Genomic DNA, 283,090 nt, shown 5'->3' with positions numbered 1-283,090 from the left:
AACACAAACCAGTACTTAGTTGTGAAGTGGAAGAGGAAAAAAATATATCTATAGATAGATCTATCTAAGGTGGATAGATATTTTACAAATAAAGGTGCATTTATTTGTAGTCGGACCTCCTGAGTCAGTGATTTGTGGGACCATCTTTCACTGGAAAACTGCTGTATGTTTTTCGGAGTAGGTCTCTTCAGGTTTTGCACATCTGTGGACTCAAGCTCAGTCAGGTGGGGTGGATAGTGTCTACTTAGAATCTGAGACTAGGCTTGAAAATTTCTTTTTCAAAGTAGGATTCGGGTCCTGACTTTGGTGACTACTCTGCTGAAAGGTGAGCCTCAGGCCCAGTCTCAAGTCTTTTGCAGACTCTTGCAGATTTTCTTCCAAAATTGCCTTATATTTAGTTTGATCTTCTTGTCAACTTGGACTAATTGTCTTGTCCCTGTAAAATAAATGAACTACCACAAGATGATGATACCACTACCATAATGTTGGGGATGGTGAGGTCAGGTTGTACTGGATGTTGGGAAAAAATTTAAAATCTGGCTTTATCTGGCCAAAGCACCATTTTACACATTTGCTATGTGGCTTGAGTCAAACCGTGTCAAACTTTTTCGAGTTTTGGATAATGGCTTGAGCAGTGCTATGTGAGATGGGATGTTTTATAACCTAACCCTGCTTAAATTGTCTCCGCGATTTTCTGGCTGATCTACCTGGTGTGTTGTTAGATGTTCAGGATGCGATATGTTCGCTTACATTCTCTATTAAACCTCAGAGGCTTTCACAGATCTTTATTTTCATACCAAGACTAAATTATGCAGAGATGGATTCTATTGGTTAGGTCACCTCTGGAGGCAATCGGTTGTAATGGGTTTTAATTAGGGGTATCAGAGTAAAGGAAGGTGGAATATATATGCATACCTCAATTATCAGAAAATTTGAAAACGATTGATCCTTCTTCCCATGAACGGAGCAAAACGTACATAAACCCAATAAACTACCTTGGGGTCTGGTTGTAAAGTAACAAGTAAGGTAATGTGACGTCAAATGAGTTGTAACTTTTACTGTTTTTCCTTTCACAAATGCATCGGTTTTCTTAATGTGTTTGTTTCAGCTTCTATAAAATGTACCTTTATTTTTTTATGTTATTTCACGCCTAAAGGTAACTTCTCATACGTTCACATGACGCACGGTGGGACACAGGTTTACGTCAGGGCGTCGGAGCACTCCTCCCCTCCTTCCACCTAAAAAAAAAAAAAAAAAAAAAAAAAAAAAACTTTTTTTTTGTATCAGAGGAATCAACAGCCGCCATCTTGACGCGGCTCGGAGTCGGGATTTCGGGGGGAGCACAAATTTTAAAACCGACCGGAGCCATCCAGACCTGACTGAAACGGGATTTTTCCGGCCGAAAACCGAAGAGTTGATTCTTCCGCGGAGAATGAGCCCAAACATGTGACGGTTGCGGGGGTTTTTATCGTCTCGAAAGGACACTGTATATTTGATTTCCCTTTCAGAGAGCGCCGCTGGTTGTCGCCGTATCTCCGTCCACTGAACGTTGTATTTACCTGGGAGACAGCGACGAGAAAAAATAACCACCTCATAGAAAATATTTTTTGAATTTTCCTCTTTTTATTTAAGCAAAAATTGTATTTTATCGCTGCTTATTTCGACTGCTAAAAAATGATTCTGTACGTGGGTGAAACCGACCGTCTGCGAGCAAAGGGATTTGCCTGTACGCTGTGTAATATTTTATAATTGTTCTTTATTTATTTTCCTCAAACTGAAATAATTTTTGGCCGCAGTAATTGGGGATAATTATGTGGGTGTTGGGTGTTGGATTATCATGGGTTGATCTTCGGCGGCGAAGCGTGGCGCTGTTGCCCTTCTTTTAAAAACCGTCTTCTCCGGGCAGCATTTCACCACTCTACCAGTCAAGAGAAAATAAACTACCAACGTTGCCTCTTCGCACGCAACATCGAGAAAAAAAAAAAAGTTACGCATTATTATAAACCAGAGACTCACGGCTTGGATTGACCCTGTTATTTTTGCTCCCGGAATCACCATCCATTGATCATTTTCACCGAGCAGGATGGCTGACAATCTGCTGGATGCGGGACCCCCCACTGCAAAGCGACCCAAGATTAATTCACCGCTATCAGGATCAGACGGCCCAGGTAAGCACACATCTCCATTTTAACACTCCTGTAGCTTAATAACACAGAGACTGACTACAGTGCAGAGAAATGGAAAGAGTAAAATAACACCAAGCTGCCACCTGAGCCATGGGATGCGCAAATACTAGAGGATCTGTACATTAAGTTCCTGTTGGATTCCTTCAATGAATAAACTCATAATACTATTAAAAAACAGATAGTTTTAAACATCCGCCAATCTAATCGGAAACTCAAATATTCCAACTTTATGCAATGCTACCAAAATTAAGCCATCATAACTCATTAAGTACATTCTCATCTTTTAAATGAAGGTTACTATTTGCATTATTTTTTTGTTTCTAATCTCTTTTAGATTAACTGAATTATTCCATCATTTGCATTGTTTTTAACCTGTGTCTTGAAAAAGTAATAGCCATCTGTTCTCCATTCAAACAAGTGCTTGACTCAAAATCTATGCAGGAAGGGGAAAAAATGGGAAACACAACTAGGGTAAATAAGACTTCCTTGTTTCTCTTTTTTTTTTTTTTTTTTTGAAGAGGAAACACACAAAACTTTAGAAACTACCATCCATTTTATGGCCGTGTATTACTGATTAGCCCTAGGGTCTGTGTCTTCACTTGTCCAACTTGCAGAGCAGCTCTTCTTTCATATGTGGGGAGGAGACAAAAATGGTAGCATTATGTTAAAGCTGGCATATATTACAAACAAGATCTTATGGATGTTGTCTCTTTGCAGTATAAGTTGTGAGCTTTAACTGATTCATCCTTTCCACACTGTATCTTTCTCAAAAGTTGCAGTTTTCCAGGTTTTATCTGTTGAATTCAGTTTTGTAAATTTGTAATTTTACCTTTTTAAAATGGGATTTCATAAGTTTTCAAGAATCTTTTGTAGGCAAGAGTCTGTGTTCTGGCATTCAGCTTTATGTTGGCTGCTTAATAGACATGCAGCTCATAGCTTTCAACTGTAGTTCTGAGCGGCATTGCATCATTAACAGTTACAGGTGGTGCTCTTTTGGTTTCCAGGCCATGACTGCCCGTGTTTTACATGACCAGATATATTTCCAGTCTCTGCTGTTTTGATTTTAAAGCATTGGAAGGATATGACGAAAAATATTTGCTGTTTTGAATTTCCCAAAATTCAAAAACCTTGATATACCTTGATACTGTGTTAACCAGCCCATGCTTTTTCATTGGTAAATATTTTGCACGTAGCAGGTGTATTTAATGAATTTGTCTCCAGCAACTTAAGCCTTGCCCTAGAATCAACCTTATGGCTTGTACTTGTATAGCGCTTTATCAAGTCCGACGACCCCAAAGCTCTTTACACTACAATCAGTCATACCCCAATTCATACACTGACAGTGGTAGACTACATTTTAGCCAGAGCTGCCCTGGGGCAGCCTGACAGAACTGAGGTTGCCATACAATCGGCGCCACCGTGCCCTCTGACCACCTTTAGCAGGCAAGGAGGGGGAAGTGTCTTGCCCAAGGACACAATGACTGAAACACACAGCATGGGTTCAAACCGGCAACCCACTGGTTAACGGACAAATCTCTACCTCTCCTGCTACTGTTGCCCCATATTTACTTTCGTACACATTTTTTGGGTATATGAAAATTACAAAGTTTAGGGACATGCTTTGATGCATTAATTAGATCAATCTTGTAAATCCTTACTTTTTCAGTTTAATGTTTGTGTTCAAAACTACTACCACCCTTTAAGAACATGCAGCACTTTTTTTTTTCTCGTTTGTAGTCCATGCACAAAAAAAACCAAATGGTTAAAATCAGAAACCGCAAGTTAAGACCTCTAACCAGGTTTGTCCAATTACAGCGGAATTTTTTTTAATTTTTAGTAAACATTTTAATAGGGCTGCAAAATCCCAGGGAAAAATGTTGTCTCCCGACCCATGCATGAAGATGTTGCAGAACTGCAGAGCTCCTTCTGTGACAGACTTCTGCATCCTTGGTGCACAAAGGAGCGTTATCGCAAATCCTTCCTCCCAGCAGTTGTAAGACTTTATAAACATCACCGCTCCCAACAAACTCTAATTCAATAAGTTGTTTATATCGCTTCTTAGGGATGGGTACTGAATTTGGTACTTTTATAGTTACCGACCGAATTCTGGGGAGGGTGTGGAGGAGTGGACGATATTCCATGCCGGACATGAACACAGCATTGCACGCACATGAGCGTAATAACGTAAGTCACTGCTGGTACAGCCAACAAAGCATGGGTGATAGAAAGCGGTCGAAAGTGCGGTTCCACTTTTCAAAATGCGCTGCAGATTACGCTCGCTGCAATATTTGTGATGCAAAGTGCAAGGCCAGCTGCGGGAATACTTGTAATCTGAGGAAGCTCCCGAGATTTGAAGAGTGCACAATTTTTGTCAACCTCAGATCTTTGGCTACAACTCCTGCATTTGGCACCATTAGCACGTAGCATGTTGAAATGAAAAAGTTTTAGACTTTATTATTAAACGAATTAACATTTATTACCACATAAACACACACAAAAGTACCGAAAACTGGTACCGTTGCCTACCGGTATCGGTACCGTATCGGTTCAAATGTGAAAGGTACCCATCCCTATCCCTGCTTTTAATTGCACAATTTTTTTTTCATTTCTTGAAAATAGTTAGTTTTTTTCTGCACAAATGTACTTGCACTTCTTGTGCTTTTTTTTATTTTTTTATTACCCTACTCAGTCGCATGTTTCTTTTATCAGAGTGTGCTATGTACAGTGTTTTCTTATGCTGTAAATTTGCCCTTACTTTAAATTCTCTTATTCTAATTTTTTGTTTGTATATTGTTGCCTTTGTGTGAATCTGCATGTTTCCATTTGCCTTTCACTTTGCTGCTAGTACCCCTAAATTTGCCCACAAAGGGACAATAAAGGGACACTTAGATTGCAAAGATGACTGTTATTCGATATATTGTGAACCTGCATATTAAAATCAGTTCAATTCAGTTTTTTTTTTAAATAGCGCCAATTCACAACACATGTTGTCTCAAGGCACTTCACAAAGTCAGTTCAATTGAATCATACAGATTTCAAGTTAGGTACATATATTCCAATTAATCCTAACTATAGAACAGTTCAGTGAGATTCGGTTATTTATTCAAATTGATTAAAACGTTTTTCTGTCTAAGGAAACCCAGCAGATTGCATCAAGTCAGTGACTTGCAGCATTCCCTCCTCCTGGATGAGCATGTAGAGACAGTGGACAGTCACTAGTGTTGACTTTGCAGCAATCCCTCATCCTGAGCATGCATGTAGCGACAGTGGAGAGGAAAACTCTCTCAACAGGAAGAAACCTCCAGCGGAACCAGGCTCAGTGTGAGCGGCCATCTGCCACGACCGACTGGGGGTTTGAGAGAACAGAGCAGAGACAGAAAAAGAACAAAGAAGCACTGATCCAGGAGTACTTTCTATGGGAAGGAAAAGTAAATGTTAATGGATGTAGCTCCTTTAGTCGTTTCATCTAGAAAGAAAGAACAGATAAACTCTGAGCCAGTTTTCAAGTTTAGAGTCTGAGAGAAAGCACAAAGAGTTATTAATAGTAAGAGCTTGGTCAGTAGCTATGTCTAGGAGAAAAATGGGGTTAAACACTGAAAGACAGGGCCAAGTGTTTTGTCGTTAGAAGGTGACTATTAAGTTGTTGGTAGTAGAAGCTTGGACGATGTCCCTCTCCAGGAAGGTGTCACAGGTAGACACAGAGTCAGGTGTAGCTTCTAGGAAGAGAAAAGAGAGAGAACATAAAGTTAAAAGCTGAAATAACAGCAAATAATGCAAATTTGGAGAGTAGTATGAAAATGTAGCAAAGAGTGAAAGTGGTCATTATGTCCTCCAGCAGCCTAAGCCTACAGCAGCATAACTACAAAGATAGCTCAGGATAACCTAAGCCACTCTAACTATAAGCTTTATCAAATATTATACACTGCTCAAAAAAATAAAGGGAACACTTAAACAACACAATATAACTCCAAGTAAATCAAACTTCTGTAAAATCAAACTGTCTACTTAGGAAGCAACACTGATTGACAATCAATTTCACATGTTGTTGTGCAAATGGAAAAGACATCAGGAGGAAATCTTTGGCGATTAGCAAGACACTCAATAAAGGAGTGGTTCTGCAGGTGGGGACCACAGACCACTTCTCAGTACCTTTGCTTTCTGGCTGATGTTTTGGTCACATTTGAATGTTGGTGGTGCTTTCACGCTCGTGGTAGCATGAGACGGACTCTACAACCCACACAAGTGGCTCAGGTAGTGCAGCTCATCCAGGATGGCACATCAATGCGAGCTGTGGCAAGAAGGTTTGCTGTGTCTGTCAGCGTAGTGTCCAGAGCCTGGAGGCGCTACCAGGAGACAGGCCAGTACACCAGGAGACGTGGAGGAGGCCGTAGGAGGGCAACAACCCAGCAGCAGGACCGCTACCTCCGCCTTTGTGCAAGGAGGAACAGGAGGAGCACTGCCAGAGCCCTGCAAAATGACCTCCAGCAGGCTACAAATGTGCATGTGTCTGCAGAAACGGTTACCGTGAGGATGGTATGAGGGCCCGACGTCCACAAATGAGGGTTGTGCTCACAGCCCAACACTGTACAGGACGCTTGGCATTTTCCAGAGTACACCAGGATGGGCAAATTCGCCAATGACGCCCTGTGCTCTTCACAGATGAAAGCAGGTTCACACTGAGCACATGTGACAGACGTGACAGAGTCTGGACACACCGTGGAGAGAGATCTGCTCCCTGCAACATCCTTCAGCATGACCGGTTTGGCAGTGGGTCAGTAATGGTGTGGGGTGGCATTTCTTTGGGGGCCCGCACAGCCCTCCATGTGCTCGCCAGAGGTAGCCTGACTGCCATTAGGTACCGAGATGAGATCCTCAGACCCCTTGTGAGACCATATGCTGGTGCGGTTGGCCCTGGGTTCCTCCTAATGCAGGACGATGCTAGACCTCATGTAGCTGGAGTGTCAGCAGTTCCTGCAAGATGAAGACCTTAAAGCTGTGGACTGGCCCGCCCGTTCCCCAGACCTGAATCTGATTGAGCACATCTGGAACATCATGTCTCGCTCCATCCACCAACGTCACGTTGCACCACAGACTGTCCAGGAGTTGGCAGATGCTTTAGTCCAGGTCTGGGAGGAAATCCCTCAGGGGACCATCCACCGTCTCATCAGGAGGATGCCCAGGCGTTGTAGGGAGGTCATACAGGCATATGGAGGTCACACACAATACTAAGCCTCATTTTGACTTGTTTTAAGGACATTACATCAACGTTGGATCACCCTGTAGTGTGTTTTTCCACTTTAATTTTTGTGTGACTCCAAATCCAGGTCTCCATTGGTTAATACATTTGATTTCCATTGATGATTTTTGTGTGTTTTTGGTGTCAGTACATTCAACTTTGTACAGAATTTGAGAATATTTCATTCATTCAGATCTAGGATGTGTTATTTGAGTGTTCCCTTTATTTGTTTGAGCAGTTTATATGCTGTATTTTAACAATTTCTAAAAAATAATAAACTAAATTAAAAACTACTTTATATGGACCTAAGACAAAACTAAATTATGAAAGAAGTATATTTGTCATTTGAACCAAACAATTCGCCAGCATTTTAGTGCAACTAATGAAAGATTCTAAAAGTCATTTAGATTTTGGCAGGAAAACTTTAATACAGTTCCGGTCCGTTATTAGTTGCTAATAAATCACCCTATTTAAATTTCAGTGTGCCAACCATATTTATGTTGTCGAGGGTTGCAACAACATTGAGTAGCAAATCTTGCATATCATCTGTTTTTGATCGATGTTTGTGACTTAGAATCTAGAGTTAATTTCCTCAAAAGTTAACCGTTCTACTTTTTTTGTTTACTATGCTGTTTCATACCTTTGCAAAATTGACTTTTTTCCATGTATGAAACAGTGGTGTCTACCGCAGGGTGTTTCATGCTAACCGTGCATTAATTTGGATCCCGCTGTTTTTATTTTCTATTTAATTATTACTTTAATTTTTTATCGTTTCACGCAGATTATTTTAATGTAACACGTTAATAGCAGCACAGCGCATTGCACTGATGCCTTGAGGCGGGGCTTCAGCCGCCATAGCTTTAGCCATCAGTGGGTCACTGAAAACACAACTGGTACCATACCAAGTATAGCGAAACAATGTGGTGCTGGCTAAAACAAGCCAGTGGAAAAGGGCCAAAAGTTTTGCAGTTAAAAAGGTCGCCTTGCTGCTAAAGTACCTAAAGTACCTGAAAAGTACCTGAAATAATAGATTCTTGAATACTTGAATACTTGAATTCTTGAATACTTGTGTACATGTTGTGTAATAACTAGCACATAAGTAAGTGCCTGTAGACCCCATGCTACAAACCCCCAGTCCAACTGCAGGACAGTCTGGGCTAATTGTTTGCTGCGGTCTTTCATCATGTTGAGGCCTTTTCATGAGCTGTTGGTATCTCCGTAGCAAAAGACTGGCACACACAGATAGATGGACCTTTTTCCATTTTGTTAAGAGACTACATTACAAATTCAATCTTATTAGTTCATTTAGTAAAAACAAATTATATATAGTTGCAGGAGAACCTCTATTTCTAGAGTACTTGGTAGGTAAAGACAATAAATTTTATCTTTTGAATACATCTTTCTAAAAAAGTGAAGAGTTTATGCATTCTTGAGTTTTGTTATTTGCAAGATTTTACCAATAAAATGAGTAAAACAGCCCAGCCAGAGTCTTGTCACTGATAGACAATCTGTGGAGGAAGCTAAAGATTAGGGTGATGGCAAGGAGGCATTCCAACCTCAAACACTAGGAGCTTTTTGCCAAAGATAATTTCTCAAAATACTAGTGGAAAACCACTAAAACCTGTTCTGAAGGGATTTCCTTTCATTGTTCAGGACAGTATAAATAAACTTTTTGAAATAAAAGGTAAATTCACAAACAAATTTATTTTTGCTAAAAATTGATACTTCATTTTTATTGTCTTTTGAGAGAAGCCTGTCACATTTTTTTGTATCAGAAACAAACTCTTTGGTTGAATATAAATGACTTTACATTTAAATTAGCTGTGGGTATGAATAATTTTGGGATTAACTGTAACTACAAACCAAAACCAAAATTGAACATTTACAGAATGGTTGAAGTAAAATGCTGCAAAATGGTTTGTTTTTGGGTAAGAAAGAGAAAAGAAAAGGATTGGCAGCATGTGTGTATGAACAGGCTAAGGGGCAAATTGACCCAACCCCAATATAATTTATTTATCTGTAACTCCTATTTTATCTTTTTTTTTTTTTACTTTTATAACAAAAAATGCTTTTACAATTATATATTTTTACTTTGATTTCTAAGGTGGAATGCAAAGTACCCACACTTTAGTGGATTTTCAACACCAACTTTAATCACCAGTTATTAAAAACAAAACAGCCTCTTATGACAGGACAGGTCTGAGTTTGAAATGAAGATAATGTCTCATCAGTCGGTAATCTTGATTTTTTTTTTTTTTCAAGATTCAACATCTCTTGACATGAAAAATGCAAGACGTTTATCTGGTAAAATATAATAAAGTGTGTGCATGAACTGTAATGTGTTCCTTTTTCCTTGTGGCGCAGCATATGCGGGAATACTTGCTGACTCCAACAGACTTTTAGCTTTAAACAGTTATGAAGCAGAATAGCATGACACAAAATGTGTATGAACAGCAGTTTTTGTAAAGCTAAGCGAACAGCAGTTTGAAAGACAAAATTTCCCACCTTTGGCTTGTTCAATATTTGTCATTTAATTTTGGTCAAAGTGGGGTTAAATAGGAGAACTTTGCACAGAGGATTAACCCAGAGTATACCAGGAACCGCTGGATACCCCTGGATTTTCTTTGTCCACATCCTAATGAATCAGAGCTGCGATGACCAATAGAAAAATGACTTTTAGTGCTTTCTAACCAAACCTTTGAAACGCTTTGTACCATGTTAGACTCCGGTTTCTGGAGCAGATCACTGTGGTGCGAACCCATCCCGGATCCTGAAACGGACCGGAGAACCGTTTACAACTGCCGGTCTCTGCATGGTTTATCCTGGCCCACTTGCAGTGTGGATGCATGCTGGGCCAGAAAACTAAAAGCAAGAAGAGCACGTTTTAGTAGAAGAAGTAGAGGCAAGAGCTCAAGAAGAGCTCAGAAGACAAAAGAGTTTGAAAATGTCTTTGAGCTACGTGAAGTGAAAAGCTGCAGGCACACAGCTACATTTCATTAGCCTCATAGCATAATTATCTAAGTCGTGTTTGAACATTTTCAGAAAACAAGAAAAAACTATTTTTCAGTGAGCGCATTATATTTTTTATTAATATTGAAACAGTAAGCCAGAATGTGACTTAGTTATGCTATGAGGCTGACGATTTGAAAACCAGAGTAGCAACAGAATCCTAGATGAGACGTACTTTCTTCTTTGTGCATTTTACGTATTCATCAGCGCAATACTGCCCCCGAAACAATCCGTTGCAACTGCAAGACTTTGTTTGGTCCGGTCTAAAAAATCTCTGTGCAAAAGCAAACCTGGTTGACTGAAGGTGTCAATTTTCTGACTTTTACCGATCCCTGGACTGGACCAGCAGTGTGAATGCACTAGCTCTCTATTAGGGAGGTTCTTATATTGTTATAAATGGTTTGTTACATATAAGATTTATTTCGGGTCCGTTTACTTTTTCTGTATCTTTCCTAGTTAACTGGTGTTGTGATAGCATTTATTTTTCCGGGTTTCACATGTTTTGTCAGCTAAAGAACTACTATTTCTTTAAGTCTAATTTATAGATTGGTCGGTTTTAAGTAGGGCTTTTGTGTTTTTGCATTTTAGTTCAGCCTCTGGGTAAGTCAGACAACCCTCCTTTCATGAAGGACAATTGGTTTAATATCGAGGCCTGCAGATGGCACACACACAAGAATGTTTATATCAAAAACACTGTACTTCATGATGGTAATGAATGTGGTTATTTCTTTTTTTAAAAGATATTTTTTCGGCACTAGTGGCCTTTATTATTATTATTTTGACAGTAGGCAGACAGGAAAGAGGGGTAGAGAGAGGGGGAGACATTCGGCAAATCTCGCTGGGTCCGGGACTCGAACCCTGGACGGCCGCTTCGAGGACTGCAGCCTCTGCATATGGTCACGCTCCCTACACCATCAGCGCCGTGCCCAAATGTGGTTATTTATTTATATTGTAAAAATGTAAAATAAAATTGTTCTATGTTTTTATTCTTTCCAGTTAAAATTAATTATCAAAAAATCTATTGTTGTGCGCTTCTAATGTTGGGTAACATAAATGGATTTATTTGTATCTCAGTTTGGTTTTTGGATACAGGACGGAGGAACACGCATACTGAGCTGTTGCTCACAGACACAGATTTGCAGTCTTTGATGTTTATGTTAATGTGTGACAGTTTTTTATGGTGCTCCAGACTTGTGTCAGTATGTGTTTGTGCCCATGGCCACAGGCCAGTGTCAGGCTTGTTTTCATTTGTATAGCTAAATGTGTGCGTGTCAACACCACGGGCAAGTTTCATCCAGTTTCCAGTGGCACTGCTCACCAATTGGGCTTTCTCCTTGGTTTCTTTGTCTCTCAGAGCCAACTGTTAGCATTTGAACAATGGGGAAAAAAGCATTAAAATGTAACTTTTTGCAAGATTAGTATTATTTTGTCAGATGAGTGATGACTGCTGTGGTGGAACTGATTGGGATGAATTGGAATAAGGGGGGTGTCGCTGGATACCACCTAGATACCCTTCGTCACCTCTCAACACTATTTCTCTTAAACCTTTTGCATTTGACACATGTGTGCTAACTCTTTACATTTGATATTATTTTATGGGTTATTTGAGGGGGTTTCACTCACTAATATTTGTGCCACTTGGTGTGAGGAGGAGGTTCTCGTTTTCTTTCACGTTTACTGAAAATGTCCTTGTCTATTTCTCTAAGTAGTTGTTTAATCATGCTGGTGAATGCTTTCACATTTTTGCTTGTTTTCCGTGCTACTAACTTTGTATATCTTTAACTCTTCAGTTTTCTATAAGGTTTTAATAATGTGCTTGTAATTAGATTCATGTGGATCAACTCACCTTTGTTTTGCCAGCTTTGGATGAAACATATATCGCATAAAATTCAAGCAGGCTTTTATTAGCAGATGTTGTTTAGTAATGCTAGCTGTTAAACAGTGTGGATAATTCTGTGGGTAAAAAAATCCGAGTACGGAACAAGACAACCGAACTTTAACTGGACATAACAAGCAAACTTCTGTTCAAATTTGTTTGACTATGAATTCAAATATTATTAGTATATCATTCAAACACACACAGTCTTGCATACGACTAGAAGATCGAGTAATAGCCTTCCAGACTTTTTTTATTTGCATTGTTTTACTCTTTTCCCCAATCATGGAGAAAACTAAAGCTACAAATTGCTGCTTTTGTTGCTGAACCAGAGATAAGGGAAGGTGATACGGATATGAACGTTATTTATCATGTTCACCTTTAAAGAGGGCTAATCCCAGCAGCTTTTGGGTCTTCTGATCTGTGAAATTTTCATTTGAGTTTTCAGTAATGAGTGATGATAACAGATCATTTTGCTGTGAGCTGTCTGTAAGTCAGTGCTCTTTTTTTCAGCTCTGGCTAACTCTGAACGGCTCACTTGTGGTAGCGGTACCGTTTCTCCAGTCGTCTGGTAATGATTTTTCTTGACTGGGCTGTAAACACCAAACTAAGCAGATTGCTGCAATCTTTGAAAGCTTTGACTTGAGAAAAAAATGCTCTCTAATGACATTTAAATGTAGATTTATTATATGCTAACTTTATCAAAGGTTGGCAGATATGGGTTTTTTCTTGAGTTGATGATCATAAATAAAATCAGGACAGTAAAGAGCTGTTACATGGTGATTTATTTCTATAATTTCAGTCTATCTCATTTTACCTGGGACCGGAACATCTACAGTACCATAGTGCCGACAATCATCTGGAAACTGCCTGCAGATAGTTTGATGAACAAAACGTTGTTTACACTTTTACTGTCTACAAAGCCACAGTTATTGGTCTAGCATATTCAGTCGTAGTTGATGACCTAAAGTCAGTATTATAAATAAAATACTGATTTATCAACTGGCTGATGCATTGGTATGCCTACTAACTTGATTTCACATTGTATTAACACAATGTTTGCTCCCCATATCTGAATGAATTTTGATAAATCTAGGATTATAATGATACATAAATTCATACTGAAGTTTTTTTAATATTAGTCTTTTGCTTCAGGACACAGCATTGTTTTAAAAATTTAAATGCAGAATGTTTATGTACAGAGCTCAACTTGGCACATATAGTGACGTCAAAACAGAGCTGGAGGATCCTCCACTAGGATTTAGATCTTTTTAGGCATTTTATGGTTTCTCAGTTCACTCCTGTTGGAAAGGAAAATGTGGATTAAATAAAAAACTTCAGATCATTTCTCCTGCCTTAACAGATGAAATCCCCATTTCATATCCAGCACACTGTTTGGTACCATTTATATGCTTAATTATTGTGTATTAGTTCATTTCTCTCGCTAATTTGGCATTTTGCTGAATTATGACGAATATTCATAAAACTGCTTACAGGTTACTTTCAATTTCATATAGTTACATAATATTTTTTATGAAGATTTTGTATTACTTTCTTTTTTGTTTTGATTGCGGTTTTCATCGCCATTTGGGTGCACTGACTGAGTGCTAATGATGCCTGACCAAAACAAAGTAACTGAGCAACTTTTTGTTAGTAATTATTTATTTATTATTTGGAGTCACCTGACATTTACATTTAGGAAACAACTAATATAATAAAAACGACGCGTACAGCAAGTTAGAAGTTCCTAGGCAGATGTTTCCTTTTTTCAAATGTCTAACATCTGCTAGAAGTTACATAGCTGCATCGTTAAACTTAACCTACCATTTATTTTAAAACAAAGACAAAATTATTACGTGGTTTGCATCTTGAAATGTTCTTGTATAAACAATTAGCATAATTAACATTAGTAAACGTAACCAGCAGCCTCTGTTTATTACCTGCAGAATGTAGACCTTTATGTTTTTACTGTGGGATTTAATGAAAGCAGAGTAAACTTGTCGTTTTTTTATTATAAGCCTTTCTCTCTGTTGAAATCCAGCTACCTGTTTTAAAAGTTGCAACACAAATGAACAGCCAACATGTCTCCCGTTTTATAAACTGCTTCAACAATTTAGGCTTCCGTTTGTTGTTAAACACCTCATTGATGTGGAAAATTGCTAACGTGGAGTCCCCCTTCCTCAGTTACTAAATCCACAGCAAAGTTACTCATTTTACCAAGTTAAATACATTATATATATTAATTACACTAAGAGGAATGTTTTCAAGCCTTTATTTCTGTTAATTATGATGATTATTGGCTACATGTTAAGAAAACACGGCATTTAAGATTAGAATATTGGAATATTGCATCAGAGCCATTAAAAAAAAACATTTTTAAGACCAAAATGTGGAATTATTGAAATGTATTACCTGCTTAAAGGTCATTTTAAAATGTACTTTTAATCTGACAAATGAGCCTCATCTGAACGTTCATGGTAATTTGTTGAATATGACTGTATATGGCGCATTCACTGACTGGCCAATAAAGCTGCAAATCGTCAATTCTGGTCATCAGTCAATTTCTCAGTGCAGCTAAAACTGATTTTAAATTGTTCCCAGCGCTACAGCCGCAATGGCTAAATCTCATTTTAATCAGAGGGACTGACAGCACACTCCTTGGAGTTGTCTTATTAAATGTATCTGCTAGTTAAAAAAATCTAAGAATAAGTAATAAATGTTATATCTATAATAATAATTCATATTACACCATGTGATATTAGCTGAAGTACCTATATTTGTTGCTCTTGGGTCTTTAAATAAAAGCATATAGATTCTGCTATATTTGTTATGGTTTGGTTTTAAATTTCTGTTTTTATTGCCATGAATCTGAATCTGATCATTTTACTCTCATACCTGTTAATTATTATTCTACTTTGCAGTCAGTTGTTTTTAATGTGCATATAATGACAACTAATAAAAACCTCTACATTTTCATATCCAGTTCACCATCTGAAGCCAAATATTTTTGTGTTTAAGAAAGTTTTGTGTGTTAAGAAAGTCAAATTAGATTTATTTGTACGGATATAATTCACATAAATGTATTTAGTACAACTAAACCTTCCTTCTATAACTAGTATATTTAATATTTTAATGTTAGATCCCAAAAGATTTTAACAGCAGTTCAGTTAAAATGTTAAAAACATCATGTTAAACTGCATTTTCAGTTGAGCAAACTGATGCGTGAGACGTGGGCGTCTCTCCCTCTGAACTGCATTTTGTACAACTGCTGTTTCTATGTTAGGTGCAGTAATTTCTTTGTTTAAGTTATTTTCATTCATACATTGATGAGCATCTTTTGGTATTTTAATGTCACTTTGCCCAATGACACTTTGACACACAGTGACAAGTTTATGATTGCTCTACTAATCTAAAGGCGAGAAAGTAAAACATGATGAGGAATCGATACGAGACCAACATTGCCTTTTTGTAATTAGCATTATTTTAGTAGGACACATATGAACCAATGCCGTCATTTGAATTGCCATATCCTCCTGCTCCTGCAGCCTAAATTGGGATGATAGTATTGATAATTGTGGTCATAATAGAAATGAGGGGAATCATTTTTTTGATAAATTATTACATAGACCGACCTCGTGTGCTTGGCTGTAAACTTACTTTAGGGTTAACTTTCCTCTTGGAACATGTACTTGTTTTCACCACTTTTCTAGTTGCGAAATTCTCAAACCTTGCATACAAGCAAGTCCTAACAATGGTTTTTACAATATTTTTTTCTACTGTTGTATTTTTACCATTTAGGAAACACAAATGTGTAGCTTATTAATCAGACAAGGTAATAAATTCCAATTCAAAACAAAAAAATAATCCAATCCTAAAAAGATAAATGAGCGGTCTGACCCTAGAGTGAACAGTGAAGCACATAGGTCGGCTCCTCTTTCTTTACTTAATGTTTTATTTTTTGTACTATAACTAATTTATTCAACAGTTACTATTTTGGATAAAACTGTTGACAGTGAGTAATTATTCCTTTTTTCCTTATGTCTCATTTTTAGATCTTGTATCGTTGCTCGATCTGGAAAACGACCTTCCTGATGATCTCCTTAATGGAGAATTGGGAAATGGACCGTCTGCTAATTGTGGCCCAAGTGGAGGGCCACCTGGTCTCAGCTCGGTGGTACCTGATGCTGCTGCCAAACACAAGCAACTTTCTGAGCTCCTGCGACCAGGAAGCTCATCTATTTTGGGGGGTGGTCTCAATTCTGGCAGTCCCCAACAAGGAGGCATGGTGTCGAGTCAGCTAAGTGCTGTACTGGGAAAAGGCCCTCTAGGCCAGGGTTCTCCCAATCACCAGTCGCCCCAAGGCCAGAAAGGAGGTGTTTCCACTGGACAAGGAAATGGGGCCATGGGCTTTAACCAGGCAATGTTGAACAGCGGCCAGGGTCATGGTGTTATGGGCCAAGCGGGACAGGTTATGAATGGTGCTATGGGACCAGCAGGCCGGGGGAGACCTGGGCCTGGCATGCAGTACCAAGGCCAGGGAATGCAAGGAACACAAGGGGGTGCTGGACCTGGTGTTGGAGGAAGTGTGCTGGCAGAGACTCTAACCCAAGGAGGCCCCCAGATGGGTTCACCACACACAATAAATGCCCAACAAGCTGGAAACATGAACAAGGTGAGTTTAAAAAAATGTGATTAGTCTGACTAAAGTAAGTACAATTGCATCTTAGTAGAAAATAGTCAAAAATTATTGAAAAGTTCATTTATTTGATTCATTTGATTAAACAGATTGATTAGAAATGTAATTTTATATTTTAGCATGTCAGTTCATTTTCATTATCGGCTTACAGCCAATAAACAATAATAACATTTACTGAAATGGTTCATATTTTTACTTTTCTGTTACACTTTTTTCTTCAACTAAACTTTCCATCGGTACATTTGGAAACAGCACAATGTGAACAGCCAGCTTCTCTAGTAGCAGTTACCTTTTCTGGCTCATCCTCTTTGTGGGGGACATCAGGGTCCGTTTGCTGGAAAATGGACAAGTCAGCTTTGTGCTAGGTTGTCGTGGTACTTATAAGTGCATGTTAACATTTCATGTTTTCAGGTTTGTCCTTTCCACGTTGCATTTAGAATTTATTGTGATGGTGTAGTTGAGTGCAGATTATTTAATCTACAACTTCAGTCTTATTCGCAGTAGAATATTTTATAATGTACTGTCAACGTTTTGGTTAAACATTGCTCTAATTCCATTTTATAAGCTGTTTTTACCAGCAGCTCGTCCATGGGTCAGGCAGGGTTAGCAGATCAATGCTGATCTGTTAATTACTGCTTTTTTGGCAACTTAATAATGAGAAAATGGGATTAAGCAATGAAAGTGTTGCATTGCTAACAACTTGTGCCTTGTTACACATGTGCTGTGATTTTTGAATGAAAGGCGGTTTACATTAGGCTCTGCTGGTTTTATTGTCTCTGAATATCTCCAGTTTCAAGCACTTTGAAGTGCTCAATGTGAGAAATTGTTCCTCCGCTTGTCTCAGAGTTACAGGGCTTTGTGGTTTGAAAGGAAGCAAGATTAAACCAACAAGCTAGTTCTTACTGACATCGTTGCAGAAGACGTCACCACATGAAACAAGCCCCTCCTTTTCTGTTCAGTCTTATTCAGTTTAATTTCTCAATGTACGTGCTCTGGAAATTCATTGATTTACCTCTAGCGATTTTATTTTTTATATTCTTCATATTAAAACTTCAGTGTATTTATTGGGATTAGTCGCAATAGCGCAAAAAACAGCAAAATTGTGGAGTAAAAGGAAAATTGCCATATAGTGCTATTCTTTTTACAAATAGAAAATTGGGGCATGCATATTGATTTATCCTTCTTTACTCTGATACCCCTCAATAAAATCCCACGCTTAGGCTACGCTTAGTACCTACATAATGGTTAAACAGAAAGTTAAATCCCGGTATGAATCCAGCTCTTCTGTAAAGACCTCAGAGGTTATTTTAAAGAACATTAGTGAAGAATCAACATCATGAAGTCCGAGGAACACAGAAGACCGGTCAGGGAGAAGCTTGTGAAAAAGGTTAAACAAAGGGTTAGGTTAAAAAAGCTCAAGTTTCAGCATCTCTCACAGAGTGTCGCTCAATTCATAATATGAAAATGGAAAGGTTGTAGCAGTCACGAGACCCATTGGTAACCCAGGAGGAGCTGCTGAGATCTACAGCTCAGGTGTATGAATCTGTTGACAGAACAACTAGAACACAGCAAAACGCTGTGAGGGGCACATTATCCTGAACGCCCAAATCATTACTCTGAAATATGGTGGTGGCGGGATCATGCTTTGGGGATGCTTTTCTTTAGCGGAGACAAGAAAGCTGGTTAGAGTTGATGGATGTAGATGCATACAGGGAATTAGTGGAAGAAAACCAATTAAAGTGGTGTGTTTTTAATTGAAATATGTACTGATATTTTCCCTGGAGCTTTAATGGTTTTCCTACCTTGTGGAGTGATTGTGTTTGAATTTGTGTTTTTTAAAATATTTTTTATCTGGCTGCAAGAAAATATTCCCTATGTGGACAATAATAAAGTGATAGCGGTACCGAACAGTTAGATGCTGCATGAGGCATGAGAAAATGCTAGCGGATCACCTCGAAGTACTTGGCAGAATTGCATAAGTGTCAAAAATGTCTAAGAAATGGTGCAGCATTTGTGTTTGGCTGCCTTTTGGACATTTGAAATGCAGTTTTTAAAGCTGGAAACGGTCCAAAAAGGTAATGTCAAATATTTACTTTTTTGTTCCTTAAAACAGCTTTTCATTGTTGGTAATGCAGTTAATCTTTTCTTCTTTGGAGGTAAATATTTGCCTTTGACTGTAGCCTAAAATGAGTACAAAGTTTGATGATTGTTTGTTGTTAAAGGATGGTTGAGTCTAGGAAAAAAGACATCTTAAAATAGGAATATGTTTTTAAAGTTCCCAACACTTTTAAAAGATTATGAACATTTCCAGTCACATAGAAAGTTTTCTTGAGCATTACAAGTTTACTAATAAAACTTGTAATGCTCAAGAAAACGCTGGAGGCCTTAAGTTGCCTTCCTCTTACCCACCGACAATCCGCTGATAAAGGGAATTCATCGAGTGGGAGAAGCCATTGGTAGGAGAGGCTGGATGTGTGAATGAGAGGCAGACAAGCATCTGTGGGTTTTACGTGCAGGGAAGGGGGAGGGGCAGGCAGGCAGCAGTGCAGTGCTCATTTGTTGTGCAAGCTGGTCTTTCTCTGCTTGAGTCACGTACTGTTTTTCTTTAGACTGGGCAGGGCTTACTCTGTCAGGCTGCTGCTTAAGCCACGGCAGACGAAAGCCGGGACCAACGGAGAACAGATTTACGCAGGAAACATCTGTTAAATGGCTGAAAATTATTTTATTTCTTACAGATAAAAGCACTAATCAAGCAGATTTGAGCTCCATGATCCCCTAATTTTCTTAGAAAAGTCTAATTACTGAAGGAAAATACATTATCCTTACATCATGTTAAAGTAAACCCTTATTCAGGAAGAAAAATGCAGCATATCCTTAATAGTTGTGTGCCAACAAGTAAGGATACTCTCCATATCCTTACCTGTATTGCATTTAAAGATCTCAGGGAATTTTTATGGAGGCACTTTGGAAAAAATCTCCCTGCTAAAAGCCTTTATTGCTCATCATATAAAATAGGAATGGAACAAGCATTTTGTGCACCATTCTATTGCTAATGTACACCTCAAATTAGTGACTGAAGACTTTTCACCTTAGTTTCTGTGTGTGGACAATGTACCACAGGAAATGTAAATATTTCACTGTCAGCCAGGGGTTGCTAATATCGGCAAGATTTTATCACAATATTCTAATTTATTGAAGTGACCTAACCATGTTTGTTTAAGGGACAATACAAAATATTTCAAAATTCAAAAGTCTTTTAGCCGTATATCACCGCCTGCAGTCAGAGCCGTACCAACACAAAACTGCGCCATCAAACTGGAGGATCAACCTTTTTAAAAAGAAAAATATAATCTAAAAAAGTAACAAATCAAATCATAATGTCTGTTTCGGGGTGAATAAATTAAGCAATCAGTTGGTGTTTAACCCCATTATTGCCGGATGAGAAACTGTTGTTGCAATGATTTATTTTTCACAGGGATGATAAATGATACGATGATGACCCGTTGCTGCTTTGAACTGTGATGCCTCCGTATAAAAGACACAACCTTCTTTTCTCACTGTCTTACATTTAGTTTTAGGTCAGTGAGGATTATCAAAAATGATTTGTTAATTCAATGCCAGGCTAGAGTTTTCTTTGAAGAATTGTTTTTGCTTTTTTCTGCAACATTTTTCAAATGCAGAAATAACATACACTAAGGTAACTAACTATGTTTTCTAAAAGCTAGGATGATCATGTTTTTGGTTTTATAAGCTTCGGACTTTTAACAAGTTAGCCAAGATATCAAGATCCTCAATCTTGGATACACTGAAGGTGCCACGTTTATTTATTAAACATTTATACGTTAATATAATAATCATATTGTATAGACTCCATGGGAATGTCCTGCCATCATGGTGTTCTGAATGGAGACAGGTTCTTTGTCTCAGAGATTCATATGTTTTATTGCAAAATGTGCAACCCAAAACTAAAGCAAAGGACCTTGTGAAGATGCTGGCTAAAGCTGGTAAGAGTCATTATCCACAGTGTAATGATTCCTGTGTAATCGTGGGCTGAAAGGACACTCTGGATGGAAGATACTAATTCCAAAAGCAAGATAAAAAAACAGATTACAGATTACAAATGCACATAGAGCCAAAGAATTTAACCTTTGGAGACATGTTCTGTGGTTTGATTAAACTAAATTTGAAGTTTCTCACTCTAATGCCCACTGTTACATTCATAGGAAAAAGGGGGACACTTAAAATCCTGAGAGTACCATGCTATCTGTGAAGTACAGGAGTGGAGGTATCATGTTGTGTGGGGTTTTGCTGCAGGAGGGACTGCCACACTTCACGGAAATGATGTCAACACAAGGAAAGGACATTAGGGGGAAATATTTAAGCAACATCTAAAGACATCGACTAACTCTGTGCTCCACTAACCAGCCTGAGATCACGTGACACCAAGTCGCTGATGCAAATTCGTATTCTCATAGAAAAGAAATCGTATTCACAAACTGTTATAGCATATTGTATTCATAAAGAATAAACCACAACTGTAAACTTGAACTTTGTGTTTGTAATTTCTTGAAGCTGTAACATTTTATTTTGTATTCTTACAGAGAAAATATACAATACCTCTTTTGGATTTTACTTGTGCACAACTATTGACTAATATGCACACATTTCCGTCTTTACATAAACATTGTTTTTGACAGCATTCTTACCCCATACAAAAGCACATCTGTTGAGCATATATTATTGCTTGTTGAGAATAAGGACTGATTTTAAATAAAATTCACTGATAAATAGAAAAACCAAATTTTCTATTTATAAATTCCACCTTCGTTAGGCTGCTATTTATTGTGCTAACAGGGCATAGATACCAAACCTATTGGGACACTTCAAAACAGACTTAAAGTTGGAAAGTATTTTTGACGAGATGCTCTACACTTCAACGTGTGCTGGCAGAATCTGATGTCTCGACAAGATCGAAGTTCTGTTCAGAACCATACGAGCATAATATGACTGACATCTGAATGATGTTCAGAGTTGGGTTTCTAAAGCAAAAGTTAGGTAGAGGTTTTCTGTGTGCCAAGACGGTAAAAGTGATTGATTCTTTTTATTAATTCAATTAAAGTGAAAGTGTATCAGGCTGGAATATTGCATGTAGATTATCTTGTATTGATTTAAAAAAAAAAAAAAATTTAATAAATGGAGATAAGGTGTCTTTTGGTTTATGTTATGTAAGACTGACTATGTGCTCCTCCTCTCACCTTCTGCACCACACCTGAATAGGGTTGACCTCAGTATACCAGTCAGAATGGACCATATTTACAGAGTTAATATGAGTTCTGTACATTAACCTCTACATTTGAATCAACATTCATTGGGCATTTCTAAATTTTTTTGCAAAAATAGCAATAGCATTTTATATCTGATACATTTTGCTCTTGCTGTAATTTACGTAAATAGACCCAAATGTGGGTTGGTTTTCCCCTAAATGCATGCAGTTGCCTCACCTTAACATAGACAAACTGCACCAGCGTAGAAAAATTTATATGGCAGCGCAGTATTAGGACCCAATCTTAATTGACATGTAGTTAGTGAATAAAACACCCAAACGCTGGTTTGCACTACTTAAACGCTCATAAACATATTTGTTAACGTGCCTATCTGTGTGTTCTGGTTAAAAAAGGTTTTGCTTCATTGAAAACCAATCCACCTATTTACTTCCGATGAAGAAATCTTGATGATGTGAAACTTAACTGCAGCTGCTAAATGTAACTGAAGACACTAAAAAAATAACCTTAAACTATAATTGTTGTTTTAATTTCCAATACTTAACCTTAATGTCTCGAAATGATTGTTCTATAACTAGAGCTTCACAATATATTGAATCAAAATTGTCATTGCGATTTAAATATGTGCCACAAAGTATCGCAAACATTTGTTTGTGTGCAATATTTGGTAGGAAATCATATTTTAGGCGTAATCCAGTAAAATTGTGTTTCTCAATACTAAAATTATTCACTAGGATGGACTTTCATTGTTTTTTATCTCACACCTTGGTAACCATGTTTAGAAAGCTCTTAGCGTGGTGTGACCCGATGATGCGAAGGGAAAATGGGGGTTAGTCACAATCAACATCAGTGCAATATTCAACAAAATGATCAGAATGTTTTGTTTTCTGAATGTGGTGCAGCCATACCAGCATCTACTAGAAAGAAAAAGAAACTGATTATACATTTATTCAGATTGTTATAAGTTAAAATAATTATTTACCAGTGAGCTACCTACATGCTTTGCTGTTTGGGAATAACACAAAAATGAGCAAATACCAGCTTATCCTTCTTAATATAGTTGGTTGTTGTGTATCTTATAGCCGGTAGATCATATTACCACAGCTCTTCTTTTTAAATGATACAGATCTGATTCACTTCTGTCCGTGAAAATCCCAACTTCACCCAAGTTCCTAGAATTTGCAGCATATCATCGTTTAATTGTGTATATTGCTATGCATTCTGAGCCTTTTGTTATTATTTAAACAAAACAAACACAAACTGCAAGGTACACTACTTGTAAACTCACCTGTTGGAATTTTTTAGCCAGGCACAAGACAATGTAATAAATAGGTGAAACCAGAAGTAAACATGAGAAGAGAAATGTTTTGTCAGGGGTGGTTAGTTTTGCTAATTACAACTTGGGTGCACGTGGCACAGCTTTGGTAGTTTGGTCAAATTAAACCATCCCAAAATCTCTTTTTGTCAGGAGTGTTATTTTGTTGAGCGAGAACGCCAGCTGAGCTCTGAAGTACCAGTCAGATGCTTGGATGGAAATATCCTGACCAACTATTGCCCTGTTTGTTCACTGTAGATGGCGATGTCGGGAGCTCCGTTCGGCCAGCAGTATGGCCAGGCCGGGGTGCAGCAGATGGGGACAGCGGGGGTCAATGCCCAACAACTCCAGAACAAGACGGCCCTTTCTAACAACCTGTCCCCATTCCCTACTGAGTTAAAGGGAGCTGGGAATGTGCCAAACCTGGTGAGTGTTTTAGCCCATGCAGGAACTGCTGCCTGTTGTCTTACTTGTGTTTCTGAAGTCATCCTTTATTCTTGGAGGAAAAAACGTATATTTTAGTTCAGTGTTCGTTTAATGTATTGCTCGTATTACTTAATCATTGTTGAGTTATCCATTGTTTGGCAAAATTTGCTAAAGGTTCTTCTCTTTAAAAATATTAATCTGTAGTTCTTTATAGTACTAAACACAAAATGTATGTATGCAACTGTGTTGGGGGGTAAAAGCTGAAGCAGCCAACTGATGAAGCACAACTAATACTGTAAGACTAAAATGATCAGTCTTAATTGATTAAAACGCAGCCAAGTGGTAATCCTTCCTTCGCACAAGAGCTTAAACTTGACATAGCAACACACAGTATCTGCATACAGCTCTCATGAACGTTGCATTATAGTTAACACTATAGTTAGAAACTGATCACTGCATTTCATACCACGTTGTAATTCTTGCAATTCATTATGTCTATCATTTTCTTTTTACACATAATTTTAGAGCTTAAAATGAACAACATCTGACAGAGTAATCCATGTAATAACTGGATGTGTTTACACGCCCTTGCAGTCCCAGATGCAGCAGCAGGTAGCATCGATGGGCATGGTCTCTGGGGCCGGCAGCATATCCGGAGGCCCAACTGCCGACCCCGAGAAGCGAAAACTCATTCAGCAGCAGCTGGTCCTGCTGCTCCACGCGCACAAGTGCCAACGGCGGGAACAGGCCAACGGAGAAGTGAGGGCCTGTACCCTGCCTCACTGCCGCACCATGAAGAACGTACTCAACCACATGACTCACTGCCAGGCTGGCAAGTCCTGCCAGGGTGAGTAAAAAAGACAAAATAAAAGCAATGTTATACCAGTTTTTTAAAACAACTGCTACAGTTGACATATTGAACTTTCGTTAGTAATATGCATGAGTGATTAGCATGGATAGCATTATTAAAACAGCAGTGCGCTTTTCCCAGAGAAAGAAAATCCTTAATATGCTGCCAACATTTCTCAAACCAACATACTCCATAAGAGACTTGGGTTGAAAGCTCAGGAGAAAGCCGCAATGTTAATACATTCAGCCTTCCTGTTATCTGCTGAAAGTCTTGCTCTCTCGCAGCCATAATAAACCACTGAACCGCTCTGTATCTTGAAGAAAGTACCGATTCCTTTTTTTAAATGTTTTTTTTTACATCTCTGTGTTTCCTTTGACATCATTATTACCTTACTGATACTGAAAATAGCTATTTGAGTTTTCTTCCCTAATGGTGCGTTGAGACCGACCACAACAGAGGAGAGTGATTTATATGTTAACCCTACGAAGAGGCGCGTTCAGGAGTGAAGCGATGCGAAGGATGCGATGCGAGCCGAATGATGAGGGCGAATAGAGCGAAGTGAAACCTGCTGTGGACGCGAAGCGAATTTCCCTGCAGTTGAAAAATCTGAACATTTCTGTCAATTCGCGTCTCGTCTATAGCCCCCTTTTCAGCACAAAAGTTGTCATACAAGTATGAAACTCACAGCAGTTACTCACGATACATATATGTATTTGTAGGAAATTATATTTCATTCATAAGTATTTAATTTTCAGATGCATATGTCAGCAAGCCTGATTTCTAGGTTGCCAATCAGCTGTTATTACATAATTATTCAATACCCCACTGTGCTACATTCTTTTCTCATATCAGCTCTTGCCTGGTTTATTTTGGCGGTCTTCATCCATATGTTTAGGCACAAAAATGTTTATTATATTTAAAAGATGTGGACAGAACAATTTTGCTGTTCTCCTGCTGAGCTGAGATTTGTTTACTCACCGAAGACAGATTGAGAGCGCCTATAGTTGGTGTCCCGGGGGCTGATTTGTCCCCCAACATGGGGCAGCAGGTCCTTAAACTGGGTCCTGGATAGACGGAAGTATCGCTGAAAGCAACCGTCATCCAGGCGCTGCTCCTGGAGTAGGTGGTGGTACTCTCCAAACTGGTTCTGTCTGGTGAACCAAGGGATGTCAAAGCCAGCAGCGTTGTTCGGCTTTCCATTAATAAAGCACCTTGACTCACTCCATGTTGAACTGAAACCGGAAAGCAGCAGATAGAAGCTCCTCCTATTTGACGACGCGGTGAAGCGAGTGGATCTTTGTCGCCCATTCGCCATGCGAATTGCTGCCGAAATGTCAGGTGAGCGACAGCACGCAAATGAGCCGAAAAACTCGCTGGAATCGCAGTCGGTCTAAACGCACCATAAATTCAGCATCAACACCAAAGCGTATTGTGGAATGATGCGTTCACTGATTGGATTGTTAAATTTCTGACTAGCCAGTTGGTGTTCAGGAACAATAGAGGTAAAAGTTGTTGGATTCCAGTCATTTCTTGGCTTCTATCTAACCTTGGTGTCTTGTTCAAGAGTGACGTAGGATGCAGCAGAAGGTAGATGGACTGATTTAGGGCTTGTCTGCAGTAAAACAGCTACTACTTTTTATTGTCCTGGATACAGGATAAGGCTGAAATTCCGCTTCCTCTGGAAGGTGGCTGGGTTCTTCCTTAAGGAAAGGGTGAAAAGCTCAGAGTAGTCACTGTTCATCCAGATCAAAAGGAGTCACTTAAGATGGTTCCGGAACTGCATACCCTTTCGGCCCCGGGAACTCTTTTGGATCCTGCAAAATAAGCTGGAAAATGTCACCAGTGAGAGGGATGTTTTGGTTTCCCTTCCAGAGCTGTTACCCTGCAATGTCAGATAGTCAGAGGAGGATGAATGGATGGATGGGAAACATGACAAATGCATATAAAGGTCATCAGTCACACTTGTTTCACTTGTTAAACTGATTAACACCACTACGGTTTGCAAAATTGTACATTGATTTGCTGGCCTCTTAATTCCCAGTACTGAGTTGGACAGTTTTTGCCTTTAAAACGAGACTTTGGTCCATACTAGCATGGCAGTGTCATGCAGTTATAGATTTTTCTGTGATACAACATTTTTTGAATGCACAGGGTTCACTTCTTGTTAAGAGTAAAAAATATGATTAATAACTATATGACAATATTTTAACTTCATTAGAGCAAAATCAATAGGTTGGGGGCAATTCAGCCCTTGTTTAAAAAAAGATCTAATTGAAGTCACTTGCCTGGTTGGCAAAACCATAACACTTGGTAAAACTGTTAATATCCTTTATGCAAGTTTGTATCTTCGATTCAGTCATGCAGTTATTTTTTATTATTGGTAATCTTTAGTGTGCCCCTTTGTGCTTCAATGTGCCCGTGAATTTGATGTTGATACAAATGTATTTTACAAATAAAACCTATTTCAAATCAAACATGAATCTGTTGTATACAAAATATATATTTTTTTACACTGTGAACCAGGATCTGGTCCATGCTGATGTATTCAGCTGGAGAGCTGTACAATTTCTCTTTCCTGTATTTCTGCTGAATATTTTCTTTTACTGACAGTCTGACCATTCTCCACTAATCTGTAATTCGAAGTATTTTTGTTCACGTGACTGCCAGTCGCTGGGTATTTCTCCTTTTTAGAAGCATGCTATATAAACCTGAAAAGGTTGTGTCTGAAAATCCCAGGTCAGGGGTTTTTGAAACATCCATGTCATGTTCAAAGTCACTTAAATCAAATGTCTGTTTTATTCTGATGCTTTAATGCATATAGTTGCTAGCATGTGATTGATTTACACAGGTACACATACCTTAAAAAAATGGCTGGTGATTGTATTTTTACCTGATGGGAGCAGAAGCAAAAACCAAATATTTTTGATAGAGGATGATTTTTAAAGCCTTTTCAGAGTTATTTCCGATCAGTTACACTGCTTTGCAGAGTATAAAGCAGAACGGCATGCATATTTGTCTTTTATTGTTTTAGTGGAGCCAATTACCTCAGCTGACTGGCTGACCCCTAGTGACTGACAACATGAGCAAACATTCATTTAATCCTTTCAAACTGCAGTAAAGATGGTTGTTTTACATTTAATATGTTTACACTGGTTCCCAGCAGCTTCCATCAGACACCCAGGGTTTGTGAACTTTGAACTTCCGTGTTTATGCTGAATCAGTTAAAATAAATTAAAAAGTAAATTTATGGTTTTACAGCATGTTCACTAATTAACTTTATGCAGCTGATGTTTTCTATCTTCTAAATAATATGATGTAGGACTGCTTGTCAATGCTCCTCACTGAGGGTTTCATTTTCCCTTCAGTGGCTCATTGTGCATCATCCAGGCAGATCATTTCCCACTGGAAGAACTGCACGCGGCAAGACTGCCCGGTTTGCTTGCCTTTAAAGAATGCAAGTGACAAGAGAAATCAACAGCGTAAGTAACTCCAAAAACATTTGCTTTGTTGCTTTTATTTAATAATTATAAGAAGTGCTCAACAAATGGCAAACCAGCATCAAGGAAGTGTGAGTGTAGCATGAATGGTGCCACCTGCAGGTTGTGTTGTCCTGCTGCACATCTGTGCTGGCTCACTAGCTCCAACTGGGAGAGGATTCCTCTGGAAAGGGAGGGCCTGTAATGTGACACCCAGGGGAGGGGCTGGGTAGCTCTGCTATCAGTGGGGGTAGGGTCTCAGGACAGCATGCTCTCTAATTGGTTAAAAGCCACTATGACAGGTTTAAATCCCCCACAGAGGAAGCATGCTCACTGTCAGCAACCAACTCAGCAGGGAACTGCACACAGGTTTTACATGAGACCTTCTACAGCTGCCATTTTCTGTTTTTGTTTTTCCTGATATATTTTTTTATAGTTATTAGATTTTTTTAGATGTTATGAGACTAGTATTATTTATTATTGAATAATTAAGAGTGGACAAAAGCTGAAAATGCTGGTTTGTTGTGTCTTTCCAGTAAATAATATTGGGATTTTAATCATTTACTGGCATTGGTTGTGATTTTTGATTAATTAAGAGCAAACAAAGCACATGATGCAAGAAGTTTTTATCACCTATTGTTCTTTTTTTAAATTGACTTATTATCTGTTTATGTTTACAGATTCCTACTGATTAATATGGGGATATGAATTATTTACTTTTTTATTTTTTTATTAAAAACAGTTAAAAGAGCAAGGAGCTAAATTTTCATACATACTGTTTTTGTTTTTTTTACTGAATATTTTGTTCATTTTTGTCTACTGTTTAATGTTGGGATAATAATTATTCTGATGCATTATCTTATTTGTTTGATTAAGACGTTTTGTCACCATTGTGGACATTTCGGCCCCCTTTAGTTTTTGTTCATTTTACAAGTTTCTACAATTACTGTTGTGATATTAATAATTTACTTACTTTCTATATTGTTAGCCTCATAGCATAATTGCCTACGTTATATGACTTAAAGAGCCAGTGACATTAAATTTTCATGATAAATCCATAGACATTTATGGAAAGGAAACGCTGATCAAATATTTTAAGTAAATTGATGCCACTGAAGTGAACAGTTGTTGAGATATATAGTCATAAATTTCACTAAAAATGCATTTCCAGACTACTCCTTTACGATTTTGTTGCACTCTTTTAAGACGTCACAGGGGAACCCCAGCACGTAAATTGACTGCCGCTACAATGGTCAGCTACACAGACGGCAGCGAAGAATATGATATTTCTTTAGATATATATCAGTCACGTTCACAGAGAGACGCAGCAGAGTCAGGAGAAGATAGTCAGGTTTCATCAGATGGCAGAGCACAAATGCTGCGGCGTGCAGACGGCCATCTAATTCGACCACAGTCTATTTTTGCATGAATCACCACACCAACAGGAAACATCAGGATTTTCGAAATAATTCACAGTATATCTTGCTATATTAATAAATAGGCACATATATTTATATATACACGTGAATATATTAGCTGTTGTTAACATTAAATCAATTAGATCAGTTACTGGGTTAACTAAGGTGTTATAAACCGAGCAATTAAACATTAAATGCACCAAACTAAGCAACAAATATAGCTTTGCTGCACTCAGTGTACTCACCTATTGTAGAAAAAAACACATGAAGGTATCTGAATACAATTAGAAAAAATGAAGAACTGGTTTAGTTGTTTTGGACTTGCCACCTCATTTATCACTGGCTTTTATTGAGCGATCTGCATACGGTTCTTGGAGCTCTTCCGGGCTTCGCAGCGGGCCGGACCGCCGCAGATAGAGTGTAAATAAAGGTTTACAGTAAATACAGCTGAGTGAAACAAGCAGAGGCTAAGTGAGCAGCATAGAGCAGTAGCAGCAGACCCAAGGGATGATTCAAGATCTGAAGACACTGCTTGGTGTCATTTAAAATTTTTTTTATATCAGAATCTTTAGAGAAACTTTAATTTAAATATATTGTATCTGTGTGTAATTTATCTTAATTTAATAATATTTATTATCATTTTGGATTATTATTATTATTAATAATAATGATAAAATAATTATTTCAGATTTTAAATTATTAACAATAACTGCGGATATCTAAATGTACTTTTGCAACAAGGAAGTGTTCTTACCTGCTAAGCCGTTTAGCAACAGCAGCAACAACCTTTTCTTTGGCGATCTTTTCCGGTCAGATGCACTGAACAGCGTGGCCATAGGCTCTGCTTTAACATTCTCCTTTGTCTGTCAGATAGTCCGACCTCTGACGTCATTTGACTTGTAAAATCAGAGGTTTCTTGTTCGATGCAGTCCTCTGATCACAACTGGCTGTGCCTAGTGGGACCAGCCCATCTGTCCCTCATCAGTTTTCCAGCTCTGATCCAGGCAGCTCTGATCCTCTTCGCTTCAGGAAAATAGTGCAGACTAATAGCTGCTGTCGTAGTATTGCTGCCACCACCAGCAATGCACTGTTTCACCATATTTACGCTGTTTTTAACGCAACTTTGATTTAACCTGAATAGTTTATGACGCAGTTTATACCCACCCTTGGAAGCTGACATGACTTTAGAAAGCTTTACCATTGGCGGTTGCACAGAGTCATAGGGTGAAAGGAAGCGGGAACAGACTCAGCGCTTGTGCTATAGCCGACATAAAAACCACACGGAGGGAGCCCAGATGTCAGTCCAAGGGCCAATTTCAGCGTAGCGGTGACAACTTTCAGTGTAGCGGCCTGCTACTCTGAAATGTGCTGGCGAGAACCTTATAAAGATAATCAAAAGCACAAGATGCAAAGTTGGCTCACTTATTTTTTTACTATTTTACTTCATTTTCTACCTTTTTCCTCTAGTGATATGAATAATTTACTGGCATTATTATCTATTTAGAGATAAATAAAAGCAGAAATTAAAAAGTTAGCTCACTTAATGTCACTTTTGATTTCATATTTACATTTTAATCAGTTTAACTAAACAGCATATATGTAATCCTTTCTCTCCAGCTATGTTGAGTTCTCCCGGGGCCGGCCTGAAGAATGCCATCAGTACAGTCGGACCTGGCCAGCCAAGTGCCACCGCCATCAACAGCGCTCCTACACACATTGACCCTAGCTCTATGCAGAGGGCCTACGCCGCCCTGGGCCTCCCTTATGGGGATCAGTCCCCTGCTCAGGTCCAGGGTCAGGGTCCGGCTCAGCAGAACCCCCAAGGCCACCAGCAGCTTCGAAATATGAACCCACTCGGTATGAAACTGATTTAAATCATTTTGTTTTTTAACAAAATGATTCAGTCACTATACATGTATGTAAACTGTTGATGTGCGTTTATCAGGCACTAATCAGATGAACCAGATGGCAGGAGGCCTGGGATCCCATTCCTCAGACCAGGCTGGTTTGCACTCTGACTCCTCTCTCCCTTCTACACTCAACAAGTGAGTCTTGTTATTATTTCTCTTATGACTAAACATTGATGTTTTTTTTGGTCTCTGTCCATCTTCTGCTTCTTTCATGAAATGTGTCTGAAGAAAAAAATATCTATGTTCAATGTCTGTCTTGCAGTCAGCTACTGCCAGATGGATCAGTAGTAGAAGGTATGGGAAATCTGCCCGCTGCCACCCCTCTCTCTGCTACTGGGGTAAGAAAATCCTGGCAAGAATACGTAACTCAGGACCTGCGCACCCACCTGGTGCACAAACTGTAAGTCGAGCGTATAGGCAAGTGTGCCTTTTAGAAACCTAAACATATGTAATGGTTCAGCAGATAAATTCAGCTTTTTATCCTGCAGAGTACAAGCCATATTTCCCACCCCAGACCCTGCAGCACTGAAGGACAGGCGAATGGAGAACTTGGTGGCTTATGCACGTAAAGTTGAGGGAGATATGTATGAGTCGGCAAACAGCAGGGTAATTAAGTGTAATACTCTTAGTCACAATGCTTTTAGTCATTGCATCTCAATCATTGCTTTTTTTTTTTTTTAGCTTTCTTCTGATCTCATGGTTTTCTCGTCTTCTTATTAGGATGAGTATTACCATTTCCTGGCAGAAAAAATTTACAAGATCCAGAAGGAGCTGGAGGAGAAGAGACGCTCACGGCTGCAGAAACAGCCCATCATGGTCGGTGCGGCTGGACCCCAGCAGCCTGGTATTGCTCAGCCCAACAGCATGGGCCTAGGGCAGTCCGGTCGACCTCCAAGTTAGTACCAAGAACTTTTAAGACCAGGGTTTAACATCGAAGTTGGTTCAACTATTTGCATTCTTTTCATTCTACTAAGAGCAACATTTAATAAAGCACCTTTCTGTCCTGCCTCCTTGCAGATGGGCCTGCACCGATGCCCAATTTGCCAAATCAGATGATGAACCGTATGCAGGTGGATCAAGGTATGTCTTTGTTCTCTTAGTAGATGGCAGTTTGTATCTAGAAAAAAGAGGATTTCTATTTTACCCTTTTCTATAAGATCTAGTGGTTGTATCTGTTTATAATAAATATCAGAGCTGTAGTTGTAAACTCTGGGTTGGTAAAGCTGTTTTGTAATGCCTGTGTGATTGTTACCTTTAGTGCCTTTGCCAATGCAATTGGGCATTGAAATATTAAATTACATCAACTCCCCTGAAGAGGTATGTAATTGTACATAAATTTGTTCCCACAGGAATCAGTCAATTTAACCCAATGGCAATGCAGAATGCGCAGATGCCTCAGGCACCCCTGGGAGCGAGGGCTCCTTCCCCAATGAGCAATCCACAGCAGATGAACATGAACTCTGTTCCAGTGGTGAGATTGCTTTCCAATCTTTTTTTTTTTTTGCCCTTAGGCACGTATTGTGCGCAATTCAAACAGTTTTAATACATCATGGGACTTCTTTTTTTTTTCCATTTGAGAACAAATGTATGAAAAGTTATTCCTTTAAGTGGGATTTGTTTTTCCTCCATTGAGTAAGTGCACTGGAAGATTGGACTTTTCTACATGTTTCAGTGTTGTGCTACTGCAGTTAAACATGTATACTATGTCCCAATTCAGGGGCTGCATCCTTCGAAGGCCGTATTTGTAGGCTGATTGCGGATTGCGTCACAGCGCGGCGACGAAGGCTGTCTCAATTCATGAAACCTTCAGAGACTCCTTCAAATGCGGCCGACAAATGTGTCCTCCTTTTGCCCAATTTGATGGATGGGTTGTGAGTATCCTTCGCGGTCCATCATTTCCCATGATTCATTGCGAGTTGAAGCGGATTGGTCAAGCTGGGGAAGCCATGGCAGACCAAGAGCTGTGAATAAATTGTGAAAAATTACACTTTCATTGACACAAATTAACTTCTGCAATGTTTTTAGCGCGGGAATATAACTGTAGATGTGAAATATTTGCTTGATTTATCGAGACATCGCTTAATTTCAAACGTGCTCTGCTCCCGCCGTAGTAACTGCCTCGTCAGCCTTCCTGGCGGTGACCCTGGACCGTCCCAATTTGCACATGCTCACTTCCGGCCTCCGTGGTTTTAGCGGTCGACGAAGGATCCAGCCCCTGAATTGGGACATAACCGTAGGGTTGGGCATCGTTTGAATTTTAACAATTCCAGTTCCGATTCAGATTCCTCATTTCGATTCTGGTTCCCAGCAGTTCTCGATTCTTATTCTTTTAAAAGGCAGTGTCAAAAAACGTTGACATGGTTTACTCTTCAGTTTGTTGCACCAACATCTTTCCCTTGAATGCTATGGTGAACGGAGTAGCACACCAGAGTCTGGTTAACGGCCTGCCTAATGTTGGCAATTTCAAGTTTGTCTAAGAAAAAAAACAGGTGGACTAGTATTAGCTGGGTATTTGCATTTGAGTTGACCCACCGTTTTAGGTCGAGTATAACTTCTCAGCTGCCTCAGTGTTGGTATAAGATGTATATTTTTTTGTTTTACTGACCTGATTCTGACTGCAGTGCGGTGCTAGGCTGAGGTTCGGAACCGGAGGAAGGCCGCGCAGCAAGTCAGAGACGGGTTATTCTGTTACTTCTGCACCATGAATCCAGAGTTGTTCAGTCATGATGGTTTCATTATATGATCTTATTGTAGGTGTTGCACATAGCTGGCTGGTCATTTCGTTTATTAAAGTTAAGCCACACTTTAGATTGTCGCCACACACTGTCCATGGTTGCGCACGTACTTCATGCGGATTCTTCTTCATTGGTGTTTGGCGGCTTCTTTTTCCCGTCTGCGGACTGGGCATCAAAACTTGTCATGGAAATTAAAAAATCTGAATGGTTCCGCGAGAATCCAAATGGTTAGTCCTGGTTCCAATTGATTCTCGACACTCAATGCCTCACCCTAAAAACATGAAATCTTTCTACTCCTTTAGCAACGAAGTGTGGAGGGTTTTGTACTCACCAAATGTGATAAAACCAGTTCCACTACCTTGAAGAAACTGTGGAAAAATCAGTAAAAAAAAGTTTAACTTGGTCCTAAAAAAATAAAGTGAAGTAAAGCCTCTCACTTTATTTTCATCATTGATCTAATAAATATTGAAGACAATGATAATATAACATTTAAGCCATTTAATCACTTAAACTTGAATTTAAAAAACTTTATCGTCAAGAAAATTTTTTTTTCCACCACTAGTTGCCTTTATTTTTGGTATTTTGCCAAAGTCAGCAGACAGGAAGTGGAGAGGAGAGAGGGGTAAGACATTCAGCGTAGGTCTCTCGGGTAAGGACTCTAACCCGGAACGACTTTGTCGAGGGCTGAAGCCTCCGTATCTTCTTATTGATTGCGAAATGTTCATCTGTGTGCAGTAAAATGTTTTTGACAAATAGGCTCCTAAATAAGAAAATTTGTTTGCTGTGGTTCACATGGGCTTTTTTAAGTTTTGCATGCACAGATGAACCGTGATAACATCAGTATTGGACTGCCTGCTGTAAGGTTTCCTAAGGTCTCAAAAAAATCTCATTTTTGTTGTCATTTTCCAACTCTGGATAGGTATTAAAAAAGAGAAACTGAGTTTCCAGACCTGCATAATAAATAAAAAAATATATATATATTTGAATACTAATACATAGTTCATTTTGTTAAGATGGCTTTCTGAATCTGAACAAAAACTTGTGTTTGTTTTTGTCCAACTTATATATTTGTGAGTTACTGAAAGGAAGCCCACAGAGACTTACAAGCCCCACAATTATTTAAAAAATCAGTTTCTGCACATTTTTGGCCTCGACACCCTCGGCCCGATGATTCTTAAAAAGGACCTGGTTTAGATGTCAGTCACAACTATTAGACATTGTTTTCTTTTCATTTTTCATACATGCATCACAAATTACAACCTGTAATATGTGATGCATGTGATCTGTAATCAGTCGGAAATGCTTTTGATTTTGAAATGGGTTTAGGTGCTAAAAAACACTGTGAAATAGCCCTGTATCACACTTGTAATCGAAAGCCAAATCAAGGATTGTGGTATGTTTATGAATTGTTGAACATAAAGGCAGTAAAGTCAAACTTGGCAAACAGTTGTTCTCAAATGTTCAAAACTTCAGGAAAGATGTAGAATTTTTAAAGGAAAAAGTTGGGATGTGTCCTGGTTTTTGTTGTGCTGAATTCATTCTTTATGTGAAATGTTTATCATAAAGAATTTTGGGGAATTATTGCAAATAATTATAAACCAATTCCATGATTGTGACAGAGATATTTACCATTTTAAAAATAAGGAACAATTTAAAATGGGGAATAATACTAAGCCTTATTTCTCCCTTTATAGTATTTTATTACAGTTGCTTTTTTTAAATGTATTTTATTTATTAATGTATGTCGTTTTGTTCTACAGTTATGGTGGCAGCAGTATAGTCTAGTATTTTCTAGAAAAACCCAGCTGGTCCTTCTTCCTGTTGTGATGTGTTTGCATCATCTCTACCACTCCTCAGATGGGCATGTCCCCCTCAAGGATGCCCCCGAACCAAGGCATGATGGGTAATCATGCAAATAACATGGTGTCTCAGCCAGCCTCCCAAGGCCAGTACCTGCAGCAGGGTCAGTATCCTGGTGCTGCAGGTGGAGCCATGAATGTGAATATAGGCATGGGGCAGACCATGCCACAGGCTGCTGTTGTACAGGTAAGATGATCTGCGATGCCGTAGGGAACCCTTTATGATCTGTGAGTTTTTCTTGTGATTGTGGCCTTTTGTCTATTCGTCCATGGTCTGCTTTATAAATGTTTTGCCATGCTAATAGTGTGCCCCACTGTTTCCAGCAACAGCAAACCTCTAACCTCCCTCTGAATGCACTGGGCTCTCAGCTGCCCTCTGGGCCCACCACCCGGGGCACCCCTCCTCCACCTAACGTCAGCCAGCAGCAGCAGCATGCTCCCACACAGGCCCAGGTGCCACCCCAGCCCTCCACTCCCGGCTCCACAGTAGGACCCTCCTCCAACCCAACCCACATTCCAAGTAGCCTTCCTCGTCCTCCTGCAGCTATGAGCACTCCTCCTGACCCATCCCAGCCTGTGACACCCTTGCAGCCCCCATCTGAACCCCCCAGCCAGATGCAGCAGCCCACCTCTGTGCAGCCACAGCACCCCAGTACACCGGTGAGATCCTTATTCTTCCTGAATGCTTAGAACTGGCTTATTCCTCCGCTGGTTTAAATTCGGTTTCCTGTCTGGACTTTTGATTGCTCTTTAAATGGTCTCATCATTCATCTTTATCTAGTTCAGTGTTTTGGGTTGTGATCATTTTTGTTCTTTTAATTCCTTAAAGTTATCTCAGGCTGAAGCTGGTATCGATAACAAAGTGCCCACTCCTGGCTCCGTGGCTGAACTGAGCTCCCAGCAGGCCCTGCCTGACATGAGCAGCTCTGAACTCAAATCTGAAGTCAAAGAGAAAGTAGAAGAGGAGGAGGACAGCAAGTCTGGGAAGAAGCAAGATGATGTAAAGATGGAGGTATGTAGAGCATGTTGCAAATAAATATCAATGCACAATAATAGTTTTAGAGCACAACTGTAAAGATAAATGTGGCTTTTGTTTCTTTTTAAGCAGCAGGATGATGAAACCAAACCCTCCCTGGTGAAGAAGGAGGAAACAGATGCAGCAGAACCAAAGCAGGAACCGATGGAGACTGAAGAGAAGAAGCCAGAGGTGAAGGTAGAACCCAAAGAAGAGGAGGACAATGCGTCCAACAGCACATCAGGCACTTCCACTGCTCAGAACCGCAGGAAAAGTAAGACCACTGATCCCACTTTAATGTTTTATTTGACATTGACATTTTGGTAGCGATATAATTTAAGAAATGCACCAGTCAAAATTTTTTGAGCAGTTTCTGATTTCCCGTCTTTTGTAAAGCTTTAACTTTTACTGATTCTGTTCGACTGATTTCCCCTAAACTAAAAGAAGACAGAAAAAAGTCTTGTTTTTTTTCTTTGTCTTCCTGCCATGGGCAGTCTTTCATTAACGTTGGCAACAAGGTCCATGTCATACCGCTGCACTGCGTGAGAGCAGTTAGTAATAATAATAATAATAAAAGTCAAAATGATAACAAAGTTGACATTTTAATTCAATATGGAGTCAAGACACACATCCGGAAATGTCTTATAAAACGGAAGGAATTTAAAATAAAACTGATTAATATCTCTCACTGATACTGAAAAAGGCGGCCTTTCGTTGCCCGTCACTTACTCACAGCAGCCACTCTGAAGATTGTTTTTGTCAGTGCAGCCTGGTAGCGCTCAGGTTTGATGTGTTTACTTATTGACAAGAAGACCCGATTTCTGATTTTTCAGCACATCACGGGTCAGGACCGATTAAGCTAAAAATGGGCAGATTCCAGTCACCTGCTGGTTTTCTGTGTTCATTAAGATTTGTTCAATATGTCCGTCTTCAAATAAAGGTGGTGAATGGCATTAGGGCTGCAACGGTTCTTCAATGTAATAGTATCTAGACTATGAACATTTCTTAAGGTAACATTTTATGATGAATGTGCCTCAGGTAAATATTTTTTTATACAACTGCAATGCACCATGGGAATGCATATATTTTTTTAAATAACTTTTTATGTTTTGTACTGTAACATTTGTACAAATTTGAACAAGGCCTAATAAGTAATGGGGGCGAAGTGACCAACATCTTGACAGTGACGAATCTGAGTAAAGAGCAGTTTATTACCTTTTAAGGGATTTGGACTACTTCACTTAAAAAATCTAAAATATTTCTAATACTAATATTCTTAAATACACTTTTTCTGATTTCTGAAAGATTTAATTCTGCTGCTGAAAAGTAACTTTGACCCAATCTAAGGTGGTCTACAAGCCAAATTAAGCCATCAATAAACCCTGAATTTTGCTTGTTTTCAGTGGAAGCTGTGTACAGAAATGTTTTAGCGGTAGTTAAGGAGGTTGTTGATGTTGAGTTCCACTGAAGAGTTATTTCCCATCTAGTCTTCAAGCCGGAGGAGCTGAGACAAGCCCTGATGCCAACTCTGGAAGCCCTCTACAGGCAGGACCCTGAGTCCCTGCCCTTCAGACAACCTGTAGACCCCATGGTGCTCGGCATTCCTGTAAGTGTCAACAGTTCTTCTGCATGAACTTATTTATCCCACAACACCAAAACTTATAGAACTGGGAACGCTTTTTCCTTCACCCCCAGTAACGTTCTGTGCCAAACTCTTCCTGCAGGACTACTTTGACATAGTGAAGAATCCCATCGACTTGTCCACCATCAAACGCAAGCTGGACACGGGTCAGTATCAGGAACCGTGGCAGTACGTGGACGACATCTGGCTCATGTTCAACAACGCCTGGCTGTACAACCGTAAAACATCACGTGTCTACAAGTACTGCACCAAGCTGGCTGAGGTGTTTGAAGCAGAAATCGATCCCGTCATGCAGGGTCTGGGCTACTGCTGTGGCAGGAAGGTGAGACAGTGACACAACCAAAAAAGCCATTTTTTATGTACTTTTTTATTAAAAGCATGAAAATATCTTGACACTTGCAGTGCTTTGATAAAGTATTAATATCCCTTGAACTTATTCGAATTGTATCACATTACAAGAACAATCAATGTGTTTTAATGGGATTTTATGTGATAAATCAACAAAAAGTAATGCATAACTGCAAAGGAAAATATATGTTTGTTGCCTATTTGCATATAACCTCTCTGCTCTGATACCCCAAATAAAACTCTGCAGCAACCTACTGCCTTTAAAAAATAACCTGTCTAATAAAAATACAAACACAGCGGTTCTGTGAAGGCCCCAGATGTTTGTTAGAGAATATTAGTCCACCAAAAATTGAAAGAGTGCAGACACTACAGACAGATCATGTAAAGGGAACATTTTTCAGAGACCCAGCCAAGTCTATGATAACACTGGAGGAGCTGCAGAGATCTACAGGTCCTTCTCAAAATATTAGCATATTGTGATAAAGTTCATTATTTTCCATAATGTCATGATGAAAATTTAACATTCATATATTTTAGATTCATTGCACACTAACTGAAATATTTCAGGTCTTTTATTGTCTTAATACGGATGATTTTGGCATACAGCTCATGAAAACCCAAAATTCCTATCTCACAAAATTAGCATATTATTAAAAGGGTCTCTAAACGAGCTATGAACCTAATCATCTGAATCAACAAGTTAACTCTAAACACCTGCAAAAGATTCCTGAGGCCTTTAAAACTCCCAGCCTGGTTCATCACTCAAAACCCCAATCATGGGTAAGACTGCCGACCTGACTGCTGTCCAGAAGGCCACTATCGACACCCTCAAGCAAGAGGGTAAGACACAGAAAGAAATTTCTGAACGAATAGGCTGTTCCCAGAGTGCTGTATCAAGGCACCTCAGTGGGAAGTCTGTGGGAAGGAAAAAGTGTGGCAGAAAACGCTGCACAACGAGAAGAGGTGACCGGACCCTGAGGAAGATTGTGGAGAAGGGCCGATTCCAGACCTTGGGGGACCTGCGGAAGCAGTGGACTGAGTCTGGAGTAGAAACATCCAGAGCCACCGTGAACAGGCGTGTGCAGGAAATGGGCTACAGGTGCTGCATTCCCCAGGTCAAGCCACTTTTGAACCAGAAACAGCGGCAGAAGCGCCTGACCTGGGCTACAGAGAAGCAGCACTGGACTGTTGCTCAGTGGTCCAAAGTACTTTTTTCGGATGAAAGCAAATTCTGCATGTCATTCGGAAATTAAGGTGCCAGAGTCTGGAGGAAGACTGGGGAGAAGGAAATGCCAAAATGCCAGAAGTCCAGTGTCAAGTACCCACAGTCAGTGATGGTCTGGGGTGCCGTGTCAGCTGCTGGTGTTGGTCCACTGTGTTTTATCAAGGGCAGGGTCAATGCAGCTAGCTATCAGGAGATTTTGGAGCACTTCATGCTTCCATCTGCTGAAAAGCTTTATGGAGATGAAGATTTTATTTTTCAGGTACGACCTGGCACCTGCTCACAGTGCCAAAACCACTGGTAAATGGTTTACTGACCATGGTATCACTGTGCTCAATTGGCCTGCCAACTCTCCTGACCTGAACCCCATAGAGAATCTGTGGGATATTGTGAAGAGAACGTTGAGAGACTCAAGACCCAACACTCTGGATGAGCTAAAGGCCGCTATCGAAGCATCCTGGGCCTCCATAAGACCTCAGCAGTGCCACAGGCTGATTGCCTCCATGCCACGCCGCATTGAAGCAGTCATTTCTGCCAAAGGATTCCCGACCAAGTATTGAGTGCATAACTGTACATGATTATTTGAAGGTTGACGTTTTTTGTATTAAAAACACTTTTCTTTTATTGGTCGGATGAAATATGCTAATTTTGTGAGATAGGAATTTTGGGTTTTCATGAGCTGTATGCCAAAATCATCCGTATTAAGACAATAAAAGACCTGAAATATTTCAGTTAGTGTGCAATGAATCTAAAATATATGAATGTTACATTTTCATCATGACATTATGGAAAATAATGAACTTTATCACAATATGCTAATATTTTGAGAAGGACCTGTACAGCTCTGGTGGGAAGCTGGTCAGAGTTCATAGAAAGGTAGAGGGAGCTAAATACATGGCAATAATGATAGAAAACCTGTTAGAGGCTGGAAAAGACTTGAGACTGGTGCGAAAGTTCGCCTTCCAGCAGTAAAACGGACGCTAACTTAGGTACTGGATTGTTCATTTAAAATTGTCAGTCAGTCATTTTCTACCGCTTATTTCATAGTGGGTCGCAGGGGAGCTGGTGCCTATCTCCAGCAGTCTATGGGCGAGAGGCAGGGTACACCCTGGACAAGTCGCCAGTCCATCGCAGGGCAACACACAAACAACCATTACACACTCATTCATACACCTAAGGGCAATTTAGAGTGACCAATTAACCTAACAGACATGTCTTTGGACTGTGGGAGGAAGCCAGAGTACCCGGTGAGAACCCACGCATGCACAGGGAGAACATGAAACTCCATGCAGAAAGACCCCCAGTTGGGATTTGAACCCAGGACCTTCTTGCTGCAAGGCAACAGTGCTACCAACTGCACCACCGTGCAGCCCTTTAAAATTGTATTGTCATAAAAATGCTAATTGCTCAGGGGAAAAAATATTTGGCCCAGCTTTAGTATGAGTAAAGCATGATGTATGTCAGTGATGACTACAGATTAACTTTTTCACAGCTGTGTGGATGGTAATATTTCTTTATTTTTTTTCAACAGTACGAGTTTTCGCCTCAGACACTTTGTTGCTATGGCAAACAGTTGTGTACCATCTCCAGAGACAGCACCTACTACAGCTACCAGAACAGGTAACAGTGCACACTCACAATACTGAGGAGGATGTTATTACATGGAGGTGCTTCAGGGGGTTGAACTCCTTGTAAAGGCTTAAGAAGCCAGTATAAACACTCAGATAATGAGATTGTATCATTATTGGATTGTTGCAGACACGACAGATGACATCTTTCTTTATCAGTCTGTGTTCAGTTCAAAGGTTTAGTTTTACAGAAATCTGCCACCTAAGCACCCCCTTCAGTTCTGAATGTGTTACTGCACCTCAGTGCAACACGGTACAGTTTTTTACTCTGTAGCGAATGCTTTGATGTTTCCCTTCTTAACATCAAGCATTTTCCAGAGATTTAAAGGAATTATTGTTAATCCCATTAACTTTCAATCTAATTTTGCCATTGATCAGGATTATATGGTCCCTTTAGTCAGTTATGCATCCATTTTAAATGCAGACTTCAAGTTTAAAGCTATGCTAAATGTTGCCTTTATAGATGAAAGGTGTCCTCATTAATCTGGAACAAAAAACAAAAATGTGGTTATGTTTGTGTCTTTTTAAAGACATATTAATTATTGCATTGTCACCCCTTCTGACATCTGCCTGACATCCATTCTCACGTCTCTGGCTTTAATCTCACGAATCATCACAGTGAAAGTATCTCTGTTCACCAGCATGCTGTTTGAAATTCATTTCTCATTGTTGATCGTCTTGTCTCATTAACCATTTTCAGCATGCAGCCCCCCCCAAATCATTGTTCCAGTTTGAATGAAAGGCTGAATCATGACCAGTTCAGTTCTAACCTGTACCTCTGTCTGTCTGTGTGTGTGTGTGTCCGTCCATCTATCCGCCCATGCTCGGTCCTTGATTGTTGCCATGTGCTCCATTCACTCTGCATTCTCCCACCCGTACGCTGGTTTGCCTGTGCTGCTACTGTCTGTGCTGGCTGCAGTTCACTCAAATATGGCCTTATTGCCGACAGGTATCACTATTGTGAGAAGTGCTTCAATGAGATCCAGGGCAACAGCGTGAACCTGGGGGACGACCCGGCACAACCACAGACGTAAGTTGGCAAAGCCTGGCGGTCAGAAAACTTGCTGGGGATCATCTTTGAGACTCTCTGCCTGTTTTGCCTCTAGTCATTAACATCTTGTTTTCTCTTCCATGCAGCAAGATATCTAAAGATCAGTTTGAAAAGAAGAAAAATGATACGTTGGACCCAGAACCGTAAGTACGCTATGGGCCATACATGAAGTTCACCAAGGGTTTGAGGGATGGCAGAGATGTTTTATTGTAGCTTTTTGTGAAAACAAAACATGTTTGTCTGTTTTTAGGTTTGTTGAATGTAAAGATTGTGGAAGAAAAATGCATCAGATCTGTGTGCTGCACTACGATGTCATTTGGCCCTCTGGGTGAGTTTTGTTCTTGAACACCATGAGAAAGGAATAAAAAAGTACTGATACCCCTTAAACTTTAATACATTTTAGGCACACACCTTACCACTACAAATGTATTGATGATATTATATGATAGATAAACAAAGAGTAGAGCATAATTGGGTAGTGAAATTAAATCACTTTTCAGCAAAAACATTTTCAGCATCATGCTTTGGGGTCATCAATTCAGTTCAATTCAGTTTTATTTATATAGCGCCAATTCACAACACATGTCGTCTCAAGGCACTTCACAAAAGTCAGGTACATACATTCCAATTAATCTTAATCATTGAACAGTGCAGTCAGATTCAGTTATTTATTCAAATTGGATAAAAAGTTTTTCTATCTAAGGAAACCCAGCAGATTGCATCCAGTCAGTAACTTGCAGCATTCCCTCCTCCTGGATGAGCATGTAGCGACAGTGGAGAAGAAAAACTCCCTTTTAACAGGAAGAAACCTCCAGCAGAACCAGGCTCAGTGTGAGCGGCCATCTGCCACGACCGACTGGGGGTTAGAGAGAACAGAGCAGAGACACAAAAGGAAGACAGAAGCACTGATCCAGGAGTACTTTCTATGGGAAGGAAAAGTAAATGTTAGTGGATGTAGCTCCTTTAGTCGTTTCACCTAGAAAGAAAGAACAGATAAACTCTGAGCCAGTTTTCAAGGTTAGAGTCTGAAAGAGAGAACATATAATTAGTCACAGTAAAAGCTCAGTCAATTGCCATGTCTAGGAGAGAGAAAGGGTTAAACACTAAAAGACAGGGCTATGTGGATCATGGGTAGACAACCATGAGCATTAAGTTGTTGCCAGCAGAAGCTTGGACGATGCCCCTCTCCAGAAAGGTGTCATAGGTAGACACAGAGCCAGGCCAGGTGTAGCTTCTAGGAAGAGAAAAGAGAGAACAAGGTTAAAAGCTGAAATAACAGCAAATAATGCAAAATTGGAGAGTAGTGTGAGAATGTAGCGAAGAGGGTGAAAGTGGTCGTTATGTCCTCCAGCAGCCTAAACCTATAGCAGCATAACTACAGAGATAGTTTCAATTCAGATTATTTAGTTAAACAGCGCTTATTTACAACAATGTCGTCTCAAGGCACCCCACAGAGGGTCCCACTGATGGTCATAGTTATACTAAAAACCACAAGGATTGAGATACCTCTCTCTGTCAGACTGATCACAACCATCGGAAAAGAGAAGGGGTCACACAGGTAGCAGAAATGGAGGGTGTGTTTGCACCTCAACCATAACTGAGCAGGTTTGGGCTAAAACCTGACTCCACCTTACTCCATCCAACAGGGAGGGAGGAAGGCTCCCTCCCTGATAACCTAAGCCACTCTAACTATAAGCTTTATCAAAAAGGAAAGTTTTAAGCCTAGCCTTAAAAGTAGACAGGGTGTCTGCCTCACGGACTAAAGCTGGGTGCTGGTTCCACAGGAGAGGAGCCTGATAACTAAAGGATCTGCCTCCCATTCTACTTCTAGAGACTCTAGGAACCACCAGTAAACCTGCAGTCTGAGAATGAAGTGATCTGTTAGGAACATATGGAACAATCAGATCTCTGATGTATGATGGAGCTAAATCATTAAGGGCTTTATATGTGAGGAGGATAATTTTAAATTCTATTCTGGATTTAACAGGGAGCCAATGAAGGGAAGCTAAAATAGGAGAAATATGATCTCTCTTTTTAATTTTCATCAGAACTCTTGCTGCAGCATTTTGAATCAGCTGAAGGCTTTTAACTGCATTTTATGGACAACCTGATAGTAACGAATTACAATAGTCCAGCCTTGAAGTAACAAATTAATGGACTAGTTTTTCAGCGTCACTCCTGGACAGGATATTTCTAATTTTGGCAATGTTCCAGAGATGAAAGAAGGAAATCCTAGAAACCTGTTTAATGTGGGATTTAAATGACATGTCCTGGTCAAAAATAACACCAAGGTTTTTTACTTTATTATCGGAGGTCAATTTAATGCCATCCAGGTTAAGTGATTGACTAAGCAGTTTCTTTTTTAAAGACTCTGGTCCAAAGACAACAGCTTCTGTCTTGTCTGAATTTAGAAGCAGAAAATTTAAAGTCATCCAAGTTTTTATGTCTTCAAGACATGCTTGTAGTCTATCTAACTGGTTGGGCTCATCAGGATTTATGGATAAGTAAAGCTGAGAATCATCAGCGTAACTGAAAATTTATTCTATGCTGCCTGATAATTTGATCAGGGAGATGGAAACTGGTCAGTGTTGTTGGGGAAGATGAATGGAGTTAAATATTTTAGGAAACGTGTTTAGGGGCCGAAAGGAACTTGAGATAATAGCCACCGGGTATACACCATCCCCACAGTGAAGCATGGTAGAGATTTATTGTGTTTCTTTAGCAGATACAGAAATGTTGGTTGATGTTAAGATGGCTTAAGTTAAATCTTGTAAGACAACTAAAAGGAAGCTGCAAAAAACGTGCAACTGTGTCAGACGTTCAGCAGCAGGACGATGGCCTGTAAACATACAGGCCGAGCTACAATTAGTTTAGATCAAAGCATAATCATCTTTTAGAGTGGCCCAGTCAAAGTCCAGACCTAAAGCTCATTGACATTCTGACATCCATCCAGTCTGACCTAGTTTTGGGTGATTTGCAAAGAAAAATGGGCAGAAAGATTGGCTCGGGGGGGGGCGAACACAAATGCACACCACAGTTTACGGCTTTTTATTTGGGGAAAAACAGTAGAGAATGTATCACTCAACATCCCCTCACAATTGTGCACTACTTTGTGTTGCTCAGTGACATATGACTTGACTTTTCAAACTCCACATTTTTAATGTGTCTCCAGCTTTGTTTGTGACAACTGTCTGAGAAAGTCTGGAAAATCAAGAAAGGAGAACAAGTTCTCAGCAAAAAGTAAGCTTTACAATAAATTAAAAAATAAAAAAGCTGATATTTTGTCAAACTAAACAGCTTTGATCTTAATTAATTCGGAATATTTTGCATTTTATTAGGGTTGCAGACAACAAGGTTGGGGACATACATAGAGGACAGAGTAAACAAGTACTTGAAAAGGCAGAACCACCCAGAAGCTGGTGAAGTGTTTGTGCGAGTTGTTGCCAGTTCTGACAAAACTGTGGACATCAAGCCTGGCATGAAGTCCAGGTAAGACCGTTTAGACCTGAGGTTTATGAGTAACATTTCACTTCCAAGTTGTGTATATCTGTGTTTTTTGTTTGAGTTGTTGTAGCTAAGGTTGTAATGTTGCACCTACAGGTTTGTAGACTCGGGTGAGATGGTGGCGAGCTTCCCTTACAGAACCAAAGCACTTTTTGCATTTGAGGAAATCGACGGCGTGGACGTTTGTTTCTTCGGCATGCATGTACAGGAGTATGGCTCGGATTGCCCTTTTCCAAACACAAGGTAATGTTACGGTTAAATTAAAATCCAGGCAGCTTTCCTATCTATTTGATTTAATGTTTTTTTTTTTTTTTTCGAATGCTTTCTCTTTCAGACGGGTTTACATATCATACCTTGACAGTGTTCACTTCTTTAAGCCACGTTTGCAAAGGACTGCAGTGTACCATGAGATCTTGATAGGCTACCTGGAGTATGTGAAAAAACTTGGGTAGGTCAATTATACATAAACACAAAGTACCCCTTTTTTACCTTACACCTATGTGTGGACAAATGTCTTTATTCTTACAGTTGCAAAGTAGCTTATAGTCTGTTTTTTGAGCAGGTATGTAATGGGTCACATCTGGGCATGCCCACCAAGTGAAGGAGATGATTATATTTTCCACTGCCACCCTCCGGACCAGAAGATCCCAAAGCCTAAAAGACTGCAGGAGTGGTACAGGAAGATGCTGGACAAGGCGTTTGCAGAGAGGATCATACATGATTACAAGGTTAGAAAACCTTCAAAGATATAGACAAAATCTTCACCTTTTGAATATTTGTTGTTTTCAAACAGCCTCTTTTTAAATCCCTGGTATACTTTGATGGTGGCAATCAGGTCCATGCTCAGTCTGTTATTAACTTAATTATTTTCAACAGTCAGTTTGTCTTCATTATATGTTTTATTCTTTTACAAAGGTTTTTTTATTCACCCCTGATCCCTAACATGTAGTCAAATTTTAGTCCCTGTGGATCTCTGCTTCCTTCAAAATTCATTTCAGTATAAAAAAAAAATCACTTGAAGTACAAAAGCAACAATAATCAAAACTATTTTAAACCAGAACACCTTTTTTCTGATGTGATGGTTTTGCTTCTTAGTTGCCCGATAAAAACTTTTTGTTTTTGTTCAGGACATTTTCAAGCAGGCGACAGAAGACAGGCTGACCAGTGCCAATGAGCTGCCGTACTTTGAGGGCGACTTTTGGCCTAATGTGCTGGAGGAGAGCATCAAGGAGCTGGAGCAGGAGGAGGAGGAGAGGAAGAAGGAGGAGAACACAGGCTCCTCTGAGACAACAGAGGTATGTTAGATAGCTGGATTGTTTCTGTTCTTTGTTTTGAAGAAAGGCCCATGCCATACCAGCAACTGCGTGCTGAAGTCTCACCTCAGATTTGATCATGCTTAAGTGTTTTCTCTGAAATGTACCCACTCAGCCAAAATGCACAATCATAGTTTGACTCAAACTCTGCTTTTCTAAATGTTTAAATCTGCTCTACAAGGGAGTCCAGGCTGACACAAAGAATGCCAAGAAGAAGAATAATAAAAAAACCAACAAGAACAAGAGCAGCGTCAGCCGAGCCAATAAGAAGAAGCCTGGGATGCCAAATGTAGCCAATGATCTGTCTCAAAAACTCTACGCCACCATGGAGAAACACAAGGAGGTGGGAAACCTTCAGTTTAGTTGAACTTAATGACCTTAATGGGATTCAAGTAATAGTTAAACCAATCAGTTGTTGTAGGTTGTTGTTAAATGCTAACATACCGGTTTCCCTTCCAGGTCTTTTTTGTTATCCACCTCCATTCTGGTCCAGTCATCAACACCCTCCCACCTATCATGGACCCTGACCCTCTGCTGACCTGCGACCTCATGGATGGACGCGATGCTTTTCTGACTTTGGCCAGGGACAAGCACTGGGAGTTCAGTTCGCTCAGAAGATGTAAGTGGAGCTCCATGTGCATGCTGGTGGAACTGCACAATCAGGGCCAGGACCGCTTTGTCTACACGTGCAACGAGTGCAAGCATCATGTGGAGACTCGTTGGCACTGCACCGTTTGTGAGGTAAAGTCACATTTACAGTGCTTTCTAAAAGTAGTCAGACGTCTTCAGGTTTTACAAAAATATTCACATTAAAACCACAATGTTTTACTTGTTTTACTGGGATTTTTGACAGACCAACTCAAAATTGTGCAAAACACTGGAGTGGGAGGAAAAGGATAACATGTTATACTCAAATGTTTTTGATGAAGCATTGTTCAGTCCATCATCAAAATATGGAAAGAGTATGGGACAATTGCAAACCTAGCAACAGATGGATGTCCACCTAAGTTAACAGGCTTGCTGTAGGGAATATGTTTTTTATGCAAACTCGGGGTTCTGGTCAGAGTTAGGCCCTGTCCCAATACCCACACTACACCCTACACCCCTCTATGAAGTGTGTACTTTGTACAAGTGCATGTAGGGGTTAAAGTGCGCAGGTTACAAGCGTGCAAAATTGGAGAATTGGGACAGTAGGGGTTACGTCATCGACTTGCACCTCTGCACCGTAACTGCAACATCAAAAAGGGCGGGAACCAGCGCTGTTTTCACAGTCTTGCTGCTAAAAAATCTATTTAAAACTGCAACAAGTAATTGTTTTGAGGAGAAGAAAGTGCAGGAAGCGACGGAGGCTTATAGGCCAGACTCCTGCCGCGTCAGTGTTTGTTTGAAAGGTCACTTCAGTGTTATGACCTACTGACTGCCCAGAGTCACTCTGAACCCAGTGGTTTCTTACAATGTTGAACCTGGAAAACCAGTAAAAAAATATATTTATCGGCTTGCTGTCTAAAGTTTACGCAGTTCTTATTATTCTGATTTGATGGCTGGTTACGTTGACGGTTGTGATTGGTTTTTGCTCAAAACGTCATCTGCAGCAGTGAATTGTGGGTAATATACTTCGGCGAAGTCCGCTTCGATGCGGGCTTCGCCGAAGGGCGGATGGGGGGCACAAAGGGGGCGGGGCTAAGGACCACTCTAGAGAAATGGGACACACTACGCACTCGAACCATCAACAGGAACGCGCAATTCAGGGACACAAGGGTGGAAGTGCGGGTATTGGGGCCTTAATGGGAAGATGGATGGAGCAAAATGCAGAGCAATTATGCAAAAAGAGGCTGGAGCTAAAGTTCACTTCCCAGCAGGACGACTACTAAATCTTGTTCACATGTTAAAATGGCCCAGTCAAAGTCCAGACCCAAACTAATATGTGGTCAATGCTTGGAAATCTGAACATGCCATCCCTACAGTAAAGGTGTGAGTGGTACTATCATGCTATGGTGTTTGCCATGCTTCACAGATTTTTATTTCTAAATGAAAAAATTAAACCATAATTCACCACTTTTTGTTGATCTATCAGAGAAAATCCCATGAATTTGTGATGAAATGTAAAAAAACTCAAATCTGCACTTCACTCTAACATGCGGTTCCTTATCTGTCGTCAGGACTATGACCTGTGCATTAACTGCTACAACACTAAGGGCCATGAGCACCAGATGGTGAAGTGGGGTCTGGGTATTGACGATGACAGCAACAGCCAGAGCGGGGAGGCCTCAAAGAGTCCTCAGGAGAGTCGACGTCTCAGCATCCAGCGCTGCATCCAGTCTCTGGTCCATGCATGCCAGTGCAGGAACGCCAACTGCTCACTTGCATCCTGCCAGAAGATGAAGAGGGTGGTTCAACACACTAAGGGCTGCAAGCGCAAGACCAATGGTGGATGTCCTGTGTGCAAGCAGCTTATTGCTTTATGTTGTTACCACGCCAAGCACTGTCAGGAGAACAAGTGTCCTGTTCCCTTCTGCCTCAACATCAAGCAAAAACTCCGCCAGCAGCAGTTGCAGCACAGGCTGCAGCAGGCCCAGATGATGCGCCGCAGAATGGCCACCATGGCTGGAAGAGGTATGCCGATGCCATCTCCACCTACCTCAGCTGCCCCTGAAACTCCCAATTCTGTGCAGCAGCCCAATGCGCCCCAAACCCCCCAGTCCATGCCCAACCACCCCCAGCAACAGCAACCACCAAACCCTGCCAACATTAGCCAAGGATTCCCCAGCAACAGCCGCAGCAGTCAGCCCACAACCCCAGTGCCGCAGGGTAAGCCAGGGCCACAGTCCTCCCCGCTCCATCAGCAGCTGTCTCCTATGCCTAACATGGCGCATCAACCGCAGGCTCCTCCTCCACAGCAGCAGCCGCAACAGCAGCAGCTGCTGGCAGCCATGAAGGTGGCTAAACAGATTGAGATGGCAGCCAAGGTGAAGCAGCAACAGCCGAGTTATGCCATGAACGGGATGCCCATCAACCAGCCACGCATGATGAGCCCCATGCAGAGCCAAATGCAGATGATGCAGGGCTCTCGGGGTCCCCAGGTAATGCAGGGCCAGTGGGGTGCAGGGATGCAGAATACCCAAGGCCACCAGGCACTGGTCCCTCCTCAGCAAGGCCCCATGGGCTCTCAGCAGGCTCAGGGAACCCCAATGTCTCAGCAGTCCCCACTCATGCAGAGGCCCATGATGGCACAGCAGTCAAGTCTCCAAATGCCTGGGGTCATGCTTCCTCAGGGGCCCTCCCAACAGGGAATGCCACCACAGCAGCAAAACTTGCCTCGGGGAATGCCTGGAAATATTACTCCAAGTGCCGTGCAGGAATTACTGCACACCCTCAAGTCTCCGAGCTCCCCGCAACAACAACAGCAGGTCCTGACCATCCTCAAGTCTAATCCCCACCTCATGGCTGCTTTCATTAAACAGAGAGCAGCCAAGTACCAGGCCAGCCAGGCGCCGCAACAGCAGCAGCAGGTCCAGCAGCAGAACCCACAGGTCATGCTGGGTCAGCCAGGAATGCAGGCCATGGCAGCTATGAACCAAATGCAGAGACCCGGGATGGCTCCTCAGCAGCAGCCTCCTCAGCCAGTGGGGCCCCAGGGTATGGCACCCATGGGTCCTCAAGGCCAGATGATGAATACCGCTCAAAACGGCAGCCCTCAGTACCACAGACAGCAGCAACTGCTCAGGATGCAGCAGATGCAGCAGCAGCAGGGAGGCTTGCCTCAAGGCCATAGCCAGTTCCCCCCACAGCAGCAAGGGCCTCCGAACTTCTCCCAGCTCCGTGCACATCAGCAGATGGCTATGCAAGGAGGCACAGGTCCGATGGGGTCAGTCCCTCCCATGTCACAGATTGGCCAACCTGGCATGGGCATGGACGGTATCCCGAACCACCTCAAGCAGCGCATGCTTCAGCATCAAATGATGAAGCAGCAGATGGGTTCTTCAGCGCAGGCTAACTCAATGAGTCCACAACCTCATTTGCTGCAAGGCCAAGGCCAAACAGGAGCTCACCTACCGGGTCAGGCCATGGCAAACACTCTGGGAAACCAGGTTCGCTCCCCGGCTCCAGTGCAGTCTCCCCGCCCACCTTCGCAGCAAGCCCCCCATTCGGGTTCCTCCCCGCGGATACAACCTCAGCCTTCGCCACAGCATGGGGCTCTCCACTCCAGCTCCCCTCACCCCAGCCTCGGCCCCATGTCGAGCTCTATGGACCAGGGACATATGGGAACGCCTGAGCAAAGCGCAATGCTCCCACAGCTGAACACACCAAACCGAGGAGGGCTGAGTAATGACATGAACATGGTGGGCGATGCGACAGGAGACACGCTAGAGATGTTTGTTGAAGGATTGTAGCATTTTGAGACAGAAGAAAGAAATGCTCCAGTTTTCAGTTGAGATTTTTTTTTTTCTATTTACTGATTTAAAACAAGTCTTAGGAGGCCTACAGACGTTCAACTTTCCTTACACCACAGACTCCTTTTTTTGAAAACAGTGATTTAATAATTGCTGTTGAAAAGAAAACAAAGACAAAGAATATATTTTTGGTTCAGACCAGCATTGCGAGAATTTGCCCTGGTCTTTGTTGGTTTATTTTATTTCTCTTTTATGATTTGCAATAGACTTTTTTTTTTTTAAACTTAAAACAACAACAAAAAAAATCCTTATTTTGTACCTTTGCAGATGAATATTGTATTTGTGTTGCGAAGTCTGTAAAGTTGTCTGTGAATTTTTTCGCCAGTTTCTCAGTTTTCCTGTTCCTGGCTAATTTATTCTAATATGCCATTTTTTTCAAAAGGACTGCCTTTAGGAAAGCCTTAATTCCTTTCCTTTGCAGAGTCTAAAGGAGATTAACGTATTTGTATAGATCTAGGATACCTATTGCACACACAAACACAACATGCTGGTGAAAGAGAAGCCTGTATCGAAACTTGTCCATGTTCACAGGTGCCAGAATGTTCTTTTTTTTTTTACCTGGCTCAATCCCAGTGATTGTCTTGCAGATTTTCAAACCTTGCTTTTGTCTGTTCTTTATTCTAAAGAAATTGTCATTAAGTACTGAACCTGTTTTGCCTGTGGTGGGAAATATGTAAATGTTTGACTGCTGATTTGTGTTTGGAGAGTTTTGTGCAGCATTTTTCACTCGCATTAAACTTGAATTGATGAGGAATTATTCTCTAATGTAAATCAAGCAGCTAGACAGTACTGTAAATATGCAGAAAATGAGAATGAAATCACTGTATAAACTGGTTCAAATGGCTCATTTCGTACTTATATACCTTATTGTTAAATAAACCTGTGTGCCACAGAATCTGTCTCTAAACTATGACAACCAAACATTAAAAGTGACCATTAAACGTGTTGGTTTTAATGTATAGGACGAAGCTGATTGTTGTTTAGAATTTGTAGAAATTACTCTTGTTCTCCTCCCATTCATACAATGTCATCCACTTAAACAAGGTCGTATCACAGGGTACCTGGTCCAGGAGGGAAAGCCGGATATCATCCTCAGGGACACAAAGATCCTTATACAGTACAGACCAAAAGTTTGGACACACCTTCTCATTCAAAGAGTTGTCTTTATTTTCATGACTGAATATTGAAGGCATCAAAACTATGAATGAACACATGTGGAATTATATACTGAACAAAAAAGTGTGAAACAACTGAAAATATGTCTTATATTCTAGGTTCTTCAAAGTAGCCACCTTTTGCTTTGATTACTGCTCCACACACTCTTGGCATTCTGTTGATGAGCTTCAAGAGGTAGTCACCTGAAATGGTTTTCACTTCACAAGTGTGCCCTGTCAGGTTTAATAAGTGGGATTTCAAGCCTTATAAATGGGGTTGGGACCATCAGTTGTGTTGTGCATGAGGTGGATACAGTACACAGCTGATAGTCCTACTGAATAGACTGTTAGAATTTGTATTATGGCAAGAAAAAAGCAGCTAAGTAAAGAAAAACGAGTGGCCATTCAATAAATGAAGGTCAGTCAGTCCGAACAATTGGGAAAACTTTGAAAGTGTCCCCAAGTGCAGTCGCAAAAACCATCAAGCGCTACAAAGAAACTGGCTCACATGAGGACCGCCCCAGGAAAGGAAGACCAAGAGTCACCTCTGCTGCGGATGATAAGTTCATCCGAGTCACCAGCCTCAGAAATCGCAGGTTAACAGCAGCTCAGATTAGAGAACAGGTCAATGCCACACAGAGTTCTAGCAGCAGACACATCTCTAGAACAACTGTTAAGAGGAGACTGTGTGAATCAGGCCTTCATGGTAAAATAGCTGCTAGGAAACCACTGCTGAGGACAGGCAACAAGCAGAAGAGACTTGTTTGGGCAAAAGAACACAAGGAATGGACATTAGACCAGTGGAAATCTGGGCTTTGGTCTGATGAGTCCATGTTTGAGATCTTTGGTTCCAACCACCGTGTCTTTGTGCGGTGCAGAAGAGGTGAACGGATGGACTCTACATGCCTGGTTCCCACCGTGAAGCATGGAGGAGGAGGTGTGATGATGTGGGGGTGTTTTGCTGGTGACACTGTTGGGGATTTATACAAAATTGAAGGCATACTGAACCAGTATGGCTACCACAGCATCTTGCAGCAGCATGCTATTCCATCCGGTTTGCGTTTAGTTGGACCTTCATTTATTTTTCAACAGGACAATGACCCCAAACACACCTCCAGGCTGTGTAAGGGCTATTTGACCAAGAAGGAGAGTGATGGGGTGCTGCGCCAGATGACCTGGCCTCCACAGTCACCGGACCTGAACCCAATCGAGATGGTTTGGGGTGAGCTGGACCGCAGAGTGAAGGCTAAAGGTCCAACAAGTGCTAATCATCTCTGGGAACTCCTTCAAGACTGTTGGAAAACCATTTCAGGTGACTACCTCTTGAAGCTCATCAACAGAATGCCAAGAGCGTGTGGAGCAGTAATCAAAGCAAAAGGTGGCTACTTTGAAGAACCTAGAATATAAGACATATTTTCAGTTGTTTCACACTTTTTTGTTCAGTATATAATTCCACATGTTAATTCATAGTTTTGATGCCTTCAGTGTGAAGCTACAATATTCATAGTCATGAAAATAAAGAAAACTCTTTGAATGAGAAGGTGTGTCCAAACCTTTGGTCTGTACTGTAGATATTCCCAAACCTGTCTGAGGCACCACAGTCTGGGGTTCTCTGCAGTTTAACCGTTCTTCCATTCTCTGCACCAACTGCATAAGCTGTTTACCCTAACCCTGGCAGGATTTCACCCTTTTCTGTAAAATCAGGTAGGCACCCTACAAAGCTCCTTGTTGGGTTTCAAATATGTTGGGCAATGTATGTTTATATTGTATTAAAAGAGACCAAAACATGAGATTAATGGTAGAATTTAAGCTTCACATAAAAAGAAATGTATTGTAAATTAAAAACATTAAATGGTTAAGATATAATAAAATGAACCTTTATGGGACAGCTGCAGGAAACTATGCTTTTAGTCCTGATTTAGTTCAGGTTTTCAGAGAGTTGGGTACAGAACTGAGGATCATAGAACATAAATGCTGCCTCTCCTTGTTTAGTTCTGGCCCTGGGAATACTGCATCAGTAGCTCTCTGTTTACCTGACTAGCAGCTCTAAAATGTATTTAGTCCCAAGACCATTCAGTGTGGGGTGAGGGCTGCACGGTGGTAGCACTGTTGCCTTGCAGCAAGAAGGTCCTGGGTTCGATTCCCGGCCTGGGGTCTTTCTGCATGGAGTTTGCATGTTCTCCCCGTGCATGTGTGGGTTCTCACCTGATACTCTGGCTTCCTCCCACAGTCCAAAGACATGCCAGTTAGGTTAATTGGTCACTCTAAATTGACCTTAGGTGTATGTTGAGTGTGTGCTTGGTTGTATTTGTGTTGCCCTGCGATGGACTGGCGATCTGTCCAGGGTGTACCCTGCCTCTCGCCCATAGACTGCTGGAGATAGGCACCAGGTCCCCTGTGACCCACTATGGAATAAGTGGTAGAAAATGACTGACTGACCATTCAGTGTCTCACCATTAACAAGATTTTAAAATCTATCCTTTAACAAACAGCGAATCAGTGCAGTAGTATAAGGACTGCTGGGATATGATCCATTGTCCTCTTGGTCTGGACTTTAGCAGCATGAGCCCTAGCTGCCCGATTGATTGAGAAAATGTACAGTAAGCACAAATATTTTAATGGTCCTGTTTTGACACGTAACCCTTAGTTTTTGCATTGTTTTTGCAGAAGGTTGTAGGCAGGTATTTTAGTCTCTGGTCTTTAATTTCATAGTCTAGTTGCATGCTGATCTCCAGTCTTGCATTTGAGGGAACAAAAACTGATCACTTTCTATATTTTCAGCACTAAGCTGATGGAAATTTGGGCCTACTTAATAATGTTATGGACAACAATTCTGAGTGCCACTGCCAGACAGGACGTGTTATAAACAAAGCAGGTGTCTTTGTCCTAAAGGTGAGCTTAGAGAGGACAAAAACCTGTGGGGCAGAAGGAAGATTTGTGAAATCTTTATTATGAAGCTGGGTAAATTCATCTTTGTTTTTGGCATCTTTTTTGATATTGGTCAAACTCCCAAATCCATTAATTCCTTACTTGCCCTAAATGTGTCATACACATATACAACAGAATTTAAAAGACACTCAGAACAGGTTAAAACATTATTTTTTAGAAGTCCATGACTTATTTATTTTGGCTTTGAATTATCAGATTATAAAAGTATTTGTCAGCACTATCTGTTAATGTTTCTAAACAGTCTATTCTAGGACATCCAAAATGTTGGCCCACCTGAGTAAGCAAACAAACTATCAGGACCCCCTTCATTTTACTTATCGCTGTGGAGTTGGAGTTGAAGATGCCATCATACACCTGCTTCAACAAACAACTGTCATCTGGACAAAGCCAGCAGCACTGTGAGGATCATGTTCTTTGATTTCTCCAGTGCATTTAATACAATCCTACCTGATTTTCTTTGTCAGAAACTCCAGAAGACTCAGGTAGAGGCCTCAACAATCTCCTGGATCAAAGACTACCTGACAAACAGACCACAGTTTGTGAGACTGAAGGGTTGTGAGTCTAACCAGGTAGTCAGCAGCACAGGAGCACCACAGGGGACCGTACTCTCACCATTCCTCTTCACTCTGTACACCTCAGACTTCCAGTACAAGACAGACTGCTGTCATCTGCAGAAATATTCGGATGATTCTGCAGTCGTGGGGTGGATCAGAGATGGACAAGAAGCTGAGTACAGGAAGGAGGTGGACCGCTTTGTGGCATGGTGTGGAAACAATCATCTCATCTTGAACGTGACTAAAAGAAAGGAGAATATTGTAGATTTTAAGAGAAACAGGAATAAGTCAAAAACTATTTCTATCATGGGAGAAGAAGTGGAGGTGGTGGAGGAGTATAAATACCTCGGTGTTCACCTGGACAACAGACTGGAGTGGAGATGCAATTGTGAAGCTATCTACAAGAAGGGACAGAGTAGACTGTACTTCTTGAGGAAGCTTAGGTCCTTCAGTGTTTGCAGCAAGATGTTGCATATCTTCTATAAGTCTGTTGTGGAAAGTGTGATCTCTTCTACCATCATCTGCTGGGGAAGCAGCATCAGAGCCAGGGACTTCAAAAAACTCAACAAGCTGATAAAGAAGGCTGGCTCTGTTCTGATGACTCCTCTGGAACCACCAAATGAAGAACTTTATGGAGAACCCTGAGCATCCTCTTCATGAGACTGTCCTACAGCAACAGAGTGTCTTCAGTCAGAGGCTTCTTCAGATCTGCTGTAAGCAGATCCTTCCTGCCCACAACCATCAGCATCTACAATGGCTCTTTGAAGAAACCTGCATGATATTAACTACAACAACATTTAATTTACCTTTGTGATTAATAAAGTATTTTTGAATTTGAATTTAGATCAAGAGTTTTGATCAATTACTTTGGAAGTATCAGTTGACATTTTACAACTCTTTACAATTCAGATGTGAAAAAACGTTTTTCTGATTTTCTCTTTCAAATACAATTTATGCACAAGTCGGACAGACATGTTTACATCACGTTACATTAATACTGGATTAATATTCTGCTCCTCCAAATCATTTTACTCATACTCTCACCATTGCTAACTGGTTCAGACTGTACGATTATTGCACTTAGATGTCTGGTGGAAGTTCATGTAGCTGAAGTACTTTCTTTCAGTTTCTTTTATAATTATTTTTAATTGAAGCCTGTTAAATGGCTTGTGGATTTATGGAAATCTATATGCAACCAGCCTCAACAAAGCAGCTTGTAGTCATTTATACAAAACAATTTGACACCGGAATAAGATGATTACATATCCTCTGATGTGTTCAGTGAACAAGTTTTGGGGGCGAGGAGGTTGTTGCTCTGTTGTGTCATTTAAAAAAAAAAAACACTGATATTGCCCTTTATGTAACTTTCACAAATCCAATAAAGGTTTCACAAACCCCAAATTGGGTTTTAAACATTCTGCTATTAGTGTAGAATAATCAATTCCAGCTTTGAACAGTCAATAAAACAAAACAAAACAAAAAAACACTAATTTGTCCCTTTATTAAACTTTCACAAATCTCAAACTTGGTGTGAAAGATTCTGCTATTTTTAAAGAATAATCTGGTCCAGGTTTGAAGTGTCTAAGCACTGTATTTTTGGACCTGGATCAGTTCTTAGGTGGTGCAGATGACCCATCTGTATATATATCACAAGGTCATCTTTAAACTTTTCAAAATGTTCTTTAACTATAACCAATTCTGGAGTCTTTTCCTTTTTAAGTATTTTTCCTATTGGCAGGTCATCTTCTGGTGTGATAAATAACCATGGTAGAATCGGTGATTGTGGAACTGTGAAACTATATTGAAACTGTGTCAGACCTAAACTTTGAGCTTCTATATTCCTAATCCATCCAAAGATATTGTAGTTAGATTTATGATGTTCTCAACAGTCCTGCAGCACAGCCTTTGTTGGATGGCCATAATTATGCCTCTGAAGGTTTATCCAGTATATATATATATACATTTGCTTCATTCGTATTAACCTTAAAGGAAGTTCACCAGTGTCAACTTGTAAAGCAGCTAAAAGAGATGATCTAAAAGCTCCAAAACATATTCGCAACCCCTGTGTTTGTTCTCTATCAAGCTTCCTCAAATGACAATCAGATGCTGCCATGTATGCTACACAACCATAATCCAAGGAAGATCTCATGAGCCTGATAAACTCCCAACAGTACACTTATTAATGCCCCCATTCCTGACCCGAAAGACATCTTAGCAAATTAACTTTTATTTACATTTATTTGGAACAGATTCTATTTGCTGTTTCCAAGTAAGTTTTTCATCAAAGTTGACACCTAAAAACCTCACTGAATTCACTTGTTCAAGCTTTTGAAAGAGGGACTGTCGCGTCGCAGTTTTCTACATGGTTTACAGGAGACGAAAGCAGTCAGAAAACAGTGTACATTTCAGTGAAAAACTACGCCACTGGAGTAGTATCCTTAAAATCTTAACAGTAACTACATAAATATTCAGGATAAATGTTTTAAATAAAATACTCAAAAACAGTGTATTAACGCAAACATTATAAAAACAATATAAAACCTCTCCAGTTCCTATCAGGCAGATTTCTAGACACCTTGCTGACGTCACTTTCAAGCGCCGTCGCCATTCACCGGTCAGCGTGTGTGTGTCCGTCAGTCTGGTGACCTACTCGGTTCGTCGTTTGGATCTCCCACTGTTAATTCATATCTGTCAGCATGTACCGCTGTCTCGGCCTGGCTCGGTTCGTCCTCGGTTCCGCTCACAGGACCAACTTACGGTTAATGCCTTGTGCTCGAGGACTGAGCAGTCTAAATGTCTCGGGAGGTGGGTGGTGTTATCTCAGTTAGCTTCGGTACATCTATTGTAAACTGTATGTTTTTACTAATAACATTCATCTTGCGAGGTTAGAAATGTTTTATTATTTGCGAGGAAACAAAACCAGAGTAAAAAAAACAAAAAACATCGTCTGTTCTGCTTGAGCTTGTAGCAAACATATTTATGAACTAAAAAACATACGGATACAACTTTGAATGTCACTGATGTTAATTTATTCATTACTTTAGTTCAATAAGTGAACAAAGCTGCAGTAGGCTCTCTTAGCCAACTCACCAGACAATTGCGTAAGGCAACAGAGAAAGAGTTAGGACTGGAATAACAGATTTCTCTCACAATATTCAACAGAACATTGCCGTCGCATGCAACCCTGTTCATTAGATGACTAATAATTGACAGGACCGTTGTACAGGTCCTTCTCAAAATATTAGCATATTGTGATAAAGTTCATTATTTTCCATAATGTCATGATGAAAATTTAACATTCATATATTTTAGATTCATTGCACACTAACTGAAATATTTCAGGTCTTTTATTGTCTTAATACGGATGATTGTGGCATACAGCTCATGAAAACCCAAAATTCCTATCTCACAAAATTAGCATATCATTAAAAGGGTCTCTAAACGAGCTATGAACCTAATCATCTGAATCAACGAGTTAACTCTAAACACCTGCAAAAGATTCCTGAGGCCTTTAAAACTCCCAGCCTGGTTCATCACTCAAAACCCCAATCATGGGTAAGACTGCCGACCTGACTGCTGTCCAGAAGGCCACTATTGACACCCTCAAGCAAGAGGGTAAGACACAGAAAGAAATTTCTGAACGAATAGGCTGTTCCCAGAGTGCTGTATCAAGGCACCTCAGTGGGAAGTCTGTGGGAAGGAAAAAGTGTGGCAGAAAACGCTGCACAACGAGAAGAGGTGACCGGACCCTGAGGAAGATTGTGGAGAAGGGCCGATTACAGACCTTGGGAGACCTGCGGAAGCAGTGGACTGAGTCTGGAGTAGAAACATCCAGAGCCACCGTGCACAGGCGTGTGCAGGAAATGGGCTACAGTTGCCGCATTCCCCAGACCTGGGCTACAGAGAAGCAGCACTGGACTGTTGCTCAGTGGTCCAAAGTACTTTTTTCGGATGAAAGCAAATTCTGCATGTCATTCAGAAATCAAGGTGCCAGAGTCTGGAGGAAGACTGGGGAGAAGGAAATGCCAAAATGCCAGAAGTCCAGTGTCAAGTACCCACAGTCAGTGATGGTCTGGGGTGCCGTGTCAGCTGCTGGTGTTGGTCCACTGTGTTTTATCAAGGGCAGGGTCAATGCAGCTAGCTATCAGGACATTTTGGAGCACTTCATGCTTCCATCTGCTGAAAAGCTTTATGGAGATGAAGATTTCATTTTTCAGCACGACCTGGCACCTGCTCACAGTGCCAAAACCACTGGTAAATGGTTTACTGACCATGGTATCACTGTGCTCAATTGGCCTGCCAACTCTCCTGACCTGAACTCCATAGAGAATCTGTGGGATATTGTGAAGAGAACGTTGAGAGACTCAAGACCCAACACTCTGGATGAGCTAAAGGCCGCTATCGAAGCATCCTGGGCCTCCATAAGACCTCAGCAGTGCCACAGGCTGATTGCCTCCATGCCACGCCGCATTGAAGCAGTCATTTCTGCTAAAGGATTCCCGACCAAGTATTGAGTGCATAACTGTACATGATTATTTGAAGGTTGACGTTTTTTGTATTAAAAACACTTTTCTTTTATTGGTCGGATGAAATATGCTAATTTTGTGAGATAGTAATTTTGGGTTTTCATGAGCTGTATGCCACAATCATCTGTATTAAGACAATAAAAGACCTGAAATATTTCAGTTAGTGTGCATTGAATCTAAAATATATGAATGTTAAATTTTCATCATTACATTATGGAAAATAATTAACTTTATCACAATATACTAATATTTTGAGAAGGACCTGTATATGTCTTGGATATGATGGTGTGTGGTGGTGGCTGTTGAAGCTCTCTAGCCACAGTCCACGCCTTGTGAATCTCCTTCAAGCTCTCGAATTGGTTTTAAGTTTTAAACCATTCAAGGCTGCGGTTGTGTACCTTTCTTTTGACATCAGCCACTCTGGCGCCCAACTGCACTCTTACGTTCCACAGTTTTGGTAAACAAATAACCACACCTTAATGCTACATCAACAATTTATTCCCCAATTCAAAGGAAAATTTGTCACCTTTCCCATAGTGACTTCTGTCTCAAGGAATTTAAAAAAGCTTGCTGCAAAAAAAACATCCACTTGCTCCACAGAGTGCCATTTTCATAATCAGAAGAGTTTTTCCAAAACTACAAAATGGATTTTAATTCTGTGCTTCATCCACATTTTTGACACTTGCAAATTAATATGTTCCAGATAATTTGAGCTCATCCCTTCAGCCTATAGAGTTTACAGTCTGAACCTGCTTTGTTTATATAGTCTGATTAAAAATGGATAAAACAAGAAGCTTTGAAAATGACTCAATTGTTGTATTTTCCGTACATTTTATTCAACATAAGCACATTAGTCTTCTCGGCAGGGACTCAGAAAAGATTAATATGTTTAAATTCTGATAGCTTTGAAAAGTGTCCACATTAAAGTAGTGTATTTAGTTACACTAAGACTGGCTGACCTTGCGTGGAATAAATCCATAATATGCTTCCTAAAAAAGGGCAAACATTTTTATTGATAATTTAAGATATGCTGCTAAAGGTAGAAGATGTCTCATAAATTTATTTTTCTTCCAAAATAAATGCATCAAAAGAGTAACACCTCTTCTTCGTAAATCAGTCTTAATCGTTGTCCTCCCATCATTAGACCTTCAAGTTAGACAGCAGGAGAGGTGGAGCAGCCGGTCCATTGTGTGGAGGTCTCAGTGGTCCTCTCTGAACTTCAGCCAGCAGTCTCACTACAGTACCCAGGAAGTGGAAAAGGAGCCAGAGGAGGAACTTCTACACACAATCATCAGTGATACGGAGTCTGTGCAAGGTGCCTGGGCTGCTTTTGTTCTCTCTGCTTCTTGAACTTTAAGGCTCATGAGTTCTGTGTGACTCTTTCAACACTTTTTTTTTCAGGTAGCTCCTTTAAACATGAATTTCAGGCTGAAACAAAGAAACTTCTGGACATTGTTACCAGGTCTTTGTACTCAGAGAAAGAGGTAAGAAGTTGTGTAAAATTGGAAAGACGTTTACTCCACTTTCTGTTTATGTGTATTGACTGCTGCTTTGCACCTCCTTCCTGATTCACCCTCTTTATTATCAGGTTTTCATCAGGGAGCTGATCTCTAACGGGAGTGACGCCCTGGAAAAGCTGCGGCACAAAAGGATCACAGCCGGCGGGGAAACAGCTCCAATGGAAATCCACTTGCAGACTGATGGTGCTAAAGGAACATTTACAATTCAGGTACCCACACTGTCGGACAATAACTAGCCATTTACTTCAGGTGTGCAGGACTAGAGATTAGAGCTGAAACAATTAATCGATTGAAATCGATTATTAAAATAGTTGTCAACTAATTTAGTCATCGATTAGTTGCTTTGTAATCACGTTTTGCCGTATGGTCTATTTTGTTTTAACACCGTCTGTTACATTTGTGGCCAATGTGTGGCAGTAATGAGCCACCGAACGTTGTGATCTACCGTTAGAGCAGTAGAAGAAGAAATCAAGCTAATAGTTGGCCTTGTTTTGCATGACGTTCCACGCGCACGGATCTATACGCGGCGCAAATACATTCGCACTAAGCTAGATGGCGGAGCACGAAAAGTTACGGAAGAAAACGGGGACAAACGAGAAAACAGAAGAAAAAACACGAACAAAGACATCGAAAGTATGGGAGCACTTCACCCTAGATGCAGTAAAAAGATGAGTGACCTCCAAGATATGCAAAAACGGTCTGGCATGGCACGGAAGCACAACTTCTCTACATGAATATCTGAGACGAAAGCGCGGTAAAAAACAAAAACAAAACATACCTAATAAGAAACTAAACACGCTAAATACTGTTAATTAATTTAATTAATGTTAATTTAATGTTGCAGATGTGGGCGCTGGTTTGTTAATGACAGTAACAGTAAATAAAAAAACGATTAATCGAAAAAATAATCGACAGGTTAATCGATTACTAAAAAAATCGTTAGTTGCAGTCCTACTAAAGACACGTCTAAAAGCTGCAGGAAGGCAGCCTTTAAGGGCTGGCGTTTGAGACCCCTGGTTTAGATCTAAGCATATTCATTTGTTAGCATGGTCCAGTCAAAGTCAAACCTAAATACAGTTGGGATTTTATGGTACGACTTTTGTTTATAGATTTATTAGCAAATCATTTTAAAAACACCGCATCGTTTTCCTGTTACTTCTTCAAATTATTTTGTGGCTGTAGCATGACATAATTTCCAAGTAAACTTGTAGGTATAAAGTCAAGATATGGAGAAATTGTGTATACTACAAATATTACATTGTGCAAAAAAGCAATCCTGCTTTGTTGTCTGATTTCTAATGTAGACTGCCATCTGGTGGGGGAGTGTGATACTGCATGCTGCAATAAACCTTGTATTTCTGTAACAGGATACAGGGGTTGGTATGAACGAAGAGGAGCTGGTGGCCAACCTGGGTACCATCGCCCGCTCTGGATCCAAGGTCAGTGCTTATGTTCAACAAAGTAAATTCTAATGTTGGTTGATTTGGCAGACATATGACTTTAAATATTCAGCACTGTGTGATCATTAATTACCCGTTTGTTAAATGGAAACATGTCAATGATTTGAAATATGAACAAATTTAACTCGACCTATAACTGATGTGTTTTTTGCCTTCTCCTCCTTTCTTCATTACAGGCGTTTCTAGATGCCCTGCAGAACCAGGCAGAGGCTAGCAGCACCATTATTGGTCAGTTTGGTGTAGGTTTCTACTCCGCCTTCATGGTGGCTGACCGTGTGGATGTCTTCTCCCGCTCTGCAGAGCCGGACGCCCCTGGATACAAGTGGTCCTCTGATGGGTGAGAGCACTGAAGCTGCGTTTATTCAGTTTTCATTTATAAAAGACAAAAGCAGGTTAAACTTTAAATGTTTTCCTAAGATATTTTCACTCCCTCCTTTAGCTCTGGAGTGTTTGAGATCGCTGAAGCCAGCGGTGTTCAGCAGGGAACCAAAATCGTGCTGCACCTCAAAGACGACTGTAAGGAGTTTTCCTCTGAGGACAGAGTTAAAGGTGAAAGTCAAGCTGCATCTTGATCGAATGACCGCATCTGTGTACAGTAAAACTCACACTACAACATAACTGATGAATCTGTTTCAGAGGTTGTGACAAAGTACAGCAACTTTGTAAGTTTTCCCATCTTCCTGAATGGACGGAGGCTCAACACTCTGCAGATGAGCTCCAGTTCATTTATTATTGTCATCGTTTTAAAGCAAAACTTACTTAATCTCCTCTGCAGCCTCCTGTATGTTTATATAGATTCAGTCACCGGTTTGTCTGCTGTCATCGGGGGCATGAATGTAAGGTTCACTTTGAGCTTTTTGATGAAGTTCAGCTTTCTAGTCTCAGGGTTCAAGGATGGAATAATTATACAAGAAACAAAAACAACACTTAAAGAAAAATGTTAAACAAATTCCCACACAGGCTCAAATATATACAAACACCCCCACTTGTATTTGGCTAAATGCCTGTAAGTTCCACTTTAACCAAAGACTACTGGTGTAATTGTTGCTGGATTTCTGACCTCTCATCAAAAACAATTGAGTTTATTTAAATTTTTTGATATTCCGGCACAGATCCTCAGCAGAGTTCACCCATTTTCCCTATAAGCTTAATGGTATCCTGCTTTATCCATGCCAAGACCAATCTGATGTGTGTTTTGGGAGAAGTTGGAGGTAGTTCTTCATTTTCATTATTCCTACCCACTTTGTGCAATAATCAGTAGCAGCGATAGTTCTGCAACCTTCTTGAGGACATTCATCTGACTTAAACTGGAGCTGCTTGGGTAATATCTCCACCTAGAAATCCTCATATCAGAACCTTCTGAGTCAATGTTCTGTAGCATTGTGTTCCTATGGGTTTTCTTTTTATGGATATATTTTTAAATGTATTTATTTTTTGGGTTGTGTGCATCAGGCCTTGTGGATGATGGAGCCTAAAGAAATCAGTGACTGGCAGCACGAGGAGTTCAACCGCTACATTGCCCAGGCCTACGACAGGCCACGCTACACGCTGCACTACCATGCAGACGCCCCGCTCAACATCCGCAGTATCTTTTACGTCCCTGATGCGGTGAGGAGTGTTTGTGGGACCTCCTGGTGGTGGTAAACTTTATTACAGTTGATAAAATGAGGAAATAAAATAAGAGAGCGTCCAGTTTTATAACTAATTTGGGAAATATTTGAATAAAGTTAATGTAGCAAATATCTAAGAGGCTTTGTTTTATAGATGATTATCATGCAGAAAGTTGGTAGAAATCCTTGTCCTGTCTGAAGATTAGCTTTTTTCGCTCTGATAGAAACCGAGCATGTTTGACGTGAGCAGAGAGATGGGGTCCAGCGTGGCTCTGTACAGCAGGAAGGTCCTGATCCAGACCAAAGCCACAGACATCCTGCCCAAGTGGCTGCGCTTCCTACGAGGTCCGCATCCTCCCAAATGTTTCCAGCAGCTGATTCATTCAGTTCTACCTTTAATTTTCTCTCAGTGTAACTGTTTGTATTTGTGGCTGTAGGTGTGGTGGACAGCGAAGATATCCCTCTGAACCTGAGTAGAGAACTGCTGCAGGAGAGCGCCCTCATCAGGTGCAGTGAAGTATTTTTCAATTCATACCTTTTTTGTTTTTTCTGACTGTGGCTAATTCTTACCTTGACAATCTTTATTTTATTTAACTTTTTCACATTTGGTGTCACTTAAAATGTGCACTCCTTGTTGATTTATATTCTGGAGCTTTACTGCTTTTGTTTGTCTTGTTTAAAACTAAAATGTTATCAGGTTTATACAAATCTGCTTCTCTAAACTCCCTTTACCATTAAGTTCTCATTTATTTAAACTTTTTTTGCTTAATTTTTGGATTCAAATGTAAGTTATTTTTCAGGTAACGGATACGACTATCGTCAAAAGAAAATGTTCTAATCCTCTTGTCAAACCAGTTAACTTTTTTTTTTTGCTGTTTTTTTAACAGCAAGTTGCAAAAAAAAAAATGGATTTCCAAAATTATTACCCTCTCAATGTCCCAGATCCATCCATCCATCCATCTTTTGCATGTTCCATACTGAAAGCCCAAACACTATGAATACAGTCATTTTCATTGTGATCTAAGAACTTTTGGAAAAGTTTTAAATTCTGACCCGAGAAGTGTGCAGGAAGCCTGGTCCAGTGTTGATGTTCATCTCCTCCTCCAGAAAGCTTCGAAACGTTCTGCAGCAGCGAGTGATCCGCTTCCTGCTGGACCAAAGCAAGAAGGACCCGGAGAAGTACAACAAGTTCTTTGAGGACTACGGGCTCTTCATGAGGGAGGGCATTGTTACCACCCAGGAACAGGATGTAAAGGTGCTTCTTTAATTAAAAAAAAAACAAAAAAAAAAAATTCTCTACACATCAGGTTTTTAGGAATCACCTCGTCTCTGAGCATAATTCCCACCAGCAGTCTCTCCCTGTACTGTCGCTCTGCAGGAGGACATCGCAAAACTGCTGAGGTTTGAGTCGTCAGCTCTGCCGGCCAGCCAGCAGACTAACCTGATGGAGTATGGATCCCGCATGAAGGCCGGCACACGCAACATCAACTACCTGTGTGCCCCTAACCGCCATCTGGCAGAGCATTCGCCTTATTTTGAGGCCATGAAGAAGAAAGACATGGAGGTAAGACACATGATAGAAATGTTTTAATAAGCTGAGAAGCCAGATGAGGAACTTGAAGTTTTATGTATGTTTGCAGGTCCTGTTCTGCTATGAGCAGTTTGACGAGCTGACCCTGCTTCATCTCAGGGAGTTTGACAAGAAGAAGCTGATCTCAGTTGAGACAGACATTGTGGTGAATCACTACAAGGAGGAGAAGTTTGAGGACAGCAAGCCAGGTGGGCTCCATCTTTAGGTTGAGTTTCAGCAGAACGGACAAGTGTCTCTGTTGCAGCTGTAATCGGGCCTTGTTCTCTGCTGCAGCATCTGAGCGGCTGACGCAGGAGCAGGCGGATGACCTGATGGCCTGGATGAAGAACGCTTTGGGTCCCAGAGTCACCAACATAAAGGTAACTGAAGGAATGCCTTTTCCTTGGGCGTTTTCACATTTTACCACATTAAAACCACAAACTGAAAGGTGTTTTATTGCGATTTTATGTGGCAGACCCACACCAAGTAGTGCATAATTGTGAAGAAGGAAAAAGTCCCTCGTGCTAATATTTTGTTGGAACCCTTTAGCTTTGATTATGGCAAGCATTCGCTGTGGCTAATTCTTCTCCAGCACATCCCAAAGATTCTCAATGGGGGCTAAGCTCTTCATTCTGTGGTGGCAAATCCATGTGTAAAAACGTCTTTTTGCTCAATCTGAGCCCAATGAATCCTGGCATTGATCTCTTGGAATATGCCTGGACCATCGGGAGATTCAGGTAGTAGGCTGATCTGTTTTTAGGCACACAATGTTGCTGAACCAAGACCTGACCAACTGCAGCTAGCCCTGATCATAGCACAGCCTTGTACTGTAGGCACTAGGCATGATGGGAGCATCCCTTTATGTACTTCTTACACTTGTGAGTTCCTCGCTCTGGAACAGGGTAAATCTGGACTCATCAGACCACGTGACCTTTAATCATTGCTCCACAGTCCAATCTTTATTCTCCTTGGCAAATAAAAGCTTTTTTATGCCTCTGGCTCGATTTGGCCCTACTCGACTCACTTTGCGAGCACTTCCTTTACTGTTTTTTTCCTGTACTTGTACTTAGTTTTCTTGGTTCCTGCTCTTGATGCAGGTCGAACCAGGGCTGAGTCTGGACTACATGTGACGTGAACAGACTGCTGTTCACTGATTGGCCGTAGGAGGAGGAGAAATGAGAAGGTTTTCGCTGAGGCAGTGCAGGGAAAAAGGGTTAATTCAATGCAAGAGCGTCTACAATAATATTAGGGACCACAATGGCCCGGCGGGTCAAATTTAAATATTATTTTACCATTTACACATCATAAACTATGCCTGGAAGGCTGAAATAAAAGAAAAAGTACACATCAGCTTTCTGAATTACACGCAGGCAGGGTGTTGTATTTAATAACAACCTAAATCAGCTGATCACACTTAAAATCAGCCTTTCAGACATGCAAACATTTTCCCCAAAACAACCACCATGAAACAGTATGTTTGGTTCAGAAATGTATTGATGGTCCTTAAGGAGGAGGGAGCAGCTGCCCGTAATCAGACTGCCAACGTCGGATCAAACGGGAGGAAGACTTGAGTGAATCCAGAATATCCAACCGCGGTCAGAAGTCTACGGTTTTGCTCTTTAAAGACCTTGTCCTCGTTATTACCAAAAACTCAGACAAAAACTTCCTCTTAAAGCCCAAAATTGTAACAACTTCAGACAAACTTTGGAGCTTCATCATCCAGACAGCGGTGTCTCTCCTCTCTGCTGCTCTTCCCAACCCCCCCGTCACATCAGAACCCCTGAGCCTTATTTTATAAGTTCTGGCTGAGCTGTGTTCTAGATAATTATCTCATAATAATTTTATACATGGAAAAACATAAGACATTCTGGCCTATACAATAATACAAACATTTGTATTTTCTATTTTTGTTTTATCATGACAATGTCACAGAGTAACATTAATAGCAGCACAGCGCACTAAACTCACAGCTGAAGGCAGAGCTTCAGCTGCCATAACTCCAGCTTTCAGTGGGTCAATGAAAACACAACTGGTACGAAACCAAGTGGAGCAGAGCCATGCAGTCCCAGTTAAAACGAGCCAGTGGAAAAGGGGCAGTATATGTTTAGACCCAATCCGTTGAGTGTGTGCGGAAATGCTCATACCTTCTCTGCTGAACATAGCCGTAAATTATGGTGTTTGTTTTCCCACATTTTCTTCAGTGAAGATGTTGGTTCTTCACTAACCTCCCAGCTTAAATGATGCGCTGAACAGACCCTAACCCAACTTTAGTAGTTTCAGCAAGCTCCCCGGATGATTTTTGCTGGACGTTTTGTCCAATATGGATGTTTAATGAGAAGCTACTCACCACGTTGGGTCAGGGTTAAATAACTTGTTGCCAGCTTAAGCATAGGACTTTGACTAGGCCATTTTCTGAGGGTCATTGTCCTGCTGTAAGGTCCTAGTATTAGTATTTTTCCCGGATTGTCCTGTACTTGGCTCCAACCACCTTCCGGTGAACCATGACTAGCTCACCTGTCTCAGACACACATTATCGTTGGCCAGAAAGTTAAATTTATGTTTGGTGTCCCCAACTTGGCTTGTGACAAACTGCAACCTGCGCTTCTCCACATTGGCTTTCTAGCCACTCTTCCATATTTGTGGCAAGTATAACTAGGAGTTAAAACATGAAATTTATTTAAACTTGAGAGGAGTGTGAATGGTTTAGCATGGTACTGTAGTGTCTTGTTGCAAGTTAAGTTCCCCACCTTGTGTTTGTTTTAAACCTGTACTGAGCAGATTATAATTGGGACAGATGTATTGTTTGTTCTGCCTCTCAGCTGACTCCTCGGCTCGATACTCACCTCGCCATGATCACGGTGCTGGAAATGGGCGCAGCCCGCCACTTCCTTCAAACCCAGCAGCTCGCCCGCACTGCCGAGGAGAGGGCCCAGATCCTGCGGCCTACTCTGGAGATCAACGCAGGGTGAGAGAGCCCTGCGCTAAAATAGATTTCACTGCATATATATGTGTTTTTAAAGGCAACAAGTTTAATCCCTTTTTCACCATCTTTAGACATGATCTGATCAAGAAGCTGTATGCGCTGAAGGACACGAACTTGGACCTGGCTGGATTGTTACTGGAGCAGGTACAATAGGTTCTGTAACATCTACAGGGAGTGAGGTTTACTTGATTAGCAGATGTAAAACTGACACTGTAAGAATCATGCTTACATTGTTGCTTGTTTCAGATCTACGACAACGCCATGATTGCAGCCGGCTTGAACGATGACCCACGGCCCATGATTTCCCGCCTCAATGAGCTCCTGGCCAAAGCTTTGGAGAAGCACTGACATCTCAGACTGATTTCAGATTGGACATTAGTGGCCTGCAGCATGAAGGTTGAGGGAGACAAGAGTATCTGTCTTGTTTGGAAGAACAATACAAACTGTTTGAGTGCTTTGTTGCTGCAGAAGTTGGCGTTTGAGAGGTTTGAAGACAAACTTCCTGATTTATTTTTAATGGACTCCCATTCCTTTAATGTCTGGGTGTTTGAAAGTTGTTCTAAGTCTCCAAACATTTCAAAATCCTGAAAAACAACTGCATATAGGATTATGGAGGGATGGTACCCGAGCTGTTTCTGTTATTTAAGTGGAAAATACAAACTCAGTGAAATAACAAAAAAGTAAACCCAGAGATCTTGGAAAAAACACGATTTTACTGCATTGAAACTGTCTCTGCTGTGGCTGTCAACAACACCAGAAACTATCCTGTATCCAGTCTCAGACACAGCGAAGTAGTTCTCAGCAGCTTTTGGGTCAGCGTTCCAGCACTGTCAGTCCATTTAAACCACATCAGGGTGCTCCGAGTCATTACACCTACAGAGAAGGCTTCATTTCACCTTTGGTGAGCCATTCAGTTCTCACCTCCTGACTGGCAAAGAGCATCTGATCAAGTCTGGAACGTCAGCTTGTCGATGTTGGCTAAGAAGCTCTGGGCCCACCATTCATCCAGATCGATGGGCGCAAAGCCTGAAAAGGAAGGAAACAAAGATTGGGAGCATCGGTATAAAATAAAATCTGCAGATAATCTTGTGATTTATTCTTAACAAAAGATGAATACTTTATTAAATCGTCCTATCTTGATTGGAATGCAAAACATTTGAAAGTATTTAGTTTTTCCTAGATTTACTGGTGCATGTAAAGCCCTTCTAACCCGTGATGTTTGGAACACTTCCCTCTAGTGGTCACAATGAGAAGTTACATCACAAGTTAAATACTTGTTTGTTACTCTTAAAAATCTGATCCTAGAAATTGTCAAAACATTCAGGTTTTTAGGAATATAATTCATCAGTGGTTACAGCAATCATGTAATTTCTGTAAAGATATTTTGTATGCATAACACATGGCACACTTCAACATGCATCACTGCATTTTGTTAGACCACATTTAGCCAGATTGCTCAATACAACAGCTTGTGGATGCAAATACTTAAAAAAAAAATTAGAAGTCGATAATTTGAGTTAAAATAAATTACTTTTTAGCTGGGAGAACAAAACTCACTGCCTATTACCGTTTGTGTTAAAATGTTTGTTGGGTATAAAAACGACTATCATATTGTTGCCCTCTAGTGGTGATAGTTTGACTTTGCAAATACATTTTTTATGAGAATAGAAACATCCAAGTTTGCTAGTATAGTTTAAAAAGAAATGTGATATTTTATGCCTCACCAAAGCTCGCTATTTGAATAATTTGTTTCTTCTAGGCTGTTTTGGTTTTTTCTAATACAAACCCTTAAAACAAGGGCTAGAGTAAATATCAAACTTTAGAAGCAGAACTGTAGGAGGAAAAGAAGCGGTTATACTCACTGTCCATGTGTGGCCCAGGAGTAGCTTCTTTGTAGTAAACTGCTGCCTGGGAATCCTCCACTCCTTGACCTTCCTCCTGCTGAACCACCTCCTGCCAGGCTGAAGAAACAGCTCAGTCAGAGCAGTCTTGGCAATTAGCCATGCCTACCAGCTTGCGCTTAATACAAAATGAAAACAGTTCTGCATTAAAGTGACATCCACAGAGTTAAAGGAGTAAAGTCTACCAGGACAAATAAATCAGTGTGCAGTCACACTGATTTAATCAAGGGTAGCTGCAGGCCCTGAAACAGCATTGTTAAGATTACAACCACAAACCTCAGTGCATCTGACATGAACCAGGTACGACTTGATCACAAAGGGGAGAAAAATTATACCTTGTTTAAAAAAAATATATATATATTTTCACAAACAAAAATCTGAAAACATTGACCTAAAGACCAGTGAAACCATCTACTGCAATCAGCTCCAAGTCTTTTACAGGAGGTTCCTACCAGTTTAGCACAACTACAGATACAGGTCCTTCTCAAAATATTAGCATATTGTGATAAAGTTAATTATTTTCCATAATGTCATGATGAAAATTTAACATTCATATATTTTAGATTCATTCCACACTAACTGAAATATTTCAGGTCTTTTATTGTCTTAATACGGATGATTTTGGCATACAGCTCATGAAAACCCAAAATTCCTATCTCACAAAATTAGCATATCATTAAAAGGGTCTCTAAACGAGCTATGAACCTAATCATCTGAATCAATGAGTTAACTCTAAACACCTGCAAAAGATTCCTGAGGTCTTTAAAACTCCCAGCCTGGTTCATCACTCAAAACCCCAATCATGGGTAAGACTGCCGACCTGACTGCTGTCCAGAAGGCCACTATTGACACCCTCAAGCAAGAGGGTAAGACACAGAAAGAAATTTCTGAACGAATAGGCTGTTCCCAGAGTGCTGTATCAAGGCACCTCAGTGGGAAGTCTGTGGGAAGGAAAAAGTGTGGCAGAAAACGCTGCACAACGAGAAGAAGTGACCGGACCCTGAGGAAGATTGTGGAGAATGGCCGATTCCAGACCTTGGGGGACCTGCGGAAGCAGTGGACTGAGTCTGGAGTAGAAAGTAGAAGTTTTTTGTATTAAAAACACTTTTCTTTTATTGGTCGGATGAAATATGCTAATTTTGTGAGATAGGAATTTTGGGTTTTCATGAGCTGTATGCCAAAATCATCCGTATTAAGACAATAAAAGACCTGAAATATTTCAGTTAGTGTGCAATGAATCTAAAATATATGAATGTTAAATTTTCATCATGACATTATGGAAAATAATGAACTTTATCACAATATGTTAATATTTTGAGAAGGACCTGTATTTAAGAAAATGTCACCAATTCTTTGCACAATAGCTCAAGCTCCGTCACGTTAACAGTGGGTATCTTAACTCTTGCTAGAGATTCACATTTGGATCAAGGTCTGAACATTGACTGCGCCATTTAAAAGACATGACTATGCTTTGAGCAAAAACCATTCTATTGTAGCTCTGGCTGTCTGCACAGTCATCTCGCTGGTTACAGGATTCTTCCATGTAGCTCCATCTATCTTCCCATCAGCTATGACAATCTGAATGAAGGATTCCCACAGCATGATGCTGCCACTGCCATGTTTCACCATGTGGGGATAGCATGTTCAGGGTGAGGTGCAGTTTTAGTTTTCCTCCACTCAAAGCGTTTGTTGTTCGGCCAGAGCGTTACATGGTCTCATCTGACCCGAACATGTACTTCCTGAGACTCCAAATTTGTGGAGTACTAATTGTAGTCTCCCACCTGAGCTGTGGATCTTCACAGGCCCTTGTTCAATCAGTCAGTTTAGGATGGCCATGCCTCAGCAGGTTTGTAGTTGTGCCATACTCCATCCATTCTTTTGCATGATGATTGAACTGCTCTCAGTGAGACATTCAAAGCACTGGATATTTTATGACATAACTCTGCTTGAAACTTCTCCACAATTTTTTCTCTGACCCGTCGGCTGCGTTCCTTGGTTTTCGTGGTGCCTTGGAGGCCTTCAGAGAACAGCTGCATTCATTCTCAGATTAAATAGCACACAGGTGGACTCTATTATGCAACTTCTGAAGGGAGTTTATTCACTGGATTTTAGGTACAGGTATTAGATTCCTTCCACTTTAGCATTACCTTGTGGTGGTCTGTCAAATACAGTCCCATTTAAATACACCGAAGCTTGTGGTTGCAATGCAGAAAAACTTAAAAGTGGGAATGAAACAGCAGTTGGATCTGCTTTATGCCCTTGTCCAATCAACCACAAGGTTACTGGAGTTGTTTACAAGCTGCTTTGGCCGAGCTTCAATGCCAGCAGAAAGCAAATGCAGCTGAACCAAACAAGGTTTCCTAGAGACAGAAATTCTGTGAATCTCAAAAAACAAAACAACCCCGCATTGTGTCGTCCCAAAAGAACCTCTCTTTCTCCATCCTTCCAAGTCCCCTCAGAGCATCTAGTGGGTTGAAATCAAACGACCCCCTCAGCACTTGAGCTCTGACAAGTATGAAATGTGGGTGTGAGAGAGTTTCTCTGCTTTATCAGTGTCACAACAGCTGTGCGGGAGTCGCCTTGGAATGAAGGGAGGTGTTTAATCTGTTGCCCTAAAATAAACTCTGATAGTAGCAAAGTCATTCACAGAAACCAGCAGCGCAGACAACGAAAAGCTCTGTTTGGTCTTCCTTACCTTCAGAGACAAACTTCACATTTTTCTCGTGCTCGGGGGAGAAAGTCTCCTCATGCCTGCTGTCTGCGGGCAGCACCTGAGCCGGCTGATGGTGCTTTTTTCCGTTCAGACGGTTGAAAACTATCCTGGGTGCAGGAAGGCTGGCAGGTGGAAAGAGATATGATTCATTACTACTGCAAGAAAGCATGTTTCCAAAAAGTGTTGCCCTTTGAACCTAAATTCAAACACGCTTGGCTGAGCAGAAGTCAGATTACAACAGCTGAATGAGAGAGGTAACGTGCTGCCAAGGTCACACTGAAACACACTCAGGGTCGTTTCTGCTGCTTCAAAGTCATGATAACAACACGCAGAGTTTAAAAGGTGTGTTCTGGATTAAAGAGATCTGAACTGCTGCACCCAGATTCATTTAAACACACTTTAACAAAATACAAGAGGCGGGTGGGAAATGAAGTCACATTTCTGACAGCTTGAAAGTTTCTCTAATTTTAAATCAGTTTAAAGAGACAGTGCACTTACTCTGGCTTGTTCCAGGACGTCTGTTTGTGCTTGAAGTCATTTATTTTGTTCTCCAGCTGCTGAGTGGGTCCTGCAGAAACAATTCAAAGTCATACATGAGTATCTGAAAAGTGAAGGTTTGTGGTTGCTAAAAAGTTCAGAGACTGACCTGTTCTTCTCTGCGTGACCAGCTTGCTGGGACCTCTGGTGATTGTGTACATCACGGGGGAGGAAATCCACCTGCGCGTTAAGGCTATTTCTATTTTTTGTTTTACGCCTTTAAGGTAAACACATTCCTCTGAGAATCTGAGAAAAAATCTTTGGATGTAGGTCAGTCAGACTAGCTGAATTTCACACGCTGACAGCAGAGCGGCCAACCTCATAGAAAGTGAGCGGTGCGCCTCGCAGCTTCTCTGTGCGTAAAATAAACCAGCTGCAGTGACGCATCTCCGGATCATGCGTCCCTTCCCTCTAGTTTCCTTTCTGCTCCACCTGCAGACGCGCATCCGAACCGTTTGGTTCTATTGAGTTTTGCCCTGTCACAATGTCACACAACGACAGACAACAGCAGTCATTCAGGGGACTCTGGACGCGTCTTACCGACGTCCCCTACACGCCTCCTTCAACGCCTTAAAGAGACAGCGTCCCTTTGACGCCATTCTACTGCAACTACAGATTAAATTAAACTATTTTAGGAAAACATACGAAAATATTTGCGATTAATTAAAAATATATATGTGGGTTTGGATGATTATCTGATTGAGCTTCTGCCTGGAACTTCAATTAGATTTTATTTTTATTTAGTCAGTATTTATGAGTAAATTGTGACAGTTTAACATCTCAATGAGACAAATAGTTTTCTTTATTGGAATTAGTTTTTAAATGCAGTTACTCAGCAAAAATAAATTGGAGCTAGTTTTAGACAACTCAAAATGAAGTGGCAGTAGTAGCATGATACAACGATGTGAAAACTATTTTCCCCTTTACAGGTTTTTGCCTTTTTGTTACATTTAAATGTTTCAGATCAAACACATAATTTATTGTTAAATAATGACTTACTATGGTTAAAAAATTTTTTGGTTCAATGTCACTAGCCACCCCCAAGCCTAGAATCAAAAAATCACCTATAAAGAACCTCACAACATGGAGTAGGCTAAAAAGTCTCAAAAAGCAACACATCACACCAGGTCTAAATAGATCCAAGAGCAGTTGAGAAACAGTCATTATATACAAACGGAGAAAACGTGAAACAGGCATGAAGGTAAAAGCTATTTAAACCAACCTGGTCCTATCTGAAGAAGAAACTGCCTCCTGAACCTAATAAGCGTTGTGCCTCCCTTGGTAGCAACAGCTGTTTGTGATAACTGGAATGAGTTTTTCCATCAGCGTAGTGGAACTATGCTCCCCTTTTTTCTGATTGTTCAAATTCAGTTACATTAGGGGGTGTTTGAGCAATGGGAGCCCATAAATGCAAGAAATATGCTTACAGCACTTTAATGTTCCTCCTACTGCTAAGTGGGGATATACATCTTAACCCTGCACCTCAACCAATTAGAAATGTTCTACCTTAGATACTCTTGTGAAACAGTCCAGCTCCAGTATGACCTTGCTAAGTGGAAACAACCAGAATGGACTCTCCTTGTTGATTCACTGTCTACTAACTTAACACAGCTCCTGATTTTGGATGCAAAAGAGGGTCAGCAGGATCAAAAAGACAACCTGTCTCATCTTAGGCCCCAGTAGCAGCCCAGCTACCACACAGCTAACCCTATCACTAGCAGGCCCAGCCCAGGCTCCAATAGCAGCATAGCCACCACCAGACCAAGAATGAGCACCAACAGAGGGTCAGGAACATGGTTTGCTCCAAACATCACAGTGTTGGTTGAACATTTACATATTAACACAAATGATTAATGTCCCTGGATATGCCCCCTATTGACAAGATACAATCGAGGAAAAAGAGGAGCGTTCCTTTATGTAATAGACACCGTCAAGTGTTCTGTAGCTGAGATTTAAAACAAAACTTGAAAGCAGTTATGTCAAAATATAAGTTACATCAAATGATAGTCTTCAGTCAGGTTAACACAAAAAAGTAAAACGCTTATTGATTTAACATTTGCAAACAATCTGGAGTGAGTTACAAGAAGTTACAATTTAGAGACTGGATACCCTGATATTAATATGATTTTAATTGTTAGGTCTGGCAGTAATCAGGCCTGGGTGTGGCTATTGAAATTAAACCACAAAATGGGGTTAATAAAAGTTAATTCATGATTTAACAACAAGGGGCAGTTATATTTTCATGAAGGGACAGGTTGGTTTTAATAACTTTTATTTTCCTTTAATAAATCATTTTAAAGAACTTAACTTGTCACAAAAATACTAAGTATAAATAATCTATAATATTGAACCAATAATCTTGTTAATATTACTAATGCTAATCTTAAAGAAGAAGTAAATTATGTAAATCTGCCTTGAAGATACTGTTATATCAGAGCACAAAAGAACAGAAGGAGGGAAGAACAAAAGGAAAGAAGGAAGGAATCAATGAAGTAAGAAATGAGGGGGGTGATTCCTCTGTGGGGCCTCCTTCGTGGTGTCTTTGGGGATCTCTGGGGGGTCTCTTGCATCGGTTGGTGCTGGACTGATGTGGGCACTGGCGGGACAAGAAGGGAAGTGCTGGTGTCTTGGCAACTCCTCCCTTACATATGCAACACCACACAGCAGTAGGGTGTTGGGATGTGGGACAATGGGCCTTAAGGGCATTGGGGAAACACCATCCAACCACAACCCCAACGTTAGACATACACATTTCCATTCATCCCAACACTCCACATTATCAGACACACATCGTGCATGGCATGGTCCCCTTGCTCCCACCATAGAGCTTATGTCAGTTTAGCCAGGGACTGCGGGTGTGGGGATGCCCTTGGGGTCTCTGACGGCACTCCGCAGGACAGGGGGCTGCCTGCCTTGGTGGGGTGGTGTCTGTGTGGGTGCTCGGGCTATGTCTAAAGTGGTGGGCCCCCATCTGGTGGCCTATGGCTCTCAGAGTCTTTTTTTTTTAAGCTGGTTGAGGGTTGTGGGGCCTGTGCTAGGCTCTAGTGGGCATCCATCCCTCCAAACCTCTCAGGGACTTGCCCCCCATGGTGAATACAGTGTGCTTCTTATTCTTTGGACCCTCCGGGTTCTGACTGCTGTGGAGAGGTGTTGCCTGCCCGAAGCGTTGGGGTCTCTGGAGGTTCTCCGGTTTGGTGCTGGGCAGTTTTGCTGCCGGGGGTTGGTGTGGGCCCTGAGATGCTGAGGGGAACGGTTCCCAGGCTTATTCTGCACAGCTGGCTTGTGGATGAACTGTGGCTGGGTTCTTTGTGGGGTGTATGACTGCCCTGGGGTGATGCTTTATGTCTGGCTGCTGTGGCCTTCCAGAGCCGGGTCTACCTGCCTTTTGCTGCTCTTAGATGCTCTGGATTGGAGGCCTGCTACAGTTCTCGCCACACTTACAAATGTTCACTTCCCGGTGACAAACTCACACCCACAGTGGATATAAAAAGTCTACACACCCCTGTTCAAATGCCAGGTTTTCATAATGTTAAAAAATGACAGCAAGACAAATAATTTCACAACTTTTTCCACCTTTAATGTGAACCTATAACCTGTACAATGCAATTGAAAAACAAACTGAAACCCTTAAAGTGTACAAATATAAAATAAAAAACTTTAAATAACCTGGTTGCATAAATATGCACACCCTTAAACTAATACTTTGTTGCAGCACCTTTTGCTTTTATTACAGCACTCAGTCTTTTTGGGTAGGAGCCTATCAGCGTGGCACATCTTGATGTGGCAATATTTACCCACTCTTCTTTGCAAAACCGCTCCAAATCTGACAGATTGCGAGGGCATCGCCTGTGCGCAGCCCTCTTCAGATCACCCCACAGATGTTCAATGGGATTCAGGTCTGGACTCTGGCTGGGCCATTCCAAAGCCTCAATCTTATTCTGGTGAAGCCATTCTTTTGTTGATTTAGATGTGTGCTTTGGGTCATTATCGTGCTGAAAGATGAAGTTCCTCTTCGGCTTTCTAACGGAAGGCTGAAGGTTTTGTGCCAACACTAACTGGTATTTGTAACTACTTAGAATTCCCTGCACCCTGACCAAGGACCCAGTTCCTTAAGAAAAACTGCCCCAAAGCATGATGCTGCCACCACCATCCTTCACTGTAGGCATGGTGTTCTTTTGGTGATGAGGAATGTTGTTTTTGCGACAAACATACCTTTTTGAAATGATGTCTATAATTGGTTTCATCTGACCAGAACACATTTTCCCACATGCGTTTGGGAGATTTCAAATGTCTTCTTGCAAAATTCAGTCGGGCTTGAATGTTTTTCTGTTGAAGGTTAGGCTTCCATCTTCCCACCCTACCCCATAGCCCAGACAAATGAAGAAGATGGGAGATTGTTGTCACATGTAGTACACAGCCAGTACTTCCCAGGAATTCCTGCAGCTTTTTCAGTGTTGCCGTCGGCCTCTTGGCAGCCTCCCTGACCAGTTTTCTTCTTGTCTTATCATTAATTTTGGACGAACATCCTGTTTTTGGTTGTACCATATTTTCTCCACTTGATGACAGTCTTCACTGTGTTCCATGGTATATTTAAATCCTTGGAAATTCTTTTGTAACCTTCACCTGACTGATATCCTTGAATAATGAGATCCCTCTGATGCTTTGGAAGCTCTCTGCGAACCACAGATTGTGCTGGAAGATGTGGTTACCCAAATGTCAGGAATGCCTACTAGAACGGGTGAACTTTGTTTTGGGTTGATCAGAGGCACTTTAATTGGTGACAGGTGTGTGCTGACTCACATTCAAACTAATGTTAAATTGAATTGGTAAAATCTGAACACAGCCACATCCCCAGTTATAAAAAGAAGTGTACACTTATGCAACCACATTATCTCAATTCTTTATTTTTACTTCACCTCCCTGAAAGATTTGCTTTTCCAATTGCAAGTTAAAGATCACATTACAGGTGGAAAAAGTTGTGAAATTATTTATCTGGATGTGATTTTTTTTACATCATGAAAACCTGGCATTTGAATAGGGATGTGTAGACGTTTTATATCCACTGTACACCCACCTAAAACAAACACACTTATTTTTACACATAAACTCACCAACACACACCCTAAATGGTTGAAAATCATACAAACACGTTACTACATTGATGGACTGAATCTGAAATTAATAAACTTAATTAAGTAATTACTTCCTTGAGATAATTTTTTTGTACAATACTGCTCTGGCACATGTAAATAACCATCTGCTCTACATGGTATGCCTGAAATGCAGCAACAGGACATGTAAAAAAAAAAAAAAAGAACAAGGTAGGATGCGATGAAAGAAGGAAGCACTTCAAGAGCTTCAAGAAAGTGAGGAAAGTAAGGAAGGAAGGACCTTAAAGACTATGGAACAGTCTGAAATACAAAATGTTTTTCGATACTTTATTTTTTGCATACTTATTAAGAAGTGGAAAGTACTGCATACTTTTTCATGCTGTGTTGTAACCCTTCAAGTTATGCTTTCAATCTATTCCGGAAATTCAAAATTAAAGAAATAAAGTACACCATTTAAAATAACAGTAATAGATCGAAAAGTTACGGACTGTGATGCTATTTAAATTCACATTTGTTTAGATGTTTTTTTTAAGTTTCATTGAATGGCTTTTGATGAAAGAAATGCACTGTACTTTCAAGACTAAATCCCAGTTCTCAGATTTCCTGACATGTCTTTACTCCTGTAGATAATAACACATCCCAACAGCAAATATCTGAACTCCAGCAGTTTAACAGGAATGACTGCAGGAACGCATTAAAATACGCTGAGAAAAACACATATATAGGAATATTTAAAAAGGTCAATCATGTTTAACACTGTAGTAAATTACAATAAAATAGTTTTGGTTTTGATGAAGAGTCAAGACATCAACTTGAGTCTGCATGTTTTGCATATTCCTTCTGTCAGTTTAGTGCTGTAAAGTCTCTGTGGGCAGCGAGCTGACGTGCTGCAGGAGGAGATCACAGTGAAGGGGACTCCTCTGTTTGTCCCTCACAGCCTCAGCCTCCCTCTGCAGAAGAGACGTGTGAAGCGAGCTGCCTTTCTTCAGGACTTCTGCACAGACAAAGAACCACAGTGTAATCTTAGTGTATTACTTTAAAGGAACAACTTATTGCGGCATTTAGCTAATAAAAATAACTTTTGATAATCCGGACTGACGTAAATTAGGAAAAGCATCTGCAGCATCTTTTTTTTTTTTTATTAAAGTTTTTTTTATTGCTTACCAAAGAGATAGAGCCATAGTGTTTTATGTACCACATATCAGAAGTAACCTGAATGTTTTCCATAATCAGGGTGGAGGAGCAGGCTCACCAGAAGATGGCGGTGATGACTTTTTCTTGCTCATGAAAATATTACCTATCTTTCCACAGGGAGGCGATAAGTCCTTTTCATTTTTCTTCATCTGTTGATCTTATGGGTGTAGTGAATTCCCTACAGCTGTCTTGTCTGTGAAATCTTAAGTGATGAAAATGTAAAATTTCTTCTCCAGTAGTGACATGCAATCAGTTTGCAGGATTGAGCCACTATGATACTTTCTTTTGCTATTTAGGGGATTTTAAGGTTTTATTTAATTGCTACTCAGTCATAATGAATGCAGGGGGGGAGGAAAGGGGTGGGGTGGGGGGGCACACTCTGAATTTAAGAACAATGACTGCTTGTGAAAAGTGATTTAAACCCGTGCCAACAGTGAGACAAGGAGGGAGTGGACGGGATCGCTGTCCATCATTCTGTCAGGATGCGCTGCAGACATCCAGCCACTTCAGAGACATGCGTTTGAAATACAAGAAGCATAAGAAAAGGATCAACTATTAACCGAAACAAGCAGAGGGAGACAAAGCAGAACAAAGGGCAGGGAGGGAACAAAGAGCGCTTCAAACACCAGGAAGGAATGCTTCCACGTCGGGGTGCGGTCAGAAGCAGACGATTGCTCACCACGATGTGAGGTCATCTCATTTCACAAAGAGACTCCGAGCTGTCTGTGAAGGCACCATGCTTATTTTATAGACTCTTAGCCAACCTATATGTTTATTAACTTCATGGGATGGGAACACTTTACAGGTGGTCAACTATAGATTTCCAAAAAAGGAAAAACTTTTAAAGAGTCTTGCAAAAGTATTCATGCCCCTTCAAGTTTCCACATTTTGTCACAACAACAAATATCAATGGATTTTATTGGGATTTTATGTGATAGATCAACACAAAGTAGCACAACATTGCAAAGTAGAAGAAAAGTGATGCATGGAGTTCAAAATATTTTTTTTTTTGTAATGCATTTGTATTTGGCTCCTTCCCTCTAACATTCCTAAACAAAAACACTGATACAAACAGTTGCCTCCAGAAGCTATTTCATTTTGCTGAGGATTATGTCAAATAAAATCCCACTTTTATTCTCAAAATCAAAGCCAGTTCCAGTTAGTCGTGTTTGTCTGATGAAGGTTATTTAAATGAAACACAACAGCCTGGTAACCAACAGTAATCTTTCAGATTACAATCGGTAAGATCCAGATCAAAGCGAATTTATTCTGTAATAAACTTTTAGAAATGTACAATTTAACTTGATTTTAAAAGTAATCCATAAACTATTGCAGCTTAAACCATTACATGTTAATGGGAGGGTGTAAGCTCACACGCCTCACTGCTTGCTAAGCCAGGCAGTGCATTAGATTTTTTGGGGTTTTATGTAGCCTCCTGGAGGAGTCATGGGTGTGCTCTTGGAGTGATTGTGGTAGGCTGGCCCCTCCTGGGAAGGTTTTGGCTTTGTAATCCTTCCCAGATTAACAGATATTAATCACTTTTTATTTTGCTCTTTTTTTTCAGATCACAGCAAGATGAGTTGCTTTTTGAGATTTTTACACCTACAAGTTCTATTTAAGTGTTTTCTTGACTCTACAGGTCGGCATTCAGGCCTGGGTGTCACTAGTACAACTGGACCTAAAAGGTTTGGTTAACCATAAGAAATTCTTGATTTAGAGGGGGCAAACATTTTCACTGCACTGTAAATTTCTTCCAAAAAATTATTCTACTTCACTGAATGAGAATGCTCACCAGATGAAGGTCTGTACCCACCCTCTCATATTTTACACTCTCTGTCTTCTTGAGAGCTGGAGATGAGAGATCTCATCATGAGGCCTCTCAGCTTTGGCCAAGCCATCAACGCTCACCTGCGTCCTGTCAGAAGTAATGACAGCTAACATTCCTGATAAGTACGGAAAGAGCAAAATATCCTCAAGAGCTGCACACTTTGGGAAAAGCTGCTCAGACTTTTCCACTGATGGGGCTGTAAACCGCAGCCCAGAAGCCATGGGCTGCTGCAGAAAACAGGGGCCAGGCAAGAAGGAAGGGATACTGACAGATAAAAGATGGAGGGATTAAGTGGGATGAACGTGTGGACAGATGTGAGGAGGTAGGAAGAGGGAGAGGGGTTCCTCATGTGGTTATCATTAGTCTGGTCACACACAGATAAACCTTTCACAAGTGTTTGAACACTGAGTTATTTAGACATTAAGACTTCCAGTTCAATCATTGAAACCACTCCTCAGTTAATTGTCTGTTGGTGACCTCTCTTTGCATAGCTGACCCGGTCCTCGATGGATCTAAAGTATTTTGAAAATGTTCCCACTGCTTTCTGAGTGATAAACTGAGTGGAAAAGAGGAATAAAGGAGAGCTTTGAAATAAGAGAGAAGATGTGCTGTTGGCTGTATGCCAGTGGAATAAAATGTTCGACAGAGGTCATCCTGAATTCCTATCATCCCTATACAGGATTCTACACCCATCAACACCCCCACCCAGTCTCACCCAGCACTTGGTCCTGCACGGAGCTGTCAGGGTCATCCAGGTGCAGCAGGAGCTGCTGAAAGAGGAGCTGCAGATGGGGAGCATAGAGCTCGGGGTTGTAGTCTTTGGTCAGGCTGGACAACCAGAGACCCACGGCTTGCATTGCGACGCTGCGAACCTCCTCGCTGCTGTCGTCCAGACGCTTCAGCAGTTCTGTGGAAAAAGCCTGTCAGTTCTGCTGATGGGTGGCCTCTATAGCACTTGCAGAAGAATTATATCTCTTGGATTTTGTTTACATTTTACAGTCCTAAGCTTTAATGTATTTTATTGGGATTTAATGAGATTAGAGTTCAAGGGGTTATGAATTCCAAGGTGCTATAAAAAGTTAATTTTGCATCCAGCCGAGTAGGATCCCATGTCAAGGGGAAGTGGTTGTCTCGCTCTCCAAATGATGTAAGGAACGCCATTAGAAGACAGAGATAACCTCTACCCTGTGACCCGGAGAAAACAAGACACCTTACCCAATGTGACCAGATGTGCAAAGAAGGCAGAGATCTAAGAGTCTCCTACCATGATAAATCTTGTTCAGAGCCTCGTGGTGTAAACTGGTTCTGATTAGCTCGAGTGTGGCAGAAAGAGAGCGACATGCCAACAGTCTGCTAATCTGAGAGTCCTCCTCCAGGGCTGAAAACACCAGGGGGCTCAGCCTTTCCTCCAGACACAGAAGCTGCATGAAGACATCAACTGACACTCAATAAGGGATAAATCTAGTCAGTAATTGACCAAATGTGTTTTTAGGCAACGGAGTGAACCTGCAGAGAATCATTAAATCAATCTCCCATGGTAGTCTTAAAATAAGGTAAATAAGGTTTTATTTTACATTTACAGTGAAACATTACCTTAGCAAGATTTAGGTCAAGTTGCATTTTAAAAACATAAAAAACTGCTTCAGAAACACAGTCAGGGTTGCTACATGTTTATTAAGTAAAAGTTCAACCATAAATTTATGGCAACTTTTTCTACAGAGGTCAGGTTATAAATACAGTACCTACAAAAGCTGGAGGGAGAGAGGAAAGAAAGTAACTAAGGAAGGATAGAGGACACAAGGAGGGAATGAAGACTCAATGAAGAAAGGAAAGAAAGACAAATCAGAGAAGAAAAAAGGGCAAGAGGGAGTGAGAGAGGAAGGAAGAAAGTGCATGAAGGAAGGACACAACAAAGAAGAGAAAGAAAGAAGGAATGAAGAAAGCAAGGAAGGAAGGAAGGAAGTAAGAAAGGAAGGAAGTACACAACAAAGAATGGAAAAAAAAGAAGAAGCAGCAAGTAAGAAAGAAAACAAGAAAGAAAGAAATTTAACACAATATCCATTCTATGTCTAAAAAATTTAACACAAAGTCAAATAAATACTAGTATTTTTCCAATGGACAGACAAAATACTCAAATCAAATTCCCGACTTTTCCCGTCTTTGTAGGAACCCTGCGTAGTGAGAAAGAATGTTTTAATCACACTCTAAATGAGACACAGAGGTAATGAATGGATGAACAAGGTGAGGCTGTATGAACTTAGCCAAAAGCTGAGATGTGATTACTTAAACCTCTGTCACCCTGTGTGTTTGCTATCGAAACCAGGCAGGCAAAACAATAAAAAAGAAGAAAAGGACGGACAGTGGATTCAAAAAGAGGAGGAAACCTTGGCAGATGTTTGGTCCGCTATTACATCAGTGACAATCTGAGAGCGCCAAGTGTAACTGAAGCTGTAAATTGTTTTCCCAGGGAGTAAGAGAGGAAACAATGTTCTTCTAAAAGAAAGGCTGCTTGATTCACCTGTGGAAAACAATAGCACACACAACTCTCTGCGGTTACATCTGTCAGGACGTGTTATTTACTTCATCTCTGCGGATCATTCTTATGATCCGGTCTTAAAATCATCCGGCCTTACTTAATCTCCACACTTCAGGCTTTCTAATCTTATAAGGATATTTAGGTGACACCAGATAGCAGACCTACGCCCACACACCCACACCCATGCTCTCATTGTCCCCCAGGTCTTTGCACCAACTTGCAGCTAAGAAACAAAAAGTAGCTTGATCCAGTTTGGACTGATAGGTCAGCATGTAAAAGTAGGGACAAGTGCTGCCAGATGTGCATGCGTTTGTATGAGTGTGCGTACTGTAACCCAGCACGTAATCCGGCAGGCAGGTGTGAGGCCAAGTTTTGGCGATAGTTCCTACGTTTAACAGAAGTCCAGGACAGTGCAGACATTGTTCCTTCGGGACAAAGGTATGTGAACCCACTTGCCCCCTCGTACACCTGCTAGTTGCTGCGGTCAACTCCAAGAGCCAAGAGGGAAAGATGGTGGGACATTATGTTTTTCCTAAATGCTCATGTGGGATGCCTTACAGTGATGGAAAATAGATGAAACAGAAAATCTGAAATCCACCTCTGAAGGGTTTCAGGAATGTATCTTTTTCATTACATCTGAGTCAATAAAAAGTGTTTTTGCAGATTGCCATTTAACTGGAAAGGGACCACAAATGATGTTTGTTTCCAGCGCGTGAGTCCTCCAGCACATCTGGTATTAAAATCATGGATTTATAAATGTCACTTCTACAGTGTTTGCATGTGTACCCACCGGTCCATGTGTAATGGCTCCTCCATGGAGCAAGGCCAGCAGACAGCTGAGGGCTGAGGTTCTGACAGCGGCAGCGGTCCGGCCCGCGTGCCACACCAGGTTGGGAAGCAGGACGTCACTCAGAAACCTCTCCGACTTGTCACAGAAATGCCTGGAATGACATATGATTACTGAATCGGTCCAGTAAGCCATTTTGGCTACATCATATAGCACAGTGGCCTGTCGACTTTCACATTTGGTTGTGTTGTAAACAACCTTCAGTGTATATTATTGGGATTTTATGTGACAGACCAACACAAAGTAGCTCGATGAAATGATGAGTTAAATACAGGAAGAAAACCTGTAAGAGGCGCGAAAAACTTGAGACTGCGGAAGAGGTTGACCTTTCAGTTGGACAACCTAAACATACAGCCAGAGCTGAAACTGAGTGGTTCTGATCAAAGCATATTCATGTGGTAAAACGGCCCAGTCAAAGTCCAGACGAATGAAAATCTGTGACAACTCTTACAAATGAATGTTCCCAGATGCTCTCCATCCAATCTGAGTTATATAAAAAAAAACATCCTTGGTGCATGCCAGCAGAGAGATACTGAAAATGACATAATATGCGAAAAAAATTAAGGGATGTAAATACTTCTGCAAAGGCATGGATGTTTAAAAGCACCAAACAGCAGGTATTTGCACTAATGTACTGCTGCAACATAGCTGATGTGATTCAGTCATTTTCCCACACTCTAAAAGGCAGACTGGTGGAGAAAGTAAGAAAAAACAGAAAGAAAAAAAACAAAACATCTGGGTTTCCGTCTCCTTCCCTTTCCCATGCTGGCTTAGACCCTCTGATATCAAACTATCTGCACCTGCACTCTCTCCGTCTCCCAACCAGCATTTCCTCCCTATTTGAGCTCTTCAGCTGGACTGAGAATCCAACTGGTACGTTTTATGCATCATAAAGTAGACTGTAAGGACTTCAGGACCAGCAGGGGGAGACTGTGCATAAAAAATAGAGCCAGAACATTCATACTTTGCCAGCAAAGCTTCTTCAACATGAAATGTGTTGACAACTTGTCAGGAATGATGCCAAAGGGCAAAGAAGACATATTTCCAAACTGCAAAGACTATATCTTAAGTGAAGAAGAGCAGCACTTTGTGATTGCATGTAGTTGAACTCCTAAACACGCACAGACACAGAAACACAAACTGGGGACCGTTTTGTTCTATCTGTGTTGCACACAAAAAGATGCTCAAAGAACTTAACATTGTTTCAGAGATCAAAAGATCGAGAATAAAAGCTTTAGCTTAACCTCATGGTAGCTTATCATCCTTTAAATGACCTGAACATTAGATTACATGGCAGAAAAGTCAAATATATCACAGTTTGAACCAGTGATGTTTGCAGAATGGTATTTTCTTTTTTTTCCTTTTTTTTACAAATCCTAAAAAATGTGCAATTACTTTTATATCAGGCAAAATCTTTGTGTTCTTATGGATGAAAATCCAGAGCGATATTTGAAATGTCCAACTTCAGCTGTGCTTCTGACTCCCTGAAATCATCACAGTGGACGCTATTTTGGAATATCCTAGTATACTAGCATTTATTGCATAATGTTCAGATTTTTTAAACAGCTCCCACATACACACTGTGCTTCTCCTCCACAGTCAGAACCCCACAGTCAGTTCTGAAGCCCACACATCTGGATTTAGTAAATGTAATTTTGTCTCAAGTGACAAAAACATGCTCCTGAAATTCATGTTTTCTTTTTATGTTCCTTTTATTTTGATTTTCCTGCAACTTTGCATTATTGGTACTATAGCCTATTTATACCTAGAGATTACTGCTGCATTCTCTATTGTGTTGATAGGTCAGCAATCTTTGGGCATTTGGTTTAACTCTATAATCACTGCAGTTAGTTGATTTTCCTTTGATGGAAGCCAATATAGCCAACATTCATAACTAGATTTAGTCATGAATAAATCTCTACACCTACAGGGCCTGTCTTACAAAAGTATTAATAACTCTAGAACTTTTCCACATTTTTGTCACCTTCAACCACAAACTTTAATGCCTTTTCTTGAGATTTTTATACAACAAGATAACATAAAGTTGCACCTACTTGTGGAGTGGAAGTAAAATATATGTTTTTTAATATATATATTTTAATATAAATCTGAAAAGTGTGGTGTGCTTTTGTATATAGCCAGCCTAGTTTGTAGAGTCATCTAGCTGCAGGTCCTTGAGGTATGTCTCTGCCAGCTTTCCACATCTCAAGACTGAACTTTATGCCAATTCTACTTTGCAAAATGGCTTAAGCTCAGTTCGGTTCGATAAAGAGCAACTGTAAACATGAGTTTTCAAGTCTTGCCACATATTCTGGACTTTGACTGGACCACTGTTAAAGTGTACAGGGGTTTGACAATGAAACTGAAACACCTGGTTTTAGACCACAATAATTTATTAGTATGGTGTAGGGCCTCCTTTTGCGGCCAATACAGCGTCAATTCTTCTTGGGAATGACATATACAAGTCCTGCACAGTGGTCAGAGGGATTTTAAGCCATTCTTCTTGCAGGATAGTGGCCAGGTCACTACGTGATACTGGTGGAGGAAAACGTTTCCTGACTCGCTCCTCCAAAACACCCCAAAGTGGCTCAATAATATTTAGATTTGGTGACTGTGCAGGCCATGGGAGATGTTCCACTACACTTTCATGTTCATCAAACCAATCTTTCACCAGTCTTGCTGTGTGTATTGGTGCATTGTCATCCTGATACACGGCACCGCCTTCAGGATACAATGTTTGAACCATTGGATGCACATGGTCCTCAAGAATGGTTCGGTAGTCCTTGGCAGTGACGCGCCCATCTAGCACAAGTATTGGGCCAAGGGAATGCCATGATATGGCAGCCCAAACCATCACTGATCCACCCCCATGCTTCACTCTGGACATGCAACAGTCTGGGTGGTCCGCTTCTTTGGGGCTTCTCCACACCGTAACTCTCCCGGATGTGGGGAAAACAGTAAAGGTGGACTCATCAGAGAACAATACATGTTTCACATTGTCCACAGCCAAAGATTTGCGCTCCTTGCACCATTGAAACCGACGTTTGGCATTGGCATGAGTGACCAAAGGTTTGGCTATAGCAGCCCGGCCGTGTATATTGACCCTGTGGAGCTCCTGACGGACAGTTCTGGTGGAAACAGGAGAGTTGAGGTGCACATTTAATTCTGCCGTGATTTGGGCAGCCGTGGTTTTATGTTTTTTGGATACAATCCGGGTTAGCACCCGAACATCCCTTTCAGACAGCTTCCTCTTGCGTCCACAGTTAATCCTGCTGGATGTGGTTCGTCCTTCTTGGTGGTATGCTGACATCACCCTGGATACCGTGACTCTTGATACATCACAAAGACTTGCTGTCTTGGTCACAGATGCGCCAGCAAGACGTCCACCAACAATTTGTCCTCTTTTGAACTCTAGTATGTCACCCATAATGTTGTTTGCATTTCAATATTTTGAGCAAAACTGTGCTCTTACCCTGCTAATTGAACCTTCACACTCTGCTCTTACTGGTGCAATGTGCAATCAATGAAGACTGGCTACCAGGCTGGTCCAATTTAGCCATGAAACCTCCCACACTAAAATGACAGGTGTTTCAGTTTCATTGTCCAACCCATGTATATGCTTAGATCTAAACCAGTTAATTGTATGTTTCATGGCCTGCCTGAATGTTCACCTTCAGGTTAGTCTCAGGTACTTTGCAACTTTTCCTCCAGAATTCCATCCAGCTTTCAATGCCCCCGCCTCCCCACACCGTGATGCTGCCACCACGGCAGGGATGGAGAATTTGTTTTACTTGGCTTGTGGAAAATTGCAAACAATTACTTTCTTGTTGACACTTTTATAAAAGCAAGATTTAGGGAGTGCACGACTCTTTGTTTAAAGATTAAGTAACTTCTGCAGCAGCTGGAGCTCACAACCAATGCACATGCCACACTTTTCAGATTTTAACACAGTACATAAAAATACAATTTGGTCTATCACGTAAGATTTTAATAAAATACCACGAATTTAGTGTAACACGATAAATGTGAAAATGTCATTGCACTGTCTATCCTGAAAAAAAATGTATACTGCAATACATCCAAGAAATTACGACCAATTTTGTCTGTTCATTTATTAGCTCTTTTTTCTCCAAACTGATTAAAAATGTGTCACAAAGAAGGAAAGTCTTATTTCAGCAATTTTCTTGTATATGTTACAGATTATAGTCATTATGGATAAGTGCACAATTTTACCTGCTTTGTTATGTCTCGTTTTGTAAAGAAGTCCATATTCGAAATATATCTTTCTTTTGTGTGGTAAATCTTCAAGCTTGAAATTAAAGAAGCTTGATTTAGTCGTCTATACAAACTTGAAAGCGCGCTCTTATCTCTTTACAAGCTGCACATTATTTCGGTCGGCCACATCCAGGGGAGAAGGTATAAACTTTCGTTTCTTGTACTTAACTTTCATATTCAGCTTTTTAATCACAGCACGTAAAATCCACATGAAAAAAAAAACATTACGAGTGCATGCGGATGAAAGGACCCTCCATGTAACTTTCCCTTTCAGGTCGTTCTATACCGAGGTGTCATTATATCATTTTGGGAGCACCACAAAGAGCTGATTTTTTCTGCACGACTATCATTGTCCTCTCGATGACATACGGCGCGTGTGTGGCCCTGCAATCTGTTGAACAAAGATCAAGCCGTAAATCATGAATGGAGGGCTAAGAATGAATGGAAATGTTATGACAGACCACACAGCACCGCACACTGTGAGTTATACATTTGTTTGAAACCTTTTGAAGGTATAACATGGTTTCTGTCTCTTGGTGGTAATATGATTAGCAGAGATAGATCTCAGGAATGAGAGAGTCTAGTTAACAGTGCAGGTGGCTGAGCAGGGAGTGCACAAAGGACACAGACCTCTTTTGTTTTATATTAACATTTATGGATAGGAGGAAAAAAAAAAAAATCAGGAGAAAGCAGTTTCCAATGTACAAATTCTTTGGCAGAATATTTTAGCTCCTTTTGTTGTTTAAGTGACAATGATATTCTTTCTTGTTAGATTCCTTGCTCTATTTTTCATTGTGCTTCTAATATTGTTTGTAACCAGTGCAATCAAACCTTTTGGCTGCAGCTCTAGGATTAGCCGCACACTGCAGTGATTGTCTTCTGGATGAGCAGGAGCAGCTGTTATGATTGCTGGGGCCCAGAGAGGGCCCTCGCGTTTAAAGCATTCTTTCAGGCTGCAGCTCGACGTCCAAGCTGGCGGCCGCTCAGCTGGGGGACTCAGAGCAGGGGGGAGGACAGGGGTGAGCTGTGTCAAGACATTCCTGCTCTCCCAGCTCCCTAATAAGTCAATAACCATTAAATTACTGTTAACAATTTAAATTAGTGCTGAGAAGGCTGTTGTCCTTCTACAGCAAAGCCATCCATGCCTTTTACACCTTTTATGTAACAACCACAAACTTCTACGTATTTGATTGGGATTTTATGTGATAAAAAAAACATAATGTTGTACAAAATTACCAAGTGGAAGGAAAAGGACGCATGACTTACAAAATACTTTACAAAAACTTACAAAAAACCTGTGAGGTGTTGCATGCATTAGTATTCAATAGTTAGAGCTGCAAGGATTTGGGAAATGTCTCTATCAACTTTACACATGAAGAAATTGAAATTGCCTTAGATTCTCAAGTGGCTTTATGTCTGGACTTTGACTGGGCCATTTTAAGAAATTCATATTCTTTGAACTAAACCATTGCCATTGTAACTCTAGCTGTATGTTTGCCATTGTCCTTTTGGAAGGTGAATTTGAGAGTACACAACATTAAATATTTATATAAAAAATATTTTCCCACCTAAGCTGTGGATCTCCGTAGTACCTCCAGGGTTACAAGGGAACATTGGATGCTTCTCTGATTGTTTTCCGTCCCCTGGCCTGTCAGTTTAGGTGGACAGCCATGTCTTGCTAGGTTTAACGGTCAAACGTTTCAGATGATGGACTGAACAGAGCTCTGTTAGATGTGCACGGCTTGAAATATTGTTTTATAATCCAACCGAGTTTTAGACTTCTACACAACTTCCTGACCTTTCTGCTGGGTCCCTTGGTCTTCATGATGCTGTTTGTTCACTAATGTTCTCTAATAAACCTCTGAGGCTAAAATCACACTGAGATTAAATTACACACAGGTGGACTTTATTCACTAAAGAGGTAACTTCGCAAAGCAATTAGTTACACTGGATTTAATTTAAGAGCATTAGACAGAAGGAGGTTGAGAAGAGTGCATGCTACATTTGTCGGTTTTTTATTTAAAAAATAAAAACAAACACCACTATTTTTCTTACATTTCACTATGTCATGTTGGTCCATGTCCAGAATCCCAGTACAATACACTGAAGTATGTGGATGTAATGTGACAAAACATAAAAAAGCCTAATTTATTTGAACACTTCAGCAAGGCACTGCAATGGGTTTATTTACAATCTGTGTGGAGAGGTGCAGCTTTTTATACTTAGACATTACTAAAAGTAGCCGACATCACAAAAATCAGCATTATTATTCATGCAGTGCAGAAGTGAAGGTCAGTGGAAGGATGAATAATGAGCTGTGCTTATTATAATGACTTCAAAAACAAGACAGTACCACATAATTGCCTAATGTCGACACTCGCCATGCCTGCATGCAGTGATAATGGGGTAGAAACTGTTTCACCTGGTTTTAAAGTTAATGTCTGTGAAGCGTCTCCCTCACCCCTGGGAATCCAGGGTGTTTTTTGCATCCAGCAGCAACTTGGCGAGCATCGTGAAAACGCTCATCCTCATTTCCGTGTCTCTGTTTGGCTGGAGGCAGTTATAGAGAAGAGGCATCAGCTGGTTCAAAAACTCCGCAATGACTGGACCTATAACATACAAACGTGGTGACAAATATTTTTACTTTTTTGCTTTATTTCGCACTAGGGATGCACGATCTATCAGCATTGACATCGGTATCTGCCATGTTGGTCATTTTTGAACATATCAGTATTGTCCCCATTAGTAAAACTGGGCTGATATTAACGACCAATGTTTACTTCCATCTTGTTGCCTGCTGTTTATATGTTTAGGGAGTGGAGAAGCAGTGGAGGATAATGGTGTGTTTAACTGAATCAGAGAAGAAATGTTAGCAGTGTGGTCGTTTTGTCACGTGGTCATTTTGAAATATACATAATATTGGTAAAAATCAGATATTGGCCCTAACACCAATACAAATATCGAATATCAATATTGGCCCAAATTTCCATATCGTTGCATCCCTATTTTGCACCTTTATTGTGTAGATAACTGTAGAGAGGAAGTAATTACTGACATTATTCCACACTTTGTTTTCATATATCTGTACTTTCTAATGAAGCATTTAAACTCATATGAACATGCATTGTTGATATAAGCGTGCTGTAAAGCTATTTTGATTTTTGGGAAAAATCTTACAGTGATAATAAAAAGAAAGTCAGTCAGTCAGTCATTTTCTACCGCTTATTCCATAGTGGGTTGCGAGGGAGCTGGTGCCTATCTCCAGCAGTCTATGGGCGAGAGGCAGGGTACACCCTGGACAGAAAAATCTTACAGTGATAATAAAAAGAAAGTAAGTAAACTTTTTACCTGTACATCTATGAAGCATCCAAGCTTATCTGACCCCAGCATTTCACATTTTATTTTTTCTTCCCTGGACTTGATGCATCAACACAGTAATGCATTGACACCATAGACCACTGGCTGGAATTAGATGAGGCCTGGGGGCCATTGGCCCACCCACTTTACGGCACTGCCCAGTCATGATCTGGTCCCACCAGATATTCACGTAGCCTGGACACGATTGTGCTGAGAGGCTGTGACAAATCTTTCCCTCTCTTCTGTCTCTAGTGCTCTCGCTGTCTAGAGACAATCAGAGGCACAAACAAAATGTCTGTGCCTCTTGAAACTGGACAGCATTCGCAGAAACATGCGCAGCAAAATTTATTTACTTGCACTATGAGATCAGAAGCGCAATAAAAAACATCTTTGTCCAGTTAAGTTTGCCTCAATGAATATGCAGTACTGAATGTTTCTGTGCAAGTTGACAAATTATTGGAAGAGTGGATGCCAATATGTTTATATAACAGCTCCAGTGTTATTAACTCATTAAAGCTGCAAATAATTGCGTTCATTATTAGTCTGTCATTCATGTGAGTCCCAAAGGCAGTTCCAATTTGCAATAGCACCGAGCAGTGCGCACGGATGGCAGGTTGCTATGTGGGTAAAATGCAGGCAGATGGAAAGAATAGCAATGACCTTCTATGTTGGTGTTAACATCTTTGAAATAATAGAAGAAAATAATAATCAGGACCTGTGGCAGCCTGTCAGGGTTATAGATTTGTTTTCTGAATGCAATGCTCGTCAGAAATGACCGTCATATTATCTCTCCAGACACCAAGGACGCACAAAACCATTTTTTATGAAGTGAGAACTTCTATTTTACTTTTTCTTTTATTTAAAACAATATTAGTTAATATGAAAAATAAAGGATTGGATCTGGTTGTTTTGTCAGCAGACGTTCCTCCCCGATTTGTGGCTTCATGAACAATAGTGCATAAAAATACCACACCGATGATCAAAGCGACATTTATCTATAATATTGCTTAAAGACCAAGCAAACTGCTTGTTCAAAAGTGAAATTATTTCTATATTTCCTATATATCTAAATATTCACTTTTCCTGTTCAGGGTTTTGAGGGGAACCCAAGAACATATGTTTCTGTGAGCTATCAAACCTTGAGAGACAGGTGATCAGTTCAATCACAGTAATCTTTAGAAAAATCCAAAATGGCATAACTCAACAATTTGTTTTGTACATGAACAAATGACCAAATGACACAGCAGCTAAAACCCACACCCATTCCACCACTATTTAGAAACAATAATCAGTCCCCAGCAGACTGCTGAGACAGGCTGTGACAAAGACTGACGAGGAAATTATGTTTGTTTTAAACAAACACCTTTTACCGGAAAGTAACTCAAACTGAAAGTATTTCCAGTTCCAATCATGCTCAGACACTTATCAAACAGCAGTCCACCTACATGTTTACACAGCTATATATAGTGACCAGAGTGTTTATAGTTGGTGATAAGTGCCTGTGCCCTGTTTGGACTGAGCAGTGACCAGCATGACAGGAGACAGGGGAAATCCTGACACCACCTGAGGATATGAGCCAGCTCCATAAGGGGATCAAAGGACAAAGCAGAATAAGCACAACAGAAGACCCTGGTACTTAAAAGAAGTTAGTCAACTAAAGGCTAGGATCATTAAACAGAGGTGTGTGATGGACTTTTGCATGAGATAAAGGAAGATAGTTCAATATAAAAAACAAGCAAAAATATACTCTTCTACTCTTCTACCTTAAACGCAGAGGGGAAAGAGCCACATCAAATACTATGGAACATTCAAACACTAGATGAAGAACGATGGACTGTGCTGAGAACATGACACAGCAATATCTGAGATCTCAGCTGTCTAAGAACTACCATCTGATGCTGGAAAGAAGGTCAAACCTCTTGTATAACATCCTGATTAAAATTAGGCTCTTTCGTCTACCTCAGTTGTTTTTAGGGAATATAGATCATATCTACAAAAGAGAAGTTTAAATAAGGGCTTAAGATAGAATTCAAATGTTCAAATAAAATGAGAAGACACATTCTCTACCATGCAAAAACAAATATGGATGCACACTTACTAAGCTTCTAAGTTGCCTTGATGAAGTAGAAGGTCAGGAACATACATCTTTCCAGCTGTTTGATGAAGTAAACAGCACTGAATGGCTTTAGAAAGGACTGTCACCGTGTGCGTCTGTGTGTTTGTGTGAATTAGAGGGTTGTAGTCAATGTGATATGGTGAAGATAGAACAAGAAAGAGATGAAGATGAAGCTTCTTCTGGCTGCAAGCAGTATAGTGTGTCTGGTTGCCACCCAGTGTCACTTGCAAATTTGCTTTACAAAGGGAGGCTATTCCTCATGTTGTACAACTGACTTTATTTTCACTTTGGATAAATGTTTTTTGGATTTATATTATTTTCATATTTTATACATGTTTTGTTTGATCTGCCTTAAAGACTACAGATGGACATTAGCCAGTAGGTAATTTGTGGGTCAAGGAAGTGATGTAGTGATTATGTATGTTTTGTGTGACCAGCCAGCCATAGGACTGCACTGAGTTCCACCGCCATTATTGCTTCGAAAAAAACTGTTTGGGCTGACTTATGACACAGATGTGTCCCATACTGCCAGATATATTTTTTTCAAAAACTCACAGTGGTGCGCCATTTCCACCTGACATGTATAAATGGTCAGAGGGAGCTCAGAGGTGTCTTCATGGGTTTATGACAGAAATGTTTTGTGAAATAGGCTAATGATTGTGCAGCTTTTTTTCTGAATAGGTGGGTTTGAACACTTAAGTGTTTTTGCATGTGTTTATGCTCTTTAATTTATAAACAGTAGTTGAACAGTAGTCCTTTTATGTCAATTTAACTCAACACGTTGCCAACAGAGTCTGTCATTTATATCAAGATGGAATTTCTTGCCCAACAAATTCAGTAACCTGGTTGACAACTCCAAAAACACTACAACAGCAAAAACAACAGATAATATATATACTTAAGCAGCTGGAACGAGCACCTTTTCATTTTATCAAAAGAGTATTGTTTGAACCATCCACTTTTTCCCCAAGACCCAGTCTCAAGTTCCAAACGACTGAAATAAACATTTTCTCATCAAATCCCCTAAATCTAGGTCACCTCTAACTGCATTGCTGTATGTTAGCAATCCAATCCTAACTGTTTGTCCTTAGGCCTAAGTTAGTGCATTATTATTATTTTTAATCATTTAACATCTAATTTACTATCTAAATATCTGCAAAAGGCTGAATTATGTTATTTTGAAAATTTATGAAACTTACCTTACCTTACCCCATTATAAATCACATTAAAGTCACATTTAATATTTGCTCTTTTGTCTTTGTAGTGACTAAGAGAACACCTGTTCATCCCTGTCTTCATATTGTCCACTCCTTTATTATATATTGTACTCAATAGGGTTTGGAGGGATTTCTTCTCATCATTCTGAGCTGGAGAATATTTAATAATACTGGGAAACCATTTACTAAATCCACATTTAAAACCTTTGTGCTCAATTCTAAATTGTAACAATGTTCAAACTTGATGTATAATCAACATAATAAGCGAGAAGTGTAGTAGGTAAGAAAATAAGTTTAACTTCTAAATGAACCAAACAGGAAGTGCTGTTATTTTGATACTTTCAGTTGGACGTTTCTCTGTCATGTTGCAGCTAGCTTAGCAGCAAGATCATGTTGGAGGTCAAGTAAGATCCATTCATTTTGTTCTGAAACGACTCATTTAAGTCATTTAATGAAGCGTTCAGTTGGAGAGACATTATTGTGAAGCTACAGCTAACATGAAAATGATCCAAAAACATCCCATAATCCACAATCACTGGCTAATAACTAAGCTCGTCTTTTCACAGTAAAATGTGCAGCAGCTACAATCTGTAGCTCACATATCGGCTTCCTTTCACTACATGTGATACAAACTGTGACTAAGACTTGAGACTCAGACCAGGAGTCCAAGTCAAGTCTCAAGTCTTCAGGGCACAAGTCTAAGTTGGGTCTGAACTTTTATTTTTGCAACGTGTGACTTGAGTCGGAGTATCAAACTCGAGTTGCCATCTCATGTTTGAGAAAAAAGCTAATATCTTCAAATAAAGTTAAATAATCAATTAAAGCAAAATGATGTTAGTCTGTTACACTTCTGAAAAGGAAAGATGCCAAATGTCTCTCTGTTGCATTTTGCAAGTTATAAGTACAAAGCTGTGGTCTGATGAATTAAAATTGAAAATTCCCTGGCTCAAAACTCAATATCCATAGTGCTTTAGGGTTGCATCAGTCAACATGACAAGGACCAGAAGTCACAAATTAATATTATGTACGTTTCCATGCAATACTTGTCCTGACATCTAGATAATATATTACAACAGCATGGTTTCATTGGGTCTTGATACTAACCTGCTCCACCTTCAGCTCAGTTTCAATGTCTGGGTTTAATTTGACCATACTCATAAAAAAAAATCTTTGTAGCTTATGGTAAATGTTTTTACTGAAAAGTGCAAGTAATGGTTTCACACCGATTCGACCTGTAACAGTGCCTTGCAACGGTACAACCATAAGTTTAAATGTGTTTTAACAAGATTTTTAGACCAAAGCAGCATAGTTCATAACTGTAAAGTGGAAGGAAATTTATACATTGCGTTTAAATATTTTGACAAATTAAAATCTAAAAAGCGTGCCGTCAAAGTCTTAGCCAACATTCTGCAGTTCATGGGGGCTGAACACAAATGCATGGCACTGCAGCCATGCCTCTGCGCATTCCTACTCAAGAGATCAAAATATTACTTTTTGACCTACAAGGTGAGGAAAACCAACACTGCATATCACCCTGAACATCTACATGCTTAAAGGTGGTTGTGGCTGCATCGTGCGGTGGGGATGTTTTTTTTCAGCAGGGACAGGGAAGCTGGTTGGAATTGATGAGAAGATGGATGTAGTTAAATACATGGCAATCCTGTGTAAATGTGTAAATGATTTTGCTATAACATCCTTACGAAGCCTTATAGCATGATATCTTGATAATGTGACTGAGCTTGAGCTATTTTGCAAAGAAGAATGGGCAAATATTTCAGTCGCTAGAAGCACAAAAGACTTTGTTGTATTGTCCCAAAGAGGATAAATACAAATGGATGCCACACTGTTTTAATATTTCTTTGTAAAACATCTAAAAAAAAAATACATGGTTTATTTGCCTTCCAACAACAAACATGCTTTACTTTGTCTTGGTCTATTACATAGAATCCCAATATAACGCATTGAATTTTGTGATTGTAACAAGAAAAGTTCAAGGCGCATGAATGATTTTGCTAGGTACTGTAAGTCAAAATTAATACTGAGTTTATTTAGGGTTTTTTAAAATCACATTACAAATTTTTCCGACATAACTTATGTTTTGTTGCACATTAAAATCTCACCTGATTGCATGACAATGACATGTAGCTGAAGTCTCTGTGGAGAGTAACTGGACCAAGTGTTGACAGAGGCAGACAACCAGTCCAGCTGCTGTCCCATATGTTGTCTATACAGCTCTATGGGGTCCAAGCCCTGCACCGTACTCAAAAAACGTACACTCTCCAAGGCCTGTGGAAAAAAGGTGGAGAGCAAAGGGAGACAAAATAAGGTTACTAACATGCATGTCGTTCCTAAAAACAACAAAATAAAACAACTGAACAGAATGTTCAACAGTTATTGATCATAGATGATTGATTTTTACACCAATAAACTCATGGTAAGAACAAACATGCAGACATGAAAAGGTATTACACATCAAATTACTCAATCCCAAAAAAAAAAAAAATGTGCATAGTAGATTCCAAAAACATAAGTAATACCAGAACCAAACATTCAGACAAAAAACACATTAGTAAACCAAGCCAAGAGAAGATGAGATAGCAGGGTAAAGCTGAAAAACTCTGAAGCTATTTTGAGGCCCAGCACTATTTTGTTGCAAAATTAGGCTCAAAGCACATCAGGTTTTACACCCTATTACAAACCTTTAACATTCTTCTGTAATAAATAAACCATGAAGAATGAAGAGTTTCATTAAAAGAAACGATCATCTGCAAACATATTAAACAAATAACTGATCAATGCTTCCAGCTGTTTCTATGCCATCATTAGCCAACATACTAATAATAAATGTCGGCCAAAACAAGGAAGTTAGCTAACTTTCACTGCATCTATAGTTAATGCTGTGCAATGCACCGGACTGATTTCTATTCAGGAACCAAAAACCAGCTCATGTTCAGGGCTGGGGAACTGACCTTTGGAGCATTTTACAGTTTCCTTTATCGTCCCCCGGGCATGGACAGAGACAGAGACACTGTCTGAGTCACTGCTTAACCTCTTCTGCAGAAAGCTAGGCAACCCTGAGCTGTCCACTGATGGGAAGGATTTCTGGGAAAACAAGTCCTTTTTTTCCTCTGGGTTCTGGAATGCCCAAGGCCAATTCTCACCCTCCCTTACTTTCTAATCCATTCCTTCTCCTCTCATCTTTAATACCGCTCCCTGTGTGAACATACACACTGATGCAGACAGACGAAAACACATAGTCACGCTGGTGGCCGGTGCGGTATCTGCGCTGCATCTGTGCCAGTTTCTTCCCGCTTCCCCCCTGTCATTAGCCTTCATCGGCGACAAGCAGCTGGATGACATGTTGCCCTCAGACACCGATGGCTTCACTTTTCACTGCTCCTGTAGGCCTCTTGGGTTTGGAGACTGACCACTTGACAAACCCTTAATACCAAGCAATGAACTGGTTTTCATGAACCTGATTATAAAAGCAAACTGAGCTCAACCGATGACACAAACCTGCTGAGAAATACCACTCATCTCTCCCCATCTGTTTTTCCTCTATTCCTGTCGGTCTCATTTCTTTCTGCACACTTCATCCGCCTCCTTTCACTCAAGACTTGTTTTAAAGTTCCACTCCAAAGGTGCAATTTCAGCTTCCCTGGCTAAGTGGGTAATTATACAGCTGGTCGTACTCACTTTGAAACTGTACAAATGCTCACATTCCTCGAATAGCTCTTGCTTCATAAAAGCCACTTATCTTACTAATAAAAAGCAGGAAAAAGGTAGTGAAAGAGGCAGCTTTAAATAAGGAAGTTTGGGTTAACAAGGCATTTTTTTATCTTATCAGTAGGAATAATTCTGTAGTTCTAATACTGTATCTTTAGTGTGTTGCATTTCCTCACTTTGGTGCTGAGCTGTGGGTCAGTGGAGAGGCTCTGGATGGTGACCAGAACCTGCAGCAGCTGCAGGCTGACTGAGCCACAGTCTGACTCACACTGATGCAGCAGCACATCCACACATGCCAGCAACTGCTCCAGGTACATAACCTGAGACGGAAAAACATAAAAAGCACGATTAACATGTTTCTTTCATACAAATGTTAGCTCTAACAACAATTGTCTTGGACAAACTTGACCTGTTGATTCCTCCAGGTGCATCTCAGTAAATTGCAATATAATCAAAGAGGTTAAAGCTTTTTGATATTATTTAATTCAAAGAGCTAAATTCATACTGGTTTGTCACATAGTGAGTGATACATTTCAAACTTTTAATTCTGTTCATTTTGATGGCTGTTGTCCAGAAGGCGGTCAGTGACACCCTCCACATGGAGGGTAAGCCACAAAAGCTAAGGAAGCTGGGTATCCAAGCATATGAATGGAAAGTTTAGTGAAAGGAGGTTGTTAGAAAAAGTGTACATGCAAAAAGATAACCAAAGCCTTGAGAGGATTGAGATACCTTGCCAATCTGTATTAAATTGGGCGTATGTAATATTCTAACTTTCTGATTAACAGAATTCAGTTTTTCATTAGCTGTAAGTAATATTTATCAAAATTAACTAGAATTATTGCTTGAAATACATAAATGTATGGCTAATGATTTTGCGTAGTGAGTTTCACTCTTTAAATTTAATTACTGAACTAAATTAACTCTTCAATGATATTCTAATTTATTCAGATGTGCACGAAGCTTGTAAAAACATGAAAAACCCAATAAAATTCGGTAGATGTAGCCATTTCTAGACTTCTGTCAAACTTGTGCTGAAAGTTTCTTCCATCGTTTATTTTGTAATGTGCTCATTCTGTTTGAATAATGCATAATTTCCTTTTTGTGGCTGTTGATTTCAACTCTGCCCAAACCTTTAGGGATTTAAAAAGACATTTTCCAGTTAATATTTGTCGCTGCATAACTTCCTTGTATCTGCTCAGACCAAGAACTTCTTGTCAAAGTGATATTTAGATCTTTGACTGTAGGCAAAATAATAAAATGCCAAAGCTAGTTTTTGATTTCATTGAGGACTTTAATTTTATAGATCCTTTGAAAGATTTGATATGTATAGTGAAAGCAAAGCAGCGTCACAGCATGATACAACCTCCAACGTGTATTTCAGTAAGTTGTCTCTCATTTTGTAAGGTTTTTAGTGTCATCTAAGCAAAGTGATGTATTTTATCTGTTGTCTCTGGTTCTTTAAATGTTGCATAATTCCCTTTATTTCAGCTCTCAATCAAGGTTTTTGATAGAACTTAAAAATGTCCCCCTCCCCCAGTCATAATTTGTTGCTGTTAGAACTTTGTTTTTTCTTGTGATGCTGCTGCAACACAAAGATGATCTTGTCAAAGAAACAGTTTTGACTGTAGGAAAATCAATTTGTACTAAAATACCTCAGCTTGTTTTGATTTCGTTGAGGAATTCAACATTTCCATTGAAAGCAAAGCTGTCCCAGAACATGACATAACCTCCACCCTGTATTTTATTACGTAGTATTTTACAGTACATGATTTTTTGTATCATCTAACAAACTTAGAAGCATCTGTGGCTTTCTTCCTTGGAGTCCTGCAAGCTTTAAGAGTGCAGCATGTATTTAGAACAAGCAGCATTCTAGCAGATTTCGTCACTCCACCACCAGGTTCTTCACATGCAGAGTTTATTTCTCTGGTCTGCAAAGATGTAAATGATTGTCATGCTTTAGCGTTTTTATTTTTTTTACCATTGTTACAGAAAGAAAAAAATTGTAGCAGACAGAGTCTGAGAATGTGTGATTGCCGTCCACTGTCCGCTGTGTTGCAATGAGGTCATGCTTAGACAAAGAGCTGTAGCTCAGGCTAATTTCCATGCCATGACTGGGATTAAGACCTCTCTTCCTGTTTTCATGTTGCCTGTCATTTGGGGCTTCATGGGGGAAAAGATTGATTGTTAGAGGAAGGTATAAGTGATTTTCAGAATTAGAGAATATAGTTTTTATTCTGTGTGAGAGGGCTAAGAGGTAGCCTGCCCTCCAGGTGTTAGGGATTTAGACCATCGATCACCTAATAGGAAGATACATGCTTTCATTACTGTGCTACGAGTCAGTGGCTGGGGAATCCCTGAGTGTGAATCAGCCTCTCTCTGCCTAATAATGACACCAGGAGCAACCGGGATGCTGCTAACAAACTGCTGACACATCCAGTACCTTGCAGAAGTATTTACACCCTTGAGTATTCTTTTTTTTGTCATGTTACAGTGATAGAGCAAGACAAAGTAGTGCATACTTTTGAAGAGGAAGGAGGATGATACATGGTTTTCATTTTTCTCTTTTTAGAAATTAAAAACCCATGCTAGCTCATTGTAACTCTGGAGAAGCTGCAGAGATGCTACGCTCAGGTAGGAGAATCTATTGACAGGACAACTGTTTATGCACTCTACAAATATGGCCTTCATGGAAGAGCTGCAAGACAGCCACAAGAAGTTCTGTTCTAAGTTTTTCACAAGCCATGCATACAGTTAGCATATGGAAAGAAATGTGTCAGATGAGACCATGGCATGCATGTCTGGCGAATAACTAACACCCAAAAACACACCATACCTATGGTAAAACATGGTGGTGGCAGCATCATGCTGTGGAATGCTTTTCTTGAAGGATGGAACCAAAAACAGGTCAATCCTGAAAGAAAGAGATTCACTTCTCAGCAGGTGACAAAACCTGATAATTGATGTTGACAGATGCCTTTCACTGAATGTGTCTGATTTCAGTCTCCAGATGTGCAAAGCTGGTAGAAACATAGCCTAAACGGCTTGCAGCTGTAGCTGAGGTGAAAGGTGTTTCTACAAAATAATAACTCAGCAAGGCTTCCGAATTTTTTTACTTTGAAAAACCACGTTTCCCCTCATCCTTCCAGTTCAGTTATGCACTACTTTGTGTTGTTCTATCACACAAAATCCAATTAAATGCATTACAGTTTATGGCTGTAATGTGACACAACATGGTTCAAGTACAAGGAGTATGAACCCTTTTCATGCATTAGTGTACAAACACAGACGTGCAAGTTGTACATGTGCAGAAAACACCCATTAGGACTGGAACAGAGTAAGGAAAACCTAGAGCAGAAAAGTTCTGCAGTGTAATGACTGGTTGGACATCTGGAGGCAGGCGAAATACACCTGGTTATATTGTAATAGGCATGCTCCGGGGGCCTTATTACACCATGTGGTGCATCTGTCCACCACTGTATGGTACATCACTTACATCCAGCCAACTCCTCTTCAAGAAGCCTTAGCATGCGATAAATTTCTATCCAGAGGGGAGTTAACCCCACGCTGCCAGTGATACTGCTATGGAAACAGGGAAACAAACACGGGGAGTGTGTGTGTGAGTTTGTGTAGACCCCTTTGCAGCAGAGTAACACTTGCTCTTTTTAGAGCCCAATGTCATTCAATACAAGGAGCATCCAGCTGGTACTCATGGCGAAAGAGGGAGTTGCACGTGTAAGGTGTGCTTATGTTGGAAACACGTTTTAGCAATCAGCAAAATCCTTTATGTTGTAACGTGAGATTTTTGACTAAGTAGACGGCCTCCTACAGATCTACTCTATGGGATATTTCTTCAAAGTACACATATTAATTGTTAGAAAGCCTGGTTGTTTACCAATACAGCGGCCTTAAAAAAGTATTCACACCCCTTGAACCTTTTCCCATTTTATTATGTTACAACCACATCAATGTATTTCAATAAGGTTTTATGTGAAAGATCCACACAAAGAAACATAATGGTGAAGTGTTAGGAATATGGCTTCATGGTTTGCGAAACAAAAACATAACATGTTGCGTGTGCAAGGAAGAAGTTGCCTGATTCATAAGCAAAGTTGTACCAAACCGTGCAGCTCAAAATTCTTCTTACACTCTTAAATTTAGATTTTAAGTATTATTGTAATTTGACTAACATGTTCCTTTTGACTGGGTGTAATATTAAAGTTTTGGAGGGGCCCAGCCAGGGTCCTGAATTGAATCTGTGGAGGGAGCTAAAGATTAGGGTGAAGGCAGGGAGGCCTTCGACCCTCAATTGCTTAGAGATCATTGCAAAAGATCAACATTCACAAATACCAGTGAAACATGCAAAAAGCTTGCCAGGATCAGAAGGGTTTAATTGTCATATGCCAACAAAGATATTTCCATTGGTTTTTCAGAAGGGTCTAAATCATTTTAGACACGCCATCTTTAGTTAAAATTGGAATAAAAACACAAACTATTTCTTGAAGAGACAATTCTTGTATATCATCTTATTATCTTTTGGAAGATTATGATATTATACTATACTGTGACACCCCTAAATAAAGTCTGTCCAGTACAGCTAATTTCCTCCTAATTAGTAAATAAATTTGACAACAGAGAATAAAAAAAGATCGTAAAGACTAAAAAGGATTTTATTTAGGGGAATCAAGAGTAAATGGGCCTTAATACAAATGCAAGGCACACTTTTCAGATTTTTCAGATACTTTTTGTTGGCCTATCATCTAAAATTATAATAGAATACATGGAAATTTGTGATTGTAACATGACAAAATATAAAAAGGTTAAAAAAAGTGTCGATTCAAACTAACTCCAACTCTACATCTCTTAATATTCACTGAAATAACGTTCAGATAAGGAGCTCTTGTGTTATTTAAAAGAAGACTGCAAACATACTGTAAATTACTAAGATGGAAGCCTCTAAAGCCGCTGGCTTTCTTCGTCTTCAATTTACGAGCAATATTTTTAATTCCCGCTGAGTATCCTGCCATTTATTTTTGTGCGCTGTCTTTGCCTTTTAACAGACACCAAGAAAAGAAAACACAGTTGAAAGAGCTGAGAGCTTATGTCGTGCCTTGTATATCAGCTGTCACTTTTTTCAGCTCCTAGCCGGGCCTCGAGGTTCCCACTACTTCTGTTCACTTTGAAGATAATTTATGTTTAAAATCTAAACAGGCATCCATTTTCATCCAAGTCAAACATCATGTCTACTGAACTTTCTATTTGAATCCTGTTTGAAGAGGCACGTAATTCTATCAGGTTAAATCCATACCCTTTTTTTTGAGGTCTCAGCTATTAAAATCAAAATAAAATATTTAGTCTCCTAAATATGAGCTGTCATTGGTGAGTCTGTAAGTGAATAAATTTAATAAAATACAAAATCAGGCCAGAATTGCTCTTGTCTGGACCTTATAGCAGAAAAAAGGCAAAAAACATCATATTAGATGATGGCCCTTATATTTACGATGGTGTTATTTATAGATGAAGGTCCTGCTCTGTGCTCCGAACAATGCCTGCTATGAAAAGAATGTCGCAGGTGGTTTATCTGAACCCAGAGCTCTTCAGGGACAGCGTTCTCTACGCTTTGTCCTCAAAAAACAGTGACAGAACAAAATAGATGGAGAAGGAGACGAAGAGGAAGCAGAGGTCTGGCCACATCTGTGCGGCAGCGCTTGACTCTGCCGTCCTGTTAATTCTCCGTCCGCTCGACCCCTGGCGGACAACGAGAGGGGGGGTTGGAGGTCGATTTCCCTTCCTCGTTTATCACTGGCCTTGACCGTGTAAGGCTTTAAAATTTCATGCCACAGCTGAACTGCAGCCGTGAAGCCCCGTATGCTGCCTCGTCTCTCCTTGGGGTCACGGTGGCCAGACAGGGGTCACGTGAAAGTAGTGGATTTTTTTTGTTATTGTTATTTCACAGAGGACCTAGTCTCAGAGGAATAAATGGGGCCATGTGTACAGATGAGTCAGTATTAAAAAGCAGGGTCGAAAATAGCGCTCCGCCAGACAACAGCAAGGGAAACGTTTTCATGTGCGAGAGCGTAACAGCGGATTATATTTATCCACAAGCAAAAAAAACTTTTATAACAGAGCAACACTGCAGATGCACAAGATGGAAATTCATGAGAAAAGCAACGGTCTGATCAAAGACCTGAAATATTAGACATGAAAAACATCACATGAGCTGGCAACTATTTTACCAGAGTTGGCATGTTTTTAAGATTACTCAAAAGCAAACCTGATGAAATAACTGCTGATCTTGGATAGTCTCCAACTTAAGTTTCCAAGCTGTTTAGCCTTTTTATCGTACAAAGCTACTTTCATCAAACACAACTTTCTATCCAGTGTCAACAGTAAGATCTCCTAATCAAACATGAGAAGGAGCTGAAGCACATAGTACCAGCTGGGAAACACAGCTCCACTTACTTAAATTTGTCACTAGAATAAATGTTATATTAGTTATAGGCTTTTTAAAAGACATTTCATCTGTTCTTTAATGAGGATAAAATGATATTACAAGATACAACTTCAATGATTATTTAAAAACAAAAATTAAGTGCATAGTTTTTGTCTAATCCACACAGAGTGGATAAAATCTATACATGAATCACCACTAATGCCTTTGGTAAGAGGTTTTTTAACAAGTTGTGGAGAAACTGCAGTTTCTGAAGTAATCAACGAGGTTCTGGCATAATTCGGGATGTTTGACCACTCCTCTGATCAGAAGCGCCAGAGCTCATTAAAACGGTCTGGTTCCCCGGCACAAATCCGAGTTTAAGCATTATGCACAAACTTTAAAGGGGATGAGATCATTCACTCAACTTAAGGTTGGCCTGCTTTATTCAAAATCAAGTTTTAGGTGTGTTTTATATCAGTGTCCCATTGGAACACCAAATTATTTCAAAGTTTCAAGCATCTAGCTGTTGATCTGAGGGGAAACTGGTGACCTTGAAGGAAGTCATTCTTCTTTATTCCATCTATTTTGTGCAACGGACCATTATCACTGGGAGTGTAGCAGAACTTAGCATGATGTGGGACCGCCACTATTGCTGAATATTGTGATGATATTACAATTAACACAAGCTATACTACAAACACTGTCTCTAACACTCCTTGTGATCCTTAGATCTCAGCCCCCGCAGTGAGCATTCAACAGGCCAAATGCATTACTGGCATGCAGAATTTGCATGCATGGCACCTCAATCGAAAGTATCCTACCAATAATATCCAAGCAGTCCCTTGGGATCAAAATACAGCAGTCAAGATTACAAAACGATATATTGTGAAGCTCTTAAGGTTGGTATACAGCATTCTCAGGCTTGAAAGTTTCACCTTGACTCCTCCAAACTTACTTCTTCTAATTGTGGTCAAGTGGCTGCTTTTTCCAAGAGGTATTGGGATTTTAAAGAGTTGGTCCATCTTGATGTTAAACTAGCTTCACTGGGAACAGTGACACTGGTGTTAAAGCACCTTTCAGGTCATGACTGGCTTGAGTCTTGGTCATTATTGGGTTGCTTTCAATCATTCTAACATGTTTCCTTTCATCTAAAAGAGACAGGTTTGATGGTTTAAACTTTGACATTTGCTGCTCTAGTAGGACAAATATCCTAAACACACAAAAACCTGTTTTTGGAATGAATAAAGCAGACTAATGTTCAGGTTCTGGAAAACTCTGACCTCAATTCTATTCAAAACGTATGAACTACAAGTGTATGTAAACGTTTGGACACCCCTGTGTGTTAATAATGGGCACAAATGGTCTACAGTACTCGTGAAAATCTGGCAAAAAAAACCAACAAAAAACTGGTAGACCACATGTGCATTCAGACTCAAGTTATCATCCGCTGACCCGCTGATATTCCTGGCAAACTTCGGGCTGCACCAGGGTGTCTGCAACCAGCTGGAGATGTGGTTTTAGGAGCTGTTTGGAGCCACCTCTTAGGACTGCAGCCAGAACCATGAGGGGGGTCCAGGGGTAGGAGGAAGAGCTCGGGGCTGTCACATGTTCAAGCATCAGCTTCAGAAAGACAGGTGGGGGGACAAAAGTCCCAATCAGTTTAGCAGCTGCCAGGCACTGTTGGTGAGAACAGAGAGGAAGAGAGACGGAAAAAAATAGGAGACATCAGGACGAAAGAGAAGAGGAAGTCATTTTTTTAATCCACCACACATCAAAGATCCAGACAATCCATTATTGTGAACAGGTGCATCCTAGTTCATTGAACCCTGCTTGTCCCACTCAAAACTGAAAACAGCTGAACTGAAATGAATGTAAAACTGTTGACTCAACAAATCTCTCTCTTTCACCAAAGCTTCTATTCTCTTTATTTTTGATTCATAACTAAAATATTGCAGCACATCCTTCCTTTCTGATGAAAGGTTCTCTGGGACTTACATTGTTTACCACGTCCTTCTCTGTGTCAGTACAGGCCCGGTAGAGCACGGCCAGCAGATGCTGCAGGTGCTGCGTGGTGTGGTCCTCGGCATGCAGCAGCAGCACAGAGAGAAGCTGGGACGTGCGGACCCGGGTCGGCACCAGCCAGTCGGTCACATCGTGGGCGATAGCTGGCACCAGTCTACCCGGGTTTCTGACCACCAGCTCTCTGCAGCCCAGTCCTGGACGTTACACTAGAGATAAAAAAATACAATCATTTTCAATAAATTGTGTTCCGATAAGGAACTAATGAAAACATTAGTGTATGTGTAATTAATCTATGTAATGTGTTTTACTTAGTGAACTGGGTCACAGAAATAAACAAACTTTCGATAACTTTCTAATTTATTTAATGGGTCTATATGTTTTCTTACAACAACAAAATAATTGTTTAAACAACTTACCAAACAGATTGTGAAATATATGCAGTTCCTTGTAAAAGCATTCATAACATTTGAACTTGTTCATATTTAGCCGCGATATAAGCACAAACTTCAGTGTATTTTATTTGGAGTGTATTAAAGATGGTGGTGGCAGCATTATGATGTGGGAACGCTTCTCTTCAGCAGGTACAGGGAAGCTGGTAAGAGTTGATGGGATGATGGACGGAGCTAAAGCAGGGCTGTCCAAACATTTTAACAAGTCAAGATGAAACTATTTGCGGGCAACAAAAAGGAGATTAAAAAAAAATATTGTGATTATAATGTTTTACCTGCTCAACAATAAAATAAAACTCTAATATTTTCATGAAACAAGCTAAGCAGATGCTGCTTCATTGGATTTTTGAAGAAAATGAATGTGTAAATCACTGTAGATATTAAAAGTCTAAAGTGTCGTCTTGTTTTCCATTTTGATCAACTTGGTCACCAACAAGAAGAGGATATGGGTCACTCTTTCTTTGAAAATGCTTGTATTTACCTCATTTTAATGAATGGGAGCACCCTGGTATACTTCTGAGTAAAAGTCTCTGAATCTCTGTGATCATTAATAAAAATAGAAATGAAAGCAAAAACACTGTTTAGTAAACAGCGTATTGTTCCCAACGTTTTTACTTTAAAAGCCTGAAATTTATCACCGAAAACCTGCCACAAAGCAAGTTTGTGCTCAGGGACTGGCGCAAAGTTTTTCCAAGACCCTGACTGTGGATATGCCTGAAATAAATAGAAGGGAATCCTGTAGAGGATGCAAAACACTTGAGACTCGGACGGAGGTTCATGTTCCTGCAGAACAATGACCTTAAACTTAAAGCCACAGCTATTATGGTATGGTTTAGATCACGGTGCCCAAAGTCCAGTCCTCAAGAACTACCATCCTGCAACTTTTAGATGCATCCCTTCTCCAACCCACCCAAATGAAATGACCGAATTCCCTCAATTCAGGGAAACATCTAAAACATGCAGGACACCGGCCCTCGTGGACCGACTTTGGACACCCCTGCTCTTGGAGAACAAAGCTTGTAGAAACCCAAAAAAACTTGCAGCTGTCACTGTGAAATGTGGTTTTACCAAAACACTAAAAACGAACCAATTAATTTATTGTAATAATGTTGATACACGTGTCGGTTTCCTTCTACTTCACAAATACGCACCATTTTGTATTGGTCTGTCACACAAGATTCCATTTAGACCCATTTAAGTCTGTGATTATAATCAGGCAAAATGTGTAAAAAGTTCAAGGGATGTCAAAACTGTTTCTAGGCACTGTAAAACACACATCATATTAGGATGGAATTTCACTGCTAATTTTGATTTGGGAACCCCTCTCTTTCTCTCTCTCATGTAGAGGTACAGTGATGAGAAAGGAAGCAAAGACTAAAGGCAGATGGGTATAAATCAGAGAGGCAAACCACAAGCCCAAACAAGCCCATTTTTGGATGTCTTTTGCTGTCTGACAGTGACCTCTTCACACGGACAAGCCAGCAGATTTATGATGGCAAGAAAGTGAAAGACAAAGGAGGAGGAAAAGAAAAGCCACTTCGTTTTTCCTTTTGAGGCAGTGCTGGTTTTCATGTTGCAATGGTATCTCTGATGTTTGTGCAGAAGCTTTAATTGTAGAGCTGAGTACACTTATCACTGGCTCTTAGGCAACACATGGTGACCATGTTCAGGTTCACGCTCATTCTTTGACCCGGGGCGAACATTAATCTTTGCTAGCTACTGCCTGTCCTGACAACAGAACAGTTATAGAAAGCCTATTTTCATAGAATGTAATAACCAAGAACAGCTGCAATAAAAAGGTAAGGCTTACTATAAGCTGTCAACACATTAAAAGATCATTTTAAATTTCTAAATGAACTTTCTTCTTATTGGTTTGTATTATTAAATAAAAAATAAACAGGGTAAAAATCACTTGATTATTTTTTTAAACTTTAGGTATATAAATTAGGATTTTATTGAAGAGTTCTTCCAAAAAAAAAAAAAGGCCAACTGCACAGCTGCTGATTGTTCTCTTCTTTTTGAGTTACCGCAGATATTTAGCAGGGAGGATTTGAGGGTCAGCTGGTATTTTCATAAAGAAAACACAGCGGTTATTATTTTGAAGCCATTCCACACTTTTTTGCATTGTTGCAAACAACTCACACATTTTCACTTCATGTATAAAAGCTGAGAGGAACAATGTTGCTGTTACAATGACTGACCTTCATGTGGATAGTGAGGAGGTAGGGTGAAAAGGAAGTCCATCTTGTCCTTTATGTCGTCCTCATTCTCCTTCTCCCACTGCAGGCCGGCTTGTCTCCACAAATCAGCTGCTAACACTCTGTAACAGTTGGTAAAACATCCCAAATCCCTTCTACTTAGGCGCTTTTTAATACGGTTTAGAGATTTGCAACATGTTTACTCCAATTTTAAAAGGAATATATATATATTTTTTTTAAACGTTTCTGAGCTTGATTCCATATACTGTGATATTCATAGTCACTAACAACTCAAAAACTGAAAAATTACAATCATGTCACAGTTTTTGGTCTCCATAGGTAAAAAACTAGTAATCATAATTCAGGGTGATTTAAAGAAAATCTTTAACTTCAAATTATGCTGGACTGTCCAAACTTTAACATGCAACATACGTGTTATTTTTTGCAGTTAACTTAAATTCTCATCAGATATTTGATTTTAATAATTTGATTACAATCAAATATCTGATGAGAATTTAAGAAGAAAAAAATAATTTAATACCCCACCTGGAAATCTCACTTGAAATATTAAGACATGAAATCTGACCAAAGCCAAACTTGTACAGCATGTAAAATAAGTACTAAACTCATGAATGTTTTTTCTCAGTGAATATATTTCATTGATGTTATATTTAATTAACATCAAGTTCACACAGATGTCTGCAACAATCTAAGTAATCCCCACACACAAAGCAATCAAAGCAAATTAGTCCACAAATAAAGTTATAAGTAAAAACCTGGAAAGACACAATGAATAAGTATTGAACACACTTATAGAAATGTATTTAACCCATTGTAGAAAAGCTTTTTTTAGTAATGACACAAGATCTCTCCTCTTTGGAGAAACTAGTCGCATGTATTGCTCAGATTTGATTTTGACTCATTCATTCACACAAACTGTCTTCAGATCTTGAAGATTAGACGGCCCTTTTTATATGTGACTGACATTGCAATTCAAACAGTTTTACTAGAGTTTGCTTGACTGTGTGTTTGGACCTATTGTCTTTCATTTATATGAGTCTGACACTTCCATATGATGTAAGACAGCTCCCCACACCTACAAACTTGACTTTTGGCATTGCGTTTTTGGGGTAATGTAAAGACACATTATTCCTCCCTACATGGTGGTTGCAATGGCAACCAAATAATTTAGCTTTAGCCTCATCTGACCAGAGGATATTAACTCAGTATTTAACAGGCTTGTACAAATCTTCTGTAACAAACTTTAAACAAGCTTGAACATGCTTTTTCTTCAGCAGTGGAGTATGTGTGTAAAAAGGCCTATGCAGTTGAGTGCATTACTTAATCATTTTTAAGGGGAAAATCTATCCCTGCTATTTCAAGCTCTTTCTGATGTTCTCAGTGAATGCTCCTTCTCTCTTTTGTCCCCTCTTTTCATTAATCTTTTGACAGCTCTGTCAAAAATCTTACAAAAGGCACCCGACAATGGCTGGTGAAATTAAGTTCTTTACACTTTCGGAATATGGCTCCAACATGACTCACTGAAACATTCAGAAGTTTATAAATGCAGCAGTAATCATTGCCATTGGTATGTTTTTCAACATTAAAGCCATCAGCTATTATTAAACCAGCTGATATTTCAGTTGTTTCAGTCTTTACTTTCTATGTGCCTTGCACATCCCTTTCTTCGTGTGTTCTATCTTTATTCCATGTGCCATGCCATTCCACTTCACTACAGATAACTTGTGGACAAATTTGCTTTGATGTCTATGCATGTGTGAATTTCTTGGGTAACCGACAAATACCTTCATCTCAATAGAAATATTAAAAGATATAATATATGTATGTTTTAAAAGTTTATGTTGTAAAAAGATATAAAAGTAAACCTGGACATGGTCAAAACTTATTTTACCCGCTATATTTTTTTACATTTTCTATCAGTTAATGAAAGCATCATTTCTAATAAGCAACAAAGGAAACGAAAATGTTAATATTTAAAATGAACACTTGGAAGGAACAGCACAAAATAAGCAAGAAAGAAAAATAGGGCCAGAGTTCAAATCAGGATCTACAGAGATGGCATTTGATAAAGAAATGTTGCATCTGCAAACTAAAACCTCTGGGAAATTCCTCCAAAGACACCATTACAGAAACGACTGTAAACCATGCAAGCTACAGAGTACAGATGTTTAAATAAAACTTCACACAGGAACTCTATACTGTTTAACAGGAGCCAGGTCCCATTTAAACTTTGTAATAACACATTTTTAAAGTATTAGGTGAGGGAGATTGTATTGTCCATTCAAACCTTATTTCTGGGATCATGTCACTGATGCAGCTCAACAAGAGCGGAATGAGTTTGTGGAAATACGAATACCGATCTCTCATGTTTAAAAGCCAGTCACCAACAACTGCAGTCACAGCTTTTCTCGCCTGAAATAAATTAGAAAATGGGAAGCAGCACAAACAAACAAACAGTTTTGCTTGTTTTATTTCTGAGATAAAATACAGAAATAAAACAATAATCTTTAGTACAGTTGCTAAACTTACACAGAGTCATAGCTCTGTTGAGCCATCCATTCCCTTAGCTCTCAGCAGTCATGACTTTATGGGATTCTTCTAAAATAAAACTGATTCTATTAAAAAGAAAATCTTTGACATACTCCTGAAGATGATTACTTCATCCTCAGCAAGTGAGACAACATTGGAAGTAACTGCAGAACCTGATTTGTGTTTGGACTGTTTTGATCCTGTGGAGCTTCCTGAGTTATCAGAAATGTTAGCTTCATCTAAACCTTCAACTTGTATGTTAGACCCAATCCCAACCAAATTATTTAGGGAAGTATTCCCTCTGATTACAAGCCCCATTTTAGATATGATTAATGTATCCTTAGTAAATGGATATGTACCACAGGCTTTTAAGTTAGCTGTAATTAAACCTTTGCTTAAGAAACCTTCACTTGATCGAGATGACTTGAAAAATTACAGACCTATATCCAATCTTCCATTCTTATCTAAAATTCTTGAGAAAATAGTTGCTAATCAAATGTGTGAGCATTTATACAGCAATGACCTGTTTGAAGAGTTTCAGTCAAGCTTCAGAGTTCATCATAGCACTGAAACAGCTCTGCTGAAAGTCACTAATGATATTCTTATGGCCTCAGATAATGGACTTGTGTCTGTACTGGTTCTGTTAGATCTCAGTGGTGCATTTGATGCAGTCGATCACAAAATTATCTTAGAAAGGCTGGAATATGCTGTAGGGATCAGGAGAACAGCGCTAGGCTGGTTTAAATCCTATTTGTCTGACAGATTCCAGTTTGTTCGTGTAAATGATAAATCATCTTTAAACTCCAGGGTTAATTGTGGAGTACCACAGGGTTCAGTACTTGGGCCAGTTCTCTTTACTATATATATGCTTCCAATAGGTCAAATTATCAGGCAGCATAGAATAAATTTTCACTGTTACGCTGATGATACTCAGCTTTACTTATCCATGAATCTTGATGAGCCCAACCAGTTAGATAGACTACAAGCATGTCTTGAAGACATAAAAACTTGGATGACTTAAAATTTTCTGCTTCTAAATTCAGACAAGACAGAAGTTGTCGTCTGTGGACCGGAGTCTTTAAAAAAGAAACTGCTTAGTCAATCACTTAACCTGGATGGCATTAAATTGACCTCCGATAATAAAGTAAAAAACCTTGGTGTTATTTTTGACCAGGACATGTCATTTAAATCCCACATTAAACAGGTTTCTAAGGTTTCCTTCTTTCATCTCTGGAACATTGCCAAAATTAGAAATATCCTATCCAGGAGTGACGCTGAAAAACTAGTCCATGCATTTGTTACTTCAAGGCTGGACTATTGTAATTCTTTACTATCAGGATGTCCACAAAATGTAGCTGAAAGCCTTCAGCTGATTCAAAATGCTGCAGCAAGAGTTCTGATGAAAATTAAAAAGAGAGATCATATTTCTCCTATTTTAGCTTCCCTTCATTGGCTCCCTGTTAAATCCAGAATAGAGTTTAAATTCTCCTCCTCACATATAAAGCCCTTAATGATTTAGCTCCATCATACATCAGAGATCTGATTGTTCCATATGTTCCTAACAGAGCTCTTTGTTCTCAGACTGCAGGTTTACTGGTGGTTCCTAGAGTCTCTAGAAGTAGAATGGGAGGCAGATCCTTTAGTTATCAGGCTCCTCTCCTGTGGAACCAGCACCCAGTTTTAGTTCGTGAGGCAGACACCCTGTCTACTTTTAAGGCTAGGCTTATAATTTTCCTTTTTGATAAAGCTTATAGTTAGAGTGGTTTAGGTTATCCTGAACTATCTTCCTTATTTTTTACCTCCGTCTTCTTCCCTCCCTGTTGGATGGAGTAAGGGGGAGTCAGGTTTTAGCCCAAACCAGCTCAGTTATGGTTGAGGTGCAAACACACCCTCCATTTCTGCTACCTGTATGACCCCCTCTCTTTTCCAATATGCAATTTTAGTATAACAATGGCCATCAGTGGGCTCTAGATGGACAAACTGTCTACTTTTAAGGTTAGGCTTAAAACTTTCCTTTTTAATAAAGCTTATAGTTAGGAGTGGCTTAGGTTATCCTGAGCTATCTCTGTAGTTATGCTGCTATAGGCTTAGGCTGCTGGAGGACATAATGACCACTTTCACCCTCTTTGCTACATTCTCACACTACTCTCCAATTTTGCATTATTTGCTGTTATTTCAGCTTTTAACTTTATGTTCTCTCTCTTTTCTCTTCCTGACTCTGTGTCTACCTGTGACACCTTTCTGGAGAGGGGAATCGTCCAAGCTTCTGCTGGCAACAACTTAATGCTCACCCTCTACCGATGCTCCACATAGCCCTGTCTTTCAGTGTTTAACCCTTTCTCTCTCCTAGATATAGCGATTGACTGAGCTTTTACTGTAACTAATTATATGTGCTCTCTTTCAGACTCTAACCTTGAAAACTGGCTCAGAGTTTATCTGTTCTTTCTTTCTAAATGAAACAACTAAAGGAGCTTCATCCACTAACATTTACTTTTCCTTCCCATCGAAAGGACTCCTGGATCAAGGCTTCTTTATTCTCTTTGTGTCTCTGCTCTGTTCTCTAAAACCCCCAGTCTGCTGGAAGTTTCTTCCTGTTAAAAGGGAGTTTTTCCTCTCCACTGTCGCTACATGCATGCTCAGTATGAGGGATTGCTGCAAAGTCAACACCAGTGACTGTCCACTGTCTCTACATGCTCATCCGGGAGGAGTGAATGCTACAAGTCTCTGACTGGATGCAATCTGCTGGGTTTCCTTATACAGAAAAACTTTTTATCCAATTTGAATAAATAACTAACTCTAACTGCACTGTTCAATTGTTAGGATTAATTGGAATGTATGTACCTGACTGTTGTGAAGTGCCTTGAGACAACGTGTGTTGTGAATTGGCGCTATATAAATAAAACTGAATTGAATTGAATAAGAAATCTTTGCTAAGAGATAAAAATGTAGATTTTTTTTAAAGGAGCCACATAACAACTAAACAGCATGTGATGGTGTATACACAAGTGGGGCTCTCTAAAACACACTTGATAATGAAAGCAAAACCTGTGGCGAGTCGTCAAATAGTCTCTGCACAAGGTGTGATACCACATCATCCAAGTTCTTTCCGCTTCCATGTTGTATGACTGCTCCAGTGGCTTCGATGGCCGAAACCCTAACCCGCGAGTGCTGATGGGTTATGGTCTGCATAAGAGGCTTGACCAAACTCTCAGCTTGCATGTGAAAATGTTCTAAAAGAAAGAAAGAAAGAAAGAAAGAAAGAAAGAAAGAAAGAAAGAAAGAAAGAAAGAAAATAACTGTAATTTTAGATTTTTGTTTTGATTACTGTTTTCTTGCTTTGCAAATAAATAAACAGTCAGTCAGTCATTTTCTACCGCTTATTCCATAGTGGGTCACGGGGGAGCTGGTGCCTATCTCCAGCAGTCTATGGGCGAAAGGAAGGGTACACCCTGGACAGGTCGCCAGTCCATCGCAGGGCAACACACATACAACCATTCACACACTCATTCATACACCTAAGGACAATTTAGAGTGACCAATTAACCTAACAGGCATGTCTTTGGACTGTGGGAGGAAGCCGAAGTACCTGGTGAGAACCCACACATGCACGGGGAGAACATGCAAACTCCATGCAGAAAGACCCCAGGCTGGGAATCAAACCCAGGACCTTCTTGCTGCAAGGCAACAGTGCTATCAACTGCGCCACCGTGCAGCCCATAAATAAACAGTTTCATGATAAAACATAACCAAACAATAAATAAGAGCTTAAAATTTAAAACTAAACTTTAAATATGTTTTTAGGACAATCAATTTTATCAAAAAGGCTTCTTTTTATTTATTTAATTTTTTATAGGGATTTGTTGAAACTAACTCAGCTTTTTGATTAAAACAAAAAGACAAAACACAGGATAAAAAAAACCCCAAAGAAACTGCTGATTCAGCTTTGTGTATGTTCGTGTCAGTGACATCACTAGATTTCCTTGAACTGAGCTGATCAGCCATCAATGGTAAACAACATGTTTCAATAGATTTTGACATAGAGCCTGAAACAGTTGAGTTGCATTAAAGCAAAGTGTAATGGAACAGAAAGCCGGAGCTGACTTCGTTTGACCAGACTGCTGAGCCAGTTGAAGCCAAGTTAAGAATTAAGTTTGACCCCTTCTGGGGTGTGCCCCATCTACTCTTTGCACTCCGAAGTTCTCCTTTCAATTAAATACATTTCCTGCAACCATAAGGTGCCACCTGATGTAAATGTCTTTAAAAGGCATTGAGGTAGGTATTAGCATATTTTTTATTGAATGCTTCAAATGCTTTACCACTACTAGTTACTTTTACCATAACAGCTTGAAGGTCATCTCATAACCTACAAACTGGTGACAAAACAAAATAATGAAACTGGACTCTATTTTACTTTCCACACCTTGACTGTGTTTTTGCAACCGGAAATATTTTCAAACAGCCAAATTGGCTTTCTCTGCAAGTGTGACAAAAAACACTTGCAGAGAAGTGTTTTTGGCTGAAATAAGTAGCCTTATTTCAGCCAGCTTTCCAAAGGTGCACAGGAGTAGATGGGGGAGGGGCAACATTACATTATTTTCTCCGGTATTTCAATAGAAAGATTTTAAGCTGTAAGGATATATGCAAAGTTTTTGAAGTTTCAAAATTGCTACATTTTATAGCCTTTATTAACCCTCCATACCAGTAAATGTCAAATTGCCTTATGTGATGTCATCAGAGGCATGTGTGCATGAAAACTCGTCTCTGGGAGAGTAGATTTTGTATAACTTTTTTTTTTAATTAACAACCGCAAAATAAAAAAAAACTGATAGGTGATCAATAGGTAAAAGCTACACCTAAAGTAAGATGGATTGATCATACAGTCTGACTAGTAGCTTTAAATAAACAAAGCCATAAAGACAACACACAAATTCCCATCAGCCATGAAACCAGTCTCTGTCCACATTGACTTCTGTTTATATCCTGTATAACAATAATGTGCGATCTGTCATCATTATAAGACTCAAGCTTTGAGAACAACTTACTGAGAAATTTTTTATAAACCCTGAATGAATCGCAGCTGCGCAGTAGAGATGACTACAAGCATGTGTTGGCATGAAACCACGGTAACCAACCTGGAACAGACCTTGCGAAGCTAACGGTGCATTTACAACTTTCCTTTCTGACATCCGGAAACGGGTCGACGATTGTTCTCAGCAGAATGTTGATTGTTTCGTTAAGATAATGCGTTAAGTGTGTGCCGCACACGTCCACCGTCAGAGTCAACATCTCCACCGCCGACAGTCGAAGTTCCTCCGACGGCTCTAAGATCTCTTTGTCCCCGAAACGCTGAGCCAGACAGGGCATGAGATAGGGCAACGATTCCTCCGGTATGGGAACACAACGAATAAACTCTGTTATGGTCGCAATGGTGGTTTCTCTGCATTTCTCCATTGGGTCTGACAAACACTTGAGGAGAGGCTTGAGGAGAGAAGAGAATACTTCCTGTAAAACGCCCCTGGGTAGTCCTTTATTCACAGTCTGCTGCTTTATCGACTCAAGAGCCCGTTTTCTTGTCGCCTTGTTGTCCTCATTCAGGCAGTATAAATGTCGGCTGATACCCCTCAAAATTTCAGAGGCAGCATGTTCGTCTCCAGTCGCTGCCATCTTAACTGTCGCTAGGACAACCGATTGCTTAACGACAAAACAAACAGCTGCTTTACGATAGTTTCAGTTTCAAAACCGAGAACTTTATTGACATTTACACGCACAGGTCGCCCAATTTAATAGAATTAAGTAAAACACTAGAGGTCAAATAAATCCAGATTTAATCTAAAGCAACATAGACTGATTGACCGAAATAATTTACATATATTTTGTAATGTGCTTCCTGCTGGAAATTACCTTTTTTTTTATTCTCATCATCTACTGTGGTAGTTAATGGATGACATTTATATCCACTAAGTACAATGTATTTTATTGGGATTTGATGTGATAGATTTAACAAGTAGTGCCATTTTTGAGATAATGGATTAAATAGTACAGTAACAGTAGCTACAGATATGTTATGTTGTTTTATATGTTGTTTTTTCTTTTGATGGTTTATAACTTAATCCTGCTTTACTCGTACTCGTCGTCTTCCGCTTATCCGGGACCGGGTCGTGGGGGCAGCAGACTCAGCAGAGACACCCAGACGTCCCTCTCCCCAGACACCTCCTCCAGTTCCTCCAAGGGGAGCCCAAGGCGTTCCCAGGCCAGCTGAGAGACATAGTCCCTCCAGTGGTCCTGGGCCGTCCCCTGGGGCTCTTCCCTTTGGGACGTGCCTGGAACACCTCCCGAGGAAGGCGTCCAGGATGCCTGAGCCACCTCAACTGGCTCCTCTCCTCACCCTATCTCTAAGGGAGTGCCCAGCCACCCTACGGAGAAAGCTCATTTCAGCCGCTTGTATCCGGGATCTTGTTCTTTCGGTCATGACCCAAAGTTCATGGCCATAGGTGAGCGTAGGAACGTAGACCGACCGGTAAATCGAGAGCTTCGCTTTTCGGCTCAGCTCTCTCTTCACCACAACAGACCAGCACAGTGCCCCCATTATTGTGGCAGCCACACCGATCCGTCTGTCGATCTCCCGCTCCATTCTTCCCTCACTCGTGAACAAGACCCCGAGATACTTGAACTCCTCCTCTTGAGGCAGGAACTCGCCTCCAACCTGAAGAGGACAAGCCACCCTTTTCCAGTCGAGTACCATGGCCTCGGACTTGGAGGAGCTGATCTTCATCCCAGCCGCTTCACACTCGGCTGTGAACCGCCACAGCGCATGCTGTTGGTCTTGGCTAGAGGGGGCCAGCAGGACCACGTCGTCTGCAAAAAGAAGAGACAAAATCCACTGATCCCCAAACGAGACCCCTTCCAGCCCTTGGCTGCGTTTAGAAATCCTGTCCATAAAAGTTATGAACAGGACCGGTGACAAAGGGCATCCTTGCTGGAGTCCAACATGCACCGGGAACAGGTCCGACTTAGTGCCGGCAATGCGGACCAAACTCCTGCTCCGCTCGTACAGGGACCGGATGGCCCCTAATAAAGGGCCCCCGATTCCATACTCCTGGAGCACCCCCCACAGGGCATCATGAGGGACACAGTCAAATGCTTTCTCCAGGTCCACAAAACACATGTGAACCGGTTGGGCAAACTCCCATGAACCCTCGAGTACCCTGTAGAGGGTATAGAGCTGGTCCAGTGTTCCACGGCCGGGACGAAAACCACACTGCTCCTCCTGAAGCCGAGGTTCGACTATCGGCCGGACTCTCCTCTCCAATACCCTGGCGTAGGCCTTACCAGGGAGGCTGAGGAGTGTGATCCCCTTGCAGTTGGAACACACCCCAGTCTGCCAGTCCAGAGGCACTGTCCCCGACCGCCACTCAATGTTGAAGAGGCGTGTCAACCATGACAGCCCCACAACATCCAGAGATTTGAGGTACTCAGGGCGGATCTCATCCACCCCCGAAGTCTTGCCACCACGGAGCTTTTTAACCACCTTGGTGACTTCATCCTGGGTGATGAAAGAGTCCAACCCCGAGTCACCAGCCTCTGTTTCCACCAGGGAATGCGATGGCAGGATTGAGGAGATCCTCGAAGTACTCCTTCCACCAACCGATAATGTCCTCACTCGAGGTCAGCAGCCTCCCACCCCCACTATAAACAGTGTTGGCGAAGCACTGCTTTCCCCTCCTGAGGCGCCGGACGGTTTGCCAGAATCGCTTCGAGGCCAACTGGTAGTCCTTCTCCATGGCCTCACCGAACTCCTCGAGGCCCGAGTTTTTGCCTCTGCCACAGCCCGGGCCGCGGCACGCTTGGCCTCACGGTACCCGTCAGCCGCCTCAGGAGTCCCACAAGCCAACCACAGCCAATAGGACTCCTTCTTCAACTTGACAGCGTCCCTTACTGCCGGTGTCCACCACCGGGTTCTGGGATTGCCGCCGTGACAGGCACCGCAGACCTTACGGCCGCAGCTACGGGCAGCAGCATCGACAATAGATGCGGAGAACATGGTCCACTCGGACTCTATGTCTCCAACATCCCCCAGAATCTGGTCAAAGCTCTCCCGGAGGTGGGAGTTGAATACATCCCTGGCCGAGGGCTCCGCCAGTTGTTCCTGCTTTACTCAACTCTCCAATTTTATACCTGATCAGTGCTGTGTTACTTACTCTTCACTAATGTGCTCCAACAAAGCTCTGCCTACACACAACAGCTGGATTTATACTGATATTTAAATTACATACAGGTGAAAACAATTTACAAAAATGTGACTTCTCAAGGCAATTCTAGTTTTATTTGGGGGTGTTAGAGCAGAGAAGACAGAACATAGATGCTAGCCACACTTTTCAAATTTTCAGAAGTGCTGTTTATTTTCCACTTCCACAATCATGTACTACTTCATGTTAGTCTATAATAGGAAGGATTCTTTCTAAAATAAACAACATTATGGAGAACCCTGAGCATCCTCTTCATGAGACTGTTGTACAACAACAGAGTGTCTTCAGTCAGAGGCTTCTTCAGATCTGCTGTAAGACGGAGCGCTACAGGAGATCCTTCCTGCTCACAGCCATCAGGTTCTACAACGACACTGAAGAAACCTTTATATGAGCTACAACATTTAATTTCCCTTAGGGATTAATAAAGCATTTTTAAATTGAATTGAATATAAAATCCAAAAAATAACTTTGAAATGTGTAGTTGTAACAAAATGCCTGTATGCATGTATATTCAAAAGTTATTTTACCCTTTAAAATTCAGTTACATTTAACCAATTAATATGTAATGGATTGGCAAACTGGTGATTCATCTTCAGCTTTCAGATGACTGTTTATTTGGTTACATGCTATTACAATAACCTGTGGAAATTACAGGGAATGTTCTACCAGCGGTTAATTTTCTAAACTTCCGATGACCTGAAAAAAGCTTCAGTGTTCTAATGTTATATTTTATCTGCTGCACCTGCTGTACTAATTGAAGATCTAGTGAATATACACTAAACAACATATATTGTCACTGGAAGTACTTTGCCTACCTACCTATTTGAAATATTTGTTTTAAAACCTTTATGTTGTAAAAAGTAGATTTGGGATTGTATGTATGTTTTTTTGTACTCGTTTATGCTATTCTTTAAAATATCAGAATTTGCACAAACTTTTATATACTTTTGTCTGCCTGATTACATAATTTTTCACAAACTAAATTAGATGTGATGAGAAAACAGTTATTCACTGTTTGAGTAGCCTTGTTTTCACCAAATACTTTTCAAAATCATACTTGAATACTTTTTGGGGTGACTACTTTTTACTTGTACTTGAATACAAATATACTGAAGTATTGCTACTCGTACTCCTCTGCATCTAACTTTTGTTATCTGGAAGTAGGCCTCAAGTTGAATTCACATATTTTACTTTTAACTAAATTCTGACGTTTGTTACTCAAATTACCCTAGGAGGTAGAGCATTGGTATAAATTAGGTAATTAAAAATGGCTCACACCGTACAGTCAAACAAAAGTCTTTAGATTGTTTATTCTTTTCCACCGCTTTGGGCCGATGGTGTTGCCGCGTTCCCGCCGCCGCTGCGGTCGAGAGGATGACAGATTGACGTCATGCAGACTGACGCAGAGCGAGCGGGCAGGAGAGAGAAAGGCAGAGCAGCAACAGCAGCAGCAGCAGCATCCCAGCTAGACAGCGGTACCTCATCAATCCGCCAACCCCAGCGAAGTGTTTTCTTACTGAGCATCCTACACAAACAGACGGTAGGGACCATCAGCGGCAGCTCCGACTAAACCGTGCTCATAAAAAACAGCTGTTTATAAAGAGAGAGGGGGTCGCTGGTTTGCTTTTATGATGTCGGTAGTCGCAGTAATTTCCCTTCATTTTGGTTTGGGGCTCACTGTAAGGTTAGCCGACCTAGCTGCGTTAGCTTTCCTTTGAATGCGGCTGCACAGGTGCTCACTTTCTCCACAAGCGACACTGTTAATAGCTAATTTATTACCCACGGACCAACTGCTGCGCCATGCATTCTGGAAAAATATGACACTGTAGATATCATTACCTAATGCTGTATAATGCAACAATAACCCTACTGTAAATGTAATTTGCCTTTCAGGAAGTGAAACAAGGTGGTTTTCTATACTCCTCTTCCTGGATTGTCAAGATATATCATGCTGTAGCGTGTTATTTGTAGCCTATGTGTAATCTAAAACAATCAGAGCTCTTTCTTTAAATAAGTGAATAAAATTAAAAGAAAACCAAAATGTGTTTAATATTGTTAAACATTTTATGTTTATCTCTTTTGGAATGTTAGACAATGGTGTAAAATGTAAATAAAACAATAATAAAAGAATTGCAAGTAATTTAACTCTAGTAGAAATGATTTAAAAGACAACGTCATTGGAAAAATATTAATGGGTAAAATCCCTTAGTTATTGATTTCCATTAGAAGAATACTACTGTTTGTAAAATAGGACCTATAAACCTGCAAAATAATGCAAAAAGCTTCTAGGCATCCATGCTCCATATGAGTTTTTATCAGTTGTCATTTTTAAAGGAAAGTAATTCTGAAAATGGTAATATATGACTGGTAGGCATGGGCAAGTATGAGATTCTCCCACTCTGATAACCTTGAGCAAAAATATGACAGTCTTACTGTATTTTCACATAACACAATCTAACTGGCTTTATTTGAAACACCAAAAGTAGCAATTATTCCCACTGTTGCTAAAATAATATAGCATATCAATTATTACAGTTTTAATAATGGTATTAGTAATTAGTAATAGTATATCACTTTTTAATTGTTATGCATGTTGATACAAAGAAAACAATAATATAAAAAGTCAATATTGGCTGGTTCTCTGCTAAGGTAGCCAACCTGTAGTCAGCTGCCTAAAAGACACTTCCAGCTTACTAACTATACTCTTAAAATAGCTGTTTCAAAGCAGGAGTGGTGGGTGGTTATCCTTTAGCAACTTTCCATATTTTTTGCAACCAAAATTATTTCCAATCAACCAAATTTATATTTCATGTAAGCAGCCTTCTTTCATCCAGCTGACTTACAGTGCACAGCAACAAGTGGCGGAGGTGTAGCTCTGTTACTTTATTTAGGAAGAAAAACAACCAAAAAACATTTCACTGGTCACTTTTTCTGGCATCTCATTTAAAGGACTTTAAACTGAAGGAAGAGTAAGTTAGAAAATAGAAACTGGTAGTTTTTAAAACCTTGATTCAGGTAACCTGTTAACGCTGTATGACTGTTTGGGGTTGCTAGTTTACCACAGTGCTCTAAATATTTTTCATTGAGAGTTACAGATCTGGATTAGAGACAGCTATTCTGCTGTAATGTTTAAACTGTGTAGTTTGACATTATCTAGCTGAAACAACTTAGATCTTTAAAAGTCATCATCTGCTGAGGGATACATGCGTTTATGCTTCTTTTAAATCTAGAAATATTGCTTATTGTTAATAGTACCCCAAAGCACATCTTGGATAACATCTGGTATGGTGCTTTGCCTCTTTAGCACACTGGATGTTACAGCATTTTGTTTTTATGTATGAATTACATGACGTTACCAGCCAACAGGTGGATGTGGGCCCCATGCGGATTTTGCTAAGGTTGATGGTGTTCGTGCAGTTCAAATTGCACAACACATCTAGGACTGATATGGGACCTTCTTGTAGCAATTTACATATAACAATTAAACCTGTATGGATAATTAACAGGTTCACATTACGTAATCTGCACACCCTCAAGTCTCAGGGTCATTTTTAACCCCTTTTTGTTATCCATATGTGACTCAGTTGTAAATGTTGTAGCAATCTGATAAATTATATAAAAGTTCATAAACCAATCAGTTTCACAATCAGTCATTGTCGCAGTAATTTCCCTTTGTTTTGGTTTGGGGCTCACTGTAAGGTTAGCTGGGCTAGCTGTGTGAGCTTTTCTTTGAATGTGCCTGCACAGGTGCTCACTTTCTCCACCAGTGACACTGTTTACAGCTAATTCACTACCAATGGACACTGCTGCGCTATGCATTCTGGAAAAATATGACACTCTGTAAATGTTATTACATAATGTTGATGCAACAATAACCCTACTGGAAATGTAATTTTCCATTCAGGAAGTGAAACAAAGTGGTTTTCTCTGCTCCTCTTCCTGGATTGTCAAGATATATCATGCTGTAGCGTGTTATTTGTAGCCCATTTGTAGTTGGAAACAATCAGAGCTCTAACTTCAAATTATTAAGTTAAATTATATTCAATTGACTAAATAAAAAATGTATTTATTATTTATCATTGAATTTAATGTTTATCTCATTTGGAATGGTATTAATAATAGTTAGCTAATGGTGTAAAAGTTAATAAGAACAGTAATGAAAGAATAGCAAGTAATTTAAACCTAATTAGAAATTATTTAAAAGGCAACTTTATTGGGAAAATAAATGGGTAAAAGCCATTCTTTTCTTTTTAGAAGAATACCACTGTCTATAAAATAGGACCAATATATCCGCGAGATCATGGAAAAAGCTCTATGCCTCAGTGCTCGAAATGAATATTCATCAATTGTTGCTGTTTTTAAAGTAAAACAATTTGGAAAATTGTCAAATATGACTGCTAGGCATATGTATTAATATATTTTAAAGACGGTTTTACTGTATTTTTACTCAATGAAATCTAACTGGCTTTATATGAAACACTAAAAGTAATAATTATTCCTACTGTTGCTAAAATAATATAGCATATCGATTATTACAGTTTTAATTATATATAATTATAAATATATTGTGCACTTTTTAATCATTTTGAATGTTGATACATTGTAACCAAAAATGTAAAATGTCGTTATTGGTTGGTTCTCTGCCAAGGTATTCTGTCTGCAGTCAGCCATTTAAGAGACACAAGCAGCTTCCTAACTACGCTTTTAAAATAGCTGTTCCAAAAATGGAGAGATGGGTAGTTTTCCTTTAGCAACTACACTGTGCCTTTCCATTTTTTGAAATAAAAAACTATTTCCAAAAAAAAACAATTTTATATTTCTTGTAAGCAACCTTCTTTCATCCACCGGATTTAAAGATAAATTAAATACCAAATCAACGTTTTTTGCAGATAAACTGTATAAACTGGACATTAAGTGTGCTTTCTTTATGTTACTGTGCTATTTTTTAAAATTTCATGTAAACTTGTTTAAGTGTGCAATATAAGCCCTGAAACCATCTTAGTGCTGCCTTTGGGTTGAATGGTGGCTACTGCAGTTTAGTTTTCCTATTGGTTTTCCTATATGATTAATATCTGATTAAATAATATTAAAAATATCTGTATCATTGAAATCAACAAGTGATCAGAAGTGTGCCTGTAATGATTTCTATAATCACAACTCTTCATTTGAAGGACATGGCCAAGAGACAGCTGCTCATATCATTGGCTTCTTTACTAAAAATATATTCATTCCTGCTATTTTGTCCTTTGTTCTTGTGAGTTGAGTTCTTGTGAGTTGAGTTCTTGTGAGGTCCCCATTTTTGCCCCTTCCTTCAAATATTTCTGTTTTCCTCAACCCTTCTCTAAGCTGCCTACCTCGCGAGTTCTTGCCCCCTTTCTGTTCTACTTTCCCTCCCCTCCTCTCATGGTCCACCCTGTTTTTATCCCACTGCCACAGAGATAAAAGATAAGATGGCCACCTCCTCCTTGGCTCTGGAAGAAGACGAGAGTTTGAAGGGGTGTGAGATCTTTGTGCAGAAGCACAACATCCAGCAGATCCTCAAAGAGTGCATCGTGAACCTCTGCATTGGCAAGCCTGAGCGTCCTATGAAGTTCCTCCGGGAGCATTTTGAAAAGCTGGAGAAGGTTGGTGAAAATAAACAAAAACTTCAGTTTAAGATTCTTCTTTGCAATGTGGAGCTTTTATGTGTTTTGGGTTGAGTTTAAAAAGGTGACAGACCAATTTCCTTTGCTTTGCATGCCTGTATAGTCTATAAATTATAACCTGCAGTTTTTGTTTGTTGTTTACTCTGTTGCAGCAGAAGTTATCTTGTGCCATGTCAGGACATTTCAGTCTCATTGCATTAAAGGAGATGATAGAAAAAAAATCCAAAACACAACATAGAAAGAAATATTATAAGAGTCTACAATAGTAGAGCCCATGAGGAGATGTGAGAGAGGTTCCCATAAAAGGCCAATGTCCTGGTCACAGACTTGCACAACACACTTTTTGTATCTCGCTTTCTGTATGCCCATCTACATCAGAGCAGAGGAACAAGGGAGATGACACATTAATCAAAAAGCTAACAACTTACATGAAAGAGAGAGCTTTGTGGATTCAGCCGAAAAGCTAAATTACAACTACAAAGTGGGTTAGGAGAGGGGTGACACTTGTAGCACATGTGCTGTGGCTGACAGTACCAGTACCTTTTTAGATGATATGTTGAGATTTGCAGCCACCAACAGAGTAACAACTTGCTTCACTTTACAACCCTTATCTGTTAGCCTGTCGAAAACATAAAACCCGATCATTTTTCTGATCAGTGAATGCACCATACCAAGTGGGGACTCTCGATCACTCTTCAGTTTGGAAGTTGTTACAGTATGAAGAAGGCTCCAAGTTAGCTATGTTAAAAATAGACTACCTGTTAGAAAATGAAGTAGTAAGAAGCACAAAGGCTGTTGGCCCTTCATGCTTGTTATGAGGGATTGCTGTGAAGTTAACTCAATGTAATCAACTCTCCACTGTTGCTACATGCTTGTTCAGGAGGAGGGATTGCTGCAAAGTCAGAGACTCGATGCAATTGGCTGAGCTTCCCTAGACAGAAAGCATTTCACCAGTTGACATCATAATACACAAAACCTGTGCCTTGAGAAAGAGATTTGTTGTCTATCTGCACATTTTAAATAAACTGAAATGAAATTAATTTAAGTTGGATTGGAAGAAGCTTCTAAAAAGGAAATTTTGGAGAAATGGCAGCTGTTCATTTAGATTTCCAGTTAATTTAAACGGAGGGGGATACACGTAAAACACACTAAAAGTATTGCAGAAAAGTTGCTTTGTTTTAGAGTCCAATTCTACCTGTTGTGAAAAATGCTCTCATCCTAAAGCAAAATAAAAATATTGATCAATCAAGATAGAAAACCTTCCTAAGGGTCATGTTTATATAGAATTAATGATCGAAGGATTTGACATTCCAATACATCTGACAGGAAATCAGAGCTTTTCCTCTCAAACATTAGGTTATTTATTTTGAATGGATGTTGTAGAAAGAAATGTTTAGTTGATGTTGCTTTTGCTTCTGCATTTTGAGGTATTTGACGGCCTGTCTTGTGGAAGAGAAAAGAAGATATGCTGTAATTCTTTTTTCTTTGGTTTTATTTGTAAAGATACTTCTGTTGCACAATTTGGAGGAATTTAGTATTTTTGTGGATTTTCAGTGACACTGTGTAACTATGTGCGGTTTTTGAGAAATCATTGTTTTATTTAAGCAGAGGTTTTGTGATAAGCTTATTTTTTCCATTATTAAGCAGGTAGAAAATGAATGATTTGCTGCTATTCCTAGTTTTTCAAAAAAATTGGGTTGAGCTAAAATGAGAATTGTCAGGTGAAAGCTTTATGAAACCTCTGTTCATAAATTTGATTTAGATTAAATGTTAAAATGACTGTCTGCAGTATTCTTTTATAAAGTTCCTGTCATCTGAGTTAAGTGGCTCATATTTATCCTTCACTGGCTTTGATCATCCATAGATCATGCACTTGCTGTGTTTTGTCAGATCATGAGACATGCTTATTTGAACAATAGGCTCTTCTTTTACCCTACTGCTACAAATGGGTCTTCGAGGTGTATGAGCTGAAGCTGCAGGACGTTCTTTATTCCGAGGAGAGTTCAGTCTAGGATAGAAATCTCCAACAAGAGAAGTGATTGTGAAGAAGGTTCCGATGCAGAAGTTAAAGTTCTCTACTGCACTATCTGCAGAGTGGGTCAGGGTGGTGGGGGTCTTGATCCTTGCTGCCGGGATCAGTGTGCGAGCATAGTGTCATGTGGGAGTCATCAGATTTCAGCAAAAGTCTTATTTTTATCCCTCTGTCGTTCCTCACCAGCTAAAAGTCTTTGTGTGGGGACTGATTATCCTCAAAACGGTCTAGCGAAGTTCTTCTCGTTATGTTTTCACATTCTGCAGCTTTGTGTTCTAAATGCTTTCAGAACATTCACGAATAATCAACGTCAGTAGTGTAAACAGCTTCTTGTGCTGTTGTTATTTGGGGCTGAGATGCCCCGTCAACAGAGGGGCAGCATGAATACTTATATTTGTGTTAGAGATTAGCACATAAAAGCTGAAGTAATTAATTCAATAGGATTTACGCACCACAACTATTATCTCAATCAAATATGAAGATTGAATAGATTGTATTTGTAATTTGGGTTGCATGATATTACAAAAACGGGCTGAATTATTGTTAAATATTGTGATTTATTGATTCTGATTATTTTTCTTTATTTTCCATCAACATGATACTCCTATCAATCTTTTATTAGCTTTAGCATATGAATTATAATCATCTAGATCAGATCTGAACATCTCAGACATCTAACTTGACAAATATACTCTTGGAGGGTCAAGTATTGCTTAGCAAGCATTTGCAAAATTGGTATTGTGCAAATTGTTTATGTGAGGATTAATGCAACTGGACATATTGATTAACTCTATATGTCATTGAAACCCTTTATGCTTTAGGGAAATATTAGAAAGTACATGAATCAGCCTGTTTGGTATATGTGCCTACGACTTTTACGCTCTTTTCCACACAGACCACAAATAACACGAATTGCTAAGAATTGTTAAATTTTGAAATTTGTGAGAATTCTTGGAATTTTACAAATTTTCTTGCCCAGTTTGTGACGTCCTAAGATTCAGTTAGGACACAGGTATGATAGATAAAGATAAATTTGGCTTGATTCGCACAAATATTGTCAGAAATTCAGTACGATTAACAAGAATCTGTTAAGAATACTGCACAAATTTTAGGAATCCACTAGGAATCAGTTATCGACATGCTGAATGCATCTAAGAACGAGGTACAATTAAATTAGAATTTGTCGCAATTCAGTTTGTGGGATTTCCCATCAAAATATAATAAAAATGTCCTCACCCTGCTTGAGCATCAATTCCAAAATGGATGTTCAACGTAGAGCAGCTGTAGTATGGGCCCTGTAACTGGAGTATCAACATCTGCTGCTGATAGCTAGAAGAAGACTGCTTCAAAGAGGAAGGAAAAGAGCCCCCCGGTGGGAATGCCTACGAACCAATTAGGAATCGATTCCAATAACTAAGAATGAACTGCGAATTTGTTAAGAATTATCTGGAGCTCGAAACGCTTACCACAAATTCCAGGTGGCTCAAGAATTGCAAGAACTGACTGAGAATGAAATATGAATGAGTTACAAATTGAGGAACTTATTAAAATTCACCTAAAAATCCTATGATTTAACAATTCTTGGCGATTTGTGTTATGTGTGGTCTGTGTGGAATAGTAGCCTTAAAGAGATAGTGATGTAATATGGTGGTATTTACGGTCAGATGTTTCCGTACACTTATCATTGGCAAATTAGTGATCATTCGGATCACTATTAGCATTATTTCAATGCTAAGAAATAAACCAGTTTACATGAGCTCTACCTTTACTAACAAATAGAGTGGTCAAATATCGATCCAGAAATATACCAGAAGCTACCTGGCTGCAAAAAGCATGGGTTTGAGGTACAAGGTGCCATGTGGCATTTATCCAAACCTCAATGGAGCTGTATGCCTATATTTGAACAAATGTTGCTTTCAAAGTGTATTAAAGTATGTTCTAGGAGTGTCCCATTAATCAAAGTTATCATTTAATTTCAAATTTGGCTTCAAAAGACCAAAAACAGTGTAATCATAAAAAAAAAATAGTTCTTATTACATTTTTATTTGGCCACTCTCCTCTGCATACATACTCATCTCCCCTCTGATGTGTGGTTTGGTCTTTTCTCTGGCTGAACCACTGTTGCTAACTTAGAGACTTTATTTCTGTATTTGGTTACTTTTCAGATCCTTCTAGTAAATTTAAAAAAGCTATCGGCAACATTGTTTTCTTGTTACTGGAAGGTTTTGGAGATCCCCAAATTCCTGCATTGTTCTAACTTTTCTCAACAAGCAGCTGGTTGCTGCCATGACCCCATTTACCATATTGCCCATGTTACCACTTGAATAAAATGTAGTAATTCATGCCTGTGACTGCAAGATTACAGCAGCCTCTTTTTTGGTAACATGAAGCAGAGCTTCTACAGTCATGTAGTTTAAATTAATTGATGTGTACAAGCGGTTGGAATAAAAACTGCACATTTCTATCCTTGTACTGTCAGCAGAAGCCCAACACAAATGCAGTCAACTAGTCCAAATCTGGGCTAATATTATGAGGTCAGTCATTGATGGAGCTGAAACAGGCCATGCACGCTTTTGTGGCGTTCCAGTTATTTAAGCGGCTTACTGTTTTTCTTTCCTACATCTCTGGGTAAGTTTTGGGGCTAAATTTGATTTGCCTTTTTCATGTCCAGGATTTTCTCTCAAGATCATAATCTGTATGATTTCATCCTTTTTAAATTATTAGCACATACATTTGAGTGTATAGTTGGGCTATTTCTGAAAATAAAAGAAAAGGCTGGATTTTCAAGATTTGGCAGACCTCAGGGTGTTGGATTTTTTTATTTTTAGTTTAGAAAGATGTTTCTTTCAGCCCAAAAAACAACATAAAAACATTTTTTCATAATATGTCTTTTCACTTTTTCTCTTTCATGATTGTGGTTTTCTCAGAGCCAACCTTGTCAGCACTCCTCTCGCTCACTAAAGGCGGTAACCTAGGCAACAGCAGAGGATAGATAGACCGAAGATCCATCCTGTATTCACAAACTTTATTCTCTAATCTGGTCAGGGTTCTCTGTGTGTGAATTTGATTGCCTGGGTGTAATCTTTCTGTCCTTTTGTCAAACCCAACCTCATTTTCCTCCTGAGAAGGATAAATTTCATTCAGAGCATGCAGTCTTATCTATTCTCTGTATATGATTGTTTTTTTACTTTCTTCCTTCTGCCTCTTGTTTTTTCTTCAGTTTCTGTCTTGATTGCTATCATCACACTAAATAGATTGTTTTTAACCTTTGCATTCATACATTAACACGTCTACAGTCTGACAGAGTAAATGTGAAAATGACAAGCGCTTCGCTTCCTTTCTTCCTGCCCATTTATGCATGGTAATGATGCATTTTATGTGTACGACAGAAGCTTCAGATGGGTGTTCTGGTCCCCTCATCTCTATCAGCTCAGTGTGTACTGTGTGTCTCTGGCTGCAGTGAAGTGAGCCCCTAATTTTTTGACATCTGTTCAACCTAAAGACAAAAAACAAGATTTGTTTTGTCACAACTGAGTTCTTATCTGACAAGATCACTTTTAAAGAGACACATAATTAATGGCATATGTTGCATTTGTGCATAGTTAATTATGCTCGCAGTCTGCTTTAGGTGGGTAAACATATTGCACAACAGTAACTGTAACAGCTTTCATGTGCTGAAACTATAAGTTTGTGAATTTGTTGCTGATTACAGAAATTTTGCAGCTTGCATTACAGATGTTTTCTTACACTAGGCATGTGCAGGCTTCACAGTGTTCTCTGGAATCTTAGCGGTGTTGTTGGAGTTGTGTATAAAAAGATGCTAATTTAAACAATTAAAAATATTTATTATTTATAGAACACTGATGGTTTTTCTGATAAGATGAGGCTAAAGCCCTGTTTACAGGACGTTTTCTGGTGGTCTACACGAAAACGGCGCACGTTTTCTCTAAAAACGGCACAATAGGAGAATGGGTTCCAGAGTACAATGGTTTGAAAACATCCCGGTCGTGCAGACAGGAAAAATGTTATGTTTCTAATGGGGACGCCCTGGCTCATGCACAGTATGATCGAAATCAGCAGTAATTAAAGCGCTTGCACATAACATAGCGGCTGTCGACCAGTTAAAAACCCACAGAAGACGAAGATGTCAACAATAACAATGTTTGATTGCAGAGTCCTTATTTGTGCTGCTGACTCTTTTGAATCTAACATCGGTTCTCCAACAAAATGCTCATTTTCTCCCTGAAACATCCTGCTTCCCCATAAGCCTGACGTTTTGTGCATGTTGTTAAGTTTCAAAGTACATACCGCCAACTAGTTTCATGGCGGGGGAATTAAACCATTTTCACGTCTCTGCTGTTGTTGTGTGAACGGAAATTGTAGTGAAAAAGTTGTCATGTAGATGTGTTAACAGAAATGTAACAAAAGTCCCATTTTCCATGGATCGTTGTGGTGTAAACGAGGCCTACATTTTTGAGAGCTATAGATCTAATACAACGCCAATTAAATTTATTGGCACTCATGGTAAAAAGAATGTGCAAAAAACTTCAAAATAAAATCAAATGTAGTAAAATCTGACCTTTAATTTGAGTCCACTTATTCTGTCTGGAAAAAAAAAATTCATGTCATGTTAACAATATTACCAGTCGCACAATTATTGGTAATCCGAACAAACCCTTTAAGATAAATGTATTCAAAGCACTTTGTTTTTCTTAGGTTTATTAACATTTCTAGGAACTTCTAGTGAGTATTTCATGACTTTTGATTTCTCTGGTTTTTATAAATGAAATTAACCAGAGACACTTCTTTTAGCAACTGGCAACTTTGCAGAGGACAGACCCATATTTATGTTGCTGCTATGCACAGTCATGGTAATGTGAAAAAAATCTCCAAAGCTCAGTGTTAAGGAAATGTTAGAGTGGCATCTTGGAGTCACCAAGTTTCAAAGTAACTGTAAGACATGCTGAGCAATTCTTAATGAAGCATGCCTGGTGAAATCCTTACCTGTCCAACCATAAACATGTGGAATTTGCTTAACTGGAATTGTGTGGAAAAAAATGATGAAGTACAGTTGAGGCCAAATTCAGTGGAGGATCTGTGATCCTGTGGGCTTCTTTCTCTTCCAAAGGCCCTCGGAACATTCTTACATAATGATCTCTTTAAAATTAGATTTTGGACAAAGATTTGGTAGACTCTACCATAGAGTCTTCTTTGGGTCATTCTGGAGGACAATGTTCCAAAACAAATAAATAAATCAACATAGAAGTGGACTACGAGACGCAGGTTCAACCTTATCCTGTGGCCATCTCAGCCCCCAGACCTAAGTCCTTGAGAAAACCAGTGAGGTGAGCTGAAGAGACGAGAGCATTCAAGATGACCCAGGACTCTGGATAACCTTCCAAGATGGTGCGAAGAAGAGATTTTTTCAGTGGAAAATACTGCTATTTGAATAAAAGATTCAATTTGAAACTTTTTACTCATGTTCACTTGGGTGACCAATTAATGTGGCCAGCACTGTATATACACTGTAATTTGAAATACACTCTGAACCTCACAGGAATCAGGTGTAGAGATGCTAAAGCAGGAGAAAAATGGTCTCTCTCAGCAGTGTCTGAATAAGTTGCAACTAATTAATTTAGTAAATTCAAATTGTTTCTTCTTTCAGTGTTGGTTTTAGATAGAGTAAGTTTCACTCAAGTTTTACTGTCAAAAAGAAAAAACTATAAAAAAGAGGAAAGAGAAGAGAGAAAAGATGAGTCTTCAAATGTTGAAGAGAGAGAGATGGAAAAATGGTTGTTGAGAATTAAAAATATATTGTGCCTAGAGTGAAGCATGAGACAAACTTATGAGGACCCTGTGATCTTTAAGAACACACAAAACTTTCTCTAAGTCATGACAAGAAAGAAAGGAAAACATAAAAATAGCTTGAAACAAAAACATAAAAGTCCATATTTTCTTATCGATGTAACTATAAAACATCAATTTTAGCCATTTAATTGATATGTAATGATGACTGCTACCTATCATTTAAGATGAACTACTATCAGATTCAGTCAACAGAAGTGGTGTAATTATATTTAAGTGTGAGTCTCTTAATTTCTGCTATGTGAGCTGAAGAGAAGGGAGCACCGGAGTGAAGTCACATGTTGCAATTATTCGGCATAATGCAAGCTAAATGAAGCATGTAGAGTAAAACATGTGCCAACCCTGCTGCATTAAGACTGTTTGTGAGATAGGCGATTCGTCAGGAAAGTTGTGTCTCCACTGTAATCTATTTTGTTGTGTTTTTATTTTTTTATTTTTGTACTTTTCTGAATTAAATGCCATGCCTTACAAAACTATTATTTTCCCTTAAACACATTTTGTCAGGGAGAAACCACAAACATTTATCTTCTTGGGTTTTATGTGACATACCAACTGTGATATCCTTGTGGAGTGAAAGAAAAATAATACATGGTTTATGAAATATTTTACAGAATAGAAATTGGAGGTGATGAAAATCTGCTCCACAACATGATGCTGCCACTGCCATGTTTCACGGTGGAGATGTTGTGTCCAGGGTGATGCACAGCGTTAGTTTCCCGCCACAGACCCGCCAGACAGTTCAATTTTAGTTTCATCTGACCAGAGCCACTTCTTGCACGGATTTGCTACGTCTTCTTCACAAGAAGTTTGAAGCAGGGCTCCTTGGTCTTCGTGATACTGTTCGTTCACTAAGTTCTCTAAGAAACCTCTGAGGCCTTCATAGAACCGCTGAGATGAAATTATATACAGGTAAACTTTCTCTACTAATTAGGTGTGCATTTGCAGCTAAATGGTTGCGCTGGATTTTATCTAGGGGTATGAGAGTGAAAAGAAGTTAAATCCAAATGCACACCAAATGGCTTAGATTTTATTTAAAAATAAAGAAAACAATATATTATCTTCCTTCTACCTCAACATTATGTCCCACTTTGTGCTGGTTTATCGGATAAAATTCCAATAAAATATGCTGAAGCTTGTGACAGTTCATCAACAGGTAGTAATACATTTACAGATTACTTCAGTGCCACTGGTCTAGAATTTTGAGGTCAGGTTAAGATCACAAGCAAAATTACATCCATAAGGACTTTAAAACTTATAGTAGTAAATAGAATTAATGTATATCCATGCACCACGGCACTTTGAGCAGAGTAGTTTGTCAAATTACCCCTGGTTGCACGCAATGACCCGAAGACAAACCTCCTCTTCCACGGCTCACCTGAGGGTCCCTATAGTTATACAGGACCCCTTGGCTTTTGTCTCCACGGTGGTCCTTCTTTGTCTTTTCTCATCTGTCCATTCTCTCCTGTCAGTTTTCTTTTGTTAAACATTTGGTTAGCGTGAGAGACAAGCATTATAGCAAGAAACGGCAGCTAAAGCAGGTAAGCAATGTTCAAAACCTGTAGTAATTTCTCTTGGGGTTTACTAAACGTTTTGTATTGTGGATCAATCAGCATATTTTTTCTCAGGTGACTGGTTAGACCTGAGCAGTGTAAGAGAATCAACTCCATTTCAACAATTTGTTGTGTATTTCCTCTTTAGCCCAGTCACTTGACAGTACAAGGCTAATATAGGTAGTTTGAAAACTACATTTTTGACATTTAACATACTTTATATATTATATTATAAGGGGAGACAAACTTGGACCCTGAACAGAATGAACATCATCAGCTCTGTCAGAGCCGACGCAGCAGTGAAAATTTGCCCCATTGTGGTGCTGTAATGGTGTGGAACGGAGTGATGAGTAGACTGTTAGATCCACCGGTGGATCAGCTCCTGCATGCTTCATTACCTGCGTGCGATTTTGTGTGTGTGTGTGTGTGTGTTGTTTTTGGTTCATTCACATACTTTCAACCCCAGGAGTGCAGAGTGAAACTGTGGATGACGCTGGAGGAGGTAAATGTAAGGTAACCACTTATGGACGTGTATGTTTTTTTTCCTCTCTGTTATCAGAACATAACTTTTTAGAGGAACTTGTGTTTTCAAGTGTTTGTGGCCAGAGCTAACTAATCTGTTTTGATGAGTTGAGTGCTTTTGTTCTTGTGCATGTAGGGTTCTCAGGCTGATTATTAATTGTTAGTTGCAGCTTTTTAAATGAGTTACTCATAACTTTTGTTAATATCTGCTGCGTGCAAATTGATTCAGGGAACGAAGGGAGCAGAATATATTCATTTTAACAAGCCTCATCATCTATTAATTAGTTTAGAGTGGAAGTGATGATGGTTTTAACAAGAGTGACTTTTTAGAGCCACTGTGTGGGGGGTTGGATTTGTGTTTTAACACTTTATTGCTAATCCACCACCCACTTTTAAGAGAGCCTTTCTTTTATTATGGTCCTGCTGTCCTCTGTCTCCGATCATCTTTCTCCTAGCCTTGTCCTCTCTTGTCTGGCACGCAGCTGCAGATGATGACGCAAGATGAGCAGAGTACAGGCAAAGGGAGAGAGCTTAATGTAGGGCAATTGCACGGTTTCTTTTAGCTGAAAACAAAGCAGAATGGAAGGTGTGATATTAACACTCTAGTGCTTGTCTTTTTATATAGGCAGCAATAAAAATTTGATAGATTGTCATTTTTTCATTGCGCGTCATAGGATGTGCTCCAAAAGGACTTTGTTGTTGCAGAAAAAAATGGTCAGAAAACATCTCTGCAGCTGTAGCCTACTGTGTAGAAACTCTCACACTTAAACTGTAAAAGTAACGCTATAGGTAGAGAAGCAGCGATCAGACTTTTTCCATGGCTGATACTGTTTTCCGTGTTTCTTTGAAGACTTACTGCTCCTTCCAATTTTCTGTAACTCATGTGACTCATTTGTGGAAATTTTGTTTGAATTCACAGATTAAATTGACCAAATATTGACTTCATGTCGTATATGAAATGTGCTGTAGGTTGGTTTTTAGAAGAATTAGTTTTGAATCCAACTGAAAATAAAAGAATGACAAGATTATCCCAGTTTATGCACCAAAGCATCTAAGTGCATCTTAATTAATTAGAATGTCATTGAAAAGTTAATTTATTTTAGAAAATCAGTTTCAAAAAGTGAAACTCATACATTATATATATTCGTTACACACAGAGTGATATATTTCAAGCATTTATTTACTTGTAATTTTGATGGTAATAGCTGAAAGTAGGAATATTACATTAAACCAAGAAAGAAAGGATTTTTCATACAAAATTGCAATGATATGCCCTACACAGTCATAGTGAAGACTGCTGAATTCCCAGTAAACAATCATTAACACCCCCAGAGGTCACTGCTAAAGAAGCTGACTTTTTACAGAGTGCTGTATCCAAGCATATCAGTTAAGTGGAAGGAAAAAATATGGTAGAAAAAGGTGCAGTAATAATGAGAGGATATCTGTTTATCAGGAAATTTAAGAGCCCTTTATGCTTCTCTCTACCAATAAGTTAATGGAGATGATTATTAAATTTTTCAGCAGGACTTGGCACCTGCCCACACTGCCACAAGTTACAATACCTGGTTTGAGAACCATTTTATTATTGTATTTTCAAGACGAAGATGAAAGACACCAGACCCAACAAAGGCTGCTGTTGAAGTAACTCAGGCTTCCATAATGCCTCAGCAGTACCACAGACTGATGGCTTCCATGCCATGCAGCATGGATGCGGTAATTTGTGTAAAAGGAGTCCTCAAGTATTGAGGCCAACTACTGTACAGTACATCGACAACTTTTTCGCAAGGCCAACATTCCTGTATAAGAAATATATACAATATATACAATTATAATTTTCTTAGAAACTGAATATTGGATTTTTATTAGCTATAAGGCACAATCACAAAAAATGACAGAAAAATCTTGAAATGTGTCAGTCCGTGTGTGAGGTATCTATAAATTAAACATTTCAATGCTATTCTAATGAACTAAGATTCACTTAAGCATCTCTGAGCATTTCGTCTGAAATTCAAGAAATTTCTAGCAAAAAATTTAATTAGAGAATGTACTGTTTGTCAAGTGTTTATGTCCTTTAAAGGTAAATTTTGAGTTTTGAACCAGGAGAAAAAGATAAATATTATGATTTTTGTTTTTTATATTTAACCTACCAATCACTTAGGGTTGATGAGACTTTGACTACTGGTGCGTCACTATCTGAAGGTGTTTTCAGACCCTCTAATCCCAGTGGAAATCCTGTAGAGATCAACAATAAAATCAGAAAGAAGTTTCTGGCATGAACAGCAGTTAAATAAGCGAGAAAATGTGGTGCACAACATGGAGACACACCATTTGGTCCGAACAGAAGTGCGTGCTGAGGAGAGTGACGTTTCCCATTCTGCTAACTGACTCACTTGGATCAGAGAGATTTTGCAGACCAGGCGTCAGAAGAACTGGTGGGTGCGCTGATGAAAGAGCATCGCCGAGCCGCTGTGTCTTTCCAATCAGACTCTTCTGGCACCCAGTTGTCATAGTGACGGAGGGCAGCAAGAAGAACCCGCTCACTGCGCCACCTGATTGTGAGTGCGAGAGCGAGAGAGCCAGACAGAGGGCAGAAAGGAAGCGACACATAGTGCTGCTGCAGCGATGGAGAGTCGGGCTCTTTTTTTGCTGTGATCAGTGTTTTCATCGTCGTGGGGACCAGACTCTCTGCCGCTCTTCGTCTCTTTGCCTCACCCAGCCAGCTTGCCTGCTTGTGCTTTTAAAGGGGAAGATGCTGATGCACAGTGGCATGTGTGTCAGGTGTGTATGAGATGGAAATCTATGTGTGCTGATTCCCATGAGCACACAGTGAGACTTGATGCTGCTGGGGGACACACAGCAGGCCTGAGCAGGGGCCCTACATGCCATGGTAAATACCATTAAAGGCAAACCTAACCTGGAGTTTGCTACCTGAGTTTTGTCACTGGGTAAACATGTTTAGAATTGTTTGAGTGAGTGCATGTCATTGTGAAGCTGAAACATTCATGATTTTTTTTAAAAATTCAACTCATCTGAGGATACACTAAATTACTTGATTGCAGATGTAGCCATCCTAATTTAGCCATCTCTGTGTGATCTCTCGTCTCCCTCTGCAGTCTGCTCGCGCATGCTTTGGTAAGGGAGAGTTTGTCTTATTGTCCTCTCATCCTGCAGACTGTGTTTTCTCTCAGGTTTGCGACTGTGCATAAACAATAACCACGTGAAACCTTGTGCCCGGGAGTATTTTTGCTTGCCTCGTTAGTTCGTGTTTATAAGTGTGTGAGAGTTTGTTTTTGTTTTTTTTTGTCTGGGAGGAGTAACACTTAAATTCCAACAAGGGAGGCAGTGAAATGGAGAGATGCAGTGATTAAAAAAATGAACAAAGTCATTGGGTACTATTTCAAAGGCTGAGTTAAAGTCCAAGCTAATGAATTGGTTGTAGACTTTCTAACTTGAAAAATTGTTACAGTGTTTAAGGACAGATCTAAAAACAGTCCAAAATGCACTTATCTCTGGTTCGATCTCTTCTTATGGTGTTTTCAGACCAACATAAGTTGTTTCCTCTCTATTTCTTTTCTTCCATTCTTCTGCCCGTGCTGAACAGTAAAATGAGTGTCTGCTTGAGGCATAAAACTGAATCACAGTGATTTAGAAACCGTAAGGATGCCACATTCATAATGATAACAAGAAGCCAGATTCAGAAAATTTGTCTTTTTTAGCATTGGAAGTTTCTATTCAATACACAATGTTTTAGCTTAGTTTATTGATCTGTTTCAAGTTTAATTTACTTAGTTAGATACACAGTGGTTCATAATAGGCATGGGTGGCTTTGAAAATGTCATGAGAACCTTGAGTGGAGTGTTATGGTTTCATCCCGCTTACGGATAAGGTGTTTCCTGGTTTTAATGGCTGACATGATAACATTTTCTATGGTTATTGTTACTGCCTTAAAATGAAAGTAGTATTAAAACTTTGCTTGAGTACCATGATGTCAATAACTCTGAGTAACATGCACATTTCAACCACCAAAGATCATTAAGTGTTTAAAGTAGCTGTACTTTGGGCTATATGACAGATCTTTTTATAATTTTTGTTCCTCTCAACATGCAAGGAGGTTTAACACAAATCGTCCTTAACTTTTAGCCCCCACTTAGCCCAGCAGCCTAATAATTTTAATATTTATGTATGCACAAAAGCTGATTAATAAAAATCAGCCAAAGCTCAAAGAAAACCTTTGGAAAGCCTGTAGTACTAATGATCATCACAACTGTTTTTTTATAATGTTTTTTGCAGCACTAGTGGCCTTTATTTTTCTGAAAGTGAGCTGACAGGGGTGCGGAGAGAGGGGGTAGACATGCAGTAAAAGTCAACGGGCTGGGATTCGAACCCATGACAGGCTGCAATGAGGACTTAAGGTCTACCTCTACCTCTGCACCACCTTTGCACCCTGATCATGACCACTTGAAATAATTACAAGTATTGCATGCTCCTCGGAAAGGAAAACAGAAGTGAGGACTGACTCAAGACTTTTAAACAATGTTGATCTTGTTGAGAATAATACAGGTGAAGGACCAATATAAATCACAGTGTATGTTGGAAAATAATCATTTTCATACACCATGGGATTGCAAAGAGAAGTCAGCGATGACCAAAGACTGCATAAAATAAATTAGTTATTTACACTGTTCCTTAATAAGTAAATAAATACTTTAGTTTTATTTCTCCTTATACAAATATTTATTCAGTATTTATTATTGCTTACAGTAAAATCACAAATACTGTTGACTTCTTGTTAATAAGGTTAGTTACATCTATGGCCAGCTCTGGCCATAGATGTAAGTAAACTAAAGAAACATTGGACAAGCAACTGCCAACAGGACCTATACATAATATTGTGGAAAAACAAAGCAAATTATGGCACAAAAGGTTGACTAATAACATCTCTTTATCATATTAACTACTGTGCGGCAGATTTATGCACTCAAGCTAAAGACTTGAAATGTAATAACAGTGGTCCGTATTTGTGTGCAAATACAGGTCCTTCTCAAAATATTAGCATATTGTGATAAAGTTAATTATTTTCCATAATGTCATGATGAAAATTTAACATTCATATATTTTAGATTCATTGCACACTAACTGAAATATTTCAGGTCTTTTATTGTCTTAATACGGAGGATTTTGGCATACAGCTCATGAAAACCCAAAATTCCTATCTCACAAAATTAGCATATCATTAAAAGGGTCTCTAAACGAGCTATGAACCTAATCATCTGAATCAATGAGTTAACTCTAAACACCTGCAAAAGATTCCTGAGGCCTTTAAAACTCCCAGCCTGGTTCATCACTCAAAACCCCAATCATGGGTAAGACTGCCGACCTGACTGCTGACCAGAAGGCCACTATTGACACCCTCAAGCAAGAGGGTAAGACACAGAAAGAAATTTCTGAACGAATAGGCTGTTCCCAGAGTGCTGTATCAAGGCATCTCAGTGGGAAGTCTGTGGGAAGGAAAAAGTGTGACAGAAAACGCTGCACAACGAGAAGAGGTGACCGGACCCTGAGGAAGATTGTGGAGAAGGGCCGATTCCAGACCTTGGGGGACCTGCGGAAGCAGTGGACTGAGTCTGGAGTAGAAACATCCAGAGCCACCGTGCACAGGCGTGTGCAGGAAATGGGCTACAGGTGCCGCATTCCCCAGACCTGGGCTACAGAGAAGCAGCACTGGACTGTTGCTCAGTGGTCCAAAGTACTTTTTTCGGATGAAAGCAAATTCTGCATGTCATTCGGAAATCAAGGTGCCAGAGTCTGGAGGAAGACTGGGGAGAAGGAAATGCCAGAAGTCCAGTGTCAAGTACCCATAGTCAGTGATGGTCTGGGGTGCCGTGTCAGCTGCTGGTGTTGGTCCACTGTGTTTTATCAAGGGCAGGGTCAATGCAGCTAGCTATCAGGAGATTTTGGAGCACTACATGCTTCCATCTGCTGAAAAGTTTTATGGAGATGAAGATTTCATTTTTCAGCACGACCTGGCACCTGCTCACAGTGCCAAAACCACTGGTAAATGGTTTACTGACCATGGTATCACTGTGCTCAATTGGCCTGCCAACTCTCCTGACCTGAACCCCATAGAGAATCTGTGGGATATTGTGAAGAGAACATTGAGAGACTCAAGACCCAACACTCTGGATGAGCTAAAGGCCGCTATCGAAGCATCCTGGGCCTCCATAAGACCTCAGCAGTGCCACAGGCTGATTGCCTCCATGCCACGCCGCATTGAAGCAGTCATTTCTGCAAAAGGATTCCCGACCAAGTATTGAGTGCATAACTGTACATGATTATTTGAAGGTTGACGTTGTTTGTATTAAAAACACTTTTCTTTTATTGGTCGGATGAAATATGCTAATTTTGTGAGATAGGAATTTTGGGTTTTCATGAGCTGTATGCCAAAATCATCCGTATTAAGACAATAAAAGACCTGAAATATTTCAGTTAGTGTGCAATGAATCTAAAATATATGAATGTTAAATTTTCATCATTACATTATAGAAAATAATTAACTTTATCACAATATGCTAATTTTTTGAGAAGGACCTGTACATGAAGACTGAGCAATCGCTGCTTTTGCAGAAATTATTACCCCACTGTTTGTTTCTTGAAGCTCTCTCATATACTGTCAAGGCTATGGTGATTTAATTGAGTTCGTATGCTAATCTTTTAATCAAGAAAGCAGTCAATAACTTATCACCCACTGTGTTCAGGGTTTAGAACCACAGCCAGCCACAGGCCTCCTGGGTCTCTGATGTCTTCGCTGTCTGTTGTGCTTATCTTGGAGCAAGACGATGCCTGCTTGAATTTTCTCTTCCTGTTCAGCTACCCGAGACAATGGCATCATAACATCTTTATCTCTCTGATTTTACAGGAAGAATGCAAGCAGATTATGGCACGACAGAAGTCTAATAGCCAGTCAGACTCTCACGACGATGAGGTTTCTCCTCCACCTCCGAACCCAGTTGTCAAGGCCCGTCGCCGCAGGGGAGGAGTCAGCGCGGAAGTGTACACCGAGGAGGATGCTGTCAGCTACGTACGCAAGGTCAGATTACACAGCAGTTCACAACCCAAAACCAAAAAGAATGACAGTGGGTTAAGAAACTGTTAAATTTATGAAAGCAGTTGTTGAACAGAGTTGGACACATGAGTTTATTTAGACCATCATAAACAGATGGTAAATATTCTGCTTAGCAAATCTGCAGGACCATTGCTGAGACTGTATCAGATTTCACAATCACTTTTCTTTTTGTAACTGTTTACATTTGCTTAATATTGTCAACACTTATTTAACAATGCAACTACAGTGTACCTCTTTTGCAAGGCACTTTAAAGCCACAAACTTTAATGGATTTATTTTGATTAAATGTGATTCTCCTTATTTAATTAACCAACACAAACGCTTAATTGATGATTGTGAGCGTTTTTTATTTATTTTTTATGTATAGAAATTTGAAAAGCCCTGATGAATCAATTCTTTGTAGAGCTACCATTTGCTGTAGTTACAGCTGCAGATCTTTTAGGTTATGTCTCTACCAGCTTTACACATCTAGAGACTGAAATTTGTACCCAATTTTCTGGTTTTCCCACAGATTCTCAATTGGAGTTTAATATGGACTTTGAATGTGCCATTCTAATAGAATAGGCATGCATTGATTTAAACCATTCCTTTGAAAATATGTTTGAGGTTGTTTAACTTACCCAGTCTCAAGTCCTTCGGAGCTGTTAACATGTTGTTTTCCAAGCATGCCTTGGGTGCCTTGTCTTAGCTCCATCCATCTTCCTATCAGCTCTGACATTCTTATTGATCTGTGCTGAGTTAAAGCATCCCCACATCAAGATGTTGCCACCACTATCTCATGGTTGGTATGGTGTGTTAAGGGTGATGTCCAGTTTCCATCATACGATACAGATGCAAGCAGCAGTTTTATTTTAATTTGTAAAAAAATAATTAAAACCATTTTTTTCCCACTTGACACTTGTGTTTGTTCACATTGGTCTATCACAATAAAAACATACTGATATGTTTGTGATTATAGCTTGACAAAATGTAAAAATGTTCAAAAGGTAATTTAAATTTTTTTTATAAATATGAAAATCATATATACAATTACAAATACATGAGGGACCGTTGCAAAGAGGATTGAGAGGTGGTCGAAAGCCTCAACGACCCAATCTCCAGATGCTTAAACTGGCTCTAGGGACGTAGAATGTTATCTCGCTGTGGGGGAAGGAGCCCGAGCTTGTGTGGGACATTGAGATATATCGGCTCACCTCCACGCACAGCATGGGCTCTGTTACCCACATCCTTGAGAAAGGTTGGACTCCCTTCTACTCTGGAGTGGTCCGCGGGGAGAGACGGCGGGCTGGGGTGCGTTTGTTTGTTGGGGTTTACCCCAGTGAATAGGGTAAACCCCAAGAGGGTCAAATCTTAGCGCCTTTGGGTTGGGGAGAGGTCTCTGAATGTTGTTTCAGTTTACGGGCGACTTCTTGGCGTCCCTGTCAGAGGTGCTGGATGGTGCCCATCTTGGGGACTCGGTCATTCTGCTGGAGGACTTCAACGCCCATGTGGGAAATGACAGCGACACCTAGAGGGGATTGATTGGGAGGAATGGCCTCCCTGATCTGAATCCGATTTGTGTCTCGTTATTTGACTTTTGTATCAGTCATGGATTGTCCATAATTAACACCATGTACAAACATAAGGGTGTTCATCAGAGTACTTGGCACCAGGACACCCTAGGCTGAAGGTTGATGATCAACTTTGCAGTTGTGTCTTTGAACCTTCAGCCGCATATCTTGCACTCTTGGGTGAGGAGAGGAGCTGAGCTGTCCACCGATCATTACCTGGTGGAGAGTTGGATCAGTTGGAAGCCAGAAAGACAGGGAAGGAGTCTGCTGGGAATGTCTGGCAGAGCCCTCGGTCAAGGACGTATTCAACTCCCACCTCCGTGAGAGCTCCGCGTATCCCAGGGGAGGCTAGGGACATTACCCATGTTCTCCACCTCTATTGTTGATGCTGCTGCCTGAAGCTGTGACCGTAAGGTCTGCGGTGCTTGTCGTGGCGGCAATCTCTTTCTTTCTGCTCTCGGTGGAGGAGGACGCTTTTTCTCTGTCTCCCACCCCCTCCCATATCTGCCCTGCTTCAGCTCTGTGTCTTGTCTTTGGAGCCTCTTTTTGCAAATATTCCAAATTCTTAGTTATGGATTTGGTCAGCTGGTCTCTCAATGCAATTGATAAAATTTTCTCGAGGAGAAGACAGGGTGAAGGAGAGCCCAACTTGTCCGGACTGGACGTTTTTCTCTGGATACACAATGGACTCCTGGCAGAAGTGGCGGATTGTGTGTTTGTCGATAATGTCAGTCGAGGATGTGGAAGATGTGTATATAATTGGATGTTTATATCAGGATTTCTGCTTTTTGGAGTCAGCGGTTACCTGGCATATCGAGAAATTAGGAGAATGTCAGCAGCTGTTCTGGCAATTGTAAGGCTGCCTGGCATGTATGATGGGATCTTCAGGGCGATCAGCACTCAGACTGAGATGTTACGTGAGCTGAATCGCAGACTGGATGTGATCCTTACACAGGATCGCAGGCAGGTTGCGGTTCCTGGACTCAGGGGTGAAATGGGATAAATCTTGGAGAAAGTTGTTCGCTCGGATCTGGCGAAAGACCAGGAATTTGGCTGTTTGGATTCGCCTTTGAGAAGCACCAGCGAGACTCTCAAGGCTGACAGAAAATTAAGAGTCAGCCTAACCCAAATAATTATTGTTTTTCTGAATCTGGCTCCCCTGCATGGCCTTGATGGCTGGCTATCTTCAACTTCTTTTGGAAGTTATGTAAACATGACGCTCTGCTCCCTCTGCCCCCTCCCTTCCCTGAGGACATCTGTGGACCTGCTCAGAACTTTGTGGCCGGTTGATGAACATTCCAACGTACCATCAAGGACAATGGCCTCTGTGACAGAGCTTCATGGACTTACTTGCACACACTCACTTGCACACACACACATGCTCAAGATAAACATATGCAACCCCTCACACCACCTTCACTGTTCCCGGCATGATGTTGTTTTGTAAACTTGTTGCTTCTTTGTGCTGAGGTTTTTTGCAATCTCAAACTGAATCCTGCTAAGGATAAAGTGTGAAATATGATTTTTTCCCTCCACTTTCCTAATGTGGCCTCTTTTCTCATCTAGCAAGAGCAGCGCCTGTGAGTGGGCAGCAAAGCCTCGGTGACCCGTCCCCCCCTTGTCTTGTGTCATGATGTCTATTGTACTGGGTTGTACTGGAATTCTAATTTCCCCTCGGGGATCAATAAAGTATCTTTGAATCGAATTGAATCCCCAAACCTGGTGGTGGACACCTGCAGTGAGGGATGCCATCAAACGGAAAAGTTCTATGAGTTCTAGTTGTCTTGTAGGACTTCTGAGGCAGCTGATGGGTACCGTGATGCCAAGCGTGCTGCTGTCCAGACGGTAGTAGAGGCAAAAACTCCTGGCCTGGGATTAGTTCAGTGAGAGCAAACCATCCTCAGCCTCAGGGTAGGGAAGCAATGTTTTGCCAATACTGTTTACGATGAGGGTAGGGAGTTGCTGACCTTGACGTGGGACATTATGAGGCGGTGGAAAAAGTATTTTCAGGATCTCCCCAGTCCTGCCGTCACGCCTTCCCTGGTGAAAGCAGAGACTGAGGACTCGTAGTTGGACTCGTCAATCAATGGGCATGAACCTTGAAATGCAACTTTAAGCCTTTCTGAGTCTGTACTGAGAAATATGTTGCTCATCCAATTCTAATGGAGATTATAATATGTTAAGGATGGCTCACAACAGCTTTGCTTGTATTTAAAGCACTGAATGAATCTGAAAAGCCTTCATGGGCATCACAGCATGGAGCTCAACCCTTACGCATTGCTGAGGCGACTGCTGCGAGTCATAAGCCACGTGCCTTTGGTTTTGCAAACTCAAAGCATGCTTTGAAAGCACACAGGGCCCCTAGATGGTAGATGTAACCACTTTTATAATCTGAAAGGACAAAGTTATTTGCAATGGAGGGTGTGTGGTTTTGTGTTTATTATGGAAGAATGATATGAAAGGGGCCTCTTGTTCTTTGTAACAGCATGTCATAATGTCTGGCTGCCCTCAGAAATAATACTCTGGTATTGTTATTCTTATATGTAATATTTATTCTGGCTGATTAAAAAAACAAATATCTGTTTTGTGCACAACAAAGAGTTAAAATATTGCCATCTATCTATTTTTTCCCCTTTCAAAACTGTGTCTTACAATGAATCCGTTTTCTTCACCCTTCACCCATCTTTTCATTATCTTTTTGAGGACTGTATGCACATCCATTTGCATGCATTTGATATTCCATTATGTTTTCCATGTCCAAGGCCTTACGATGCATATCCTTTATTCCAGCAGTCAGTGCAGAACAGTGTGACTCTGGGTCCAAACACAACCATGATTTTACAATGTGGGAGCAAACATTAGTAAATCTCAGTGTTCTAAAGGAAATGGGTGTGCTAAAGACTTTAGATCGATGCACGAGGAATGTGACTAATATTTATATAATTCAGTTCTCCAGCATATAATATTAAAAACTATGCCTAATAAGCCTGTCATGCAAACTAAATTATTTTTAAGGTAAAGTCTACAGTGGAAATTTTATTGTGAATCTTAACATAGACGCCATATCAGTGTTTTCCATGATGCTACTTTTCTCTCATTTTCACACACACACACACACACACACACACACACACACACACACACACGCACGCACGCACGCACGCACGCACGCACGCACGCACACACACACACACACACACACACACACACACACACACACACACGCACGCACGCACGCACGCACGCACGCACACACACACACACACACACACTTACTTATAAACATCCAACAGTGTGACTCACTCTGGACAAGTTACATCAATACACCCTTGGTGTATTTGTTTCTGTAGGATTCAACAAAATTGCCAGAAGGTACAGGGGTTGGACAGTGAAACTGAAACACCTGTCATTTTAGTGTGGGAGGTTTCATGGCTAAATTGGACCAGCCTGGTAGCCAGTCTTCATTGATTGCACATTGCACCAGTAAGAGCAGAGTGTGAAGGTTCAATTAGCAGGATAAGAGCACAGTTTTGCTCAAAATATTGAAATGCACACAACATTATGGATGACATACCAGAGTTCAAAAGAGGACAAATTGTTGGTGCACGTCTTGCTGGCGCATCTGTGACCAAGACAGCAAGTCTTTGTGATGTATCAAGAGTCACGGTATCCAGGGTAATGTCAGCATACCACCAAGAAGGACGAACCACATCCAACAGGATTAACTGTGGATGCAAGAGGAAGCTGTCTGAAAGGGATGTTCGGGTGCTAACCCGGATTGTATCCAAAAAACATAAAACCCCGGCTGCCCAAATCACGGCAGAATTAAATGTGCACCTCAACTCTCCTGTTTCCACCAGAACTGTCCGTCGGGAGCTTCACAGGGTCAATATACACGGCCGGGCTTTTATAGCCAAACCTTTGGTCACTCATGCCAATGCCAAACGTCGGTTTCATTGGTGCAAGGAGCGCAAATCTTGTGCTGTGGACAATGTGAAACATGTATTGTTCTCTGATGAGTCCACCTTTCCTGTTTTCCCCACATCCGGGAGAGTTACGGTGTGGAGAAGCCCCAAAGAAGCGTACCACCCAGACTGTTGCATGCCCAGAGTGAAGCATGGGGGGTGGATCAGTGATGGTTTGGGCTGCCATATCATGGCATTCCCTTGGCCCAATACTTGTGCTAGATGGGCACGTCACTACCAAGGACTACCGAACCATTCTTGAGGACCATGTGCATCCAATGGTTCAAACATTGTATCCTGAAGGCGGTGCCGTGTATCAGGATGACAATGCACCAATACACACAGCAAGACTGGTGAAAGATTGGTTTGATGAACATGAAAGTGAAGTTGAACATCTCCCATGGCCTGCACAGTCACCAGATCTAAATATTATTGAGCAACTTTGGGGTGTTTTGGAGGAGTGAGTCAGGAAACGTTTTCCTCCACCAGTATCACGTAGTGACCTGGCCACTATCCTGCAAGAAGAATGGCTTAAAATCCCTCTGACCACTGTGCAGGACTTGTATATGTCATTCCCAAGAAGAATTGACGCTGTATTGGCCGCAAAAGGAGGCCCTACACCATACTAATAAATTATTGTGGTCTAAAACCAGGTGTTTCAGTTTCATTGTCCAACCCCTGTATAGGCTCAATTGGAGGGAGATGGCAGTTAAAACTGTGTTATCACAATTAACATTTTCATCATTGTTTTTATCAACATGCTTTTTTGCAGACAAAATCTATATGAAAAAGAAGTAAACACTCATGCAGTATGACTAGAACTATAACGAAAGTAAATTACATTTTTTTCAGTGAAAAAAAGTGATACAGAAATTAGGGAGATTAAAATGAGATGAAATCTCATTTTAGTGTGTAGATGTTATGATCCTTTGGTATTTTTGGTTATTTTGTGTCTTTGTTTTAATTATTTGTTGTGTTTAGGATGTGCTATATGGTCTTGCTGTATTTGTTTCATTCCTTTAAGGGTTTTTTTTACTTATTTCCCGTGTTCTGTTCCCTGTTTTCTAGTTTATTCTCCTTAGATTGGTATTTGTCTTTTCCTATTGGTTTAGTGTTTTCCTGTATCTTGGTTTAGTTCCTATGTGGTAATTAGTTGCCTTCCTTTCAGTCTCCTTGCTTACCTTCTGCCTCAGCTGCTTCACATTATCTCTTGATTAACACACCGCCATCCCATGTCATTCTCTCCACCTCCCTCATCATGTTAGCACTCTGGTCCTCATTGTTCTCCACTGGAACCTCCTGTTTGTTGTAGTTTTTTGCAGCTTTCTGACCCACATGCAGAAATTCTCAGTAGACAGTGGAAACCTTTTAAATGGAAAACAGTTTATTTACAAACAGTAATGTTAATGGAGCTTGATCTGAAGAAGGTTCCAGGGGTTTGGGAGGATGAGTCAATGAGAAGGGAAGGAGGGGAGAATGGTAAGCAGACTGTTCAAAACCAATTGTGAGGAATTGTGAGTAGACCTTAACACTTCCCATTAGTCGACCTGTTGATTTCTCCATTCCTGTTTTCTCTGTCCTTATTCCTTGGCCTGTTTTTCTTGTGCTATCCAATAAGTTCTCCATTTTTATTATCAATAAATCCTCTCTATGTTCATCCTATGCACCTGTCTGTGCTTTGATCTGTCTCCAAAACCACAACACACAGCAGTGGACAGAACAAAAGTGGAGAAAAAACTTATATGGCACAAGGTGGAGGTCATATGGTTTCCGATCGACTCTTGCTAGATGATCTCGGACTGATGTTAAAAGATTTCACATTTTCACAAGTTCATCAACTACATTCAAGTTCATCAACTACATTCTAGCAAGATTTTGTCTTTTAAAACTGGACTAGAAGTATTAACAGATGGCTAAATCGTAACTAAAGCTGAACCGCATTTTAGTCAATAGTCTATTACTCTGAATAAATTAAAAACATGTCAAAATTAATCAGGCTGTCCTATAAGAGACATTTTTCTAACCTCTAGTTTCTTTGGCTAAACACAATTAAATGATATTTAAAGAAGTGTGCAGAGGGTATTTTTGCATTCTAACATACAAATGTATAATGAAATTATATGGAATTTTGCCCATATATTTGGCTGTACCAGAAACACAGTTCCAAGTGATAGTAGAGTTCATTTTCTTACTGTAACGTAGTTTCATGTGTTGCTGTATTTAAACGTGAACTCTCACACACAGATCAAATGAGAAGAAATATTAATACTTCCTGTTTGTCAGTAGGTCCATATTTTATTGAGGCCTTTGTAGGCCTTTGTAAATTATATTTTACATTTATACACATTACACATACATTCTTCAACCTGCACATGTATACAATACTCTGCAATATTCCTACATTTTCTGAATTGTAATTAACCTGACATGAATTGTGAGGTAACGACATTATGTATACGTCAACACACAAGCCACGTCAGTAGCAATTGAAGAGAGATTATTGCGTGTCTTTAACTTGCACAATAAGCCCATCAGAGGAAAGTTAATCAAAATCAAATTAGAACATGAAGGCACATTATTGCCTCAGTGAGACATGGCGCTGTATATCCTCCACCTTTGATGAGGTTAACACATGAAGAATCAGAGGCAAAGTTACATGTTTACAGACATCTTTATTAATTGCTTTTCAAAAAAGGCTTCACTGTGAGACTCCATCCGCGTTTTTAATAGAACGCAACCAATTAGCTACTCTGCTCATCTGATTGAAATGGTTTTGATATAAAGAGCAGACTGTCTTAAAATGTAGAGATTCCTCTCTGTCAGGGGTTTGAGATAGTGTTTGAACTGCTAAATCTACATGTCTCCTTGCTAACATCAACATGTGTTGAACTTTTTTGATGAGAAAATATAAGCAGGTAAATAACTTGTCTAAATTTTGTTTTGCTTTCTTTATAGCTGTCTTTACCCTAAATTATATTAGAGAAAAGGGGACAGACTCATAATGACAATTTTATGCCCCTTATTTCTGGCCTCATGAAAAATGTCTGGTACATAAAAAGATGGAGTTGTTCCTGAGAGGGGACATTGTGCTATCCAAACAGGAAGAGCAGCAGAGTGGAGTTTGAAAGCGTGTTCCTTTTTTACCTGCATATGCATCGAAATGATGTACACACATGCGCCACTTGATTAGATGTACTTGTTCAACTGCAAATCAGCCGATCTCATGGCAGCAATTCAATGCATGCTCAATGTCTGTGATGGCTACTTACAGGTATATAATGCATTGTGTCACAAAGCTCAGTCAATGTACACTGGTTTCTACAACATGACAATTAGTTTTCTGTACTCCAATGGGCTCCACAGTCACAACTGTAGCCTCTGTACTTGGGTTGCACGCTTTACCCCTGCACCACCGCCGCACCCCAAAAATGAAAAGTAACTATTATAAAGTCAACTGTGTAATTAAAGTTGACTATTAGAGATGTTCTTCTTCTAGATTATTTTTCTGCAGATGTTCTGTGCTGCAATGTCTGCTGTTTTAAATGTGAACTGCAGTAAAAGTAGTGCGCCTGAAGCTACAGTACAAAAGTTAACTGTTAATGCAAATGTCACAACTGGCTTGAGAAAAGAACTCTGCTTTCAGTCATAACTGTGGATTAGTGGCGTTTAAGGCCAAAAGCGGCCCCGGTGGCAACGGCGCTCAGAAAGTCATTCATTTGTATTGCATGCACCGTGCTGCTTTAACAACACTACACTCTTCTGCAGTTAAAGATTAAATTTGTTGCACATTGATTGCTGTGCACTGTGATGCATCCTTACACAGCCAATAAACACAGGATGTCCATCAAATTTCATCTAACCATGGATGAATTAGCCAGTCATTCTAGTAAAACAGCAGCCTTCACAAGCCACACACTGCTCTTTGGATCATTACTATCACCATAACTTTCTATCCCTTGTTTCTCTTCCTCTCTGTCTTACTAGCAGGGGAGACTCCATCGATAGTTTTAGAATACGACAAATACATAATTAAACAGCCTTTATCCGATTGATATTTTGAAAACTCTGCCACTTTTGAACTCTGCCCCTCGAAAAATGAAGGGTTTGCCGCTAAGTCCTGCAGGGAGCTCTGTGTATCCCGCTTTTGGTCTGAGAGCCATGTATCTTGGTAAGCAAAAGCATTTTGCAGGATAGTTTCAGTCCTATTGCCCTCATATTTAATAATCCCCTGCATAAAATAATTAGAGCTGGCATCTTGCATAAGATTAGCAGGAGTCCAACCTAAAAATCTGTGTCCCCTCTCTATTCAGTTTCCAGGATTGATTAGCATGATTCTATTTGTGGCTGCTGTGTAGTCATACTTGTAGTTCTACACATGATAAAAATGTAGCGTTCCTTCATTCATGTGTGATGTGGCTGTGTGTGCGCTTGTGTGCATATTGTACACTGTGCAGTGTGGTTGTCTTCATGTGGAGACATCTGTTGCCTTAACTTAATTACAGCTTAACCCCTCCTCCCTAGAATGAAAGGCAAACGCACACAATTACACACTCTTCTATATCTCTTGGTTCTGTTAGAAAGATGCAGAGTTTAAGAAACTTTCTTCTTTTTCTTTTTCTTTATCTTTTTCTTTTTATTTGTGTTTTCTATTGTATGTTCAAATTAGCATCTTTTATTATGCTTGAACACGCATCACAGAGTCTGGGACATGAAAATACATGCTTTATGAATGATTTCAGGGCTCTCTGTGTGACATTTTTGTGTTACAGCCAAGCAGATGGGCATTCCCAAAAATACACAGATGCATGTGTGGGATATGTCTTTTAGGTTTTGCCAATGTGTAGCTCTTTAATTACTCATCTTGGTCTTCTTTGAAGTTGATTGCATTATGTGTTTGCACCGGTTTGTTTCATGGTTCCACCTGCGCTTTGTTGGTGCTGCCCACTTAACTGTAATTACTTCTTTGTCTGTGCAGGTGATTCCAAAGGACTACAAGACCATGACTGCCTTGGCCAAGGCCATCTCGAAGAATGTGTTGTTTGCCCACCTAGATGACAACGAGAGAAGGTACAAGGCCTTTCTTAGCCCAATGTACAACAATCCCTAATGAAATTATGATGGAAGATGCTTTGACTTTCTTTTGAGTATGTATGTGTGCCATTGTTTTGACATTGTGACCACTGTCTACCAGTGTTGCCTGAATGTCATGGCAATAAAGACTCGAGCTGAGGAGCTGGACATTGCCAGAATGAGCCAAAGAGGAGGTACATGAATGACTGGCTCAGGGGCATGTCTTTTTGCATTATGTTTTTGGTTGTTATAGTAACCCCTCTGAGCAACATGATGATGTTGCAGACACTGAAATAGGCAGTAGTCTACAGACTACTTCGAAATTAAGAATTATTCTCATTTGTTTTTCAACCAAAAACCTCCTCAATCCCTCCCTTCTTCACCATCTGCTTGTATTCTTTCATGTCCTTCCTCTCTTTAGCTGTCTTCTCATACTGCTCACATCTATCCCAGCTGGAATAGGGTTTCATTGGCGGAGAGAATCTATTATGCCCCATGGACAGGAAAACACTGGTGCTTTCCTGTTGGCTAGAGCCCACACAGACCAAACCCAAAACACAGTTTTTCCTTTCTTTCATCAGCTGACAGTCTTCAATGCTCCCTTGGCGCTGGCAAGCGTGCCTCTGATTGCCTGTCACTACCTCTGAAGGAGCCTTGACTGGCCTGCAACATGCGATGGATCCGGACAGTTTGAAAAACTGTGTTTTTTAGTGCTTGGCGTGATAGATTATGGGCACAAGAGACAAATACTGAGAAAGACGATAAGCCATCAGGTTTTAATATACCCAAAGCAGTTTGCGATGCCAAGCCATGTAATGCAGTTGACATCATCACATAAAACCATGCACAAAATAGATTTTATTTGACTGGCTGTCTTGTTTGCTTTCCTGAAAGGGTACAGTTAAAACATACCAAATAATATCATTCATACAGGAATTCTTTTTCTAAGTTTTAGGTAAACATTCAGTAGAATGGTTAGATATGCTTTCTTACTCAGAAACAACTCCTGAGTAGTAGAAGCATACAGATGTTCAGATATTGCAATGTAACATTTATAATTTTAATGTCATGTTTGAAAATGACTGGGACAAGCTATGTCGGGAATGCTGAATCTGGAAAAGATACCATCTTCTGTGATTCCACCTGAAAATAGATGGAGGGATGGATAGCCATGTATGCTCAAAGTCTACACTTGTAAAAATAGAAAACTGCACAAAGCACCCAGAGTGCCTATCCACATGAATCAGTTGCTTCAGAATCCAAGAATACAAATGAATTGAATTTGCAGGTTTGGTATAACATGTTATCATAGTGCACAGTTTTGATAATCTGTAATTTCAAATTGCTGTTAAAACAGACCACAAGAGAGAAGCCAAATGCAGCTTCAAAGTGAAGAATAAGTCAGATAGGAAAGAACATTGGCTTTCTCAAGATGTGCCAGTGCTGCCTCTAACTGACGCAGATCAGCAGATGGAGCCTGACTATATGGTTGCCACTCTGCCTCCTACCCTTTCATTTCTACTCTCCTCTCAGACTGCAAGCAGCTGCCTCTTTGGCTTGTCAGATGTTCTTGCAGATCTGGTCTCAGTGGGTGAGAAGGTGGTGACAGTTGACAATTGTTTCTGGTATTAGCCTGTATTTAACATCACAATCCTTATACAATATTAATATGTTATCTTTTAGATCAATCATAACATTAGTTATAATTACTAGAATTATATATGTGAACATTCTGCAAATCTCTTATTTCACTACATATACTATTTAATAGTTACAGTTAAAACCAGATATTTGCATACACTAAATATTTTATTTTCAGAGTGCATAACATTAAAATCAGACTAAACTTTTTCTGTTGTGAGGTAGTTAGGATTACCAAAATGATCTCTGTTTGCTAAGTACCAGAATAATGAGTGAGGTTTTATTACTTTTTTTCGACTTCAGAAGTCTATGCAAGTCAAGATTACTATACCTTGAAACTATTTGGGAAAAGGCCAGAGGAGGATAACGTGGCTTTGTAAGCTTCTAATTACAATTAAGTTACAACTTTTGAGTTAATTGGATGCATACCTGTAGATATATTTTAAGGCAACACATAAAACACATTTATTTGTGTGACATCAGCAAAAAATCAAAAGAATTAGGGAAGATATTGGTAAAAGAACTATGGACCTTTACAATTATGTCCTCAGAAGGGACAATGACCCTAAATTCCTTGCCAAATTAGTTATAAAGTGGCATAAGAGTAAAAAAAGTCAATGTTTTGGAGCAGCAATTAAAAAGCCCTGATCTCAGTCCCATAGAAAATTTGTAGGGAGAGAGGCCGTGGTCTACAAACCTCTTTGCACCAGTTGTGTTAGGAGGAAGCTGTTGTGAGAAGCTTGATGAAGAATATCCAAAATGTTTGGCCCAATTCATACAGTTTAAAAGGCTATTTTACCAAATATATACTGAGGAAATGTATGGAAACATCAGAAATTAAACAGTTAAATATATTCTGTCACTCATGATTCTGACATTTAGCAAATAGAAATATTTTTGTAATCCTAACTCACGTAAAATAGGAAAAGTTTAGTCTGGTATAATGTCAGGTTTTAAGAACAAAATCATTATGCCTTTTTTATATAGTGTATGTAAATAACATCTGGTTCCAATTTCCACTCAGTTATACAAAGAGAGAAATATTCTGACTGACAGTTGTGTGTGTTTCAGGGAGCATGTATGATTAGTCAGTCAGCAGTTGTGTAAGCTGAGCACCAAAGATTTGTTCCCCCATTAGCAAACATATAATGCTATGCCCCTTCAGTAGTGAGCAAAATTAAAAACAATGAAGGCCTCTTTGTTTCTCTGCTGTCTGTACAGCTCTTCCTCTGCTTTCATTTCTTTTTATGTGGCTTTGTTTCTTGTTGCATTATCCCATCTCGCCATGTCTGTCATTCACAAGCTATTTCATCTTCTCAACTTACTTATCTGGCTTTGTAGGAATTTAGGTAGACAATGCAGGCCACCAAGTATTTATTTTAATCACTGTATTTAACAGGACAGCCATTTTCTCTTAGCTTTTAAACATAAATGCTTCCTTTGTCACTTCAGCAGTTTTTCATTAAATAAGGAAGTCTTTTATATGATATTTTAGTTTGATTTGTGTGCGACTCTACTTCTTTGGTTAGTTGAAGTTGAACCATTAGTTTTCTGTGCAGGTCTAACAAAGCGTGTGATTACAGAAAAGACTCAGACAGAAGATAATTGATCCAGGGGAGGCATTTCAGGACAAACAAATTATTAGAACCTGATCATTGATGCCAGTTTTACAAAGTTCCCTATGTCAACATGCATTGTATTAATATTTTGAGGTATCTTCCTAACAGTTATAATGCACAGGCGCACATACCATCATCGCTCCAAAGGACAATATCATGAGGATCTTGTGCGTACAGCCACACTTGTGCGACGTGTCCACATGCACACACACTACCAAGAACATTCCCAAGTAAGCATGTCAGAATGTTTTCTCAGTGTGTCCGCTCCAGCTGGGAGTGTGGAGTCTTTGATTAACACACCATTCCATATGTCAAACTTTATGGCCTCAAAGTTTTTGAGCTCCACCAGCCGCATGTCCGCCAATGCGTGCGTACGAGTAGTCACTGCCTCCTCAGCTGCATGGAAAGAAAAGGTTAACTCTATTTGCTGAATTACAGATTTTAATTTACCCGTCTTTATTATAATGTCAGTTACAGTTCCACTTTGTATCACTTGCAGTGATCTAAAGGAATGCAACAAAATATTAAAGTTAAACTGAAGCTGTTAGTTTTTTTCTAGGGTTTTAATAGTGCATGCGCTTGTGTACCCAACACTCACAGATACTTGCAGTCAGAGGAAGAATACATCAGTCATGGTCACCATTCATTCATAAGAACATGCACACATGTGTTTGTATGAGTGTCATGACAGAACATTAATAGATGAAGCTACTATCTAAAGCAGTCCACACCAACTTAATGCGGGAATACGTGGTAGTGACACCCTCTTTTAACCAGTAGTATTCATTGACAGGATGTAATAGGTTATAAGCTTTGTTCCATATTGTTTACCAGGATGGAAAGCAATTTGCATATTTATTTTGGTTAAAATTGTTCTATTTTTAACAGATATATTTTTGCCTTTATGGTAATAATTTGACTCAGAGAACAGTTTCTCTTGCTTTAAATGACAACTTACTTCTGATACATTAAGTTTGCTCTAATTCCCCACTATTAGGAAACTTTGTATTGAATGCTTTGCTGAAATGTAAGCAGTTGCTATAGATTTACATAATTTTATGTTACATTAAAATTTTACATGCTTTTTTATTAAGGGCTGCACAGTGGGGCAGTTGGTAGCACTGTTGCCTTGCAGCAAGAAAGCCCTGGGTTCGACTCCCGGCCGGGGGTCTTTCTGCATGGAGTTTGCATGTTCTCCCCGTGTGTGTGTGGGTTGTCACTGGGTACCTTGGCTTCCTCCCACAGCACAAAAAACATGACTGTTAGGTAAATTGCCCTTAGGTGTGAATGAGTGTGTGCATGGTTGTTTGTCCTGTGTGTCTCTGTGTTGCCCTGCGATGGACTGGCGACCTGTCCAGGGTGTACCCTGCCGGTAGATTACTTGCACCCCCGTGACCCACTCTGCAATAAGTGGTATAAAAGATGAATGAATTAATTTTATATTACATTAAAATCATTAATATTGCATCCACACAGCTCTGAAAAAGTTAATCTGTAGTCATCACTGACATACATCATGCTTTACTCATACTAAAGCTGGGCCAAATATTTTTTCCCCTGAGCAATTAGCATTTTTATGACGATACAATTTTAAAGGGCTGCACGGTGGCGCAGTTGGTAGCACTGTTGCCTTGCAGCAAGAAGGTCCTGGGTTCAATTCCCAACCGGGGGTCTTTCTGCATGGAGTTTGCATGTTCTCCCCATGCATGCGTGGGTTCTCACCGGGTACTCCGGCTTCCTCCCACAGTCCAAAGACATGCCTGTTAGGTTAATTGGTCACTCTAAATTGACCTTAGGTGTATGAATGAGTGTGTGCATGGTTGTTTGTGTGTTGCCCTGCGATGGACTGGCGATCTGTCCAGGGTGTACCCCGCCTCTTGCCCATAGACTGCTGGAGATAGGCACCAGCTCCCCCGCGACCCACTATGGAATAAGCGGTAGAAAATGACTGACTGACTATTTTTATACAGTTTAAATTGAGGCGAAAATGGACAATAGGATAGGAAAACTAAAATGAAATAGAAATGCATGATTTAGAAATGAGTTGATGAGGCTTTATTCAAATATTAAGATTGCCATGTATGCTTTGGGGTTTTGTGTTTGTGGCCTGGCAACAACAGCGATGATAACGTCACCGTCAGGAGGAAAAACAGGTGAACTGGCTTGGTGGACAATATGAATGGAAATTCACAGCCAATATTTTTGTTAAAAAATATTGGCTGTGAATAGTGATCTCTCTGTATAGCGATCCCTCTGTCTGCAGTTTCTGTCTCCTCACATTGACTGAAAGCTGGATTTTACATACATATTACTGCATTCACAGCGCTTCTGCTTTGTTCTCTTTATTCACCGATCATTACACAACCTCTGCGACTATCAAGGAAAGAAATGGGTAAACTTTCCCTTTCTTATTCTCCGTTATACCCCTGCTCTACATCCGTCACATCTCCATGTCAGCTTGTCAAGGCTTTTGGTCCTATTCCAAGCATTACTAGGAAAGCTCCTTCAGCTGCTCCCATGTGTAAACAAATCTCTTGTTGGCATGGCTACGCATCATAATAGATGTTGAAAAGTGGCATATGTATCAAGAAACATTAGTCCAGTGAAGTCGATGACACATTATTACCAGAACTACTGCATCAAGTTAACTTTGGCTTCTCCAAACCTTTTAGATGAATAGATGTAATCTGATCTGCATCAACAGAGCTTAATTGTAACAACAACTTTAAAAGTAAAGGGGTTAAAGCAGCAAATAAGCAAACACCAAGCCATTAATCTGTCTATTATTCTGACAGTTGTTTGTCGCTGCAGTTACATGCGAACATCTGTTTGGGTGTTGTTGCCAGCAGACTGGAGGAAAGGCCCGTCTATCTGCTGCCCATTAGCTGCCAGAATGACCTCATTATAACATGCCCTCAAAAACAGACATATTTTCTCAAGATAAGCTGTAAGCAGGTGTCTGATTTCACATTGTGTTCAGCCACCTGTTGCATAACAGATAGAAGTGTACAGTAATTATCATATCAGGGGAAATTATTATGATAACCTGCATATCCGATTACTGTGTTTAGGTTTCAGTGAGATAAGGATGTTTCCCAGATTGATGTTATAAATATTCAAAAATCAGGAAGATAATGAAGTCAGGCATGAGGCCATAGCTTCTATACTTTTATGTATAAATATTCTGGTGTCACAGATGCACCATCATTTGTTAGTTTATCTTTTCGCCACTTCCTCCAGTTAAAAACTCAAAGTTAATGCTGTGAAAGGAGGCGCTATCAACTTTATAAAACATTTAACCTGTTTATATATCAAACTGTTTTCTTATCTGAGTATGACTTGTGATATGAAATGAGAAGTCTGATAGCACTAAATTGTGTTTTAAGTAGCATTTCTCTGCACACCTTGATTATCTCCAGCTTTTCTTGTGATAAAAGGGAGACCCAAACAAAGGCAACAAGTTGTCTCCTGCCTGTCTGCAGTCGTCTAATACTCCCAAACCACAAACCACCCCTAGTGAATAAAACACACTTTTAACGCCTCGTTCTCTGTATCCATAGAAACAGTCTGGTAAGCCTGGATGAGGAAATTTTCCAGCAAGTTTTAAAAACAACATTGCAATGTAGTTGCTGAACCTATTATAGACTGCAAATATGTTCCTAAATGGAAAGGCCTGTGGATTTCATATGATCAGTGGTGGGTAATGATGTGATAACTGGCATAACACTGTCTAAATGTGCATATCTAAGTGTTTACTGCCTTACAATATTGCCTACATAGGAAATCAGTTAAAGACAAAACGTGACAACCAATTGAAAGTATTTTAGGGAAGGTTTTTTGAAAAATCCAAGTGCAGATTTGTCCTACTTATGGCATGAGAGGGCAGAGTTATGTGAAGGTAGCAACAGGTTTAAGAAAGGTTTTAACCAATGCCAAAGCAGGGAAAAATACTAGCTTTAAAATTTACCCAAAATAATTCTGCTGTTCATCAGAGTTGCAAGTTTGACATTAATATTATCATCGTGTACTTAGCTGACTCACCTATGGATTTTGCATTATCAGTTTTTCTAGAGAGCAACCCATACTTCCTCCCAACATGAGCAGCTTTACCATGCTGCACCATGCTGAACCAACATGACCTTAGCTCTGTAAAAAAAAAAGCTGCTATAATTTTCTGACAATTATGGCATCGTTATTATTCATTTCTAAAGACTCGACATATAAATGCTACACTCTTCAGTAAATTCATGTCTTGCTCTTGCTGACGAGCTTTTTATGTGGAGCAGATTGATGATGTGCTAGGCTAATGTTAACATGGTTACTCTCTGTTTTGATACAACTTGTTGGTAATTTGGCTTTTGCTTAAAGGAGACTTGATTATTTTGTGTTTACTTTTAATGATGGCAAAATTACAATTCATTGCCTTACTTAATTTCTACAAATTCTTTTGAACATCCTTATTAAAAATTATTATTAATCCCTTCCTCATTCTTTATGTATCTTTATTTTTTTAACCGTGTCCTGTCCGGCAGATTAGCGCTCAGAATTGTTGCCGGAGCGCCAAGAAAAAGCCCAACAGATTTACTTTCACAAGTGGAGCATTACAGCTAACGCTTTAAAGCTCTGCTTGATATTTATAAAAGAAACTTTATTAGAAACTGCTTTGGGATTATTTCAATTGTTACGGACACGGAGACAGAAATGAAAAGGAAAGAGATACGGAGGAGATCCGAGCCATAGACATCCAAACTTAACCCTTTCACATGCAGCAAAGGGTTAACAAAAATAAAGATACAAAAATTTTTGTATCTTTATTTTTGTATTTATAACTATCATTTCTGTCATCTACTTTTACCTTATTATATACTAGAACACTGCGGATTCCACACCCTACACTATTCAAACACTACATCAAAAGTGACAAACATACTTTAAAGACATAACATAACTTGATCTTCCACTGAATTCCCATAATTTTCTCAAAGTTGGGCCTGTATGACATCAGCTTTTTAATACGCTAGCCAGCTGAAAGGCACTATCGTCTCAATAAGCAAATAAAATTACAGATTCTGATGTTAAACAGTTTCTTATTTGGTTTCCTTTTGTAATTCATATTTTACGAGACTACATTCTAAATATATTTGCATAAAGATTTTCAACAGATGAAATCTTTACACAGATTCTCACATTTTGTGTTTTTCTGAGACCTGACATTTACTTAAAATGAATATAAATATGCCAAATTTTGACATTCATGTTCAAAATGTTTTATTCTACAAGTTCTTTCATCACCTTATACAAATGCACTCTTCAAATCTTGAAGCTCTTGCATTTAAAAACCCATTTACATGAATAAGTTATTCGATCATTTTAGGTCAAGAACTACATCTCCTATCTACTAAATGTAATGCTATTTCTTGATTGAGGTAAATTAGAGCCTCGTGAACTAGGCAATACTCCACACATTAAATTAAGAAATTTTCTATATACAAACTCTTTTCTGAGATACATAAAGACAAATTGTTGCAAAACTCAAAGGATATAGTGATGGAAAGGGATTTAGAAGAGGTGCTGCTTCTTCATCCTGCCTGCTTTAATCCTCTAATTAACAAGCTGAGTAATGAGTTGATGAAGTGACTGATTAGTTGACCCCTGCCCCTTATACCTCGACCTCTTCACCTTCCCCACTAGGCCCTGCCGATTGACGGGGAACATCTTTAGTGTACTGGTGCTGTGTGCCTGTTCAGAATGTGCAGTAATAATAATTAATAAAAAAAAAAACAGCCAAGATAAATTCACTAAACTGAGATAGATGTGTTGGTTGCTTTATTAGAAGTTTTTTTAATTAATCTGTTATGAGAATAAACAACAAAGAGAGGAGAAAGAGAGATAGACAAGCATATAACCATATCAGATAAACATAGTGGTCCTTACAACATCTTATCATTAATATCTGGAAACGATAATACCTGTCGTTACCATAGAGCAGCCCCTAGGGGGTGTTTTAGCCACATACAGATAAAACAGGTGTCACTTCTCCATAAAAGGTTCTTCAACTATAGCAGAGACAGTAAACTAAGAAGTGCATCTTTTCAAGATGCGCTTGGGCTTTGACTTAACCCTTTCACCTGCAGTCAGAGGACATTTTGCAGACTGTCCCTACTGGCAGCATACAGAGCACAATAAACCGAATACAAAGGCCACAGATAACAGATGTTTTAAATGGGGATTTATTGTACTTATTTGCATTTCCTGTAATTGTCCACATGCTCTCATTTGTGTTTTTCCTGAGATCCAGGAGATCCTCTTTTTTATCTTTCTTTCACAATTCAGGACATTGTCTTTCTTACGTTTCTGTTCCGTCTTTCTCCGTTTCTTGCTCATTCAGGCTCATTCACGTCCGTGTCCACTCTCCCCCATTCCCTCCCCCACATTGATGCATGTGCCCCGTCTCCCTGTCCCCTGCATAGCTTTGTGCTCCTGTCACAATGCCAGGGGCCAGGCGGTGAGGTCACTCACCACAGGAGAGCTGCAGGCCTCACTGAACCTCCACCATACCCACCACCGTCCAGTGCACAGAGGGCTAACAAGCCAGCAGTTTTTACCTCCCCCAGATTGTACCATCTTTACTTCAGTCTAGACAACTTCACCTTTACGCTCACACTAATCATTAGGTGTACATGCAAACATATCATTTGTAGGCAGGCTGTATTGGGCAAGCTGTTTCAGTGTATGCTGTTGTACACGTACTCAAATTTAAATTACAGTCAGTGCACGCATGTATACATAACCAAGTATTTAGATAGATTACTGAGCGCTTTAGCTCCATATCATCCATCTGCATCAGTTTCTCTGGCAAATTCTTAGAATCTCGTAGGAAGTGTTGTGGAGTTAATGTTTGGAAGCCCTTTAAACTTTCTTATTCTTTCGAAATACACCCCAAGACTGCACAAAAATAAAAAAAAATCATATTTATGGGGTATATTGTACTAATCTTATATTTGTTTTTTCATTTTCATGCTAATTCATAGTGTTTCTTTTCTGAAAGTGAGAGTATCTTGCAAAACTATTCCCAACCCTGGGAATTTTTCACATTTTGTCACATTATAACCAAACACAATGGTGTATTTTATTGAGACTTTTGATGATAGGATAACACAAAGTACTGGATGGGAAATGACAAGCAAGGCTAATTTATCTCTACCAGCTTTGCACATCTAGAGACTGAAGGTCTTACATTTATTTTTGCAAAATAGCACAAGCTCAGTTAGATTTGATGTAGAGCATCTATGAACATCAGTTTTCATATTTTGCCACAGCTTCCCAGTTGTAAAGAAGTGTAGATTTGGCTGGGGCCGTCTAACACATGGATAGGCTTGGATGTATGCCATTATTTGCAGCTCTGGCTGGAGTGTCTTCTACCTACTAAAGCTGAATCTCAGTCCCAGTCTGAAATCTTTTGTAGCCCCTTACAGGTTTACAGGTCTACAGGATTGCCTTGTATTTAGCCTCATTTATCTTTCCATCAGTTCTGGCCAGCTTCCTTTTCCCTGCCAAGACACTGATCCACACATTATGATGCTGCCACCACGATATTGTGAGGACGGGTTGTTCAGAGTGATGTGTAGCATTAGTTTTCTACCACACGGTGTTTTGCTTGGGCCAAGAGTTCAAATTTGGTCTCATCTGAATACAGCGCCTTCTTCCATATATTTACTGTGCTCCCCTACATGGCTTTTAGCAAATTGCAATCAACACTTCTTATGGCTTTGTGGGGTACACAACTAATAGCTGATTCTACCACCCACCGAAACTGTTGATCTTTGCAGCTATTCCAAAGCTACCACAGCCTTATGCTTCACTCTAAAATTCTCTCCTTGCTCAGGAGCTCAGTTTAAGTGCATGGCCAAGACTTGGTAGGTTTTCAGTTGTGCCATACTGTTTCTAATATTAGATGATGAACTGAACAGTGCTCTGCTCTGTGAGATTATTAAATCTTGGTACATTGTTTTACAACCTTGCCCTGCTTTAAAATTCTCCAAAACGTCTTCCCTGACCTGTCTGCTTGTGCTTCTTAGTCTATATGACGCTGTTTGTTCTCTGATGTTCTTGAACAAACGTCTCAGGCCTTCAAAAATAGCTATAATTATATTAAGATTAAATTACACACAGATATTTACTAATTAGGTGACTTCTGGACACCATTGGTTGGACTGGATTTTAGAAAAAAAGGGGGCTGAGTACAAATTTAAAGCAAATGTTTAAAAATATTTTTTTGGCAAAGCATTTGTTAAACCTTGTTATCACTTTCCTTCCACTTTCACAATTATGCACTACTTTTCGTTGGTCTATCACATAAAATCAACCAATTGTGGTTCTAATATCACATAATATGAATAAAGTTGGAGGGATATAAATACTATATGTCAAGATATACAAAACAGTGTTCACCAGACCCAGTTTAGCTATTTTAAAATTCTTCAAGAGTCAAAGCCAAGAGGAGAAATTATGAAGGCAGTGTCCTAAGAGGCACCTGAGTGTGCAGTCATAAATTAGGTAGGAGGGACTGATGCTGGTTGTAATCACGTTTTATCTCATGTGAATGAATATACTGAGTACACTCCTGTTTCCCTGCACTATGAGGACATGATGTTCCTGCAGCTCTTCTGTCCTTTTTGTAGGTTAATCAGGCCCCAAGTACAAGCCACACACTGACCGCTGTGCATTAGCCTGGGACAGAGCAGCCTTGCGCCTGACAGAACTGCCAGGGTTGCCCCATGGCCTCCTATTGTATACATCACGTCTGCTTTGTCTATGCTACTGCGATAGGTTCCAGTGCACAGACACAGACAACAGTCTTGGTAAAGTGTGTTAATTCTCCCATGACTTTATCATTGGTTTAATTATGTCAATCTGTTTGGGTTTCATTTAGGTTAAAATGTTTCAGGTCAAACAAATTTCAATATCAGACAAAGATGACTAGACACAACATGTAGTTTTCACATTCTGATTTAATTTATTAAATAAAAAGCTATCCAAACCAACCTAGCCCCCTGTGACAATATAACTTTCCTACCATCTTGGTAAATTATGATTTAGCTGTATTAATCACATTTTGTTTTGTTCAATTTCTTTTGCCCACTCTAATTAACGCTGATCTGTAAAATGATGTAAAAGTATCTGTAAAATCAAGACATGTTATAAAAAGAACCTGCCAGACAACATGAAGTGGGTAAAGAATGATCAAGAGACAAACTATATCCTAGTCTAAAGAAAATGAAAACAGATGAGAAACAAAGTCATTGACATTTATCAGTCTGGAAAGGGTTTCATAGCGATTTGTAAGCCTTTGGGACTCCAGTGAACCACACTGAGAGCCAAATAACTACAAATGGAGAAAACATGTAACAGTGGCAAACCTTCCCTGGTGTAGCTGACCTACCAAAATTACTTAAAGAGTGAATTGGGCTCCCATCCAGGAGGTCACAAAAGAACTCCTAACAACATTTATTTAATTTCCCTTTGGGATGAATAAAGTATGTTTAAACTGAATTGAACTGAATTGAATTGAACTTGCACTGCACCGCAGACTGTCAGGATGTGACATTTTGGACTTTGTTTGTGGTTTTGTGTTTAGTTTTGCTAGATGTTCTTGTTTGTGGTTTTGTATTCATGTTTATTGCTTTCTGTTTTCTGACAGTTCTGGTTTCCTTTTGCCTCCCAGTGTGTTCTCCTCTTGCCTTTAGTTCCCTTGGTGTTTCTTTCCTATTTATGTACTTAGAATGGTTTCATTATTATTATTATAGTCCTCTGGTTCCTTTGCACTCTCCTATTTATTAGTTTCTTTTCTGTTACTCCTCTCGTCATTAGTATTCTTTTAGTTATTAATTACTCAGTTTTAGTCCCCTTTACATTCATTGTCCCTCTTAGCTTTGTTTTCTCTAGTTTATCTTTATTCTCCAGTCCCTTCTTTATAGGTTAGCTATAGTTATTGTTTACTTTTATTCTTGTCATCGTTTCCTCTGCTTCTTTCTCAGTTTGTTCTATCAGTGTTGGTTTAGGTTTGTTTACTTTTGTAGTCAGGATTTCTTTATGGTTTCTTTTTGCTAAGTCCTTAAATCTTAGGTTGTTGTGTTACCTCCAGTTTTCAGTTTCCTTTAGTTCATGTTTATTCTTGATTCTATGTTTTATTTTATCTTGGTTTATAGTTTCTTTTAGGTCTGCTCACTGTCTTGCCATTTAGTTCTTTTCCTCATGCTTTAGTTTGTCACACCTTGTCACACCTGTTCCCTATTTCTTTGATTACCTGCCCTTTTGTTATCCCTCAGTATATCAGTTGGTTTTGTGTCATTGTATTTTGCTGGTTCCTCACACTCGCTACCCTCGTTCATGCAATGTTCCTGCAGTGTTCAGCTTCGTAAGTTTTTGGGTTCCGGTCCTGTGTTGTACCTGCAGTGATTTTTGTTACGTTTTTGATCCTTTAAATAAAGTAAGGATTTATTTAAGATGCTGCTTCCAAGCTCTTGTCTGCACTTTGGTCCACCCCAAAAACACAACGTAACAGTAGGAACCAGCCAAAAGGACCAAGCGGACAAAGTTTCAGAGCTGAAAGGATGGATTAAGCAGCAAGAGGAAACGCTACGGGCTTTGTATGGGGATGAGGCGGAGCTTTCATCCTCGCCCTTATTGTTGGAGGAGATGGAGGAGTGCTTCGGCGGGACCAACTGGGCAGCCATGGATTTTTAGCCGGGTTGGAACCGTTCATCTCCAGCACACTCTTCCTCCAGGTGACGTCGCCCTTGCCGCAAGCCTTCCACCCCAGCAGCAGCAGCTCCGGCCGAGCTCGTCACGCCCACAGCAGCTTTGCCTCAGCTCACGCTCGCAGCGGCTCCAGCTGCAGCAAAGTTTCTGGCTGGGTTTTCCTCCTGCCTTGGACAACGTCATCATTGGAGGGCAGTTGCCACCGAGAAGGTATGGGTGGGCGCCTCCAACTTATCCTTGGAGGATCCATCCGCCAGGGTCTCCTCGCGGTTGTCTTCCCCGGAGTTTGTTGGTGGTTGCCCAGCGCCCTCTGCAGGTCTCCAGTCGTCGGTGCGGCCTCCAACTCCGGCATGGGTTCAGGCCGGGTTGGGGGAAATTAAGAAAGAACTTATGAAGTCTCGTTGCTTGGAGAAGTGTGTTTCTGCTTTGATGAGCTATCCGCAGAATCTGGTCTCAGTGCACGCAATATTACTAGCTGAGTTTCTCGCAGAGGGATGGCCAGACGCTCCAGGTCCACTCTCCACTGAAGGTCCCTTTGACCCTCTTCTCAATGCCGTGATGGCAGCACAGAGCCCCAAGGATCCTGCAGCCGAGCTTCAGGACCCACAGCCGGCCGCCGCTGGGTCTTCAGAGCCTCGCCTAGTTCTGGAGGAGCCTGTGGGCGGGCTGCCTCCACTTCCTCGCCTAGTTCCGGAGGAGCCCGTGGACGGGCTGCTTCCACGACCAGGTCCTGAGCACCTTCTGGGTTTCCTATGGGGGGTGCTCATGGAACTCATGACTGACTGTACTACGCCTGACTCTTCTACGCCCGACTCCGCTACACCTGACACAACGCCAGACACACCACAGCCTGACTCAGGGCTTGACCACCGCCACAGCCTGACTCAGGGCCTGACCACCGCCACAGCCTGACTCAGGGCCTGACCACATTTCAGGCACTACTGACTGTGATCCTGGCATGACTGACTTTTTGCCTGTGACGCCAGACCCACAGCCGGACTATGAGACGCCTGGCTCTGCGCCTGACTATGAGACGCCTGGCTCACTGACTGTCTATACGCCTGACTATACAAATGTTTATGTGTCCTATGACACTATGCCTGGGTCGAAGTCTTCAGGGTTTCAGCCTGGGTCCAAGCGGGACGCCAGGTCCAAGTCTTCAGGGTTTCTGCCTGGGTCCAAGCGGGACGCCAGGTCCAAGTCTTCTGGGTTTCTGCCTGGGTCCAAGCCAAACGCTAGGCTCATGTCTCCGAGGATCTCGATGCGTGGATCTACCTGGCCACTTCACAGACCTCCCAGACACCAACTTCTACGCGGCCGACCTCCAAAGAACTTGCTTCGTGGGTTCCTATGGCCACGTCGCCGGCCTCCGGATCATCAGCCTCTTCGCTGGCTACTTCACCACCGGCCTCCTGACCGTCAGCTCCTTCATCGTCTACCTTCTGGGCTTTGTTTTTGTTTGGACTTTGTTCTGCCGTTGTGGCTTGTTTTGCTTTTCTTGGACTTCTTCTTTTCCTCTAATGGGCCCGACCTGGTCAGGTTATTTCATTTTTGAACTTTGTGTTTTCTAAAGGTCGTCTGGAATCCGACCTTGTTTGTGGTTTTGTATTCATGTTTATTGCTTTCTGTTTTCTGACAGTTCTGGTTTCCTTTTGCCTCCCAGTGTGTTCTCTTCTCGCCTTTAGTTCCCTTGGTGTTTCTTTCCTATTTATGTACTTAGAATGGTTTCATTATTATTATTATAGTCCTCTGGTTCCTTTGCACTCTCCTATTTATTAGTTTATTTTCTGTTACTCCTCTCGTCATTAGTTTTCCTCTTTTAGTTATTAATTACTCAATGCCGTGATGTCACAATGTGACACAGGCCTCACTTGCCTCAATTAAAGTCAGTGTTGATGAATTACAATCAGATTTATTCACCAACTTTGTTCACACAAACAAGGAATTTGACTTCCACTTGCGCTTTTCTCTCAATGAAGACATTCTAAATACAAATATATAAAAAGGAAATGCAAATAAAAGTCTGTTTTGTAATTATTCACATATACAGTGTTTTTACTAAAAAACAATGTTTACTACACGGACTGCTGAATGTTCATCAGAGAGAAAGCCTGGGGGAAAAACTGTCTCTGTGTTGGCTGGTTTTTGCAAATAGTGTTCTTTAGCGCTGACCTGAAGGTAAACGTAAAATCAATTTGTGTCCAGGATGTGTGGAGTCTGCTGAGATGTTAGATTAACCTTTCTTGACCCTAAACCTGTACAGGTCCTGGATGGAGGGAAGGTCAGCCCTGATGACCTTCCCTCCATCAGTCCTTTCTGCAGACCTAATTGTTCATTCCAGTTTTGACCTGTCCTGTTTTGTGGCTGAGCCAAACCACACAGTGATGGAAGAACAAAGGACAGACTGAACAATGGCAGTGTAGAAGATGACCAGCAGTTTTTGTGGACGGTTGTAGTTCTTGAGTTGCTGCAGGAAGTACAGTCTCTGTTGGGCCTTCTTCCAAACAGTGTCTATGTGTGAGGACTTTCTCAGATCTAGAGAAAGGGTGGTTCCTTGGAACCAGAAGTGATCCACAGCAGACATAGCGTTGTTGGTGAGAGGAGGTTGCATGTTGGGAGTGTTCTCCACTGTCTTGAGCGGGTAAAGCTCCAAGTGGTTCTTACCGCACCAGTGGACCAGCGGAGAGAATGATGGAACAGAAAAGCCTTTTTGATGATTTTTTATTATGTGAACTGATGTGATGAAACTGAAACTTTTTGGAAGGTGGGCCTCCTGGTAAATCTGCTGTAAAACTAAAAGTATTTTACAAAAATAAAATTATACTCAGTCAAATATGGTATTGGTAGTGTGATGGTTTGGGTTTGCTTTACTGCTTGAAGTACCTGGCCGACTTGCCGCAGTTCATAGAGCCATGAATTCTGCTCTCTACCAGAAAACAGGAGAATTTCCATTCACCAGTATGTGACCTTAACTCCAAGCACTCAGGGGTTATGAGCCAGGACAATGACCCAAAGTACGTCCAGCTCTGAATGGCTCAAATAAACACAATGAAGGTTTTGGAATGGCCTAATCAAAGTTTGTCTTCCAGCGAGACGATTAACCTAAGCAAACAGCCAGAGCTTCATTGGAATGGGCTAGATCAGGAGTCTCAGGGCACATCTTACTATGTTTTTCTTTTTTTTCTACTCAGATGCGCTGCCTTTACATCATTTCGTATTGTAAGCTTGGAACAGCTTGTATTCATACTGCAAGCAAATCTTCTCCAAGATCTGGCTAAACCGTGCCAAGACCGGCAGTTGTAGCCATGCCAGGGTATGGTTCTCTAGTCTGTTTCAGGGTCCGGGATAGGTTCACACCAGCGTGATCTGCTCCAGAACCTGGACTCTGGCATGGTAAAAAGCGTTTCAAAGTTTGGTGTAAAAACTCCAGCCCTCCAATGCCGATGTCTTGCATGTTGTTGATGTATCTCAGCTTCTACACCCCTGAATGTGAAAAAGTCCATTGGGTATGAATACTTTTGCATAGCAGTTCAGCAGTGGATACTTTTCCCTCAGTTCTCTCATTTTACTAATTAATGTATGATTCCCATTTCTTTATTTCTCTCCTCAGTTTCACCATATATATGTGTTCCAACAGGTACGTGCAATGTGCCATGCTGTGTAAACACCTCTCAGATCTGAACCCCCACAAAGGGCAATTTACATCCTGATCTGCTTCTTCAATGCTTATCTTGTTGTAGTTCTTGTTCTCTGTGAACTGAGAATGACAGGTGGGGAAGAGGAGAGAGAAGAGAAGAAAAAACATGTGCCCTTAGGATGGCGGCATTCCTTGTGATGTTCAGGAACATGTGAGGAAATGTTTCTGTGAACGCAAAGCATAGAGAAAATTGAAGGGGGTAAAGTTCTTGGCGCATACAGTATACTCAGTATTTTGTGTTAATCTAAACTAAATATATTAATGTGCATTAGATTAAATTACTTTTCTCCATGTCTTCATAATAGCTGTTAGATGTGTTTTCTCTCTTGTTTTACCTCATTGTAGTAACATGTCTGCAGCAGACACAGCAGAGAGACAGAGGCTTAGTCCTGTCAGCGCCTGATTCAACCTGACCCTTTTTGTCTCTAAGTGGAGGAAGAACTCGCTTTTTCCTGCCCCGGGGCAAACAACAACAGTGAGCGGGGCATTAGGAAAGTGTGAAAATCCCTGATCACTGAAAATGTGATCTGGACTGACAGCATGAAGAGAAGGGAAATAAGGGAAGAGAAAAAAAAGCTGTTCTAGTGAAGTTAAGCAAAAGCACGAAACCTCGGTGGTAAAGAAAAAAAAAGAGAAAGGGAGAGGAAACCAGAGGAGAGGCAGCAGGATTGGTCCTGCTTGTGATGTTTTTAGTGTTTTTAGGCTGACATCATGGCTTCACCAGCAGGTGGTGTGTGCTGGATCACAGGTGGGGATTTAAAACAGGCTTGCCGCTCTTGATACACGCAACAGTGCATTAAAAACAGAGCAGAGAGTCTCAGCTTTTGTCATTACACAGCCACTAAAATTGTTTACCACATGTAATAGAAAAATACAATGCAAATCTAATTTGGGTTTGGTACCTTGCCTATTAATTATATATATCATAATTATATAATTATAATATCAATATCTATCTCTGCTGATATTGACTAAAATCTGTCTCTTTCTGTCTCTTCTGCACATGTAAAAAATGCTTTTCATCCTTTAGGAACCAGGAGAGCCATAGGCGATAAGACATAATTAGCCTTTATGAAGTTGTTATTGGCAGGCTAGCAGAGTCCAAGGTGCTCAGTATGGGATTTTATCTAAAGACTCCTGATTTAGCCTTGGCTCAAAGGTTTCAAGAACTACTGTGTCAGTCAGTCTAAAATCCTTAAGTTGCTCTTGCCTGAAAATAGATCTGTTGTTACAAACCATCAAATATTAATGTTTTAAATATTTTGTAATTGTTATTTTAGCTTCCTATACAGTCTGGAAAAGTATGGGAAAAGAAAATAAGAGTATGGAAAGGTTTTTTATGTTTACCAGACTTTCTTTGTGTCAATCCATCCTCTCTCTCTCTTTTATGTCGTTCTTTCTTTTTCCACCCTGTCTTACTTTTGTCCTTCCTTTATTCTTTGCTTGTGTCCTGCCTCGTGTCCATCCTTCTTTCCTTGTGTCCTTCCTTCCTTTCTTACTTGTGCCCTTCTACCTCCCATTGTATCTTTCCTTACTTATTTTAGTCCTTTCCATGTCATTATTTCTTTTTATTCATGTCCTTACCTCTTCCTTCCTTTTTGTGTTTTTCCTTTCCTTGTGTCCAGCCTCTATTCCTTCTGGCCATCATTGCGTCCTACCTCCACTCCATCCTTGTGTCCTTCCTTATATTTTCTGTTTTTGCTGGTGCCATGTGGAAATCTGTTGTTCTCATACGTATTATATGTGTTCTATATTTTTGATGAATGTTTTTTCAGATAACACAATTGAGTACTATGGAAAGCTGAGTTTGAAATAGTCTGGCATTTTTCTTTGGAAATAGGAACCCTGAATTAAAACTTTGTAACAGCTGTTTTAAATATGTCAGACTTCCATAAAATTAGAGTTAGTTTGAATTTATTCCAAGGAATAGTTATACTCCATTTTACATTAGCATTAAGTAACAAGTAATTTGTAATTTCATATAGAATATATTGTAGTATAACATATAAAGTACATTATATCTCCAATTAGATCAGACCAGAATATGTTCATGGCTCACAGGACACATCCTGCTCTTCCGATGTCCTTGACCGGCCCACATGAAAATTTGAAATTTGTCACTTAAATCAGAATAAGCGGCTTTTATTTTTAATAACAATTTGTCTTTTTTTAAGGGAATGCTTTTTGTTTCCATATTTTGGTATGTAAGCAGCTGTGTTCAGTTCTCCAAAAGGAACAGGAATTATAATAGAAGACGCCAATTTTTGCAATTTGTTTTGAAAGCATAATAACTTATGCTAAGTAAATATTATGGTTAGTCACTGATACGGTGTCTCCCATTTTATTGTTCAGCTGCAATTTCTGCATGTCACCAATGGAAGATAAAATGTATGTTTTGTTTTCAAATATATACTTGGAAAAATATTCCTTGACAACAGTGCTCCTCGAGAAAAATAACTTCCCATCGTTGCTTTAGATGTAAGGAGATCAGATTGTTTTTTTTTGCAGCTGTAAGTAATCCATCCTTTTTCAAAAGGCTGAACATCAGCATAAAAGATCATTGGTGTAGTTGTTTCATCTAGGTCACTGTTCTCCGAGCTATGCACTGTGCATTCCACGCATCCTCGACCGGTTAGCTTGATCGGCATGGATTCCCTGAACTTTATTATCTTCTACGCATCATCATTAGGCCTAAATTCATCAAAAAGTCAGCTCATGGGGCTAAAAATAAATAGACCTTTCCTAAACCAATAAAAGCTACTGAGAATTTGGATGCAACCATTCTCAAACATACATTTACACCAGCTGGTGTTATGATCTGCCTTATCTTAGTTTGACATTTACAATAATTGTCTGCCTTCCAAGTCTAAAGAAACCTTAATAAACCTTGATAATGCCAGCTTAATATTTTTAGTTTCCTACCTGACTATCTTCTTGTCTTTGAGGTGGTTTGATCATTGCAGTGCCTGTCATCAGGTTTAGGCAGGTGTTAGAAGGTCACACAGTTCAAATGGGTGAATGCTCTGGCCCTCAGGTGGTTTTGCAACAGACACATCCCAAGGCACACGTTCATACTTTAAAACAACAGGAGCCATCCAGGTTTACACCCCTTATAAATAACCAGAGCCAGGTGTGTGTGTTTTCTGGCCTTTGTTATTTTCAGACACAATCTTTAGATATTATGAAGACCTCTGCTCATATAGATGAGAAAGAAACTTTAGTTTGCTGTTAAATCTTAATGTGAATTTCAGGAACACTGTTAAGTGTTCAGACCATATGCAAAGTTTGACGTTGTAATGTTTATCAAATGAGTTTTATAGCTTTTCATAGAGGATGTAACGTAAGAGCAGCGCAATTGAGTAGGAAAAGAAGTAGAGGAAATATTAGGAGCTTGAATCTTAAGACGAAAGAGTTTGAAATTGTCTCGTGGGGCTGTGTGGAGGAGTGAACACCAAAGTAGCAGCAGAACCCCCGATGGGACAAATTTTCTTCTTAATGCTTTTTTTGTTCTAAATCAGAGCAATACCGCCCCGAAACAATGTGTTGCAACTGCATGACTATGTCTAAACAATCTGTGCGAAAACAAACCGGGACAACTGAAGGTGTGAATTTTCTCACTTTTACCGATCACTGGACAAAATCCCTGGACTAGCAGTGTAAATGAGCCTTAATTTTCACTTTTTGTGAGGGTTTTTTTGGCTTCTTCGGAGTTTAACAGATTCCGGTTTCTCTGTAAGAATTATAATACGAGAAGCTGTAAAAACAGCTTTAATTAAATGGAATATAACTATGAAACAAGTCAATCCGTAGTCTACAGTCTCTACTGTGTATTTACAGTAAACAGTATATGCTAAGGCATCTAAAATGGCCCAAAAATCAAATGATTAATCTGGAAATTAGGGTGGGGAAAACTGAAACTCTATGAAAACTGAAACTTGTAAATACAATTATAATATTGTTTTTCACTTCTGTAGACTTATTTGGAGCAATTTTGTACTTTGAACTGTTGCAGATGTGTTGATTCAGACAGTCAGATTTTAAAAGAAGCATAGATTTGGTCTTAGTAATGATGGCAGGACAAGTTTCAAATGTGAATATTATGAAACTGTGTATATTCTCGTTAATTTTGGTCTAATAAAAATGGGACAACCAAATCTGGCATCTGGAGACAAAAATCATTTACAATTCATAGTTTTGGTGTTTTGCCCACAGAATTGGTCATTAATGAATAAAAGATGGTTAAAAAAATCTCTGATTTTAAAGTGAAAGCATAAAAGAAGATTAACAAAACATGGAAAACATAAGAAAGCAAAGTCTCTTTAAAAGTCCTATTTTATTAGTATATTAGAAATGGACCTCAGTTGTGATGGTTTGCTTTTTAACATATAACCCACTTTTTGTAGATCTGTGCTGTCCTGCCAGTGCAAAATCAGGGGCAGTAGCTTCCATGACGCGGTCCTTTTTTATTTTTATTTTCTAAGTGCCGTCTCCAGAATGAATAGGAGCACGTGCCACAAGCTTTTATGTCGTAAATATTTTCCCTGAATCCTTCAGCGCTTTATAATTATTCGCCTCTCATCTCTCCCTTTTCCGAGCGTCTCAATACATCTTTGTTGACAATGGCGAGTATATGTCTACATGCGAGGACATCGCTCCATCTGCTCGCTTCAATGGTTATGTAGTTGAAAATGTAACTTGAAAGTAAAAATGATTGCACCTACACAACCAGCATGGCTGAAGGTACTGTGAGTTGGTTGTTCCATGTCAGTGACTTTGGCTAATTGAGCACACATTTAATCTCTGGACAACAAACTGCAGCTTTAGATCAGCCCTCATGAAGCTGTTTTCCAGTTTACCATCACAGGCTAAACAACTTTTTTTTTTACCTCCACTCATCAATGGAAATCTAATGTATGTTTGGATGCTCATATTTGTGAATAAACTTAAGCCTTAAATGTTATTCTGACTGATCACAGCAGCTGCCAAACAAAAATCCGCATGTTGTTAATGTGGTAAAGGTTGTGGAGAATGTGCAGAAAGCTCTAGATTTGGGATAAACTGCAATAAGTAGGGTCTTTTTAACATTCCTATCTTTCTGAAGTGTTGGGAAGAAGACCCTGCCGGAATTAAAAAAAAACATATAAAACACAACAAGTTGTGTAAAAATGACCACATAAACAAAGGAAGAATTTATTTCTACTTTTGTTCTATATGTATATTAGATCGCTTTATTTTTTGTTTTCCTTTGGAACTTTTTGAAATCTGGACTTATCACCTTTTGCTTGGAATTCTTTAGGCTCGCAAAACAAAGACTATTGTCTGCCATCAGCAGAATCAGCACAATAAATTAGAATCAACAGTCGCAGTGAAAATTACTCCTTCAGGCCCTCATGGCATAAACACTCTGCCAGCCAAACCAGGGGCACATCGCTGCCAAGCTGAGGCCTGAAGAAGAGGGAAGTTCCCAATGCACGGTGAAGCCGTTGATTGTTATGCTTATTACAAAACCCCTTCCACCCAGACAGACTGATGACTCTGGATTGGCTGTTTTAGTCGACATTTGGCGGGCCATTTAGAAACCCACAGAAAAGGCGGCACGCGGCAGAATTTAAAAGCCTTTTAATGTTAATGGAGTAATGGAAGCGGCGTGTGTTGATGTTGTAATGTAAAAGATAAGATGTTTGCTGCTGAACAAATAAACATCTGTGCTTTGAGAGAGATTTGAAGAGAGAGAAGAGGAGGTGAATGAGTGAGGGCGGCTGTCACTTCTATCCTGGAACAACAGCAAGCAATCCAGCCACAACAAGCAGGCCCGATTGGACTTCATTAATGACTGAAATGCCTTAAGTTAAATACTGTTTTATGATAGTTGCAGAACAATAATAAGCTGTTGTGGAAGGAGCAAATTAAATTTTCCAATCCCTCTTTCAGAGTGCATGTATAGATACACACACCCACATACCACCTAAGGTGGCAGTATTTTAGTCTGCCGTTATTATAAACTTCACAATTTGCAGTGCAGAATAGTGATTATATGCACATGTTAATAATTTTCTATGACTTAATCAATCAATCAATTTATCAATTAATGTGTGTGTCTGGGTTTCCATGCAGTCTGGATAAGTATGAGAAAGGGGAGTATGAAAAAGTGACTTATGTTTCATAGACCTTATTTTCCATCCATCCATCCATCCATAGGTTTATCCATCCATCCATCCATCCATCCATCCATCCATAGGTTTATCCATCCATCCTAGGAATCCTGTTAGCCATATATGTAAATGATATATGGAACTATCTTACAACCATGACAGAAATTTTGTACCCCTTCTTCGAATGGGGTTGAATTTCCTAGCCCCACCATCACCATTCTTTGCTGGGTGTCTTTGCCTCCCTTTCTTTCTATCTGTCTCTGTCGGAAGAGCGCATCCATTGTTGGTGGAGTTACTTTGCCTTTTCATAAGGTCACACGGGGGCAACAGGTAGCGGAAAGGACAAGATTAATCACTTCATCTAGGACACACAGGGTGGGGGTGGGGGTGGGGGGGTGTTGGAGATAGACAGAAGGGTGGGGAGTAAAACGTGGGGCAGAGATTAATCAAAGGGAAGACGGGGGAATTCACAGGGTATAGGAAGGGCAAAAAGTGACTGAAAATACAGAGATGGGTAGAGACAAGAGGAAGTAATTGCTATCATGAGTATCTTTGTTGTGTTCACTGATGCATTCACTGAATGGATGTAGAGAGGCGGGGAATGGAAAGAAAGGTGGTCAAGTGTAATTACCTAAATGCTAGTTTGGTTTTCTTTGATCCTCTTGCCGTTTTTTTGGTGACCCACTCTCGAGAATCCAGCTTGTTTTTTTTGTTGAAATGAATAGCCGGTCATACAAAGGGATACATCACGCTTGTCTGGCCAGTTATGTTCCTGGTTTTGTCCAAAACATTGTTGCTTCTTATGACTTTATTTTTAAACTCCTGACTGATATTGAAAATTGCTAATTTTGGGTCTCAGCAATAGGCATCCACTTCAAATAACTTTTTTATAATGACCTGGTGACTCTTAGGTATGGTACATTAACTGATCAGAAAGTTTCAAATGGGCCGGTTCAAGAAAGAAATAGTATTTCCAGTAACTGTGATTCCAGTAACCAGCCCAGTTCTTGATTATTTTTTTTTTTTCAGAAAATTATTTTAATAAAGCATATTTTAATCTCTATCTGTGACATTAAGCTAACTGCTCCAAAGGGCCGTGCTGAAGCAGTCACATCAAGCACAGGTGGTTACAGATGTGAGGAGAACTGAGGGCGGTCCCGCAGATGTTGCTCTGACTAACCACCATCAAAGTGTTTGAGCTCTTGTGTCATATCATCGTGCCATTTAGGATGTATTCATCAGAAATGGACGTCTGCAAGTTTGTTGTTTTTTTTCCAACTGGGGTTTAATAGTGTGCTGACATGCAAAGCTACACCTACGGGTTGCATGCATTTTATCACGTCATTACACGTTGTATTGTGGTTGTGCATCTTTTTATTTTGGGCTTGGACTCTTCAAAGAGTGAGCATGTTTTTTTGGGCAGGTGTGAGTGTTTCCTCAAGTGGTGTGTGAGTAAGTCAGTGGCCATCTGCAGTGCACGGGGCTTACCTGTGGGTGTATTTGGCTGAAATCCACTTTCTTAAGTCTGCTTTTTATTCTGTGGCGCATGAATAAACACCAGCATGGTCCGTTTTCTTCCAAACCACTCACTAACATCCTTAGATCTCCCTGTAACATCTGTTGACGTATAGTTTTTTTTCTCGTCCCAATGTTTTATTTGTATCATTTGTTTCTTTTCACTTGTGTGCTGCAGGTTAAGGAGCACATAGTTATCCCTCACCCACACATTTTTTTGTTGCAAACCTGTGTGTTTTCAAAGGCTGTATGAACTGGCTTTACCATGCACATGCAATGGCACACACACACACACACACACACACACACACACACACACACACACACACACACACACACACACACACACACATAGAGACATACCTGAGAGCGGGCTCAGAGGTGCCCAAAATGTACTGAGTAGTTTTTAGTCTTTGATATTTATTGTTTTTCCTGTATTTTGTTCTAGAAGACAAATGGTATGCAATTGATTAGATAGAAAAAATACACCCTGGAGGGGAGAGACACCCAGAGAGGAGGAGGATAAAAGTAATGTCTCTTGTCCCAACACATTCCAGAAGTGGAGCTCTATTTTTCTGATGCCTCATGCATTTAAACTGCACGATTAGCAGCAGTCTAACAGGGGCTTGTATCTGCCGGGCTGGAGCAGAAACCAGTTGCTTAGGTTCAACTATCATTTTGTTTGTTTTCTCAGTGCCTCTGAAGGAATATGCTCCCAGAGATGCAAGCTTTGATCATAGGCTAAAACAGAACAGCCATAAATGAGCCCACATATGGTACCTGTATGGTACAGAGATCAAGACTAAATGGCTGAAACTGATAACCTTCCCATATGACAACTGTAACAACATACTTCACAAATATTAATTCATGAAATGTAAAATCATATTTGAGTATGTTTTTTATAATGGCTTTACCTGGGCATAGTGTGTATTTCGTTGCATTCAGATAATGATGAAGAAATGATTCGTGTAGAATTGAGATACACGGACTGGTTGCCAGCAGTTTTGTGTTGCATTTTGAATTTATAATGCAATCTTGAAAAACACAGAAACTCAATGTAAAGAATATGTATGCATGTAATCCCCAATTGCTTTCCTTTTTTTCTCTTTGCTTCTTTTTCTGCAGCGACATATTTGATGCCATGTTTCCTGTCACCCACATTGCAGGAGAAACAGTCATCCAGCAAGGTTAGTACAAGATTTGTATATCTGTCTTGCAAACGTATCCATAGCCCATATTTTGTCATGTTACAATCGCAGATTTTGATATGTTTCGTTGAGATTTTATGGAATGAAAGAAAACATAACAGACCATAATTCTGAAGGAAAATGATACATAGTTTTGGAACAGTTTTTAGAAAGCATGCAGTGATATTTAGCCTATCAGAGATAAAAGGTTTTAACTCGAACCTCATAGGTAGCAAAGGTGTGTTTGGTTTTACACTGTTTCAAAAAAGGACCGGAAGAAAATTGAACAAGAATTACCTTATGTGTCACCAGGATGTCACTGCAGTGCTTGCATCCTTTTTCTGCCACGCCCCAACTGGGAATAATATTGTCCCTATCAGTGCAGACAGTCACAAAGAAGCTATGACAAAATTTACATCACATAAGCTTTGCAGTCAACAGGCAACCAATTGACTTCAAGTGAAGAAATGCTGCGCAGAAAGGTCAGAGGTAAAGTTGTGAAGAAGTTTACAGCATCGTTAAGCCATAAAACAATATCTCAAACTTTCAACATCTTATTGATCTTAATGAATAATCTAGAAATAGATAGATTATGGCACAACTACAAACCTACCGGACTTGGCCATCCACCTAAACCGACATGCCGGGCAAGGGGAGTATTAATCAAAGAAGCAATCAAGAGGGTACTGGTACCTCTGGAGGAGGTGCAGAGATTAACTGCTCACGTGGGAGAATCTGTTACAAGCATATTTAAGCATATTTATGAGTTGTGCATTTAAATCTGCTTTTAAGGAGTTATGACAAGCATAAGCCCCTGTTAAAAGAAAGTCAGAAGAAGTCCCCTTTGCATTTCAGTGTAAGCCATGCAGGTGAAATAGCAAACATGTAAAAGAAAGTGTTTTTGACAGATAACACCAACATTTACTTGTAAACAAATTGAACAAAACTGGACTACATCAACAACACTGAAAGTGATGACTGTGTAGCATAAGAATCTAGTCATGTGCTCTTTTCCACTGGCTCTATTTACTCTTGCCCACTCAGACTGGTAATCCTCCAAAGTTTGCCTGAAGAAGTTACAATTTTGGGCTTTATGAACTTGTGAAGTTTTTGTCTCAACTCAGGTATGGCAGTAGCGAGGATAAAGACTTTAAAATGCAAAACTGCAGACTTTTGACCGCGGTGCAGTTAGTTTTAGGTTTACAGGTCCTTCTCAAAAAATTAGCATATTGTGATAAAGTTCATTATTTTCTATAATGTAATGATGAAAATTTAACATTCATATATTTTAGATTCATTGCACACTAACTAAAATATTTCAGGTCTTTTATTGTCTTAATATGGATGATTTTGGCATAGAGCTCATGAAAACCCAAAATTCCTATCTCACAAAATTAGCATATTTCATCCGATCAATAAAAGAAAAGTGTTTTTAATACAAAAAACGTCAACCTTCAAATAATCATGTACAGTTATGCACTCAATACTTGGTCGGGAATCCTTTGGCAGAAATGACTGCTTCAATGCGGCGTGGCATGGAGGCAATCAGCCTGTGGCACTGCTGAGGTCTTATGGAGGCCCAGGATGCTTCGATAGCGGCCTTTAGCTCATCCAGAGTGTTGGGTCTTGAGTCTCTCAACGTTCTCTTCACAATATCCCACAGATTCTCTATGGGGTTCAGGTCAGGAGAGTTGGCAGGCCAATTGAGCACAGTGATACCATGGTCAGTAAACCATTTATCAGTGGGTTTGGCACTGTGAGCAGGTGCCAAGTCGTGCTGAAAAATGAAATCTTCATCTCCATAAAGCTTTTCAGCAGATGGAAGCATGAAGTGCTCCAAAATCTCCTGATAGCTAGCTGCATTGACCCTGCCCTTGATAAAACACAGTGGACCAACACCAGCAGCTGACACGGCACCCCAGACCATCACTGACTGTGGATACTTGACACTGGACTTCTGGCATTTTGGCATTTCCTTCTCCCCAGTCTTCCTCCAGACTCTGGCACCTTGATTTCCGAATGACATGCAGAATTTGCTTTCATCCAAAAAAAGTACTTTGGACCACTGAGCAACAGTCCAGTGCTGCTTCTCTGTTGCCCAGGACTGGGGAATGCGGCACCTGTAGCCCATTTCCTGCACACGCCTGTGCATGGTGGCTCTGGATGTTTCTACTCCAGACTCAGTCCACTGCTTCCGCAGGTCCCCCAAGGTCTGGAATCGGCCATTCTCCACAATCTTCCTCAGGGTCCGGTCACCTCTTCTCGTTGTGCAGCGTTTTCTGCCACACTTTTTCCTTCCCACAGACTTCCCACTGAGGTGCCTTGATACAGCACTCTGGGAACAGCCTATTCGTTCAGAAATTTCTTTCTGTGTCTTACCCTCTTGCTTGAGGGTGTCAATAGTGGCCTTCTGGACAGCAGTCAGGTCGGCAGTCTTACCCATGATTGGGGTTTTGAGTGATGAACCAGGCTGGGAGTTTTAAAGGCCTCAGGAATCTTTTGCAGGTGTTTAGAGTTAACTCGTTGATTCAAATGATTAGGTTCATAGCTCATTTAGAGACCCTTTTAATGATATGCTAATTTTGTGAGATAGGAATTTTGGGTTTTCATGAGCTGTATGACAAAATCATCCGTATTAAGACAATAAAAGACCTGAAATATTTCAGTTAGTGTGCAATGAATCTAAAATATATGATGGTTACATTTTCATCATGACATTATGGAAAATAATGAACTTTATCACAATATGCTAATTTTTTGAGAAGGACCTGTAATATTGGATATTTGGGCTCTGCGGATTCAGCGGGGTCTTCCTCCCGTTTGACCCGATGCAGGCTCTGCCTTCTCCTTCCTCCTGCAGACAGTGGTTCGCTTAAGGACTGTGAATACATTTCTAAACCAAACACGCTGTTTCATAGTGGTATTTTGGGAAAAAGTAAACCGCCTGTGTGTAATTCAGAAAGCTGACATGGTGTCCTTTTTCTTTTCTTTCAGCCTTCAGGCATGGTTTATGATTTGTAAAAAGTTAAATCATGTTTCTCTCTAGAGTTTTATTAACCTTCCCCTGCACTACCTTGGCAAAAAAAGTTTATTTTCTCCTGGCCCCATGGCCAATCAGTAAACAGCAGTCTGTTCACGTCACATGTAACCCCTACTCAGCCCTGATAGTATCTGCTCTTGAGCATGTAGGTAATACATATATAATGCCAGTAGAAAAGCAGCATTAGTTAATGGGAAGATGGATAGAGCTAAATACAGGACAATCATAAAGAAAGTTGTGTTGATGAGGCTGACGAAGACTTGAGACAAGAGTTGTGGTTGACCTTCCAGCAAGACAATGAGCCTAAACATACAACCAGGACTATACTGAAATGGTTCAAATCAAAGGATATTTGTAAGTATAAAATTTGCCTAAACCTTAATCCAGAATTTGTGGCAAGACTTAACAATTGCTATTTACAGATACTCTCCATCAAACTGGAGCTTTTCTACAAAGCTGGATACAAATGCATACCACTCTTTTCTGAGGCTTAATAACAAAAATGTTGATAATTTTGTACTTTTTCTTTCTACTTCACAATTTATGCTTCTTTGTGTTATTTTGTGTCACATAAAATATAAATAAGACGCAATGAAGTTGATTTGATTTATGTATCACCTTTCACAGATAAATATCACAGTGTTTCACAAAGGAAGCATAAAAACATGATTTCTGCTTGCAACATGAGACTATGTGAAAAAGTTTAAGGGATGTGAAAACATTTGCTAGGCGCTGTTTTGTTGTAGCAATCCACTATTACAATACAAGTATTTCACAAAATCCTGAATACAGAGTTGTAGTAGCCAACAATAGGACCAAATGTTTTGCCAAATCAGAACAATATCAGCTGGATCCACAGATCAACTGAACAATTTGCTGAAACTATTTTGCTGCCTGCTGGTTAATAAGTAACCTTGTCTTTTCACAGAATTGAACAACTAAACTAGTTAAACAGAAAGGAAGCAATTAAAACACCACTTTTACTGATTATCCGTAATAGATTTATCTCAAAGAATACATCTATTGCACCGTCACCATTGGGCATGTTTATTTTATCCTACCACTCCCTTTTCCTCTCAATGCCCTACTCACACATTCCACTCAACTTGCACCACTTGTTAGGTCCCTCTCCTCTGCTTTACAATCACACCTCTACCCTAGTCATCCCTGGATTTGGAAGAAAAGCAGACCAGGAAGACCAGACTGCATTTTTTCCCTGTATTTCTTCCTGTATTTTCCTTTCTGAAACTCCTATCAAACACAGACATTGAATCCTATATTTTTGAAACACTAAAAAACACACATTCTGAAAATCCCCCACTTTAGATAATGTCATGTTAACACCTGCACAAAATCACATGCTACAGCCGTGGAGCACTCAGAAAAACGTTCACAAACAGACACTAGGTGAAGGATAACTCTTGGTGCCTCCCACCTACTCTTAAAACAGCTTTCAGCCCTATATCAGCCCTAATTTGGTGATAATAAGTCTAGCTTACTATGCCGGGCCCCCAGACCCAGACAGCCCATTCTTATTTAAACTACAGAGTGTGGTTTATAACGTACTGATGTCATAGCTAGTGTTTGGACTTCTGTTGAGCTTGAAAAAACCAATTCCTACAACTAGCTACTTACACACTATAAAGACCTAAAAAGGGGGTAACACTTTATGGACTGAGAAGTAGTTATCATGCAATTTAAACTAGTTTTTCACTTTTGTCTACCTTTAGTTTTATCAGCTGAATCCTAAAGGTATATTATTGTGAACGTTTTTTTCTGAAAATAAAAACAAGAAAGTTTAAAATGGGAACTTCTAAAAAATCTCTAACACAGTGACACGTAAAGGTTGTGGCTCCGCTAGCTACAGCTACCCCCTTTTGGTGCCTGATAGGTATGGCAACAGAAACTTGCATTGTTTCTTACTTTTCAGTATATGTTGGAATAGATAAAAACACATTTTATGGGGGACCTAAACGTATGATGCGCACCTGTTTTTTTAATTCCATTTGTACCGCAATGAATGGTGCAAAATTTCCTGCATCCGCACATATTTAGTTTTTTTAATGATATCAGGAAAAGTATCACGATGACAATATAACTTCTGATAAATAAATAAAACAAAGAAGTATTAATGTCTTTCTGATTTGAGTTCATATTAAACATAGACCCCAGACAATCATTTATATGTCCTGTTAATGGTAAATGGCATTAAAAAGGTTGCTCTTAGCTGACGTCTGCTGTTTTGGAATAGTTGTAGTATCTTAATGACTTGACTACTTTAAACCCTCTTTACCTTTTAGATTTTTTAATGCTGGATTAAAAAATGTTACCAAATACATTACTTGTTCTTAATGCTTGGTACTTAAATAATTAACATTTATTGCATTCCAGGCAGTTCTTTGCAATGTGTATATTGTGTACAGTGATATTGCGAAAATGATAAATGTGCAATATATTGCGCAGCTCTACTCAATAATCTCCTGACCATCTTGGGCTGATAGTTCAGTGATCTAAACACAGTTTAAGAATGCCCTCAAGTCAAATAATTATAAGCTGAATTAATCAGAAGAGAAGTGAGGCTACCCTGCCACTGGAGCCACTTCAAGCATTCGGCATGCCGAAGTGAGGGAATGCAGTATATTGTATACCAGAGGTCACGGATTAGCAGACCAGGGTCCGGACCCACATGCCGTCCAATCCGGACCCAACCTGATTTTAAACATTTATATATTACTGCATGTTGTCCAACAATGTCTAACTTCACTTGCGCCGCATCTTGTGTTATTATGGTTTAGCCCTGCGGAGCGTCTGGCCTCGGCCTGCACGTTATGCAAGTCAGGCAATGAGCTGCTTCAGTCAGGGCTGCTGCTGCTACCCTAACAGCAAACATTTTCTCTTTTACTATGTAGATATAAACATTTTATTCCTGCCAGCTGTCACGTCTGACTTTTGAACAGGTGCGACAAACAGCTATGTAGGTCAGCGACTTTCTGGTCCGCACTCCAAGCCAGCTGGTGTCAGTAATGCACCACATCGTTGTATGCCAACCGCCAGAAAACGACAAAGAAGAACCGATGCAGGTCCTTCATCACGGGTTGCTAAGTTACTGGCAGCTCACGCTTGCTGATAGTACAATGACTTGGTGCACAGATGAGTGAGTAAAAGAAGATGGCTTCATCAAAAATACCTAAAGTGGACAATGAAAATAACACATTTAAAGATGAATGGACAGAAGCATACAATCTGTTACCCGTGTTCACTGTGAGTACATTGGATTTCGGGAAAACACACATAGCCTTTCATTGACTGGGAAATGATCAAAGAGTGCATAAAAACTGTGGCAGAAACACTTAAAGATGGAACAGAAGGACAACAACTTCAGGAAAAGGTTAAGCAAATTTCCATGCCTGTCACAAGCACAACAAGGAGAGCAGAATTATACCAAGTTGCACAGACCCAGCTCGACTGTGCCATTCAAAGTGTGTTTAATATTGGTACTTAAATTGGATTGCTCTTTTCTGTTCAGCTTATGATTTCATGGGCATTTGAATAACTTATCAGTAGTTTAAAAAAAAATAGTGTTTTAGTGTAAATAAAGATATAAGAAAATATATTTGTCTCTTGATTTAAAATGTTCGGATTTAAAGTGTTTGGATGACGGACGAGGTGGACCTTCTGCTATTTTAATTGGGGACCCCTGTGGTATACTATACAGAGCACCTGCATACTGAAGCATGAGATTAACTGTTTTTAATGGGTCACTGCTGCGACATACTTAAGTAAATTTCGTAGAAATGAGCAAACATACGTACTATGTATTTTGCCTTTCTAATGCTAATTCCAAGGAAGTTTTTGGCCTGCCTAAAACATCCATAGCAGCCACATCATGTATGCTACAGTATCAAATGTGTCACAACATGACGACTGAGCGTTATTTACCTAAGTCAGCATTTCCTCTTCGAAATTTAAGACACATATGCAACAGTGCTACCAGGATTAAAAATAAAACTGCTGGAATATATTATCTTGAATGTTTTTTAGTAGATTAAGATGAAAAAAGTTGTAAGTGTGGCATGTCAATTAATATCCACCATAATAATGCTTTATCCAACAATGAGCTCTACGTTGCTTGTACCATTGCATGGCTTGAGCAAGTGATTCAATAGCTACTAGGCCTGAAACAATTAACTGTATTAATCGTGACTAATCAATTATTAAAATATTCGTCAACCTTTTTTAGTAATCAAAAAGTTATTAACTGGAATATACAAACTGTAAAAGATGCCAAAGAACAACCCACTCAGAGCAGTAATTAGGTCAAAACTGCACAAACTTTTTTTACATTTTACATTTAAGATGAAACACCTTCTTTGTCTATAAATATGCTTTATCCAGAACTCCTCAAGTGGCATAGTTTTAGCTTCACCTGGTTCAAATTATGTAAAAGATCCCCTATTAAGCACCTTTTGCCATCAAAAAAATAGTCAACAGTTTAAGTGATTAGCGAAATAAACGTTAGTTGCAGCCCTAATACCTACAGATACAACACCATTGATACATATTGCTGCTACTACTTAAATTATTTTATCAATTGTCTTATGCTAACCCCTTATGATAGGTACTTTGCTTATAAAACATACTGGATATCAAAGATGTAACCCATGGTGCCTGTTGCAGCAAAGCTATTGGTATAAATGAAACTGACCTTCTGTTGAAACAAGACCACATGAGGTATGTTAGCCTGTGAGAGTGCACATGTCTGTGTGTGTTCGTGTGTGCAGATTCTGGTTAAATATTTACCTGCACTCTCAAGCAAAAGACGCAAAACAAAGCCCTGGCCACCAAAGTGATAAAAGACAGGAAGAGTACAAGAAAAGACAGACACAGTTAGAGGAAACTGAAGGAGGGATAGATGAGATGAAAGAGAGAGAAAGAAGAAAAATTATGGCAGGGCCAGGTTGCAGCAGGTTTGTCAGAATATGTGTGTGTGCACGGCTCTTTAGGGTCTTTTCAGGGGTAGGCTTTCAGACAGACAACGAACATTTCATGTGACAAATAGGGCAGTATGATTGACGAGCCCTCCTATCCTCTCAGTATTAATTAGCCGTGTGAACTTTTGTGAACTTTACTCACATGGTGTCCCCCACCTTTTAGGTCTTCAGGTGAACTTGAACCAAAAAATAATCACAAAGTCAGAACCTTGTACCAAAAGGATGCACTGTTATACATATTTGTCATTTAGACTCATTAAGCCCACGTTTGTCCTGAAATGCAGTTATGTTTTAGTGATTTTGTTTGTTTAACACACAGCTTTTCTATGACAGTGACACAAGTAGACCACATTTTATGGACTGAACTTTGCTTGTTTTCAATTATATAAAGACCGTGATGAATAAAGCAACCACCTGTAGATAGCCACTGTTGTGTTAAAGCTTTGCATGTTCAGGCACTTATGTTTCAGAGTTTCCGCAGTTAAACCAAAGTAATGACTAATCACTGCTGTTACTGCAACTTTCTACTGGCATGAGATCTTTTGCACAAAGTTATTGGCATGCCCTGTGAAATATGTAATCTCAAGAAGGCAGTAGCACTTTTAACGCTACCCAGAAGCTCAAAGCCATTTAATTTATAAGAACTCAAAGAAATGGCACTGTTCTTTAATTTATTTTGTTTCTTTTTAGGAGAAAAAGACAAATCAGACTTTCAGTTTTGCATTATTAACTTTTTAAGAGTAACGTTCTTTGAATTTTGCTGCATGTAATTATTTCTTACTCCTATCTAATATAATTCGTGATTTATTTGTCCAGAACCTTTGCTAGCAGAGGGTACATTTAATAGGAAATAATTAAGTAACTAAGATTGCATGCATGTTAGTTTCTTTCTTTGTTCGTATAAGCTCATGATTTCTTCTCTCTCCTCTTCAGGTGATGAAGGAGACAACTTCTACGTGATTGATCAAGGTGAAGTGGACGTAAGTGTCAGGCACACTCAAACACCAGCACACACCCTCTAGCAAAATGTTGCTGCCTTCTGTCTGAACAACATGAACATGTGGCTGACAGTGAACGGTAAAAATATAACAAGCTAACCAACCATGTCTTTCAATGTCTTAGTTTAAGATAAATTTGGACAAGATGTATGGGTTAAGAAAAGTTCAATTTAACATATTTTTATAGAGAAACATCAGTTGAAATTTCTTAGTTGATTTCTAGTGTCCAGTTTTTGTAAAGCTCTTGAGTTTCCAATACTAGCTCTAGTCGGCTGCTTTTTTTCTACAACTGTAATATTAATAAAATAAACAGACATAAAAACAGCAATCAAAATATTTTTCTAGCCTTCCTGCCGTGTGTGTGAGACAGAGCAGACAAACAAGAATCTAATAAAGTCACCCATTGTAGGAAACACAGTTTCATTTTAAATACCTTTTTGTATTTCTTTGTATTTCTGTACTTCCTCATTCTTAAACCACTTACTGATACTGATAACAGCTCAATTTGGCCCTACTTCCTTTTGTAACAGCGTCCACTGGATGGACGTCTGGATGGATAAATTTTTTATCATATATTATTTTTAAAGATTAAACAAAAATTACTTTTGAAGGTATTCCAGTTTGACCTTTACCTATGTTAACTTTCATTCATCTGTTTTCAAAGATAGTTTACAAAAGAAGATTGTGACCCCGTTTAAAATCCTTGCTTCTCCAGTCATGTCAAGACACAACTGCACCACTACTAATGGGCTTGTTTGCTGAACTGCTCTTATATTTTGTCCTCTTCATAGTCTGGTTCTGGTCTGATGACAATCTGAACATGGCGCTTCAGAGGTGAGCGCCCCATGAAGGCTCCCAAATTGAGAATAACTATTGTCTTTGCGAGCCTGACACCAAGCGCTAGAGTTAAGTGGAGAGATAAAACAGGAGCCGATGGAAAGTTAAACAGGAAGTGACCTTATCAACTTACAGCAGCGAGAAAAAAAAACTGGGTAAAAGGAGAGAGGCAGGTTGGTGAGCTTTTTTAAGGTTTCCAACATCAGTAATCCATCCTAAATTGAAAGTAGGAAGCAAAGCTCTGATATGGTGCCTTGATAGAAGGACTCCAGCTTAAATACCTGATAGTCTCGCTGCTTTGACTGGCATTGTTTTAGATGTGTCTTGTTGATGTGATTAGATAAGTAACCTGAATTATACAGAGATTCGTGTGAAAGAGAAGTGAGCCACAATTTTCCACAAAACATCATTCAGTTTTGTGGAAAATTTTCAGCTTAAGTGTTAGATAAAGATTTACATAACAATTTTGTTATTAGTTCCTGGTGTTGCCAATTGCTTCAGCTTTGCTATGATACCTCCAGGAGTTGATCGTGGAATACTGCAAAGGTTTTGTCCTATCACTGTAGGAAATACTAGTTATTTATATAGATTTGTTTTTGTTTTTTTGCATTTTATTTGACCATATCCAAAGCTTGAATGTTTATACTTCCACTTGCTCCTAAGGTTTTCCATAAAGTTGTTTCAGCTCAACAGCTGCACCGTCACGCAGCTGCAGCTTTGCTCTGCCTTGATTGCTCCTCCTTCGATGTGCCACACCAGATGTGTACTGCTCACTAGTGAATCTGCTCCCACAGTCTTTTCTGTCTGCACCAGAGCTGTGGGAAGACTATCCTCAAACTCCCATCCCTCCCTTGCCAAACCTCGCCCTCTTTTACATCCATTTCACCTCATATCCCTCTCATCCATCCCTTACAGACAGCGGCTGCCTCCCAGCCACAGCCCTGGCATTAAACTACGTCAAGGACAGTGCAGAGATTATGGGAGTGTGGAGATGTCTCTCATTAGACAGGGGTGTAAATTTGCCAGCATCTCATAAACTGCCTGAAAGTTGCTACTAATGTAATCCCCTCTATGTCTGCACACAAATCTGTTTACTTTAAGACATTGGCTTTTGTCTATAGGAAGAACATTGTCAAGCACTAGGTTTAGTACATTTAACATACTTTTGTTTTGCAGAAGAAAGTTCTGTTTTGTTCTTGATTTAGTTCAGGATGTTGGAAAGCTGTGAAGCCAACTAACAATAAGCATGAATTCATGCTTTATTCTTGTTTGCTTTTGATTTATTTTGTTTGATTTTGTTTCTTATCTGCTATTAGCCACTGAAGTTTCTGCTCATATTTAGTGAAATATTTAGGTTTATAAAATTCTAGGACATTTGCAAAACATTCTTTATTTCAATCTTTCTTCCTAGAGCTGCACGTACTGTTATCAAAAGTTAAAGTTTACCCTTTTTCTGTTTTATGAACTTAAAGGGACTATTTAGGGGAGCTGAATGAAACCTATAATAAGTGTGCAAGTACAAGCATAAAGACAAAATAATTACTACCTGAGTACAGGATTGGAAACTGTTGTAAAAATGCCCCCATTGGTCCGCTCTGATGTAACGCTTTTGCAACGTTCTGATAATTGTTTTTTGTGGCTTGACGTAACCACAGTCAGCGCTGTGCATCCCTTTGAACCTAATCCAGCCTATAGTGACGGATGGGTCCCTTGTGGTTCCCCTCAGAGTCTGAATAATGACTTCCAACAATTCTGGCAGCTCACAGCAGGAAACAGAGGAATAAACCCACCTTCTGCTTCCCTCCCTCCTTTCTCTCTGTGTTATTAAGTCAACAAGATAGTGGATAGCATGTTGACAGTTGAAACCATAACGACCCCAGAGACGGCATCTATGAGCCTCACTGAGGTTGTATTGTCTGTAGAGCTCCACCGGCTGGTATAAATGCAGCATGTGTGTGGATGTAAGCAATTATCGGGGTGGGTGTGTATGCATTTCATTTGAGGATAGACCTGAAAAGGTTTGCACATCTATCTAACTACCATGACTTCCAGAACACAAGAAAGACATAAAAGAGACAGCATAAAGGAGAAATGAAGAGATATAAGGTATGATGGATGCCCTTTTAGATAATCTCATTTGATGGCTTAGAGTAGAAGAAAAAATAAAAAAGTCAATGGCTTTGTGAGGACTGCAATAGTCCGGGTGCAACTGCCAGTTGTTGGCATTCTTTGAAACAGATAATCTTATTTACTGTCCATCCCTCTTTTCTGTTTTTATCTCTGCAGGTGTATGTGAATGGTGAGCTGGTGACCAATATTGGAGAGGGGGGAAGTTTTGGCGAGCTGGCACTGATCTATGGGACTCCAAGAGCTGCCACCGTCAAGGCCAAGACTGATCTTAAACTGTGGGGCATCGACAGAGACAGCTACCGCCGCATCCTCATGGTATGTATGCCAACAAACTGAAATAAGTATACTCTGTGATATCAGGAAGTACCAACTCTGGTAACACACTGAATGCCAACAATTCCCCAGCTACCAGATCTCTAGCATTAAGAACAACTTCATTATACAGCTAGCACTTTTTGGTTTTGTGTATTAAAAAATAAAATACAATACATTAAAAATCATTCTAGTTAATTAAATATAAAATTCTTATTGAATTGGAAACAGAGTATTTCACATTTTGTCACATTAGAACTACAAACGTCAACAAACCTTTTAAGAATGTATGCAGCAGGGCAACACAAATTAGTTCATAAGGAAGGGAAATTATACTAAAAGTGGGTCGTATGTGTGTTCTGACCTCTTTACTCTGATACTCCTTAATAAAATCCATAACACATTAATTGGAGTCCCTCCGTGTATAAATTCATCTCAGAATAAATACACAGCACCAGAAAACATCATCCCTATGGTTAAACATGGTGATGGCAGTATAATGTCTTGGGAAGTTTTTCTTCAACAGGAACAGAGTGGATGGGAAGATGGATGAAGTTAAATACAAGAGAAAACCTGTCAAACGCTGCAAGACTTTAGACTAATGGAATTCAGTTCCTATTTTGCAGCTATTTTGCAGGAGGGTCTCTTTTAGGATTTTCATGTAATCAGCTCCATCCATCTTCACATCAGGTCCGACCAGCTTTTCTGCCTCTGCTGCAGAGAAGTATCCCCACATCATATTGCAGCGACCGTCATGCTTTGCTACTGGGAGGGTGTGTTCACGGTGATGTGGAATGTCGTTACTTATTATGAGATCAAATTACACACAGGTGGCCTATACTGGATTTTACTAAAGGCTTTCTTACTGCTAGAGTGGGATGCTTTTTTATTTGTAAATAATTTTGAAAACCATGTATTATTTTTCTCCTACTTTGTATTCTGCATTATGCATACATTGTGTTGCTCTGCAACATAAAATCAAAATAAAATGTGTTTAAGTTTCTAGTTGTAATGTGACAAAATGTGGAAAAGTTCAAGGGATATGAAACACTTCCACACAGCCATGTTGCTGTGAAACAAGGTCTATTAAAACATTATTGAACTTTTATTCTTTTTAGTCTAATATAGGCTACAATTTAAAATTCTAATAAATAGATAGATATTAAACATTTAGAACACAGAATAATATAAAACAAATATCAGAATAATATTCACACTGTGATTGAATTTTGAAGTAAGTATGATATATGTGAGCACATATCTCATATATTCCGTGTTTGGTCCTCAACACTCATCTTTCATGCTCTTTTGCATCCAATATTTCCTCCCACTTAGCTCCTTAAAACTCCTTAAACACTTACAGCACTCGCTTTCATTTACAGGTGCATGCACACACAGGAGCCTAGACTCCCATTTTAATATCTCCCTAGATCTCCCCTTAGATGAGAAAAGGGAAAAAAGTAAAAGAGGAGAGTGAGTGTGTGGGGCTGAATAGGAGAAAAAGGGTCAATTCTAATGCCTGTACATGCACTTCTCACTCCAGGAGCTTATCTGGTAGGAATGTCTAAATGTTTAAAGTGGAAACATTAGGTGCTCTGCCCTGGCTGTCACACTCACAATCATATTTTTTGTTCCGTTAGAATGACTAATTATTGCACATGTCTGAGTATATCTCTGTCAGAACCCTTGTCCAGCTAAACACTACCTCAGACGTTCCTAACACTTTATTTCAAATAAATTAGTCAGACACCAATTAACCTTCCTAATTCCCGTGTTTTTACTAAACTTTGCCATTGGCAGCAGTGAAATTTCAGTTTTCAGAGCTCGTGGATGTGGAAGAAGGGTTTTTTTTTTTGAGAAGGGGAATTTAAGCTCATTGTAAAGTTGGCAGAAATCTGCCTAGCACTCATGTCACCTCTTAAGCGCATAGTTAAAGTGACGGCCCAATCCGCCCTGGTAACCTTTCTTTGAGAGCATTCTCGCTCTCTGCAGCTCTCATTCCTTCGTTCTTTCCAGCAGCAGCAAGTAGAGGGGGTGGCGGGGTTGAAAATAGAATTCAATTACATGAACCTGTAGTTAATTATTGCTGTCAATGATTTGTAAAGCTGTTTTTATAAAGTGTGGTATTCTGGCAGTATCTTTGGCCAACACAATGAGCATTCTCTCTTTGTGTAAGAATATGTGTGTTTCCCAGTAAAAACTTACGCTGAGTCTCTGGATCCGCAGCTAGTTAGCGCTGAGGTTGAAAGGTGCATTGGCACTGTTGTTTGTTTGATTTTTTCACATCTGTTCCACTGTCCTCTTTGTCTTCATAATCTTCAAATTTTAAGATAAAGTGATATTTAACACTTAAAATGTCACTTATCCACTTGATTTCAAGCCAAACAAATAGAATGTAGAATTGTACAAACTTTTGCTTACATGATTTTTTCTATGTGCTGAAGTGTTCTAAGACTAAGCACTAAGCTGTTATTTAGTAAGACAAGTTAAGCTAATTTGAGTTCTAGGATAGGGTCCAGCCTAAAAACGATAAGAAGGGTACTGAAAATGGATTGATGGATGTTGGATAATATTCAAGTTAGGACACAACGTGGACAAAAACACAATCTTTTCATTAAGGCACAGTGAGAACACAAGGGACCCGAATGGTCTGATGATATCAATTGCTTTAATCTGATCCCTGCTATGACATTTCTACGAATAAAAACAGCATTTTTGACTTAAGATATCAATTTTACAGCATTCTTAAAATAAGCTAAAATAAAAGGAAATCTCATTCTTATTCCCAGATCCCAGTCATACATGTACACCACATATGCAAAAGGACTTGATGTTTCACAAAATGTGTTTTAGACCCACACAAGACCAATTTTGAGATACGCTAACATCCATGACAAATTAGAAACAGTGGAACTACCCCTTAACCACCCTTAATAATGTTTAAATAAACTTTTGAATATTTCCTAACTGTCGTTTGTTAATGTGCTCTAACAAAATAACAAAACCCATACCACCCTTTGTCTATGAGTGTGTGGAAACAGGTGAACGTTGCTAATGTGAATTTTAGTTGGCAACAAAACAGGAAAAGTGCACATAAACATGGTCGCATTAGCATAACTGAGCCCCAATTGATTCACAACCTGGCAAAGATCAGAAGTGTTCAGAATTAGTTTTGTTCATTTGCAAAATAACATCAGACTTTCTTGATTATGTAATGTGTGAAAAAAATCAGTGTATCACACAGAACTGGCTTCAACAAACGGTTGTATGTTTTACCTGATTACAGGATTTTGTTTACAAACAAAAAAGCTTATGCTAACAAACTAATCTGTTTTCTATTATTATGGTATTCCCTGCGAAGGGGACCACTGTCTCGGATTCGAACAGCAAACAGATGAGTACCCTGAATGAAACAACATAAGCAAACTGAAGTAAATAAAAATCAAATCACAGCTACAACAAAGTGTCTGACAGATGAAACACTGCAGTGCATATTTAAAACATGCTTCAAAATGAAATGCTGAAATGATGAAGGTCTTAATTGATAGAAATATGATTACAAGTGTTGTTCACTACAGAACAAAGGACATACAGTGTAGTAACTTCCATCCAAAAATTGGTCCAGCATGGACATATTTTAGGGATATTTGATGTTGGTCAGTGCTTTATTTAGCCAACAAAAATATCTTGAAAATTGAAAGTCAGACTTGGTGAGCCCTTTCACCAACCTCAGCCATCTTTCAACCATATGTGTAGATTTATGGATGTCTTGTATGTGGAAATCTTTTCACTATTCACTTTTCAACCACGTTGTCATATTGTTTAGACATACAGGTCCTTCTCAAAATATTAGCATATTGTGATAAAGTTCATTATTTTCCATAATGTCATGATGAAAATTTAACATTCATATATTTTAGATTCATTGCACACTAACTGAAATATTTCAGGTCTTTTATTGTCTTAATACGGATGATTTTGGCATACAGCTCATGAAAACCCAAAATTCCTATCTCACAAAATTAGCATATCATTAAAAGGGTCTCTAAACGAGCTATGAACCTAATCATCTGAATCAACAAGTTAACTCTAAACACCTGCAAAAGATTCCTGAGGCCTTTAAAACTCCCAGCCTGGTTCATCACTCAAAACCCCAATCATGGGTAAGACTGCCGACCTGACTGCTGTCCAGAAGGCCACTATTGACACCCTCAAGCAAGAGGGTAAGACACAGAAAGAAATTTCTGAACGAATAGGCCGTTCCCAGAGTGCTGTATCAAGGCACCTCAGTGGGAAGTCTGTGGGAAGGAAAAAGTGTGGCAGAAAACGCTGCACAACGAGAAGAGGTGACCGGACCCTGAGGAAGATTGTGGAGAAGGGCCGATTCCAGACCTTGGGGGACCTGCGGAAGCAGTGGACTGAGTCTGGAGTAGAAACATCCAGAGCCACCGTGCACAGGCGTGTGCAGGAAATGGGCTACAGGTGCCGCATTCCCCAGGTCAAGCCACTTTTGAACTAGAAACAGCGGCAGAAGCGCCTGACCTGGGCTACAGAGAAGCAGCACTGGACTGTTGCTCAGTGGTCCAAAGTACTTTTTTTGGATGAAAGCAAATTCTGCATGTCATTCGGAAATCAAGGTGCCAGAGTCTGGAGGAAGACTGGGGAGAAGAAAATGCCAGAAGTCCAGTGTCAAGTACCCACAGTCAGTGATGGTCTGGGGTGCCGTGTCAGCTGCTGGTGTTGGTCCATTGTGTTTTATCAAGGGCAGGGTCAATGCAGCTAGCTATCAGGAGATTTTGGAGCACTTCATGCTTCCATCTGCTGAAAAGCTTTATGGAGATGAAGATTTCATTTTTCAGCACGACCTGGCACCTGCTCACAGTGCCAAAACCACTGGTAAATGGTTTACTGACCATGGTATCACTGTGCTCAATTGGCCTGCCAACTCTCCTGACCTGAACCCCATAGAGAATCTGTGGGATATTGTGAAGAGAACGTTGAGAGACTCAAGACCCAACACTCTGGATGAGCTAAAGGCCGCTATCGAAGCATCCTGGGCCTCCATAAGACCTCAGCAGTGCCACAGGCTGATTGCCTCCATGCCACGCCGCATTGAAGCAGTCATTTCTGCAAAAGGATTCCTGACCAAGTATTGAGTGCATAACTGTACATGATTATTTGAAGGTTGACGTTTTTTGTATTAAAAACGCTTTTCTTTTATTGGTCGGATGAAATATGCTAATTTTGTGAGATAGGAATTTTGGGTTTTCATGAGCTGTATGCCAAAATCATCCGTATTAAGACAATAAAAGACCTGAAATGTTTCAGTTAGTGTGCAATGAATCTAAAATATATGAATGTTAAATTTTCATCATGACATTATGGAAAATAATGAACTTTATCACAATATGCTAATATTTTGAGAAGGACCTGTAAGCCTGCATGATGTTTTTTAAGTCTTATCAGTGAAACTTTACCTGGGAGCTGAAATAATTCACCCACATTTAAGCTAAATCTGTGTTCAAAAAAATTTATTTAAATAGGTTGTTCACAGAAAAGTAATCTAATAGAAAACACAGCAACATACAGTAAAACAGAAGTTATTAATTCATTCTAAACCTAGCTGGTTAGCAGTGCCATGGCTTTAAAGCTGTGGTTAGATTAATTTCTATGTTTGAGCAACATAGAGTCTCGCAGCAGAGTTCTAGTTCATCTTAATTGGCTTAAATGATGTTCTAGGGACAAAGCTTGTGCCTACATTTCTGATTTGGGGCTTCTGTGAGAATCCTAAATCAAATTGCTAAATTGATATTTAATAGCAGAGACGGCGCTGTCTCTTGCAATAGTTGAGACTTTAACCATTTGTTAGAAAAAAGACAACTTAACTGCTGAATTATCTGATCTAATGGAAAAATGTATAACAAAAACGAGGCAGACCCTTGAACGAAACCCTGAGGAACTCCTCATGACAGGTCTGTTGATTTGGAAATGATGTAGTTATGTAAGATTAAAGGTGACTACTACTAGGGATGCACGATATATGGGCATTGACATCTGTATCGGCTGAAGTTTTGAGCATATTAGGCTATTTAACATATCGGGATATTAATAATATTTAATACCATCTTGTTGCTGTTTGTGTATGCGTGTACATGACGTAACAGTTATAGTGATGCAGTGCAGGACTGTAGTGTGTTTAACTGAAACAAAGAAGTAATGTCAGTGGTGTGGTTGTTTTTTCACTGTGTTGAAAGGATAGTGAGATATATATGATATACAATATCGGTAATTATTGATTTTCGGCCGTAACAGCTATATTAATATTGGATATTGATATCGGCCTCAATTTTTATATCGGTGCATCTCTAACTATTACTTTTCAATAAAAAAGAAAAATTATCTGGAAATTGTTACAAACAAAAAGGTAATGATTTGGAAAAATACTGTACACTGTTTGTACATTGGATACAAGGGAGGGAGGGGAGGCTACAGATTTATTAAATAAAGTTTGGTAGATCGTACTCTATGCTTAAAAGTAAAGTGAATTTCATATAATTAGATTTATCATAATAATTGTGGCGTTATCAACAATAAGCATGTTGATAAATAGTAAATGTAATATGTCATTGATGTTGTAAAGCAAAACCAAGGCGCCCTTCAAACTCTATCACACCCACACATCCCACCACTTTCCTTATTCAAGAGTTGAGCAAACAATGTAATACCAGTCCTTGTAGTAAACACACTCTCCCCATTGTGTTCCCATCAGTCATACAACACCAGCGTTGTTGTGTCATCTTGGTATTTACACAGACACAATTACATCCAGAGCCGTAATCAAACTAACAGGCCAGCGTCAACAAATAGAACACGAGGCGAAAGGAAACAAGGGCAAATTATACCAAGAAACAAGGAGCGATGAAGGTTGAGGGAGCGGAGGTGTCTCATATTGGACAGACATGAAGGTGATAGAGATGGGGCTTAAGATACAGTTGGTTTAGTGTGGCTGCGCTCCACACCTCAAGCCTTTGGTGATTCCACCTCAAAGACACCAAACAGACCAAAAGGCTGGCTCATCTTTAACCACATGAATGGCAAAGACATTAGGTCGAAGAGAAGTAGGACATTTTTACACATAGTCGTGTGCTGAAGCCCTCCCACGTAGACAAGACGGATTAGGGTAGATGCCAATAAAGATGGTTGCAAGAAAGTATTATATTCAGTAGTGTCATATTTTTATTTGGTAACCTTTGGAAATGCAGATCCTACATTACTGACATTACTTGGGCCCACTCTGTTGTTCCTACTGCAGTCACATAAATCAAACCTACTGTATATGTTTTATGTTTGCATGGCAAGCATTTAAAATCTTTAAGCATTGCAAAAAGGCTATAAACACTGGAGTGCTGACTGGTGTGGGTTTCAATGTGCATGTGAAAGTTTAAGAGTCGCGCACATGTTCACGTAATGCTAAAAATTTTGTCCCTGCTCAGATAGCAGCAGAACATAAGTGGCAGAACTAAAAACAGACTTGCCTGCACACACTCAAATCATTTATCCAGGAGGGAGGCAGAGCAGTCTAGAATTCCTTTAATCAAGTTGTTTACAATCCTCAGTTTGACGTTGACTCACTTGAGAAGATTTTCTCCCCTTTAAAGAGAAAATGTGAAATTAAATGAAATTAGAGGCAGCAGCGAGACTAAAGCACTTGTGCTGATGACACCCCAGCCTCAATACATATATCACTTCTATATGCAAAAAGGAAGAAACGGGGGGGAGGACGAGGTGGAAGATCATCTGCCCTCACTAGAGTTTTTTATTTTGCTTTCTTAATGCTCCTGCTCTCCCTGAGTGGCTCTGTGCAGTGAAGTAGAAACACAGTTGAGGAAGGGGTCTCTGGGTCTGGATTTGTCACGAACCACCTGATTTTCACGGCAAAGCCAGGGAGGGGGAAAGTCCCCTGCCTGATGGGTGGGGCAGGCCACACACACAGACACACACACATGCAATAATCTTTACCTCATATCTCATGCAAACCTCCTTAAGCATGACCCCATGAACTACAATGTGTTAATCTTAAATAACCTTGAATTGTAGTTTGTTTCTTATGGGCACTAGACGTCTCTTACTCTGTGACTGATAGCATTTGGAAATGTTCACCAAGATACAGAAAACTAGTAACCATTCAAATAATTTTAGATTTTAACAACTCATTTCAAATTTTGCTGACTCTTACTTTTGCTAATCCTTCAGTGATAAAAGTGGGAGAAGAAAAATTAAAGCATTGCAAAATAAATCAAAATGTACCTTTTGAAACCGAGCCACTCCAAGAATGACTGCAGTATTTAGCAGAATAATGAAGCAATTATTTGAAACTGCTGCGCTACCAGTTGATTTAGGACTGTATCAATCAGTGAATGGGTTTTTTGTGTTTATCTTGCAGGGTAGCACTCTGAGAAAGAGAAAGATGTACGAAGAGTTCCTAAGTAAGGTCTCCATACTTGGTAAGTGTATTCATCAGATGGTAACATCCAAAAATGACGCAGTATGTTTTAAAGATATTCATAACCCTTAAATTTTTCACATTTTCTTCACAAACTACAATTTATATTGATGGGATTTTTAGGTCATAGATAATTTCTGAAATTTCTTCTACGAATAAAATTCAGAAAAATCTGGGGTACATTTCTATTTAGCCCCCTTAATCTCCTACTACAAAATAAAATCCAGCACAACCAACTTCCTTTAGAAGTCATCACATTTAAGTACTAATTTGAGTACTACTACCTGTAAATAAAACAGTTGTGTGAAAACCTCAAGAAGTGTTTTTAGAGAACATTTGTGAACTTGATCTGGTCTGAGTCAGGCATCACTTGCTTGTCTCCAGCTGGTCCAACATGCTGCTGCTCGACTGCTAACTGGTACAAAAAAACACAAGCACATTAGCCCAGTTTTAGCGTCACTTTACTCGCTTCTAGGGATGGGTACTCTTCACATGTACTCAATGGTACCAGTTTTCGGTACTTTTGTGTGTGTTTATGTGGTAATAAATGTTATTTTGTGTTATAATAAAATCTCAAAAACAATTAAATTTAGCATATTTATTTCTCAATATATAAACTTTAATGAATATATCAAAACAACATCCAGCTGTTTAACATCTGTAACATCTAACTTGTTTCAAAAATTTCTTCAACAGGAAATCCCTTAACTGACTACGCAGTGTAATGCACAAATAAAACCCAGCCATGTTGCTGGCTGCAGACGATGAGTCCCTAACGGATGCAGGCGTATTAACGGTGCTGAATGCAGGAATTGTAGCTGTACAGGTCCTTCTCAAAATATTAGCATATTGTGATAAAGTTCATTATTTTCCATAATGTCATGATGAAAATTTAACATTCATATATTTTAGATTCATTGCACACTAACTGAAATATTTCAGGTCTTTTATTGTCTTAATACGGATGATTGTGGCATACAGCTCATGAAAACTCAAAATTCCTATCTCACAAAATTAGCATATTTCATCCGACCAATAAAAGAAGTGTTTTTAATACAAAAAACATCAACTTTCAAATAATCATGTACAGTTATGCACTCAATACTTGGTCGGGAATCCTTTTGCAGAAATGACTGCTTCAATGCGGCGTGGCATGGAGGCAATCAGCTTGTGGCACTGCTGAGGTCTTATGGAGGCCCAGGATGCTTCGATAGCGGCCTTTAGCTCATCCAGAGTGTTGGGTCTTGAGTCTCTCAACGTTCTCTTCACAATATCCCACAGATTCTCTATTGGGTTCAGGTCAGGAGAGTTGGCAGGCCAATTGAGCACAGTGATACCATAGTCAGTAAACCATTTACCAGTGGTTTTGGCACTGTGAGCAGGTGCCAGGTCGTGCTGAAAAATGAAATCTTCATCTCCATAAAGCTTTTCAGCAGATGGAAGCATGAAGTGCTCCAAAATCTCCTGATAGCTAGCTGCATTGACCCTGCCCTTGATAAAACACAGTGGACCAACACCAGCAGCTGACACGGCACCCCAGACCATCACTGACTGTGGGTACTTGACACTGGACTTCTGGCATTTTGGCATTTCCTTCTCCCCAGTCTTCTTCCAGACTCTGGCACCTTGATTTCCGAATGACATGCAGAATTTGCTTTAATCCGAAAAAGTACTTTGGACCACTGAGCAACAGTCCAGTGCTGCTTCTCTGTAGCCCAGGTCAGGCGCTTCTGCCGCTGTTTCTGGTTCAAAAGTGGCTTGACCTGGGGAATGCGGCACCTGTAGCCCATTTCCTGCACACGCCTGTGCACGGTGGCTCTGGATGTTTCTACTCCAGACTCAGTCCACTGCTTCCGCAGGTCCCCCAAGGTCTGGAATCTTCCTCAGGGTCCGGTCACCTCTTCTCGTTGTGCAGCGTTTTCTGCCACACTTTTTCCTTCCCACAGACTTCCCACTGAGGTGCCTTGATACAGCACTCTGGGAACAGCCTATTCGTTCAGAAATTTCTTTCTGTGTCTTACCCTCTTGCTTGAGGGTGTCAATAGTGGCCTTCTGGACAGCAGTCAGGTCGGCAGTCTTACCTATGATTGGGGTTTTGAGTGATGAACCAGGCTGGGAGTTTTAAAGGCCTCAGGAATCTTTTGCAGGTGTTTAGAGTTAACTCGTTGATTCAGATGATTAGGTTCATAGCTCGTTTAGAGACCCTTTTAATGATATGCTAATTTTGTGAGATAGGAATTTTGGGTTTTCATGAGCTGTATGCCAAAATCATCCGTATTAAGACAATAAAAGACCTGAAATATTTCAGTTAGTGTGCAATGAATCTAAAATATATGAATGTTAAATTTTCATCATGACATTATGGAAAATAATGAACTTTATCACAATATGCTAATATTTTGAGAAGGACCTGTATATCTGAGGCTGATGAAAATTGCTCTTCAGCCTTGAGAAAAATCTTGTGCTTAAAACAAATGCTTCCTCAGATTAGAAGTATTCCCTCCGCTGGCCCTGCACTTCGCGTCACGAATATTGCAGCGAGCGTAATCTGCACTGCATTTTGAAAGTGGAGCCATACTTTCGAGAGTTTTCTACATATCACGCATGCTTTGTTGATGGCACCAGTGGCTACTGATGTCATTACGCTCTTGTGCGTGCAATGCTGTGTTCTTTTCTGACATAGAAAATCGCCCACTCTTCCTCTCACTCAGTGTCACAATGATGCGTTTAGCTACCGAAACATGGTACCTTTTGATTTTACGTGAATCGGTACTTGGTAGTACTGAGTGAATTGGCCCTGTTCCTATAAAAGTACCGAATTTGGTACCTATCCCTGCTGGTTTCCTGTTTGTTTCAGAGATCATTTTAAAATTGCCGTCATGCCCCACAGTATTTGTCTGATCTGCTTCAGTCCTATGCTCCCTCGTGTTATCTCAAAAAGGAAACTTGGAAGTGCTCATGTTTTCTCAGTCAATATCCCTAAACTGTGCAATACATTTTTATTGTTTGTTTTTATCACCTTTTTTCAGGTTTCATGCCTTACTTTTTATTTTATATCTGTGTACAGCACTTTAATTAACTGTGTTGTTTTAAAGCTCTATGCAGATAAAGTTGGATGAGATTAGATTGAACACAAAACATTTTATAGACGAAGAAACAAACAAGAGACACTTTTCAGATTTTTATTGCAAAAATAAAAGAGGAAACTTTATGGTCACTGGTCTATCACATAAAATCCCTTAAAATTCATTGAAGTTTGTGGTTTTAATTGGAAAAAGTGTAAGTAAAAATTTACATTCAGAAAACCTTTGTTTCTTCTACTTCAATGAATACAGTTGAATAATGGGTGCTTTTGGCACTTGTAATAATACCTGCAGTATAAGTTGATTTTAAAAGGATCAGAATTAACATATATTATAGATTATCCCACATAAACACAGGCATACGCTGTCACACGGTGCCCGTAGCAGAGTAAGGTCTGTGTTTGCAGTCTTAATCTACTCACACTTTTCACCCTTAAGCCCGCCACGCTCTGTAATGTCTCTGTGTGGACAATTAAAGTATGGGGGGTTAGGATAAGCCTCTCTTTCCTTCTGGAATTTGGATAACAGCCAGCCTACACAGGCCACTGGATTTAAAGGGAAGGCAAATGAGATTCATTCAGACTTTCGAATTGAGTTGCAATTGGAAGTGACGTCTCATCCCTTTCCACTTGATCGTGTGTGTGTGGTGTAAAGAGTAAGACTGTGCCCCCTGTACAGAGTTATTAGCTGGGTGAATAAACACATACACTCAATTCAGGACTTAGGAGATTGTCTCTCTGAAGTCGGCTCTCTTTTTATTCGTCTCCCTTTTTGACAACTTTGTTGAGGCTTGAATTAAAGAACCCGCCTCCCTCGTCGAAGTGGAATACCGCTTTTCAGTCCCCTCTTTCCGCCGCTTTGCTACTCTGCTCACCCTCCGTCAAAGGCAGGAGGGGCAGGGGCCGGGAGTGGTTTTGTTTGTCTTTGATTTCAGCGATAGCCAAGAAATTGGGTGCAAGGCCTTGATGTTTTGGTGAGAAGTGAGAAATAACAAATGTTTGTCACACTCGCACTTAAACAGGTTTCAACATCCCAGCGCTAAGTTCCCTGGATGTTTACAGCGAGGCGATCCAAGTGGGCGCAGGCTCCCTGAAGCGTAAACTGTAGCTCCTATAGTCAAGACATCTCTGTATTGTGTTACTTGCCTTGCCGTTAAGGACCACCTCTCTACTGGACCTGCTGCCTTTTAGTTTGCAGCCAGACAGAAGACATCCATTTGGGTCCGGCAGACAGCATGGCCCCACCAGAGAGGACATTGGACACCTCCAAACCACCAGGCTGATCCTAGTTAATCCTAAATGCATACACGGTTTTACACACAGTTAAATAGACACAACAGGATCAGTTAGTGAGCACGTCAGGAGACAATGCTTCCAAACAAAGAGATCCCGCTGCAGTTTTACACCTCTAACTTACATCTTAGTCACATAAAAACAGGGAATCATCTTTTCATCTAGACAAAGCTGAGGATGAGGAGTGTTTTCGCTGCAGATAAGTCACATTCCTCATGCAGATGGATAAGACTGGGGAAGATTAGCCCGCACTGATCTGCTGAAGTGTGAAAGAAGGATGAGATCATCTGGTCAAACATCTGTGTGGAGATACGCAGTTGTTAGTGGGCGATCCTTCTTCCTTAAACATCAAATTTTGCATGGCTTTAACCTCTTTTGGTTGAAGCATTTCTTTTCCAGGATTTGAAACTATCCGTTTCGGTTTCTGTGAAATAACCAATAGCTTCTAGGAATATCTCGGGCTAACCACGCCAATGTCTCTGTGGTTGGATAGTTGGAAAGACCAACCAGCTGCATCTGAAACATCTCCCAAAAACTGAAAGAAGATTTTAATACAAGTTTAAGTGGATTTCTTTTTCAGGCTTAATTCAGTAAATATTAAATCCTGCTCAGGAAATATTTAATTATAATAAGCCACCATCATTAAACTACTGGATGTAAAAGCAACTAAATAGACCTGAAGTTTTATTTAATTAGCGTAATTTTATCATAGCTTGCTTTAGATAACAAATTTACAAGGATTTTCCTATATTTCGGTCCGTCCTGCATCTCTGTCTAATAAAGAAAAGCATCCCCTCAGCATGATGGTGTCACCACCATGTGTCATTGTGCTGATGCTGTGATTAGGCATGGTGACCAAAAGATAAAATGTTTGGTCTCATCTGACCAGAGAACTTTCTGACATCCATGCGATACAAATTCTGTTTTCTTGTAATATATTTGTCCTTTTGGATGGAACTGCACTGCCCTCAACTGCTATAGACTGTGGTGACTTGCAACCTAAAACTCAGCGAGGACACTGTGATAATCAATATTTAACAATAATACTGCAATGTGATGTTTTCCCAATATTATGCAGCCATATAACATTCGGAATATTTGCAGTCCATATGTGGCTTTTTTGAAACTTTAAACAGCACTTTTTCAATCTTTGTTTTCCACAATTGCTTTCTCCAAGCTAAATTTGTGGATCTTACCACAAATGGATGTGTGGTTTTCTGATTTTATTAGTTCAAACGTTGGTGTATCACATACAATTCTAGTAAAGTTTATGGCTGTAACATGACAAAATAAGAAAATGTTCACCGGGTTTGAATACTTTTATTGTATTTAGCAGGCTATCTCTCATAGTGTCAAAGATACCTTTTGGGGATAAACTATATCTCTGTCACTACAAGCCAGCGTAAGCAGAACACATTTAGGGTTCAATTTTAAGGTGTTTAAGCTCCCTGGGACTCCATGAAATGAAGGAGTAGTAAAAGGATCTGAATTGAAATGGTTCTTGATGAATAACCGGATTAGCCTGGAATGGGATTTATCTCAACCACCTCCCTGGAGAACCATGAGACAGCCTGTGTTAACATGAAAAATATACTGTATATATATGAGTTTGTGCAATTCACTATTTTACAGTTTAATATCCTTCATTTACAGAGTCTTTGGATAAGTGGGAGCGCTTGACTGTGGCTGATGCTCTGGAGCCTGTTCAGTTTGAGGATGGGGAGAAGATTGTGGTGCAGGGAGAGCCTGGAGACGACTTCTTCATCATTACAGAGGTAAGATTGATCATGTAATGCCAGTATGTTGGCTAATTTCCATGTGTTGTCACATTTCCTTTAATGTGTAATCAGCTGGGCTGATGCTCATGTCATCAAGCCAAAGCTGTGGAGGGGCCTTTGCTGACCTCAGAACTGATTTTAGTTTATTGCCACAAGCAGACAAATTACCTGCCACACCCCTCAACCACAATTTCTGTCCAAAGTCCGCCCCCCCTTACACTGCTGGCCTTGTGGAAAAGGGGCCCCTGGCACGGCTTCATAGAGGGCCCCCTGCCTGTCATCCTAACACACTTTTAATTAACTCCATACTTATATAGCTTTCACCAGGGTCAGGCCAGGAGGATTCTGTCTGGAGGGCTGATGAAGGGAAACCCGGCTGCTGTTCTCTTGTCCCACGTCAATTAACGTCTGCGTCCGTCAGGATTTCTTCTTAGCATTCCTCTGATTACAGTGTGTAAAATTAGGGAGTGGAAATACAGCAGCTTATAAAAGTATTCATACCCTTTGAACCTTTCCACATATTGTTACAACCACAAACAAATTTATGTTTGTGTTACAACCATAAACATAAATATATTTTATTGGAATTTTATGAGACCAACACAAAGTGGTATACAATTGTGAAGTGGAAAGAAAATTATACATGATTTAAACATTTTTTTTACAAATAAAAACTGAGAAGTGCGGTGTGCAAAGGTATTCAGTTCCCTTTACTCTGAGTGCAACAATTGCCTTCAGAAGTTGCCTGATGATTGCTAATGACTAAATAGAGTCCACCTGTGTGTAATCTAATCTCAGTACAAATATAGCTGCTCTGTGACGGCCTCAGAGGTTGGATAAGAGAATATTGCGGAGCAAACAGCATCATGAAGTCCAAGGAACACACCAGACAGGTCAGGGATAAAGTTAACATGAATATGTTTTGTTTTAAACCATTCCATAGTAGCCCTGGCTTTATGTTTAGGGTTGTTGTCCTGCTGGAAGGTGAACCTCCGCCCCAGTCTCAAGTAGAGCTGAAACAACTAATCGATTTAATCGATTAAAATCGATTATTAAAATGGTTGTCAACTAATTTAGTCATCGATTAGTTGCTTTGAAATCACGTCTTGCCGTATGCGGCCTATTTTTTAACACAATCTGTTACATTTGTGGCCAATGTGTGGCAGTAATGAGCCACCGAACGCTGGTTAGAGAAGAAGAAATCAGCTAATAGTTTGCCTTGTTTTGCATGATGTTCCACACGCATGGATCTATACGCGGCACAAACACATTTGCACTAAGCTAGATGGCTGACCACGAAAAGTTACGAAAGAAAACGGGGACAAACGAGAAAACAGAAGAAAAAACACGAACAAAGAACTCAAAAGTATGGGAGCACTTCACCCTAGATGCAGTAAAAAGATGAGTGACCTCCAAGATATGCAAAAACGGTCTGGCATGGCACGGAAGCACGACTTCTCTACATGAACATCTGAGACGAAAGCATGTCGGAGTTGAATACCGGTATTCTACCCCATTTTTGTATTTTATGTCTAAAAATGAACATATTTTACACTGTTGAGCTCATTTGTTTTTTCCTAAACTGAGTTCAATAAATTGCTGTGAACTGCACAATTCTCTTGTGTTTTCCTTTATCGTAATAAAAATGTGTTCTTAATATTTGGGGAAATAAAGGCTAATACAAATTTATAATAAAAACCGATTAATCGTAAAAATAATCGACAGATTAGTCGATTATCAAAATCGTTAGTTGCAGCCCTAGTCTCAAGTCTTTTGCAGACTCCCAACAGGTTTTCTTCCAATCCTTGGTAGGTTTACAGTTATGCTATACCCTTTCCATCTTTGGATAATGGATTGAACAGTGCTCTGTGAGATGTTTAAAGCTTGAGAAATCTTTTTATAGCCTAAGCCTGCTTTAAACCTGTCCACAACTATATCTCTTACCTGTCTGGTGTGTTCCTTGGACTTCATGATGCAGTTTGCTCCCCAATATTCTCTTAACCAACCTCTGAGGCCGTCACAGAGCAGCTGTATTTGTACTGAGATTGGATTACACACAGGTGGACTCTATTTAGTCATTAGCAATCATCAGGCAACTTCTGAAGGCAATTGGTTGCACTCAGAGTAAATGGTGCTGATTACTTTTGCACACCACACTTTTCAGTTTTTTATTTGTAAAAAATTTTTTAAATCATTTATAATTTTCTTTCCACTTCACAATTGTATACCACTTTGTGTTGGTCTTTCACATAAAATCCCATTAAATATTTTTATGTTTGTGGTTGTAATGTGACAATATGTGGAAAAGTTCAAAGGGTATGAATACTTTTACAAGCCACTGTATATGATGGAGGTTGAATAATGTGTCAGTTTTAATCCCTGAGTTTGATTCTTTTTCTTTACCTGTACCCTTTCTACACAACACTCCTACATCTCTTTCATTCATCTTTTCACTCTCATCGCTATGCCTTCCTTTAACCCTAATGTATCTAGACCAGGGTGGGCAAATAATTTTTCCAAAGAGCCACATGTGTAACAATGATTATTGTCTGAACTGAATAAACTAATTATTCTCCATATGTTTAGTGTAAAAAAATTGGCTTTAATATAGAAATACTGTTGAGTAGGACTGCATGATATTAGAAAATTGGACTGTGATATTATTGCTTCCAACACCCATTTTGACCTTTAGCAATATGGGCACGGCCCTCTCAGACGTGAGCATCTGCTACAGTGGGACTCCATCCAAAAGCTTGAGAGAAATACTGCAGTTCACACAGTGCGGTGCAATATTATTGATGATAATAAAGTAATGTGGAAAAAAATAAGAAACCTTATTAAATATTCAGTTCTTTCAAAACAAATATTTACTTCTCAATGTGTAATCTTGTTGTTTATTTGTCTCTTGGAAAGAAATAGATTTTATTTAGAATAACTCCATAAATCATCTTTGTTTTACTAGTTAAACAAAATATATATACAATTAGAACTGCAAGCAGTTATGATCTGAAGGCATTTTCAGATCATAACTGAAAATGCCTTCAGATCAATGACTATTGCCCTGTCGCACTCACTTACATCACAGAACATATCCTGAAGGTTTGGGCTCTCTAGGTACCATGAGTGATTTTTGGGGAATTTCTTTATAAGTGAAGGGTCGGAGGTAAGTTTTTGCACATAAGCCACACCCACTTTGCCCAATCATTACCATATTGATAACATATTCTCTAGGTGGTATCCTGAAGAAATGTACCAAATTTTATCAAAATCCATTCAGCCATTTTGGCTATATAAATTTATCTTGCTTATAGCGACCCCTAGGCTTAGATCCCTCTGAAAATGAGTACATACGTACAGTTTGACCTTATGCACTACTGGTATGAAAATTATTTGTACATCTTAATCTATTTTCAAGTTGGGCCAAAAAAACTTGATTGCATATAATTCGGAAACCAAAAAATAATTTTGAAATCCGTTCCATATCGTCTTGTCGACTATGTCTGCAGTCTTACCAGGCCCAGTTTCGCTTTGATTGGCCTTGCCCCTAAGGAGGAGTTAATGAAAATAGGTTTCGCATATTACGCAACATTGTTGCTAATTAGCATAACTATGATTTTTTTTCAAAACTCACATGATTAAGAATGAATCAAAGAACATCCAGGAATTGAGATTTAGTCTCTGCAAGCAACAGTTTCAGAGATAATCACAGAAACGCATTTTACGTTGTAACAACGCCATCTAGTGGTGAAACCTACAATTTTTTTTCATGTACCTAGGTAGCACAATTCTGCAAATGATCTGTAATTTCCCCCAAAAAATCTTTCAAATTCACTGAGTTCATAGGTCAAATGTGAGATATCATATAAGCCACGCCCACTTTTTAATCATATTAAAAGTATGTCCTGAGGTCAAGGTCTTGAGCATATGGACCAAGTTGCGTGTCAATCCATCAATCTGTTATGCAGATATAAACTTCTGGTGCCTATAGCGCCCCCTATTATTTAATGTGTATCAAACTCAATGTATAGGCACAATATCTCATTCTCTATCAGGTTCTCCAATCTTGTTTGGAAATCATTAAATATGGCAGAGATATAGTCAATTAACTTTTGTGCTAGTACACAAATAAAGTTTGTCCGCATGTACAGTACAGACCAAAGGTTTGGACACACCTTCTCATTCAAAGAGTTGTCTTTATTTTCATGACTATGAATATTGTAGCTTCACACTGAAGGCATCAAAACTATGAATTAACACATGTGGAATTATATATTGAACAAAAAAGTGTGAAACAACTGAAAATATGTCTTATATTCTAGGTTCTTCAAAGTAGCCACCTTTTTCTTTGATTACTGCTCCGCACACTCTTGGCATTCTGTTGATGAGCTTCAAGAAGTAGTCACCTGAAATGGTTTTCCAACAGTCTTGAAGGAGTTCCCAGAGATGCTTAGCACTTGTTGGCCCTTTTGCCTTCACTTTGCGGTCCAGCTCAACCCAAACCATCTTGATTGGGTTCAGGTCCGGTGACTGTGGAGGCCAGGTCATCTGGCGCAGCACCCCATCACTCTCCTTCTTGGTCAAATAGCCCTTACACAGCCTGGAGGTGTGTTTGGGGTCATTGTCCTGTTGAAAAATAAATGATGGTCCAACTAAACGCAAACCGGATGGAATAGCATGCCGCTGCAAGATGCTGTGGTAGCCATGCTGGTTCAGTATGCCTTCAATTTTGAATAAATCCCCAACAGTGTCACCAGCAAAGCACCCCCGCACCATCACACCTCCTCCTCCATGCTTCATGGTGGGAACCAGGCATGTAGAGTCCATCCGTTCACCTCTTCTGCGCCGCACAAAGACACGGTGGTTGGAACCAAAGATCTCAAACTAGACTCATCAGACCAAAGCACAGATTTCCACTGGTCTAATGTCCATTTCTTGTGTTCTTTAGCCCAAACAAGTCTCTTCTGCTTGTTGCCTGTCCTCAGCAGTGGTTTCCTAGCAGCTATTTTACCATGAAGGCCTGATTCACACAGTCTCCTCTTAACAGTTGTTCTAGAGATGTGTCTGCTGCTAGAACTCTGTGTGGCATTGACCTGTTCTCTAATCTGAGCTGCTGTTAACCTGCGATTTCTGAGGCTGGTGACTCGGATAAACTTATCATCCGCAGCAGCGGTGACTCTTGGTCTTCCTTTCCTTGGTCTTCACTTTCAAAGTTTTCCCAATTGTTCGGACTGACTGACCTTCGTTTCTTAAAGTAATGACGGCCACTCGTTTTTCTTTACTTAGCTTCTTTTTCTTGCCATAATACAAATTCTAACAGTTTATTCAGTAGGACTATCAGCTGTGTACTGTATCCACCTCCTGCACAACACAACTGATGGTCCCAACCCCATTTATAAGGCTTGAAATCCCACTTATTAAACCTGACAGGGCACACCGGTGAAGTGAAAACCATTTCAGGTGACTACCTCTTGAAGCTCATCAACAGAATGCCAAGAGTGTGAGGAGCAGTAATCAAAGAAAAAGGTGGCTACTTTGAAGAACCTAGAATATAAGACATATTTTCAGTTGTTTCACACTTTTTTGTTCAGTATATAATTCCACATGTGTTAATTCATAGTTTTGATGCCTTCAGTGTGAAGCTACAATATTCATAGTCATGAAAATAAAGACAACTCTTTAAATGAGAAGGTGTGTCCAAACTTTTGGTCTGTACTGTAGCTTTAACAACTTTCGAACATTTGACAAAGATTTTTATACCATTGTGTCCCGCTAACTCTGTAAATGGTATGTACAAAGTTTTATCTTGATTGAGCTCAAAATGTAGGAGGAGTTGTGGAAAATAGATTTTGCCTTTGTCGTGACGTAGCAAAAAATCTAGTAAGGCAGAAGTGGGCGTGGCCAATTACAAAGTGATGCAGAATCATCCAAGGAACAAGGTGATATAAAACTTTGGAGTGTGGGACTTACGGTTTGGAAGTTATTATCCCAAACGCGTTGTCATACGTACAGTGTCTTGCGAAAGTATTCGGTCCCCTTGAACTTTTCAACCTCTTGCCACATTTCAGGCTTCAAACATAAAGATATAAAATTCTAATTTTTTGTGAAGAATTAACAACAAGTGGGACACAATTGTGAAGTGGAATTAAATTTATTGGATGTGTCAAACTTTTTTAACAAATAAAAAACTGAAAAGTGTGGCGTGCAATACTATTCGGCCCCTTTACTTTCAGTGCAGCAAACTCACTCCAGAAGTTCAGTGAGGATCTCTGAATGATCCAATGTTGTCCCAAATGACTGATGATGATAAATAGAATCCACCTGTGTGTAATCAAGTCTCCGTATAAATGCACCTGCTCTGTGATAGTCTCAGGGTTCTGTTCAAAGTGCAGAGAGCATCATGAAGACCAAGGAAAACACCAGGCAGGTCCGAGATACTGTTGTGGAGACGTTTAAAGCCGGATTTGGATACAAAAAGATTTTCCAAGCTTTAAACAACCCAAGGAGCACTGTGCAAGTAATCATATTGAAATGGAAGGAGTATCAGACCACTGCAAATCTACCAAGACCTGGCCGTCCCTCTAAACTCTCATCTCGAACAAGGAGAAGACTGATCAGAGATGCAGCCAAGAGGCCCATGATCACTCTGGATGAACTGCAGAGATCTACAGCTGAGGTGGGAGAGTCTGTCCATAGGACAACAATCGGTCGTACACTGCACAAATCTGGCCTTTATGGTAGAGTGGCAAGAAGAAAGCAATTTCTCAAAGATATCCATAAAAAGTCTCGTTTAAAGTTTGCCACAAGCCACCTGGGAGACGCACCAAACATGTGGACGAAGGTGCTCTGGTCAGATGGAACCAAAATCAAACTGTTTGGCCACAATGCAAAACGATATGTTTGGCGTAAAAGCAACACAGCTCATAACCCTGAACACACCATCCCCACTGTCAAACATGGTGGTGGCAGCATCATGGTTTGGGCCTGCTTTTCATCAGCAGGAACAGGGAAGATGGTCAAAATTGATGGGAAGATGGATGGAGCCAAATACAGGACCATTCTGGAAGAAAGCCTGTTGGAGTCTGCAAGAGACCTGAGACTGGGACGGAGATTTATCTTCCAACAAGACAATGATCCAAAACATGAAGCCAAATCTACAATGTAATGGTTCACAAATAAACGAATCCAGGTGTTGGAATGGCCAAGTCAAAGTTCAGACCTGAATCCAATCGAGAATCTGTGGAAAGAGCTGAAGACTGCTGTTCACGAACGCTCTCCATCCAACCTCACTGAGGTCGAGCTGTTTTGCAAGGAAGAATGGGCAAGAATTTCAGTCTCTCAATGTGCAAAACTGATAGAGACTTACCCCAAGCGACTTGCAGCTGTAATTGCAGCAAAGGGTGGCGCTACAAAGTATTAACGCAAGGGGGCCTAATAATATTGCACGCCCCACTTTTCAGTTTTTTATTTGTTAAAAACGTTTGACACATCCAATAAATTTCATTCCACTTCACGATTGTGTCCCACTTGTTGTTGATTCTTCACAAAATTAGAATTTTATGTCTTTATGTTTGAAGCCTGAAATGTGGCAAGAGGTTGAAAAGTTCAAGGGGGCCGAATACTTTCGCAAGGCACTGTAATATCATCCCCTAGTTGTTAGGTGGTTCTTTTCAGCATTTTCTGGTTCTTGCGCCCAACGACTTTTAACGGAGAATAATAATACTAATAATAATGAAAAAACTAAGCAAAAACAATAGGGTTCCCTGCTCCGCTGAGAGCAGGCGAACGGCCATGCCTTGCATGGCCTGCGCCCGCACCCGCGGGCTTGGAACCCTAAAAATGTGTGTCCTAACCCTACCTCTAAATAGGGGTAGGGTGTGTAGCCAAACTCCCTTTGACTGAAATGAGTTCAGTGAGATCCTCGTTGGCTTTGACTTGCTGAGCTGGCCTGATCTTGCTGCAGCAAGCAACCATGATACTTCCACCTCTATGCTTCATAGTTAGTATAAGGTTCTTTTCTTGAATTTGGATCAAGCCCATCATGTCCTCTGTTCAGGTGTCTAAATAATTCAGTTTTACACTCATCTATCCAAAGAACATTATTCTAGAAGTAGTGTTCTTTATCTATGTTCTCTGACATTAAAACGGTCTGGCTGGTTTTTTTTGTTTTTTTTTAAATGTGGCGCAGTTGGTAGTATTGTTGCCTTGCAGCAAGAAGTTCCTGGGTTCAACTCCCTTTCTGCATGGAGTTTACATGTTCTTCCCGTGCATACGTGGGTTCTTTTCGGGTACTCCAGCTTCCTGTTACAGTCCAAAAACATGACCGTTAGGTTAATTGGTCTCTCTAAAAATTGCCCTTAGGTGTGAATGGGAGTGTGCGTGCTTGTTTGTCCTTTGTGTCTCTGTGTTGCCCTGCGATGGACTGGTGACCTGTCCAGAGTGTACCCCGCCTCTTGCCTGTAGACTGCGGGAGATAGGCACCAGCTCCCTCTCGACCCTGTACAGAAGAAGCAGGTATAGAAAATGGAAACTTGAAATTGTGCTGTCTCTTTGTAGAGGCACACACTTGTAAATCAAGAGTAGCAAGAGCATGCTGTAGGTGCCATAATGACAGTTAAGGGTTTTTGGAGACTTCTTTCAGCATCTTCCAGGTAGCTCCCAGGGTGAAGTTGCTTGTTTGACCATGTTAGCAGTTGTTTTGAATATCCTCCACTTGCGGACTGTTTTCTATACAGTGGAATGGTTTCTTTAAAATTATTTTGACAACTCTTTAGGTTTCTTACAAGACTCATTAGCTGCTACAATCTTCTTTCTAAAAAACTGAGACTGCTTTTTCACTCTCTGCATGGTTGTTCACCACAGGTCAGTCCAGGACATTTAAATGCCGCCATAATATTCACTGTCTGATCTGGACACTGACTTGTATTCGTCTTTGGCTCCAGTCCAGCCATCAGAATTACAAAGATTGCCTGACAGCAGAATGACTTAGGCATGCAGAACTGACTGTGTAGCAACAATAACCAATTTCCCTAATGACCAACACCCTGGATGTCACTGAAAGTGACACACTGAAGAAGAAACCAAAAAAAGTGAGGAATCCAGCCTTGGAGGAGCATAAAATAAAGTTAGCAGGGCGTTATCACACACAATAAATCAAGCAACTATAAATTGTTTTCCCATCTTACCCACTTTATATGAAGAGCACTAGTGCCAAAATAAAATGTAAAAAATTACCAGGCGTGATCAGCCATCAGAGATCTGTAAAATGATGTGAATCAAAATTTTATTTTAATTCGACTTTACTAATATACTTTTTATACATATTGGTTCTGTTAAACATTCTTATTACTCATTTCTACGCATCTCTGTTGTTCTTTGCAACTGAAGGTCATCGCTTCAATATGATAGAGAACATTTCATAGCATCTAGATAGAAGTTTGTAAAGTGTCTTCTGAATTCCTCACATTTTGCCACATTCGACATTAGTTACACATTATACATTATACATAAATGTCCATGTGTTTTGTTAGGATTTTATGTGATATACCAGTGTTTGTCAACCCAGGTAATCAAGGCACACTGACCGGCATGTTTTAGATGTTTCTCTGCTTCAGCACACCTGATTTGGGTGATTGCAGTTCAGCCAAAGCCTGTTAATTACCCTTTAATAGGAATTCAGCACAGGCATCTGCTTCAGCTGAAACATGTGAAACGTGCGAATGCAAGGAAACATCTAAAACATGCAGGGCGGTATGCCTCGAGGACCATAGTTGAAAAACAATGTTATAGACCAAAGGTAACTCTGGAGGAGCTGCAAATCTGGTGGGAGAATCTGTAGACAGGACAACTATTGGTCCCTCAACCCTGCAAATCACCCTGAGCACCCCATACCTCCTGTTAAACATGGTGGTGGCAACATCACGGGGATCCTAGTGTGGGGATACTTGTGCGTGGGCAGGGAAAGTTTATCAGAGCTAATGGGAAGATGGATAGAGCTACTTACAATCCTGAAAGGAAACTTGTTAGAGGCTGCAAAAGACTTCACTTTACTGCAGGACAAGAGCGCTAGAAATACAGCCAGGGCTAGTATGGAATAGTTCTGATTAAAACACATTCATCTGTTAGAATGACCCAGTCAAAATCCAGATCTAAATGTAACTGGGAATCTGTGGCAACAGTTGGAAATGTATTTTTAAAGATGCTGTCCTTACAACCTGAATGAACATGAGCCATTTTTGCAAAGGAGAATGGGCAGAATGTTCAGTCTGTAGATGTTCAAAGAGAGCAGAGACATTGCAGTGAAAGTATTTTCTCAGAGGGGCTGTCTACATATGTGCAGCATAATTTTATGACTTTTATCGGTAAAAACATCCTTTTCCTTACACCCTACAATTACTGTATGCCCCGCTTTGCGTTAATCAATCACTTAAAATGCCAATAAATTTAATTGACGTTCGTGTTTGTAATGTGACAATATTTATGAAGTTTTAAGCAGACTTAAGCAAACTTTCTAGCATTGTATTTAACCAGTTGGTCATGTGGAAGGCTTTCCAAATTTAGCTGCAGACATCCCTCAGAGGTCAATTTGATTCTGCAGAAAATAGAAATTGCATGACTCACCAATTTGAGAGTTTGAGCATGCTAAAAGGGGAAAATTATGGAAAAATATGCTCTGGGCTGTTGGGAGTAGAAGATGGAGATAAAATGGGAGCAAAGAGGGAAGACATTTTACAATTCAGCAAACAAGTCTTAGCTTGTGCTTATCCCAAATCAGCCCCTCTTATCGTGAAGGAGCATGACTACTTTTTATACAAGAATCATTACAGTTTCCTGCTTTAAATCTTTCTGCCCTGCACACACCCACTGTTTTTCCACTTATTTTTGCACCAGTAGCAGTTCAGTTCTGTCTGTAAGCTCATGTCTCATGGCAGCCCGACTTTCCCAGAGCGCAGTGGACTGGGCTGGAATGCGTATTGCTGACTTTCACACGGGGTCAGGAGACTCAACCTCCTGGGAGGGAGACGAGAGAGAGAGGAAGACAAACTGAGGCATAGGCAGAAAAAGATGAGTAAAGGAGAGCAGGACATGTGGGCAGACCACAAAAGAAATGAGGGAAAGGAGAATTTTAAAAGTGTGAGTAACTGCAAGTAAAGTTTCGTGCAATCTCACCATCTTCTCCCTGTTTGCAATTTAGTTTCATGTGCACAGATTTATTTCACATCCCTCAAGGTTGTCATTACAATATATATGATTGAGATGCATTTGCTCATATTTCCCTTGTGTCCTGATCTGTCTCCTCTCACTATTTTTGTTAGTTTGTCTGTTATTGGTGGATCAGCTGCAGAAAAACCCCATCACTAAATACATTCTGCTTAAAAAAAGGAGCACATAGAGACATTAGAGAAATTTTTTTGGCCTGTATAGAGGATTAAGGCCTTATTGAAAAGTGATATGTTTACATTTTATTCTCATACTGTACAAACAAGCCCTCTCAGGCTCTGAGGGCCAAGAGGTGACGGATCTCAGCCTTCTTAACATCAACTGGTTCTGCTTCCTTTCTTATTCTTATTCTCCTTTTACCTCCAGGTCATAAATGTAAGGCTTGTTATTTTAGAACTGAAAAAACACAACAAAACATTTAATAGAAATGAAGACATGTAGAAAAAATCAGTACAACAAAAGTATTTGTTTGTTATAACACCAAAAAAAAAAGTCAGAAATCATCCTGTATTTAAATGAAGATGAAATTATACAGATACACTTTATTTACTAATTAGCTGGCTTGTTGGTTTTATTTAGGGGTATCAGAGTAAAAGGGGCTGAATGCAAATCCATGCCACATTTTCAGAATTATATTTGTACAAAATGTGGGAACTATGTGTCCTTATCCTTACATACTACTTTGATTAGTCACATACAATTCTTATAAAACATATAAAAGCTTTGGGTTGTCAGGTGACACAACTGCAAATGTACCAAGACATGTCTGACCCCCTCTAACAAGGAGAGCATTAATAAAATTAGCAAATAAGAGGCTTATGGTAACTCTGAAGGGATCAAAAGCTCAGAGAAATTGCCTTCAGGAGCAAATTTTAGCCATGCCCTCGCCAAATGTCGATTTTATTATAGAGACTGTAATAAGAGGGACACAGCAAGCATGTTTAAAAAAAAAAACTTTTTGGACTACATGCAAAATGCTATTGGTAGCTGAAAACAAACAATTCTAATAACACCCTCCAAATGTGAAACACGACAACGGCAGCATTATGCTGTGGTGATGCCTGTCTTCAGCAGGGACAGGAAATCTGGTCAGTCCTGGAAGAAAACCTGTAAGAGGTGTTTGTGATGTGAAAAATGTGGATGATCTAAAGGGTTAGGAATACATTTGCAAGGCACTGTGTTTTTGTGCTTTATACCTGCCATGCTGCCAAATACTTTATTTATTATGAATATCAAAATAATGAGTAGGTAACAAATTATTTTTTAAAGTTAAAATGCTAGTCCTATTTTTATTCCATGTCCTCATATCTTCTGAGCTGTGAACAGCCATTTTTGAGTCTTGCCACAGATTCTGAATTAAACAAGCTTTGATCTAAACAGGTTCTGGCTGCATGGCTAACGTTGTTGTCCCACTGGGAGTTGAACCTCCACCCCAGTCTCAACTTTTTTTCCATCCATCTTAGAATCAACTCCAACCACCCTCACAACAAAGCATCTCCACAGCATGATGCTGCCACCACTGTGTTTCATTGTGGGGGTGGTGTTTCCTACCACACAGTGTCTTGAACTCACATGAACACCAGTTTGTGTAAAATTCTCATAAAATATCCTGAAGTTTGTGGTTGTAATGTGATATTACATGTACCATATTGTTTATTTTATTGTTTAATATGTGCCATGCAGTTATTTGATTACAGAAAACATTTCTCTTTTAAATATTGTTAGGATACAAGTCATGAAGTCATCTTCTCTGCTTATATATTTGCTCTCATCTCCCCCACTAATCAGTCTAAACAGTATTTCATAAGCTGTCTCAAATTTGTCTTTTGACCTCCCACAAGAGTAATCACACTGACGGGACTTAAAGGGGCCCTGTGGGTCACACTGAACAAAGACCCTCTGTGGATTTTCAACAGCATATATCATCTGCTGTTCGTCTGTATCCAAAACCTGTTTCCTGAGGTGCTGTTCAGCTGATGCCTGCTTTAAGTGAGTGCAGATCAATGGAGTTAATAAATAAGGTCATTATTACCTGAGGTTTTTTTTTCAAATAATAAGATGGTTTGAAGGACGGTAAACAGGTCCTAACTGAGTTCAACCATTTTTGCTTTAGCGTACCCCTCAGGTGTGGATGTAAGAAAGCAAATTCAGTTAGAAATGGGGTTGTTAGCAGTCTGTGAGCTGTGTGGATGTGTGTGTGTTTGAATGAGAAGCTGCAGACACTCTTGGTGCTGCCAGAATAGCCATAAACAGGCTATTCTGGATATCGCCTTTCTCCATTTTGGCCTGTGCCTCTGTCTGTGTTTCTCTGAGCACGTTGGCGTTCCAGTGCTTCTCATACAAGCAAGCTGTTACATTTTGACTTGTCATCCCAAGTTGATTAATTACCTTCGGCCTCTGTTATATTTATTTAAGTGCTGATGCATGTGAATATGTATTTCTGTGCATGGATGTGATAAAGTACCTGCTGAGGGACAGATGACTGCTTGTCTCTTCCTTCATTGGCATAAACTATGTGTTGACCTGTGATTCACGCATATGTTTTGTTTGTTTTCCTTTATGCCTGACCTCTCCTGGTGTCTTTCTTTGTCAGCAGTCTGCAGCAACCTTTGTTATGCAAGCGAAGCTCTTAAATGTTTATAAAAGAAATATCTGTGGAGCAGAGCACTCCCCCCTGAGGTGGTACAGTATGAGATGGTTATCTGGACCACACTGGATGAGGCCTGTTCATGAACAACGGTTGTTGCAGTGCTGTGCTGTCTCAGTCTCTTTGTTTGGACATGAATGGAAACGAGAGTATTACACTGGTTGTAAACACGGCAGTGCTACTTTGTAGCTTATTCACATTTCTTTTAGTTAAAAAAAAACAACAGCAATTCTACAAAAGCAATTCATAAGTTACAAAACTAGTGCTTGGCTGAGGGAAAAAAAACAATAAATGTGAATTATACTAGAAAGAGATTCATCCTAGATTTAGTGGGTAAAATATTTTTGTTTTTGCATCATAAACAGCAACTATGAACCATTTTTTGTTTTAATCTATAAACAAAACCACAACCAGCTGTCTATTATAAGGAGCAGCACAACCACAACCGAAGTATGTAGCTGATCACCCTCTTACTTAAAAAATTAAGGTAACAAAATGTACAAATCAAATTTGATTCTTCATTTCATCATTTCATCATTTTTCAACAACTGTTGTTTTATTTTTAAGGGAACAAATTCACAACGCAGAAGTTGATAAAGTTATTCATAAGTACTTTCTAATTTTTTGCTAAAATATTCATGCTCCTTAAATCTTCTCCACATTTTGTCCCATCAAAACCAAAAACCTCAGTGCATTTTATTGGTATTGCTATGTTATGAGACGTACACAGAGTGGTGCATTGTGCAAGAAAAGGATAATTTTTTAAGCTTGTGAGTGGAGATTTTCCCCATTTTTTGAACTGTAGTGTTCACCTTCCAGCCTGACGAAGCTTGAGCTATTTTGCAAACCTTGCCACAGATTCTTCCTTGGTTTTATGTCTGGACTCTGTCTGAATCAACATATGAACACACTTTGAACTAAATCATTCTATTGTAGCTCTGGCTCTATGTTTAGGCTCATTATCTTGCTGGAAGGTGAACCCTCGGCCTCAAGTCTTGTGCAGCCTCTGACAGATTTTCCTCCAGGGTTTCCCTGTGTTTAACTCCATTCATCTTCCCATCAACACTGACCATCTTCCTTCTCTCTGCTAAAGGAAAGTATTCCTACACCATGATGCTGCCACCACCATGTTTTACTATGGAGTCTGTTTACAGTGAAGTAAATCACACCGAGTGTTTAGCATTCAAGCCAAAAAGTTCAAGTCTGACAAGAGCACTTTCCATTTTTCCATAAGGGCCATATTTGTCAAGTGCATGACAGTTAGTTGTCATGTCACTTCTTATGGTTTTCTTTTAACAATGGCTTTCTTCAACCACTTCTTGCCACTCTTCCATAAAGACTAATAGTTGTCCTGTGGACAGATTTTCCACCTGAGCCGTGGGTCTCTGCAGTTCATCCAGAGTCACCATGGGCCTCTTGTCAGCATTTCTGATAAATACTCTCCTTGCCTGGCCAGTTAGTTAAGTTAACGGCCATTTCTTGGTAGGTTGTGCTGTGCTCTTTTTACGTTCAGGTGATGGTCTTAGCTGTGCGACAACTTGGGATGTTGTTTTGAAAGCATTCAAAAGAGCCCCTCCTCCAGAGCAAAATGCGCTTTTCTACATCATGTCAACATGGTAACTGCATCACTGCACATATTTTCCAGACATTATTTTAAAAAGACGTTTGCAAATTACTCTGTGCTTGAAATACTCTGCACAGCTCATTTCTAGTAAAAACTCACAGAGTGACACACATCCTTTTGTTGAATACAGTCTCACCTTTGTCTGCCAGCAGTGAGTAGCTGGCAGTTTGAGGGGGGTTCTCATTAGGCCTCATTATATTCATATTTAGCATGATTAGCCTGGTCAGCAACCAGGAGCACAGAAAGCAGAAAGGGATTAGAAACGTTTGAGGGATTGCTGGAACAATCGAGTCCGTCTTGTAAAGCAGTCCACGACAAGCGGGAAGTTCCCCTCCTGATTTTCCTTTTTTACCTGCCATCAATTACAGCAGCTCTTGGGTGCATGTTTCGAGATTAGCGCTGAATATGCTTGGAAAGTACGACTTCAAACATATGTTTGGGAGATTGAGGAAAACGATACATCTTCAGGCATGTAGTATAAGGTTTGCTAACAGCTGTAGGATTTATCCTTTGTTGGCCCAATCCAAATCCAAATCATTTTCCTTTCCTTATGCTTTTTAGATGACTCACACACACAAACACACATACACAGGCTTCTCACAGCAACAAAAATGCATGGTGAATATGTGCATTGCCTGGAGTTATTAGTGTCCAAGCTGAAATTATCTGTGCTTTTTCTGATGCTGTGTTTCCTAATATTAGTTCAGAGCTTTTGTGTATGTATGTATGTGTGTGTGTGTGTGTGTGTGTGTGTGTGTGTGCAAGGCAGTGTTTTGGGTCATTTAAGGACTTAAAGCTCTTCTTTGTTGGACAATACAGCAGTTTCCAGTTAACGGATGAAGTCCGATTAAGAGGATTTTGTGATGGAGACAGTGCTGACTCACTTCATCCCCAAGTGGGCTTAGATGTTTGTGTTTATAATCCAGTGGAGGAACCACAGCAGAGCTAATTGATTTTTCTATTACGTCCCATCTTGGAATAAACTTGCTCATGTGTGTCCCACTCAACAGGTGTCCGTCGCTCAGAGAGGAGGACTAAATCCAATGCACCTGTGTTCTTATGAAGCAAAGGAATTTTCCCCTCAGCCTAATTCTCCTGATGATTTTCAACCTCCTCAGTTTGGCCATTTTTCAAACATATATTCTTTTCATTGTCACCTGTTTTCTTTCCTGTGTTTTGCTTTTCTTTTCCACAACTAATAACCTCTCTGTTTCTCTGTGTGCAGGGAATAGCCTCTGTTCTGCAGCGCAGATCTGACAATGAGGAATATGTGGAGGTCGGACGCCTCGCACCCTCAGACTACTTTGGTGAGTCTTCGCTACGTTTTTCTTTTTACTTCCTCATATTTAGTGCCTCATGCAAATTATGTATTATATTATTCTAAATATACATGAATATAATGAACATCCTGCTTGTTTAGCAATGACCTTTTAGGTCTTGACCTTCTAGTGAAGCTTTGGACTGTAATGTAATAATAATATTTTCAAAAAACTGAATTATGGGATTGAATCTATATAGTTTCACTCTATAAATTCAATTTCTGAAATAAATTTACTTTTTAGTGATATTCTAATTTACTGAAATGCATCTGGCGTCATTAGTGATTAATCTGCTTAATGTGATTTTACTTTCCGCCTCCTCTGCACCAGGTGAGATCGCCCTGCTGCTGAACCGTCCCCGCGCAGCCACCGTCGTTGCTCGTGGACCCCTCAAGTGCGTGAAGTTGGACCGACCCCGCTTTGAGCGAGTGCTGGGTCCGTGCTCCGAGATCCTCAAGAGAAACATCCAGAGATACAACAGCTTCATCTCCCTCACCGTGTGAGAGGCTCCCCCACTCCACCAGCAGGGGCGTGCACCATCATCAACAGCATCAGAGGTTTAGCGTCAGGGTCGGGAACTGGGGTTGTGAGGACACAGGGTGGAGAACAGCAATTTTAAATGTAAAATTATACAAAAAGCTTATCTCTTACCTTTACGTTTATTTTGTGGGGTTTTTTTTTTTTTTTAAACTTGTGCACTTTCACTTGATCTTTTCTGTCATGTAGCTTTACATCAAAAACAATGCAGGGTGTAAAACTCAGAGCGAGAACAGAAACCATTTAATTGAAGATGTAATGTAAATGAGTCACTTTTTATCATGCACGGGAGACTTGCATAAAAATGGTGTTTGCACTTTGATGTATTTCACGGAGCATGTGGACACATTCAGGAATCACGGAGGAAGTGAAGTCATGTTTACGCACAGCGTGAGGAAGTGGGTACACATTTCTTTGCTCGCTGGATGTTGTTGCTTTTTGATGCCCCTTTTTTTTATCTCTGCCTGTGCGTTGCATCATTTCTAGACCAAAACAGTCACGCACTATACAGATCTTTTTTCCCTGAAATGTGCTTTAGTGAGAGAGCTAAACAAAAACCTTTTCTTGTCTGTTTTAATGTTTTCTTTGCTTCTATAGATTGCTCTCATTTCTATTATGAGGTTGGAGGTCGTTAGATGTAGCGGGGGGGTGGGGGCTTACTTTTACTAAAATGTACAACAATAAAAGACATGAAACATGTTAAAAATGTACTGTCTGTGCATCCAAATTGTGATGTAGTTCATTGTTGCTTCGAGCCGTATTGTTGCACTGGGTTTGGGGCAAACTTGCAAGACTGACATGCATAATAACTATCAGTCTCTGTAGTGCAGTAGCACATACAACTTTTTTACTCTCCACTTCTTTATCTCTTGTGTTGCTCTTAGTTTTTTCAATGGTGATTTCTTGGTCTGTAGGCCTTCTGCTGCTTGCTCCATCTTTCCACATAGATGTGCTCGGATCAGACTTTTTAGGCCATTGCTCAGAGTGAGCTTTGGAGATATTTATTTTACCTCCCACACCATCTTGCTTGGATAAACTTAGATCCCTTATCAAGGTATCCTTGTCACAGTTCCAGTTGTTTTAATCTTTTTAATTATTTCTCTGACTGCAGATCTGAACAAGTCTGGGCGAGAAGATATGTCCCTGTAGCTATTTCTCGACTTATGAAGATCACACATCTCCCTTAAGTCAGGCGCACACTGGGAGATTCCAAATATAGGTCTTAAACATGTCACACCGTGTAAACTTTATATATTAAAATCTTGGTAGTAACAATGTCAGACTGTATGATGGAAGACGTAAGACTGCAGGATTGCTGCAGCTGCAGAGTTACATCAGAAGGATCTAACAAGTTTTGGATGTTAACGCGTAGTTGGACTTTGGAAAGTAGTGGAGGATAAGGAAAAGGAGACATTTTGAAAGTGCTAATGACTTGGAGAAAAAGGAAAGTAATAAAATGTTTGACACTGCCGTAGCTTATCTTTGCATAGTGAGAACTCTTCTTCTCTTGAATGGTATGTTCTCTTCTCTTTTGGTTTTTGAAGAGTGGCTAAGATAAATTTTCCTCTGCTTCGTGTCATATTTATACCCCAGGGCACTATTGCACAGTGTGAAACTGGCTTTGAAGATTGGCTTTGACAGCTGGCTTCTGTGTAGCATCATATTTATTCCCCAGCAAAACAAAAAGCCTTTTTTTTTTTTATTTAAACATTGAGACACTGATCAACTTTAAAAGAAAAAAAATGATAATTTCTTGGATTCTTGAAAAATATTTCTTTTCTTAAAGTTGTATTTTTCCCCCACTTAATAAATGTACACAAATTTAAAGTTTAGATTTTTCAAAATTTTCAGTGTGACAATACCCGCATAGAATAAAAGCTGTTTTATTGGCAGACCTTTATAGGCATATTTTGTAAACACAAACTGCTACTACTGTATAGGCTGAGCAGTTCCTGGTCCAAATATCAGTTGATGGAGTCTGACGACGTCAGCTCTATGAAGACAATAGGAGCGAGCCCTATGAGTGTGCAGATCTTCTTAATCTTTATGTGTTGCTACTGAACAACATCAGACCTTTGATACACAGACAATACTTGTTGGGAGCACTAGTTTCAACTTTTCTGTCAGATTAGTTGGAAATGAACAAACCCAGAAAATATTTAAGTTTCTGTGAGTTGTTCTCCAAAAGGTTCAGTCGTGTTATCTCCACAAGACTAAACTTTCTAAGCTTACACCGTCTCAGGACTGAATGAATAAATCTTCAACACGCACATCTTACCCAATGCTTGTCTTTGAGCTGATTTTGTTTGATGTTTTAGTGCTTTTGCACCACTTTGGAGTTTTATGTCAGCTCAGTAACCTGATTTAGATGTTTTTAAATGTTATGAATAAGAGAGAGTTGATAAAACTAAGAACTTGTGTTGGTTTCCTTTGGTCTACAATTCTGTCAACATTGCACAACTGACCCGATGCTATAAAAATAGGACCCTAAGAAACAAGAGTCTGTATTTCTCTTTCTGTGTGTCTTTTTTTCAACAATCAAACCATCTGGGGCAAATAAAGATAAGCTTCTGAAACTATTTTGATTTGATGTTATTTTCTTTTTGGTGGACCCTGTGTGGTCCCTGGGTGAGTGTGACTTTTCCTCACATTTTTTCTCCCTGTTTATCCCAACTTTTGGCACCTTCTCCTCCTCTCCTGACTGGACTTAGTTCCCCACTCTTTGCTTTTACCACCCCTCATATTCCTGACTGCACATCACCTCCCTTAACTGTTATATTTGTTAGTTTCCCTTCTCCCTCCTGCTTAACTCTTCAATGACATTGCTATATTTGTTCCTATGGGCTTCTCCCTCTTCTTCCCACCCTCCATTCTTGTCTTTTGTCTGCTCTCTATCCTTCTCACGTTAAGCCGAGTGTCACTCATCCGTCATAGCGGGGCTGTCAGAAGGCCTCGGAGCTCCTCCCAGGCGGTTTTACAACACCTTGAACTAAGGCCTCTGCAGCTTTGACACATTCCTCTTCATCTTAATGTCCACTAAATCAAGTGAGGAATGTGCCCCCAACTCACTGACATTGAGTTTAATACTCCCCTCTCCACACAGGCACAGAATCCCACCTATGCAACCTCTTTGATTCACAATGCACACAAACGGACCTCAATAAGTTTGCCTCTTCCGAGGTTGAAATGATAAATCACTTATACGTTATGTGTTCTAACAAGTTCTGAGGTTGGTGTCAAACCACAGATGCAACATTTCTGATTGCAGTTTTGGTCTTAAAATGTCAAATGTTTGTCTAACTTTGACTGCCTCAGGAAGAAAGCATCAGATACTGAAGCTGTAGATGAAGCTGAAGATAAAGTTAGATGAATGATACATGCAGGGCTGTGGGAAAGTATTTGCACCCCTTACAGATATTTTCTGTGTTTGCTTTTTTTCACATTTTAATGTTTTAGATCTTTAAATAAATTTTAATATTAAACAAAGAAAAAAACTGGTTTTCAAATGAGAAAAGCTATCCAAAGTATATTGGCCCCGTGTAAAAATATAATTGCCTCCCATGTTAAACCATGTGTGATTAACTAATTTTTGTTTAAATTATGGTCTCACTAACCACACCCAGACATGATTACACTGACCCAAAGCACAACAGCAAGTCCATCTCTGAAAGGCTAAAAAAAAGAAGCTAGAATGAAGCTTTTGGTGGTGCGTTGTCAAAGTACGGACTTAAATCTGACTGAGATGCTGTGGCATTAAAAACCCTAAAATGTGTCTTAATTAAAACAATTCTGCAAAGAAGAGTGTGGCAAATTTTCCCCAGAGCAACGTAAAAACTCATTTCTAGTTATCGTAACCAGTTAGAAGGTTTAGAAGGGATTTACTTTTTCAAATCGGGCAAGGTAGGTTTGGATAAAATTTTTTCCTTAAAGAGAAATAACCATTTAAAGTGCATTTCGTATTTATTACAGGTTATGTGTCTAAAATGTTATTTTGTTGGATGACCTGAAGCAAGTAAGCATGACACAAAAGCATAAACAGAAGATGTATAGAAGGAGGCACAGCACTGAACATGACTGACTGAAACTAAAAAAACGTGAGATGACTGTCAGGTTAAAACTTTACTAAGTTAATGTGAGAAGATTGGAAGGAATTTTAGCTTCCATGTCGTTTAGGCTCTTTGGTTGACCTCCAGGCAGGTGCAAACCAACCATTTCAGGGCCCATCTTGCTAACAGCACAATAAATTCATTTATTTTGATTTGTAATTCTGGAGATAGCACGAAACTTCACCTTATATGTACTACTGATATTCAAACATTTTTTTTAAAGAATGTCTTGATTAAAACATAAAATAGACTTTGTATGATGGGTGCGCCAAAGTTAACAATGTTAACCCTGTTTCATGCGCAAGAGAGAGTGTGTGTGTGTGGGTTTGGGTAGATGTGTGTGTCCAGAGTACCCAATTAGACATGGCCATTACAGAGCCATCCCGGGTGGGCTAGCTAAGGACGAAACTTGGCACTGTCATATCGGCGATGTTATGAAGCCCTCACACAATGAAGCCGAGCCATATAGGTATAAACAAGCACACACTTTCACTCTGTGCCACTTTTATATTAGATCACTCAGTCCTGCCGCTGAGATCCTTAATGGCCCTCAGTCTGTCACAAAGCTCTCCATGACCCCAATTTAAAACAATATCTCTCTAGTGCGCGTCACTATGTCCTTATCAGTCATTATTTAGGTTTGAGTACACATACATTCAGTTTCCAACAATTTTTTTCCCCTGATGATCCATATTTTGTTTCATGACCACACACTTTATTCGTCCATGTTGATGTCCCCTTCACGTCTCTTTGAGCAGAAATGGTCTATAAAAAATGAAGAGCTGCAGTAGAATATTCAGGACCACCACAAAGTAGTGCATAATTGTGAGGAGGAAGAAAAATTCTTATTTCACAAATACACATCTAAAAAGTCTGGTGTGCATTTGTTTTTAGCTCCTGAGTCAAATCTTTGTAGCTGTGGTTACAGCGGTAAGTCTATTGGGCTATTTCTCTAAGTGCTTTCTACAACTCAGATTGGATAGAGAGCTCCTATCAACATCCCTTTAAAACCTGCCATAGATTCTTAGACTTGGTCTTTAACTAGACCATTTTGAAGCATTAATATTTTTTGATTTAAACAAGTTCATTGTTCACTGGCTCTATGTTTAGGGTGATTGTCCTGCTGGAACGTGAATCATCAGAAGTCGTTTCATTCTCTCACCAGAGCTGTAAATTTCTGCAGCTCCCTCAGAGTTACCATACCCTATTGGCTATTTGAGTTGAGTGGGTTTAAAACAAAAACTTGTGATATTTTTCAGAATAGTTTTTTGTAAAAATGTGAAATCCAGGTGTTATTTTTCTTCCACTTCACAATCATCTTAAACTTCGTGTTGGTTTATCACGTAATTCACAAAAATACACAGACGTTTCGGGTTGTAACATGAAAGAATATGAAAAGTTTAAGTGATACTTCTACAACACAAAGCACTGATAATCTTGATATCTTGCATTACGTTAACCTCCTCCACCTCTTACACTGTTCCTGTGGCTAATACTGCAAAATATTCACTCTTACAAATGAGTGTGTGTGCCAGCCTCTTGTCTCACAGAATTAGGAAACTTAGACTTGATTACAAAGGTACAGAGGGAAGAGATAAAAACTGCATTGAAGATAAAGATGGAGTTAGAGGAAGCAATGAGCATGCAAGAGGAGGAAGTGAAGGATCGCAGCACAAGTTTCGCTGTGGGACCAATAACAGCGCCTTTATGTTTTTTTTTGTGGACTCCTGAGTAAAGTCCTGTGAGAGTCACTCACATAAACGCCTTAGAGTTTATCCCAGCATGGAACATTTTCCCCCACTCATTTACAGGGTGGCTTCTCATGCACATCCCTCCAAATTCCATGTTTTGTATAATGAGTGCCTAAAATTTACAAGATTAACTCTCTGGGAGGAATTTGGTGTTTTGTGCATTCTTTTGCATGTGTAATCCCACACACTGGTTTATGAGAAGATATTTAAACGTTTTTCCTGAATCTCCCTCCTTTGTTTTCTGCCCTCTTTGCTTGCTCTCTGTTTTCACACAGATGCAACCTCTCCTCCATCTCCCCCTTCTCTTCACCGGAGGGATTCAGGCTAATTAAAATGCTTGGTGATCTCCATTGTTTCTCCCTGCTTTTGCACCACCCCCAACCACCTGCACTAATGATCAGTGCCTATGATGCACATCTGTCAGGATATATTGGGTGTGGCAACCTGTCTGCGTCAGAGCAGGGTTTAGCCTGGTTGAAAGTTGAAAAATCTGTCCATTGGCATCCTTTCCCTCTGCCGAGTCCCTTAGTTTCTATTCTCAGCTCTAATCACGACCCTCTCAGGTCAAAGGCCACCACCAAGGGTTGGCCACAGGTGGATGAGCAACAGTGAGGCTGATGGGGTTGATTGGGATGAGTAAGCATGTCGAGGCAATATCAGGAGGACAAAACCTTGAAAACGAGTTAAGAAAAAAAAGCATTCCTTCACAAGGAAAAAATAATTTGTTGTTTAGATATGTTGTATAAAGATCTTGAAAGAAACAATGAACCTTTACTTTCAGAAACCTCCCATAAAAAGTTAGATTCAAAATGCTTTTGCAGTATCAACAACACATGAGTTAAAACGAATAGAATGTTGAAGAACCTGAAAAGGAATTTTTCATTTTTAGAAAAATCACATTGGAGAAAATCCAAGAGGGAATAAAACCTTATTTCAATAGTTTTTTGTTGTTTTTTTTTGGATTTTCTGAAATATTTTTCCTTTGTATTTCCTAAAATGCATATTCAAAGTAAGAATTTACACGGTTTTCAAGAAAATCAAGCAAAACTTGAAAAATCTAAAGAATGCTGCTTGCACTTACATTCCCCTTTACTCTGATACCCTAATTTCATTTAATTTTTTACTTTCTGGATGAAATACAATATCCTATGTGTGGTGGAAAATTAACACTGCACAGCATGCTGAACACATTATCCAAATGGTCAAATATGGTGGTGGCAGTATTATGCTATGGGGATGCTTTTCTTCAGCAGGAACAGGGAAGCTGGTCAAAACTGATAGGAAGATGGATTAAGCTCAGTACAGCGGGATCCTGGAGGAAAGGCTGGATCCCATAACTTTATAACATAATTATCCTAAAAACACAGTCAGATGAGTTTGTATACCTCTGCAATTCACCATAAAAGCCCACTTACTGAAATTTTTGTTTTTTTGTTTTATTTCTGAACTTTAGTCCCACTCAAACTGTCTTTAAATTGTTTGAAGAAATTTTTCAGAATATGATGATGCTCCCTATGCATCCATAAAGGTGTTTCTGTGACTCTGTTAAATGTAAGTAAGCACTTACTGCTGGGAATAAGATACTTACTGCAGGGACATACTTACTGTAAACATTTTCCCACTTCCTGTTGGGGTCTAGCAAACTCACCCCATTAAGGCACATAAAAGAAATTAAAGACTAGAAATAGACAGAAAAAATACAAAGAGAGAAAGCTACAAAAAAGAAGTGGATGAGATACCATCTGTTTGTTATTCTGCTTTTCTTTCCCAAGCTTGTTATTGTTCCTCATTTCCTGCTGGACGACAAGTAAATAAGTCTCATGTATACATGTACCAACACTGAGACCGGGCCTCCCCATCTCGCCTTAGTATTGGCCCCAGTTTCAAAGCCTTTTCCCAGTGAGCGGAGCCTCCCAGCGACGTGTAGAGAAAACAAACTGAAGACAGAAATGTTCCCCTGACATTCTGCATCACAGAGGCAGACACACACACAGAAAAAGAGTCAGAAACAGTTTTCAGAGTAAGATATTCCATCATGCACATGATTCTGCAGTCTCTTGCCTACATTGATCCAAACCCAGCACAATGCATCTCTTCAGTCTGCTCTGACTTCACTCCCAGGGGAGGGAGCTCGGCAGTTGTCTCAATTATTTCTTTTTTCCGCTGTTCCTGCTCTCAGGGGCATCATTGGGTTGTGGAGTACAGATCGTAAAAGTGCTCACACTCCTTTCTAATCACATTAGAAAGTTGAAGGAATGCAATAAGAAAAATAGGTCCCTGTTAGGATTTTAGGAGAATGGTCACAATGGCTCACTCAGATAATGAGATATTTCAGAAGTTTACGGGATTTCCCTTATAATTTTAAGATTAACACTCTTGAGGCATCTTAGGTTTCCAAACCACTTGTCTGCTCTTGCTGATTCTCCAGACTGGATTGGATACAGTATATCTTTATTGATAGATGCATAAATGTTCAGCCCAGGAACTCCCACATTTCAGGGATAATTAAATGTGAGTGCTTCACACCCCTCCAAAAAACTTCCTCCTTCACAACACAACCTCTCACAAGGTCATAGCAAAAAGCTGTCACGTGTCTCTTGACAGACACCCACACATCCTCTATTTCCTCCTCAACTATCCAGGAATCTGTCCTGCATCCTCTGCTGTGCCCAAAGCAGCGCTCCAGGGACAGCAGCTGGAGAAAAGAGTGAGGGTGGCCCACCCATTCCTAAAACCCCGCAGGACCCATCACAGGGGTGACCCGGCTCTACCCTAAACCCCGATGGAATGTGTGGATTTGACTGAGAGCTGTAACCAAAGAGCACTCTCTCCCATCTTTAAGCCCATAATGGAGCCACCAGCTACCTGCTGATAATCAGTTTGTTGTGATCTCTCGTTTGCCACTTTATCTTGAGTTGTAAAAAAGGAAAAAAAGAAGAGACTTTTTATGGTTTAGATCCTTCTAACATATGCCCTCTAACAGATCTAACACTTAAATGTTCAGATTGGACTGATAACCTGGATAAATCCAAAACGATTTTGTAAATGAAAAAAAAAAAGGTAGTCAGCCACCTTATAAAATTCTTACTTAAATGTGATAATTTTTTTGTTATACTTCACTAACCTCTAGCCTGAAGAAATCACTTGCCTGAAAGTCTTGGGGATCATCAAGATGTTTTTTGGAACACATTCTGTGAAATGACAGGTCTCAGGCTACTTTACTTCATTAGAATCTTGACTACTTGCCATAATTGAAGGAATAATGAATTCTGCTCTCTCAGAGTAAATCCTGAAGGACAATGCACATCCATCAGTTCATGATTATAAGCTCCAGTGCACCTGGGTTATGCAGCAGCACAATGAGCCTTAATCATAATAGTAAGCTGACCTCTGCATGGCTCTTGATAAATAAATGACAAAATAAATAAATATTTTGGAGTAGACTATTCAAAATCCAGACGCAAATCCAGTTGACGATGCTTTGTACAGCCTTGAGCACATCATTCATGCTTGAAAACCCTCCACTGAGGCTGACTTAAAACAATTCTGCAAAAAAGCGTAGACCAAAATTCCTCCATAATGATGTAAAAGACTCAAAACCAGTTATCAAGTTTAGGGGGCAATATTTTTTTTTTTACATTGGGTCTGGTTGGGCTGATTTGCATTGTTCCTAGAGAAATAAAATAATTATTATTTTTTTTGTATTTACTCAGGTTATGTGCCAATGCCATTTTATGAATAGAACATGAAAATTAGGGGGTATTCATCTCATAGCCTTCATCTGTCAGCTCCAGAGCCACCATAGCAGAACTGAAAAAACTCATACTGGATCAGATGCGCACTGGGTAACTTTACAGAACCAGCCTACTTCAGTCTTATTTATGAGGACTCTTAACAGCTGCTGTCTGGCATTTGGATAAACAACTGGACCATAACAACATATGACCTACATGAATCAGAAGTTGGTTTGACTAGACCTATGTTTCTACAAGAACATTTCGACGTGAACTGGAGAAAAGCAGTTAAAGTAGAATTAAAGTTCAAATCCAAAAAAGACAGGCCTCACTAGACTGTAATGACAGAATGGGCTTTTATCAAAGGGAACCTAAAATATTTTCTTTTTCTGATGCAAGTCAACTCCTAGATCCTCCAGTAACCACCACAGTGTGCATTTTTGTGTACACTCGTGCCTCCATCTGCAACTTCTAAAGACAAGAATGCCAGAAAAACAATTTTCTGATCCCAGAGGTTTGATCATAGCTGCCACTGCTTTTATGGCCTCCAGTAATGACAACAATAAAAGCACCAAAGACTTGCTGTAATTATTTTTTTAAAAGCAGCAGCAGTGCTGTTTTCAGAGCAGTTACATGGGCAGGGGGTCGGGGGATTACATTAGCCGCAGTTAATCGTTAGCGTGATGCGTGCGAAACAGCTTCGCAGTACGGCCCATAAAGTAGGAAGGGGTTTCTCTCCTGGAGTCAAAGTGCTTTTTAGCTAAGTTTAGTGTGGCTGCCATAGGAGTTGCAATGTGTTGAGGAAAATCTCAATTAAGGACTCTTGCAAAACTGCCTACAGGCACGTTAGTTGCTGAGGACATGAAGCAACTAAAGTGGATTCTCAAGTCATCTTCTAATTCAAGACGAGTGAATGCTGCAAGTCACTGACTCAATGCAATCGGCTTGGTTTCCTTGAATAGAAAAACTTTTTAACCAATTTTAATAATAAACTGAATCTGACTGCACTATTTGACAGGATTAATTGGAATGTATTTACTCGACTTAAAATCTGTATCATATGATTGAACTGACTTTGTAAAGTGCCTTGAGACAACATTTGTTGTGAATAAATAAAACTGAATAGAATTGAATTGAATTTTTCAGCTGGTTATATCTTGCAACCTTTTCCGATCTTTTTACCCACGTCTTTTTCCAACTAAGTCATCTTCATTCCTCTGTCACTCAAGTCAAATCTTTGCTTAATCCCATACATCACCACCATCATCACAACCACCCCTACTGCCCTTATTTTAAGGTCCAAAAGATTGGGTCTGCCTGTAGTCTGTGAAAGACAAGTAGGTTGAAGGGTAAGGTGAAAACCACATCTGCGAATTGCAGTAATCATGAGCTTATAGTCTCCAAATAAACCACTGAGGTCAGCTTTGTGTGCCCCTTCTGGGCTTGTCTGTCATGATGTGAAGGATGTGAAGATGACATTTCATTGGGTTTGTGGACAATTCATTATGCCCGTGCAGTATTTATTACATCCTAAGAAAAGCTCTCTCATGAACCCCACATCTTCTTTTTTACCCTCGTTATTGGTTTCATCTTGTTTGTTTTGATGACTTTTCGCCGCATCTCTTGAATCAAAACTTTGGAAATTGTTATATGTTTATTATGAATGTGTCATTGTATATGTTTCATTCTTTAATGTACTTCTTCCAGGGCCAGAAAATATAAGGCAATACCAGTTCACAGCTTTCCCATTGGCACCGGCAAAGAGCTTACCACCGTAAAGTCTGGATTCTACTTATATACTTCCAGCTTTCCTCTGTCCCTCTGAGACCCCATCAAGATAGAGCAGCTCTCTGCCCTCTCTACCATTTCCATATTGTCCTGCCCCGGCTTTGATGTTCACCCTGCCAAGAAAGTGATTTGTGGGTTTGCCATGTCCTCCCCCTGTGCTAGCCTCCGAACTCACCGATGCCCGGACACACTGGGAGTTCCCATTGTTTCGTTTGAGTCGGAGGGGGAAAAAAGAGGAGGGGGATTTGGGTCAGATCACCACAGAGCTGGTGAGACCCCTGTCTTCCTCCTCGCCGGTTCCCATCGCTCCCAACACGACGCACACATGTTGAAAAGGTCACGTCTTGATAGACAACAGAGCACCGGCAATTATACTGCTATTTCTTAGAGGCTGGAAGTCCCCTGTTTCATGTGCAAGAGAGAGTATGTGTGTATGTGTGTGTGTGTGTGTGTGTGTGTGTGCAGTAAGAGAGAGTTTTTTTTTTTTTGTTTACGTTCATAGAGAATAAAGAGGCAGTGTTTTAAGGGGAAAATTAGCTGGGACAGGGGGAACGGGTAGCTGCTTGCAGGGACTTGTGCCCAGATTGCTTCATGTCTGTCTGTCCAGTTAAAGAAATTGGTAAATGTGCATAAGGTAATGGAGGTGTGTAAATGTGTAAAGGTTCCCAAATATAGCCTATATGTGAGTGTGAGAGAACTCAAATCCCTCAAATGGGACTTTTCAAACTGAAGCTTGCTGTCTGAGGCTTTCTTTATTCTTTTGATGTGTCTGATGTGACTTGGATGGTAACTGCAAAAAAAGCAGGTAGTGCTTTGCAAAAGTATTCATACTGCTTGATACTGTTTGAACTAAAATCATAGACTTTAATGGATTTTGTTGGGGTTTTATGTGAAATCTTCATCTCCATAAAGCTTTTCAGCAGATGGAAGCATGAAGTGCTCCAAAATCTCCTGATAGCTAGCTGCATTGACCCTGCCCTTGATAAAACACAGTGGACCAACACCAGCAGCTGACACGGCACCCCAGACCATCACTGACTGTGGGTACTTGACACTGGACTTCTGGCATTTTGGCATTTCCTTCTCCCCAGTCTTCCTCCAGAATCTGGCACCTTGATTTCCGAATGACATGCAGAATTTGCTTTCATCCGAAAAAAGTACTTTGGACCACTGAGCAACAGTCCAGTGCTGCTTCTCTGTAGCCCAGGTCAGGCGCTTCTGCCGCTGTTTCTGGTTCAAAAGTGGCTTGACCTGGGGAATGCGGCACCTGTAGCCCATTTTCCTGCACACGCCTGTGCACAGTGGCTCTGGATGTTTCTACTCCAGACTCAGTCCACTGCTTCTGCAGGTCCCCTTTTGCAGGTGTTTAGAGTTAACTCGTTGATTCAGATGATTAGGTTCATAGCTCGTTTAGAGACCCTTTTAATGATATGCTAATTTTGTGAGATAGGAATTTTGGGTTTTTATGAGCTGTATGCCAAAATCATCCGTATTAAGACAATAAAAGACCTGAAATATTTCAGTTAGTGTGCAATGAATCTAAAATATATGAATGTTAAATTTTCATCATGACATTATGGAAAATAATTAACTTTATCACAATATGCTAATATTTTGAGAAGGACCTGTAATTATCTGAAGAGTGTGGCTTGCATTTTATTCAACTCTGAGACAATATAGTGTAAAAGCATCTTTTGCCGAAATTACAATGGCAGGTCTTTCTTCGCCAGCTTTGCACATGTACAGAATGAAATTGTTGCCTATTTTTTGAAAAATACCCCAAACTCAGTCAGATTGAACAGAGCGACTAGGGACAGCAATTTTGAAGTATCGCCACAGCTTCCCAGTTTGATTTGGTTAATTAGGTTGACTGGTCCAATCTTTTGCTGCCTCCAACAGTTTTTCTTCCAGTTGGCCTGTATTTAGCTCCATCTATCCTCTTTCCTGTTCCAGCAGAAGACATCATCCCCACAGCATGATGCTGCCACTACCATGATTCTTTATAGAGTGATGAGTACAAGGCGAAGAAAGTGTTAGTTTTCCACCATATATAGTGCTTTGCATTCCCCCACCTCAGCTGTGGATCTCTGCAGCTCTTCTAGAGTTACTATGGGGCTCTTGGCCCATAGTAACTCTCATTGAAGTTTCACTTGGAGTTTCTCTCATAATGCTCCACTTGCTCTTTTAGTTTAGGTGGACCGCTATGTCTATGTTGGCTTGGAGTTAGTTATGTCACACTCTCCATTTTCAGACGAAAGGCTGAACAATCCTCTTGGGATATTGAACACTGTTTTAAACTTCTCCACAACTTTCTCCCTGATCTGTGTGCTGTGTTCCTTGGTCTTCATGATGTTGTTCTCTAACAAACCTCTGAGGCCTTAACAGAACATACACACAGGTCTTAATTTGCTAATTTGGGGTGTTTTGATGGTAATCTGATGTTTGTACCGGACATTATAGGTATCGGTGTGAAGGGAGGTGATACGAATCCATGCCACAGTGTTAAAATTATTTGTTTTTAGAACCATGTATGCCTATTTTTGCACACATATGTCTTGTGTTAGTTTATCACATAAACTCCCCAAAAAATGCTAGTTAAAGGGACAGGAATACTTACAAGGCGCTGTATTCCCAGTTTCTCTTTCCCACTGAGCAAGTATTGTTCTCTAAGGATACATTTCATTAAGAATGTCAGATTGAAGAAATTATGAGTTACGACAAGATCAGACCACTCTTTGACAGATCTGGAGATCACACAGAGAGGATGCAGCGGTCCCTTAACAACTGAAGTGTGCTGCTGTAATGTACAATCTGTTGCAGCTGCCTCGCATACCTTGCACCAACATCTTTGTACGTTTATGTGTGCATGTGGCGTCATTCTTTTTATCCCAGAGGCGGATTTGACGACTGTATCGTGGCTTATGAAAGACCAGTGGGGTAGTGTACCCCCGAACGACTGCTCACCTAGAGCGCCTTGGAAGGAAAACTGGTCCGGAGGGTTACTGAGAGGCCCCACAGTGCATTGCATTCAGGTTGCTGTGCATGTTAGACATATTAAGGCCTTTAAATGGCTGTTAGTAATTGTCCCTATAAAAGAGCAGCTGTATCCAGAACCGACTGCAAATGTGGCTGCTGCACCTTTACTGTCTCTAATACTTAACAATAATTTTAAATAAGAGAGTGTGTTAGAGCCTTCTCGGTGTAAATACACTGTGTTTGCTTATGAGTACGTAGGTTGCCCTGGATATGCACTCCGCTCTGGATAATTTCCAAGTCCAATCTATATTGCAGCCAGCATGTGGAATGCACCTTTGCTCCTGGAAAATCTCACCTGAATGACTTAAGTTTGTGTGCGTGTGCTTTTAAATGTGCACACGAGTAACCATAACCATAAATGTTACCACCGCTCCTAATTTGTTCATTACAGGAGCTCTTGTAAAATAGTATGAAACTACAAAACATCAAACCACTAATGGCATCATCCTTGTCATCATGGACAGCGATGAATTGGTAAGGGCTCGACTTAGTAAGCACTGCCCTGGGGAGGAGGGAAAGAATCACTCAGTAGTCTACAAAGGGGCTGACTCTTTGAGTCAATGACTCATGTGTGCTCATGATACGGTTGGGTGGTGCTGGAGGTGGGGGGCACCAGGTTAAAATTTGTGTTTGTTTCTCTGTTGCAAGGCAATCCAGTCTAGTTTTTATCATTATGAAGTGTCAACGACTGGGGATGCCCTATGGAAAAACACTTAACAGTTTTCTGTGGAAGAAAAATATCCTACTTAGAGCTATAAAATCAGCCTATCGGTTCACGGAGTTTCTATTGTCAGCCCTGCTATTTTTTATGGTTCTCTGGCACACTGAAGTGTGAGATTCCTTACTTTCGTTGCACGGTCAGAGTTTAAGTGAAGATGGAGTTATGGATAATGACTTTTTGTTCTCACAGCTACTACAATAGGACCCTGAATGTTTGGTTAAGCATCTCCAGTACACACCATTTGAACCATTATTTGTTGTAGTGTAAAAAAATAATGCAGCATCCTGTAAAACTGCATTAGTTTTTAAAAAGAAGAATTGGCTGGTTTTCTCTGATCCATGCAGGCTAGAAATCATATATATATATATATATATATATATATATATATATATGTTCTGTACAAAGTTGAATGTGCTGACAACAAAATCACACAAAAATCATTAATGAAAATCAAATTTAACCAATGGAGGTCTAGATTTGGAGTCACACATAAAATTAAAGTGGAAAAACACACTACAGGCTGATCCAACTTTGATGTAATGTCCTTAAAACAAGTCAAAATGAGGCTCAGTATTGTGTGTGACCTCCCTACAACGCCTGGACATGCTCCTGATAAGACAGTGGATACTTAATGGCAGTCAGGCTACCTCTGGCGAGCACATGGAGGGCCATTTGGCCCTCCAAAGAAATGCCGCCCCACACCATTACTGACCCACTGCCAAACCGGTCATGCTGAAGGATGTTGCAGGCAGCAGATCACTCTCCACGGTGTCTCCAGACTCTGTCACGTCTGTGAACACAACCCCCATTTGTGGACATCGGGCCCTCATACCATCCTCATGGAGTCGGTTTCTAACCGTTTGTGCAGACACATGCACATTTGTGGCCTGCTGGAGGTCATTTTGCAGGGCTCTGGCAGTGCTCCTCCTGTTCCTCCTTGTACAAAGGCGGAGGTAGCGGTCCTGCTGCTGGGTTGTTGCCCTCCTACGGCCTCCTCCACGTCTCCTGGTGTACTGGCCTGTCTCCTGGTAGCACCTCCAGGCTCTGGACACTACGCTGACAGACACAGCAAACCTTCTTGCCACAGCTCGCATTGATGTGCCATCCTGGATGAGCTGCACTACCTGAGCCACTTGTGTGGGTTGTAGAGTCCGTCTCATGCTACCACGAGTGTGAAAGCACCACTAACATTCAAAAGGGACCAAAACATCAGCCAGAAAGCAAAGGTACTGAGAAGTGGTCTGTGGTCCCCACCTGCAGAACCACTCCTTTATTAAGTGTGTCTTGCTAATCACCAAAGATTTCCCCCTGTTGTCTATTCAATTTGCACAACAATATGTGAAATTGATTGTCAATCAGTGTTGCTTCCTAAGTGGACAGTTTGATTTAACAGACATTTGATTTACTTGGAGTTATATTGTGTTGTTTAAGTGTTCCCTTTATTTTTTGAGCAGTGTACATAGGGCTGCATTCACCAAATGCATACAGCTTCAATAAATATTGGATTAATGTCTCTGTTGGTTGCATCTTAACCACATGCTTCTTGTGGCAAAAAGCATGTGGCCTATTTCTGGCTACTGTTGAAATCTGGATTATTCCAGAAGCTTAATGAATATTGTCCTGTCGGAACACTGAACAGTATCCAAACATCTACCCAGAAAATGTTTCTTCAGAAGGCTTTTGATTTGCTAATGGTGCAGCTGCAAATTTCAACTATCCCTAAAGGTGTGGATCTTGGAAATTCTTCCTTGATCGGCACCCTTTCCATGCGTGGCAATGTAAAACAGCCTTTAACACTGGACAGGAACACTTGGGTTCCAGCATCTTCCAGTTTATATATATATTACATCATTATATTATATTCTATTATGCTGGTTCAGTTTCAGTGTTTAAAGTTCAGCTTGGTTGGCGGCAAAGAGTGAAAGACCGGGGACGTTGAATGATGTAATTTTCAGTCATTTTGTCTTGATTATGTCATTGTATTTTATTTTAGAGGTAAGTATATTATTATCAGTTTGCCTTAAATGAGGTAAAACCTGTAAATGAGGATAAATAAAACTTTTTAGTGTTTGACTGTAGAACTGGTATGCCATACAACAAACATGTTTTCGTCCTTCAATCTCAATCTCTTTCGGAAATTCTACTGAATATAAAACAAATTGAAGAGTGGACTCTAATTCGGAAAACGAAAATAACACCTCTTAGTCATATTTGATAACACGAATAGAAAGAGAGAGAGAGAGAGAGAGAGAGAGAGAAATATTTCCCCTCAAGAATGAAAAAAGATGACTCAAACTGACAGATCATCCAGACTAAAAGGCTCACATTAGTGCTCCAGAGGCTATGTAACTCATATCTAACGCATTCTTCAAAAATGTTCCCCTGTTTACCTTTCTCTCAATCTCTGGGATCTATGTGTGGCCCAGGGGCAAAACAGGAGTCTTCACCTCACTTCCAAAGTCTTCTCTGCAGAGTCTTTATGGCTCGATTTACTGTACAGCAGCATCTATAAAGTCATTTAATAGGGTTAATGTTGTTAGGTACACAGGCCTCAGTTGCCAGTAAACATGTTGCTTATTAGCTCACACAGAAGAGAGCAAAGGAGGGAGAAAAATCATTCCCTTTTACTTCTTTAGACATGTCTTTCCTCTATCTTGCTCAATTCTGTTTGTTTCTAGATTAATGAATCAGAATCCATATTTTATTTGCACCACATGTATATGTCTCAAGGTTAAGAATAAAACCTCTTGAGACAAATATTCACATGAAGCTGCCTATTGCCATAACAATCATATACTTCATGCATACTTATCCAACCTTCCAGGAAGCGATAAAGGACTAGTACAGAGACATGAACCTCAGGAAAGAGGATTCAGTTCAGCAACATGTCATTAGTTACTTCAGCGGAGGGAATTTCACTGTAAAAATATTTGATTCATTTTATGACACTAAAAGAGCTCAACTGGCCTATTAAAATGGTTGCATTAATCACCATACCATCTGCTGAAGTGGGTTTTGCTGCAGGAGTTCCAGACACAACACCCCCAGGTTTGAATGGACAAGATGTAGACCAGACCACCTGGTCGGCTGACCTGGCGGCTCCCTGCCGATTATCACCTCTGTCTGTCTGTCTGTCTGTCTGTCTGTCTGTCTGTCTGTCTGTCTGTCTGCCTGTCTGTCTGTCTGTCTGTCTGTCTGTCTGTCTGTCTGTCTGTCTGTCTGTGCTCCTGGATGTATGTCTCCTTCGTGAGGACCCTCAGGCTTTTTTCCAGACCTTCCAGTACTGGACAAGCAGACCTCGAGCTGCCCCATGACAAGTTAGGACCAGTTGGTTGTAAAACTGCATGTTAGGTAGTGGCTCCTTGTGTACAGAAATCATAAAGAATCATGAAGGTACAGTGCCTTGAAAAAGTATAAACACCCCTTTGAAAATGTTTTATATTTAGTCACATTATAACCCCAAACTTGAATTTATTTTATTGGGATTTTATGTGACAGACCAACACAAAGTGCTGCATAAGTGTGAAGTGGCAGGACAATCATACATGATTTTCAAATGTTTTGCAAACAAAGATTTAAAAAATGTTTGTCTTCAGTCTCCCTTACTCTGATATCCCCAGTAAAAGCCAATGCAACAAACTGCCTTTAAATGTCACATAGTTAGAAGGGTTTACCGGGGTGTATTTTCTTCAATAGCATAGCTGTTCGTCAAAGGGACTCAGATGTTTGTTAAAGCATGTTGATAAGAGAGCATCACAAAGACCAAGGAAAACTCCAGACAGGTTGAGGGATAAGGTTAGGGAGAAGTTTAATGGAGGGTAAAACTATACTTTTTAACTTCCCAGGGAGCACTGCTCAATACATCGTCCAAAAATGGAAAGAAATTATGGCACAACTGCGACACCACTGAGACATGGCCATCCAACAAAACCAAAGCAGCGACAAGGCCCCTGGAAATTCTGAAGGAGCTGCAGAGGTCCAACTATTGGTCATGTACTCAACACATCGTGCTTTTATGGATGACTGGTAAGGAAAAACGGCATCACTGAATGAGAACCAGAAGTAGTTCTGTTCGTGGTTTGGTACAAGCCATAGGGTACATAGCAAACATCCGGAAGAAGCTGATCTGGTCAAAAGTGACAACTTCTCCAAATGCTAAACATCATGTCTTGCAGAAAACTAACACTGAACATTTAGTAGTAGTATTTCTTCAGTTGTCATACAGTAAATACAGTCGGTACATCATGATTATACATATATAATACAATGCAATGAATTATGTTTCAGAATGGCAGGCAAACAAACATCACCCTAAATACCCCCTCCCCATCATGAACCCTACCTGTGTTGGCAGCATCATGCTGTGGGGATTCTTTTCTTCAGCACAGACAAAGAAGCTTACAAAAGCTGATGCAAAAGTACATAATGGACTTTTCAGGTTTTTATTTGAAAAGCTTTTTTAAAGGATATTTTTCTTTCTTTCTTTCTTTCTTTGTGGTTTTAACGTGACAAATTGTGAAAAAGTTTAAGAGGGTGGAATATTTTTTGTGTGTGCAAAGCACAGTACATGTGAGGAAAAACATGAAGGGGATCTAAAATACTCAGATAACTATTCATGAGTCATGACCACCAACAGAACTGTAAATATGATTCAACGTATTATCCTTCATTTAAAGACAAAACATCCTAAGCGCTTTGCAGCTCTATGAACCCAGAGCTTATTCCTACTTCTTCTTAAAACAATTACCGATCCGTTTAGTTGTGATGAATGAAATGATGGACATGTCTTTAAAAAATTGATCCGCTTTTTTTTAACCTTCCTGTAAGTCAAAATTGATTACACGCCAAATCTGTGAATGGGCTCTTTTTTTTTCAAAGAGCATAGACACACATACACTCACTCACACAGGGCGAGGGGGCTGTGAGGGTGAGGGAGGCGGTGGGGACGGATCTTGGAGTCTTAAGTCATCGAGCCAGCCAACCAGCTCCCCTTGCTGAATAGATGCATGATCACCCTAACGCGAGGGGAGGCGCAATGGGCACAGAGCTGCTGGCTCTCTATATTCAGCGGCTCAGAGGCGCTCTGACACCATTCACTCCAGAGTCCTACTAGTCCAAGGACCTGCGCGTAGACACGCTCTGAACAGCTCGACACGGACGCCTTTCTCCATTGTGATTTCCTGAGGGCATCTTTTGGATTATTTTTCATTCAAGACTTTCAAAACAGAGAAGAAAAAAAAAACTGTGCTTTCACATTTTCCTCAGAGAAAGGGAGCTGTTTTTATATGTTTGACTTCTCATTGCATTGGGTCAAAGTGTGAATCCTTAAGGTGAAGGACAAGTGCAATGTGCGCCAGACTTGTTTATGGGATTTGCCTCACATGCGCGTAAGGAAGGTGTATTCTGTGTTGGAGCGCAGAGTTTGTTCCAGAGGACGCAGGCCGTTGTGAATAATAAGAAAACTTCTCAGCCTAAGAGTTTCAAGCAAGAACCAGCAACGCGTCTGGCCGAGCTGCTCTGACTCTACACCGTTTACCTCCCTGAGGGGATGGTTGTGGATCCTCTGGAGCCAGGAGCGACTCGGGGCTCCTACGCGGCAGCTCATTTTTCGTGTTTGAGGGAGACTTTACATTAAAAGGAGATGAGAGCCACAATTTGTTGCTTCCTGCTGTGGACGACGTACCTGCTGGCCACTGCTGAGGTAAACTGACCAGATTTGTAACCAGATTTTATTCCAGTTAGAGTGCAAAGGTCCTGTCTTCACACACGTAACACTTAAACGCGATGTTTAAATTAAACACCAAAGGAATGGAGTTTAAGTTAAAGCCAGTAATACAAACAAAACAACAACAACAACAACAAAAAAAAACAATCAAACCACCATCGAGATGATTTAAAGCAGCGTCTCTCATCAGTGCGCTTCTCAGAACAAACGCTGCTGCATGCGCTAGGACGCGCAACATAGTTATTTTGGTCTTTTTGTGCCAAATTGGTTTGTAGCCTGAGGGCAACCGGGCAAACGTTTTGATTGGGAACCGCTCCGGCTGATAAAAATAGTCGCTGTTCGTCTGAGGGCTGCGCACGTCTTGCTCAACCCGAGGTGCCTGGATGAAGCGCGACAAGTGCAAAGGGTGAGAGGTGCCGCTCCCGCAGCCCGAAGCTTTCGGTCTGATTCTTGAGCACCAGCTTAACAGAAGCGATGGTTGTATTTGTTAGAGATCTAAATGCTGCTGTTTATTCACTGAAGTCAGGACAGATCTTCAGGACACCTTGCTGCAAAGCTGTCCTTTCAAAGATTGCCTCAGTTGTTGAACCATTATTTATACAGCCAAATAAATACCTAAGCCCTTCTCAATCATATCTCTAACCTTCTTCTCTTGTTTGATTTCTTTGTCCCTACACCCCTCCACCCTCCCCGTCCCCTGAAGGAAGCGGAGTTTCCCCAGGAGCTGATCGATCGACTCTCCAACAGTGAAATCCACAGCATCAGCGACCTCCAGCGGCTACTGGAGATTGACTCCGTAGGTAAATTCTGCCTCTTGATACTTTTCTACGCGTCCCCCGGTACGTGGGTATTAATCTAATTAAACCTAACATGAAAAGGCAGAGCTCTCTCATGTTGTGTTTCTATGATTACCCGAAATACTAGTTAAAATGTTTTAGAAGGCATAATCCAAGTAAAGTGCATTTACTGCACATCTGTGATGAAGGGTGACTGCAATGAACTTGCTTTGTTGCATCCAGAATGCCACGTTTTTGTGTCAGCAAAAAGTTGCAGCAGGTTGCAGGTCAAGCTGGTTTCCTCTCCTTCTGTGTTCCAGACTGTCTTACTGATTAAATTACATCTGTGCACTGGAAGAACTTGTTTGCCTTCACATGAGCCTCTATTTACACAGGCTGCTGTAATATATCAAGTTCATCGCTCCCTCTGTGCAGATTTGCAAATAGAAATGGACAATAACTACTTCTGCTTCACAATTCTCCACATTTTACATTCAGCAAACAAAGACTAAAACTGGAACTTTAGTTGATATAACCACATTTCATGTTGTCCTTACTGATATTCACACATATTGCCATTTTATCTGACAGGCTAAAAGTGTAGTAGAAGGAAACTGACATGTGCTATAACACATATTTATAAAGTGCTGTGTGTTTTGTATTCAGCTAACTTAAGCCAATACTTTGTAGGCTTACAGATACTCGACCATCTAAATACATCTAGACACTGAAATTGGCTCATTCCTGTTTGGATAATAGTTCAAGCTCAGTCAGATTGGATGGAGAGCAGAATCTGTTACAGTCTTTAAAATGTTTTCCTCCAGAACCGTATCTTCATCTGTCTTCTCATCAACTCCGATCACCTTTCCACAGCATGATGGTGCTACCACCATAATTCACTGTTGTGATGGTGTCTATAGGGTGACTTACAGTGTTAGTTTTCTGCCAGCTGCAGTTATGCCATATTATTTTTTTCTGAGGTGATGAACTGGACAGTTCTTCATGAGATAATGAAACCTGGGGATCTTGTTTTATTACCCTGATTTAAATCTCTGCACAACTTTCTCTCTGACCTGTCTGCTGTGTTCCTTGGTATTTATGATGCTCTTTGTTCACTAATGTTCTCTAACAACCTCTGAGGCCTTCAAATAACAGCTGTATTTATACTAAGATTAAATGGCATATGGTTGGAATGAGGTGATGTCTGAATGCAATTGCACATGCCTTTTTATTTAGGGGTATCAGAAAAAGGGAAATTTAAAATACACATTAATCTTTCCACCTTTTTATTGATAATGATGTGTGTGGCCTAGTGGTTAGAGCGCAGAGCATTTGGGTCCTGGAGAGGCCACAAGTACCCTTGTTCGAATCCTAGAGCCTGCCACTATGGGTCCCTGAGCAAGACCCTTCGCCCGTGAATGCTCCCTGGGTGCCACACAATGGCAGCCCACTGCTCCCTAAGGGATGGGTTAAATGCAGAGGATAATTTCTCCATTGTGAGATCAATAAAGTCTAAAATATTATTTGTATTTTTACGTTATAAATTAATTATTATAAAATAATAGAAAAAATCAAAATTTCCTTTCCTTTCCCTTTAACATTTTACAATACTTTGTGCTGGTCTATCCCATAAAATCCCCAAAACATACACAGAACTTTGTGGTTGTAACCTAACAAAATGTGGAAAAGTTTTATAAGAATGAATTAACAGGACAATCTCAACAATATTTCTAATGGATTAAATCAACATTAAATCAGGTGGTTTTCCACAACAGGCTTCACCTCACTTTACTCTGAGCCTAGAGTAGATCACTCTGGTGCCTCATGGATAAGAAAAGGTATTTACCATTGAATTAGCATGTTTTTTTCAAACAGATTAATGCTTTGCAGAGTAATATTAGTAGACTAATTATTATTATACGAGGACATAAATCTGTCTTGACGGTCAGCTTGGTCAGCCCTGGCCAACCCATTAAAAGACCCTAGACACCAGCCAGAGGGGTATTTTGGGAGCTTTTGTTGCAGGTTGCTGGGACAGGGACGTTATCAGTGTGGGCAAAATTGTATGTGGCATGACATCATCAAGTAGGGGAGATTTTAAAAAGTAGGTGATCTTTTTTTAATTATGTGTGGCTTTTGATTGTCAGTATCTGTGATTTCTGTCCCTGGAGGGCGTGAGTTTGGAAGTGGCAGGATAAAAAGGAAACCCAGGGGTGGTGTGCAGTACTCCTGTGCTCAGTACAGGCTTGCATTTGTTTTTGCAACGTCCCTGTCCTCAGTTCTGACTGTCAGATGAGATGACCATGTTGAAGTCTGCAGATGGCTGTCTGGCCCCTGAGGTGCTGCTCGCCTTGTTATACTCCTCCTTCTCTCTGTCTCTGTCTCTCTCCTGAGGTGGCCCCTCGGCTGCCTGCTCTTATCTCTTTCAGTGAAGAACTTTGACAGAAAAGGGAACCTGACTCTCGACGGGGAGCAGAGGTGGAGGAGGGAGTTGGAGGCATCTTCTGACAGCTTCAATCGGAGGGGCTGCAGGTTTTTGTGCAATCTGCTTTGTCTTCTGTCTCCTGCACAGTTAGCAAAGATAACTCCGAACCTGAAAGAGAGGATTTGTTTCCCACCTGCTATTCCACACAACCACAGAAATATCCTGCTGCCCTTTAGACCTGAGCTTACATTTATTCAACTCAACCATGTAACTGTTAAAAATCAAGAAAATAAATGATGAAGAATGACAGAGGAAGAACGAGTCCCTTTTTCTAAGACGTCAACAACATAGTGGCTATTTGTTGAAGGAGAATGAAAGAGAGAGGAGAAGGAGAAGGGAAAGGAGGAGTAAAAGGAGTGAGTTAAGGCCCTTAGCTAATGGAGGGAGTAATTTAGCAGTCTTGAAAGCCTGATTCATGGTAAGAGACTGTCTCCTGTCCTCTGTTCTCTTGTCTAGAGGCTCCGGGCGTGTGCTTACATATTAGTCACCTGGAACCAAGAAAGGAGTAAGCCCCCCTCACCACCCCTGTAGTGTTTCCACCTCATTTTCTTTCCCATTTCTTATACGGCCTCTCTGTTAAATCTGAAATAACTTTCCCCTGCATCAACCTTTTCATATTTGTTTTATTTTTCTCCTGACTTTTGTCTTTTCCTGACAGAAATAGATGAAAAGATTTACATATTGGGATATTATGTACAGTATGTTCATGTCTTAGAATGTAATGGTCTCAAAGAATGATAGCTCAGCCCTTTGTTTGACTCCCAATTTCAGCTGCAGGCAACACTTCCCTTCGGTGAACCTTTGGTTCTGGGTCGCCGACTGCTTGACTGACTCTCTGACAAGCTGGAAGGAAATTCCCTGAACTCTCTCTGACAGACAGACCTGGAAAAAGAAATGATCAAAAAGCAAACAAACAACTAATCCCAGTGGTGGATGGTGTATAGTTTGAGGAAATTCCTTCAAATGACTCTGGTCGAGTGCACAAAAAAGCTGGATGAGTGGACTGTGTTTGCCCATGGTTGAGCTCTGTTGAGATGTGTGTACTTAAGGCTTTTCCATGTTATGCAGGATAACGAGAAGAGTTTCTCCAATTGTTAACATGTCTTTTCAGTAAGTGTACATGTGTAGAATTGTTCTCAACATGTATGCTATAACTTAAGAGAGGCAGACCCGCCCAGTTTGCAATCACAGTCAGATGCTCTCAGTATCCTGTGGACAGACTTTATCATTTTATTGCTGCTCTAGCACTTTTTCTTAATCCACCTTAAAAGTCTGGGTGGAGACCAAAACAAGCAAATCTTATCAGATGACCGTGACCATGGAAAAAACTGAACTGGCTGCCTTAGCAAAACACATACTTTCCCGAAAAAAACCATAGAGTGATTGAAAAGCAAACATTTTCAGTAAATGAGGGACATGGAACCACTAATTAGCCCTAAAATAAAGGTGACCAGGCCCTACCTGTCAAATGACCACTTTAAGCCTCTGTGTGTCTGTGAAAACTGGTTGTTTTTTAAAGTCCATGCTGACTCACCTTCTTCTTGCTACTGCTAAAATAAGTTTAGCCTAGTCACTGAGGGAGGCTGACACATAATGCCAGCAATTAACCAGTGCGCTGCGTAAAAACCGTACCTCCTACCTGCAGCCAGTGTACTCTGAACTGTTTTCAACATTTTAGGAGTTGCCATGTTGCCATGATGTTTCATTTCATTATGGTTGTGTGACCAACCAATACTTTGTTGTTGTAGCTGCAGGAGATTCCTACTTAATCCTAAAAAAAATGTTTTAGTTTATTATTGTGTAAGAAAAACATTTGCAAAGCTACAACAGTCTACTGCTCATCATTAATAGAGGAAAACAAAAGTGTCTTTTTAGTGTAGTAGCCAGACTAACACATAGTCATAGTGCTGTTTAGGTCTCAGTATGGCTTCATGGGAATCTTGATAAAGTTTTTCCTATCAGAAATACAATTCATAGCAGCGTTCCCAGCACAGTAGCCAGACTAAGAACATGTCGTTAGGCCCCATTCAAATTACTTAAGGAGATTTTTCCTTTTATTACCACCTCTATTTTTGATGCGTCAAACCCATGCTTTGTGATCAAAAACACACCAAAGGCGTATAAGATTGCTGTGATTCGACACTTACTTAAGAAACCAACTCTTAATCAGCACGTCCTAATCAAATCCCTACCTTTTTTTAACTGCCACTTCTCACTTAAACATTTTGAAAAAATAGTTGTAAATCAACCATGTAAGCATTTACACTGTACCAATCTGGTTAAGAGCACCTTGATTGTACTGTGTTATTGTTAGGATCAAATTGCACTGTATAATTGGATCTCAATGTGACTATATAACTGGAGTGTACTGGAATGAATTGCATTTATTTGAACTGAACCAGGATCAAATTCGATTTTGTATAATTGAATATGAATTGGAGCCTCTTTGCCTTGATATGAGACTTGTTTGAATTTGTTGCTATATAAACCGACCTGAACTGAATTGAGTTGAATCAAACAGAATTAAATAGATTTTTATTTTAATTAAACTGCAGTTCAAATGTAGCTCTTTCTTGAGGTTTACCAAGATGTGCAGCACTGCTCTTCAATATGGTTTACGTGCTTCTAGTTTGTTTTTTTGTTGAATATAGCTTTTTGGGCGTTTGTGACATTACTAACATGGCATCCCTCTGTTCTGATGAGGTACGGGAAACGATGTTATCGAGGAGCACAAGTACCACAAGCACCAAAACCACCATAAGAACTCCTCCCATCATCATGGTTACTACAATGGACTGAAGAGCTCCCAGCTACACAGCCGACGCAAGAGGAGCATTGGTAAGGCCTTTGGAGGTTGCCTCATTACATGCGTGACAATTTGGCACACGCAGCCTCAGCAATGCCTGAAAATAATCTGAAATTTCACTTCTAACACATAAGTTCCCAGGAGATAAAACAGATCACTTTGCACTAATTTCCAACAAAACTAACAGTTAGTGGTTTTTATACTGCTTTTTAAAGGGGGATAAAAGGTACCCTAATGAAGACATCTACCCAGTAGTTATTTGCAATCAAGGGATCATGAGAAAGGGAGGCTAGTGCGCGGGGTTGACGAGGACGTCTGACAGTAAGCCTTTTAATTGGCCCGAAGGCTTGCAGATCTAAAGCCACACACGTCAGGGGAGAGATATAGCCTCAAGCGTGGAAATTCCAGACATTCAGGGTTCAAGTTGCAGCTCGCCTCTGCTCTCAGTCAGATTTCTTCATAAAATGCCACGCGGTACAATATCTGATAGAGGTGTGGAGAACACCATGCAGAGTGACGAGAGCACGCTCTCTACGTCTCTCCTAGCAGTGCAGAAGCTGAAGTGGATGCAGCTGCTGGTTATGTTTCATGTATTTGTGTGGGAGCATAAGATTATGATATAGTATAGCATTTGACATTCAATGAATGACTGGCATTTCATCTTTACAGGATAATTATTACACTGCAAACAGGTTATGCTACTCAAACCACTGCGCACTGATAAAACAAACTATGAAACAAAATTAGTGTAACATTTTGCCTATTGAGTTGTATGATTATTAAATTTCTCACCTGTGGAAGTAAAGGTTGTCTTACCTAGTCATGCTATGGTAACTGCAGTGAAGGTCCAATGCAACTGTCTTCTTAAGTCCCACATGCTCCTTAGACTTTTGACTGATATGAGATCCAGTTTTTGGAAAGCTTGTGTTCTTAACACTTCTAAAAGATGTACGATCTCAGGCAAGACAAACAGCTCTCACATCAAGTGAGTCATCAAGAATGCAAGCAGCGGTGTGTGTGAAGATCAGATTCCGACAATAAATTAGCACTTAGTTGCTGTTGGGAACTGCGTCACCAGATGTTGTATTATGCAAACAAATGCATTAAGCTGATATTGTCTCACTTCCAGTCGAAGAGGCTGTCCCAGCAGCTTGCAAGACACGTACGGTGATCTATGAGATCCCCCGGAGCCAGGTGGATCCCACGTCTGCCAACTTCCTGATATGGCCACCCTGTGTGGAGGTGAAGCGCTGCACAGGCTGTTGCAACACCAGCAACATGTGCTGTCACCCGTTTCGCAAGCACCACCGCGCCGTTAAGGTAAGACAGGGTTCGTAAATATACCAAATACTGTCTTCAACCAAAGTACAAACATGTCGCCCACCCTCTCATCTCCTAAGTTTGTCTGATTTTCTTTTCCGTACAGCTCACAGGTTTTCCACACAGTCTGGGAAAGCATGGAATTTGATCCAATATTTAGTGTTAGGTGTTTTTTGAGATCTGAAAATGTAGGAAGTTTGATTTTGTTGTGTATTTTTTAGCTCTTGCAAACTATAGGAAAAAATGCAAATGCAAAAATGTTTGCATTTCCTGAATTGGCTCATTACCAAAAAGGGGTATCCTTCCATCAGAACCACTGAATCCATTTACCAAAGAACATAAATTCTTCAAATAGCTGGTTTTCCACACTAGAAACTTTCTAGTTATTTCCATCCATCCATCCATCCATCCATCCATCCATCCATGTTTTTACTCCAGGTTATCCAACTACAGTTCGTAGACTCTGATGCCTGAGGACTGACTTTGGATACCACTGGCATTACTTGCAGTATATATTATTTCTAGGTTTCATGTCTAAAGCCTAACCATAGTGTAAAAATCTGCCATTAATGCATTGTTAAGTTTTATATTTCTGTTCTGAAAGTTGAATTTAAAGGACTGAAATTTTGGCATGAAAATTGTGAATGAACCCTGAAATCCTATGTCAATCGCACCCATTTCAGAAAAGCTTTCTTAAAAATGTTCCACATATTGGCCCTCTGACCTCTGCTTACCCCATACCTCTTCCCATTACTCTAGCCCTTGCTTTGCATAAGTTAAAGGCGATGGCACCATGATGGTGCAAAAGAGAGAAGCTGAAAGAGAAGAGGAGGAGGTGGCTGTTGGCTGCGATAAATGTTAAAGGAATTACCTGGAGAGGGAAGCTCCTGCCAAGTTCATGGCATAAAAAACAATGCTTGAGATTGTCCGAGTGTCACATGCTGCAGGACTTGTTCAACATCTTATTGTTGTTTATCCTTTTGTCTTTTCTGGAAGCAGTGAGCCCACAGGAGACAAAATGACAGTGAGAATGAGAGGCATAGCTTGCTTGAAAACATGTCCCTCTGCTAAGGATCAGAGGAGACATGGTGGCAGGAGATTAGATACATTTCTCATTATATTTACAGTAGAGCTACTTAGTTGGTGAACTGTTCTGTTTGGAAGTATGGGGACTATGTGGTTTGCCCTGTGGAACTAAGAGACAACTAAGGTATAAACAGCGTAGCCAAGAATACTCTCACTGTGTTTGTCTATATCTGCACTTAATTATTGCTGCAGACAGCTTGATCTTGGCCAGCCACTGGCACTGCCAGAGCTGTTTTTCTTTTGCCTTTCATGCAAGGCTTTAAAGATTTCCGCCTGATAGACTAGCAGAGTCATAAAACAAATACCAATCCACGCTATGGAATGTTCTGTATTTTATTGAGCATGGATGGTTTTTAACAGGCTTTGAAATAATGCCTCAAGCTTTGAGCATCTCATCGAGTGTCGTTTGGTCCGTCATCTAAAATTGGAAAAAGAATGTCATTTCCAAGACATGGCTGTCCACTTAAACTGACAGCCAGGAAGGCCATTGTAACTCTGGGGGAGCTATTGGGATTCTCAGCTCAGGTGGAAGAATCTGTTGAAATTGCAACTATTAGTCTTGCACTCCACCCATCTGGCCTTCATGGAAGAGTGCCAAGAAGAAAGCCGTTGTTAATATAAAGCCAGAAGAAATCAGAGTGCAGATTGTCTCCCGCAATCTATGTGGATGCAACATGCCCCCCCATCTGGCAACATGGTGGAGGCATCATGGTCTGGGGATGCTTTTTTTTAACAGAGACATTGCAGATGGTCAGAGTTGATGGGTCGATGGATGGGGCTAAATTCAGAGCATTCCTAGAAGAAAACATGTTAGAGCAATGGTTTCCAAACTCAGTCCTCGAGGGCCATTGTTTTGCATGTTTTAGGTGTTGTCTTGGTTCAGCACAACTGAACTTAATGAGGTAAATCAGTCATTTGAATCAGATGTGTTAGAGCAGGGACAAATCTAAATCATGGAGGACACATAGTGGACTGAATTTGTCCACTGTGTTAGAGGCTGCAAAAGACTTGAGACTGGGGCGAAGGTTGCTGGGTTTTTGGTCAGAAATGCTAACTCCTGTTGCAGTCAGAAAGCTGAGAGCTCTGATATACAGCACAATCATCTGTGTCTGTCTGCATGAAAGCTGCTCAGCCTCTCCGTCGAACAAACAGTTGGTATCTGTCATCCTCAATAGGAGCTCTGTCTGTGAACAGAGCGATGCAGAGGGATGGAAAGACACTGACGACAACATTTGCAAGATGCTCAATTCAGCTATTCCCGGAATGCTGTATACCGTGCAGCTTTGTTTGTTTCCCCCTTAATGACACGGGTGACAAAATGGGCAAACAGACAGCAGACGGATATTTTGGGGGTAGCTGGGCTGGTGAAAGGCATTGTGTCCCAAGAGAGGGCATCCCTCAAGGCTTTCACTGGTCAAGAGACATTCACCACATTGTGTGTAAGAAACATTATTTCATTGCAAGGTTTGAGTTTGAACAGAGGCTCAGTTTGTTCTTCTCTCTTCATTTATTAGAAAGCTAAAAATTCTCTCTGCCTGCCAGGGGTCTGGATTGTTTTTCTTCTGCAAGCCAGGGATCAGCACAGAAGACTGCTGCTGTTTTCTTTCCACATCATTCCGCTGTAGATTTGTCTAAATCTGCACCTCTGCTCTTATTCCATCCATTCACGTTAGGCTGAGGATTTAAAGGAAGCAATATAGGTCTGTGCAGGACCTGTTCTGCACAAGTATGTATTGTCTATTGATGAGGCAATGACTTTAGAAAGGTCTTGCCAGATGAAGCACAGATCTTAATGTCCCCTTGTTTTAACATTATGTTGTTCTTGTTCCTCTCTCAATCTTTTTTATGTTTTTTTATTTGCGTCTAAAGACATTGCTGTTTAAAGTCTACGTTAAAGTTGTTCATGTGCCTTTCTATAAGAGAGGTACAATAATAAAACCTGGACAGATTGGCAACCTGCATTGAGGAGAAAATACAGCATTCTAATAATGGTTTACTATTAATAGCAAAGGAATAAGATTTAGCAAAAATAAAATTAAACTTAATTGTTCTGATGGATAATTAAGATTATAATTTAAAGTTAAAGCACAGAAGCACCATGTTGGAAAAATGTTTCTGGTTTTGTAGCCTTAACTGTTGGTGTTCCCTTACACTGAAAACTGGCCAAGGCTTGTCAGTAATGAAAGTCAATGTACTATTTAAAACCCGTCTAAAATATGAAAACCCAGAGGTGAAAAGATTATGAGAAAATAATCCTTTTCTGCAACACTTTGTTTGACCCAAAGTTTTCTTTGATTTGGTAATACCTCATTAGCTTCCTCATTTTTTTTCTCCTTGCAAATTGAGAGTCTGTTTATTGAGAGGCCATAGAGAAAGTGTCAGAGTGACCCAAGATTTCTACTGCTGTGTTTAGCATAGTAATTCAGCACTTCCCCTCACCCACCTGTTGCTGTGCACTGCCCTGAGGTTATCATACTGGGAGAATCTCATACTGATGTAAGCTTGGTGACAATATATTTAGATTTAAGATATTCCAGTGAAAATACAAATAGAAAAAAAATGCAATGCAAACACAGCAGGAAATCAATTAAGGGGTTTTCTGAGAGAAAGATCAGAAAATTGTGAAAAGAAAAGACTATGTGTATAAATCACATTTTGATAAAAAAGAAGACCTTTTGGAGGTTCACTTGTATAAATACAAGTAAAACATGAGGACCAACCTTTTGAATCAGCCTCATGATGTGCCCTAATCGAATCTAAGGGGCGTATTACTGTTGCTCTTCAGTTCAATTAATCTAATTTAGTAGCTTTTAATAGCTGAGAACCTGTAATTGGCCTTCAGGAAAGTATTTTGCAGTGTTCAGAAAGGGTTGCTGGGGCTTTGTAGAACATGAGTGTGGGTGAGGGAGAGTGAGTCCTCGACGTGATACAAATACAGATGAGGCAATTTGTGTGAAGCAGCAGCAAGAGGAAGACAGACCACAGAGTAATGAAGTGTTGATGGCTACTGGATCAAAGTGGAGGACAATTGTGGCCAGGCGGAAATGGCCCCGGTGCTGAGTGTGGGGGTCCCACATATCTTTCAACGCCAGCCTCTGGGTCCCCTACACTCAAACACGGTTACCTCAGCAGAAGGCGGGTTATGGTGGGGTGCTGGGGGGTAGCGGTAGCTCTACCCTTGGGGTTGTGTGGGAGTCTGACTTACGGGGTGTTTCATAAATAAAAGTGTGCCGTTGATACAGTGAGAATGATTTATAGTCATGTGAGGGACAGGGTAGGGGGTTTCAGATGGGGAGTGAGGGGCCTCTGTGTTTGAAGTGCCTTGCAGCTGTGAATTATTTACCCTTTGATTTAGTCAGCTCTCCTGGTGGACGAAGCAGGGTGAGGGAGTTTGTGTGAACATGGCGGGGCAGGTCGCAGACCATGGGAGTGTCTGAGATGTTGGCTACTGCTGCAGCGGCTGGAATGTTTCAGCAGAGAGTAGCAGCATTTTTAATATCATATTTGACTCAGTATTCTGTATTTTGACTTCACCCCTCCCCTGCTGTCCTCCCTCCTGTTCCAGATCCTTCAGCCCATCCACATTTCCTTTCTGCACTCTTCAGTGTTGGAGTCTGATTGTCTGTTGTGTGAAATAGTAGTTCACTCCCTCTGTCTCTCCTGAAACAGCAACTCTCTAATTTTACCCCACATGTCAAGTCTCTGCATCATCGGTGCTCTCTCTCATTAAAGTCTCGTTCACTTTTCATCCTTTGGGTGCCCAGTAATGCCCCTTTCTGCAATTATGGTTTCTGTCAATGCACTTATAAACAAAAGGAGTTTGCATATTTTTTTTGTCTTGAGTACTGCAATCAGGTGTGGGCTAGTTTGAGATTCTCACTGTATTTTTGTATTAATAAAAAAATTTAATACAAAAATTTAAATTTTAAAACAGGAAAAGCATTATTGCTGCACTCATAACAATTTTATAAATTTCATTTTGATTTTAATTCATAGACTAAAGTAAAAATCTAAAATATCTCCTGAATGCGTTGTGCTTGCTGCACATAGCTTTTTGACATTCTGCTCTCTTTAGACCAACACAAGTATAATAAAGTGATATTTTAATTTTAATTACTCAAGCAATACCTATAATAATGCCATCTGTAACTTTAATTTACTATCCAACTGAAACTATGTCTAAACAGTTGTATTTGTCCTCCTTGAAAGCCAGAGAAAAGGGTAGTAGCCTTTGATCCAGCTAACTGGCAGTGTGCAGCAACATGTAGGGTGAGGGCATCACAGTTTGTTCTACAGCTGCTCAGTCACTAGCATTTTCTCTTGCTGCTGATTAAAAGGAGTTGAAAATATATGGATGATAAGAAGGAACAATTTAGCATTTTTGAAACCGTAACGGCTTGGATTTACCTTGACATATCTTCTCTCGCAAGCTAGTTTTGGCATCAACATGAACTAGTTACCTTTTATACGGCCACTTCAGGCGCGCTACACCTACTACATTTTTTTAAATCTTAAACAGTAGATGTCACTGCAGAGAAAATCAGTCTGTAAACGACAATTTTTAGCAGAAGAGCTTAGGAGAAGTGTGTTCTTTATATACAACTGTGACTACACAGTTGTAAAGGTTACTTTTAGGGATTATTTAAAGTTTGTGCAATATTTTGTCATATATGCACCTTCATTGACTAAATTTATCCATACACATGTTTGTAAAACAAATGTGCTTTTAGATTTTACTCTAGTGCTTTTTCTGTTTGGCGAATACAAAAAGGAGGATGTGCATGAGTGTCCGAAACGACAGAAGATACATGTTACCATCGTGAGAGGCAGTTCGTTGTAAACATAAATTACATATAACTTTTTAACTGTAATATGCTGCAAAAGAAATGTGAGAAATAATGTTGTCACCCCCTTTAATGTAATTTTTTCCTATTATTTATTTTGTTGCACAAACGGAAATAGTAACAGATGGAGATGCACAAAGCCGTTCCTTTCTCCTCTTTTTTCTCTAAGCAGTAAACACAGAGTGTCTCTGTTGCCTGTATTCCCTCCTGATTGATGAATTGTGACCCTGCCCAGCCTCTTTCCACCCCTCTCCATTCTACAAACATACACATGCACTTTTTATTTATTTTTGCTTCAGTCTGTCACTGTTCCAGTTTGCCATGGCCTATGGTGCACATCCACATCCCTGCTGTGTTTTACTTGGATGTCAGGAGCAAAACTTTCCCCTTCCTTGATCATGCTCTCATCGCCAGTGTTCTGTGCTCAGGGAATTCCCAATTAGACCCAACTTGTACAAACAGCTTTACACAGAAGGCCTGCTGGTGACACTGGGGACTAGCCAAAAGCAAAAGGGGGTGTGTTGCCCACAGCATCATGCCTCAACCCAACCCTCTGGATTAGATATCATTCCACTGCCACTCAAAAGGCTCTTTCTCAGGGCCCTGAATTTCCAGGGAATTTAAAGCGGCTTCATTTATACAAGGACTGTGGGGCCCTTGGTTGCGTGGGAGAGTGGCTTGTTTTAAGTTGGAAGTCACTGACTGTGTAACAGTGTAAGACTGTGTAGTTAAGAAGATGAAGCAAATTTCAGTGACATTGAACGTTGTTTGTACCAGACCAGCTCATCAGAGCATTAGAAAAATTTCTGGGTCTACTGGGTTTTTTAATATACAACCAAAATTCAGGTGAATGGTCCAAAAAAGGTGCAGTTTTGAGTTAAAATACCTTGTTGAGGTCAGAGGAGAATGGGAAGACTGGTTTGGAATGATAGAATAGCAACAGTATCCTAAATAGCCCCTTGCCACAACTGAGGTATGCAGACTAACATCTCTTAATGCAAAATACATCAAGCCATGAAGCAGAAGGGCTATAATTATAGAAGACCATAACGGGTGCCATTCCTGTCAGCTAAGAAGGAATTGAGGGGCAACTATTCATACAGACTCAGCAAAATTGGACAATAACGGATTGGGAAAATGCTGCACATCCTAATGGTCTTAGTTTAATCAGTTTTAGCTGAAGGTATGGTCAAAATTTGGCATAATCAACATAAAATTATTCTCAAAAATCTTTGAACTTCAAAGCCTCCCAAGTCACCACACTTTGGTCCAATAGAGCACCTTTGGGATATGGTGGAACAGGAGATCCACATCATGGACACGCAGCCGGCAAATTTGCAGCAACTGCATGATACTATAGTGTCAATATGAACCAAATTTTCAGAAGAAATTTTCTGACACCTTGTTGAATTTATGCGAAGAAGATTTAAGGCAGTCCTAAAGGGACTGTGTGGTTGTCACACGTGGTACTAGGAGGATGTACCTAATAAAGTGGTTAATGAGTAAAAACAGAGATTAATTGGCATTTGGCATTTGTGCTTGCTTGATATGGGAGCGTTTTTAGTCCTGCTGTGCACGGGGCAAGGGGACAAACGTACAAGTGGGGTTCACATCAAGGGAGCCTATTGCTTCATCCATGTCAATAGCTGTTTGTTGGGCACAACAGTAGCAGTAAGTGTTAGACAAGACTTTGCTTCCTGCTGGCAACTTCTGGATCTCCCTGAGCACAGACATTCCCATAACAGCCATCAGCAGACGAGCAGTCCGCAAGGCAGCTGCATCTTTCATCTCTTCCTCCTTTCATCCGTATTTTCCAGTCAGATAATCGGATTAAACATTGGCGGCGGTTTTCTGGGAAACTCGTGCCATTTGGGGTGTTTTGCGCACTTTTAGTAGATAAACACAAATCTTTGATAAGTACTCTCTATCTGTCGTGTCAGTTTTGGTTTAACCCAGAAACTCAGTGTAATAGGTAACACATGAATGCCTTCTAATGCAAGTCATGATCATGGTTAGGTTCTCCTCCCCACCCTTAAATAACCACCTCTATTTGTATGCACACATGCATACACCCCAGTGAGAGCTAATGAGAATGGTGGTTAACCTTCCTACTCCAAGTTTCTTTGTTACACTGACCTTTCACCCGCCCCTCTTCTCTTTCATGGCTCGGTAACAGCAAACACACCAGCAATAATCCAGACACCATTGTCCACTGTTTGCTCTCCTCATACCTCTCCTGCCTGCTTATCCTCTTTTCACTCCCTTTCTTGTCTATCTTTTTTTTTCATGGTTAGAAATTGTTGCAAAGGAGTGGCTGCTAAAAACGGCTTGGCTTGTGCCTTTTTACTGCCTCAGTTCCAGTCGCACTGTGACCCCCCCTCGCAGCCACTTTTACAGCAACTACAAAAAGTAACTCTCTCTCTTTTTCTGAACTTCGGCATTATTGTTCGTTTCATCAGACAGGGATTGGTATGTTGATTTGTCTGCACAACCGAGTCACCACCAAGAGCCAGGCTTGGCGTTATGCCATCATGGGATAGAAGAAAACAGATGCTCATTGATTTTTGTGCGTGCGGAAGCACTACAAGACTGTGTTGCTCGTACCCCCGGAGAGTGCTGGGAGGTTGTCAGCCATTATCCTTTCTTGTGCCGCAACCGGGATAGGTAGAGGTAAGGAAATTGTTTCCGTGTGGCTCCGGGGGCCTTCAGGGATGATTTAAGATGTTACCTTTCTTGGCGTTAAGATCAGAGGGGCAAAAGCATGTGCCTACCTTTCCTGAGTTACACAACAATATCATCATAACCTCCATGCAACCTTTTCTATTCAGCTTTCATCTGAGCTTTAATCAGTATTGTTGATAGAGGCTCAGGGTATTCATAACCCTTGGATTGGTGGCTCTAACAAGCTGTTTAACGGTAAAACTGAGAGGGTGTTACTTGGAATGACAGGAATTCTTGAAGGGCTTGTTTGTTTGACTATTTTCTGGGCTTAGAACTGATTAAGTGCAGAGCCTTCAGAAAGTAAAGCTTTCAAACCTTTTGAACTTTTCACGAATTTTGTAATATCACAGCCACAAACGTTTAATGCATTTTTTAGGATTTAATTAAAATTGTTTTGTGGCACTGCTGGCATTTATTTTGTAAGGTGACCAACAGGAAACGGGATGGAGAGAGAGGGAAAGACATGCCGCAAAGGTCAACGAACTGGGACTTGAACCCGTAGCGGGTGCTTCAAGGATTGTAGCCTAGGTGCATAGGTCGCGTGCTTTTACCCCTGGGCCACCGCTGCGCCCTTTATTGGGATTTTAATTGACAGACCTGCACAAAGATGTAGAAGCAAGTAGAAGAAACGTGATAATGGTTTACATTTTCTACAAAAACAATCTGAAATGTGTGGTGGGCTTTCCTTGTTCATTTTCTCTGAGTTAATACTTTGTAGATCCACTTTTTGCTGTAATTGTACCTGCAAGTCTTTTGAGTTACGTCTCTGCCACGTTTGTACATTTTTTTCCAACTCTTTGCAAAGCAGCTAAAGTTCAGTCAACCTGAATAGAGAACATCTGTGAACAGATTTTTCCAATTTTCAAGTCTTGCCACATACTCAAATTGATCTGGAGTTTGACTGGGCCATTCTAACACATGAATATACTTTGATCTAAGCCATTCCACAGTAGCTCTGACTTTATGCTTGGGGTTGTTGTCGTTGAACCTCTGCCGCCGTCTCAAAGTTTTTGCATCTTCTAACACAGAAGTCCCCAGCCACCAGTACTAGTTGAGTGGTTGGTTAGTACCAAAACACAAAAAATATAGATATATTTGGAAAAGATTAAGTGGTATGAATATTATGTAAGTTACTGTATATTTTTCACATGCATGGAAAGTAGAACTTTCCATAATCCCTGTAGAAACATGGTATAAAATCAACATGCTGAGACATGGTGAATGAGTTTAGGTGCCTGTTTGGATGTGGATGCTTTGGGCCTGAGCTGAGGGGATCTCCCAGCTTCTTTTCTTTTGCCAGAGTAAACCTTCTCATGGCCTAAGGGTGCAAAATACTCTCTCCTACCCTTCACTCCTCCTCCAACTCATAGCAGGGTCATGCACTCCATTCAGATGCTTATAGACCATAGAGCACACAACAAGGGAAACCTAATGAATCAGCCTCTGAGGAATGGTCCTGTAACACTTTGAACACAACAAGCAAAGCCTTGGCTGAGTTTTTTATGAATTAGTTTATGCATGTGCCATCAGTCACGGAGCTACACATTTTGATGTTTGCGGGTGGGCAAATAGAGTGTGCATTCACTGACACCCACAGGAAAGAGTAAATCTGCAGGAGCCTATAGCTAACCTTTCTCCTCTTCCTCTCCTTAGGTAGCCAAGGTGGAGTATGTGAAGAGGAGACCCAAGCTGAAGGAGGTCTTTGTGCGGTTAGAGGACCACCTGGAGTGTGTGTGCACATCACAACATCATGTGGTAGAACACTTAGATGCAGAAACAGGTAAAGACGTGCTTGGACTTTCTTTACACCTTCCCTAAATGACGTTTCACCATTCCCTTCTGCACAAATGTTGTACTCAATCAAACTAAAGTTTGATGGCCAAAATCCTGCACTTGCCATTTTGTCACTGTACACACCTCTTAATTCTCTGTCTGCTTTGCACCAAACGAATCTTTACTACAAATGCTTCCAAGCAGACATCCACACCTGCAAGGTGACTCTCTTTTTTAAAAAAACGTTAAAGCTTTCAGCCTTGCTCTGTTAGAATTTGTGTGCAAACTTGTGTGCTAAGGGTGTGTGTTCAAGGATTGCTTGGCATGACAGCAGGTAACGTGCCTTGATCTGAAGGTTTTGTATATCGGCGTGCAGATAAGGGCTGTAATGTGCGCTGATAAGACACCTGAATAATTTAAACTGAGTTATGGCTTTGCACTCTCTGCTTCTGTCCCAGGGCTGTTGCGGTACCTTCAGTTTCCATAAAGCCTGCTTCTTGCTTTAAACCCTCCTTGCTTTTCACCCTCCCCAACTTTTGTGTTTTCAGGCCATCGTAGGGTTATAGATAAAAAGAGGAAACCTAGAAAGCTAAGGCCCACCAAGGAGTTATTGGTGACATAATAAAGTTGCTCTTATTACCCAAAGTCCACTGGAAGGCTCTGACAGGACACAGGTAGGACTTGAGCACTGAGGTCACCTTCTGGTCCAACTAAGACCAAAAATGGGCCTGGCAATCACTGTCACCAATCACAGTGTGAAGAGAAGGAGGGCTGCCGATGTTTACACACTATGTCCCAAATTTTGCATGTTGAATATATGACCTCCTGAGCATGCTCGCTTTCGATATGTGCTTTGTTTCACAACACCTGTGCTTGTGATATCTTGTGTGCATCAGACCTGCTTGCTTTGTTTAACTTCTAAAAAGGCACCTCTTCCTCTTAATTTTATTTTATTGTTTTGCCTTTCTGTAAGTTACAGTGCCTTGCAAAATCTTTCGTACATCTTGAAAGTTTTCACTTGTCATCACTTTAAAAACCACAAACCTCAATGTAATTTATTGGTATTCTACGTGATAGACCAACACAAAGTAATGCATTGTAAAACTAACAAGCCCTGAACCCACAGTGAAACATGATGGTGACACCATCATGCTGTGGAGAACAACGGGCAGGAAGTATATTAGTCTGTAGATTTGCAAAGCTGATAGACAAGTAATATAACTGCAAGGTGGTTATTCTGCTAAAGAAAAGAATTCTTACAGCCTAATGCTGCCACCACCATGTTTCACTGAGTAATGTGCAGTGTTAGTTTTCTTCCAATTACAGTTGTGATGTGTGTTTTCCATTTTTTGGATTATGTGTTAAATAGTCTTCTTTGAGATGTTCAAAGATTGTTATAATATTTTATTACTAAACCTTACTTACAGTCTACCCGACCTGCTTGAGGGGATCCCTAAATCATTATGCTGCTTATTCACTAATGTTCTTTAACAAATCTCTCACAGAATAGCAGCATTTATACTGAGATAAAATCACACGCAACCGTGGTCCATTTGCTTAGTAGCTGTCTTATAAAGGCAATTAGTTGCATCAAATGTTTTTAGGGGTCAAAGCAAAGGGAACTGAATACAAATGCTCCTCACACTTTTTAGATTTGAATAGTTTATCATGTAAAACACCCTTAAATGACGTTGGTGATTTGTGGTTGTAACATGACAAATTGTGAAGGGGGGCATAAATACTTTTGGAATACACGCTATCATCACACTTTCTTTACCCTGTACTGCCCTTTGGACACAGAAAAAAACTAACTGAACATAATTGTCTTTCAAATGATCAAGTAATTCAATATCTGGGCGAACTTAATTCAGAACATTATTGGCTATGTGTTTGTTGTGTCAGTTTGCTTGAAATGTATGGTATTAAATGTAAAAATTGGGAAATGAATCCAAAGATCTATTAGGATTTATTTTTTATTTTTTATCATGAAATGGATGTGGTTCTGCATTTGTGATAATAACTTCAGATTGCCTCTTTGTCTTCCAGCAGATGTGAGGTGAGACCTCCCAGATCAAGGGACTGCTGCATGGGATGGACCGAAATCAGAAGAGGACACCATCTTCTTTGTCCGTCTCTCCACCCATCATGCAAACTTTGTTCAAGTAAAATATATTTTCTCCTGAAGTCATGAGACTGAAAAACAGACAACACACTAAAATACAGAATGCCAAGGGTGCTTTAAAAATCCGTGTTGATGAGAGCAACTGAACTGTGCAGTCGATTAGGAAGAAAAGCGAAGATTCCATGAAGCTTGCACTCGAAGAGGATGGAACAAATTTGGGGTGAACAATTCAAAAGACTACCAAAATGACAAATTGACTGTTGGATCAAACATTTTTGGGAATCCAGTGCTTTGAGTCAAAAAAGTGCCCCCATGTTGTATAAGCAACTGTTGCATTCACAGGAAGAAAACAAAAGGAAGATAGGAATAATGATGCAAAGAAAAAGCTGGGAAGTGTTTATCTCGCAGGACTACGAGAGGCATCCAACATTGTGACTGATGGACAATTTGTTCCAATTAAGGAGTAAACAGCCTCAGAGACATTCAGTTTTAAATTTGCCATACCTGCTCTGTACAAATAAATGTAAAAAAAACAGAGGATGCGCCGCTGCTTACAAACTATTTATGCGTGTGGACATTTGCTTTTGTCACTTTCAATGTTTAAGAATGGACAAAAAAATTTGCTTTTAAAAATTTCTGCAGACATGCAAATGGTATGTTTGGTCCAGTTCTTTGCTTTCACCAGTATCACATTCTCAGTGTCATTTTTGTTTTTTAGCAGTTTTTTTTTTTATCGTCAACCATGTTTCGTATTATATTGCAGTATATCTGATTGATGTCAAGTCTTGCATATGGCTCGGATGTATGTATGCAAGGAGGTGATGTGGGAGTCAGTACAGGAAAATGTTTTATTTTTGTTATGAAATATATTATGCATACTTATATCCAAGCAGGAATCATGTTTTCTTTCTTATTTTGTGGTTTAGGGGCCTGCATTTATTCTTTTGCAAATATTGCAAATATTTTTGCAGATGATTGAATGGGTGAGGTTGAAATCTGTTTGCATCACTGCAGTAAACAGGGCATTTATTAGGAAAATCAATAGTGGTAATTTATTGTTCCTTATGCTGCAGTCATGTTCCGCTTATGGAAAAAACAAACGAGCAGATATCACCACATGTCGATGACAATTATATAAAGGTACCAGAACATTAGAGCTACCACAGTGTGCAGATATCTCTAAGTAAAAAAATTAGCTATAGCTACTTCTGTGTCCTTATTGTGAAGCAAAACATTAGGTCTGCACTTTATTTTATTTTATTTTGTTTGCACAGAATTCAAAAGAAGAACATCTGAAGACTGGCTAATGCAGTGCTAGGCTAAAGACCCTCCCAAAACAATTGGAGCTATTGTTTTCTCTGAAACGTTACTGTTTCCCCTCAATCTTTAAAATTTTATGCTCACATTTAAGATTTACTTTAAATGTATTTACCTTTGGAAATTTAAAACCTCTTTCTTTAAATCCAGATGTTCACATAATTCAGTCAAGAAATGTAGCATGATAATAAGCTTATTCCAAATTATAGACAGATCTATCTGAAAAATTTATATGGACATGTTTATAGTTACCTTCCTGGATTTGTGTAAAGATACTTGTCGATTGGATACCTGTCAAAAAACGCAAGAGATTTGAGAACGGAGCAGATGGTCACTTTCCAGCAGTACAACAATCCTAAAGACATAGCTAGATATATGATGGAATGTTTTTATCAGCTGAAATAGTCCAGTCAAAGTCCAGACCTAAATCCAGTTAAGAATCCCTGGCAAAATTAGACAATTAATGTTTACAGACACCCTCCTTCATTTTTGACTGAGCTTTAGCTAGTTTACAGAGAACAATGGCCCAAAGGCTTAAATCTATAGATGCGTAAAGTTTGTAAAGTCATACAAACTTGCAGGTGTTACAGTTGCAAAGTGAGGTTCTTCTGCTGAAGAAAAGCAGCCCTACAGCATAATGCTGCCACCACTATATTATGACTATATTATACTTGTGGGATACTGTGTTCAGGTGCAGATGTGCAGTGATAGTTTTCAGTTATATGTCTTTCTATATCCAGCCCTGTATATGATAATATGTGGAAAAAATCCTGAAATTACACACAGAGCATTGGTCCAATTACAGTATTCCAGATATATCTAAATTACCAGGAACATATATTTAGTGGTAATTTCTCCTTATGATAAAGCACATAATATTTTTTAGTGATTGTTTTTTGCAAACTGAACACCTCTGCTTGCAAATAAATGAAAAATTAAGTAATTCCTGTAAGAAAGTTTTGCTTGCTGTTGAGCTGAATCTAATAGTTAACAATGATAAACACTTCTCTGTCTGACCTTGATTAAGGTAAAAGGAAAATTTACCTGCACCTTTTAAGAGGTATATTTTGGACTGTTCCGATTTTCTGTCTTGTTTAATACTCTGGCTTTTACTGTGCCTTTACTCTGATTGGGAGCTCAATAACAAGTAAATCTTCTTGCAGTGGAAACAAAACTTCAGATTATTTTACTGCAACAAAGCCTCTTGTGTAGTTGCAGTTTGTAGCAAACATTTTGCTAAAGATACAAAGGTAAGTTGTGTAGTGTAGATAATCGTAGATTGTGAGTCTGTAACAAGAGGCTGTTTTTCACACATATCTCCAACACTGATAAGGAAGATGCCAGCCCGGTCAGCTTCACAAGTGCACATGTTATGCCTCAAAGGGCAAAGTCCGCCTTGAAAGAGTGAATGAGTGAGCAAAGCAAATCGATGACTGCATGAATGCCCTCCTTGTCAGGCTTTACTCCCCGTGTTGACAGGAGAGCAAATCACTCCACCCTGCAGAGGGGTCTTGCTCTTTATGCACTCATGAACAATCAGGACAAATGATGACTTCAGACATGGTCTGAAACATTACAGTGCTGGCCTGACCTTGCACCCTATCGGAGCAAACAACCACTTCCTTCACAAGTTGCATTAACAGTGATGAATGTGCATCAGCAACAGAAAACTGGGATTATTTTTACAAAGCAGAGAAAATGTCTCCATGGGATGACCAAGTGCAAAACGTTTGGCTGAAATATCTTACAGCGGCCAGTGAATGATGTTAGCCTAAACTGACTGGTGCCATGTTTATAAGGTCTTTTAACACTGTTCACCTCAAGGTTACATCAATTTTAAGGTAGTGTTCTCACTAAATAAGGAACCACCCTTAGAACTATTTGATGACCATTTAACAATGCCATTATGCTATATCTTAGGCTTCAATTGGACAAAGATGCTAATAATCATAATTTATGTATTTATGTTTTCAAAAATGAATCCCATAACGTATACCAAGTGTTTCTGAAAGCTATCACATGGTAAAGAAAGACAATGGTTTAATTGGTTATGTTATGCAAAGTAAAAAAAAAAAAAGATACACGGCAAAATAGCAATTATTGCACCAGCTGGATTATGAACAAATTTTTGCTAAGCAAAAGAAAGATAAGCCGTCAATAGCAGAGATTTGTAAAACCAAAAGTTTTGGGAAAGTGAGAATGTTCAGTTTATTTGAACGCTAAAGACTAGACCAAAGGGTGCCAAGATCAAATCGGACTTCAACCATCTTAAAACCTATGCATTGAAGAGTTATTTTCACAGAAGCCAATGATTATTAACATCGGAAATGGAGGTAGGAATTGGTGCGCCACCAGTGATCTTCCTGTGTAAAACACGTGCTGAGACATGAGAACATGTAAAGCATTTTCATTTAGACTGTATGGTAACTGATGTAAATCCAAATATGCTGACTGTTAAAAAAATTGCATAAACTATGTAAAGTCTGGGGAATAGATTTTAATTAAAAGATAGAAGTAACAGTAAGTGAAGATAATGTCAGTAACAGTTACCCTACCTGCAGCAGAAAATATCATTCTGCTGTGAGTTTGTAGTAAAAGGAATACATTCTCACAGTAGTTGAAGGCTGACAACTATTCAGCCAGACACCCTGTTTTAGCTGGTTCTATTGATTTAAGACAACTTAAACTGAAAATGTTAATATTCATGGGACACAATGCTACTCTTTCACTGGAGACTGTTGTTAAGTTTGTCGCTATTTTGTCATCCAAACAACATCCATGGTACCAAATACAGTTATGCATGTTGAAGGAATGGGCTGTATCAAACCACCTGGTAAGCTGCGACTCATCAGTTGGTTTTATATTCAACAAGAGTGGAAGTTTAGGATTTTGTGGCATATTGTGAAGTAGCATTGAAGATGGTATGTTCTGGATGTGGATTCATACTAAACTGAGACACCAAGAGAGTTATTAACTTTAGGCTCTTTAAAACCTCAAACAGGATCTAACGTAAAATAATCTGAACTATCTCTTCAGTTTGTAGAGTTTAGGTGAACAGGTACTGCAGCTGCAGTCATCCTGAAAGCTACAAGTGAAGGTGGAGGTGTAAAGGAAAGAGCTTTTTTAGGCTTGCACAGTGAGCATGAGCTGAGCTTTACCCTAGTACCCATCAGGAAAAGACGACAGTTTCAGGGGGCTTTATTGCTTTTCCCAAGGAGCTCACCCTAATCCCAGGGTGGAGGGACATGAAAGTCTTTCTCCTTTCCACTTCCCAGCTATACACCCATCTTATTACCTCAATAGGAAGCCAGATAAAGAAAGGCAGCACATGAAAGAGAAGAAAGGATCAGAGAGACAGCAATCTGACAACCCAGGGGAACAGGAGGGATAAAGTCAAAAACAGTAAAGATAAAAGGAAGAGCACAGGAGTTGATTGATTAAATTGTTTTTATCTGACATGCACAGCTTTATTTAAAAAAGGCGAGGAGAGAGGCTGAAGTGGGTTTTAGAGTGAACGGCGTGTTCACCACACAGAGAAAAGAAAGCATGGTGAGGAAAGAGGGAGGAGGAGTGGGGATACCCTGAGGAGTGAGAGTGCAATAGAATGGGGATAGAGGGGGAAAAATAAAGAAAAGAGGGAACAGCGTGGACTCAAGATGTAGATAATCGGCACCACGGCAAGAGAGGCCAGACAGGTCAGCTCTTAAGTGGACGTGCTTCTATAAACAATACCAGAAGGGCACAAAGGTCAGGCAAGGTGTGAAGAGGGAGCTGCTGAATGGGCTTTATGTCGCTGTATGCATGTATGCCTGTGCATTTGAAAGTCTGCAAATGTGCGGGATTGTGCATACAGAAAAACAATACAGAGGAGGTTTCCCAGTGTGAAACATGGTCCAGTGGAATTTTAGGCTCTTCCAAAGAGCAAACAGGGATTTTAATGCCTACAATACAAAGATTTGGAGTTCAAGGATCATAGATCACAGAAGGTTGTGACAAATGGTGCTAAATGAATTGTCATTAGCTCCCTACATTTCTGTATTTACATCTCATACCCTAATTGTATGTTGCTGAACACTTTATCTAGATCTTAATGAGCAACCTTGTCAGGATTAGGCATTGCTTTTACCATAATTTCTTCCAAACCCCCATCTGCCCCTTAACTTTTTCCCCAACTTCCCCCCCTGTTATGTTTCTCCTCTCTGCCCCAAGCTGTGGCCTCCGGGTTTTGAGGAAAGGCAGTGGTGGCCTTTGAAGAAAGCAACAGCCAAGTTTGTCTGGGGCCACAGCCATGAATGAATGTCTTTGTTGTTCACCGTCCTCCTACGTCTTCATATCCTACTCCCCCCGCTGTCTCCATGCTTCACTCAGTATCCTCCATCTGCCCCCCACAGGCTCACACCAACACACTCATGCCCTTGCTGGGGCCCACTTTGAACAAATGACCCGCTAATTATGTATTTAAGGTATTTGGTTCCTGTGAAACAGCTTCGGGGGTTAGTGGTGGAAGGTGGCACAGCGGTTGGAGAGGGGAAGGTGTATGGGGCCCGTGGTGTGGTCCACGGTCTCATGGCTATCATTACTGCCCAACGTTTAATGTAAACACTGGATTAGGGCAGGAAAGGTTTATTCAAGCGACAGATAGTTGAGGTTATGGTTTTTGACTGTGCTCTGGAGTTTCTAGTCTCAGATTTCACCTGTGGCATGTCCCCATCTGTTACCTCATTCAGGTGAAGCAATGTTGATTGTACTTGAAAAAAAAAATGTCTAGTGTTGAATTACTCAAAGATGTGTTCTGATGTGAAACACTATTTTATAACCTCTGGGCTCTATTTAAAATCTTCACCTTCACCTTACCAACAAACACTGTATCACTGCTCCAAAAGCCACAAAATGTTAAGGACTACCTAAATATAATGGATTATAATAAATATGTATGGACTTCATGAGATGCAAACAACTTGTAATGACCACCTGAACTGACCAATTGTACAAAAAATAATGAGGACAATCATGAAATCCATCAAAACGTCCTCAGAAACTCAATAAAAAACCATAGATGTATATAAATGTATAAGGCCTGTGTTAAAGATGAACAAAATGACCTTTGACCATTCCTCTTTGTATAATCTTGCTAGATAGTACAACATCTTCTCTTATGTTGTCTTCTTTTCAGCTCACCCTACATGTTTCTGTTGGATTCAGGCCTGAGGATTGAAACAACCATGGAAGAAGGTTGGTCTTGTGTCTGGTAAAAGCCTTTGCTGTAGATTTGCTCATAAGTTTTAGATCATTATCCTGTTTAACACAGAGCAATGACCCATTGTCAGTTTACTGTCAATGGGCCACCACATTTATTTTATTTTAAAATCTCCTGGTATTTCAAAGAGTTCACACTGCCATGCAATCCAACAAGGTACATTTTGCAGAGGAACAAGCCCACAGCATCGCACATCCTCCACCGTACTTAAAAGTGGGGAAGAGGTGTTTTTCTCTGACATCCATTCTTTGTTTCATACCAAATTCAACTAGTGTTTTTGTAAAAAACTAATTCTTAGTCTACCTAGGCTTTTGATGGTAGAACAGAAAAGGCTTTTCCCTGACATGCCACCAAAACAACCAGTTGGCATTTAGATAGCATCTAATAGTTGTTTTGGAGACTTGGAGACCCAAAGATACCACCATTTGCTGCAGTTCTCTTAATTGTGAGCTTTGCATATTTTTGTACATCCTAACCTTCCTGCTCACTGTACATGGTAGCAAGATAAGATAGCAACCAGATTTACCCTTCTGAGTCAATGTGCTCAAATTAAAGGTTGAACTTTTTGAACATCAGAGGGAAATTGAGCTACAAGAATAGAAAGGTTTTAAAGGCTATTTACATGTGTCAACCATTTGTTTATAGTGTAGTAATTTTTTATTGTTATGTCACCTTATATATTTCTAAGAAGCAATACAGAAGACATAACATGAAAGCAATTTGATGTTTATCCCAGTCAACGGAAGAGAGCCAAAAGATGCTGCTGATAAGCTGGAGGTGGACCTTAGCCTGGTTGATTCATTGTCATATTATCTGATAAAGATAAAACACACAGTCAAACTGTACAGATCCAGTCATATCTATGCACACTGTTTTTATTATTTGAATTAGTTTTTACTTCCTCAGCAGGAAATGTATCTCTTTCGCTTTTACAAGAGACCTTTTTTTCCTCCATCTGGCTGAGGTGAGTCTAGCAGGGCCCCTGTCAGGTCCAATAAAACTCAAGGAGTGAAGATTCAAGAGAAGAAGGGAGAGAAAAGGGCTGTAGAACAGGAACTACAGGGAGTGAGGAGGTCTCTTGAGAGTGATAAGCCAGTCTCTAATGTGAGAGGAAGCTGGTATGTGTTGTAATTAGAAAGGGAGAAGCGCAGCTACCGAGTGGCTGTTTTCAAAAGACGATTAGTGTGTGAGCGTGCATGTTTTCCAATGGGAGCGCAGCCAGGGAAGTCACTTTTCCTTTGCATGTCAAATAGATCAGAAGTCTACAATTAGAAGAAGGGAGTGAGGAATGTTTGGCTTGTGGGAAGAAAGCACGAGAACTCAGAATATGTCACCGCTGTTGAGGAATAAGGACTTATGTGCGTTTGTATGATTGCATGTGTGAGGTCGGGAGTGGCCAGCACAGCTAACATTCCTGAGCCGGCAGCATTATTGATTGCAGTGTAACCATTATCAGTGTTTACTTTAATTGGGGATCATCAGAGGAGTAATGGGCTCAACTGAACCTGGCCTCCTAGAGATGCTTGACTTCATTGAGATGATGATTTTCAGGATATTCTTTGCCTTGTTATTTTGAGCTATATCAAGACACAGCCCAAGTAAAGGCATGCATGGAGCAGAATCTGAAGTCTCATAATTCAGCTGTTCTATTACACCACCTGGTTTAGCACACATGGACACAAACAGATATCCAGCATTCCCTTATCTTCAAGGAAAAATCTTGTCAGTAAACTGGGCAGAAGCACACACACAGACCTCACTGTGTTGACAAAAAGAAGAAAAAGATGGCATGAGGAAGAAGTGAAGTAGCAGGCGCCCTCCTATCTGTCTGATGAGGGTACGATGAGAGCATCACAGGCCTCACACTGTTCAGCTCAGCTGGCAGGTGGCAGACACACCTGGTGCCAAAGAGTGGATCAACGCACATATTTACAAAGAAAAAAAAAGATCTGAAATACATCTCTGTGGGACCTATTGTTAAGCACATGTTATGGACATTTTCAAAGCAGATCAGGTTTTTACAACTGAATTGATCCCTTTTCTCCTGAAGTAAAACAATCGGTATAGTGTACAATCAGTGTACAGTGTTTAGCAAAACACAAGAACTTTGAACTTAAACATTTTAAATTTTTCACACTACAACCACAGACACCAATATATTGACGAGACCATTCTAATAAAAAATATGCTTTGAACTAAGACATCTCCTGTAGTTCAGGCTGTGTATTTGAAGACATCATGCTAATGGAAGATGAACCTCCAGGTACCTGCTCAAGAAAAGCTTCTACATAGTTTGATGTTGCCATCACCACGTTTTGGGATGTTGTGTTCAGGATGCTCTGTTGTTCAATTTAGACCTTTACTGTTCCTCAGAGGAAAATCTGGAAAAAATAGGGTTAAGAAAACACAACGACGCAACGCACAAGACAACACTCAGTAAAATGTGTGTTTTCCTCCTTACTTATAGTGGTGTGGATGTAAAGGCTGAAAGTTCAGTTTTGGTTTCATCTGACCAGAGAACCTTTTTCCACAGGTTAGCTTTTCCCCCTACAAGACTTGTGGTACACAGCAAACAGAAATTTCTATAATCTTGTACTCAGATGATATTTGTCCTTTGAATTTTGTTTCATAACCAAACCCTGCTTTAAACTGCAGTTATACCAGTTTTTCCATTGTTGGTTAAGGGATTAAAAGTCCCCCATCAGATCTCCAAAGTTTGGGACACTATTTTACAAGCTAACTCTGTTTAAACCTCTACATAGCCTTGTCCCTGATTTGTCCGATGTGTTTCTTGGTCCCCTTGTTGCAATTTAAATAATAATGTTCTCCAACAAACAGCTGTACTTACAGTGAGATTAACTACATACACTTGTTGACTCTATTTACTAATTAAGAGACTTCTGGAGTCAAAGAGTTTCACTAGATTTAATTTATGGATCAAAGTAGCTGTGTCTGAATACACATTATTCCACACTTTAATATTTTTACTCCTATTGCAGTTATGCATTATTTGTCTTGGTCTATCACAGGGTCCCCAACTAAAATAGCAGGAGGTCCACTACCTCCCTCATCCAAACACTTTGGGGTCCGAACATTTTCTATCAACTGACAAATATTTTATTTTTCATTTTTATTCAACATTTATGTAACACTAGAGTTTTTGTTTTTAACTACTGATCAATTATTCATATGCCCATGAAATCATCTGCTGAACAGAAAAGTGAAATCCAATTCAAGTATCAATACATGCACTTTGAATGGCACAGTCGAGCTGGGTCTGTACATCTTGATATAACAATTCTGCTCTTCTTGTGCTTGTGGCAGGCATGGCAATTTGCTTAAAAACAACAATTAAAACAAAGATTAAAGTACAGGCTCTTTAGTCTGGATTCTTTGTTTTTTCTCTTTGCTCTTTTGACTGTGGGGTGTTCACTTCTGAGAAAGATTTAAAGGTTTCTTTCTATTTTAAATCTGAGCTGATTGGGGCAAGAATTTACCAAAACTGCAACAATGCAGCCTTCTTGTGGTTTTTCGTAGGTGTCCACCAATCAATCATTAAGAGATTAGTAATTCAATTCAAATCAAATCAAATCAATTCAAATCAATTCAATTCAATTCAATTCAATTCAATTCAATTCAATTCAATTCAATTCAATTCAATTCAATTCAATTCAATTCAATTCAATTCAATTCAATCCAGTTCAGTTCAGTTCAGTTCAGTTCAATTCAAATTAGTTCAAATCAATTCAATTCAGTTCAATTCATTTCAATTCAATTCAATTCAATTCAGTTAAATTCAATTCAATTCAATTCAATTCAATTCAATTCAATTCAATTCAATTCAATTCAATTCAATTCAATTCAATTCAATTCAATTCAATTCAATTCAATTCAATTCAATTCAATTCAATTCAATTCAATACAACTAACGTCTAGAAAGAGAAAAAACAGAGAGAGAACATAAAGTTAAAAGCTGAAATAACAGCAAATAAGGCAAGTCCAGCCTTGAAGTAACAAATGCATGAACTAGTTTTTCAGCGTCACTCCTGGATAGGATATTTATAATTTTGTCAATGTTCCGGAGGTGAAAGAAGGAAATCGTAGGAACCTGTTCAATATGGGATTTAAATGACATGTCCTGGTCAAAAATAACACCAAGGTTTTTTACTTTATTACCAGAGGTCAAGTAAATGCCATCCTCATTAATTGATTGACTAAACAGTTTCTTTTTCAAAGATTCCGGTCCAAAGACGGCATTGTGTCTTGTCTGAATTTAGAAGCAGAAAATTTGTAGTCATCCAAGTTTTTACGTCTTCAAGACATGTCTGTAGTCTATCTAACTGTTCGGGCTCATCAGGATTTATGGATAAATAAAGCTGAGTGTCATTAGCGTAACAGTGAAAATGCCTGATAATTTATTGGAAGCATATATATAGAATTGGCCCAATCACTGAACCCTGTGGTACTCCACAATTAACCCTGGAGTTTAAAGATGATTTATCATTTACATGAACAAACTGGAATCTGTCAGACAAATAAGATTTAAATCAGCCTAGCGCTGTTCCCCTGATCCCTACAGCATATTCCAGCCTTTCTAAGAGAATATTGTGATCATCTGTATCAAATGCAGCATTGAGATTTGACAGGACAAGTACAGACACAAGTCCATTATCTGAGGCCATAAGAATATCATTAGTGACTTTCAGCAGAGCTGTTTCAGTGCTATGATGAGCTCTGAAACCTGACTGAAACTCTTCAAACAGATCATTGCTGTGTAAATGCTCACACATTTGATTAGCAACTATTTTCTCAAGAACCCCTCAAGACAACGATTAAATCGAGGCACGTGACGTCGCCTGGTACGGCAGAGCCGGGATCTCACCCTGGAGCCAAGCCTGGGGTCAGGACTTGTCGGAGAGCGCCTGGTGGCTGGGTTGCTCCTCGCGGGACCCGGCCGGGCCAAGCCCGAATGAGAGACGCGAGGCCATCCCCCAGTGGGTCCACCACCTACAGGGGGACCCGTGAGGGAACGGTGCAAAGAGGATTGGGCGGCGGACGAAGGTGGAGATCTCGGCGGCCCGATCCCCGGATGCTTAGGCTGGCTCTAGGGACGTGGAATGTCACCTCGCTGGGGGGGAAGGAGCCTGAGCTCGTGCGGGAGGTCGAGAGATATCAACTAGAAATAGTCGGGCTCGCCTCCACGCACAGTGTGGGCTCTGGAACCCATCTCCTTGAGAGGGGCTGGACTCTCTGCTATTCTGGAGTGGCCCACTGAGAGAGGCGGCGGGCTGGGGTGGATTTGCTTGTTGCCCCCCAGCTTAGCCGTCTCGTGTTGGGGACAGCCGTCTCGTGTTTACCCCGGTGTATGAGAGGGTCGTATCCCTGCGCATTCGGGTTGGGGGCAGGTCTCTGACTGTCGTTTCAGCCTACGGGCCGAGTGGTAGTGTGGAGTACCCGGCCTTCTTGGCATCCCTGTCAGGGGTGCTGGATAGTGCCTCTCCCGGGGACTCCATTATTCTGCTGGGGGACTTCATCGCCCACGTGGGGAACAACAGTGACACCTGGAGAGGCGTGATCGGGAGGAATGGCCTCCCCAATCTGAATCCGAGTGGTGTTTTGTTACTGTACTTCTGTGCTAGTCACGGATTGTCCATAATGAACACCATGTTCAAACATAAGGGTGTCCATCGGTGCACTTGGCACCAGGACACCCTAGGCAGGAGGTCAATGATCGACTTTGTTGTCGTATCATCAGACCTTCGGCCGCATGTTTTGGACACTTGGGTGAAGAGAGGGGCTGAGCTGTCCACTGATGACCACCTGGTGGTGAGTTGGATCCGCTGGAGGAGGAGAAAGCCGGACAGACTTGGCAGGTCCAAGTGCATAGTGAGGGTCTGCTGGTAATGTCTGGCGGAGCCCTTGCCCAGGGATGTATTCAACTCCCACCTCCGGGAGAGCTTTGACCAGATTCCAGGGAATGTTGGAGACATAGAGTCCGAGTGGACCATGTTCTCCGCATCTATTGTCGATGCTGCTGCCCGTAGCTGCGGCCGTAAGGTCTGTGGTGCCTGTCGTGGCGGCAATCCCCAAAGCCCCTGGTGGACACTGGCAGTAAGGGACGCTGTCAAGCTGGAGAAGGAGTCCTATTGGCTGTGGTTGGCTTGTGGGACTCCTGAGGCGGCTGACGGGTACCATGAGGCCAAGCATGCCGCGGCCAGGCCGGTGGCAGAGGCAAAAACTCGGGCCTGGGAGGAGTTAGGTGAGGCCATGGAGAAAGACTACCGGTTGGCCTCAAAGCGATTCTGGCAAACTGTCCGCCGCCTCGGGAGGGAGAAGCAGTGCTTCGCCAACATTGTTTACAGTGGGGCTGGGAGGCTGCTGACCTCAACTACGGACATTATGGGGCGGTGGAAGGAGTACTTCGAGGATCTCCTCAATCCTGCCATCACGCATTCCCTGGTGGAAACAGCGGCTGGGGACTCGGGGTTGGACTCTTTTATCACCCAGGCGGAAGTCACCGAGGTGGTTAAAAAGCTCCACAGTGGCAGGGCTTCGGGCATGGATGAGATCCGCCCTGAGTACCTCAAGTCTCTGGATGTTGTGGGGCTGTCATGGTTGACACGTCTCTTCAACATTGCGTGGCGGTCGGGGACAGTGTCCATGAACTGGCAGGCTGGGGTGGTGGTCCCCCTTTATAAGAAGGGTGACCGGAGGGTGTGTTCCAACTACAGGGGGATCACACTCCTCAGGCTCGCTGGTAAGGCACACGCCAGGGTATTGGAGAAGAGGGTCCGGCCGATAGTCGAACCCCAGCTTCAGGAGGAGCAGTGTGGTTTTCGTCCCGGCCGTGGAACACTGGACCAGCTCTATACCCTCTACAGGGTACTCGAGGGTTCATGGGAGTTTGCCCAACTGGTCCACATGTGTTTTGTGGACCTGGAGAAGGCATTCGACTGTGTCTCTCGTGATGCCCTGTGGGGGGTGCTCCAGGAGTATGGAATCGGGGGCCCTTACTAGGGGCCATCCGATCTCTGTACAAGCGGAGCAGGAGTTTGGTTCGCATTGCTGGCAGGAGGAGGAGCTGGAGGAGGTGTCTGAGGAGAGGGACGTCAGGGCGTCTCTGCTGAGTCTGCTGCCCCCGCGACCCGGTCCCGGATAAGCGGAAGGCGACGAGTACGTGTACGTCTTTTAAAGTAGTTAAAAAGTTTTCCTATATAATGTAACCCAGCAGATTGCATTGAGTTACTGACTTGCTGCATTCACTGCTCTTGGACGAGCGTGTTGACTTTGCAGCAATCTCTCATAATGATCATGCATGTAGTGGTAGCGGGGGTGTCTTCCTTTAAACAGAAAGAAACCTCCAGCACCTGGCTTGGTTTGAGCTGCCATCTGCCACAACTGATTGTGTAGTTCAGGCAGCCTGAAAACCTAAGACATGCAGAAATGTTTGGCTATTTTAAATCAGGATTGATAATATTACTGCATCTTAC

General features: G+C 40.2%; 6 protein-coding genes across 9 annotated transcripts; 4 read left to right on the top strand and 2 right to left on the bottom strand.

Moving 5' to 3' along the window:
• Positions 1–647: 647 nt before the first annotated feature.
• On the top strand, positions 648–53,343 carry LOC124864572 (CREB-binding protein-like). The gene is made up of 31 exons (XM_047359408.1): positions 648–2,168; positions 16,360–16,979; positions 23,859–24,026; positions 24,621–24,873; positions 28,242–28,355; positions 31,388–31,627; positions 31,716–31,815; positions 31,943–32,080; positions 32,169–32,286; positions 32,401–32,575; positions 32,698–32,760; positions 33,030–33,151; positions 36,273–36,461; positions 36,599–36,934; positions 37,104–37,286; positions 37,383–37,563; positions 38,777–38,895; positions 39,014–39,253; positions 42,033–42,121; positions 43,079–43,159; positions 43,267–43,323; positions 43,431–43,508; positions 46,353–46,420; positions 46,519–46,669; positions 46,781–46,927; positions 47,019–47,132; positions 47,247–47,412; positions 47,812–47,979; positions 48,179–48,340; positions 48,457–48,738; positions 50,157–53,343. The coding sequence occupies exons 1-31, from the start codon at positions 2,084–2,086 to the stop codon at positions 52,386–52,388; spliced, it is 7,239 nt and encodes a 2,412-aa protein (XP_047215364.1). The 5' UTR covers positions 648–2,083; the 3' UTR covers positions 52,389–53,343.
• Positions 53,344–59,713: 6,370 nt separating this feature from the next.
• On the top strand, positions 59,714–71,465 carry LOC124863679 (heat shock protein 75 kDa, mitochondrial-like). Its single transcript, XM_047358110.1, has 18 exons — positions 59,714–59,910; positions 62,776–62,946; positions 63,033–63,115; positions 63,220–63,360; positions 64,519–64,590; positions 64,788–64,948; positions 65,051–65,160; positions 65,248–65,321; positions 66,064–66,219; positions 66,446–66,566; positions 66,659–66,728; positions 67,329–67,476; positions 67,600–67,785; positions 67,862–68,000; positions 68,086–68,171; positions 70,611–70,756; positions 70,846–70,918; positions 71,021–71,465. The coding sequence occupies exons 1-18, from the start codon at positions 59,802–59,804 to the stop codon at positions 71,120–71,122; spliced, it is 2,148 nt and encodes a 715-aa protein (XP_047214066.1). The 5' UTR covers positions 59,714–59,801; the 3' UTR covers positions 71,123–71,465.
• Positions 71,466–71,467: 2 nt separating this feature from the next.
• On the bottom strand, positions 71,468–76,635 carry LOC124863678 (MAPK regulated corepressor interacting protein 2-like). Its single transcript, XM_047358109.1, has 5 exons — positions 76,035–76,635; positions 75,887–75,956; positions 75,371–75,510; positions 72,637–72,735; positions 71,468–71,800 (listed from the first exon to the last, which is right to left on the bottom strand). The coding sequence occupies exons 1-5, from the start codon at positions 76,084–76,086 to the stop codon at positions 71,721–71,723; spliced, it is 441 nt and encodes a 146-aa protein (XP_047214065.1). The 5' UTR covers positions 76,087–76,635; the 3' UTR covers positions 71,468–71,720.
• A 4,178-nt stretch (positions 76,636–80,813) lies between these two features.
• Positions 80,814–121,455, bottom strand: LOC124863782 (dynein axonemal assembly factor 5-like). Its single transcript, XM_047358268.1, is given in 13 exon segments — positions 80,814–82,030; positions 84,774–84,965; positions 85,323–85,479; positions 87,385–87,535; positions 94,178–94,325; positions 100,527–100,692; positions 102,309–102,452; positions 110,015–110,239; positions 110,558–110,790; positions 113,235–113,353; positions 115,540–115,664; positions 118,827–119,011; positions 120,914–121,455. Coding segments are annotated over 13 exon segments (2,523 nt in total). The 5' UTR covers positions 121,446–121,455; the 3' UTR covers positions 80,814–81,884.
• A 3,960-nt stretch (positions 121,456–125,415) lies between these two features.
• On the top strand, positions 125,416–230,811 carry LOC124863744 (cAMP-dependent protein kinase type I-beta regulatory subunit). 3 transcript variants are annotated; one of them, XM_047358208.1, is made up of 11 exons: positions 125,416–125,567; positions 129,464–129,651; positions 146,558–146,728; positions 157,255–157,346; positions 183,863–183,924; positions 192,889–192,935; positions 196,077–196,235; positions 204,676–204,736; positions 210,764–210,885; positions 227,602–227,683; positions 228,026–230,811. In XM_047358208.1, exons 2-11 carry the CDS (start codon positions 129,478–129,480, stop codon positions 228,196–228,198), a joined length of 1,143 nt encoding a protein of 380 aa, XP_047214164.1. In that variant the 5' UTR covers positions 125,416–125,567; positions 129,464–129,477; the 3' UTR covers positions 228,199–230,811. The 3 variants fall into 3 exon arrangements, with proteins under 3 accessions (XP_047214164.1, XP_047214165.1, XP_047214166.1); XM_047358209.1 differs by lacking the exons at positions 125,416–125,567; positions 129,464–129,651 and adding an exon at positions 142,193–142,528; XM_047358210.1 differs by lacking the exons at positions 125,416–125,567; positions 129,464–129,651 and adding an exon at positions 142,198–142,544.
• Positions 230,812–248,417: 17,606 nt separating this feature from the next.
• On the top strand, positions 248,418–269,915 carry LOC124863714 (platelet-derived growth factor subunit A-like). Of its 2 annotated transcripts, none has more exons than XM_047358165.1 (6): positions 248,418–249,069; positions 249,797–249,893; positions 255,058–255,192; positions 256,290–256,480; positions 266,785–266,911; positions 268,954–269,915. In XM_047358165.1, the coding sequence occupies exons 1-6, from the start codon at positions 249,010–249,012 to the stop codon at positions 268,962–268,964; spliced, it is 621 nt and encodes a 206-aa protein (XP_047214121.1). In that variant the 5' UTR covers positions 248,418–249,009; the 3' UTR covers positions 268,965–269,915. The 2 variants fall into 2 exon arrangements, with proteins under 2 accessions (XP_047214121.1, XP_047214120.1); XM_047358164.1 differs by having other exon boundaries at positions 248,420–249,069; positions 268,951–269,915.
• The last annotated feature ends 13,175 nt before the right edge of the window (positions 269,916–283,090 follow it).

The sequence above is a fragment of the Girardinichthys multiradiatus genome, chromosome Y (genome assembly GCF_021462225.1).
Source record: "Girardinichthys multiradiatus isolate DD_20200921_A chromosome Y, DD_fGirMul_XY1, whole genome shotgun sequence".
NCBI lineage: Eukaryota > Metazoa > Chordata > Actinopteri > Cyprinodontiformes > Goodeidae > Girardinichthys > Girardinichthys multiradiatus.
The sequence above is the reverse complement of the archived record's forward strand: the minus strand, read 5'-3'. Positions and strand labels throughout refer to the sequence as shown.

What these genes read in the sequence shown, in the direction of transcription:
- LOC124863714 (XM_047358164.1), top strand. Translation starts at nt 249,010, where the DNA reads ATGAGAGCCACAATTTGTTGCTTCCTGCTGTGGACGACGTACCTGCTG. An exon ending in CCGACGCAAGAGGAGCATTG is followed by an intron (nt 255,193 to 256,289) that starts GTAAGGCCTTTG and finishes TCTCACTTCCAG; the next exon opens with TCGAAGAGGCTGTCCCAGCA. An exon ending in AGCACCACCGCGCCGTTAAG is followed by an intron (nt 256,481 to 266,784) that starts GTAAGACAGGGT and finishes TCCTCTCCTTAG; the next exon opens with GTAGCCAAGGTGGAGTATGT.
- LOC124864572 (XM_047359408.1), top strand. Translation starts at nt 2,084, where the DNA reads ATGGCTGACAATCTGCTGGATGCGGGACCCCCCACTGCAAAGCGACCC. An exon ending in GGCTGGCAAGTCCTGCCAGG is followed by an intron (nt 24,874 to 28,241) that starts GTGAGTAAAAAA and finishes TTTTCCCTTCAG; the next exon opens with TGGCTCATTGTGCATCATCC. An exon ending in GCTACTGCTGTGGCAGGAAG is followed by an intron (nt 39,254 to 42,032) that starts GTGAGACAGTGA and finishes TTTTTTCAACAG; the next exon opens with TACGAGTTTTCGCCTCAGAC.
- LOC124863679 (XM_047358110.1), top strand. Translation starts at nt 59,802, where the DNA reads ATGTACCGCTGTCTCGGCCTGGCTCGGTTCGTCCTCGGTTCCGCTCAC. An exon ending in GTGGCTGCGCTTCCTACGAG is followed by an intron (nt 66,567 to 66,658) that starts GTCCGCATCCTC and finishes TTGTGGCTGTAG; the next exon opens with GTGTGGTGGACAGCGAAGAT. An exon ending in TGAAGAAGAAAGACATGGAG is followed by an intron (nt 67,786 to 67,861) that starts GTAAGACACATG and finishes GTATGTTTGCAG; the next exon opens with GTCCTGTTCTGCTATGAGCA.
- LOC124863744 (XM_047358208.1), top strand. Translation starts at nt 129,478, where the DNA reads ATGGCCACCTCCTCCTTGGCTCTGGAAGAAGACGAGAGTTTGAAGGGG. An exon ending in CTGTCAGCTACGTACGCAAG is followed by an intron (nt 146,729 to 157,254) that starts GTCAGATTACAC and finishes TTGTCTGTGCAG; the next exon opens with GTGATTCCAAAGGACTACAA. An exon ending in CTAGATGACAACGAGAGAAG is followed by an intron (nt 157,347 to 183,862) that starts GTACAAGGCCTT and finishes CTTTTTCTGCAG; the next exon opens with CGACATATTTGATGCCATGT.
- LOC124863678 (XM_047358109.1), bottom strand. Translation starts at nt 76,086, where the DNA reads ATGTACACAATCACCAGAGGTCCCAGCAAGCTGGTCACGCAGAGAAGA. An exon ending in ACGTCCTGGAACAAGCCAGA is followed by an intron (nt 75,511 to 75,886) that starts GTAAGTGCACTG and finishes TCCACCTGCCAG; the next exon opens with CCTTCCTGCACCCAGGATAG. An exon ending in TCCTGGGCCACACATGGACA is followed by an intron (nt 71,801 to 72,636) that starts GTGAGTATAACC and finishes CTTCCTTTTCAG; the next exon opens with GCTTTGCGCCCATCGATCTG.